The sequence below is a fragment of the Pongo abelii genome, chromosome 12 (assembly GCF_028885655.2).
Source record: "Pongo abelii isolate AG06213 chromosome 12, NHGRI_mPonAbe1-v2.0_pri, whole genome shotgun sequence".
Classification (NCBI taxonomy): Eukaryota; Metazoa; Chordata; class Mammalia; order Primates; family Hominidae; genus Pongo; species Pongo abelii.
In genome coordinates, this window is record NC_071997.2 from 84,273,847 (window position 1) to 84,562,204 (window position 288,358).

The following is a 288,358-nucleotide window of genomic DNA, read 5'->3' on the forward strand; positions in this document are numbered from 1 at the left end:
CCGAATTTTGGTATTTTTATAGAGACAGGGTTTCACCATGTTGCCCAGGCTAGTCTTGAACTCCTCGCCTCAAATAATCCTCCCACCTCAGCCTCCCAAAGTGTTGAGATTATGGACATGAGCCACCACACCCAGTCCCTTATTTTTTAAAACACCCGAAGGGACTGTGATGTGGCAGGTCTGTGAACAAGCATTTGAGAAACCCCAATTTAGAGCTGTGGTTCTGGAAATGTCAGTGTTCATAAGAATTACCTGGAAACCTGTTAACAATGTATATCCCCAGCTTTCAACCCAAGAAAGTCTGATTCAGAAGGGTTCGGTGGTGAATTGGTGGCCTCTTGAGCACCACTTCACATCTTTACCTCCTCCAGCCACTGCCACAGAGTCCAGTTCCACAGCTTCCACAACTCCGTGCATGGTGACCTTGCACTGAGCCTGTGTACCTGTACCTCTTACTTTCTGCTCCGAGGTACCTCTAAACACCAATGTGAGGGATGCCCACAAGAATGCTTAGCACTCAACTGACCATAAAACTTTACTTGGTGCACATTTGTGTATTCATTATAAACTTTTTTTTTTTTTTTTTATGAGACTGTCTTGCTCTGTTACCCAGGCTGGAGTGCAGTGGCATGATAATGGCTCACTACAGCCTCAACCTCCTGGACTTAAGTGATCATACCACTGCAGCCTTCTGAGTAGCTGGGACCACAGGTGCATGCCACAAGGCCCAGATAATTTTTTAGGGTTTTTTTTTTTTTTGTAGAGATGGGGTCTTGCTATGTTGGCCAGGCCAGTCTCAACCTCCCAGGCTCAAACAGTCTTCCCACCTCAGCCTCCTGAATAGCTGAGACTGTATGCGCTTGCCACCCACAAATAATTAATATGCTCAGCTAATTATTTTAATTTTTGTAGAGATGGGGTCTTACCATGTTGCCCAGGTTGGTCTTGAAGTCTTGGGCTCAAAGTGATCTTCCCACCTTGGCCTCCCAAAGTGCTGGGATTACAGACATGACCCACTGTGCCTGGCCAATTTTTTATTTGGATAGTGAATTTTCACAAACATTTAAACCAGACTTTATATAAATATTTAGATTGCTAGAGTTCACATGGTAGGGGATCTCCATACCTGTGGAACCCTCCCATAATCCCAGGGCCTTGTGTGTCCTTGTATGACTATCACTCCCCTTGGATTTTATTTTCTTGCTCTTCTCTTCCAACATGAGCTCTTTAGCTATTTATTTTATCATTTAGTGTTATTTGTTTGTAAGTATTCTTACATCTTATGTGGAATGAATAAAACAGAAAATTATTTAAAATAAATGGATGCTTCCATATTTATTCAAACTAAGCCCTGGGGTTGATATTACAGGTGGACTTCAGTAAATAATAAAAGGTGGAACTTAAGCAAACAGCCATAGAGCTTGGAGAAGATAATTAGAGATCACTTGTGTGCCAAACACTACGTGTAAAAAGTTTTATGCCAAAGATTTCTTGTGCTAATAATTATCCCTGGTAAATATTTGTCTTGCAGATGTTCAGAATCATATTTCTTAGTGAAGTCTGGTCCATCTCTGTGGTAAATACTGGGTCATTAGCCAGTACTCATCCTTACTCCCCTCCTTACTGATATGATCTTGATTTTGTTTAGGGTAGCCATGTGTATTAGTCCTTTCTCACACAGCAGTATAAAGATACTACCTGAGACTGGGTAAATTATAAACAAAAGAAGTTTAATTGACTTACAGTTCTGTGTGGCTGGGGAGGCCTCAGGAAACTTATAGTCATGGCGGGAGGTGAGGGGGAAGCAAGGCATGTCTTATGAGAGAGAGAGAGAGGGGGGAGAGAGAGAGAGGACCAGTCATTTATCGAAAAACCAGATATTGTGAGAACTCCCTCATTCTCACTAGAACAGCATGAAAGAAACTGCTCCCATGATCCAATCACCTCCCACCAAGTCCTTCCCTGGACATGTGGGGATTACAATTCAAGATGAGATTTGAGTGGGGACACAGAGCCAAACCGTGTCATCAAATACGGTCCAGTTCTGGCTATTGAGTTGTAAGTGGAAATTGTTGGGTGAGGCTTTTGGGAAAACTGTTTAAAAGGAGGCAAACTGGCTGGGCGTGGTGGCTCACACCTGTAATACCAGACATTTGGGAGGTCAAGGCAGAAGGATTGCTTTGAGCCCAGGAGTTCAAGTTCAAGACCAACCGGGGCAACATAGCAAGATCCTGTCTCTACAAAAAGTTAAAAAATAAACCAGACATGGTGACACATGCCTGTATTCCCAGCTACTCGGGCAGCTGAGGTGGGAGGATTGTTTAAGCCCAGGAGTTCAAGGCTGTGGTGAGCCAAGATCACGCCATTGCACTCCAGCTTGGATGATATGGTAAGACTCTGTCTTAGAAGAAAAAGAAATGGAGGCAACTTTTACCCCTTACTCTTTACCTCTGTCTACCTGAAATGTTCCCTCTGCCATCTTGCAACAATGAATCCACAAGTGTATGGTAAAGATGGTTGAGAGCGGCCTTCCCTGAGGTATTGTAGTGCCAGACTAGCCCAGGAGCAACTGGGTTTGGACTCCTGATTCATGAGAAAAATAAACCCCTTATTATTTTAGCCACTATTATTAGTATTTCTGCATTACATGCAGCCAAACATATTTCCTCATATAACTACCTCAATTCTTTTTTTCTCCCTCCATTCTTCTCCATGGATGCTGTGTGTGCCCTACTGGACCCTCAATCCTTTCATTTAAGGTTTCCTATAGAGTCAGGCATGGTGGCTCACACTTGTAATCCCAGCAGTTTGGGGGACTGAGACGGGAGGATCACTTGACGCCAGGAGTTTCAGACCAGCCTGGGCAACATAGTAAGACCTTGCCTCTACTGAAAAAAAAAAAAAATTAGCCGGATGTGGTGGCATGTGCTTGTGGTCCCAGCTACTTGGGGGCTGAGGCAGGAGGATCACTTGAGGCCGGGAGGTAGAAGCTGCAGTGAGCTGTGACTGCACCATTACGCTCCAGCCTGGGCAAAGGAGCAAGACCCTGTCTCAAAAAAAAAAAAAAATTCCTTTCATATTTACTATGATTATAGTACTTCTATTTTTAAGAAGCAGACACTAATCTACAGGTATATTTGAGAGAGAGATAGGCACTTAGTATTTGTCATTACACCCTAATCTTCATAATAGTTCCATTTCACAGATGACAAGACTGAGTATCAGTGGGCTAAGTAGGTTCGCTTGAGGTTTTCCAGCTACTAAGTGTTAAGACTGGGCATATCTCATTGTAAAGCATGTGCCCTTCTTAATGGAGCAAATACTACTTTAATGATTATAATTTGTAAAGCACTTAATACATGTAAATTATATTGCCTACAACTTGCATATAACTGACTTCATCAATCTCAGAAGCATAGCGATATTTATATCTAGTAAAAACACTCCTGCTACCTTAAAAATGAATCCACATTTTTAACTGTAGACAGATGCTCCTGGTTAGGCAATTTTCAAAGTTAGAATATGAAACATTATAAGGCAAGACATTTGAAATTTTTCTTCCGTTCCTGTTCGTGCATGAAATCTACAATTTCTTGACCACATAAGATTTGTACAGTCTGTACACTTGGGTAAGTTAGCTAGTGGTTTAGAAAAAAAGAGAAGTGTGAATTCAGAAAAGCAGCTGCTCCTAAATGGAATGATATCACACGGTCTCAAAATAAAGCTTGGTTCAAGATTGCTTATTCTCCTGTGAATTGGTTGGTACTTCTAAAACTTCCTCTCTTTGCAATGATTATATTAAATCACCTCTCTATTTCTGTAAGATTAGGCTATCAGCGGTTTTAAACCTCTTTGTAGAAGTCATGCCACTTTTTCAAATGAAATCTTATGTGGAATATTACTATGTAAATCAGGCAAGAAGAAAAAAATCTCTGGCTATTGCAATGGGAGCCTGGAGGCATGTCAACTTCACTCCAGCTTTAGAGGAGGCTGCTGAGGCCCCCCTGAAGAATTCCTACCTAAGACAATCCCTGAGGTCCTTTCCAAGTCTAAAATTCTATGAACCAATGGCTCTTTTGGGTATGTGTAGGTTATCTTATTGCCATGAAAACCAGTCATATTCAACAAGGGGAAAATAACAGTAACTGCCTTTCTCTGGGAACATCTGGTCTGGAAATTAGAATATTTTAGTTTTAGTCCCTGTTCTGCCATTATTTTGATCTGTTACCTTGGATGCCGTTTGCCCATCTATGAAATGAGGATAAAACATGCCCTACCTACTTTATTTTTAAACACATTTGCTTGTGAGGTTAAAAATTTCCTTTGACAAAAATAAAATTAGAGTACAATTGTGAAGTATTGCATTCAGGAAGATGTACGACAAGAGGTGGGGATATTGACTTCTTATTCCAAAGTTGCTATTGTATAGTTACTACCTCTGTTCATAATTATAGCAAAATCAAAATCTTGGCACATAATTTCTGTTAGTGCCTGGTTATGGGAGCAGGTATTCATTTTCATTTGTGCATAGTTATAAAACTTTTCCAGAAGAAAGTGGGAGAATTCCTTTGTTTAAAAAAAATTGGCTTTACAGAGTTGATCTATTTTATCAAAATAATACATGATCCTTATTAAAACATGCAAACAAAAATAAATTCCACCATTCAGACTCACACAAAATGATGTTTGTTGAAGGTCTGTCAAAACATTCTATGGGCTTCTAAGATATAGACAGAAAGATGAGGAGGTAAGTAAGTAAATATAGGTAGAATGATACATTGGCAGACAAAAATGAGAATCTTACTCTATATGCTATTTCAAAATAAGGTATAATAACTGTAGTTATACTTGCATTTAAGAAAGTCAAAGAAAATTGAAGTGAAACTGTAAGAATTACTGAACTTTGGAAAAATGCTTCTTCAGTATGGAAGTTCCAAGATATTTTTCAAAAAAATTATTAAAAAAAACTAGGAATCATTTAAAAAACTTTTAAAATTCAATTTTCAACTATATTTATTGACCCAATGTGATGCAAGATGAGAAAATCAGCATATTCACCATTGCACCATACTCTCAGTTTTATCACCTTTCGTCTGTAATCATAATTCTCGGAGTTATTTAATCTTAGTTTTATATTTAAGTAAATTAAATTTTCTTTATTAATACTTCTCTAATGGCTTCTGTAGTCCCTATTTCTATATTATTTTGATTTGACTTTTTTTGGCTGAGTTTCATCATTTAATTTTCCTCCCAAATTTGAGAACGCCTGTCCTTTAAATATATATATATAAAATATATATATATATATTTAGATGATATATATATATGATCTAAATGGCAGCCACTGTCATAATTATTGTATTTAATTTGGCTGATTATAAGGAGGCTTCCAACACATACAGTTTAACAAGTTGGAAGTTTATTACTCCTCACATAGCAGAAGTCCAGAAATGGCCTGATGCTTCCACGAATTCATCAGAGACCTACAGCCCTTTCAGTTCACCACTCCACCATTTCTTACAGAATGGTCCTTGTCCTTGTAGTCCAGAAGGCTGCTTGAGTACCAGCCGTCAGGCAGCAGGATAAAGGAAAAATAAAGGGGCCTACCCCTTTATTAAGGAAACATCTCTGAAGTGACACACAACATTTCTGCTTGTATGTTATTGGTTAAAAGTTACATGGCTATGGAATATGTAATCTTTTTGCTGATGGCAATTGTCTAGTTAAAATCTTGATTCTTTTTTAAGGAGTTTTTTTTAAGGAGTCGAAGCTCCTTTGTATACTTTCTCTATCATTTATATAAATTTTTTGTTTCATTCTGTCTGTCTAGCCTTTCCCTCATGTCTTAACCTGCTTTCTATCATACTTTCCTCCTATTTTTGGTTGTTGCTAATGTAGCATTCATTTATGAGATGTTTTTATTTTCTCTTTAATTTATTCCTGTACCAATTTGCTTTTATGTTCTTCTGTTGTATTTTTTAAATCCCTGTAATATTCTTTAGGATCCATTTTTAGAGCAATGATTTATATCTAATACATTTTATTCTCCTGATCATTTATGTGTTTGTTTATTTGGTCAGTTACTTTTAAATAATGTAATAAACACTTGAAAATCCAAGATGAAAACTAGGTCCTTGACGGTAATCTGTATCTAACGGCACAGCTCCCTCATTGCATCCCAGTGTCTCTCCACATTTAAAAAAAAAAAAAGCATTATCTTAAATCCTGTTATTCCTTTGTTTTTTAAATACTGTGATATTTTATCAACACATATTCGTTAAAATTATATATATATATCTTCTTAATGTTGGCTATTTCTAACTTTATAAAAAGGATACCATTCTGTATATAAGAAACTTTTTAATTTGTGTTATATTGCAGATATCCATATTGCTGTATGGTAGTTCACCTGTTTTGGCTGCTGTATACTATTTTATAGCATGATTATACCATAGTTTATTATCTACTTTCCTGTTCATGGGCAATGTGAATTATTTCCCATTATTGGTTATTGCTATTGTTTTTGTTTGTTTGTTTTTTGAGACAGTCTTGCTCTGTTGCCCAGGCTGGAGTGTAGTGGTGCAATCTCAGCTCACTGCAACCTCCACCTCCTAGGTTCAAGCGATTCTCCTGCCTCAGTCTCCTTAGTAGTTGGGATTACAGGTGCACACCACCATGCCCAGCTAACTTTTGTAATTTTGGTAAAGACAGGTTTTCACCATGTTGACCAGGCTGGTCTTGAACTCCTGGGCTCAAGCGATCCTCCTGCCTCAGCTTCCCAAAGTGCTGGGATTACAGGCATGAGCCACCATGCCTGGCCTGGTTATTGCTATTGTGAATAATGTTGCAATAAACCTTCTTCCATACATATCTTGTTGTACAGGTCCAAGAATTTCCTTGGGGTTTATGCCTTGGAGTGGAATCGTTGAAGTATAGAATATGTCCAAAACAGAACTCATTGTTTTACCCTCAAAACATGCCTTCTTTCTACTTCTCTGTTTCTGTAACACCCCAATCACCAATCCTTTGACTCCCAGCCTCCCTTGTTGCCTATATCCAATTGATTGCTGAGCCTGAGAAGCTTTTGCTTTCCCATTATATCACCAATCTCTCCTGTTCAAGCTTCATTAATTCTCTCCCCTGTGCTTCCTGTTCTTTCTAAACATCGTTGTTAATAATTTCAATCACATACTTTTCTTGTTCAACTTCTTTCTGTGGCTCCCTATTGATTATGAGTTTAAGTAAACTCCGTAATCCAACATTCAAAGCTGTCAACAGAGAAGGTGAGAGTTGGAAGGGACCTTAGAGATCATCTTGTCAGATACACTTACCTACAAATGAGGAAACTGAGGTGCAGATAGGGAAAAGGATTTTATCAAAGTCACGAGGTGAGCTGTTTGAACAATTTTATGAGTTCTGCAAGCACTCCGGGAAGAAAGTGAAGAGATGCTTGTGATCTTCCATTTTGAATTAAGGACAGAGGAGTGGAACAGTTGTAGTTGGGACAATTAGCATGATTATATCACAGTGAGAAAAAATATTGAGACTATTGGACTGGTAGAAATGAACCATTAGAAAAATAGACTCTTTATTACTATGTTGAGTGTAACAATTGTTGCACTACATTAAGATATAAGTGTTGTTTGGGACTGAAAGAGTAGAGCTGTGCTCTTGAAGATAGTCATTGTGCATGAGAGGCATGTTTTTAAAAGAAGAAACTAGAAAGAGGAGGTGGAGGTGCTCCAGATGAGTGGTATGGGTAGTAGGGTTAAAATTGAAATGTCTCTCTGTCTCTCTCTCTCCCTCTCCCTAACCCTTTTTTTTTTTTTTTTTTTTTTTTTTTTTTTTTTTTTGAGACGGAGTCTCGCTCTGTCGCAAGGGTAGAGTGCAGTGGCGTGATCACTGCAACCTCCGCCTCCCAGGTTCAAGCGATTCTCCTGCCTCAGCCTCCCCAGTAGCTGGGACTACAGGCGTGCACCAGCATGCCCAGCTAATTTTTGTATTTTTGGTAGAGATGGGGTTTCACCACGTTGGCCAGAATGGTCTTGATCTCTTGACCTTGTGATCCACCCGCCTCGGCCTCCCAAAGTGCTGGGATTACAGGCGTGAGCCACCACACCTGGCCAAACTCACTGTCTTCTCAACCACAGGTCAGTTTTTTCAGTCTTGCTTGTGAGATAGTAATGAATAGTATTTACTGAATGCTTTCTGAATGCTAACTGCTATACTTGGATTACCTCATTCAATCCTCACATCAGCTTTATAACTATCCTCATTTTATAGATGTGCCACATTGGGCAACTAGAGAGTATACGACATATGGCCAAAAAGGGAATAGTGGGTCATAAAATGTCACACTTCAACCTGACACAATTTGGAGAATAGGAAACAAGACCCTGAGTATGCCTAAAATTTTTGCTGTCATTATTTGAGGATAGACTATAGACACTGTAGATGCCTTGTAAAATAGGACAAGTCCTGAGAACCTTGGGATTGAATTCATGTTAGAAGGACTCAAAATTTATATTAGAGGAGTCTGTCTTTATTTTGTTTTTCTTTGCATTTGTTTCTCTTTTGGCCTTCCTTAGTGTCCAATAAAGCCTGTCTGCTTTGTGGGAAGGTGGTCCAAGGGAAGGCCTTTTGTGTTTGTTTACCTTGAGCCAGAGTGTTTAAAAGGCACCAGCATGCTCATGGAGGGAGAGGACATCTACAGATGAAAGGTGGAAGTCATGGAGATAGCCATCCTAGTACTACAAGAGCTTCCCTCTCTCTCCTGGAGTGTTCCCTTTCTGTGCAAAAACCTGGAATTCCACACAAGTTCCAACCAGAAAGAACAATGTTGGCTCTTCCAACTGGAATGGTTCATGATACAAAGGAAGTAGGGAAGGTTATAAGAAAATATGAAAGCAAAAAATTTTCCCCTTTAATTTTTAAAAAAATTTTTTGAGACAGGATCTAGCATTGTTGCCCAGGTTGGAGTGCCCTGGGGTAATCTCGGCTCACTACAACCTTGACCTCCCAGGCTCAAGAAGTCCTCCTACCTCAGCCTCCAGAGTAGCTGGGACTACAGGTGTGTGCCACTATGACCAGCTAATTTTTATATTTTTTTAGAGATGGGGTTTTGCTATGTTGTCCAGGCTGGTCTCGAACTCCTGGGCTCAAGCAATCCACCTGCCTCTGCCTCCCCAGGTGTTGGGATTACAGGCATGAGTCACTGAACTTGGCCTCCTCTTTAAACTGTCAATTAGTTGAAATTAGTAAGTATTGTGAGTCATGATGTGCTAATACAATGGTAGATATGATCCTTGACCTCAAAGTTAAACATCAAAGTTGAAAAGGTAAATATGTACATGAGCAGAATAGAAAACAAGTTAAAAATACATACAAAGCCTGTCATAAGACAACATGCCAAATGATGGGAGCAGATAGCAAATAGGTGATGCAAATATAGCAGGGAGGAAGAGCTCCCTGGCTCTGTAATCTTCCATTATGAGGGAGGAAGGACTTGAGCTAGATATTTAAAGAATTGTAACTGTTGCATAAGTGGAAAGGAAGGAAAAATGACAGAAGCAGAGATGAGGATCAGGAAACACGTAAGATATTTTGTAAAAGCAGTGATCAGATCTCTCTGGCTTGAACTATGAGTTCCTTTAGGAGACTAGTAGGCAATAAGACCTAACGGTGAAGGGCTTTGAATGCCAGGGTAAGGAATCTGACTTTACCCTGAAGACATGAGCACTCTTAAAGATTTTTTTTTTTTTAACTAGCAATGAGGTTTAATTTATTTTTATTTTCTTAGAGACAGAATGTCACTAAGTTGTCCAGGCTGGAGTGCAGTTGCTATTAACAGGCATGATCATTGCACACTACAGCCTCGAACTCCTGGGCTCAAGTGATTTTTCCTGCCTCAGCCTCCCAAGTAGCTGGGACTACAGGCATGTGCTACCACACCTGACATGTAAAGATTTCTGAGGCAGGAAGTTAAATAATGAAAGTTACTTTTTTCTTTTCTTTTCTTTTTTTTTTTTTGAGATGGAGTCTCTCTTTGTTGCCCAGGCTGGAGTGCAGTGGCGCAGTCTTGGCTACTGCAACTTCTGCCTCCCAGTTTCCAGCGATTCTCCCGACTCAACCTCCCAAGTAGCTGGGATTACAGGCACCTGCCACCATTCCCAGCTAATTTTTTTGTATTTTTTTAGTAGAGACGGGGTTTCACCATGTTGGTCAGGGTGGTCTCAAACTTCTGACCTCAGGCGATCCACCTGTCTCGGCCTCCCAAAGTGCTGGGATTACAGGCATGTGCCACTGCGCCTGGCTGAAAGTTACTTTTTAAGATGACTGGTCAGGAGGGAGGTGTGTTAAGGAATTGTGGTAGAAAAACCTCAACATTTCAACAGAAAATGAGTTTTGAGACTTTTAATGTGTCAAATGTTTAGAAAATTCTGGATTCTTTTTTCTTATGCTAACTGCTGACTTGTGTTGGGGAGAAAGGAGAAAAAAGATCAGGTAGAATTTTATCTAAAGCAGAAGACAGCTACTTTGCTAGCATTTACCCACATTGCTGACATTTTGGGGACAACCAGGGCAGGGGCCACTTCCCCAGGAAAAGTAAAACACAGTTTTCAATACACAGATTGAATAGAGGACCTTCAGAATTGGGGAAAAGTAAAGTCCTCAAAAGCCAGCATGCTGTTTGTTCCTCTTTTAAAATTTCTGTTTCTTTTTTAAAAAGAGAAACTGGTTAAAAATGTCTCATTGTAGTTATATGACCAGGACATTTCATATATAGAGAACTGGTTCTCTTTTCTTAGCTAGAAGTTTCTATAGGCCCAACATGCGCCAAGATTCCCTTTGGAAATTAAACACCTCAGATGGGGGCCTCAGCTGCTAAGGACACATGCTATTTGCTCTCAGGAATGGAAGTGTTGCCAAGATCACTAATGGTGATGGCTTGTCAATAATCCCAGGAATGCTCCCTTACCAAGCAGATCTAAAGGGGCCAAATACCTACTCTAGGCCATCAAAGTCAGGTGGAGGACTGATGTAGAACAAACTTCTGCTTGCTAAATTGAAAGCAAGAAGACCCCACTGGGCAAGGTTTGGGATCAGGGTGGAGGTTTCTGGAATAAGGGACATAGAGAGGAGTTCAGGACCATACTCAGGTCTACACACCTAGTCAAGTGCTTTCTTCACTACACCAAGCTGCATATGTACCTACTGTTAGGTTTAGAACCTTCTGCCACTCCCTTGCTCCCTCTTTGGCCACCTATAATTGTTTAGTTGAGTGAGAAGTTTTGAGCATAGTTCAATTCGGATCACATGCTGCCTTGGCAACGTGTGATCTGGGGCCGACTTTGCCTCAGAATCAGATTTATATATCACGGGACTCTGATTGCTTAACCTGACATATCCTTGATCTGTCCTAACCTCTGACAGTTGTTATCCATTAACCTACCTGCCCTCTTTTTCTGATATCTGATAACAGGGCCTGTACTTGTATTGGCCTGATACTGTCCAAATATTTGTACCGTTGGTGTTCATCGCTCTGAATTAAATTTGCAACAATATGATGATCCACTTTTTATGTGGTTTCAGGTTGGCTGTTTTCACAGACAAGTCACTCTAGGCAGAAACTGCTATCTAACTTGACATGTGAATTTCATATAGCGACCAGCTTATGAGGCCCCATAGGGTGTGGTTCCCTTTGGTTAACAGTATTGACCTGGGAAGCTGGGATCTAGAAGCCAGAACAAATCAATGGGGGGAAGACTCACTGGAGAACTGATGAAGTTACAGCTGCTAGCAGTGAATCCAGTCCTGCAAAGGCATCCCAAAAATATGGCCACAGAGTGCTGGTTATTGGAGGTACATGCATGTACTTCATGACTGGTGGGAATCGGAGGCCTTCAGAAATTTAGGCAGGGTGGTAGGCAGCTCAGGGAAGTCCGAGACTGGGTAGCAGGGGCCCAGCCATGTGACTCAGTTCAGGGCTGGGTATTGGTGATGGCAATCGTGCTTGGAAAGAGAAGGAAGAACCAGGGGTCTGGAATTTCCCCAACCAGTGGCTTGCTTACTGACTCTCCTTTAAAACATTCTTTAATTCTGTTGCCTCTGGGGACATCACTAGTTTACCTCCTCCAAACCTGCTCCTCTATCATCTCTGTACTTTGCTATCAACACAAACCTTAGGCTCTCGTTTTACATTTAGCTCACTCCTTGGAACTGACCATTGAGTTACTTTTCCTTCCCAGGATGTCCATCTCAAAGGTAAGGAAGGAGCTGTTGGCCAGGTTTGTGCATGCTTAGGTCCATCCTGCTTCCAGATACCTTGACCTGGGACCCCTATATACCTGGAAGAAGAGGTTGGATGTGATGAAACTAAGTAGTTTACTGAGACAAAAATGAGGTAATAAGGATAGGAACCTAGTTATTAGAACTAAGGTACTAGGACTGGTAGACTGGATTTGAAAACAAGATAAAATTCTGTCTGTTGGAACTAGGGCAGCAAATCTCAAAAATGTTTCTCAAATTTTTTCTCCCTAAGATTACTAAACTTTAGTAAGCTTCAGAACCAGTGCTTACACAAATTCTGCCTCATTAGGTCTGGGGTAGGGATTGCAGTCTAGAAATCTTACATTTTTCTTGTATACCTTTCCAGAAATGTTTTATGCATATTAAGCAAAAACTGCATTTCTCCTTTCATTCACATGGTAACATACCACATACACCATTTTCAGCCTTACTTTTTTCCTCTACTTAACAATGTTTCTTTGAGATTAAGCCATACCAGTATATAAATTTTCCTCCTTTTGTTGATAACATATAATATAATATTGTAAGAGTATACATAATTCATTTAACAGTACACTGCTGATGAGCATGTAGGTTCTTTCTAATCTCTTCCAAATGTAAACAATGTAACAATGAGTAACCATGTATATATGTAATTTCACAAACTAGTGATTATATCTGGATAAATTATTAGAAGTGGAATTGCTGGGCTAAATGACAAGTGATTCTGTAACTTTGATAGATATTGCCAAATTGCCCTTCACAGAAGTTACATCAGTTTACACTCCTACAGGCATGAGTGCCACTTTCCCACAAGCTTAAGCCAACAAAGCCAACAAAGTGCGTTATCAAACTTTTTATCTTTGCCAATATGGTCAAAATTAATATTTCATTGCTGTTTAAATTTAATTTCTTTTGTTATGAGAAAGGAGAATGAGCATTATTTGATATGTTTAAGAGTAATTAATATTTTCTTTTTGTGAAATCTGTTCCATTTTCTTTTACCATTATTTTGCTGAATCTTTCTTTTTTTTTTTTTTTTGCTCTTGTTGCCCAGGCTGGAGTGCAGTGGCACGATCTTGGCTCACTGCAACCTCTGCCTCCCGGGTTCCATCTATTCTCCTGCCTCAGCCCCCCCGAGTAGCTGGGATTACAGGTGCATGCCACCATACCTGACTAATTTTGTATTTTTAGTAGAGATAGGGTTTCACCATGTTGGTCAGGCTGGTCTCAAACTCCTGACCTCAGGTGATCGGCCCACCTTGGCCTCCCAAAGTTCTGGGATTACAGGCGTGAGCCACTGTGCCCAGCCATATTTTACTGAATCTCTTGAGAGCTTGTTTGGAAGTTCTAGCAGGGGAGTACAGCTGCTCGTACACCTTTGACTGTTCCTCCGCTATCGGGGATGGTTGTTCTTTTTGACCGAGTGCGCAGCTTCGGGAGAGATGCACATGGAGCGGTGAGGGAGAAAGGGGACACCTTCCTAGCCAGCCAGATCAGCCGAATCAACCCTGGAGATCAATGGTGTGACGGATGTCACAGCCAGATCACCCTCGCATCTATTTTACTGAATCTTTTGATAGTATTTTATTGGCTTGTAGGAGCTCTTTATATATTAGGAAAATTAAGCCTTTGGCTGTGATATGAGATATTTTTCCTAGCTTGCCATTTATGTTTTCACTTACGTTTTGATGACTTCTGCAGGGCAGCTTTTTATAAAAAGTTTATTATTGAATTCATTAATATTTTATTGAATGACTTCTGGGTTTTATGTAATACTTAGAAAGGCCTTCCCCACTCTGAGATCACAAAAAGTTATCCTACAGATTCTTCTAATGCCTTTATAGATTTTTAAAATATATTTAAAACTTGATACAGAATTCATTCTAGATATAGAATTTGTTTCCAACTTTTTTTTTGGCAGATGGCTACCCAGTTTCCCCAATAGCATTTATTGAATAATCTATTTCACACCACATTATTTTGCCCATGATTTGAATTGCCCCTTTAATCATATTCTAGATTTCTATGGGGATTGGGGTTTAATTCTGAACTTTCTCTCTGACTACCATGTCTATCTTTTCATGTACCAATACCACACTGTTTTTTGTTTGTTTGTTTGTTTGTTTGTTTTTTAAGATGGAATCTCGCTCTGTCGCCCAGGCTGGAGTGCAGTGGCCCAATCTCTGCTCACTGCAAGCTCCACCTTCTGGGTTCACGCCATTCTTCTGCCTCAGCCTCCTGAGTAGCTGGGGCTACAAGTGCCTGTCATCACGCCCGGCTAATTTTTTGTATTTTTAGTAGAGACGGGGTTTCACCATGTTACCAGGATGGTCTCGATCTCCTGACCTCGTGATCCGCCGCCTCGGCCTCCCAAAGTGCTGGGATTACAGGCCTGAGCCACCATGCCCTGCCTGTTTTAATTATAGTAGCTTTAAAAGGCAGTTCTGATGCAGGTGATCCATGGAGCATACTTTGAGAAACACTGTTTTAGGGACTAGTACAGTATCAGTCCTGTGCAGAATAGAATTATTACAGTGAATAGTATTTGGAAAAAAACGAAGATTTCATGATTCAAATGGATCCATCTGTTTCACAAATCTGAGGCAACTCCTACATCTTGACAGCAGCAAGAGATATGTAAGGATAATGGATTATATCCTCCTTGGCCCTACTTTCCAAGTCAATTATGTTGACTATTATACAGACCAGAATCTACAGTTGAGTATTTCGCTGTGGTAGTGGCTATAAAGCACCTCTGGCATGACTGACCAAATTTTGACAATTTCAGAGAGAATATAGAGAAGATGACAGATGCTTCCTTTTGTAAATCTTCATATTTTTCTATTAACAAGTATAAATCTATTCAGACATTTTGGGAGCAATTTTCATCAGTTGTTAGCTTTGTTTATTTGTATAACTCTTCAGTTAATATAAGAAGTACACGTATGTGGTAGAAATTATGTATTAAGTCCACATGCACTGATTAATAGGTTCATGGACCCTTTGAAATAGTAAACAACTGAAATAGATTTAAAAAATACTCATATACTTCTACTGAAACAGATTGTACACATAATCAATTTACTTGTTTATTCAACATGTGTTAATTGAGATCCTAGTATGCTTCCAAGAACTCTGATAAGTGCTGGGAATGCAGTAGGTAGCAATACCAGGAATAAATGATTAATGCACATGAAAGTACTTGTATTAGTTTCCTAAGATAGCCGTAACAAAGCACCACGAACTAGTTGGCTTTAAAAAATAGAAATATATTCTCTTACAGTTCTGGAAGCTAGAAGTCCAAAATCAAGTTGTCAGAAGGGCCATGCTTCCTCTGAAGGATCCAGGGGACAAGGCTTCCTTGCCTCTGTCTAGTTGCTAGTGGTTGTCTGCAATCTTTGGCTTTCCTCGGCTTATAGCTGCGTTGTCCCAGTCTCTGCCTCCATCTTCGTATGGCTGTTTCTCTTCCCAGCCTTCTTTCAAGGACACCAGTCATTGGATTGAAGGCACACACTAATCTAGTAACACCTCATCTCAAATTAATTACATCTGCAAAGACCTTGTCTCCAAATAACGTCACTTTTACAGTTATTAGGGGTTAGGACTTCAACATATCCTTTTGGGGGACATGATGCAACCTACAACAGCACTTATCAAAATATGAGGCTGAAAAAATATGTTAATCAGAACGCATTAGCTGTGTTCTTAGCAAGTTCTTTTTAAAATGTAATTTTAAAAGAGTTGGCTAAATAAGTATTTAATTGAGTCAAATGGGAATGGAGACAATTGGAATAAGAGATGGTAGAGTCATCACATTTATTGGACCCACCACTGACCCAGATTGTAGTAGCACTGTGCACAGAAACTGCATTACATGAGTTGGTGGCTTGGGTTGTCAGGAGTAGTAGAAAAGTTTGGGACCCCCAGGAGAGAAAGACGCCTGCTGGAAGGGGATCTGAAACTGTCTTTGGAAAATTATGACTGAGACAGTGAATGAGATCTAACTTAACCGACGCCATCTTGCTTCTAACCTCCAAGCTGTCCTTGTTCATTCCTGGGTGTAAGCTGAACTAACTTTGGGAGAAACTTAGTTTATAGTTTATAGTTTAAAACAAAGGTGGTAACAGCCCTTTCCTAAAGCAAACCTCCTCCTTACCTGGGGACTAGATTGCCTCTGTAGGACTAACATTAGCCACAAGATTAGAAATTATGGTTTAGGAGTCATGCAACTGGAGGCTACAAGATTCTGACCCTCCCTAAACTGCTCCAAAGTCATTGCTTGAGATATTTTGCAGACCCTGCACTTGATGGATCAGCTGGCACCACCCAGATCAATTAACTGGCTCATCTGATCTTGTGGCCCCCACCCAGGAACTGACTCAGTGCAAGAAAGCAGTTTTAACTCCCTGTGATTTCATTCCTGACCAATCAGCACTCCCAGCTCATTGGCTTCCCCCCCTCCCCCACCCCGCCCCACATCCACCAAGTTGTCCTTAAAAACTCTGCTTCCTGAATGCTCAGGGAGACTGATTTCAGTAATAAAACTCTGGTCTCCAGCATAGCTGGCTCTGCATGAATTACTCTTTCTCTATTGCAATTCCCTTGTCTTGAGAAATCGGCTCTATCTAGGCAGGGGTTGAGGTGAACCATCGGGCAGTTACAGATCTGGGATAGTGGCAACAGGAAACTTCATGTTTCAAGGAGGGCCTATTGTGACTAAAGCATACTACCAGTTTTCTATGGAGAAGACACGAACCCGGTCTGCTTTTTCCCTTGGAAGAGGTAGTAGAAACTAAAATATACCTCCCTCTACTGCCCAGTTCCACTATGACTGCAGAAAAACAAACTACTCAGCTTTTCTCCCTTCTATGCCCTTGGGAAACTTGGCCTTAGCCAACCTTCCCTAATGGGCGATCTGTTTTAAGCCAGGAACATGATTCTCAAAACATATTTCTATGTCTTTGGTTTCTTACTAGGCCATCCCTTTTCCAGAGCCAATATTTTCATACAGATGGCAAAATGACTGTAGTTAGGATTCCATTTTATTGTATCTATTAACATTATTTTAAAAGTATAGTAACAGATTTAGAATCAGGAGCTCCAGGTGGAGCCCGTATTTCCCTACTGTGACATGAAAAGCTGTAACAGAAGTTTTATCTGGCAATAGATTTAAATTTTTTTATTTATTTATTTTTGTGCTACATAGAAAGCTGGTCTGCAGCTAACCAATGAAGTTGATTTAGTTTGCTTTCACCTGCACACAGCTGGTTTCTTTCCCCACTGCTCCTAAGCGGCTTAATAATCCATCTGTCTTCTCCCTCCAGCCCATGAAAACCAACTCTCAGAAAAGCGTTTGATAATCTCATTTACACAGTTGTGTTAATGGTTGACAAATGGTAAAAGGTAGTTAGTGGGATGCAGCTGGAAGTAAACTTGAGTAGGAACCGAAGGCCTGGCTCATTTGGATCCTACAAGAGACAGCCCCCAACTATGCTGGTGCAGCTTATGATGGTTTGACCTATGGTTTTTCAACTTTACCATGATGCAAAAGTGATATGCATTCATAAGGCTCTTCAACTTATAATGGGGCCACATTTGTATAAACTCATCGTAAGTTGAAAATATCATAAGTTGATAACGCACTTTATCAGGTTCTCTCTTATTCCTAAGAACACATCTTTTCAAGGATTAAGTTAGGCCCTTTGCAAGGTGCTACTCTTCCTCTTCCATCCAGCCTCTACCATGGTCACTTTAATGCTATCACAAATTTTTTTTTAAGATTATCTGATCATCTTTCACTAAATTGGAGTCCTCCAAGAAAAAGAACTATGTATTTCATCATTGGGTTATTTGTTCATTCATTTATTTGTGTATCACTATAAGATTAATAGTCAACATTGAATTCTTCCTATATGGCAGGAAAGGTACTAAGATTTTCCCATATTATCTAATTTAATTATCCCAACACCTCTGTAATGTAGGTACTATTTCTATCTCATTTTTCACATGAGGAGACTAAGGTACATATATTTACTGTCCAATCACATGGCCAGGAAATGGAAGAGTCGTGTTTCTATGGTTTGCCCACATATGTGCTAAGTAATCACTGAGTGGTATAAAAAATATGCAAATGGTACTTCAGTAACTTAACACTTAGCTGGACACATAAGACATAAAGCAATTAAGGAGACTGATGGGGCAGCACGAAGTTAAATATTAAGATAAATATAATTGGGCAAAGGAAACCAGTGTAGGCTGCACCAGTAAAAGAACTAGGTACCAAAGAATAAAATGGGTTTGCAAAGGTATAGTATTCAGAACTCTGAGTGGTGGGAATGGAGAGGGAGCTAGACCTGTCACATGTGAAATCAGCAGATAGAGAAGGGAGACCATCCCTGCACAGCCAGAACATAGTGGCAGGACATAAAGCCTAGTTGGATTTGGGCAGGCCTTGAGTATTTGGAAGAAAAGTTTAGACTCTTCTATCAAACAGTCCATGGGAAACTGAACATTTTTAAGTGAGTGTGACTTAATCTAAACTGTGCCTTTAGAGAATTAAGAAGTGTGAAGGAAAGAAGGTAGGAATTTAGAAAAGTAGTCAGGACATTCCTTGAGCAGTCTAGGAATGAAATAAGATTCTGAACTAAGCAAATGACAGTATAAAGTTCTTTCTAAGCTAGGAAGAAATGAGGATGAGATATTCCAAAGGAAGAGCTGATAGAACTTTGGGATTGACTAGGTTATAAGTGATGAAGAAGAAGATGGAATTTAAAAATGACTCCTAGGATCTGAACTGATGAGACAAGGAAAATGGTGGCAAAAAAACTGAAAAGTTAGGGGAGGAAGATGCATACAGTGTTAGACATTTTAAACTTAACGATTGAAGATATCTGGTTGAAATGTCCAAATGGAGCAGGAAATTTGTGATGATAGCTAGGAAGAGGGATTTGGATTGGAAAAGCAAAGTTGCCTGTCACCTGTGGAATAAACATGCCAGTGCCAGAACATGGGTGAACAGAAACTGCTGCTTAGTGTTGAGATGGCTCCCTATAGATAACTTACATCTCTGCACATCTCACAAGTGAGGTACTGACTGCCCTTCGTTCAAGACTACCTTTTCAAGGATGTTTGTGATACAAATAGCCTCGGAAGATGGAGATAGTACCCCCATCTAGAGAAAAAGCCAGCCATGCTTACTGTCTAATATAATAAAGAGAGTATCTCCTTCCAGAGCAACGAGCAGGTATGTTTACTGCCCATTATAAAAGATTTAGCTTCCCTAAGCTCAGAGATCCTCTACTGTAACACAACCCGTAGCCTCTGCAGGCATTTGAGCTCACTGGCATTGTCCACATGGGACTAGGGAGCAAGGGCAACTGATGCAAATAAGCTAACATTCACGCTACTTGCTGTGCCAAGAGTCTCTGACCCAGGAGTCTCATGTCTTTTGCCAGCATCAAGGAAACTATGTCAGAATAATTTGTTAGCTTGTATGGTAAAACCTTAGACCCCACTACAGTTCTTAATGGCGAGGTAAGGAGCTGGGACAAAAGGTACAACTAGCCAGGGTTTGGGTTCTCAGATGACTCTTGTGAAGGGTGGACAATAATGAGAACAGAAAAACGTAGGCACATAAGAGATTGGAGCATTGTACCAAAGAGCTCAATCATGAGGCCTACTCAGTCCCCTCCAAAGAGAAACTACCCCATCTACAGTTCTCCTGCTGAGGGAAGACGTCTGAAAGTGATGTTCTCCGCTATATGATCTGTCAATCTGATTGGCCCATATAATCATTTTGGTCAACACTTTTCCCACTGGGCTGCCCCATAGGTATGGTCTAGCCCATGAATTGGCTGCCTTTGGAATAAGTACCTCCTTCTTATATAAACATCATGGCCAGAGAGGTCACAAAGCATCTTGGACCCTTAGCCTCAGAAGCAGGCTGGGAAGAAGTGGGGACCAAGCAAGGACCAACCGGGGGAGTCTGGCCCAGCTGTAGGAGGATACCCAGGAAGCATATGCAGCACCAGGGGCATGATAAACTCAAGCTTGATTCTGTGTGAATAACAGGGGCCAATCAATCCTGTGAATGGAGGCCTTAAAGCAGGAACTGCAGGAGATATGCAAAGCGAGGCAGGCTGGAGCACTGCTGTCTTAAGAAGACAAGAACAGTTAGACTCTGACCAGGTTGGTATTGTGTTGTATTATTATAAACAGAGAGGAGTGAATTCAGTTCAAGTCAGTTCATCCAACACTTATTAAGTCCCTACTATATGCTAGGGACTGTGAGTTACTGGGGGAAATGACAATATGAGGCATGGATCCTAATCTCAAGAATCTAAAGAGGGGGTAGAAAAACAAACACATAAACAAAGAAATATGATAAAGCATAATACATGTAATAATAAAGGCATGCATAAGACACAGAGATGAGGAAGTCATTGAGTTTTGGGGGGACAGACGGAAGTAGCCAGAGAAAGATGGCTGAGGAGCAGACTCCTGTAGAGCATCTTGGAAGATGAAGGAGATGAATGGAGCTTTTCTCAGGAGAATGGAGAACATGGAGGGCATGGCTCAGACCAAGGTTGGGGGAAAGAGGGAGAGTATAGCAGGAATTAAGCAGGTTACAGAGCCCTGGCCAAGCAGTCCAGTATTCAGGACCAGACCTCAAGATGAGCAGATAACTGATTCATTAAAGAGGAAACTACGGCAGAACCCAGGCATATGACAGAGCAGAGAGGAATGAAGAATAACCAGGCCTGAGTGGGCATGAAGGTGCCATGGTTTAGCATTGGTGCATGGGGTGACAAGCCTCTGGTGTGCAGCTCATTTAAGATCTTCGCAGGCAGGGTGCAGTGGCTCATGCCTGTAATCCCAGCCCTTTGGGAGGCCAAGGTGTGTGGATCACCTGAGGTCGGGAGTTCGAGACCAGCCTGGCCAACATAGTGAAACTCCATCTCTACTAAAAATACAAAAATTAGCTGGGTGTGATGGCGCACACCTGTAATCCCAGCTACTCGGGAGGCTGAGGCAGGAGAATCACTTAAACCCAGGAGGCGGAGGTTGCAGTGACAGAGCGAGACTCTGTCTCAAAAAAAAAAAAAAAAAAAAAAAGACCTTCCCAGGTGGAGAACCTGATTTTGAAAGCATTTACCACCTGCTCAAGATGGGCTTTGAGACAGAAAGACCAGACCTCCTGGGGCACCTATCCCCCAGATACTTTTGCTAAATGAGGCTTCGTCTACTCCTTCATGAACTCAGCCATGTTCAGACTCTTGGCTCTCTTCTGGATTATTAAAATAGCTTTCTAATTGGCTTTTCTGCCACCTAACACAAACTTCTCTGATCCGTCTTCCAGACAGCCCTTAGGGTGCTTTTTCTAAAAAGCAAATCTGATGATGTCATTTTCCGGTCTGAGATCCTTCAGCAGCTCCTATTGTCTGCTAGGATGCCCCTGCTCTTTAGCAAGGCCACTTGCAGTGTGGCCCTGCCAAGGCAGATGTTTTAGATAATGAAGCTGAAATGTCCGGGCTCTTCAAATTCAGGGCCTAGAAGGAAACCTAGTGATGTGTTTATGTGGGCATTTTGTATTTAGTTTTGTAAAGAGGGTCCCCAAGTTGTCAAAGCTTCTCTCCAGTCTCATCTTATGATAATGTTCTCTCACACTCCCACCAGCCCAAGGTTCTCTGGAAAGTTGCCCATGGCGCTGTGTTGTTCAGCACCTAGGCATTTCTCCTGGGGGAAAGGCTTTCCTCATCCTCCCATGTTCCCCAAAAGCTCACAATCTCCTCCTCCATGCTACCCTGTACTGTGGGTATACTGCCCAATTCCTGCTTACATCACAGATCTCTGTTTATATATCTGCCCCCACTGAACTGGGACTTCCCCTCACCCAGGCATTCAACACAAAAGCAGTGCCTGGGGTAAAAAGGAGGAGTCAAAAAAATTTTTTTGTTAAACTAACCTGGAATGAAATGCCACTGCAGCCTCTTATAATTCATACCATGTCTACAGTAAATGGTGACTAACCTGTGTCATGGAATAAGTAAGGCATTTAAAATATCTTAGAGAACATGATAATGAGAAGGTGGTGTTACGTTGAGTGGCATGAAATTGCCAATATTTAACCATCATTGGTGTATTAAAAACAGCAATTTTATTTAGTTCTACCTAGTAGATTTAAACCAGGTCAGTCTGACTCCAAGGTCAGTATTGTTTCCTGTAGGGAGGAAGAGCTAATCCTGACTAGCTGAAGTAAAGTGATGGCAAGAACCTGGGAGGGTGAAGGCTGGGTGGGTAGCAGGGCACACCTGCAGGGTGATGCATCAGGACACTTAGCTGAGGGTGCAGATGTGTTGAGAGCCACAGCTGGAGCTTCAAGCAGGTAAACCCTGAAAGCTCACTGTTCATTGTGTGGGGAGAACATGTGATAATTCTTTTATTTCTATTTTTTCTATAGGTCATATTTTAACAACCATAGTCAAACTTATCAAAACATTTGTTTCTTTTTGTTTGTTTTTCTCCTCTTCAGTTAAAAATAATCCAGGCCAGGCTCGGTGACTCATGCCTGTAATCCCAGCACTTTGGGAGGCCGAGGCGGGTGGATCACCTGAGGTCAGGAGTTCGAGACCAGCCTGGCCAACGTGACAAAACCCTGTCTCTACTAAAAATACAAAAATTAGCCAGGCATGATGGTGGGCGCCTGTAATTCCAGCTACTCAGGAGGCTGAGGCAGGAGAATCGCTTGAACCTGGGAGGCAGAGTTTGCAGTGAGCAGGGATTGTGCCACTGCACTCCAGCCTGGCCAACAGGGTGAGACTTTGTCTCAAAAAAACACAACCAAAACCCAAAGGGAAGGATTCCACTTTTTTTCTTTTTTTTTTTTTTTTTGTCAGAAGGATGAGGGGGAAAAAAAGAAAACAATATATAAGCATAGTTTTCTCTATTACTACTTTTAATAACTCCTTGCTGGTCTCATGAATAGGAGAACTTGCTATAGTTATTTTACAAGATCATATTTTAAGTAACAGCAGCTTTTACATGACACTTCTTGCATAATGATTTTTTAAAAGAGGAAATTGTTTTTATGTTTTGGGATAGCACTTAATTGCCAGGAACATAAGTTAAACAAAAAAAAAAAAAGAAGGCAGAATTACTACTGAAGCCTGAAAGAAAATAGAAAGCTTCCAGTCCCATTACTGCAGTCCAAGGCAAAGTCATAATTAACATAATTTATAAAAAAGTTATCATCAAAGAAGGTTTGTCAACAAGCCCCAGCAGCCCAAATCATTGATCTAATGTAGCTAATAACCACTTTGCCATAACCACTCCTATTTACATGCAGAAAAAAAAAATTGATACATTCACATGGGCCACACCACAGAACCTTCATCAACTCTGCAAAGGCATTTTGCACATTGCCTGAGGAAGGATTTTGAATTGATTGTCTAGAGCAGAGTGTGAGAAAACAAGAACCTAAAATGGAAATCTGCAATTACAGCTCAGAATATCTCTAGGGAAGCCAAGCCATTTCAAAGCACGGGTCAGCAGCACTGGATGACAAATGAGAATGGCAAAATACTTCCGACCGCTAGCACCCCTCACAATGCACAGAATGACTTTCATTTTTCCCTGGTCCCTTTCTTATCTCCCTTCCATCTCACCCCAAATGACCGTCCAGACTAGGCATTGTTCATTTTACCTTCAGATACATGCATCCAGTAAACCTTCCATAGATAGAATCACTCCCAGATCTCTGTCCTACTTGGCCATAGGAATGTCTTCCTATCACTGTCAGCCCCCAAACATATTTAAATGTAGCATATTTGAATGAGAAAGACCAAGTTAGGCAGCTGCCACTCCTGCCTCCACACTGAACAGAAGCTGAGGCACCACAGACTTGGTCTTATGAGGAAAGATTTCCTCTTTTCCCTTTGCTGTCAATCTAACTCTATCCGCAATTTTTCCTCCTATTCCTCTGAAGACTCCCAGGTCCAAGCAAAATTCCATTTAGAGCTGAAGGGGAAATCTTGGTTTACAAACAAAATCTAAACTCTGATGACTCTAAGTGTTGGGCCCAAAGCTTGGCAGTGAATGGGCGACATATCAGTGAGGATAGCTAGATCTAAGATACTCAATTATGTATTTAAGGATTTTCATGATTTGCATCTTCCCAGTTAACTTTAGTGGTGCAACACTGTGGTGCAAGTGGCTGAGTCCTGGGTTGGGCATTAGAAGGCATGGGCTGTAATCCTCTCTCTGCTAGTAAGTGGCATAGTGGTCTTGGCCCTGCCACTTTGTTCCCTAAACTTCTATTCTATGTTCCTAGGTGAGACTAAGGGAGGAGACCACCCCTCATATTGTCTTATGCCCAATTTCTGCCTCCAAAGAAAGAAAAAGTAAAAACTAAAAGGCAGAAATGAAATCCACAAGCAGACAGCCTGGCGCCACACCCTGGGCCTGGTAGTTAAAGATCGACCCCTGACCTAATAGGTTATGTTATCTATAGATTACAGACATTGTATAGAAAGGCACTGTGAAAATCCCTATCCTGTTTTGTTCCAATCTAATTACCGGTGCATGCAGCCCCCAGTCACGTACCCCCTGCTTGCTCAATCGATCACGACCCTCTCACGCGCACCCCCTTAGAGTTGTGAGCCCTTAAAAGGACAGGAATTGCTCACTCGGGGAGCTCGGCTCTTGAGACAGGAGTCTTGCCGATGACTCGGGGAGCTCGGCTCTTGAGACAGGAGTCTTGCCGATGCCCCCGGCCGAATAAACCCCTTCCTTCTTTAACTTGGTGTTTGAGGACTTTTGTCTGCAGCTCGTCCTGCTACAAGACTAGATGAGTAATTCTCAAGGAGTCTTCCCTCAGTGACACATCATGATACATTCCCATAACAGTCCCATGATCATATCAGAATTTGAGATTATTCTTTTGGAACGAGACAGTGTTTCTAGTTTTCTTTCTTTTCATTTCCTCTTTCTTTCTTTCCTTTTTTTTAACCTATGCCCTTATGGGTTAAAAAATTATTATTCTGATTAGAAGACCATAATATAAAGCAGGATGACTTAAGACCTTTGCAGTATTAACTTTCTCTGATTCTAAGCAGAAATAGTGGATTTTTAAATTCATGTGTTTGTTTCTGTATCTGGGTACATCCTAGCCTGCCTCCTAAAAAGTATTCAAATATTCGTTGAACAGAATTAAATTGGGTGGCCTAAATGTCATTCCCTCTTTGGGGTCAGGGAAGGTCCCCCTCTTTTTTCTCTTTTCTTCACTGCCTTTTGTCTCCCTTCTCCTCCTGTTCATTCCGTAGCCCAGTAGGTCTTGGGCAGTAGGACAGGTGCAGTTTCGCGTAGAACCTGTACTCATAACTTTAATCCATGGCCCTGTGAAGCATATCTAACCCCCAAGAGATTTGAGCTTTGCTTTGAGAGAGAACCAAATGTCAGTTTTCCTTTCCCCTTTCAGCAGGCAGCAAACAAGAATGTCCTGCAGAGGGCCAAAGCCAGATAGACTTACACGAAGCACACTGGAGTCTTTTTGTTTCTGTCCACCCTATATTTTGGAAGCTCTAGCAGGAATGTGGCCCGAATTTAAACACTGGGCTGTAACCATTAACAGTGGACACTTTTGTAGATTCATGCGGCCTCTCCTGCCTTTCCTCTCTCATGGCCTTGAATGGTCTGTTGTTTGTGGACAATTCGCTTGTTGTACTCCAGCGAGCAGGCTGATCCTGACTCTCCCATTGTCTGTTATATGGGCAAACAAAAGCAGTCTTCTTAGGCCAAAGCACCAAGCTGATAAAAGACTGATTAAAGCCTCTTTTGTGGTGAAATTTAATAGGTCTGGGTTGGGCATTATATTTGATTAACCCCAACCAGTCATTACATCGCATTATATATACAGTACAGCTATGCTCAACAGCTCTCAGCTGGGTGGAGCCTGTCTTTGAACTCTTGAATGGTGCTAAGACACCATAGGCAGAGCTGGTCATCAGCTATTAGAAGTCAATAAACTTATTTCTGGGACCTCAATTTTTCCTTTGAAAATCATGGAACTTGAAGGGATGAAGCCTCATGGTGGTGTCAGAGCCTAACTGGTTCCTCAGCTCACACCCTCCCTTATTCCCATAATTGGGCCAGGTGGCTTCTCCCTGCAGGCTGTCCAGGACCAAACACTGGCTTCAGTTTGGACAGATTAAAGAAACTCTGGTTTGACCCTCAGGGGACCCGCAGGGCTTCACTGCTGCCTGTCCTGCTTTGCTCAGTGCCCCATCTTAGTGACTGGATAGTGACTTTCCTTGAGTATCCAGTCTCTGCTTCATATTTCAACTCTGATACCTGGCCCACCCAGGATGCCAGGCCTTCTAAGAATAAGTTTATGCCTTGATGTTACCATTTCTGCCTCTATTCTCTCTAACCCACCTCCCTTTCCCACCACTGATATGAACCATGAGCTTTCCAGCCAGTTTCCTGGATTTCCAAGTTTTCCCTTCTCCCCATCCATCCTTTATCTCGTGTTGGACATCCCTGAGGCTGGTCTCAGCCTGGCCTATAAACTATCCACCCATTCAACTGGATTTCCTCCACTGCTCCAACCCAATGAGAGTGATATTTCTAGGTCCTAGGCCCACCTCACTCCCCTATAGTCAACTTTTTCTCCCCATCAGCATCATAAATATACTGGAGCTATGTGTCTGTAATCAATAGTAGAAGGCTAGCCTGGATTACCAGGGAAATGTATGAAATAGGCGAATGCATGGAATACCCTTCAAAATTCCACTCAAACACTACCTTGTTCTCACTGTGTTCTCCAGGCTCTATATGCATCCCTCTATCATGGCACTGATGGCACTGTGCTTTAATTGTTGTTGGTGGTATAGTTATGTATCTGTGTCCCCTACAAAATTACAAATTTAAGAATAAGGGCCTTTTTGGGTTTTTTTTTAATGTGTGTGTTTTTTTGAGAGATGAGAAGGCTGAGATTGTGCCAGTGCACTCCAGCCCGGGCGACAGAGCAAGACCCTGTCTCAAAAGAAGGAAAAAAAAGAGATGGGGTCTTGCTGTGTTGCCAGGCTGGAATGCAGTGGCATAATCATAGCTCACTGCAGCCTTGAACTCCTCGGCTCAAGTGATCCTCCCGCCTTAGCCCTCTGAGTAGCTAGGACTATAGGGGCATGCCACTATGCCTGGGTAATTTTTTAATGTTTAAAATTTTTTGTATAGCAGGGGTCTTGCTATGTTGCCCAGGCTAGTCTTGAACTCCTGGCCTCAAGTGATCCTCCTGCTTTGGCCTCTCAACGAGCTGGGATTACAGGCGTGAGTCACCACACATAGCCAAGGGCCATGTTTTGACTTTTTAGCTCAGCACACAGTCAGCCTTTATTTTTTTTTTTTAATAAGTTGATACCTTAAAAGTCTTTGCAGAGGTGTCCTAATTGTCTTTTATTGGTAGGGGTGGGTGGAAGATGAAGTGACTGAGCGTTGTTAGTTATAATTATTCTTGTGAAGGAATATTATTTTTCATAGCTTTTGCTAATCTCAATTAGGACACTGGGTTTTAACCCAGTTCTCCCATTAATTTCCTATGTAACCCATGTTTCTAACTTTTGAACCTATTAATAAGAAGAGCAGAGCTGGAATCAGAGGTTTTCAAACTTTTTTTAACTTTTGAACTCTTACCTGGAATCCTAGTAAACATGTAACAGAGTAAGAAATTACTAATGTGCAAATGTTTCCAGACTTTCTTCCCTCCCTACTCTTAGCCTGATTAAAAGGATGTTTTTTCCTACTGATATTCTCCAATTCAGCTCTGAAGTATTCATTTTTACCCAAGCAGATCTGGGGCTTTTGTGATTCAAGGCTGGGGCTAGAGTGAGGGGAATAAGGCACTTGTTTCTGGTGCAAAATTTCAGGAAGCTCCAAAAAACTCAGTCATTAAGATAAATAATATTTAACGCAATATTTTTAAAAATAAAAGTTAATGCAAAAATGCCTAATAAATAAAGCATCGATTTTTTCTTTTCTTTTTTGTGAGACGTGATCTTGCGGTATCACCCAGGCTAAAGTGCAGTGGTGCAATCATGGCTCACTGCAGCCTTGATCTCCTGGGCTCAAGTGATCCTCCCATCTCAGTCCTAAGTAGCTGGGACTACAGGCATGCACCACTACACCTGGCTAATGTTTTCTATTTTTTAATTTTTTGTAGAGATGAGGTCTCACTATGTTGCCCAGGCTGGTCTCCAGCTCCTGGACTCAAGCAATCCTCCTGCTTTGGCCTCCAAAGTGCTGAGATTATAGGTGTGAACCACTGTGCCTAGCCCAAAATATCAAAATTTTAAATAAAGATAGAATCCAACAATGTTGGGCCAACTCATATTGGAGACTAAGGCAAAGACAAAATTACGCACCTTATGCTAGTTTTCATATATTTATTTTAATGGTTGATTTTTTTCCCCCAAGCACTAAAATACTTGGAAAAAACAATGGAAAAGTTAAAAGTAGGTGTTGAAGGAATTCAGCAAATGCCACTCAAAAATTGTCCTGAATCCCCAAGATCTCCTCAACTATGGAAGACTGGGTGATATCATGGGAGACCGGAGGTAACACCACACCCAGACAGACTTTGTCACTAGCTGTCACCTATTCTTCTCAGGACCCACTAATCTTTCTCCAATTAATTTACTTTCCCCTAAGTTGCCTATATCTCCCCTCCCCTGTCCACTTTGAAGAGAGTATATAGGCTTCCAGATCTCACGGAGTTTTTGAATATTCACTTTTCTTTCATGTGATGCCCCGGTGCATGTAATAAATTTGTATACCTTTTCTCCTGTTAATCTGCCTGCTGTCAGTTTATTTCATGCACTCAATTATTGAACCCTCAGAGGGTAGAGGGAAAGCTTCCCCTCCCCTACAATGCTAGAACAAAATATAAGTCAAGGGTTTGGGGCTATTAAAATTGTGGGACAGGTACCTTGGGGCAAAAATGGATCAAGGTAGGAAATAAAACTAGAGATAACAGGTGTTGAGGGAAGCATTTAAGAAAGAAAAAAAATTATAGCCAGGAAGTCAAATCAAAGACTTTTAGCTAAGAACAGAAAGGGCAGTTTGATTAACAGGGTGCTAACAGAATGCATGAGGAAGCATGACTTTAGACTGATTGGCAGTTTTGGCATTCAGTTGACCTAGGATGGGGCCTCAAAATTTGTATTTGTAAAAAACCTCCACAAACATTTAAATATGCAGCCAAGATTGCATAAAAGTTATGTTTATGTACTGAAATTCTAATCACCCTAAGGTAAAGCAATTAAAAGACCTTGTCTTTTACCCAATGGTGATGAAGGGAATAGGATTGGGAAGGAGAAAAAACTCAGTTTGCATTTTGTTTGATATGATTAAAATAAGGAGATAGCTGGGTGTGGTGGCTCATGTCCGTAATCCCAGCACTTTGGGAGGCCAAAGTGGGAGGATCACTTGAGCCCAGGAGTTTGAGACCAGCCTGGGCGACATAGCAAGATCCCATCTCTACAAAGAATTTAAAAATTAGCTGGATGTGGTGGCGCACACCTAATAGTCCCAGCTATTTGGGAGGCTGAGGTGGGAGAATCAATTAAGCCCGGGAGTTTGAGGCTGCAGTGAGCCATGGTCGTGCCACTGTACTCCAGCCTGGCCAACAGAGCAAGACCTTGTCTCTAAATAAATAAATAAAGTAAGGAGATAATGAATGTATGATTTCATAAATCACACACTTTATTGCTATACAAAGATATTTTAAATTTATTTTCACAATGCTTGAAGAGGGGGAGGATAATGAGAACAAATCTCACAGGGATTTGTACCAATGGATGAGGTACATTGACCACATAGTGAGTGCGTCATTCGTTATTAAAGTCTAGTTGCTCAATTAGGATGGAAGCAAGCCTCTGTGGATGTCAAGTGTAGTGGAAGTTTGAGGAGGTTTCTATGAGAGGTTCTTGGAAGAGACACACAGCTCGACCAACATAGCAGAGATCCATGACTACTCACAGGGTTCCTGGACACTAGAGAGTGGTGCCAGGTTTGGCAGGCCAGGCTTCGGTGACAAGCTCAAGACTGGCAGAGAGTAGCCCTGACACAGCCTAAGCTCTCAATGTGTCTGTCAAAATCTTGGGTTTATATGTGTTTTGGAGTCTAGTTGTTGAAGCCAATAGCTCACATATGTGGTCTGATAAGCTATGATGTAACATTCTCAAAGGGGTGGGAATTATACTACATGTTTTTGTCACAGTAAAACATATGTCACTCACATAGAAAACTATGTAAATGTTTAAAACCATTTCACAGCTACATAACAATGTGATATAGGAAGTGAGCAGTTTCCATTTCAAGTCAGAGGTTTTACCAGAGATAAGCCAGAAAGGACCTTGCTTTGGTCAAAAACCAGGAACAAAAAGAGAACAACTGACTGATTTTGGTGTGACTCACTGAGAAGCTGAGGGGGAAAGCCTGACTTAATTTTTAAGGTAAGTAAAGCTGAATGCCATGACTAAGTTGTGTATCCATATGTTTTTCTTTTCACCTATTTGTATTTTACCTTCCCATTGAGATCTACTGTGGAGCTTTTAAAAATCAAATGCCCAGGCCCTACTCTTAGAGGTTCTTATTCAATTTTCCTAGGATGGGGCCTCAGAATTTGTATTTTGAAAAAACCTTCACAAACATTTAAATATGCAACCAAGATTGCATAAAAGTTATGCTTATGTACTGAAATTCCAATCACCCTAAGGTAAAGCAATTAAACACACTTTTGGTGTGATACAATTTTTTTTTTCACTCCACACATAGCTTTTAGGTTTGACAATTTGGTCAGTGTCTAGTTTAGACCCCTAAAAATATGAACAAGTTGATGACATTCCATGAGACTTTTCAAGAAGTTGGAAGGTCTAGACGTAGAGACCAGATGAAATTCATTTTGTGCAATGAAGAAGACCAATACTTTTAGATTCTTGTGATAGAATGGATGTTAGATTTTTAAGAAATAATAATTTGATTGGGAAGGATCTTAGCATACAACTATCTAAGTAATCATGAATGATTGTTTTGTCACATATGAAACCAACATATATGCACAAAATATAAAGTCACTTAGATTATTTTCTTTCGTATCAAAAAATAACTAATTTTTTTTTTTTTTTTTTTTTTTTTTTTTAAAGAATGAGGTCCTGAAACAATGGCATTTATCCAGTGGAACTTTTTTTTTTTTGAGACAGAATTGCACTCTGTCACCCAGGCTGGAGTACAGTGGCGTGATCTCAGCTCACTGCAACCTCCGCCTCCTGAGTTCAAGCGATTCTCCTGCCTCAGTCTCCCTAGTAGCTGGGATTACAGGCACATACCACCACACCCAGGTAATTTTTGTATTTTAGTGGAGACGGGATTTCACCATGTTGTCCAGGCTGATCTTGAACTCCTGACCTCAAGTGATCCACCTGCCTCAGCCTCCCAAAGTGCTGGGATTAGAGGCGTGAGCCACCGCACCCGGCCCCCAGTGGAACTTTTTAAATCATACTCACTGAGGACAGCCGAGGAAGAAATGGAAATTATTAGGCCTAGGACTGAGGAGCAGGACCCATAGCCTGGAGCCAGCCTAAAACTAAAACTGGGTGAGCACCAGCATCAGGGGAAGTAAATGCCAGGGAGCCGGCCACTGCCAGGTGGGAAAGAAGTCCACCGCAAAGAATAGCTCACTGTGACGGAGTGGTAGAAAACAGGGAACGGGCTGCAGTGCTCCAGGAAACCCCTGGCACTGGGATAGGTGCATAGCCTAAAGGGGTGGAGTCCCAAGGGACATGATACATGCAGGCTTTATTCTCGGTGAATAATAGGGTCCAGTTAACCCTTTGGATGGAGGCCTTTTAGCAGGAAGTGTTGACAGCAGTAGATATGCAAAGTGAGGCAGGCCGGGGGCCAGAAGAAGGCCTCTAAGAAAGCAGACACAGCTAGACCAGATTGGAATTGTGTTGTATTATTATAAGTGGGGAGGAGTGAATTCTGTTCAAGTCAGTTCACCTAACACTTATTAAGTGCATACTATCTGCTAGGGACTGTGTGAATTACTGGAGAAATGATGGTATGAGACATGGATCCTAGTCAAATACAGCCAGGGCAATCCAGGGACTACTGATGGTGAGGAGCCAGGGAGCAGGTAGCTGTGTCACCTCTGAAATTACCATCTTGTAGCAGGATCTTGGTCTAGAAAGAGCCAGGCAGGTCCGTGGATGGAGAGGATCAGAGTTTTGGATGGGTCCCCAAAGCAAGGATCAAACTCTGGGAGAATAAACTGGAGGTCCAGTTGTCAGATACAGATTACATATTTTTAAAAGGATTTGTACTTTTAATATGTAAAATAGACATATTTTAGACATGTTTTAGAAAGGTGTATTTTTTAATATCTAAGTATTAAAATGTATGCTATAATGTTACTGCAGTCACCCTGCCCTTTACAGCTGCACAAGATTGACTCATTCCTCAATTTGCTTAAAGTTCAGTGTCTTCCTCAATTTTTCTGGTAAAATCCCAAAGGCAAATTCATAGTCAATTTTAGTTCCCATTTTTTGCCTCTGCAGAATTAATTGTTTGGGGATTATTTTGCCACTCCAGACATACTGCCTCTGTTACTGTAAGACTTGCAACCAGCCCCTGTCCTTGGTTCCTATCACCTACCTACCACCACTGAGTTGTACAAAGCCATTTTTTTTTTTTTTTTTTTTTTTTTTTGAGACGCAGTCTTCTTCTGTCACCCAGGCTGGAGTGCAGTGGTGCAATCTCGGCTCATTGTAACCTCTGCCTCTCAGGTTCAAGCAATTCTCTTGCCTCAGCCTCCTGATTAGTGGGGATTACAGGCATGCACCACCATGCCTGGCTAATTTTTGTATTTTTAGTAGAGACGGAGTTTTGCCATGTTGGCCAGGCTGGTCTTGAACTCCTGACCTTAGGTGCTCTGCCCACCTCAGCCTCTCCAAGTGCTGGGATTACTGGCAGAAGCCACCTCGCCTGGCCGGTACAAAGCTATTGTGTTTATAGCAGACCTTACTGAAGACTTGGGGTGACAAAGGGATTACATTGCAGCAGTGCATGTAACTCACGGTAAGAATATGTTATTCTTGTTTTTAAAAGTTCTTTACTACTCTGGCATGATGCTCAATCCCCTCCCTTCTCTGCTAACAACAAAATTGCTGTTAATTTCTCATGCCTTCCAGGTTTGAGGCACTTTTCTACCACAAGAGGCTTATCCAGAAGCAGTACTACCCTTAGACCCAGAGAAGAGGGGCCCTAGCTCTGGGCACTGTGCTCTAGAGGAGGCTGCTCTGGCTGTCCTCCAGCTGTGCCCATGCCTATATGCTGAGGCATCCAGCTGGCCAAGGATGCTTTGAGTTTGCCTGCCCAGAGCTTACCTTCCTCCCCACCTTCTAGACCAGAGAGTAATATTTTAGGCTTTGTGGCCCTACGGTCTCTATTGCAATTATTTAATTATCCCATTATAGCGTGAAAACAGCCCTAGATAATATAAAAATAAATGGGCATGGCTATCTGCCAATAAAACTTTATTGATAAGAATAGGCAATGGGCCAGATTTGGCCCAGGGACTGTAGTTTCTGATCACTGTTCTAGACCACCTTCCAGGTACCCAGGACCCCACACTTTCCTGCTAGAATGGTCTGGGCCTACTGCCAGGGCCTGCTCTACCCTCTTTCCCAATCCTCAGTGCCTGTGGGCAGCCTCCTAAGCCAAGTGGCTGCAGTGGGCAGAAGTGTGTTCAGAGCCTGGCTGTGAAGGATGGGGTGTCCTCACATGTGTGCAAGAGGCTCCCTCTGTGTGGGTTGGAATTGGGGAAGAAAACAGGGAGGCGGGGATTCCAGGGCCAGGAGCTCCCGGCAGGACACCATGTTCTGACTCAGAACTCTGAGGAGTTCATGCAGTCCAAATTCAAACCTGGCCTTTGAGGTTGTTAAGAATTTTAACCGTTTGTTAAATTATTTATACTTTTAAACACTTACAACTATAGTATGTGGGCCTCCTTTGTAATTTTATCCAGACCACCCACTGACAAATGTCAAGGGGTTATCCTAAGCAAACATTTTGTTTCTTCTTTAAAAGGAATCCTGATTTTCTAAAAACAATTATTTACTCTGCTACAATAATATATTTCTTTTTCAGCTCTAAACACCAGCTGAGCAGGTAATATGATTTGATGTTAAATCCCTAGTATGGGCAAGAGCTTCTTTCATCCCTCCAAGTTCAAAGTCATTTTAGTGACAACCAGGAGGGCCAGTTCAGCTGGTGGGGGTCCTGGAGTTTACCTGTGGGGAGAGACGATTGCCAAGGTCAGGTGCCAGATAGGGTGTGGCAGACTCTTACCCGCTGCAAGCATTGTTTGGTTTAGAAACCAAGTTTCCCTATAGCTAGGACTGCTAAGAATGGAACTGCCAGGGCTTGTGCTTGCCCTGAGAATAAACGCCTTGGAGAAAGACACAATGGAGATAATGAGCTTCATGTCAGTTCTGAAGCTGTTAGGTTAGGAGGCTGGAAAAGGGACACTACAGCTGGTTGGGAGGGCTTTTCCCTAGTGTTTCTCTTGGCCATCTGTTCTGAACTGCGCGATCAGCTTCTCATTGGAAAGGTCAGAATGGGTGTGTGGGTAAAGCCTAATGTTGGCTCCACATGCTGCATTAGATGCAGCTGCTCTTGGCTTGGTCACGCCTGGGTTTGCACCCAGGACCCTCTAAAGCTCTGCGCATTATGGTAATCAGCCATCTGCTGCAGCCTTTCCAGGACCAGCTGATCACAAAAGGAAGCCAGGAAGCTCTCTGACAACAGCAGAAGTGGAGGTGTGAGGAGGTGCCTCAGGCCGCTGCCCTCCTCCCCATAGGCCCCTCCTGGATACTGTGGAGCCTTGCAGGAAACTGGTCCAGCACTGGCATGACCTCTTATCTCTTAGGACCCTGGGGGAAATGAGCAAAAGATCTCCCCACTAGTGAACACGGGTGTCATCACTTCAAAGAAAGGAGCTGGACAGGGGACCTGAGTCTGCTGAGACAATGAGAGAAATTTCTGTTCCACTGGGGAGACAGAAACACAATTTGTTTGAAAAGCAAATTTTCCTTTGGATACTTGGTGTCTAGAGATAGAATGATTGGCAATTTTTAGATTACTAGTTGTTACTGGAACTCTAAAATTATATATCTAGATATATTAGTAGTCACTGATTAGTAGTAGTGACTGAGATCACAAAATTATGGTATATTCATATGGCAATAAATACGTAGTTACATATTAATGCAGTGGTAACAATAGCTATAAATATCTATTGGCAGAAGTGTTATCATATATAAACAACCTTCTAAGCATGGAACTTTCCTTTTATATATGTGGGTATATACACATGTAAGCTATAGAATCCCTCTAGAATACATTAATATATATTTATACATATCTATGCAGCATATATATCTTAAGAGTTTTTTTAACTTTGAATATACATAAATGCATACATAAATATAGATCTACATCTGCATCTTGAGAGTAGAACTCAAGACTTGGGAATTTGTTCAAGTTCCAATTCTGCCACCCCACACATACATGATTGTGCTCATGGAAGGATTGTACTCATTGCAGCAGGAAAAGTGGAATAAAACAAACCTCAGACCCTCAGTGTCATCAGCTGGACTTGAGCTTTGTTTGAGCTCCTGGGGAGTGCTAGAAATACGGGTGTGGTGTAGTAGGAACACGCAGGGAGACAGCAAAGGCTTGAGGCCTGTATTAGCAGGGGAGGGCATACAGTGGTGAAATGTGGTTACACTCACAATAGTAAGGGCAAGAACAGAGGCATGTGCAAGTGTGCTGGTGGCGCGGACTAACTGGCTAGGAATGTTAGGGGAGGAGAGGGAGTCACAGTTTGGTTCCCTTGAGCCTGATCTTGAAGGATGCACAAATGATCACAGGGGTTAGGGGGGTTTTCAAGATTTAGAAATAGCATCCATGAAGGCATAAAAATGCAAAGTGTTTCCCCGAGATGGTGATTGTCTAGGGTGGCTGGTGTCTGGGATGATGGAGATGAGACCACAAAGGTGGTCAGTCAGATGGAGAAGGGCCTGGGAGCCACCCTAATGAGTGAGGGCTTTGTCCCATGGCCATGAGGAGCCACAAAGGGTTTTAAGCAGGGGAGTTATGGAATCAAACTGAGGTTTGGGAGAAGTCAGTTTGACAGCTGAGAAGGGAGAAACTGGAGGCAGATGGCTGTAAAAAGTTGTGGCAGGAGGCCAGGCAGGAGATGACAGTGGCAGAGGCAGTGGGGATGGGGAAGAGCTGGTGAGTTCAGGAGTCAGGTGCGGGAAGAATTGGCAGGACTCTGGGGAGTGAGAGAGAAGAAAGATTCTAGCTTGTTTAGTTGGGTAGAAGTTTATGCTCTTAACAGAGAGGGAAAGTAGAGGAGGAAGGATAGCTCTGAATGTTGGAGAATTCTGTTTCACACACATTGATTTAAGGTGACTGCAGGACATCAAGGTAATGTATCTAACGAGAAGGGAAAGGGATTTGCACACATGCACATGTGCACCCACACACGCACACACACACACATCTCCCAAGGCTAATTGGATAGGAAGTTTGAAGAATCTATACCTGGAAAAGGCCAAAAAATCCTCACATGATGTGGCCTCTGGTCCCTCTTGGACCCTTCTTCTGTTTGCCCCTGAAGCTCACCCTGCTCCAGCCATGCTGGCCTCCTTTCTGTTTCTTGAACATGCCAAGCACACTCCCATCTCTCAGGGCTTTGGCTCTAGCTGTTCCCTCTGCCTAGAATATGCCTCCCCCAGACAGTCACTTTCCTAACCTCATTTCACTCAAGCCATTCCTGAAATCTCAGTGCCTGCCCACATCACACTCCCATCCCTCTCATTCCCCTCTGTTTTCTTATTTTACACATCTATTTTATGTTGTTTGTTTCTCCTGTGAGAATGTATGTTGTTTGTTCCCCTGTGAGAATGTATGCTCCACACTGGCAGGGCTCCTTGTCTGTTTTGTTCACTGATACATCGCAAGCACTTAGAACAATGCCTGGTACATTATAAGCTCTTGATAAATATTTGTTGAATACATGAATCTTAAGTTGAATCTACTTAAGATAAGCATCAAAATTTGATTGAGAATTTATCTTTAAAAAGAGAAAAATTTTAAGTGTATCTTAATATACATTTCATAAAATGTCATTTATAATTATAATTATTGTAATTATTAGAGCAAAGAATGAACCAAGTGTTTCTCATTTGGAAGAGTGTGTTCCTGACAAAATTTTTGTCAGAAAATTGTTTGATGGTATGATATAACTTAGATCAATTTCTATTCGACTTTCACAGTATAACCATGAAAAAGGGTTATCTTTTGCAAAAATATTTGAAGTTTTATGAATTTTTCTAAGTACTTCTCTTTCTCTCTTGGTATGCTAAAAATAAACAAAATTTTAATTGAGATATAATGTATATACAGTGAAATGCTCAGATCTTAAATATACCAATCAGTTTTCAGGAATTCATGTTGAGACAGAACACTTCCATCATTCCAGGAAGCTCCTTGTTGCACCTTCTCAGTCAGCACCAAGCAATCACTGATCTGATTCCTATCACCATAGGTTAATTTTTCCTATTCTTGAATTGCAAATTGCAAATAAATGGATTCATGCAAAATATAGCTTTCTTGTGTTAGGCTTCATTCACTGAGCATAATGTATGTGAGATATATCTATGTTGTTGAGCATTTGTAGCTCATTTCTTTTTATTTCTCAGCAGTATTCCAAGGATTTCTCTTATATTTTAAAAGGCTTATTTTGTTACTATCTTTGTGGATTGTATCAATTGCTACTTGCTTTAACAAGCAATTGATTGTATCAGTTGCTACTTGCTTGTGTTTCAGGTAGTTGTTTTTCATTTTATTTCAGTTGATGGAGTTTTGTATCATCTATAAGACTGCCACTTCACTTTGCCATTGATTTCCATCATATCTGCAATGTATTGTCAAATTTATATCTAACAACATGTAAGATACTGACCAAGAAAGGTTAGGCATTATTAGTACAAAAGGAAGGCTGTTTGGAATAGGAACTAATTTTATAAGTGGTCACTTTATTAGTGACTATTTCCAGGTTTTGATTACTTTTGCTTTACCAAGCAACCTCCGGATAATGAACACTCTTATACTAACAAACTTCTTCCCCTGTGTGTGCACACAAGTCTGTGTGTGTATGTATACACGATACATATAGGTCCACTGCCTAGGAATTGTAGAATCACTTATATGGACACATTCGTTAACTTGTTGTTATTGTCCATTTGAGACTATAAACTTGTAGAATGCAAGAGCTATTTGTCTGATTCATAGACATCGATTTGATTCAACTGTGAAATTGTCAATATTTGAGTATTTCTAAAATATAAAAACAGCAATTTTATGTCACTCAACTTCGTGGTCTTTACGCTCATTAGTGGGTAATGAAATCAATTTAATAAATTGAGGGCTGGGCACGGTGGCTCAAGCCTGTAATCCCAGCACTTTGGGAGGCTGAGGCGGGTGGATCACCGGAGGTCAGGATTTTGAGACCAGCCTGGCCAACATGGTGAAACCCCGCCTCTACTGAAAATACAAAAATTACCTGGGCGTGGTGGCACGCACCTGTAATCCTAGCTCCTTGGGAGGCTGAGGCAGGAGAATCACTTGAACCTGGGAGGCAGAGGTTGCAATGAGCCAAGATCACGCCATTGCACTCCAGCCTGGGCAACAGAGCAAGACTCCGTCTCAAAAAAATAATAATAAAATAAAATAAAATAAATTGAGATCAGCATTTTTTATTTTTTGTGACAAAGTCTTGCTCTGTCACCCAGGCTGGAGTGCAGTGATGGGATCTCGGCTCACTGTAACCTCTGCCTACTGAGTTTAAGTGATTCTCATGCCTCAGTCTCCAGAATAGCTGGGGTTACAGGCATGTGCTATGATACCCAGCTACTTTTTGTATTTTTAATAGAGATGATATTTTGCTATGCTGGCCAGCCTGATCTCCAACTCCCATCCTCAAGTGATCTGCCCGCCTCAGCCTCCCAAAGTGCTGGGATTACTGGTGTGAGCCACTGTGCCCAGCTGAGATCAGTATTTTTTAAAAAAGAAATAGACTAGAATAGAAAATGACAGAAGCGTTTCAAATTACAAGAATAGATAATTTTTTTGTGAAACTTTTCTTTCAGTAATGTGTACATGTGTCATATCAGTTAGGATATTGATTTAATGCTTTAACAGAGATCCAATAGTGGAGACTTAGATAATGATAGATTAATTTCACTTCCATGCGAGTCTGAGCTTGTAGGCATCTCTGTTTCATGCAGCCATGCAGATACCCAGGTCCTTTCTATCTGGTTGCTCCTCTTTCTTCTGGGTGTTGTCCTCATCCGCTTAGTTGAAGCTAGCTCATGGTCACTGCATCTTTATTCCATTGTATGCAAAGGAATAGAAACCAAGATGGGGGCAAGCAGCTTCCTTTGAAAGACATCAGGGGGTAAATGTCACTTCTGCTCAAAATCAATCACTTCAGCTCAGCTGTATGGCTATACCAAGATACAAATGGTATCAGAAAACACAGCCTTTAGCTGTGCATTGTGTGAGCAAAGAGAAATCCAGATAGCCCTGGAGACTGACTTCTTTCCAATTTTGGTAACTGAGGAGACAATAGGCTCAGCAGGTCTGAATTAACTTGGTGGAAAAGCAGACTGCGATTAAGTGCTGAGCTCTAGAGCTCCTTTCTCTCTCTCTCTCTCTTTTTTTTTTTTTTTGAGACAGAGTCTCACTCTGTTGCCCAGACTGGAGTGCGGTGGCACCATCTCAGCTCACTGCAACCTCCACCTCCTGGGTTTAAGCGATTCTCCTATCTCCCTCCCAAGTAGCTGGGATTACATGTGCATGCCACCATGCCTGGCTAATTTTTGTATTTTTAGTAGAGGTGGGGTTTCAGCATGTTGGCCAAGCTGGTCTTGAACTCCTGACCGCAAGTGATCCACCCACATCAGCCTCCCAAAGTGCTGGGATTACAGGCATGAGCCACCGCACCTGGCCTAGAGCTCTTTTCTCACAAGGCCACTTCTCTACCAGGGAACTTCCATTGTTACACACTCACAGAAATGTTCCCTGACACTTGTCCCTATAAACAGATAGAGGATTGAGCTTGGAGGGGCTGGGGAAAGGGAGAAGATTCTCTGCTGGAAACTGACCCAGGGTATGTGGTCCAGCTGTGCCACCATTGCAAGCCTCTCTGTGGATAGATGAAGGCCTGGGGATTATGAGCTTTCTGCCACTTCTCTCTGTGTAAATTTGTGCTGAGTCCTAATATTGTATGTTAGGGGTTACAAAAAAAAAGTTGAAAACCTCTAGATGGGGATTCTAGCTGATGTCTAGTATTCAGGTGATAGAATCATTAATGCTTCATTCAAATATTTGTTTGACTTACCCTGCTAGAGAGTTATCTTTAATATAATAATGGAGAAATAAAAATTAGCTCTTATCCTCTCGGTCAGTTCTATAAATTGTATAAACTGAGCAACTATTAATGTTTTGCCACATTTGCTTCACCACTATTTCCATATGTATGCGTCATTTTTCCTGAACCACTTGAGAGTTGTGCATAATGCTCTTTTGAAACCACCTTTGCAAAGATGATGACAGTGAGAGAAGTCTAGCATGGCTGCCTCCATCTTGCTTCTAGCCTCTCAGGCTGGCTGTCCTCACCCCTTTCTGGGCATAGGCCAAGCTAACCATAGGAAGAATTTTGTTTATAATTTAACTTTGAAGCAAAGATGATAATAGTCCCTCCCTAAAATTAACCCACTCCTTGTTCAGGGACCAAAACCCACCTTTGTAAAACCAATGAAAAGCCGCAGGATTAGGATTATGAGAGAGGCCTGAATTCTGCTAAAATGTAGGCATAATTTATATAATCCATTACTTCCCAGAAGTCATGTGGCCAGAGGTCACAAGATTTGTGACTTCCTCAATTGCCTCTATAGATAACTTCACTATTGTAGAACCTAAGATTGACCTTTTGAGATGTGTTTTAGATTTTTGCATTCTGGCAACCCACTGACCCCGCCCAGACTCATGACTCCACTGGTGCTGTGGCCCTCACCCAGAGGCAGACTCAGCGCACGAGGACCATTTTCCACACCTCTATGATTTCATCCCCAACCAATCAGCAGCACCTACTCCTGATTTAGGGGGCCCCCTACCCACTAAATTATCCATAAAAACCCTAGCCTCTGAGTTCTTGAGGAGACTGATTAGAGTAATAAACTCTGTCTTCCATGCAGCTAACCTAGGGTTAAACTCTTTCTTTACCACGATACCATGGTCTCAGTGTGTTGGTTTTGTCTGTGCAGTGGGCAGGAAGAACTGAAAGGGCAACTACACTTTTATCCCCAAATGCTTCAGTGTGCATTTGCTAAGTACAAGAACATTTTCCTATTAAGCACAATAAAAGTATCTAATTAAAACAATTTAACATCGTTATAATACTACTATCTAACATACAATCTGTATTAAGAATTTGCCAGTGTCCTCATGTTCTTTATGCCAATATCTCCCAACCTCCATCGCTTTACCACCCGCCCCCCGCCCCCCTCCAACCGCTCTCTGCTCCCATCTAGGATCCAATCCAAGATATACATTAGATCTAATTTTCATGTTTGGTGAAAATTAAACAAAAATTTCAGATCCTGCATGATTACATACAGCCTTTGGACTCCTCTTTTTCCTACTGGTGTCTTTGTAATACTATTCTCTGACTCTTTGTTTCCTTTTCCTGGAGGTGGTCAGTAGAATGTCATTGGAAATTATAACGACAGTCAGACCAAACCTTGAGATAGAGCCAGAATTCAATCAGATATTATTTTAATAAATTGTATACAATGTGAGTCTGTCAGATTGGAAACACAAGAAAACAAGTCAATGAAGTCCACAGGTCTTTAGACTTGCCAGCAAGACATCTAAATATCTGAAGAACTGAAAAAAATGCAAAATGCAATAGACTTTCCAGGTAGATTGGAGAATTAGGTAATATGTAACCTTCTTGAAGGTTTAGAGATAGGACTAGGCAAAGAGGCTCTGAATGTCAGTTGGGGCCATGAGAAAAATCATCCTGGAGCCTGTAGCTCTAGCTCTCAAACCTTAGCCACTATCTCTAGTCCATGAAAAACTCTGCTAAAATTTACAGGGAAGGGAAGGGAAAGCCCAAAATTGTTTAGGATATTTGTTTCTTTAGTAGGTTAGAAATAGAGATTTATAATTATGTATAGATATAAAATATAGCTAATTAAAATATTAGAAATAATGTGTACATTTTGTATTTTAAGTACTAGTCATGTTTAAGAGAATTAGGGACTTCAGAGTATTTCACAGATTAACCTTATGGGTCTAATAAAAATATACAACTGAGGAATAATTTAGACGTGTAATTTTAGGTTGAAATTTTACTGTTTGTTAATAATATCGTAACAGTCAAAAAAAGATAAGATTCACCATAAGTTTAATTTATTATAAAATTTGTAAGACTTAAGTCTTGGGAAGGTCTATTTTCTAGTGAAAGAATTACAGCTCTTAAAAGAAAATACTCCGTCTCCCCTCTCCCCTCTCCCCTCTCCCGTCTCCCCTCTCCCCTCTCCCCTCGTCTCCCCTCTTAGGTCTCCCTCTCCCTCTCCCTCTCCCCTCTTCGGTCTCCCTCTCCTTCTTTCTTAGGTCTCCCTCTGTTGCCAAAGCTGGACTGTACTGCCGTGATCTCAGCTCGCTGCAACCTCCCTGCCTCGGGCTCCTGTGATTCTCCTGCCTCCCGAGTGCGTGGGATTGCAGGCGCGCGCCGCCACACCTGACTGGTTTTTGTATTTTTGGTGGAGATGGGGTTTCGCCGTGTTGACCGGGCTGGTCTCCAGCTCCTGGCCTCGAGTGATCTGCCCGCCTCAGCCTCCCGAGGTTCTGGGACTGCAGACGGAGTCTCGCTCACTCAATGCTCAATGTTGCCCAGGCTGGAGTGCAGTGGTGTGATCTCGGCTCGGCTCGCTACAACCTCCACCTCCCAGCCACCTGCCTTGGCCTCCCAAAGTGCTAAGATTACAGCCTCTGCCCAGCCGCCACCCAGTCTAGGAAGTGAGGAGCGCCTCTGCCTGGCCGCCCCGTCTGGGAGGTGAGGAGCGCCTCTGCCCGGCCGCCACCCCGTCTGGGAGGAAGTGAGGAGCGCCTCTGCCCTGCCACCCCGTCTGGGAAGTGAGGAGAGCCTCTGCCAGGCTGCCCCGTCTGGGAGGTGAGGAGCGCCTCTGCCTGGCCGCCACCCTGTCTGGGAGAAGTGAGGAGCGCCTCTGCCTGGCCGCCCAATCTGGGAAGTGAGGAGCACCTCTACCTGGCCGCCCTGTCTGGGAAGCGAGGAGCACCTCTGCCCGGCCGCCCTGTCTGGGAGGTGAGGAGCGCCGCTGCCTGGCCGCCACCCCCTCTGGGAGGAAGTGAGGAGCGCCTCTGCCCGGCCGCCCCGTCTGGGAAGGGAGGAGCGCCTCTGCCTGGCTGCCCCGTCTGGGAAGTGAGGAGCGCCTCTGCCCGGCCGCCACCCCGTCTGGGAGGAAGTGAGGAGCGCCTCTGCCTGGCTGACCCGTCTGGGAGGTGAGGAGCGCCTCTGCCTGGCCGCCACCCCGTCTGGGAGGAAGTGAGGAGCGCCTCTGCCCGGCCGCCCAATCTGGGAAGTGAGGAGCGCCTCTACCTGGCCGCCCCGTCTGGGAAGCGAGGAGCGCCTCTGCCCGGCCTCCCTGTCTGGGAGGTGAGGAGCGCCTCTGCCCGGCCGCCACCCTGTCTGGGAGAAAGTGAGGAGCACCTCTGCCCGGCCGCCCCGTCTGGGAGGTGATGAGTGCCTCTGCCCGGCCGCCCAACGTCTAGGAAGTGAGGAGCGCCTCTGCCCGGCCGCTCCATCCGGGAGGGAAGCGAGGAGCACCTCTGCCCGGCCGCCCCATCTGGGAGGTGAGGAGCGCCTCTGCCTGGCCACCACCCTGTCTGGGAGGAAGTGAGGAGCGCCTCTGCCTGGCCGCCCAATCTGGGAAGCGAGGAGGGCCTCTGCCCAGCTGCCCCTTCTAGGAAGTGAGGAGCGCCTCTGCCCGGCCGCCACCCGGTCTGGGAGGAAGTGAGGAGCGCCTCTGCCTGGCTGCCCTTTCTGGGAAGTGAGGAGCGCCCCTGCCCGGCCGCCCCGTCTGGGAGGTGAGGAGCGCCCCTGCCCGGCCGCCCCGTCTGGGAGGTGAGGAGCGCCCCTGCCCGGCCGCCCCGTCTGGGAGGTGAGGAGCGCCTCTGCCCGGCCGCCCCGTCTGGGAGGTGAGGAGCGCCTCTGCCCGGCCGCCCCGTCTGGGAGGTGAGGAGCGCCTCTGCCCGGGCGCCGTGTCTGGGAGGTGAGGAGCGTCTTTGCCCGGCCGCCCCATCTGGGAAGTGAGGAGCGCCTCTGCCCGGTGGCCCCGTCTGGGAAGTGAGGAGCACCTCTGCCCGGCCGCCCCATTTGGGAGGAGAAATTCTTCTGCCTTGGGATGCTGTTCATCTATGGCCTTGCCCCCAGCCCCATGCTCTCTGAAACATGTGCTGTGTCAACTCAGGGTTAAATGGATTAAGGGCGGTGCAAGATGTGCTTTGTTAAACAGATGCTTGAAGGCAGCATGCTCTTTAAGAGTCATCACCACTCCCTAATCTCAAGTACCCAGAGACACAAACACTGCGGAAGGCCGCAGGGACCTCTGCCTAGGAAAACCAGAGACCTTTGTTCATGTGTTTATCTGCTGACCTTCTCTCCACTATTATCCTATGACCCTGCCATATCCCCCTCTCCGAGAAACACCCAAGAATGATCAATAAATACTTAATTAAAAAAAAAAAAGAAAATACATTAATGTATAAATGCATTTGAAATATTTAAAGGAGTTTAATTTACCAAGTTTGTAAATAATATAAAACATTACAATCAAAGGCTTTTTCAGAGTGATTATTAAAATTTGCTCGAGTCTTACACTGAATATTTTAATCCATAATCTGAATGTAAAAGTTTAATAACTAGGTTTTTTATTTTTTAACTTTAATAAGTTGAATATGAATTTTTAAAAATAACTTTTGTGTGAGCTTTTCATGTTCAAAAGCCATCCTCAAGGGCACTGAAGACCCACATTTATAGAGGCAGTCTCTATACTAATAACCAGTTGGTGCCATTGCCAGCAGGAAGCTTCCAGTGGTGGCTGCCAGTCCTGGCCTGGGTGCCATTTTGCTCGATGTGGCAGAAGCTGCTCTCTTCTCACAAAGAAGAGCCTATCAATGAAAAGAGTCAAACTCTGTAAAATGTTTGAAGATATTTATTCTGAGCCAAATATGAGTGACCAGTGGCCTGTGCCACGGGCCTCAGGAGATCCTGAGAACACTTGCCCAAGGTAGTTGGGCCGCAACTTGGTTTTATACATATTAGAGAGACATAAGGCATCAATTAATACAGGTAAGATGTACATTGGTTCAGTCCAGAAAGGCAGAACAACTGGAAGCGGGGGCTTCAAAGTCTCAGGCCGATTCAAAGATTTTCTCATTGGCAATTGGTTGAGTTATTATCAACAGAAAGGAATATCTGGGTTACAATAAGGGCCTGTGGAGACCAAGCTTTTATCATGCAGATGAAGCCTCCAGGTAGCAGGCTTTCTTATCAGACTTAAAGAGTCTGTTCTATCAGTAATTCCAAAAGGGAGGAGGGTGTAATGAGGCACTTTGCCAGTGGACTGGACATTATGGTAGGTTTCTCAAAAGTTCTGGGTACACTAAATAACCTCTTTGGAGTAAATCAGTTACAGCAAATATTTATTGAGCACCTACTGGGTGCAAGGTCCTGTGCTTAACAAACTATATTATAATTTTAGAGTGGTATTTTCCTCATTCTCAATAAATGTTTAATGGTGTAACTTCCTGCCCGCTGCACAAACAAATTCAACTCACGAGACTATGGCATTACCGTAAAGAAAGTGTTTAATTGACACAAGGCTGGCCACTCCACAAGGGAGACGAAGTTATCACTCAAACCAATCTTCCTGAAGTCTTGGAGGTTAGGGGTTTTTCAAAGATAGTTGGGTGGGCAGGGTGCTAGGATGGGGGCATGCTGATTGGTTGGGTCAGAGATGAAATCATAGAAAATTGAAGCTGTTCTCTTGTGCTGAATCAGTTCCTGAGTGGGGACCACAGGATTGATTGGTGGGTTGGGATGGGGAAGGGGGCATCGGGTTGTCAGAAATGCAAAAACCTGAAAAGACATCTCAAAAGACCAATCTCAGGTTTTACAAGGATGATGTTATCTGCAAGAGTAATTGGGGAAGTTGCAAATTTTAAGACATCTGGAATAATAGCTGGTAATTATTTAGGATTCAAGCCCCTCTCATCCTCCTAACCTGATGGCCTTTCATTAGTTTTACAAGAACGGTTTAGTTTTGGGAATAGGCTATTATGATTTAAACTATAAACTTCTCCCAAAGTTAGCTTAGCCCATGCTCACGAATGAGGAAAGACAGCCAACTTGTGAGGCTAGAGACAAGATGGATTTAGCCATGTAAGATTTCTCTTACTGTCACACTTTTGCAAAGGCATTTTCAATAGAAGGTATATCTTAATATTTTCAATTAATTCATTTTGTGCGTATCTCCTTAAAACTCTATCATATATGTCAAGTAATTACTTAAATATTTCTATGATTCAGAATATTTAAGCTGGCCTTGAGTTTGGGACATTCAACTTTTGTACAATTTATCCTTTGATACCTTTTACACTGATACTCCTACACCACTTGTATGGTACATTAAATTCAAACATTCCCTGGTTAGCTGGTGAATAAACATTTATATTTCTGCATGCACTGCTAGCCTATCAATGGCTCAACTCTGGCAGCGTCTCTGTCTTTGCTTGTCCAGCATAGTTTTGCAATTATTTAAATACCTTTTTTGCATTTTGCTCTTATTTTATAAAAATGAGTACCAAAAGGGGGGAAAAGAGTGACAAGAAACAAAGATTTTAAAATCAGCATAATGGAGGAAAGATGGAAAGTATTAGGAATGCTAAAAGCAATATATTTTTGGTTTCAATCTAATGTTCATTGAACTTAAGCCAGTATATTTTGTATTTGAATGGGAAGAACAAAATTAAAGAACATGCATGAAAGCTGGAAATAATTTGGAGACTGTATCTGAAGAAAGAGATGTAATTAAGCATTTTATCATTTTTCTGGCTTTCCGTAAACAGACCTTTCCTTATAACATATAAGATGATTGAACTTTCTAATATTTACCTTTTGTGTGTATATATATATGGCACACATAGTGGACTGCTGCAAAGAATCCTGGCTGTAAATCTTTCGTAAAGAAATCTTTTCAACAAAAATAAGATTTTTTTTTTTTTTTTTTTGAGTCAGTATTGTTCTGTCTCCCCAGGCTAGAGTGCAGTGGCGCAATCTCGGCTCACTGCAACCTCTTCTTCCCAGGTTCAAGCGATTCTCGTGCCTCAGTCTCCCCAGTAGCGGGGATTACAGGTGCCCACCACCACGCCTGGCTAATTTTTATATCTTTTTTTAGTAGAGATGGGTTTTCACCATATTGGCCAGGCTGGTCTTGAGCTCCTGACCTCAAGTGATCTGCCTGCCTCGGCCTCCCAAAATGCTGGGATTACAGGCATGAGCCACTGCACCCGGCCTCAACAAATAAAAATTCTTGATGGTGGAATAAGTACCAAGTTTGCTTCGTATTCCTCCCAAACCCCATTGAAATAAAACGTGTTATTACAAAAAGAAAAGAAAAAAAGAGACTAGGAGGGGCCGGTTGCCCACAGAGAGTTTTCAAGAGATTTCTGAAAGAAGAGAAGAGAGCTGCGACAGAAAACTTGTAGAGAAAGAAGGATGAAAAGCAGAAGCAGTTGTAGGACAAGGGCTCTTCCTGTCTTTTGTAACATTCTTAATTAACTGAAGAGACTGCAAAGTGCCTTTAATGGCAATAAGACAAGGAGGGTGGGGAGTAATTTCTTCCAGAATTAAGATGAAGTCAAGCTATCAAAGCTTAGATGTTTCAGCGATGGGAGAACAAAGGGTCTTGTGCACTGTTGCTGGCTAACCTTGAGGAGGAGCAAGGCAGGAAAGGAGGAGGGGGTTACTGGGTAGTACCGAAAAGGAGGCTGGGCCCCAGGTATCAGGGTCCTCATACTGATAAAGGTCCTGTACCTGGCATAGAAGCAGAAGCCACTGCAGCTCATAGGACCATGTTTACAGCCAGGAGAGGGGTCTCCAGTGCTAATGCTTGCCCACTGTGAGTTGTGTCCAGAATCTGGCTTTACTGTATTAAAAGAAAATACAGCATAGACATTGCTTTAACACATAAGTCTTTTGTTAAAATTCAGAACCTCTACATTAAGAGGAAGAGGAGGAGTTATAGCAGTACCTTGAATAATAGTAATTTTGATTATCCTGGTACAACCACTGGAGAGAGAGGTTTTTGGTCAAAGGGACATTTTGACACCTAAAATTAAAATAAATAATTGTCTGTTATCCTAGGACTGGCTTGCCTTCCAGGAACTATTTCTCACTTTGCAAGCACCACCTGTCACTGATGTGTACAGATCACAGCTATGGTTTTCTTTCTGAGATTCTGATATTCTATTTAAATATATATATTATATTTAACTCTCTATATATATTTATATATACATATAAGAGTCTCACTCTGTCATCCAGGCTGGAGTGCAGTGACACAATCACAGCTCACTGCAGACCCGAACTCCTAGGCACAAGGGATCTTCCCACCTCAGCCTCTCGAGTAGCTGGGACCAAAGATGCCCACCACCATGACTGGCTAATTATTTTATTTTGTAGAGATGGGGGTCTTGTTATGTTGCCCAGGCTGGTCTCAAACTCCTGGCCTCAAGTGATCCTCCAACCTTGGCCTCCTAAAGTGTTGGAATTACAGGTGTAAGCCACCATGCCTGTCCAAATCAAATATATTCTACCAAGCTACTAAGTACAAATCAACTTTTGCAGCCTGGGTGGGAACGGAAAGGCGCTACAGAAAAGATAGAGGGCAGTATCTCGCCTTCCTGAGAGGCAGGTGGAGAGATCAGCAAGTTCAGCTTGACAGCTTTGCAGTCAGAATGTGAGGCCTGGGTTAACACATGCTTCCCATGATGCCTTAGTTGGTCACTCATCCCATACTGCAGCTGCCACTGATTTGTGGTCTTAGTTGTTCTTTTTCTCAGGTGTCATTGTTTAGCCTGTGCCCCAAAGGTCCCCAAAGGGAGCAGTGATGTCTTTCCTCACACCCAGTGCGGGAATGGCCTGCAATAAGGTGCTCAGGGAAAACACTCCAGAAATTTGATTTTGTAAAAGTAGTATTTGCATCTGGCTAAGAAATTGTCTACCCCTCAGAGGTTTTCGTTCTTCAGGTGGTGATGCCTATGTCTCTAATTCTGCTTATACTACTGTTCAGCATTCAGGAGCCTCAGGTGTTGCCTGTTGACTCTTTGTCGTGTCAGAAGACTCAGCTCTCTTATACGCCCTGCCTTCATCCCACTGTTCCATACCCCTCCTCACATTTCTCAGTTTCCCCCCTGGCTGCATCTTCAGTTTCAAACAATGCACTTAGGCTTCCATTTATTGTTCCACTTAGATAGTAGTTTGTGACCTCCTTGTTTTAACATGAGGTTAATTATGCCCAACCTTTCTCTCCTTTTCTCTACCTCCACCTCTTCCATTCCCCTATCTTGGCCAAGATTGATAAGATTAACATTCTCAAGTTTGGGTAACATATTCATTCTGTCTTGTAACTAGATTGTCTTCAGTGATTTGCTGATTCATTCATTCCTTCATTCATTTGATACATATTTATTGAGCACCTACTATGTGCCCAGCACTGTTTTAGGCACCGAGGATACAGAAGTGAATGCAATAGACAAGCATCCTTCACAGAGCCTTCCCTCTAGTTGGAGAAAAGTAGGTAAAATCTCTATTGTGTTAGATGACAATATATCCTAAGGAAGAAACCAAAGAAGGGAAAGGGAAAGGACTCACATGAGAACACAGCTGTACACACACCCAGTCACAGTGGCCTGAAGGAAGTGAGGGAATGAGCCATTTGTGTGTCTGGGGGCAGAAGGAGTAGGAAATATAATGGCCTGAGCAGGGGGCAGGCCTAGTTAGTTGCAGAAGCTGAAAGGAAATGTAGTGAGGTTGAGGGAGAGTAACAGGAGGTAAAGTTGGAGGGGTACTGGAGAACATATGTGAATGTGGTGTGTATATGTGTGCACCACATGGGTGCAGCTTGAGTGGAGCCATGTGGCCATCTGGGTGACAGGATATACTGCATTTTAACAGGGCCACTTGGGCTGCTGTGCCGAGGAGAGACTGTTGTGGACCATAGGTGGAGACCTTTGAGAACGCTACTACAAAAATCCCAGTGAAATATGACAATGGCATGAAGTCAGGGATAGCCATGGAGGTGGAAAGAAATGAATGGATTCTGGATATATTCAGAAGTTACAGTGAGGCCGGGTGTGGTGGCGCACACCTGTAATTTTAGCACTTTGGGAGGCCAAAGCGGACAGATCACTTGAGGTCAGGAATTTGAGAGCAGCCTGACCAACATGGTGAAACCCTGTCTCTACTAAAAATACAAAAATTAGCCAGGTGTGGTGGCGTGCATTTGTAATCCCAGTTATTCAGGTGGCTGAAGCAGGAGAATCGCTTGAACTTGAGAAGGGGAGGTTGCCGTGAGCTGGGATCGCACCACTGCACTCTAGCCTGGGCAACAGAGTGAGACCCTGTCTCAAAAAAAAAAAAAAAAAAATGGCCAGGCATAGTGGCTCACGCCTGTAATCCCAGCACTTTGGGAGGCCCAGGCGAGTGGATCACTTGAGGTCAGGAGTTCAAGACCAGCCTGGAAAACATGGCGAGACCCCATCTCTTCTAAAAATACAAAAATTAGCCAGGCATGGTGGCGCACACTTGTAGTCCCAGCTACTCAGGAGGCTGAAGCAGGAGAATCACTTGAACCCTGGAGGTAGAGGTTGTAGTGAGCTGAGTTCGCACTGTTGCACTTCGGCCTGGGCAACAGAGTGAGACTCTGCTTCAAACAAACAGAAGCAGTTAAAGCTGATGGTATTTCCTGACCAATTGGATGTGGAGTATGAGAAAAAGAGGAGTCAAAATGACTATAAGTGTTGTAAACTGAGCAGTGGGAAAGATTGATTGATTCTAATGGATTCTAATAAATTAATTCTAAAAGCCAACAACTAATACACAGCAAATGCAGTATTCTAACCATGAAATCACTTTTCCCTGAAAGCCTATTTTTTCAATATCTCTATCCTTTGGACCACTCAAAAGGGAAATTTCATAGTGAAAAGTTCATGTGGTTTCTTCTTTCTCAAAACCATCCCACCTTTAAGTTGGTTCAGATTGTTTTTTGACTAGACATAGCATTTATATGGCTCAAAATCCAAAATAATACAAATATTATATGGTAAAAAGTCTTTCACTCACACCTATCCATCTGCTCTATATTTAAACCAGCTTTGTTTTTTCTTTTTGGTACAGTTTTTGTTTTATTTTAGTTTTTGCTTTACTCCTGGAGTTTCTAAATAGCCTTTATTTTACGTAAAGAAGAAACACATGCCTACTTCACCATATTTGAAACATTTCCTAGCTTCTTCCTCCTTTTATCTATACATTAGAATGTATTTCATTCTTCTCGAAGCTTGCTGCCTTCCCTTCATGATTTGGATCAATTGATTTATATTTTATCTATGACTTTCCCTTACAGCGGTTGTATTTGTACATATGTGTGTATTTGGCATTTTAAATTACCTTTCCCCCTCCCACTCATGCATTATTTGCTTTTATCACATCCTCAAGTTTTTCCAAGTTTTTAATCATGCAACCTATTACATGGAGTTCCCTTTTATCCTAGAGCAGTGGTCGAAAAACTTTTCCTGTAAAGAACCAGATAGTAAATATGTTAGGCTTAGTTTACCATACAGGGTTGAGCAGCTACTCGGCTGCTGGAGCATGAAATTAGCCATAGACAATCAGTAAACAAGTGAGCATGGCTGTGTTCCAATAAGACTTTATAGATGCTGAAATATGAATTTCATGTAATTTTTGTGTATCATGAAATACTCTTATTTTTCTTGAAATTTTTTTTCAACCATTAAAAACTTCAGGGCCAGCCATAGTGGCTCATGCCTGTAATTCCAGCACTTTGGGAGGCTGAGGCAGGTGTATCACTTGAGGCCAGGAGTTTGAGACCAGCCTGGCCAACATGGTGAAACCCTGTCTATACAAAAAATGCAAAACTTAGTCAGGTGTGGTGGTGTGTGCCTGTAGTCCCAGCTACCGAGGGGGCTGAGGCAGGAGGATCGCTAGAGCCAGGGAGGTTGAGGCTGCAATGAGCCAAGATGTAACAGGCAGACCCTGTCTCAAAAAAACAAACAAAAAACCGTTCTTTGCTGGTAGGTCATACAGAAGCAGGCAGCAGGCTGAATTTGGCTCACAGGCTGACACCAGCTGACCCCTGTCCTAGTGTTCTCCTTCCTAATGCTTCAATTGAGTTTGCTTGCTGTCTGGGTTTGCTTCATAGCCATCATTCTGAGAGTTCCCTGTAGTCTCTCTGGGGCTGGATCCACTGCTTCCTGGAGCCCATGTCTTCCTCATTTTTGCATTAATCCCTCATTTTGTTGGAAAATATTCTCAAGGAATTTATGAAGAAAAGCCACATTTCTTTATTCTTAATATTCTGGAAAATATCTTCATTCTACCATCATACTTTTTAAAAAAATTTAAATTTTTTTTTTTTTTTTTTTTTTTTTTTTGAGACAGAGTCTTGCTTTGTCACCCAGGCTGGAGTACAGTGGTGCAATCTTGGCTCACTGCAACCTCCACCTCCCAGGTTCAAGTGATTCTCCTGCCTCAGCATCCCGAGTAGCTGGGATTGCAGGTGCCCACCAACACACCGGGTAATTTTTTTGTATTTTTAGTAGAGACAGGGTTTTGCCATGCTGGCCAGGCTGGTTTTGAACTCCTGACCTCAGGTGATCTGCCCACCTCGGCCTCCCAAAGTGCTAAGATTACAGGCATGAGGCACCGCGCCCGGCCTTTTTAAATTTTTTTTTGAAATGGAGTTTCACTCTTGTCCCTCAGGCTAGAGTGCAATGGCACGATCTCGGTTCACTGCAACCTCTGCCTCCTGGGTTCAAGGGATTCTCCTGCCTCAGCTTCCAAAGTAGTTGGGATTACAGGCATCCTCTACCATGCCCAGCTAATTTTGTATTTTTAGTAGAGAAGGGGTTTCACTATGTTGGTTACGCTAGTTTTGAACTCCTGACCTCAGGTGATCCATCTACCTTGGCCTCCTGCAGTGTTGGGATTACAGGCATAAGCCACTGCGCCCTGTCCCCTCATACTTTATTATCAGTTTGGCTACATCTCGAATTCAAGGGTCAGAGTATTTTGCCTAAAAACTTCTAGTCTTTCATTGTTGCTGATGAGAAGTTAGATGCCAGTGTGAGTCTTGTTCATTTTGTAGGTAGCCTATTCTCCCCAACCCTAGACACTTTTAGAATTTTCTCTTTATCTTTGGTGTTATGAAATTTCATAACTAAGTCTAAATTTTTATAGTTTTTTCACTTATTATATAAATTTTCTTTTATTTTTCCTTTTTTGATTTCTACTCCTCGTTTTTAAAAATATTGTCTCTTTCTGGAACTCCTGTTAGATGTTGAAACTCCTAGATTGATCCTCTACACATACATCTTATTTTAAATATTTTATATATTTCTTTTTGTTCCTTTTAATTCTATCATCTGTGAGAATTCCATATCTTTATCTTCCAAACTTTCTACTGAATTATTCATTTTAACAATGTTAATTCTATTTTTTAAGACACTTCTTGTTCTTTGTTTATTTTTAATAGCATTCTTGATTTCTATATATTCCACCTTCTCAAAACCCTCTGGGGGAACTGCTCTAGTTACTATTGCTGCATAACGAGCTATCCCCAAGCAACCATATTATACAACTCACAGATTCTGTGAGTCAAGGATTTGGAGGAGGGTGGACTGCTTCTGCTCTGGCACATGTGAGGCGTCTGCTGGGAAGACTCAAAGACCCAATGTGATTCCATGGCAGGGGCCTAGAATCATCTAGAGGCTTCTTCACTCACATATCTGGTGTCTGAGCTGGAGCACTGCTATCGTCCAAATGTTAGTGTCCCCCCAAAATTCATATACTGAAACATAATCCCTATTGTGTTGGTATTAAGAGGTGGGGCCTTTGGGAGGTAATTAGGTCACAAGAATGCCCCCCTCATGAATAAGATCAGATTAGTGCCCTTATAAAAGGGGCCTGAGGGAGCTTGTTTGCCCCTTCTACCATGTGAGGACACTTAGAATGCACCGTTTATATGGAACGATGCCTCACCATACACCAATCTGCTGGTACCTTGATTTTTAACTTTCCTTCCCCTAGAACCATGAACAATAAATTTCTGTTGTTTATAAATTACCTGGCCTAAGGTATTTTGCTATAGCAATTGAACCAACTAACACAGTTGTTAACAGGAGCACCAGCACATGGCCTCTCCACGTGGTCTGGGCTTCCCTCAACACATTGTGGCCCCAGAGTAGCAAATCTTATACATGGTGGTGCAGGGTTCCACAAGCAAGTTCTATAGTTTGAATATTTGACCCTTCAAACCTCATGTTAGAATTTGGTCCCCAGTGTTGGTGGTGGGGTCTAGTGGGAGGTGTTTGGGCCATGGGGCAGATCCCTCATGGAATATATTAATACCCTCCCTGAGCTGAGGGTGTGAGTTCTCATTCTGTTAGTTTGCATAAGAGTTGGTTGTTTAAAAGAGCCTCTCTTTCCTTCCTGATCTCTGCACATGGCAGCCCCCCTTTCCCTTTCTTAATGAACGAAAGCAACTTGAGGCCCTCACCAAATGCAGGTACTGGTGCTATGCTTCTTGTAAAGCTTGCAGAACCATGAGCCAAAAAAACTCTTTTTATTAAATAAATTACAAGCCTAAGGTATTTCTTTATAGCACCACAAATGAACGAAGCAACTTGGTACTGGGGAGTGGGGTGTTGCTATAAAGATACCCAAAAACATGGAAGGAGTTTTGGAACTGGGTAATGGGCAGAGGTTGGAAGAGTTTGGAGGGCAAGAAGGCAAAAAGACAAAGCAAAATCGGAAACTTCTTAAAGATTGATGAAGAGGCTGTGACCAAAATGCTGATAGAAATACAGACAGTAAAGGCCATGCTGATGAGGTCACAGATGGAAATGAAGAACTTATTAGAAACTGGAGCAATTGTCACCCTTGTTACACTGTAGCAAAGAACTTGATTGTGTGTCCAGGTCCTAGGGCTTCGTGGAAGGCCAGACTTAAGAGTCATGATCTAGGGTATCTGGTGGAAAAAATGTCTTTTTTTTTTTTTTGAGACGAAGTTTTGCTCTTGTTGCCCAGGCTGGAATGCAATGGCACAATCTCGGCTCACCGCAACCTCTGTCTCCCAGGTTCAAGCAATTCTCCTGTCTCAGCCTCCCAAGTAGCTGGGATTACAGGCATGCACCACCACGCCCGGCTAATTTTGTATTTTTAGTAGAGATGGGGTTTCTCTATGTTGAGGCTGGTCTCGAACTCCTGACCTCAGGTGATCCGCCCACCTCGGCCTCCCAAAGTGCTGGGATTACAGGCGTGAGCCACCACACCCGGCCTCTGGTGGAAAAAATTTCTAAGCTGCAAAGCATTCAAGTGGCATGACGGCTTTTAACAGCTTGTGATCAGATACAATAGCAAAAGAATGACCTAAACGTGGAATTTATAATTAAAAAGGAATCAGAATATAAAAATCTGGAAAGTTCACAGCCTAGCCATGTGTTAGAGAAGAAAATAGTGTTTTCAGGTGAGGAATCTTAGGGTGCTGTGGAACAACAACTTGATAAAGAGATTAGCGTGACTAAAAAGGAGCCATGTGCTAATACACTTGGTTTTGTGTTTTGTGTGTGTATGTCCTTTTTTTTTTTTTTTTTCCTTTCTGTGGAGAATAAGGTCTCGCTACAGTGCCAGGGCAGGTCTCAAACACCTGGGCTCAAACTGTCCTCCCACCGCTACCTCCCTAAGAACTGGGATTACAGGCATGAGCCACTGCACCCAGCAACCAGGTGCTAATAATCTAGACAATGGGGAAAAGGCTCCTAAGGCATTTCAGAAATCTTCAGTGCTGCCCCTCCCATCATATCCCAGAGGCCTCAGAGGACAGACTGGTTTTGGGAGCCAGGCCTGGGACACCATTGTCCTGTGGTGCCACCTCAAGATGCTGCTCCTCACATCCAGCTGCTCTGACTGTAGCAGCACAGGCTGAAATGGCCCCAGATACTGCTCCGGCCACCGCCCTGGAGAGCACAAACCTTAAGGCTTGACATCTTCTATGTGGTGTTAAGTCTGCAAATATGCAGAATGCAAAACTAATGAAGGTGTAGCGGCTGCGACCTAGATTTTAGAGATGTGTTGGAAAGCCTGAGTGCCAAGGCAGAAGACTGCCACAGGGGTGGAGCCACTGGAGAGAGCCTCTACTAGTGCATTGTCTGGTGGAGCTGTGGTAGCAGGGCCACTGCCCTGGAGACCCCAGAATTATAGAGCCACTGGCAGCATGCCACTTCATCCTGGAAAAAGCCACAGGCATTCAACTCCAACCTGTGAGAGCAACCATGTGGGCTATGCCCAGCAAGGCCATGGGATGTGGCTGCATAAGGCTTCGGGAACCCATCCCTCACACCAGTGTGTGTCCGGAATTGGTGGGTTCTTGGTCTCACTGACTTCAGGAATGAAGCCGCAGGCCCTCGCGGTGAGTGTTACAGCTCTTAAGGTGGCATGTCTGGAGTTTGTTCCTTCTGATGTTCGGATGTGTTCGGAGTTTCTTCCTTCTGGGGGGTTCGTGGTCTCGCTGGCTCAGGAGTGAAACTGCAGACCTTCGCGGTGAGTGTTACACCTCTTAAGGCAGCGCGTCTGGAGTTGTTCCCCCCTCCTGGTGGGCTCGTGGTCTCGCTGGCTTCAGGAGTGAAGCTACAGACCTTGGCAGTGAGTGTTACACTCATAAAAGCAGTGTGGACCCAAAGAGTGAGCAGTAGCAAGATTTATTGCAAAGAGCGAAAGAACAAAGCCTCCACGGTGTGGAAGGGGACCGGAGCAGGTTGCCACTGCTGGCTCCCGCAGCCTCTTTTATTCTCTTATCTGGCCCCACCCACATCCTGCTGATTGGTAGAGCCCAGTGGTCTGTTTTGACAGGGCGCTGATTGGTGCGTTTATAATCCCTAAGCTAGACACAAAGGTTCTCCACCGTCCCCACCAGATTAGCTAGATACAGAGTGTGGACACAAAGGTTATCCAAGGCCCCACCAGAATAGCTAGATACAGAGTGTCGACTGGTGCATTCACAAACCCTGAGCTAGACACAGGGTGCTGATTGGTGTGTTTACAAACCTTGAGGTAGATACAGAGTGCCCATTGGTGTATTTACAATCCCTGAGCTAGACATAAAGGTTCCCCAAGGCCCCACCAGAGTAGCTAGATACAGAGTGTCAACTGGTGCATTCACAAACCCTGAGCTAGACACAGGGTGCTGACTGGTGTGTTTACAAACCTTGAGGTAGATACAGAGTGCCGATTGGTGTATTTACAATCCCTGAGCTAGACATAAAGGTTCTCCACTTCCCCACCAGACTCAGGAGCCCAGCTGGCTTCACCCAGTGGATCCTGCACGGGGGCTGCAGGTGGAGCTGCCTGCCAGTCCCGCGCCATGCGCCCGCACTCCTCAGCCCTTGGGTGGTCGATGGGACTGGGTGCCGTGGAGCAGGGGGCGGCGCTCATCGGGGAGGCTCCGGCCGCACAGGAGCCCATGGAGGGGGTGGGAGGCTCAGGCATGGCGGGCTGCAGGTCCCAAGCCCTGCCCCGCGGGAAGGCAGCTAAGGCCCGGTGAGAAATCGAGCGCAGCACCGGTGGGCTGGCACTGCTGGGGGACCCAGTACACCCTCCGCAGCCGCTGGCCTGGGTGCTAAGCCCCTCATTGCCCGGGGCCAGCAGGGCCGGCCGGCTGCTCCAAGTGTGGAGCCCGCCAAGCCCATGCCCACCGCAACTCCAGCTGCCCCGCAAGCACCGCACGCAGCCCCCGTTCCCACTCGCGCCTCTCCCTCCACACCTCCCTGCAAGCTGAGGGAGCCGGCTTTGGCCTTGGCCAGCCCAGAAAGGGGCTCCCACAGTGCAGCGGGGGGCTGAAGGGCTCCTCAAGTGCCGCCAAAGTGGGAGCCCAGGCAGAGGAGGCGCAGAGAGCGAGCGAGGGCTGTGAGGACTGCCAGCAGGCTGTCACCTCTCAGGTGTACTCAGGATGCAGGATATGGAGTCAAAGATTATTCTGGAACTTTAAGGTTTAATATCTGCCCTGCTGCATTGCAGATTTGTGTGGGGGCTTATTAGCCCTTTCTTTTGGCTGATATCTCCCTTTTGGAATGGAAATGTTTACTCAATGCCTGTACCTCCATTGTATCTTGGCTGCAAATAACTTGTTCAACTTCACACACTTATAGCTGGAAGGAACTTGCCTTGAGTCTCAGATAAGACTTTGGACTTTTGAGTTAACGCTGGAACAGGTTGAGACTTTGGGGAACTATTGGGATGAAATTATTGTATTTTGTATGTGATAAGGACATGAAATTTGGGGGGATCAGGAGTGGAATGCTATGGTTTGGATACACTTCAAACATCATGTTGAAATTTGATCATCAGTGTTGGAAGTGTGACCTAGTGGGAGATGTTTGGGTCATGGGGGCAGGTCCTCATAAATAGATTAATGCCCTCTCTGGAGGAGAAATGAGTGAGTTCTCACTCTGTTATTTCCAACAATAGCTGGTTGTTTAAAAGAGCTTGGCCAGGAATGGTGGCTTACACCTGTAGTCCTAGCTACTTGGGAGGCTGAGGCAGGAGGATCACTTGAGCCCAGGAGTCGGAGGATGCAAAGAGATATGATCACTACAGCCTGGGCAACAGAGCAAGACCCCATCTCTTAAAAATAAATAAATAAGCCTGGTCCCTGCTTCCTCTCTCACTATGTGATCTTTGCACATGCCAGCTCCCCTTTCCCATCCACCATGAGTAGAAGCAGTCTGAAACCCTCACCAGAAGCAGATGCTGATGCCATGCTTCTTGTACAGCCTGTGGAACTCTGAGCCAAATAAACCTTTTTCTTAAAAAATATTACCTAGCCTCAGATATTCCTTTATAGCAACACAAACTGACTAAGACAGCAAGTGTCCCACAAGAACCAAATAGATGCTGTATGCCTTTTTCTGACCTAGCTTCAGAAGGCATGCAATGTCAACTTCACTGTGTTGGTTACAGATGAGTCATTAATGTTGGCCCAGATTTAAGAAGAGACATAGATTCTGCTTTTCAATGGGAAGAATGTGAAAAATTTGTAGACATGTTTTAAAACAGTCACAAAGACCACATGGTTTTTGTTTGTTTGTATTTTGTATTTGTTTTGTATTTGTTGCTGTTGATGTTTTTAAGGTCTGTTGTTCTCCAGATTCTGTTTTCCTGTTTGGGTATGTCTTTCATGTTGCAGATTTGCCTCAATTATATTGTGATTCTCTTTTCACTCATATTTAAGGAAAAGGCAATAACAAAACTATGAGTGGGGAAGGCTTATCAAGGGGGTAGCTTTTGCTTTGGGGTATGGTTGAGATCTAGGCATTACCCGGAGAACATTGAATGCCAGAAGGAGGAAGAGTTTGCTCTGAACAACCAACACACACTCAAGTTTCCTTGATACTTTATTCACTTTCTTTAAAGAAAAGCTGTCTGATAATTTTTGCCTGGAATATAGATCCCTGCCATAAATTATTGAACTTGCAGTGAATAAGGAAGGGAGTAGAGGAAACCTACTACTTGGCAAACTGACTTTCAATTAATCTCTACTTTTCACTGTATAGTCTACCTGCCAATCCCAGAACATCTCAGAAATTCCACAAGGCAGAGCAGCACCCTTTGTAGCAGCAATCTCCATCCACATCAGGACTGCAGTAGCCTCTGCTTGGCTTCAATAGGCAGTATCCTTGTACCCACTTCCCATGCGCCAGTAACTTGCTGAGCAATGTCATCTGCTGTTGACCTGCTTCCCCTTCTCTTGGTCCTTGTTTGCTGTTGTGAAATTGTCTCCTCCTCCTCCTCTTCCTCCTCCTTCTCCTCCTTCTCCTCCTCCTCCTCCTCCTCCTCCTCCTTTCCCTCCTCTCTTTCGGCTTTTCGTTTTCCTTCTTCTTTGATAAACTCATTTTAATGGGTTGTCCTGTTGTAAGGAGAAAGAAGTCTGTGCTCAGAGCTCCATTTTGAAGCAGAAGTCAGTGGAAGATTTCTGAATGAATTTTGTATTGAACCATTAGAGCATTCATATCAAATCAGAAATATGTTGAGTAACTCTAGGTTAGCAGTCTAAATCTTTCCCTCCCTCCCTCCCTCCTTCCTTCCTTCCAATGTTTGTTTGCATTTAATGAGCATTTACTATGCACCAGTCTTGAGCTAAACATTGAATTTACATTATCTTAATTATCACAAAAATTTCTACTAACTCTACTATGTTGTTACTATTTTCTAAATTTTACCAGTATTGAAACTGTAGCTCAGGGAGATTGTTACTTGCTCAAGGTCATATAACTAGTAATGGCCCAAACTTCAGTTAGAACAAAGATCTAATCCAGAATCAAGACTTCTGACCATTCTGCTCTACTCATTTATAATTGTTTAATATTAATACTCATTTTCACTGTAGTAAAATATACGTAACAAAATTTATCATTTTAACCTTTTTTTTTTTTTTTTGAGATAGAATCTCTCTCTGTCACCCCAGCTGGAGTGCAGTGGCACAATCACAGCTCACTGCAGGTTCAAACTCCTGAACACAAGCAGTCCTCCCACCTCAGCTTCCTGAGTACCTGGGACTACAGGCACATGCTACCACACTTGGCTAAGTTTTTGATTATTTGTAGAGATGGGGTCTCCCTATGTTGCCCAGGCTGGTCTCGAACTCCTAGGCTCAAGCAATCCTCCCCCCTCAGCCTCCCAAAGTGCTGGGATTACAGTTATCAGATATCATGCCTGGCCTCATTTTAACCATGTTTAAGTGTGCAGTTCAGTAGCATTAAGCACATTGACATTGTTGTGCAACCATCACTACTATCCATCTACAGAAATTTTTCATCTTTCCAAAATGAAGTTCTGTACCCATTAAATAATAACTCCCCATTGCTCTCAGCCCTAAACCCCTGAAAATCACCATTCTACTTTCTGTCTCCATGAATTTGACTACTCTACGTACCTCATATAAGTGGAATTATACAGTATTTGTCCTTTTGTGTCTGACTTATTTCACTTAGCATAATGTCCTCAAGGTTCATCCATGTTGTAGCATGTAGAAGAATTTCATCCCATCTTAAGGCTGAATAACATTCCATTGTAAGTATATACCACATTTTATTCATTCATTTAGTCATTCATGCATTAATGAACATTTGGGTTGTTTCTGCCTTCTGGCTATTGTGACTAATAATGCCGTAGACATGGGTATATGCATATCTGCTTGAGTACTTGTTTTTCTTTTGGGGGGCATATACCCAGAAGTGGAGTTGCTAGATCATATGGTAATTCCATGTTTAATTTTTTGAGAAACCACTATACTGTTCTCCATGGCAGCGGCACCATTTTATATTCCCACCTCTGTGTTTACATAGCAAACCCCAATAACTCATCACAAGAACCAAGTTTCCAGCTCTGACACGCAAGGCTTCAGTTCTAATACTTACCCAAGACACAAACAAACAGGCAAACAAACAACAGTGGCAATAAAAAGACCCATCACCCCAGGATTGGAAATACTGTTCTTTATTTCCCTTTTCTTCTCCTGGTGCTACTGAGGAGAAAAATAGTAGGTCATCAAAGCAGGCAGGCAGAGAGGCCCTTCTCTCCTGGCAACTGTGAAGAAAAGGTGCCCTCCACTGAAAAGGGAGTTATAACTGCTGACAAAATAGTTGCTTTTGAATTGTTGTGCTTGGATTTTTGTGTAGGCAAGTGTGCAATAACCTCAAAAAACATGCAGTGGGAAGTTTCCTGTCCATCCTCATCTTCCAGACAAATTTTCTCTGCCCATAGCAACCACCAGTATTATTTCCTTATGGAACTTTCCAAGGGCATGCTATACATATGCAAGAATGCATTTATGATTTATGTTTATATACACACATATACATATATATACATTTATAAATGCACACATAAATTATATACGCAAATTTATAAATGCATATATAATTTGTAAAACTTCGAAGAGTAACTACAACACACCCACTGATTTTTTTATTTAATAGTGTATCTTGGACTTAGTATTGGCATAATACTCTTTTTCATGGGCATATTAATGTCAGCTTTTTAACGACAGACCATTTTGCTATAATAATGACATTTTATTATAATTTAATGACAGTCTTGCTATAATAAACAATGCTACAATAGAAGACCTTGTACATGCGTCTTTTCACATGTGAGTATATATTTGTGGAATACTTTTCTTTTTTTTTTTAATTGAGATGGAGTTTTACTCTTGTTGCCCAGGCTGGAGTGCAGTGGCACAATCTCAGCTCACTGCAACCTCCGTCTCCTAGTTTCAAGCAATACTCCTGCCTCAGCCTCCCAAGTAGCTGGGATTATAGGCAACTGCCACCACGCCTACCTAATTTTTTGTATTTTTAGTAGAGATGGGGTTTCGCCATGTTGGCCAGGCTGGTCTTAAACTCCTGATCTCAGGTGATCTGCCTACCTTAGCCTCCCAAAGTGCTGGGATTACAGATAAGAGCCACTGCGCCGGGTAGTGGAATACTTTTCTAGAATGCAGTAATGCATGACAGTGTCTATTTTCCACACATTAGCCAGCACAGTGTGTTGCCAACTTTTTTGTCAGTCTGATAATGAAATATGGTATCAGATTGCAGTTTTAATTTGCATTTCTTATTGTGCATTCCCAAGCGTAAGAAGGCTCTTTGGGCTGTTTGTGAGGGGCAACTTAGAATTCGTGCTGCTTCTGCCCCCGGGTGTGATCCTGGTCATACACCATGTCTGCGTCTGGCCTTTGCCTTGGCCTTACCCTGTTAAGGGCCACAACACACACACCACAAGTCTAGAAAGGGAGGGAGAGGATAATGAGAAGATTCTGCCTGGGAAGAGCCCCCTTCTGAAAGGGAGAAGAATGAAAAAGGGCAATGGAAACAACGGGGCAGGGCAGGAACCCCAGGATGACAAGGCTCCATGTGGCTGCTGGAGAGGGCTGAGCCAGCTCAAGTCTAGGGGCACAGAGAGAAATGCCTAATGACATGGAGAAACAGTATAGGCCTGAAGATGCCATTTTCTAATGAAACCTCTCTGCCCAGCTGCGGATAGGCACACAAATCCTTGGCAGAGCAACAGTTCTAATCCAAGCTATCTTGGGCTATACTATAAAGGCAGGGGAGATGGAGCAGGGGAATGTGTGGGCCTGCTGGTGAGGGAAGAAAGAGTAGCTTAAGTCCTTCAAATAAATGTTTTAGGGCAGTAATTCTCTGATTTAAAAAATTTTACAGAGCAATAACATTTCAAAAAAAATTTAAAATTGGGAGGAGAAATGATAGCCAATTTTTAGTTTTGCTAAGTAAAGACAGTAATAAAGCAATTAGCATCTATAATTAACATCATTTCTTAAGAGAATGGACAAATTTTACTTTCTGAAAGATAGGAAATAATTCTCAAATAAAATGATATAGAAATAGCTGTATAGGCCGGGCGCAGCGGCTCACGCCTGTAATCCCAGCACTTTGTGGGGCCGAGGTGGGCAGATCCCAAGGTCAGGAGTTTGAGACCAGCCTGGCCAACATGGTGAAACCCGTCTCTACTAAAAATACAAAAATGAGCCAGGTGTGGTGGTGCATACCTGTAATTCCAGCTACTCAGGAGGCTGAGGCAGGAGAATCACTTGAACCTGGGAGGCAGAGGTTGCAGCGAGCCAAGATCATACCATTGCACTCCAGCCTGGGCAATAGAGTGAGACTTCATCTAAAAAAAAAAAAAAAAAAGCAAAGAAAAAAGAAAAAGAAATAGCTGTATAGAAAAACTCATTCTGTTCCCTCCTTTTGTTTCCAATGGGTGAAAATTTTATTAGGCTGGCCTGAATTTAAGGGCTGATGCCTGGGAAACACTATTTAATAAAGTTTTATGTCAGCATTTAAAATGATTTGAATATAATATTAGTAGCAGTTGAAGTTTATTGAGCACTCACTATGATCCAGATACTGTTTTAAATGAGGCAATTGAAATGCAGAGAGTTTCAGTCACTTGCCTAAGCACCCAGCTACTAAATGGAGGGAAGAACCAGGCTTGCATCAGGCAGCCTGATTCCAAAGCTTTGACTCTTAGCCACTGCATTATACAAGTGGGCAGAGAAAGAGTCCTTTAAGCATTATTAGTTTACAACAATAAAAAACATCTCTAGTAGGCCGGGCACAGTGGCTCAAGCCTGTAATCCCAGCACTTTGGGAGGCTGAGGTGGGTGGATCATCTGAGGTCGGGAGTTGGAGACCAGCCTGGCCAACATAGTGAAACCCCATCTGTACTAAAAATACAAAAAATTAGCTGGGCCTGGTGGTGGGCACCTGTAATCTGAGCTACTCGGGAGGCTGAGGTAGGAGAATCCCTTGAACTCAGGAGGCAGAGGTTGCAGTGAGCCGAGATTGCGCCATTGTACTCTAGCCTGGGCAGCAAGAGCAAAACTCTGTCTCAAAAAAACAAACAAAAAACTCTAGTGATTTCTTAAGTTGTTTTTGGTAAAATATTACACATACCCAGAAAGGTACAAAAAATGTAAATTATATAATGATGAATAATCATAAAGTGAATGTATTCGTCTGCCCAGGCTGCCATATAAAATACCACAGAGTAGGTAGCTTAAATAACAGATATTTATTTCTTGAATTTCTGGAGGCTGAGAAGTCCAAGATCAAGGTGCTGGCCAACTTGGCTTCTGGTGGGGGTTCTCTTCTTGGCTTGCAGACAGCCACCCTCTTGCTGTGTCCCCATATGGTAAAGAGATAGAGGGAGATCTCTTTTTCCTCTTATAAGGCCAGTTCTGTTAAATTAGGGCCCTGTCCTTATGACCTCATTTAACTTTAATTACCTTCTAAAGACCCTGTCTCCAAATACAGTCACAACATATGGATTTAGAGGAGTTAGGGTCTCAACATGTGGATTTAGAGGAGAATTCAATTCAGTCCATAGCAGCAAATATTTATATAACCCAAGTTAAGTAATAGGGCACTGCCAGGCACAGGGTGACTACCCTAATGCTAGCCCCGCAGTGTGTTATTTCTCAATCACATCCTTCTCCCCACATGGAGGTTCCTACAGTCCTGACTTTTATGATAAGTACTTTCTTGCTTAAAAAAAAAAAACAAAAAAAAAAAACTTTTTATACAACAGAACATTCTTCAGCCTTAAAAAGGAAGTACATTTGGGCACATGCTACAACTTGGAGGAACCTTGAAGACATTACGCTAAATGAAATAAATCAGTCACAAAAGGACAAATACTGCATAATTCCATTTATATGAGGTTTCTGGAGTAGTCACATTCATAGAGACAGAAAGTAGAATAGTGGTTGCCTGGATCTGAGAGGAGGGGGAATGGGGAATTGCTTAATGGGTATAGAGTTCCAGTTTTGCAAGATAAAAAAAGTTGTGAAGATTGGTTGCCCAACGTATTGTAGGAGTTTTTCCACACCTCCCATTGGTTCTTAGTTGGAATGGACCCCTGCTAAAAAAGACAGATGAAGAAGAGAAAAACAAACAGATATTTATTAACATGTATATTTTACATATACATGTGGCACACCAAGGGAATGAGTAGTTCTTAAAGAGGTGGCTTTGAATTCCAGCTTATATTATAGCATCTACAACAAAGAACAGTACATTTAATTTAATTTATTTATTTATTTCTTTATTTATTTTGAGATGGCATCTTGCTCTGTCACCCAGGCTGGAGTGCAGTGGTGTGATCCCGGCTTACTACAACCTCCACCTCCTGGGGTTCAAGCGATTCTCCTGCCTCAGCCTCCCAAGTAGCTTGGATTACAGGTGTGCACCACCACGCCCAGCTAATTTTGAATTTTTAGAAAGAGACAGGGTCTCACCATGTCAGTCAGGCTGGTCTCAAACTCCTGACCTCAAGTGATCCACCGGCTTTGGCCTCCCAAAGTGCTGGGATTACAGGCGTAAGCCACCATGCTCAGCCAAAGAACAGCAGGTTTTTAGATAAGTGACAAGACAAAGGAAAAGAACTTTGAGTTTCTATAGGCAGCAACATGGGAAGAAGGCAAATAAATAGCAGATAAAGGCAAGTTAGGAAAGCTTGCTAATGTTGATTCCTCTGGTATCATCTCCAGGCTGATGAGGGTATAAAGTTGTCTTCAGTGTTAACCTTTGCTCTCCCTGGTAGAGAAGGAGCCAGGATGCCCTTTGTCTTTTCTAAATCTAAGTCCTGCTTTCAGATAGATAGAGGGAGGGCAGAGAGCTTTCCTGCACCCGCTTTTTCGTGATTGTCTTCAGCTCAACAATTCTTCATATTTTGAGGTGGTGTACTTAACACTCCTGAATTGTACACTTAAAAATTGTCAAGATCGTAAATGTTGTGTTATGTGTATTTTACCACAAGTAAAAATAAAAAATTTAAAAACAAATAAGAAACAAAACAACAAAAATTTTATAGCTCCCACTAATTTTGATGCAAGTTAGGACTCTAGGTTTGAATAATAATTATGAAAAAGTTGCAGCTAGCTATTATTGCACATTTACTTAGGTACAGTGTTGCAGGATGTCAGGGACCCCAAATGGAAGGACCAGCTGAAGCCATGGCAGAAGAACGTGGATTGTGAAGATTTCATGGACATTTATTAGTTCCCAAAATTAATACTTTTATAATTTCCTGTGCCTGTCTTTACTTTAATCTCTTAATCCTGTCAGCTGAGGAGGATGTATATCGCCTCAGGACCCTGTAATAATTGCATTAACTGCACAAATTGTACAGCATGTGTGTTTGAGCAATATGAAATCTGGGCACCTTGAAAAAAAGAATAGGATAACAGCAATGTTTAGGAAACAAGAGAGATAACCTTAAACTCTGACCACCGGTGAGCCGGGCGGAGCAGAGCCATGTTTCTCTTCTTTTAAAAGCAAATGAGAGAAATATCGCTGAATTCTTTTTCTCAGCAAGGAACATCCCTGAGAAAGAGAATGCACACCTGGGGGTGGGACTCTGAACTGGCCCCTTTGGGCGTTCTGCAGGGGTAAAATAGACCCCAGTCTCCCATAGCGCTCCCAGGCTTATTAGGAAGAGGAAATTCCCACCTAATAAATTTTGGTCAGATAGTTGCTCTCAAAACCCTGTCTCCTGATAAGATTTTATCAATGACAATGGTGCCCGAAACTTCATTAGCCATTTTAATTTCGTCCAGGTCCTGTGGTCCTGTGATCTCGCCTTGCCTCCATTTGCCTTGTGATATTCTATTACCTTGTAAAGTACTTGATGTCTGTGACCCACACCTATTTGCACACTCCCTCCCCTTTTGAAACTCCCTAATAAAAAACTTGCTGGTTTTTGCAGCTTGTGGGGCATCACGGAACCTACCAACATGTGATGTCTCCCCCAGATGCCCGGCTTTAAAATTTCTCTCTTTTGTACTCTGTCCCTTTATTTCTCAAGCTGGCCGATGCTTAGGGAAAACATAAAAGAACCTACGTGAATATCGGGGCAGGTTCCCCAATAGTACAGTATCTCATTCAATTCTTAAAAACTCCCTGAGGTAGGTATTATCAACCCCATTTTATAGATGAAATCATCACAGATGTGCCAGGCCACCAAATGGTCTCCTCATACTTTCAGATGGCTTGCTGCTCTGGGTGGCAATAGGGAGCAGAAGAAAGAGGGCTGGATTAGTAATTAGGAGATTGTGACCTTGAGGATGTCCCTTAAATTCAATCCCTCTGATCCAGTCCCTCTGGATCAGAGATTCTTCTGTGCTCTGAGGAATCTTAGGGGTTTCAATAGAGACTCTCCCATTCCCACCCAAAAAGCTGCCTTGATGTGGGGTAGAGAGGTCAGAGGACAGCCTGCCATCCCTCCCCTCCAAACCAAAGCAGTTTACATATATCTGTTTTACATTTTGGACTTGTACCCTGGAGAACAGATTCTGCTGCTACAAAAGGTTTTGAAAAGCACTGGATTAGATGATCTCAAAGGTTTCTCTGAGCTCACACTTTCTACCTCAAATGAATCTTCTTTTACATTGCATCTCTGGAACTTGTGGATGAGCAGATTCAGCTACATAATTTGCAAGGCCCAGTGCAAAATGAAAATGCAGCACCCCTCATTCATAAAGCAGTAAAAAAGTACCATTAAAAAAACTAAAATAGGCCAAGTGCAGTGGCTCATGCCTGTAATCCCAGCACTTTGGGAGGCTGAGGCAGGCGGATTACTTGAGGTCAGGAGTCTGAGACCAGGCTGGCCAACATGGTGAAACCGTATCTCTACTAAAAAAATAAAATAAAATAAAAAAATTAGCCAGATGTGGTGTGCACACCTGTAATCCCAGCTACTCAGGAGGCTGAGGCAGGAGAATCGCTTGAACCTGGGAGGTGGAGGTTGTAGTGAGCTGAGATCGTGCCACTGCACTCCACCCTGGGAGACAGAGTGAGACTGTCTCAAAAAAAAAAGACTGAAATATAAAACTTCTTCCTTTCTTCTGTGGCCTTTCTTTCCACTTGTCATGGTATTTTATTTGCTGTTTAATGTCATCTAAGTAAAGGGAAAGTAGAATTTTCAATTATGAACATAAAATTTACCATTCATCTTCAGAGTGTACAATAACAGTTACAAATGCAAATAAATATAAGAGCATTTAACTTATATGCAGAATCACTAAAGTTACACAATTCGTATTTTATAGTTTGTACATGCATATATATTTTATTCTTAACCAAAACAGTGGAGGCTGCACAAAACTACTTCAAGTGTCTTTACTTCATATATTGATATGAACACATTCCACCAACACTCTCTTCCTTCGACTTACTGATGATAATTAAGAAAAGACTGAAAGAGAAAGGAACTATTGGTTGCCTTATCTTTCCTTTTCTTTCTATGTCATCATTTTCAGCATATGCAGTTAGCTAATTCAGGAAAGCAACAAGAGTTAGAAGGGATATGATAACGTTCCTTGGTCATTGGTGTTTCTTTGACAACCATTTCCTTCTTTCTAAGTTTAATGCAACTGCTGGAACCCCTTGGAGCTGTCAGCACCACTGCTTACTCAGTGGTAGACTCAGTGGTAGACAAAACTTACCTTGTACTTGCTGTGAGCTCCCACACATTAAGGGTCCACTAGAATTCTGTGATCATGAGATGTGAATGCTATATGAAAATGGCATGGTAAGGAACAGCAGAGGAGATGCATATTGTGTGTATCTCCACTGTTCATGCACATGCACCATTGGACTTCATTTACAGAACATGGGTTCAAAGATAAGATGATTAAGAATTTTAAAACAGCAACAGCAAACATTAAACCCCAATTGTGGGGCCCTTCTAAACAAAGATCACACACCCTGAAGCTGGTCCTATGGGTGGAGAATGGAGCATGAACATTTTGATAGGCAATTGCTTTCTTCTTTGGATGTGTCAATGCTTCAAAAAGTAGAAAAGCCTACAAAAAATGCAAATAGTTTTAGTAGGTATTACTACTGTTCACTAATACCCAGTTCTCTTCTACTTTCAGGCTCAGCTCATCATGAAGAATGTCCATGTGACTTTGGTTAATAAAATGTGAGTAAAGTTATATATGTCTCTTCTGCACAGAAGCACTTAAGAGCTGGTGTATAATTATCTCCTTTTCCTCCACCACAGTGACTAACAATATGCAGATGGTGGGGTCTCCATCAGACTAGGTTCCTGAGTGAGAAAAATGTGAAACACAACCCCCCACCTTACCACCTACCTGGAGTGGACATGCAGTAAAAGCAGAAAATAAAATTTTTTTTTTAAAGATTAGGGGGTTATTTGCTATTGCCTAAATTAGTACAGTGTTATTACTGCTTTTGTTCTCAGGAATGTAGCATTTATAATGATACCACGGCTTTAAATTATCCTTAGAATAACCATAAAACATGTATTTTAAAAAACAAAATCCGTAACTTTTTTTTAAAGGCGACTCTGTTTTTCTTGAAATAGTAGAAGCACCTTTGGTAAATTTCGTGGGTGTTTGTGGAATGTTGAATCATGATTAATTTTCATTTGTGTGTTGTTTGAAGGGTAAAACACAAGGATCAAGTTTTGAAGGTGGAACCGAATTTTCCTTTGTACACAGGAATCTCCACTGATATCCCAGAGTCACTGTAATATCCTAGAATCTATAATTCATGCTATTGGGCAAGGCCTTTTCCTTTTAGCAAACCTGATGAATAGAAAGTAGAATAATTCTGCTGTTTATTTTCCCTTGACTCATTTCCAGTAGTGAAGTAATCAGAAGTATTTGTCTCAAAGAAGATACAAAGAAAAACAAAAGACCTGGATGACCTAGTCTATTTACTACACACACACACACACACACACACACACACACACACGCATGCACGCACGCACACACACAATACATATACAACTCTGTATACCTGAAATTCTCTCAAAGAAGTCACATATATGGTGATTTCACAATTCATATCAAGCTCCTCCTCTTTCTCTGGTCTCTGGAAGGAAACAGACTTCATCAATGAAGAGGGCTATTTATAAGAAGGAAAGAATATGGAAAACTTGTTTGAAAAGCAGTCATGAAGTCTGGCATCAGAGATATTTGATGGATTCTTTTGTACTCAAAATTAATGCTCTGAGGAGAGGAAAAGCCAATGAATGCAAAGGTCTGAGCATCAAATAAACAATTCTCTTGTTTGGTCTTGATATTTGATGTCAGATAACTTTCAATGAACTAAGCCTCTAATTTCTTTCTTAGAGCAAATAAAAAATCTGTTCTCTATAGACTTTAACAGATGGAAAAGAAATATACTGAGTTATGTAAAATGCTGACTCTAAAATCCAGTTATTCAAAGGCTCATAGAATTTCAAGTACAATTCCTACGTTTTGCGATACCTGATCATTGGCATTTACAGACTTAATGTTTTCTGCCTCAACTATCTTTGGGTGATCTTGAAGTTTCATTTAAGGTAAAACCTTATCATTTTGTGAGAGCACAAATTTGAATAAATTGTCATAATTTGGGGTATCCAGTCACTATAGAAATCCAGAAGGTATGCCTAGCCCAATGCCTTGCAGCCTCACTTCAATGTAATCTTGCTGTTCTCCATCAGTTGCATTTGTCGTATACAAATGCAAAGGTATACAAATTCTCTTTTGTTTTACAAAGGGTCCTGCAAAGAAAGACAACATCCAGTCCTAATGTTGTTGAAGAAAAGGTGAAAAATCTAAGAAAGTGATTGTTTTAGCCAGACAATAACTCTGGGATAAAGCCCATTGTCAAATTCTCCCTTGTTTGAGGCTGATGACGTAGTAAGTTTCCCATATATGCTCTGAAGAAACAAAAAGAAAGAAGAAAAAGATTTATGAAACTGTTTTAGTAATTTTGGAGGCTAGGGCACAGCTACTTTTCAAGTGAGAAATAAAACTTCAGCAACATACAAAAAGCCTTTAACTGGTAGTTGAGGAAATGAACTGGAAATAATCTCTTTTCTCAGAAGTGGGACTTAGAAGAAGGTCTGTACAAAATGCCTAGGAAGCAATAGGCAATATAACTTCTACTGCTGCATTGAAGTACCAAAAGTAAAAGTTGGTTTAATAATCTGCAAAATATAATGGTAAGACGGAGGTGGCTTCAGTTAACCTTCATCTCAAGCTGAAGAAATCCATACAGTAAACATGCCCTAGCATATAAAAAAGTGTTAAATTCACAAGTACTCTGTCTACTTTTTAGGCTGCCAAAGTAATTCAAAGATAATTACTTTGTTTGAGAAATACATTTAGTGTTATCTTTATGCTAGGAAATGGATAAACTTGCAAAGGAGACAAAAGACAGTTGTCAGTCATGGTTTTTTTGTTTTTTGTTTTTTGTTTTAGTTAATACTTAACAATTACACATATGTAGGGAATAAGTGCGATATTTTGATACATGCATACAATGTGTAATGATCAAATCAGGGTAATTAGAATATCCATCATGCAGACATTTATCATTTATTTGTGTGGGGAACATTTTAAATCTTTTCTTCTAGCTATGTTGAAATACACAATAACTTTTTGTCTATTCACACTACTGTGCTGTCGAAAACAAGAACTTCTTATCTAACTTAGAACACATCTAACTGTACATTTGTACCCATTAATCAAGCTTTCTTCACCTCCTTCTCTTTTCAGGCTCTGGTAACCATCATTCTACTCTCTACCTTTATGAAATCAACATTTTTAGCTCCCACATAGGGGTGAGAACATGTAATATTTGTCTTTCTGTGCCTGGCTTATTTCACTTAATGCAATGACCTCCAGTTCCATTTGTCTTGCTGCAGATGACAGGATTTTGTTATTTTTACGGCTGCATAGTATTTCATTGTGTATATATACCACATTTTCTTTATCCATTCATCTACTGATGGACATGTAGGCTGATACCATAACTATTATTGTAAATACTGCTGCAGTAAACATGGGGGCACAGGTATCCCTTGGATATACTAATTTCCTTTCCTTTGAATAAATACCCAGTAGTGGGATTGCTGGATCATATAGTAGTTCTATTTTTGCTTTTTGGAGAAACCATACTGTTTTCTTTAGTGGCAGTACTAATTTACATTACCACAAACAAGATATAAGAGTTCCCTTTTTCTGCATCTTTGCCAGCATTTTTCATTTTTTCTCGTTTTTGATGATAGCCTTTCTGACTGATGTGAGATGATATCTCATTGTGGTTTTGATTTTCATGTCACTGATGATTCGTGATGTAGAACATATTTTTTCATATACCTGTTGGCCATTTGTATGTCTAGTTTTGAGAAAAGTCTGTTCAAATCATTGGCTCACTTATTTTGTTGTTTTTAGAGACAGGGTCTCACTTTGTAACCCAGGCTGGAGTGCAGTGGTGCAATCATAGCTCACTGCAGTCTCAATTTCCTGGGCTCAAATAATCCTCCTGCCTCAGCCTCACAAGTAGCAGGGAAAGCAGACATATACCACCATGCCTGGCTAATTTAAAAAATTTTTTTGTAGAGATGGAATCTCCCTGTATTGTCCAGGTTGGTCTCAAACTCCTGGCCTCAAGCAGTCCTCCTGCCTTGGCCACCAAAAGTGTTGAGATCACAGGCATGAGCCACCACGCCCACTTTTTAATGGGATTATTTGTGTTTTTGCTATTGAGTTGTTTGACCTCCTTATATATTCTGAATGTTAGTCGCTTGTTGGACAAATAGTTTATAAATATTTTCTCCCATTCTATAGATTGTGTCTTCACTCTGTTGGTTGTTTCCTTTACTGTGCAGAAGTTTTTTAGTTTAACATGGTCCTATTTGTCTATTTTTGTTTTCATTGCCTATGCTTTTGAAGTCTTAGCCATAAAAGATTTACCTAGACCAATGTCCTAACACATTTCTCCTATGTTTATTTCTAGTAGCAGTAGAGTTTTGAATCTTATGTTTAAGTCTTTAATCCATTTTTGAGTTGATTTTTGTATACAGTGAGAGATAGGGGTCTATTTGATTTTTCTGCATATGAATATCCAGTTTTCCTAGCACCATTTAAAGAGGGTATCCTTTCCCATTGTATACTCTTGGCACCTTTGTCAAAAGTCAGTTGGCTGTAAATATGTGGATTTATTTTTGGGTTCTCTGTTTCATTTTTCATACCAATGCCATGCTATTTTGATTGTTATAGCTTTGTAGTATATCTTGAAGTCAGATAGTGTGATACCTCCAGCTTTATTCTTTTTGCTTAGTATTGTTTTTGCTATTTAGGGTGTTTTGTGGCTCCATATGAATTTTAGGATTGTTTTTTCTATTTCTGTGAAGAACATCATTGGTATTTTGATAGGGATTGCATTGAGTCTGTAGATTGCTTCAGGTAGTATGGTCATTTTAACAATATTAATTCTTCCAGTCCATGAGCAAGGGATGTTTTTCCATTTGTTTGTGTCCTCTTCAATTTCTTTCATCAATATTTTTAAATTTTCATTGTAAAGCTTTTTCACCACCTTAGTTAAATTTATTCCTAGGTAATCTTTTTAGCTGTTATAAGTGGGATTGCTTTCTTGATTTCTTTTTTCAGTTAGTTCATAATTGGAATATAGAAAGGCTACTGATTTTGTATGTTAATTTTGTATCCTGCAACTTTACTGAATTCATTTATCAGTTCTAAGAGTTTTTTGGTAGAGTCTTTAGGTTTTTCTCTATATGAGATTATGTCATTTGCAAAGAGGGCCAATTTGACTTCCTCTTTTCCAACTTGAATGTTTTTTATTTATTTTTCTTGCTTGATTGCTCTGGCTAGAATTTCCAGTACTATGTCAAATAAAAGTGGTAAACGTGGGCATTCTTATCTAGTTTCAGTTCTTAGAGGAAAGGCTTTCAGATTTTCCCCATTCAGTATGATGGTAGCTGTGGGTTGATCATATATAATCTTTATTATGTTGAAGTATGTTGATTCTATGCATGATTTGTTGAGAGTTTTTATAATGAAGGGATGTTGAATTTAATCAAATGCTTTTCTGCATCTATGGAGTGACCATATGGTTTTTGTCCCTCATTCTGTTAGCGTGATGTATCATGTTTATTGATTTGCATATGTTGAACCATCCTTGCATCCCTGGGATAAATCCCACTTAATCGTGGTGCACTATCTTTTTGATGTGTTATTGGATTCAGTTTCCTAGCATTTGGTTGGTGATTTTTGCATCTGTGTTAATTAGAGATACTGGCATGTAGTTTTCTTTCTTTTGCTGTGCCCTTGTCTGGTTTTCATATTGGAATAATGCTAGCCTCAGCAAATCGGCTGGGGAGAATTTTCTCCTGTTCAATTTTTTGGAGTAATTTGAGAAGAATCAGTGTTAGTTCTTCTTTATAACTTTTGTAGAATTCAGCAGTAAAGCCATCTGGTCCTGGGTTTTTCTTTGTTGGGAGACTTATTATTGATTCAACTTTGTTACTCATTATTGGTCTGTTCAAGTTTTCTATTTCTTCTTGGCTCATTCTTGATAGGTTGTATGTGTCCAGGGATTTATCCATTTCCTCTAAGTCTTCCAATTTGTTAGTACAGAGTTTTTCATATTACTTTTTAAAGATCATTTGTATTTCTGTGGAATCAATTGTGATTTCTTCTTATTCATTTCTGACTTTATTTATTTGGATCTTATCTCTTTTTTCTTGGTTAGTCTAGCTAGCAGTTTACCAATTTTATTTATCTTTTCCAAAAAGTCACTCTTCATTGCATTGATTCTGTGTATTTTTAGGCTCTATTTTATTTAGTTTTGCTCTGGTCTTTATTATTTCTTTCCTTCTACTAATTTTGTGTTTGGTCTGTTTTTACTATTCAGGTTTCTTAAGGTGCATCGTTAGGTTGTTTATTTGAAATCTTTCCACTTTTTTGATATAGGCATTTGTTATCGTAAACTTCCCTTTCAGCACTGTTTTTGCTGTATCTTGTAGATTTTGGTGTGTTGTGTTTCTATTTTTATATTTTCACAGAATGTTTAAAGTTCCTTCTTAATTCCTTTATTGACCCAGTGGTGTTTCAGGAGCATGTTACCTAATTTGTATGTATTTGTACAGTTTCAAAGTTCTTCTTGTTATGGATTTCTAGTTTTAGAAATTGTGATCTGAGAAGATACCTTATATAATTTTGATTTTTAAAAATTTGTTAAGACTTGTTTTGTAGTCTAACAAATGGTCTACACTAAAGAATGTTTCATGTGCTGATGAGGGGAATGTTTATTCTATAGCTATTGGATAAAATGTTCCATAAATGTCTGTAAGATCTATTTGGTCTACAGTGCAGATTAAATTCAATGTTTCTTTGTTGATTTTCTGTCTAGATGATCTGTCCAATGCTGAAAATGGGTTACAGAACTCCCCAACTGTTATTGTATTTGGGTCCATCTTGCTCTTTAGGTCTAATAATATTGGCTTTATATATCTGGATGCTCTGGTTTTAGGTGTATATATGTTTAGAATTGTTGCATCCTCTTGCTGAATTAATATCTTTATTATTATATAATCACCTTCTTTGTCTCTTTTTATGTTTTTAGATTTAAGTCTATTTTATCTGACATAAGTATAGCTACTCCTGCATGCTTTTGGTTTCTGTTTGCATGGAATATTTTTTTCCATCCCTTCATGTTCAATCTATGTGTGTCTTTACAGATGAAGTTAGTTACTTGTAGGCAGCTATAGCTGGGTCTTGTTTTGTTATCAATTCAGTAGTCTGTATATTTTAATTGGGAATTTTAAACCATTTACAGTCAAGGCTGTTATTGATAGGTGACGACTTACTCCTGGTATTTTAATTGTTTTCTGATTTTTTGGTATGTTTTTTGTTCCTTTTTTCCTCTTTTATTATTTACCTTTACAATTTGGTGGTTTTTTGTAGTAATCATGTTTAAGTCCTTTTTCTTTCTCTTTTGTGAGTCTGTTGTGCCAGTGAGTTTTATACTTTTGTGTGTTTTTAGGATGGCAGATATCATCCTTTTGCTTCCAGATGTATGACTCTAAGCATTTATTGCAGAGCCAGTCTAGTGGTGATGAATTCCCTCCATTTGTGCTTGCCTGGGAAAGACTTTATTTGTCCTTCATATTTGAAGAATAGCTTTGCCGGATATAATATTCTTGGCTAACAGGTTTTTTTTGTTTTGTTTTGTTTTGTTTTTAGCACTTTGAATATATCACTCTATTCTCTCCTGGCCTGGAAGGTTTCTGCTGAGAAATTCACTGTGAATCTAATGGGGATTTTCTTAATGTGACATGATGATTTTCTCTCACGGTTTATAGAATTCTCTCTTTGTCTTTGACTTTTGACAGTTTAACTATAGTGAGCCTTGGAGAAGACCTTTTTGGGTTAAATCTATTGGGAGATCTCTGAGCTTCCTCTCTGGATCTCTATATCTTTTACAAGCCTTGGGAACTTTTCAGCTATTATTTTGTTAAATAGGTTTTCTATGCCTTTGCCCATTTCTTCTCCCTCTGAAAATCCCAAAATTTGAATATTTGGTCACTTTATAGTGTTGCTTTGTATGTCATGTAGGCTTTCTTCATTTTTAAAATTCTTTTTTTTTCTTCCTTTCTTCCTTTGTTTCTGTTGTTGTTGTTGTTGTGTGTTTGACTGGATTGTTTCTAAGTTCTTTCTGAACTTAAATTTCTGAATTCTTAATAAACTTGATCTAGTTTATTGTTGAAGCTCTTAATTATATTTTTATATCATTCATTAAATTCTTCAGTTCCATGATTTCTGTTTGGTTCTTTTTTTATAACATCGATCTCTTCATTAAATTTCTCATTTAGATCATAAATTTTTTTTTAAATTTCTTTGTAGTATTTATCTGTGTTGTCACTCACTGAATTTCTTCAATATTATTTTAAATTCTTTTTCAGGCATGTGAAAGATTGTCTTTTCCTTGGGATCAGTTACTAGAGAATTGTTTGTTCCTTTGGATGTGTCATGTTTGCATTCTTTTCATGTTTTGTGTGTCCTTACATTGATATCTGTTCATCTGGTTTAATAGTCACTTCTTTCAATTTTATGGGTTGGCTTTCTTAGGGAAATGCTTTTTCTGTAGATACATTTACCTACAGAAAATAAGGTCCTTTTGCTTTGGTTTTGGGTGGGTGCAGTAGTGTACTTTCCCTATGATTTCTTTGGCTGTAATCAGCATCAGTGGCATCTGTGAATTCCTCAATGGCTTAGGCTGCCAGCCATTAGTGGAGGCTGTGGTAAGGCTTTTCTGGGGATGGGAATGCCAGGAGAGCCAGTCCTTAGGCATCAGTGCTGGTGGTGGGTTGGGCATACCAGGCTTCAGGTCCTCAAGTGGCATATGCTGGCATCATTGGAGGTGGATCCAGGCAGGTTGGTCCTTGGGCCTTCGGGTTGCACCAAGTGGTGTACGTTGGTGGTGGCGGAAGCAGCAGGGCAAGTGGCTGGATTGTTGGGTCTTTTGGTGGCATTTGTGGTGCTGGTGGTGGCAGTAGCAGTGGTGAGCCAACTTTCAATCCCATAAGCAGCATGCATGGGCACCAGTGATGGCAGTGGCTGGCTAGATGGGCTGATGCCCAGGTCCCCAAGTGGCACAAACAGGTAGGTACTGCTGACAGTGATGGCAAGTTGGGCAGGCTGGCTACTGAGCCTCTGGGACAGCACATGAATGCTGGTGGTGGGCTGGGTGGGCTCATCCTTAGGCCCCTATATGATATGCATGGGTGTCAGTAGCAGTGGGCAAGGCAGGCTGATCCCCAACCCCCAGACAACATGCATGGGTGGCGGCGGCGGTTGAAGTGGATCAGGCCCCTGAACCGTGTGTATGCGTGCCAGCAGCGGCAGGCAGGGTGGATCAATTTGCAGGCCCCTGGATGACATGCATGGTTGGTGGTGGTGGGAGCAGCAGTGTGAGGGGTGGACCTGTCCTCAGTCTTCTTGGTGTGTGCAGGCACCAGCAGCAGGCAGGGTGTGTTGATCCCCAGGCCCCTGGACAATGCACTCAATTTCTGGCAATGGTGGTAGTAGACAGGGTGGGCCTTTCCTCAGGCCCTGGGATGGTGCATGGGCAGGCCAGTCATCAGGCTTCCTGAAGGTACATGCAGGTGCATGGTATTCCTGTTGCTAGAGGGAGTCAGTTTTTTTTCAGTTGTAGTGGCCCTGGGAAGGTGACTTTCAGGTTCTGGTGTGGGCACACTTTGGATCCCTTTGTCCCAGGAGCAGCTCCCTGGTGCACTGCACCATCCACTCCCCAGGGTGTAAGACAACGCATGAGCTAGAGTGCCAGGGACCCAGCTACACTGCTGGATCCATTCAGCATTGCAATGCTGCAGCCCTGTGGGTAGATGTGGGGAGATGTCAGCAGGACTTCAGGGATGTAGAGATGCAGGGCTGTTAGGCCCCAGGGCAGAATACAGTCTGGTGGGGGTTGGGCTCTCAAAATGGCACCATGCTGCAGCTGCTTGCATCTCTGGAGTATATGGGACCCAGCATGAACTCCCTTTCTGGAACAGCACTGTCTTGTGGACTCCAGTCTCACGGCCCACAAGGGCCAATGGGCTCTCCTATGGCTAGGACTGCAGGAATCCATGGTGGGAGTGTGGCCCACTGGGGCTTTCTCGCTTTCCTTTTCCCCGCCATGGAGAATTCCTCCTAGCTCTGAGCCAATCCTGGCTAGGTTGGCTGCTTTCCTTCCCTCTCCTTACTTGCCTCAGAAGTTCCCTGCAACTTCCCTGATGAATTCCAGTATTCTCTCTTAGACACTCTATTTGAAGTATGATTATCGACTCATTGGTTTGGTCCTTCCTTGTGAAGGAGGTGAGTGCAGCATGCTCCTAGTCAGCTATCTTGAAAGCCCCTCATTTAATTAATCACATGTTAATCCTATGCGGGCAGCAGTATCCTCTGTTTACAGTCAACGAAATGGTGGCTTCGCAATATTAACCCCTTTCCCAAAGTTATTCAAAGTATTGGAGGCAGCTAGGACACAAAGCAAGTGTGTCCGGAATTGGTGGGTTCTTGGTCTCACTGACTTCAAGAATGAAGCCGCGGACCCTCGCGGTAAGTGTTACAGCTCTTAAGGTGGTGCGTCTGCAGTTTGTTCCTTCTGATGTTTGGATGTGTTCGGAGTTTCTTCCTTCTGGTGGGTTCGTAGTCTCGCTGGCTCAGGAGTGAAGCTGCAGACGTTCGCGGTGAGTGCTACAGCTCTTAAGGCAGTGCGTCTGGAGTTGTTCGTTCCTCCCGGTGGGCTTGTGGGCTCGTGGTCTCGCTGGGTTCAGGAGTGAAGGCTGCAGATCTTCGCGGTGAGTGTTACAGCTCATAAAAGCAGCATGGACCCAAAGACTGAGCAGTAGCAAGATTTATTGCGAAGAGTGAAAGAACAAAGCTTCCACAGTGTGGAAGGGGACCCCAGCGGGTTGCCACTGCTGGCTCGGGCAGCCTGCTTTTATTCTCTTATCTGGCCCCACCCACATCCTGCTGATTGGTAGAGCCAAGTGGCCTGTTTTGACAGGGCGCTGATTGGTGCGTTTACAATCCCTGAGCTAGATACAAATGTTCTCCATGTCCCCATCAGATTAGTTAGACACAGAGTTTGGACACACAGGTTCTCTAAGGCCCCACCAGAGCAGCTAGATACACAGTATCGATTGGTGCACTCACAAACCTTGAGCTAAACGCAGGGTGCTGATTGGTGTGTTTACAATCCTTGAGCTAGATACAGAGTACCCATTGGTGTGTTTACAATCTTTGAGCTAGACATAAAGGTTCTCCAAGGCCCCACCAGAGCAGCTAGATACAGAGTGTTGATTGGTGCACTCACAGACCTTGAGCTAAACACAGGGTGCTGATTGGTGTGTTTACAATCCTTGAGCTAGATACAGAGTGCCGATTGGTGTGTTTACAATCCCTGAGCTAGACATAAAGGTTCTCCAAGGCCCCACCAGAGCAGCTAGATACAGAGTGTCAATTGGTGCACTCACAGACCTTGAGCTAAACACAGGGTGCTGATTGGTGTGTTTACAAACCTTGAGCTAGATACAGAGTGCCGATTGGTGTGTTTACAATCCCTGAGCTAGATATAAAGACTCTCCATGTCCTCACCAGACTCAGGAGCCCAGCTGGCTTCACCTAGTGGATCCGGCACCAGGGCTGCAGGTGGAGCTGCCTGCCAGTCCCGAGCCATGTGCTCGCACTCCTCAGCCCTTGGGTGGTCAATGGGACTGGGCGCCATGGAGCAGGGGGCGCTGGGGGAGGCTCGGGCTGCACAGGAACCCACGGAGGCGGGGGAAGGCTCAGGCATGGCAGGCTGCAGTCCCGAGGCCTGCCCCGCAGGAAGGCAGCTAAGTCCCTGCGAGAAATCGAGCGCAGCGCCGGTGGGCTGGCACTGCTGGGGGACCCAGTATACCCCCCACAGCTGCTGGCCCGGGTGCTAAGTCCCTCATTGCCCGGGGCCGGCAGGGCCGGCCAGCTGCTCCAACTGCGGGGCCGCCAAGCTCACGCCCACCCGGAACTCCAGCTGGCCCGCAAGCGCCGCACACAACCCAGGTTCCCGCTCCCGCCTCTCCCTCCACACCTCCCTGCAAGCTGAGGGAGTGGGCTCCGGCCTTGGCCAACCCAGAAAGGGGCTCCCACAGTGCAGCAGTGGGCTGAAGGCCTCCTCAAGTGCCGCCAAAATGGTAGCCCAGGCAGAGGAGGCGCCGAGAGCGAGCGAGGGCTGTGAGGACTGCCAGCACGGTGTCACCTCTCACAAGGACTAGTGGGAGGTGAGGGTCTGGCCAGTCATGTTGTTCTTTAAGGAAGCACTTAAAACATAAGAATGCCTTTTGAGGAGGGTCTTTTGCTTTCTGCTGTAATATTGTATCTCCCAAAACAATCCCCTTCCCATACTTCTTCCAAGTCTGATGCTGGATAATCACCCAGAAGGCCAGGAGGACCCCACCGATCTAGAACTTGTCATGTTCCCCTATGCAGAGAACTGTTGTGCAACAGCAATTAGTATGTTATCAGTATAGACTGGATTTTGCAGTTTCAGATCATGTTTACAGTTAATACTATTTCAGTAATTATGTAAGGTAGAATAGGTTGATATCCTGTGGTGGTTTTTGGAAATCTGGTCGTTCACAACTAACTCATGACTTTAGGTATCCTAATAGATATCAAGGACCCATGTTTTCTCTTTTACAATTAACTATCTACACATAATTTTTTGCTCCATTCTGCATATTTTAAAAGCCATTACTTCTCAGTTTAAATAATCTGTATTGTTCAAGTAACAAAAAGATTTACAAAGATGCCAAGGACAGCAGAGTTGATATAAGTCATCTGTAACTCCTGCCGCTGTGTGCCCTAAGCCTTTCAGTCAGAACATGAGGGGACTTGGAAATTAAGTCACTCCTTGAGAGTTAACCCTATAAACAAAACACATATTAGAATGGAATTCTGAAGAAGTGATGTAAAAGACAGACTATCTCCCAAGTCAAAAGCAGGAAATACCTGGAAATCTAATAATGATTTACCTGAAAGTAAAAAAAAAAAAAAAAAAAAAAAAGCTGCAGTTCAATTACTAATGTTAATGTATGTACAGAAAAGGTGTCAATTTCCAGGAGTATGGCAAACTAAGTAACCTGGACAACTCTCAGGTGAAAATAAAACATGGCAAAACTTAAGATAATCTCTTTAAATGCATTAGAAAATAGCAAGAAAATGGAATACTATACCTAGCAAGAAAATAGAGAATACTCAGTCCAAAAACTAGGTGACTGGGTAGGGGTCATCTATTATGTGACCTAATGACATTGGGACCTAGTGTAAGAGTGAACTAGCAATAAACCTATTCTTTCCTCCTCTTCCATTAGGAAACTGCAGAGAGAATGATCCACCTCAAACCTTACTACAGAGTAGAAAAGAAAAACAAAATCTTAGCTGAGAATTTCAAACCAAACAAGTAGGCTTATAGTCTGAATTCACATTATCTAGATGGTCAAGCTAACAATAATTTAGTTTAAAGTGTTCTTGGACAAAATGCACCCTCAGATACCTGGCAGAAGGAAATCTACCTTCATTACAGGCCTCAAAAAACTCCCATAGATAAAATTCTATAGAACATAATATGTAAACAAAAATCACAAAATATGAAAGAAAACAAGATGCCATGATCAAAAGCCAGCAGAAGCTAGAGTTAACATAACCAGATCATCAAAGACTTCAGATACGGGAATGATCAGAAACAGAATATGAACTTAAAGAAAGAAAAAATAAGTAAAGAACAATAGTATAAAGAATGACTGGCCGGGCACAGTGGCTCACACTTATAATCCCAGCACTTTGGGAGGCCGAGGTGGGCGGATCACCTGAGGTCAGGAGTTTGAGACCAGCCTGGCCAACATGGTGAAACCCCGCCTCTACTAAAAATATAAAAATTATCTGGGCGTGGTGGCACGCGCCTGTAATCCCAGCTACTCGGGAGGCTGAGGCAGGAGAATCACTTGAACCTGGGAGCGGAGTTTGCAGTGAGCCGAGATGGCGCCATTGCACTCCAGCCTGGGTGACAGAGCAAGATTCCGTCTCAAAGAAGAAAAAAAAGAATGACTGACTATGTAAGAAAAAGAACCAAGTAAAACCTGTAGAAGGAAAACTTAGCAGCTAAAACTATAAATCAGTGATGGATTTGACAACTGATTAGATACAAAGAGAATTACTGACATAAATTATAAAAGTTGTCTAAAATTTTGCATAAAGAAACAAAGATATGGAAATTATAAAAAAGAGAAAAGGACATGGATTAAGACAAAGTGAGGTTGAAATTGTACCCAGAGTTTCACAAAATGATGGTACATTTTATTTAACAACTTGGTTAGGCCATGGTATCCATATATTTGGTCAAACATTATTCTAGATGTTTCTTTTTTTTTTTTTTTTTTGAGACAGTCTTGCTCTTTCACCCAGGCTGGAGTGCAGTGGTGTGATCTCAGCTCACTGCAACCTCTGCCTCCTGGCTTCAAGCAATTCTCCTGCCTCAGCCTCCCAAGTAGCTGGGACTACAGGCACCTGCCACCATGCCCAGCTAATTTTTTGTATTTTTAGTAGAGATGGGGTTTCACCGTGTTAGCCAGGATGGTCTTGATCTCCTGACCTCGTGATTCACCCGCCTCGGCCTCTCAAAGTGCTGGGATTACAGGCGTGAGCCACCATGCCCGGCCTATTCTAGATGTTTCCGTAAAGGTATTTCTTAGATTATATTATCATTTAAATCAGTACACTTTGAATAAAAGGGATTTCCCTCCATAATATAGGTGGGCCTCATCTAATCTGTAGAAGGCATGAATAAGAAAAAAAAAAAAAAAAAAAACCAACTTCCCAAAGCAAGAAGAAATTCTGCCAAAAGACTGCCCTTGAAATTGAACTGCAACTCTTTCCTAGGTCTCCAAACTGTCAGCCTACCTTGCAGATTGTAAACTTCCCAAGCCTCTACAATCACATGTAGAAAGAAATCTATATCTATATCTATATCTACATATCATTTTGGTTCTGTTTCTCTGAAGAACCCAAACTAATATACACAAGGAGAGGAAATAAAAACACTCTCTGGAACAGAGAACACAGAAAAGCAATATTGAAGAGGTAATGCCGAAAAATTTTTCAGAACTGATGAAAGAAACCAGCACACAGATTCAACGATATTAATGAGTCCCAAGCATAATAAATACAAAGAAATGTATAACTAGATACAACACAGTGAAACTGAAGTACACCAGAAGCAAAAATAAATTAATGAAAGTATCCAGAAAAGACAGGTTACCTTCAAAGGAGTGATAGTGAAGCTGACAGTATAGTTCTCATCAGCAACATTGAAAGTCAGAAGAGAATGAAATCTCTTCAACGCATAGGAAAAAAAATTAACCTAGAATTCTATGCCCAGGAAAAAAGTCTTTTAACAATTATGGAGAAAAACATATATTTTCAGATAAACAAACAGTGAAAGAATTTACCATAAGAAGGATCTTAGAAAATGAAGTTCTAAAGGATATATTTCAGGAAGAAGGAAGGTGATCTCATATGGCAAGTATGGGGTACAAGAAGAATGAAAAGCAATGAAAGTAATAAATATGCAGGTAAAAAAATAAGCATTCACTGCATAAAATGGTAACAATGACATATTATTGACAACCCGAAAACAAGAAGACTACAAATAAACAAAATCAAGATATCTTGTTTGTTAAATTTCTCCCAGTTTCATGAAGACACATTATACCACCTTGTAAAATTTTTATTTTTGCTCTATGTCTTTATTAGTCAGCTTTGCTGTAGTAACAAACAACTCTGCCTTCCAAATCTTCGTAGCTTGCACCAGTATATGTTATTTTTTATTCATATCAGTGTCAACAACTGCAATTTGGCAGCTTCAGCTCTACCCTAAGTGTATTCTCATTCCAGGACCCACATGTCTTCTCATCCTGGGACCCAGACTGAAAGAATGGCCCTTTTTTGGGACATGCCATTCTTGTGACAGAAAGAAAGAGCAACATCCTACTACATAATGATTCTTAAATAATCTGTTCACATGTGGTACATACCAGTTTAAGCTAGACTCAGTGGAACAGAAGCATATACTCCTCCGACAGACAGGCACTGCAAATTATATGGCAATGGGTAGGAGTGTATAAGCCTCTAAAAGGAAAGGAAGAAAATATAATTTACAAATTCCCTAATTTCATTTTTTTGCATAATACCCCCGAAGTCTATTCTTTCTTCAGAGATCATAATTCAAGCTTTGTTCAAAAATTAAGTTTTCACAAATATATGGGTCTGTTTCTGTGCTTTCTATTCTCACCCATTTCTTTTGTCCTGTTCAAAAACCACATTATCTTACTATTATAATTTTATAGTAAGTCTTGACAGCTGGTAAATCAAGTCTACCTACTTTGTTCAAAAGTGTCTTGATTATTCTTGGATCTTTGCCCTTCCATACATATTTATTGATTTCTGTAAAAACTTGTTGGGATCTTGAATTGATTTACATTACATCTATAGATCAATTCAGAAAGAATTGACGTCTTGAATCTACCAGCTCATAAACTTGGCTATTTCAATCATCTTTAATTTTTTCAGTAATGTTTTATAGTTTCCTGAGTAGAGGTCTTCATATCTTGTCTTAGATTTATTCCTAAGTGTTATACTTTTGATGCTTTTGTAAATAATATATTTTAATTTTGTTTTTATTAGTGATTTTATTTATTAATTTTTAATTTATGTATTAGATCTTCTGGATTTTCTTTTGGTGTAAGGAATGAATCATTGGTTTAACTTTACATTGTATACAATATTAAGCCATTCAAACCAACATTACTTATTGAAAAGTACATCTGCTTTTTAATGTGGAATGCCATCTTTATCACACACTAAATTTCCATGAATGCTTGAATTTTTTTTCTCTATTCAGTTTCATGTATTTGGCCCATCTACCAATGATATTTAGTTATATATTGTTTTCCAGGTACTATCTATTTCTTTGCTAATAGATAGGGTTTTTATTCCATGTCTTACCTTTATCTTTTCCCAGGTTAAGTAAAATTTTTTACTCTAAGTGCTGATGCATAGACATGTATTGATTTTTGTATTTTGATATATTCAGTAACTTTGCTAAATCCTCTTAATTCTAATAATTTATTAGAATTTCATTTGGATTCTCTACAGTGCAATAATGCTGTACAAATTTCAGTTTTTTTCTTCTCTTTTAACTTTTATATTTTGTATTTCTTATTCTTCTCACTCCACTGACTAGCATTTCCAGTACAATGCTCAGTAAAAGTAGTATTAATGAGCATCTTCATTTAATTATCAATCTTGAAGAGAATGCTTTCAGTGTCTCAAAATTAAGCAGCACATTTGTTGGAGGGATTTGTTTTGGACACTCTTTATCACTGTGGGAGACAATATTTTTCAAACATGGCTGCAAGAATATTTCCAGTCCCACAGGCTCTTCCAGAAAGTTGCCACTCCTCCATGAAGAGGTGAATTCTATATACCCTACCCTTCAAACCTGGATGGGCATTTGTACCTGAATTGGCTAACAGTGTACAATAAATGTGAAGTTCTATTACTTCTAAGCCTACATCATAAAAATTGATACAACTTCCTAATTCTCTTTTTTGGGACATGTGCCACTGAATCCCTATACTTCCATGGGAAGCCCAGATACCTTGAAGTCACAATGCTGGAGAGACCATGTAAAGAAACCAGATAGAGATGAGTGTGCCCAAATAACCCCAGTTGTTCCAGGTTCCAGATGTTCAGGCCTTCCCAGCTCAGGCACCAAACATGTAAGAAGCCTCAAGACGATCCCAACACTGTGATGGCAACATTATGAAACCCCGAGCTACAGCCACCCAATTGAGGTGTTTCTGAATTTCTTGACCTACAGAATTCATGAGAAAAAAGAAATAATTGTTGTTTTAAGCCAGTACGTTTTTGAGTGATTTGTTAACACAACAATAGTTATAATCAAAACAAACAGACCATATGGAGAGATCTCATACAGATAGGGATGCCTGAAGTGCCCCAGCTGTTCCAGCACCCTGATGTCTGAGTATTTCCAGCCCAGGAACCAAACATGTGAGTGAAGAAGACTTTGCAATGAACCCAGCCTCAGCCACTGACTGACTGCAACATCATGATAACCCGAGCCAGAACCACTCAGCTGAACCACACCCAAATTCTTGAGCCATAGAAGGTACGCAAGATAATAAATAATTATTATAGTGATAAGCCACTACATTTTGGCTTGATTTGTTATACAGCAATAAACAGAAGAGTCAAATTAAGAAAATGACTTTCTATTCCTATTTTGTTGAGAGGCTTTTAAAAAATCCATAAATGGATATTTAATTTTATCAAGTTATTTTCCTGCATCTTTTGAGATAACCACATAATTTTTCTCCTTTAATGTGTTATCATGGTGAATTACACTAATTGATTTTTTACTGTTTAAGCCAATCTTTCTTTGCTGGGATAAACCAACTTGCTCATAGTGCGTTACCTTTTTAAGAAATCATTTCACAGACATTTATTTATGATTAAAACTATGAAATGCACTTATAATAAAACAACATGCTCACAAAGAATAACAAAAACAAATTAAAAGAACTGTATTTGTTCATTTAACAACTCTTAAGAAAATCCATACAATTCCATATAAAATGCTGTACTTTCATTTTCACTTCTTTCTTTTAAAGAGAGAAAAATATCTATTACTTTATGTTGATTTTGCACAAATAAAATGTTTCTTCCCTTTTTAGTGTCTAAAATTGTATGCCCAAAAACATTAAATTTTTGGTATAAATTTTGTTTTTTTCAAATTCTATAATTAATGTTGATTTAAAATATATCTACTTTGGTGTAATAACACTGTTTAAAGATCACATGTATTGATCCAATTCCATTTACACTGGGGTCAAATGAAATTCTTCCCAAAATATTCATAGGATCTTAAGTTTCTAACGGCTTTTTTTCTATTAGTAATGGAAATTTAACCTTACTAAGAAAAATTAGCAGTCTGTTTTTCTTTGTGTGATTTTGTTTTTCTTTGATCTTTTTAATACATTGCTTGATTCAATTTCCTAAAATTTTGTTTAGAATTCTGAATCAAAGCCCATTAGTGGGATTGATCTGTAATTTCTATTCTCATACTTACCTTGTCAGATTTTAGCATACAGTTTATACAAGCCTCACAAAATTAGCTCTGGAATGTTCCCTCTTTGGGTAAGCTCTAGAATAATTTGTGTAACACTGAACAAATATGTTCTCCAAATATTTGGTAGAACTTGCCAGTAGAACTGCCTGGGCCTAGAGTTTTCTTTATGAGAATAATTTTAACTACTGATAGAATAACTGTTATGATTTTAGGGCTATTTGTATATCCTGATTATTCTTGAAACAATTTTAACAAATTTTGTATGTTTCTATTTTAGAAATTTGTCTACTTAATTTAGATTTTCAAATTTATTTAAATAAGGTCAATTCTAAAACTCTTTTAATATCTTTTAAATATCTGTTATATCTGGAACTGTATCCCTTTCTTCATTTGTAATGCTTCCTCTTCTTGTGCCAAAGCATTGTCAATTTGATTATTTTTTTCCTAAGAACAAATTTATGGCTTTATCAGTTCTATAGGATATTACTTACTGTTACTTTAAGTTCTATCTTATTTCCTTTTCTTTTCTTCTCTTTTTTTTGGGGGGCAGGGAGATGGAGTCTTGCTCTGCTGCCCAGGCTGGAGTGTAATGGCATAATCTCGGCTCACTGCAACCTCTGCTTCCTGGGTTCAAGTGATTCTCATGCCTCAGCCTCCGTAGTAGCTGGGATTACAGGTGCCCACCACCATGCCTGGCTAATTTCTTTTTATTTTCAGTGGATATGGGTTTTCACCATGTTGGCCAGGCTGGTGTTGAACTCCTGACCTCAAGTGATCTGCCCGCCTCGGCCTCCCAAAGTGCTGAGATGACAGGCGTGAGCCACTGCACCCCGCCATTTCCATTACTTGGGCTTATCCTGCTACTCTTTTGGGGATTTCTTAAGTTAGAAGATTCAGTCATTAATTTTTGACCTTTCTTCTTCTTTAATATTCTTTAATATATGCATTCTAAGGCTGCAGATTTCTCTCTAACATCTGTCTTTAGCTTCCCTCCACAGATTTTGATCTGGAGTATTTTCATTATTGTTTAGTTCAAAATACTGTCTAATCTCAGTTATTTCTACTTCTGTCTAGGATGTAGAAAGGTGTAAAGAGTGTTACTTTCACTCTAACCAGAAGAAAAAAACAGATACAGTCAGCGCAGTGGCTCACGCCTGTAATCCCAACACTTTGGGAGGCCGAGATGGGTGGATCACTTGAGGTCAGGAGTCTGAGACCAGGTTGGGCAACATAGTGAAACCCCATGTCTACAAAACATACAAAAAATTAGCTGGGCGTGGTATCTGGCACCTGTGGTCCCAGCTACTCAGGAGGCAAGGCTGAGGCAAGCGGATAGCTTGAGCCTGGAAGGTGAAGGCTGCAGTAAGCCATTATTGTACCACTGCACTCCAGCTTAGGGGACAGAGCAAGACCCTGTCTCAAAAAAAAAAAAAAAAAAAAAAAAAAAAAACAGAAAAAGAAAGGAAAATTTAAAAAAGGAAAAAGCTAGATACACTACAAAATTATAACTTTTTTAAACCCATCACAAAACTGGTCAGTCTGAATTCCAGAAATGAATGGGCCTTTCCAAGGAGAAAGAGGACAAGTGTACCGGTTCACTGGTGGCAGAGCATGGGAGGGAGCAGAGGCAATAGGTAAGGAGAAATCAACTAAGGGCCAGGTGGGTCTGGGATGTTAGTCTGGAATAGCTGGGGGCCCCAGGCATAGTAGGAGCTTGCACTCACTCACAGGCTCTTTTCCATGAGCCTTCACTGGGTACTAAAGAGAAAGACCGGGCCCCTTTATGTTACCTACTCTCATTGAGTGTGGGTGGGACTTGTGGCTTGCCACTCTAGAACACTGCAAAGCTGATGAAAATTCCTTTCTGTGATTACATTACACAAGGTTGTTGCCTCCATTTTGCTAACAGACTTGACAGACTCTCTTGCTGGCTTTGAAGAAGGAAGCAGCCATGTTGTGAGCTGCCCTGTGAAAAGGCCTGTGTAGCAAGGAACTGAGGGCAGCTTCCAGTGGACAGTGAGCAAAATGAGACCCACAGTGCTGAGGCTGCCAAAAATGGAACCCTGCCATTATGCATACAAGTGAGCTTGGAAGCTGATTCCAAACTCCCAAGTCACTTCTAGTCTAGAACTCGTGGTTTAAAGTTTTTGGGATTACCAAAAGGGCTGGCTTTTGTTTATCAATTATCAGTGATGATATTTTCTCTCCACTTCTTCTCAGTGCCATGCAACATTCCCTGAAGTCCTCTCTGTGTGTTTGCATATGTGTTGGGATGGTGTGTTTATATTTTTTTCTCCCTACAGTGAGGCCATAGCTCTACAGTGAGGAATCCCCAATGTAATGGGCTGATTCTCCCATTGATTTACCAGTTTTAGAGTCCTTTACACTTCGTCTTCTGTCTCCAACTTCAGTAAGCTGTGAAAACCAACTTAAGCTTAAGTTTGCCAAGTTAGGCAAATGTTCTTGGGAGAGATGTGATTTTAATAGTCTTTGAGTCCCTTCTTTCACTTTCATATTTGGCCTAGTAATTCTTTACTATTTTACCATCATTGAATACTTTTTAGAACAAATTTTAAAATATATTTTATTCTGTATTTCACTTATTTTCTTCTCTTTTGTTTTCAGGACTATTTGGGGGTCTAGTAAATACCTAGACAACCATACTATAAGAGATAGAAACCTAGTCTCTTGTTTTCATTCTTTTTATCATAAAATAAGATTGGTGTGTAAAGTTATGAGTTTTCCTTTGAATGCAACTGTAGCCATTTCCCAAAAGTTTTGCTATAAATTGCTCTCCTTTTGTTAATGTCTAAATAAATTGTGACCTCCGGTTTTATTTCCTCTTTGATTCAGGGGATATTTTGGGAAGTATTCTTTAATTTTAAAGTGGTTACGAGAGAATACTTGCCCTGGCCAACTTAGGATAAGCTGAGACCACCACCACCCCCGCCGACTACTACTGTGGCTGGTGCTCTCGCAAACCTGGCTGGAGGCCAACCAACTCAGGCCATTACAAATACTCATGACAGAATAACCCTGCTCTCAGGAAGGAGAAAACAACAGCTTATTCCACTGACTGCCACATCCTGGCTAACCAGAGGTCCTGAGTCTGTGCACGTGACAGCTTCACTGCTAGCATCACCAGCATTTGAGAAAGTCAGCACACTAAACCTACCTTCAACCAAGGACTCTCACAGAGTCTACTTCACTCTCCTGCCACCTCCACCAGAGCAGGTGCTGGCATCCACAGCGGGGAGACCTGAAGACAGCTCACATCACAGGACTCTTTGCAGACATTCCCCAGCACCAGCGCAGAGCCTGGTAGTCCTGCTGGGTGCCTAGACCCAGAAGAGCAAAAAGAATCGCTACCGTCTGGCTCTCAGGAAGTCCTACCCCTAGGGAAATGGGGAGAGCACCCCATGGAGGAAAAACCCTGTGGGACAAAAGAATCTGAACAGCAGGCCTTGAGTTCCAGAACTTTCCACTGATATAGTCTACCCAAATGAAAAGGAACCAGAAAAGCAATTCAGGTAACATGACAAAAGGTTTCTATAACACCCACCAAAAGATCACATTAGCACCCCAGCAATGGATCCAAATCAAGAAGAAATTTCTGAATTGCCAGATAAAGAATTCACAAGGTTGATTATTAAGCTACTCAAGGAGATACCAGAGAACGGTGAGAACCAACTTAAAGAAATTTTTAAAAAAATACAAGATATGGATGAAAAATTCTCCAGGAAAATAGATATCATAACGAAAAAACAATCACAACTTCTGGAAATGAAAGGCACGCGTAGAGAAACACAAGATGCACTGAGAAGTTTCAACAATAGATTAGACAGGTAGCAGAAAGAATGTCAGAGCTCAAAGACAGGGCTTTTGAATTAACTCAATCCGACAAAGACAAAGTAATTTAAATAAATGAGCAAGGCCTCTGAGAAATTTGGAATTATGTGTTTTTTTGTTTTTTGGTTTTGTTTTGTTTTGTTTTGTTTTTTGTTTTTTTGAGACAGAGTTTTGCTCTTGGTGCCCAAGCTGGAGTGCAATGGCGGGATCTCAGCTCACTGCAACCCCCACCTCCTGGGTTCAAGCAATTCTTCTGCCTAGTCTCTCCTGTAGCTGGGATTACAGGCGGGTGCCATGACACCCAGCTAATTTTTGTATTTTTAGTAGAGATGGGGTTTCACCATGTTGGTCAGGCTGGTTTTGAACTCCTGACCTCAGGTAATCCGCCCACCTTGGCCTCCCAAAGTGCTGGGATTAAAGGCGTGAGCCACTCCTCCTGGTGGTTTTGTTGTTGATGTTGTTTGTTTGTTTTTGAGATAGAGTCTTGCTTTATCACCCAGGCTGGAGTGCAGTGGCATGATTTTGGCTCACTGCAACTCGGCCTCTCAGGTTCAAGCAATTCTCATGTATCAGCCTTCCGAGTAGCTGGGATTACAGATGTGCACCACCATGTCCAGCTAATTTTTGTATTTATAGTAGAGATGGGTTTTTACCATGTTGGCCAGGCTGGTCTCAAACTCCTGGCCTCAAGCGATCCTCCTGCCTTGGACTCCCAAAGTGCTGGGATTACAGGTGTGAGCCACTGTGTTTGGCCCTGGAATTATGTTAAATGGCCAAACCTAAGAATAATTGGTGTTTCTGAGGAAGAAGAGAAATCTGAAAGTTTGAAAAATGTATTTGATGGAATAATTGAGGAAAACTTCCCTGGCCTTGCTATAGATCTAGACATGCAAATACAAGAAGCTCAAAGAACACCTGGAAAATTCATCACAAAAAGATCATCACCTAGGCACATAGTCATCAGGTTATCTTAAGTCAAGACAAAGGAAAGAATCTTAAGAGCTGTGAGACAAAAGCATAAGGTAACCTATAAAGGAAAATCTATCAGATTAGCAGCAGATTTCTCAGCAGTAACCTTACAAGCCAGAAGGGATTGGAATCATATTTTTAGCCTCCTAAAAAAAATAATTGTCAGATTTTGTAAAATTTTGAAAAGAAGGGAGAAGGTCCAAATAAACTCAATTAGAAATGAAACAGGAGATATTACAACCAATATCACAGAAATACAAAAGATCATTGAAGCCTACTATGAACAACTTTACATGCACAAACTAGAAAATCTAGAGGAGATGGATAAATTGATGGAAATATACAACCCTCCTAGATTATATCAGAAAAAAATAGAAACTCTAAATAGACCAATAACAAGTAGCAAGATTGAAACAGGAATTTAAAAATTGCCAACAAAAAAAAGTCCAGGACCAGATGGATTCACAGCTGAATTCTATCAGAAATTCAAAGAATTGATATCAATTTTACTGAAACCATTCCAAAAGATAGAGAAAGAAGGAATCCTCCCTTAATCATTCTATAAAGCCGGTATCACCCTAATACCAAAACCAGAAAAGGACATAACAAAAAAGGGAAACTACACAACAATACCCCCAATGAACATAGAGGCAAAAATCTTCAACAAAATACTAGCTAACTGAATCCAACAGCATATCAAAAAGATAATATGCCACAATCAAGTGGGTTTCATACCAGGAATGCAGAAATGGTTTAACATGCACAAGTCAATAAATGTAATACATCACATAAACAGAATTAAAAACAAAAAATCATATGATGATCTCAATAGATGCAGAAAAAGCATTTGACAAAGTCCAATATCCCTTTGTGATTAAAACCCTCAGCAAAACCAGCATAGAAGGGACATATCTCAAGGTAATAAAAGCCATCTATTACAAATCCACAGCCAACATTATACTGAACAGGGAAAAGTTGAAAGCATTCCCCCTGCTAACTGGAACAAGACAAAGATGTCCACTTTCACCACTTCTATTCAACATAGTACTGGAAGTCCTAGCCAGAACAATCAGATGAGAAAAAAATAAAGGGCATCCAAATTGGTAAGGAGGAAGTTAAACTGTTGTTGTTCACCAATGATATGATTGTATACCTAGAAAACCCTAAAGACTCATCCAAAAAGCTCCTAGATCTGATAAATTAATTCAGTAAAGTTTCAGGATACACAAATCAGTAGCACTGCTATACACCAACAATGACTGAGATCAAAGCTGAGAATCAAATCAGTAACTCAATCCCTTTTACAATAGCTGCAAAAAAATAAAATACTTAGGGATATACCTAACCAAGGAGGTGAAAGGCCTCTACAGGGAAAACTACAAAACACTGCTAAAAGAAATCATAGTTGACACAAACAAGTGGAAAAACATCCCATGCTCATGGATGGGTAGAATCAATATTGCGAAAATGACCATACCACCAAAAGCAATCTACAGATTTAATGCAATTCCCATCAAAATGCAATCATCATTCTTCACAGTACTAGGAAAAACAGTGGTAAAATTTATACCCAAAAAGAGCCCAGATAGCCAAAACAAGGCTAAGCAAAAAGAACCAACCTGCAGACATCACACAATTTGACTTCAAACTATATTACCAGGCTGTAATTCCCAAAACAGCATGGTACCGATATAAAAATAGGCATGTAGACCAGTGGAACAGAATAGTGAACCCGGAAATAAAGCCAAATACTTATAGCCAAAAATAAAGCCAAATACTTATAGCCAACTGATCTTCAATGAAGCAAACAAAAACATAAAGTGGGGAAAGGACACTATTCAACAAATGGTGCTGGGATAATTGGCAAGCCACATGTAGAAGAATGAAACTGGATCCTCATCTCTCACCTTATACAAAAATCAAACTCAAGACAATCAAAGATTTTAAGATCTGAAGCCATAAAAAGTCTAGAAAATCACATCAGAAAAACTCTTCTAGACATTGGCCTAGGCCAGGAGTTCATGACCAATAACCCAAAAGCAAATGCAACAAAAGCAAAATAAATAGATAGGACCTAATTAAACTAAAAAGCTTCTGCACTGCAAAATAAATAATCAGCAGAGTAAACAGACAACCCACAGAGTGGGAGAAAATATTCACAAATTATGCATCTGACAAAGGACTAATATCCAGAATCTACAAGGAACTCCAATAAATCAGCAAGAAAAACAAATAATCCCATAAAAAGTGGCCAAATGATATGAAAAGATAATTCAAAGTAAGATATACAAATGGCCAATAAACATATGAAAAAATGTTCAACATCACTCATTATCAGGGAAATACAAATTGAAACCATAATGAGCTACCACCTTATTTATGATTTTAAATTATGGCAAGAATGGCCATAATTAAAAAATCAAAAGGATGTTGGCATGGATGTGATAAAAAGGGAACACTTTTTTACACAGCTTGTGGGAACGTAAACTAGTACAAACACTATGGAAAACAGTATGGAGACTTCTTAAGGAACTAAAAATAGAACTACCATTTGATCCAGCAATCCCACTACTGGGTATCTACCCAGAGAAAAAGAAGTCATAAGACTCTCGCATACACATGTTTATAGCAGCACAATTCCCAGTTGCAAGAATATGGAACCAGTCTAAATGTCCATCAACCAATGAACAGACTAAAGAACATGTGATATATATATATGTATATATATATATCTAGACCATGGAATACTACTTGGCCATAAAAAGGAACAAAATAATGGCATTTACTGCAACCTGGATGGAGTTGGAGACCATCACTCTAAGTGAAGTAACTCAGGAATGGAAAACCAAATATCGTGTGTTCTCACTTCTAAGTGGGAGGTAAGCTATGAGGACACAAAGGCATAAGAATGATATAATGGACTGTGGGGAAATGACAGAAAGGATGGGAGGGAGGTGAGAGATAAAAGACTACACATTGAGTACAGTGTACACTGCTCAAGTGATGGGTGCACCCAAATCTCAGAAATCACCACTAAAGAACTTATCCATGTAACCAAAAACCACCTGTTTTCCAAAAACTATTGAAATAAAATAAAATTTAAACAAAAATCAAAAATAAAGTGGTTGTGTTTTTGTTTATGTTATGTTTCTATATTCTTCAGTTGATTTCTAGCTTAATTGAACTTGGGGCGGAGATGTGGCATGTAAAATATTTAAGTTCTGGAATTTATTAAAATTTTCTTTGAGCCATTTTTTACGGATATTCCATAAACAATTTAAAGTAAATGTGTGTTTGTTTTTAGAAACATATGTAAACAGGGATAGCACTTATGGCGTAAATACTTTAAATGAATGTGCTTTTCTCTTTTACATTTCCATATGTGTGCTCTTCTTCCACTCCCCAGAGTAATCCATTGCCTTAGGTAGGTATTTGGATAGTTAAAATAGGGATAAAAAGAAAAAATGGTAGTTTATGCTCAGCTTTTCATCACCAAAATGGTATTTTTTTGAATCTAAGTTAATACAATATTCTTTACATATGAGGTTTTGACCAAAGAGAAAAGGATTTTCTGAATTCCTTATGCTTCAATAGCATATCCAAAGCCAGGTCCAGGGGATTTTCATGCTGCCTTTGCAGTTGGCCATGGGTAGACAGAACTCAATTGTGAAGTCTTGGCTAGGAGATTTTTTTTTTTTCTGTCTTGTCTCATCTTGTGTTTTAGAAAGAGGATAAGATGTGTATTCTAACAACTTTTCTTCAGGCTGAAATCTAGGACAGAGTGGTTTTGAGGCTGATACTGGTACTGGTGACAGGGTATGGGAGTAATAGGATATCAGGAAAACTGGAATCAGTGATCCTGCATCTGTCTCTCCATCTGGAACCCTTGGAGGTATCTGCCACAAAGTTTGGCCTCCTCCTCATCATGCAGGGAAGAGTTGGACTGCCACAAGTATAAGTATTGTTCCATGGTGAAGGTAGGCAGAGAAAGAGCATGAGTTAGAAACTGTGCCTCTCTCAACTTCTGTGTGGTATGGAAGGGAGTGAGAAGTTCTGTGCACCCTCAGGATGGCTGGCTTCCAGAGTGAGTGTTGAGCTGACCCCACCACAGAGGCTGCAGGTGGACAGCCTACACTAGGGTACTGGTGTTGGTTTGACTGAAAGAATGTGCACTCAGTGACTGCCTGCTATGGTCTAATATTTGTCTTTCCCCAAAGGTGACAGTATTAGGAGGAGGGACAGTATTAGGGAACCAGGGACTGGTTCCTCCTTTGGGGAGGTCATGAGGGTGGAGCCCTCATGAATGGTATTAATGCCCTTATGATATAGGCTCACTAATTCTCCTGCTTGACCAATTCTGCTATTAAAGGACTCTGCTGCATTCTTCAGTGTGCCAATTGCATTTTTCAACCCCAGAATTTCTCCTTGATTCTTTTTAATTATTTCAATCTGTTAAAGTTGTCTGATAGAATTCTGAATTCCTTCTCTGTGTTATCTTGAATTTCTCCGAGTTTCCTCAAAACAGCTATTTTGAATTATCTGTCTGAAAGGTCACATATCTCTGTTTCTCCATGATTGGTCCCTGTTTCCTTATTTAGTTCATTTGGTAACATAATGTTTTTCCTGGATTGTCTTCATACTTGTAGATGTTTGTCTGTGTCTGGGCATTGAAGAGTTAGGTATTTATTGTAGTCTTCACAGTCTGGGCTTATTTGTACCTGTCCTTCTTGGGAAAGCTTCCCAGATATTTGAAAGGACTTGGGTGTTGTGATCTAAGCTGTATCTGCTTTAGGGGGTACACCAAACCTAGTTACACTGTGATTCTTGCAGACTCTTAGAGGTACAACCTTGATGGTCTTGGACAAGATGTGGGAGAATTACCAGGCAGATAATTGCTCTCTTCCCCTTACTTTTTCCGAAACAAAGTCTCTCTCTCTCTCTTTTCCTTTCTCCCTCTCTCTCTCTTCCTCTCTCCACCCCCCCTTCTCTTTCCTTCTCTCTCTCTCTGTTTTAAGCTACCTGAAGTTGGAGGTGGAGTGATGCAAACACCCCTGTGGCCACCACCACTATGACTGCTCTAGGTCAGACCTGAAGCCAGCACAGCACTAGGTCTTGCCCAAGACCTGCTGTGTCTACTCCCTGGCCACAGCCTGTGTTTGCTCAAGGCCCTGGGACTCTACAATCAGCAGGTGGCAAAGCCATCCAGGCCTATGTCCTTCCCTTCAGGGTGGCAAGTTCCGCCAGTCCCTGGTTCCTCCAGTCCCTGGTTCCTCCAGTCCCTGCTTATGTCCAGAGGTGCCATCTGCCTGGTACTTCATGAGCCTTTTTAATCTGAAAACTTTTTTGATTCAGGAAAGTTTTTTCTTCTTCTTCTTTTATAATTGCATCTTATCTATCATTCTTTTTTCCATCTGAATTTTTATTATTCCCATGTAGGACTTTTGGATATGCCTTCCATGTCTCAACCTTTCTAATTTCCCTTTTTGGGGTAATTTTTCTTAGGGATGTGAGATGGTGTCTCCTTTCTATGTTCGATCACTAATTATCCTTTCAGCATTGTCCATTTTTAAAGTACAGAAAAGTCCTGAGAATAGTACCAGATATTCCTTTACCCAGTTTCACCATTTGCTTACATTTTACCCCATTTTCTGTGACCTTTTAAATGGGGAATCATGTTTTTAATTTCTGTTTATTCATAGGTAGCTTTTAGTATTTGTTGCTATCATGAATGAGAATTTTTTTTTTTACATTTTCTAATTTGTCATGTTTCACATATGTGAAAGTTGTGGGGAAATAATTATCTGGTAATCTGACTTTTTATTAAACTTTCTTATTAATCCTAGGTTTTCCAGTTGATTCTTTTATATTTTCTCAATAGATGATCATATCATCTGTAAATAATGACAATTTTAGATTTTTCTTTCCTATAATTGAACCCCCTATTTCTTTTTCTCATGTTATTCTTTCAGTGAGGGCCTTCAGAATAGTGCTGAATAACACTACTGATCTTTCTGGTTTTGTTCTTGATCTTAATGGGCTTTTCCAAGAAATTGAGAAATGCCACTAGTTTTTCACCATAAAACATGATATTTAGTATTAGTTTTAGAAAGATGTTCCTTCTCAAGTCAAGAAAATTTCATGTCCTACCTTAGAGGTTTTGGTCAATAATAGATGTTAAATTTTATCAAATCTCATTTTTGTATGCATCAGAATAAGCACATAGTTTTTTCTCATATAATTTATTAATGTAGTGAGTATATTAATAAATTTCCTGAATTTTAGCCATCTTGAAATAATGCTAATTGCTCAAAGCATATTCATCTTTTAACATACTATTACATTTAACTTGCTGTAATTATATCTATATCATATGTGATGTTGAGCCACTACCTTTCTTCCCCCTGCTCTCCTGGTTTTAGTGTCACAGTTAGGTAAACTTCCATTTACTATGGCCTTAAACATATTTTAAATAAAATAGAAATATAAGAGGATAAAGTTTTGAGGGGTTAATGAACCTCACGAAGGCTAAATCTAGAGAGTTAAATGAAAAGTGATGATAATGAAAGGCATACATCTCCTCTTCTGTTCTCTCACTTTGTTAAAACAGCATCTTTAAACATACCAGCCTATTTTAAGACATCAGTTACTCAAGGCTTCATAGATGTTGAGCTTAAGGATAAAGAATTGTCATTTCAGAAGTGTCAAAGCCTTAGATTTGCAAAGTACTTAAAAATTTATATAGTTTATAAAGTCAAATAGGGCTAAAAGTGATATGTAAAAAATAGTAATCACCACCCTTGCTGCCCCTGCCTCCCCACCCCTCAAAGGCATCTGCTTAATGTTTCTTCTGTTACTTACCACCATATTTCCAAATAATAAATGTGTACTGCCCTGTCTTGAGTCATCAATTTCTGTATTACCTGTTGTTTTCCTATTATGGCAGCTGAGGATTTTAACTTTCTAATATATTCTACTCTTCTCCCTATTCTCTCAAAATAGTTAATTTTTTTGTGTTAAATTCTTAATTGTTTTGCACACTGCTGAGTTGAGTGGTTACTATAATTACATTTTCTTTCCTTTAAGATACTTTGATTTTCTTGTAGTTATTCATTGCCTCATTTTTTCATTTGTTTAGTTTTTACTGAACCTATTGCTAAGTCTTCCAATATTTCCTAAGAGCTTTGTACAATGCCTCAGGATAATTTCCTACATAGTCAAACCTGTTGAATAGCCTCCCCTTTCTACATTTCTCCTGCAGATCCACTCTGTTGCTTTTCTAGCCTGCAGCATAGCTCTCATCCTAGGAATCCCCTGGCTACTTTTCTGTGCTGGAAGCGCTGTTTCCCAGTTTCATGTTTTCTTTCTTGGCTTAGTCCCTCTTTTTGACGGAGCACATACACCAGTAGCTTCTTGAGAAAGGGCACTTGGTAAGAAAAAACTTTTGAGACTTTACGTAAATATGTTTATTATGTCCTCACACTTGATTTGCCAGGGCATATCATTCTAAGTAGAAGTTAATTTTGTGGGCATTGTTGCTTTTTCTCCTGGCTTCCAATGTTACTGTTGATATGTCACTGTCATTATTTTCTTATTCTCAATGCTTTGTGTAAATGTTGTTTCTCTCTGGAAATTTTTAGGATCTTCTTCTTCTCTGGTAAGAATAAGTAATTTTGTGAATGATAATTATGTGAATTATATGTCCAATAGCTGTTCTTCTCATTTTGTAGATTATTCAGTTATTTGTTCCTCAAAGAACCCATGAGGTTGTTGATGCTATAATTATCCCCACTTTACAGAAGTAGAAACCACAGCACAGAGAGATCAGGTTATTTTCCTAGGGAAACACAGCTAGTAGGTGATGTATCCAGAATTTATATCCAGTCAATCCGACTCCATGCTCTTAACTATAATTCTTAGCTTCTCCAAGAGGGCAAAGTAACCAAAGGAACTTCCCAAGAATGCAGTTTCAGACACCCAGTACAGTTGGTAGGGATTAATACCATACAGGGAGTTTAGGTTCTTGACTTATGCACAAGGTCAGTACTAATGATGAAGCAGTTTCTCTCTGTACTACAGGGCCTTGGACATTTCCTAACAGAAACAGGCCATCAGTGCTTTTTATGGTCAGCAAGCAAGCAGCTTCCAAAAGCAGAAGAGGTATAACTTTCAGCATGGTCTTGAGCCATTTGCAGCCAAAGAGACAACTTGCAGAGGGTGACTGGTCATCTGCAAGGCTGACCCAGCTTGACTCTTATCAGCAAAAAGCACTCCTCTTTATGAAATCTTGAGGGTGTCTGGGACCTAGATGCTGCCAGATGTTCAGGCCTTTGTCTTCTGTATTTACTGCAGTCATAGCAACTTTCCTCTTCTTACCTCCTAGAATACTGCTGTGGATACCAATTATTGGGGTGTGATCAATATCTACTGAGTGATAGTAAATATTGTAATTTTTTTTGTTAACTTTCCACACATTTACATCTTCCTAATTAGACTGTGGGCAAAACTATCTAATACATCTTCTTACCCTTCGTGGTGACAAATAAATGACATGCAGATACGTATGTATGCATACACACACAGCGTGTGCATACACTGTTCAAAAGCTCTTGATCATAAAGGTAATATATCTTCATATTTAACAAAGTTAAAACAGTGCAAAAGGAAAATGAAAGTTAAATTTTCTCAATTATTTTGAGTCTCCCAACCCATTCCTTTCATTCGTTACCTTCTCACTGTCTGTTCCCACTCCACAGAAAGAACAATAATTATTTATGTGGGTCTTTCGAGAAATTTTCTATGCATATAATAGCATATATATTATAAAATATATTTTAACACGAGTGAGATTATGTTATGTATACAGTCCTGAAACTTGATAATTTTACTTGTTTTTTTTGTTTTTTTTTTTTGAGACACAGTCTCGCTCTGCCACCCAGGCTGGAGTGCAGTGTTGTGATCTCGGCTCACTGCAACCTCTGCCTCCCAGGTTCAAGAGATTCTCATGCCTCAGCCTCCCAAGTAGCTGGGATTACAGGCACGTGCCATCATGCCCTACTAATTTTTTGTATTTTTAGTAGGGATGGGGTTTCACCATGTTGACCAGGCTGGTTTTGAACTCCTGACATCAAGTGATCCACCTGCCTTGGTCTCCCAAAGTGCTAGGATTACAGGCGTGAACCACTGCACCTGGCCTACTTGTTATATTCTTAACATCTTTCTGTAGTTGTAAATTCCTTTTTTAACAGCTGGGTAGTAGTCCATTGTATAAATCTGTTTTATTAACCAGTCATCTATTGATGGGCATTTACATTCTGTCAAGGGTTTTTTTTCTATTACAATTAATGTTACAATGAAAGTCATTGTGAAAACATCTTTAATCACTTATGTGAGTATATTCATAAATAAATTCATTGAAGTGGAGCTGCTGCGTTAACAAGTATATGCATTTAACATTTTGATAAGTAAAGCCACATTCACTTCCATGAAAGTTAGGCCAAACTATACTAATATAAACAGTGTCTGAGAGGGCCTGTTTTTTTCCCCTATCATATTCAGCTCCAAATCATATAGCTATTTAATGCTTCTTCATCTAGCATGAGGAAAATTTGTGTCTCTTTGCTATTTTAATTTCTCTAATAGCTGTTGACATTGAGCATATTTTCACATATTTGTTGATCATTGGTCTCACTTTTGCAATAAGCTGACATTACATATCCTCTGTCCACTTTATAATGGGTTGTCCATTGGTTAGTTTGTGTGGTTTAGTTTTTTGTTTGATTTGTAAGAAGTTTGTGTGTTTTGGTTTTTGGTTTTTAGTACATTAATAAAATTAGCCCATTCATTGCTACATCTGTTGCCAATATTTTTCTTGGTTTGTTGTCTTTTTTCTTTTTTTTTTGAGACAAGGTCTCACTCTGTCTCCTAAGAGTGCAGTGGCATGGTCTTGCCTCACTGCAGCTTCCATCTCCCTGGCTCAGGTGATCCTCCAGCCTCAGCCTCCCGAGTACAGCTGGGACTACAGGTGCACATCACCATGCCTGGCTAATTTTTGTATTTTTAGGAGAGACAGGTTTTCACCATGTTGCCCAGGATGGTCTCAAACTCCTCGGCTCAAGCGATCCACCCTCATCAGCCTCCCAAAGTGCTAGGATTACAGGCATGAGCCACCACACCTAGCCCTTTGTCTTTTTTTTTTTTTTTTTTTTTTTCTGAGACGGAGTCACACTCTGTCACCCAGGCTGGAGTGCAGTGGCGCAATCTCAGCTCACTGCAACCTCCGCCTCCCAGGTTCAAGCAATTCTCCTGCCTCAGCCTCCCGAGTAGCTGGGATTACAGGGGTGCACCACCATGCCCAGCTAATTTTTTTTTTTTTTTTCCAGTAAAGGCGGGGTTTCACCATGTTGGCCAGGCTGGTCTTGAACTCTTGACCTCATGATCCACTCGCCTCGGCCTCCCAAAGTGCTGGGATTACAGGCATGAGCCACCGCGCCAGGCCGCCTATTGTCTTTTAACCTAGTTTCTTGTTTGTCTTTTAACTTTGTTGGTGTGTGTGTGTGTGTGTGTGTGCGCGCGTGCGCGTGCGCGCATAAGTGGGGATGTATAGGAATTAAAGTGGCTGAAAAGAGTAGAGGGATTGTTTAAAGCCCCTAAACACATTGGAATGAAGAGAATAAGAGAGCAGGAAAAGAAACAAGGAAACTTTCCAAGCTCTATTGCTCCTGTGCCTTTTCTCTTTCCTCAAGAGTCCTAAGACTAAGGGAGCAGCCAGGAAGCAACTGATGTCCTGTTGCTGAAACTCCTGTCTACATAGTTTTTAGTGAAAAAAAGACAGTAAAAATAATCTTTTAAAAAAGCATTGTTTTATAATAGGTAGCGTCCCCCTTAAAAAGAAAAAAAGACAAGGGGATACCCAGAATTGGATGACAAATTAACATGCAACTTGTCCATGCCAACTCTTCCAGCCAGCTTAATTCTCATCAGCCAATATAATTTATTAACAGTGAGGTGAGAAAAGACATGAATCAGCTTAATGTAATATAAGTAGGGCGTTGCCATAGCAACAAGATGCAGTCTGTTTTCTACTATTTATGTATGGTTTATTTTCTCCAGAGCCTCTGAGTTATTGCTTGAAACAAATGGAATGAGAAACATCTTGTTCTGCACACCCCCACCTGGCCCCTCAGCATGTAACGTGTATATAAAACCACATTTTTTTTGGATAAGAGAAAAAACAAAAGCACTTGAATTTTTAAAAATTGTATTTATAGCAAAAAGGCTAACTACATAGTTTCCAATCCACTGTGGTTTTGCAGAACTCAAATGTTTTTTATTTTTGTTTTTTATTTTCACCTCTGAGACACACGATTCCTCATTGAAACCTCTGGGAAAAGACCCAAAACACATGCTGGAAGCAAACATGAGGCTAATACTGCTTCTCAAAGGAAACATTCATGTTCTCTACCCAGACTTTATGACTGGCTAGAACCAACTTCCCACAAAGAAGGAGTGAGCAGACTAAGCCTGGTGACAATTTTTTATTTTACTCAATCTCAGATATTCAGAAGAAAAGCCCCATCCAGGCAGGAAACCAGGGCCTGAGTTTGTGACACTCTGTCTCCTTGTGGAGGGTACTACCAATACTTACAAAATCATACCCACCAATAAGCAGCCCCAGTCCTTTCCTGAAGCCCCCTGGATGGAAGAGCCACATGCCATGAAGGATTCCCATAATTTTTCCAATTCTGTGCTTTGCTCTGAGGATGTAGAATTTAGAGTTTTTGTTCAAAGATGGGCGTGGTCATCTCTAGGTCACAGAAAACATCAAGGTTTCAGTTGCACAGGAAAGGAAACAGCAGAGACCCTCAGCTGCTCTCTTTCCTCATTCCAACTGCCAATTCTTATCATCATTGCTCCCATGCTTTAAAAGGACAGGAGGAAACATACAACAAAGGGGAAATTTAACTCTCAGTACCTTCACTCTGTACAAATTTGGTGTTTTTTTGGATCTTGACATTGTGCTGATCAGATCTGCATAGTCCCATTAGCCATCTACCCCATGGCTGCAGGCTGGAGTTGGAGATGCCTGGAAATGACCAGCAGTTCTCACCTCCCATGAAAGTGGCCTCCAGACCCCAGATTCTAACATGCTCACCTTGAAGATCGCAAGAGCCCATACCTATTCAGATGCTCCTCCACTGCACAGATCTGAGAAGAAGGGAAATGGAAGGGAGAGTATTATGACCACTTCTGGGCCACCTTTGTATCCAGGAAAGGCCCTTCCCCTACCCCATCTTCTACTGGAGAGAGTGGGCAGGATGCAGGCTGTCATAGGAAGTGAATTGGAGCAGTTTGAAATCACTCAGCCTCGGGAGTCCATAGGACCTAGACATCGCCCTGCGATGCTTCCATCATTGATAACCACTAAGATCTATCAATAAAGAGGGCATCTTATTCCAACTACACTGGAATATTTCAATCATTTCCTTCCTCTAATGCATTAAAGCAGTGGAGTAATTTCATTGTTTTTTATTTTTTAGGTATAACTTACAGTAAAGTGCACAAATCTTACATGTTCAGCTTGAAGAATTTTTACTCAGGTATATAGCCATAACCACCTATCAGACCAAGATATAGAACATTTTCAACACTTTGAAAGATTCCTTTGTGCTTCTTTCCAGTCTATACCCCTCCAAAGGTACACACAATTCTTTTTTTTTTTTTTTTTTTTTTTTTTGAGACAGGGGTCTCACTCTCATTGCCTAGGCTGGAGTACAGTGGTACAATCATGGCTCACCGCTTTGGCTTCCTGAACTCAGGTGATCTTCTCATCTCAGCCTCCCAAGTAGCTGGGACTATAGGCATGCACCACTATGCCTGGCTAATTTTTTTGTATTTTTAGTAGGGATGAGTTTTCACCATGTTGCCCAGGGTGGTATCCAACCCCTGGACTCAAGTGATCTGCCTGCTTCAGCCTCCCAAAGTGCTGGGATTACCAGCGTGAACCACTGCACCCAGCCAAGGGTACACACTATTCTAATTTATATCATCAGTTAGTTTTGTTGTTCTTAAACCTCATATAAATAAAATCATGCAGTACAAACTTTTTTGTATCTGGCTTCTTTTGCTCAGCATAGTATTTGAGTAACATCTATGAATGATATTATGTAAGTGATTTATTCATTTTTAGGTTCATAGTACTCTATGCATATTCTATGTTATATTTATCCATTCCCTATTGATGAACAGTTGAGGGTTTCCAGTTTGGGGCTATTGTGAATAAAATTCTATAAATACTCTTATACATCTCTTTTGATAAGCATGTGCAATTATATAGAGTTAAATTTTTGAATCATAAGGTAGGTTTAGTAGTTACTGCCCAAGTTTCCAAAATGATTGAACCAATTTATACTCCCAACACATGCTTGCCAACACTTGGTATGGCTAGTCTTTCTAATTTTAGCCATTCTGGTGGGAGAGTAGTAATATCTCATTGTAGCTTTAATCTGCATTTTCCTGATAAATAATCATGTTGAGAACTTTTTCCAAATGGAGGGCCCTGGACGCCCTATGAGGCCTGCACTTCCCCAGCAAGTATCCCCATTCCTGAGAGAGTGACATACTTAATAACAAATAAAAACCACAATGACATATGGAGAAAGAGACCACAGAATAAAGGCAAAGGCATTTTTCCCATAAAGGAAAATAAAACAGGAGGCCTGCATTTTCATTTTGCAAAGGACCCCACTAATTGTGTTCCTGGACTCCACCCTCCACCAGCTGGGTGGGTAGGGTCTGGGATTCTGCATGCTTATCAAGATGCCAAAATGATTAGTATGCCCATTCTTCATACTCTCCAATCAGCATATAAATATGTTCAATTTGTATGAGCTCAGAAAACAAACAAGCAAACCAACAAAAGAAACCTTCAATACCAGCTCTCTCCCATGCCCTTCACAGCACACTTGATAGAGTCATCTCTATGCACTGTCTTCCTTTCTCCATCCAGTCCTCAGCCCACAGCAAACCAACTTTAGCTGATAATATTCCATAGAAACTTATCTTGCTACCGGGCATGGTGGCTCAAATCTGCAATCCCAGTACTTCAGGAGGCCGAGGCAGATGGATCACTTGAGGCCAGGAGTTCGAGACCAGCCTGGCCAACTTGGTGAAACCTTGTCTCTACTAAAAATACAAAAATTAGCTGGGTGTGGTGGCACATGACTGTAGTCCCAGCTGCTTGGGAGGCTGAGGCACAGGAATTGCTTGAACCCAGGAGGTGGAGGTTGCAGTGAGCCGAGTTTGCACCACTGCACTCCAACCTGGGCCACAGAGTGAGACTCAGTCTCAAAAAAAAAAAAAAAGCAACTACTTTTGCCAAAGTCGGTATGTACATTTTAGCCTCAAAGTCTCAGGGATATGTTTTAGTTCTTGTAATAGAAAGCTTAATTTAAAGTATTTGCTTATTTATTAATATCTCCTTTCACAGCTCCCTTTCCCAATCAGGATCAACTCCTAGTGGCCCAGTTTATACTTGAGATCTTCCCCTCTGGCTATAGATGATTGGACCAGCGATGGCCACCTGAATTTATTCCAGGTAAATCACTTTCTCTCCCTTTCTCTAGTTCTCTTTGTCTTCCCCTTTCTCTTTCTCTCTTTCTACCTTCCTCCTCCCCCATTTCCTCCTCACTTTTCTTCCCTCCATCTCTTTCCTTTCCTCTTTTTTTCTCTTCCTCTTTCCTACCCTTGCTCTGGAATTGGGATTCTAGTTTAATCTGAGCAAGTCTTTTAACCGGAAAAGCCATACCACCAGAACCATAGGTGCCATTTTCCAGTTCCTATGTACCCTCATGAACCAAGGGAAGATGCCTGCAGAAAGAAGAGAATACAGCAGATATATAGAGAAAAGCTTCAAGGTGCTAAGAGCCTTCAGTTCTTGTTTGTAGTCCTTGCTTTTGGGTCCATGAGATATTTCTGTACCCTTATAATCTATTCTTTCCTTTTCCTTAAGCTTACCCAAGTTAGTTTCTGTTACCTGCAACCACACAGTCCTAATTGATACCATCCTTATGTTTCTCAGCTTCTTGGAAGGGTTGGCTCCTGCTGGGTACCCCTTCCTTCTTGACTGCTTTGTTCTCTTTACTTGGATGACTCGACTCTCCTGAGTTTCCTACAGCTGCAATCACACCTCCATAGACTGCTGTACTGTATCCTGCTTCTCCCCTAAGTGTGGTTTCTCAAGTGCTGTTTCTGCTGCCTTTTCTTTGTCATTTTAACACCCCCACTGTCAGCCATTGCATTTATCACCTCTCTGTTGATGAGCCCAGCCATTATCAATCTTCTAAGTTCCAGATCTCCCTGCCTACTGCCTGCATGTTCCACACATACTTCAGATTCACTGAGTCCAACACTAGAATCATTATCTCTCTACCCTCAAGCCTCCTCCTCCTCCTGTGTTCTCTATCTCAGGGAATGGTACCATCCAACTATTCAACAAAACATCAGGCCATCATCCCCAACCCCTCCCTCTCCCTCCTTCACATCCACCATCCCCTAGCCAACAAGGTTCCCAGTCCTGTCCATTCAGTTTCCTAAATATCTCCTGAAAACATCAGCTTTCCTCCATTGTCACTGCCTCTAGGCTAGTTTAGGTTCCATTCTTTCTCCCCAGCTCATAATTGGTCATCTGCCTCTAGTTTTGCCGTCATTTTCCCCACCAAGCTCAACCCACTGTCTACATCCAGTGATCTTTCAAGAACAAAAATTGGACCCACTCTTGCCATGTTTCCAATGTCTCCATTTACCTTGCATTAAAGCCTAGCCTTCTTCATATGGTTTAGAAGCCCTGCATGAGCTGCCCCTTCCTACTCTCCAGCCTCAGCTCTCTCCATTCTCAGCATTTGATCACAGAAGGAACTGTATACTTTGGAGTGCACATGATATTCCCCCCTGTCCCCATCACTGTTCTTATTCTGACCTCCCTCCTCCCTGCTTAACGTGGTTAACTCTTACTCATCATTCAGATCTCAGCTTAAAGTCTCTTTCTGTGGAAGTCTTCCTTGGCCTTCACACCTTATATAGCCCTATCACCCAACCATGCTGCATTATAATTGCCTGTTGACTTATGTCATCCCCATTAAATCTTAAGATCAATGAAGGCAGGGCCATACTCTTCCCTTCCAGCACCGTGTCTGACACATAGTAGGGATTAATACTTGTTGATTGAATAAATGAATGCTAGGGCTCTTCAAGTTCTTTAACATGGATGGAAGGCAGGTTTAGAGATGGGAGAGGGGAAATGAGAATAAGGAATAAGCAAGGGGCAGATATGGAGAAGATCATATTTTAGGCTAAAGTTTGATTTTGATTCTGTCAGTGAGGGGAAGTGGTTGATGAATTTTATTCCCCAAATATACACTCACTCGAGATGGTCAGTTGCTTTGTCTCTTTGCTCCACATCATCTCTGTACTTTGTTTTATGCTGACCTTCTCTCTCAAGTTCCATTCCTAGCTGGGCAGGGTGGCTCATGCCTATAATCCCAACACTTTTGGAGGCCAATGAGGGGGGATCACTTGAGCCCAGGAGTTCAAGATCAGCCTGGGAAACACAGGGAGATCCCTTCTCTTCAAAAAAGTAAAAAAATTTTACTTTAGTAGCTGAATAGTCCCAGCTACTCAGAAAGCTGAGGCGGGAGGATAGCTTGAGCCCAGAAGTCCAAGGCTGCAGTGAGTCGTGATTGCGTCACCGCACTCCAGGCTGGGAAACAGAGCAAGATGCTGTCTCAAAAAATAAAATTCCTTGTTTCAATCACATTTCCCCTGCTTTCTGAAGCTTTCTGTGACTCATCCAGACTCCCCCTTTCTGCCTAGGATTCTACAATATTCTGAGCTGACACTACACAGTCTGTTACTTGATTGCATTCTGTTTCACTGCATGCTGTCATTTACTGTGGGTCACATCATACTTCTGTAAACCAGCATATAGGGGAGAGTGACTATTAACAAATAAAATAAGCTGGGTGCGATGGCTCATGCCTGTAATCCCAGCACTTAGGGAGGCTGAGGGGGTTGGATCACCTGAGGTCAGGAGTTCGAGGCTAGCCTGGCCAACATGGTGAAACCCCGTCTCTACTAAAACTACAGAAATTAGCCAGGCATGGTGGTGGGCACCTGTAATCCCAGCTACTTGGGAGGTTGAGGCAGGAGAATTGCTTGAACCCAGAAGAAAGAGGTTGCAGTGAGCCAAGATTATGCCATTGCACTCCAGCCTGGGTGACAAGAGCAAAACTCCCTCTCAAAAAAAAAAAATAAGTAAACAAACAAAATAGAGAACCTGTAAGTAAACATTGCAAAGTGTGTCCAAATCAACATTTTCATTCCGAATAGTCCTCATTCAAAATAATTTTCTAACTCTTCTTTGGAAATGGCCTTCAGATCTCATTCATGAACTGTAGAAGAAAGATTTGTTGTTTATTGTGACCCTGAGTTTTCAGCCCCAAACAGTATTTACTCAGCTACCTTATTTTTCAGACTTGATTCCAAATGCTTTTTTTTTTTTTTTTTTTTTGAGACAAAGTTTAGCTCTTGTTGCCCAAGCTGGAGTGCAGTGGCGCAATCTTGGCTCACTGCAACTTCCGCCTCCCGGGTTCAAGCAGTTCTCCTGCCTCAGCCTCTCAAGTAGCTGGGATTACAGGCACCCGCCTTATTCTCCTGCCTCAGCCTCTCAGGTAGCTGGGATTACAGGCGCCCACCACCACGCCCAGCTAATTTTTGGTATTTTTAGTAGAGATGGGTTTTCGCCATGTTGGCCAGGCTGGTCTCGAACTCCCACAGCAACGTTCAGTCAGAAAATCAGAGCCACTGTAAGTGACATAGAACAAGGGCTTTATATATGGATTAGAATTCACACAATTATGGAATCTGGTAAAGATGCTCATTGCCTCTGCATCTAGTGTGGGTCTGAGGTCTCTTTAGACCAGTAGGGTCAACAGTCAGCAAGAAAATCTAACATGAAGTTGGGGAGCATGAGGACAAACTGGACCCCATATGGGTCTCTCACAGCCTCCTTCCTTGACAATGTGCATGACCTACAGAAACAGCTTTGCTACAGAGCTGCACCTGTGTCTGGATTCTGGCCATGTAGTCAGGGAAGCTGGAACAGGTAATGCAGTAGTATCTCCTTTGAGCCGCGCCACTGCCCCAGGCCCACAGGAAGAGCCCCCAGACCAATAATGCATGCAGCCTGCAGCGACAGCTAGCACCCTCCACTAACCTTCTGAACATCATGCTGCTGGTTCAATTCCACATTCCAAATCCTGCCTGCAAATTTCTCTCATAATCAAGCCTAACCTGGCACTACATATGGAAGAGCATTCTGGGACATGTAGTTCAGCTTGGTAGGTTGATGCAGTATAGTACTAGTACAGTTACTAAAATGCAAGCTGACCTCTGAGGGATGAAGGCTTGCCAACACTGAAAGTAGTCAAAAGCAAATGCCATAGCTTTTGAAGAAACTTTCAGTATAAAAGTTCCTAAAAATGTTGGACACAAGGGTAGAATCTTTGGAGTAAGTAGCAATTGCTTCCAAGAAGGTCAGGTTGATTGACCTCTTTAAAAAAGGAAAATGTTCACTTGGACATACAATATTCTGGTGTCTTCATGAAGGGAATGAACTGAATCTTACTACTTTTTAGCATTCCTTATATTTTTATCATTTTTCTCCTCTGATTCTCAAGTTTACAGATCTTTTTTATTGTTGTTGTTGTTACTGGTTATGTTTTAGCTCAGCTGAGTTTTATGACTCATTCATGAGTTGTTCAAAAATCATACAGAGGCCGGGCACGGTGGCTCACGCCTGTAATCCCAGCACTTTGGGAGGCCAAGGTGGGCGGATCATGAGGTCAGGAGACTAAGACCATCCTGGCCATGGTGAAACCCCTTCTCTACTAAAAATACAAAAAAATTAGCTGGGCATGGTAGTGCATGCCTGTAGTCACAGCTACTCGGGAGGCTGAGGCAGGAGAATTGCTTGAACCCAGGAGGCGGAGGTTGCATTGAACCGAGATCACACCACTGTACTCCAGCCTGGTGACAGAGCGAGACTCCATCTCAAAAAAAAAAAAAAAATCATACAGAGCAGGGGTCCCCAACCCCCAGGCAATGGACGAATGCCATCAGGAACCGGGCTGCACAACAGGAGGTGAGTGGCCAGCGAGCATTACTGTCTGAGCTCCACATCCTGTCAGATCAGTGGCGGCATTAGATTTTCATGGGAGTGCAAACCCTAGTGTGAACTGTGTATGTGAGGGATTTAGGTTGTGCACTCCTTATGAGAATCTAATGCCTAATGATCTGAAGTGGAACAGTTTCATCCTGAAACAATCCCACCCCTGCTGGTCCATGGAAAAACTGTCTTCCATGAAACCAGTCCCTGGTGCCAAAAAAGGTTGGGGACTGCTGATTCAGAGGAATAGGAAGTGTCCTAGAGCTAGGTAATTCCCTTTCCCTTCCCAGGGTGGATATTCTTGACATTTTTTCTTATTATGGGATATAATTCCTAGCTATAGATTTTAGAGTCCATTTTTTCTCTGAGGTCATTGACCTTCTGGCCCTTTACCACAACTAAGCACGTCTTTTCTTACTTTTTTTTTTTTTTTTAAGACAAGGTCTCACTTTGTCACCCAGGCTGGAGTGCAATGGCATCATCAGCACTCACTGCAACCTCTACCTTCCAGGCTCAAGTGATCCTCCTACCTCAACCTCCCATGTAGCTGGGACTACAGGTGTGCACCACCACGCCCAGATAATTTTTGTATTTTTAGTAGAAACAAGGTTTCCCCATGTTGGCCAGGCTGGTCTTAAATTCCTGACCTCAAGTGATCTGCCCACCTCAGTCTCCCAAAGTGCTGGGATTAGAGGTGTGAGCCACTGCACCCAGCCAGATCTTTTCCTATTATATGGCATGTCCTACTGCTTGTTTTAGCTGTTTCTGAAGGCTTTCTCCATTAATCTTGATGTCTTATAGCAGTCTGTCGAGGCTGCCATAACATAATACTATGGCCTGGGTGGCTTATGAACAACACAAATTTATTTCTCTCCCTTCTAGAGGCCGGAAAGTCTGACATCAAGATGCCCAGCAGGTTCAGTGTCTAGTAAGGCCCACTTCCTGGTTCATAGACAGCACCTTCTCACTGTGTTTTCACTTGCTGGAAGGGGCAAGGGAGCTCTCTGGGGCCTCTTTTATAAAGCCATTAATCCCATTCATAAGGGTTACACTCTCATGATCTAATCACCTCTCAAAGGCTCCACCTCCAAATACCATCACATTGAGGGTTAGGATTTCAACATGTAAACTTGGGGGTGACATAAACATTCAGTATATAGCACTTGACAATTTAATATGAACGATTCTATTCTTGTCATTCTAGGCAAATCTAGAGGCTGGCAAAAATGTTCTGTGGGTGTAAAATACCTAAATTACAAATGGCATGGTTAATGAATTACATTTCAGTCAGTTTGCTCTCGATTTCTTTTTTTCATTTCTTGAACAAAGCCCAAAGGCCTTCGGTCCCTAATATGATTATTAATATATCTGCCACCTTGACCATTGTTGCCTAATTTATGTATTTGTGTTAAAATACATATAGCATAACATTTACTATCCTAATTATTTTTAAGTGTATGGTTCAGTAGTGTTAAGAGCATTCACTTTGGTGTACAACCAATCTCCAGAACTCTTTTCATCTTGCAAAACTGAAACTCTGTGCTAAAAAACAATCCCCCATTTCTCCCTCCCCCTAGCCCCAGGTAACCACTATTCTACTTTCTGTCTATGAATATGACTACCGTAGGTACCTCATATAAGTGGAATACTACAGAATTTGTTACTTCATGTCTGGCTTATTTCACTTAGCATAATGTCCTCAAGGTTCATGCATGTTGCAGCATGCGTCAGAATTTTCTTCCTTTTTAAGACTAGATAATATTCCATTGTATGTACATATCATATTTTGTTTATCCATTCATCCATTGATGGACACTTGGTTTGCGTCCATCTTTTGGTTATTATGAGTAATGCTGCTATGGATGTAGGTATACAACTATCTCTTTGAGACCTTGCTTTTAATTGTAATTATTTTGGGTATATACCCAAAGGTGCAATTACAAGGTCATATGGCAATTTATTTTTAATTTTTTGACGATCCACATACTGTTTTTCACAACAGCTGTACCATTTTACATTCCCACCAACAATGCTGAGTCTTCTGACCTTACACCAGTATTGTCTCCATTGTACCACCTGCAGTGAGCTTAACATTTGGATATAGGCTATTTTGGGCTATTCCCTGTTTCCTGTATGTTCACCTTATCTTCCCAGCTAGATATAACTCTCGCTGGGCATAAATTCTGTCTTCTCCTGCTCCTGTTATACTTCCCAAATATCTTAAAACATGCTGAACACAAGCACAAATTCAATGTATACTTGTAGGATGAATGATTGAATGAGTGAATGAATGAGCACAATTATTTCTTCCTTCTTATCTCTCTCTCTTAATCCAGTTGTTTCATCTCTTTCTTCCACCAATTCCCATTGCTAGCCAACTCAAGTCATAGACTCTACTTTCTAGCTCAGAATCTTAGTCTTAGCAGGAAAATTAAGTGTTATTTAGTTCTTTATGGTACATGATGAAGGGAGAAACACTGGATTTGAATCTCAGCAAGTCACTGAACTGCCAAGGTACTACAAAATAATGTAAAACACATGCCATTATTAAGAGTCACATACCATGAAGCACTATGCATGCAGCTAATATAGTGTCTGATACTTCAAACATATTCAATAAATGTTAACCTACTTCTTACACTTTTTATTCAGGTTTCAAATAGGCACACTAGAATGTAAACTCCTTTAAATGCTGGAACTATGCTTTACATATCTTTCTATCTTCTATAATGCTTTTGCTTAGTACGTGCCCAAAGACATTTATTATATAAACAAACAAATGAATCAAACATCCAATCTATACTGCAGTTCTACCAGAGTTGTTTTTCAGTGGTTCCTTCACCAGTTTATCAGTTTGGATCAGCTAGATATGATGCAATGTCAAAAAGAGAACCACAATGGCTTGCAACAGGGTTTATTTCTTGTTCGTGACACTTATCCATCATGAGTCAGCAAATGGTCTTATAGTCACTCAGGGGCCAGGCTGATGGAGGTGCCATTTCTTCACATATCTCCACAATTGCAGAAACAGGGAAAAGAGAGTATGGCAACCACAGGCTGGCTCTCACAGTTTCTGTCTAGGAGTGGTACACATCAATTCCACTCACATTTTATGGGCCAAACAAGTGACATGGCCACATCTGAGTTCAACAGGGTAGGGATACACAATGCTTCCACAGAGAGGGGCACTGAAAATTTGTGAAGGGCCAGATGTGTGGCTCCCGCTTGTAATCCCAGCACTTTGGGAGGCCAAGGCAGATGGATCACCTGAGGTCAGGAGTTCGAGACCAGCCTGGCCAACATGGTGAAACCCTGTCTCCACTAAAAATACAAAAATTAGCCAGGCGTGGTGGTGCATGCCTGTAATCCCAGCTACTTGGGAGGCTGAGGCAGAAGAATCGCTTGAAACCTGGAGGTGGAGGTTGCAGTGAGCCAAGATCACACCACTGCACTCCAGCCTGGGCAACAGAGTGAGAGTCTGTCTCGAAAAAAAAAAGAAAAGAAAATTTACGAAGAATAACATAATCTACCATCACAGCTTAGAAGGCTCTTTATGATTTGATTCTTGCTTTATCTACATAACCTTGAACTCTGGCCATGGTGGACTGATTACAGCTGCTCAAACACAGCATGCCTTTTACACTTGGGTGCTTTAGATATACTGTTTCCTTTGTCTGGAGCATCCTGTCATTCATCTATTCATCCATCCATTCGTCCACTCATTCCTTCATCTTTTTATCCATTCATTCAACAAATACGTGTTGAGTGCATTTTGTGTAATAGATCTGTCCCAGTAGAAACCTCCTTTTCATCTTCAGGCTAAGTGCTCACATTAAAATTACTCTAAAACCTTCCATCTGGCTACCATAGTTCTAACATACGGTTAGATGCTCTCTCTTATGCTCACGGCACTTTCTACACACCCACATCATAGAATTTTACACCCTAGCATTGTGGTGGTGGCTTCAGAATTTCCCTATTGAAGGAGATTAGGAGTGACAATCTGGTTGGGGTTTGTAATGGAACTTCTTTGGAAGCTACAGTTGCCTATCTTTTTCACATAAGATTGAGAAGAGTAGGTTGTTTTTTTCAAATAATGGAGGTAGAAGTAGATGAGATTATGCCCACTTCTTCCCCTAAGCTACCCTCTGGAGCTCCCACTGCAGTATTGAAATATGTGTGTCGACCTCTCTCTGGAAGACAATGACTGCTTCTTATTCATTGTTATATTGTAAGAAGTATAGGGAGTAGCAGAGTATGTGCTCACTATTTGTGGAATAAATAAATAAGCAAAACAGCCACTGATACTGTTACAGGAAAGGGGTCTTGATCCAGACCCCAACAGAGGGTCCTTGGATCTCCCACAAGAAAGAATTCAGGGTGAGTCCATAGACTAAAAGGAAAGCAAGTTTATTAGGAAAGTAAAGGAACAAAAGAATAGCTACTCGATAAGAGCCCTGAGGGTTGCTGGTTGCCCATTTTTATGGTTATTTCTTGATTATATGCTAAATAAGGGGTGGATTATTCCTGCCTCCTCTTTTTAGACCACATAGGGTAACTCTCTGATGTTGCTAAATGCCATGGCACTGGTGGGAGTGTAGCAGTGAGGACAACCAGAGGTCACTCTCATGGCCATTTTGGTTTCAGTGGGTTTTAGCTGGCTTCTTTACTGCAACCTGTTTTATCAGCAAGGTCTTTATGACCTATATCTTGTGCTGACCTCGTATCTCATTCTGTGACTTAGAATGCCTTAACCCTCTGGGAATGAAGCCCAGTAGGTTTCAGCCTTATTTTACCCACCTCCTATTCAAGATGGAGTTGCTCTGGTTCAAACGCCTCTCACAATACTACCACTTTTTGGAGCCATCCCCCATAGTCATCAGCAATCTCTGTGGCAGTGGTTCTTGTCCTTGGCTGCACATTAGAACCACCTGGGAACTGTAAAAATGGAGACACCTTGGCCTCAGGCTTAGAATTTCTGCTGTAGACGATCTAGGGTAGGGTCTAGACACGAGGAATTTTAAAATATAACCAAGTGATGATAACGTGCAGCCCAGACTAAACCATATGAGGGAGCAACAGAATGACCTGGTGGGCTTGTTAAAACAGAATTATGTGTCCAGGCACGGTGGCTCACACCTGTAATCCCAACACTTTGGGAGGCTGACGTGGGTGGATCGCTTGAGCCCAGGAGTTTGAGACCAGCCTGGCAACTTGGCAAGAACCTGTCTCTACAAAAAATACAAAAATTAGCTGGGTGTGGTGGTGCACTCATGTAGTTCCAGCTCCCTGAGTTGGTCAGGGAAGCCGGAGCAGGGGGCTACTGAGGTGAGAGGATGTCTTGAGCCAGGGAAGTAGAAGTTGCATGAGCCCAGATTGCGCCACTGCACTCCAGCCTGGGTGACAGAGCAAGAGTCTGTCTCAAAAACAAACAAAAAAAACAGAACGATGAGCTCCATCCCCAGAGTTTCTTATTTACTAGGGTTAGGCGTGGGGCTTGATAATTTGCATTTCTAGCAAGCCCCCAGGTGATTCTGATAGTTGATGTTGCTAGCCCAGAACTACAGCTCTATGGAAACAGAAATCTCAGTCCGCTGAACTATGAACTCCACCCCACCCCAGCCCACCCCTACTCCCATATTAACTTCATAATTAGCTCCAGGAATGAACTTATAAGTGTACTACTAGATTTTTTTTTTTTTTTTTCCTTGAGACAGGGTCTTGCTCTGTCACCTACGCTGGAGTGCAGTGGCACAATCATAGCTCACTGCAGCCTCAAACGCCCAGGCTCAAGCAATCCTCCCACCTCAGCCTCCTGATTAGCGGGAACTACAGGTATGTGCTGTCATGCTCGGCTAATTTTTAAATTTTTTTGCAGAGACAGGATCTCACTAATGTTGCCCAGGCTGCTCTTGAGCTCCTGGGCTCAAGCAATCCTCCTGCCTTGGCCTCCCAAAGTGCTGGGACTACAGGTGTGAGCCACCATGCCTGGCCTACTACTAGATTTTTTTAAAAATATTTTAATATATAGCTTCCTACTTTCCCAATAAGAAGTTGAGGTAGAAGTGATTTGGGAGGAAACTGAAATCATTTTCTGGTAATTACCGATTCACTCCTTTGGCTATTAAAAAAAGTTTATCAAGACTTTTATTACAAATAATACATATAATATAAAAAGTGCAAATTTCCTCCTTGGAGGAAATAGACTGTGAGTTCAGTGCGAGGTAGAAGGTAGTGAAGGTGTTTAGGATAAGCCACTGTGGCATAAAAATATTTTGAGCTGAAAGCATTTGAGTTCCTGAGATCCCTTAACTGCCTAAAAGCAGGACTTTTGAAAAGACCTCAATTGTCATAAATAAACCAGGGAAGAATGACTTTTATCATCAGAGACAATGAGAAGTCAGACAATGAGAAGTAGGCACCACACCAACAGTCATTGTCACAAACCTGTTATAGCTCCCATTTGTTCTGCTAAGCATCCATTTAGCTTTCCTAAAAGTCATTTGCTTTCCCATAAGCACTCTTTTACTCGCTCTCCTTTACCTATTAAGATATATTTAAACCTCAAATTCTAACTGCCCTTTTAAGTCACATTTCTTTGTGAACTCCCTTTCATATATACATAATTAAAATCTGTCTTTTCTTGCTAATCTATCTTTTGTCTGTTTAATTTGCAGGCCCCCCAAAACTGGACATAAGAGGGTAGAGGAACAGTTTTTCCTCTCTGAGTTGGGAATGCAGACGGGGGTACTGCAAAGTCACCTACTTATTCACTGAGAGCTGCCTGGGTTTGACTTTCAAGTTGTCCATTGAACACCGATATCCCAGGAATCCTGTCTTCAGTGATTGGCTGTTCTGTTCTTTATCTTCTCTCCTCCCCAACTCCTGCACTCACAATCCGCTAACCCACCAAATGGAGCATGTACTCTCTTGTTCTCCTGTTCAGGTTCCTCTAGGTTCAATACTTTGCCTTTCTGGATGGGGAACAACTCAAAAAGGCCAACTTGGATATTTGCTCACTGTGATTTCTATGCTATTTCCATCACTGTTGAGCAGAGCAAAACAGGTTGGCAAACCTCAGCTCTCATATGGAACTCAGCCTTGGGAAGAGATTGAAGGAAAAGTCAGTTGGCTCTTCTGCACTGGCATTGTAGGGCAACTTGGCATAGAGAAAAGAGCCCTGGGTTGAGGATTAGGAGACCTGAGTGTGGTCCCAGTTCTACTTTTTGTCATTTCAACTGCCATGGGCTTTCATTTCCTCATTTATAAAATGGGGTTTCCCACCACATGGGACTGTTTGGAAGATCATATAGGAAAATGGAAGAGAAAGCATATGGCGCTCAGGAAAGTACTTGTATTCTATTGGAGCTCAGCAGAGCATCCTACTTCCAGCACTTTGTAACTGAGAAAGGACTCCACCATGCTTGTATCCCCATCTCATTCTATAAACATCATCAAATGCTGTAGAATATATCCAAACAAACCAGAGTGCATGTGTACTCATAAAAGAAGGTATGGCAGAAGCCCAGTTGGAAATTCAATCTAGATTGGCCCCAGAAACAATTTTCTATTGCACTTTGCATCCATGACTTCTCCTACTCCTCATATCCATTCCTCCTTCCAACCTGGTCCCCGGGCCTCATTCTTCTTTTCTAGCTTATAGTTTCCAAACTCAAGAGAAAATTTTCTTTCTGTCTCTCAAAAGGAAGAGATTCCCAGTGGCTTAGAAAGGACAATGCCTAGCTAGCCCCTGAACACACCCTGGCACCTTATAAAGGAAGTTTTTTTAAACTAGCTTTTTTAAAACTAGGATGTTTTATGAGCAGTAGCCCTTGGCCAAACCAGGAGAACAAAGGAGCTCTCTTCCCTTCGTTGGACATTTAGAAATACATTGTAGATTGTTTTGTTCACTTGTTTTACCAGAAGTATGCATAACTTCAGTAAGCAGGGGAACCAAGGATCTTTTTTTAACTATAAAAATAAATTTTCTTGGCCAGAACTATTACTGTATTTTATCTTTGTTGATTGTTATATTCAACTATATATATAATATACATATATAGTTGAAGAAGGCAACCATATAGTCGATATATATAATTGAATATAACAAATATGTATAGTTGAAGGCAAGTATATATATAGTTGAATATAACAATCAACTTATATTATTGAATATACACTTATATTATTATTGAATATACACATATATTGAATATACACATATACACACATACATACACATATATGTGTATATTCAATATGTGTATATGTCTATGTTTGTGTGTATATACGTGTATATATGTGTGTATATGTATATATAAAGGGGGCAATATTTTGAGAGCACTAACCCAATGTACTTTTATCCTCAGCAACTCATAATGCCCAGTTTTACTGAGGCTCCCATATCAACTCAGACCAAAGTTTCTTCCACAGCATCAAGAGGATTCTTCTTAGCCATTTAGCCAGGAAGCTTGGTGCCCCCAGGAGGAAGGAGGCTATAGTGAGGGTTGTTCATTCTGAAGAGGTAAAAGCATGAGAAAGGAAAACACAGGTAGATCCAGAAGAAGACAGAGTTGGTTAGATGCCACTGCCAGGGTTCTAGCCCGCCTTCCCTTGCTGAACCTCAAGGAGAGGAAGGTGTAGAGATACCCAGCTGGGCATCAGGGAGCCCAGGTTAACTGGTTGTAGTGGCTCCATTCCCAGGCATGGTCTGGGGAGCCCACAGGCTTCTAGGAGGAGCCTAGCTTTTAGCTTCACTACACCCAACAGTGAGGGGCAGTGACGGGTAGTCCCAAAGAAGGCAGAAGCAGCAGAGGCAGCATCCCTGGGCCCCTACATCCTACGTGTAGTGTACAGAGTACCTGAAAGTTCCCAAGTGTCCTATTTGGATGACATGAAGGGGTTGAGGCTTGACCAAATAGCCAAAATCTGGTGTCAGGATTAAGAAGCCTCAGTATGTAGTGTTGTTTTGTTTTGTTTTGTTTTGCTTTTAAATCAGAAGGACATGTCTGAGAATCCAGTATTTGTGTCAGGAAGAGACAAAAAACTAGATGATCAGGCAAGAGAAGAGGGAGGAAGGCAGACGACATGTGAATCTGAGGCCTCCTCCCTGTGCCACAAGATCATATACACTCCCATATACCCTAGAATGTGACCCTGGAAAGGAGCAAGGAGAGGAAATTGGGAAGACTGAGCATTGGCGCACACTCTAAGTCATTCCAAAGAGGTTACTTAAATGGCAGAAATGGAGATCCTAGTGATTTTGCAAGTTTAAAGACTTTCCTTCTCAAGGTGCTCAGTGGGTTGAGATCTTGAGGGAAAAGTTTAGCCAGTTATGGGAAAATACAGTTTTATTTCCTTTGTACAACTGAGTAGATTCTAGTGTAAAAGTTCAACCCTGCCCCACATCTGTGGTATTAGTTGAATTACATAAATTGTTTGCCCTTTGGGTTTATGTGCTTTCTTGGTTTGCACAATATTCAGTCCCAGAATCCTTGAAGAACAAAGTATCCACACACACGCCTTGTGACATCATAATCCAGTCACTGATATGACTGCCTCTCTGATTCTGAGTCATCAGGCTCCACCCATGCTCTGAGGTCATCCTGGGTTCTAAAAGCACCTGGAACACCTCTATGAGCCATCATTAAAATGCTTTGCCTACTTTCATCATCCTGACTTCACTTCCTTCAGTGGAAACGTCTAGAAACTATGTTATGGTCTCAAATTTTTTAAAGTAATTTTCAGAGTGTTTTACTTATATTGTTTCATATTATCCAAACAGCTCTATTAGAAGAAACGGTAGTAATTCCATTTCAGAGCCCAAAAATAGATGCTCAGAAGCTGAGGTGTTATCAGTCAGGGCCCAGTCCTGAAAACAGAAATGAAACTAGGTACTTCAACAGAGACATTTTAATATAGGGGATATTGGTTGCCAGCATTTGTATCCTGGATCTGCTCACACCAGCTTGTGAAATTCAGGGATGCCATGTTGATAATTTAAAATTATCCATGGTGAATGATTTATATTATGGGAATTGGCACACATTACAAATTGGTTTCTTTGTGGTTTTTGTTTTTCTAGAGAACTGGTTGTTAAATATTTACAAGCATACCACTCGTTATAGATATTGAAGGGCTGGAAAACAGTGAACATTGTGGTAACACAGAGATAGTCCCTGTAGAAAGCAGCTACCACACCAGGGCTGGGAAACAAAGGGAAAAGGTTAGGCTATGAAAACCTAGGAGATCAGAGGAGGGGACCCCAGAGCCTGGGCTCAGACTGGAGAGGAGGGGTGGCTGCTCCTCCCGGTGCTGAAACATTTGAGGGGGCATGATGACATCATAACACTGGACAGGGAGTGCTGAAGAAAACTGGAGGCCAGAACCTACTGCTGATGCTAGGGTGAAGCTGACAGGGATAGCAAGGCAACAGAAAGAAGAGTGTCCTCTTCCTCTCCTTCCTTGAGTCTCCCTCTATCTAGCACCCTGGCAGAGCTTCACAGGGACTAGCGGCAAAGGAGAAATGTGGTTTGCAGAGTCTCAGATGCACCATCTCAAAGCCACATACAGAAGGCAAGTTGGTGTGAAAGTCAATTGCTTAATAACTAGCACATTTGGTGATTTGCTCAGGTCACATGGCTTAGTAAGTGTGGTCTATTTTGCTTCCTAGGATTTCTCAATGTCTAGATAAGCCCTTGGTATATAGCTTGCACTCATAAACATTTGTTGAAGGAAGGAAAGAAGGCAGACTAGACTAGCCCAGTTCTCCGGCCCACATTTAAAAGCCCATGTTGATGTTTAAGCACCCCACTGCACCCAGTATTTCTTTATATAACCCAGTTGTCTCACACTGGGGATGTAGGAACTACATAAGGAGGTACCAAGCACAGCTTGTGCTTTGGAGAAAAGCAGATCTGGATTCAAATCCCAGCCCCACTATTTAAGAGTTGTATGGCCTTGGGCTACTCAACATCTGAAGCCTTGGTTGTCTCATCTGTAAAAGGGAGATAGCAATGGTACGAGGCTTAAATAAGGTAATCGTATCTGGCATGTTCAATCCATGGTCTTTGCTACTTTTTTTTTTTCTGAGGTGGAGTCTCACTCTGTCGGCTGGAGTGCAGTGGCGTGATCTTGGCTCACTGCAACCTCTTCCTCCCGGGTTCAAGTGATTCTCCTGCCTCAGCCTCCTGAGTCGCTGGGATTACAAGCACGGACGACCACGCCTGGCTAATTTTTGTATTTTTAGTAGAGACGGGGTTTCACCATGTTGGTCAGGCTGATCTCGAACTCCTGACCTCGTGATCCACCCGCCTCGGCCTCCAAAGTGCTGGGATTACAGGCGTGGGCCACCGCGCCCGGGCTTTTTGTTTTGTTTTGTTTTGTTTGTTTGTTTTGAGATAGAGTCTTGCTCTGTCGCCCAGGCTGGAGTGCAATGGCGTGGTCTCGGCTCACTGCAACTCCGCCTCCTGGGTTCAAGCGATTCTCCTGCCTCAGCCTCCCAAGTAGCTGTGATTACGGGTGCCCGCCACCACGCCCCGCTAATTTTTGTATTTTTAGTAGAGACAGGGTTTCACCATGTTAACCAGGCTGGTCAAACTCCTGATTTCAGGTAATCCGTCTGCCTCGGCCTCCCAAAGTGCTGGGATTACAGGGGTGAGCGCCTGGCTGATCTTTGCTACTATTATTCTTACCCCACAGCCCAAAAGGTAGGGCAGATAAGAGCCCGCTAGGCCCAGGCTGGGGCCAGTGACCCCGCTGTTCTGGGCTTCCCTCTCCTATCCCGGGTGCTAGCCAAGACCCGGGATGGAGGAGCAAGGATCTGCCCAGGGCTGCCATAGTCCGGCCAAGAGTTGGACAATGGAGGCCAGGCTGGCCAGGGCCCAGCGCTGCAGCCCGGTAGGGTCTCATAAACTGCATTTGGAACCTCGAGATGGGAATCTGTGTTTCCTAACACTTTGTTCCAAAGCAAGTTTGCACCAGCCAGAAACAAACGCGGGTGTGGCGGTTCCTCACGTTCAAAACGAAACAAAAATAAAGAAGACAAAGAGAACTCCGGCCCCCAAGCCACAGACAACCTCTAGATCTTTCCCCAGGCAAACTGTGTGGCAGGAGAGGAGGAAGCGCCTTTGTAGCTGCCACTGGGACTCAGGGCCTCAGAGCGCTGCGGTCTCGGGTGTTCAGGTCCATGGTCCTGAACCCCAAAGGCTCCAGGGCTCCAGGGGTGGCGCTGACGGGGTTCGCCCTGCCCAGCCGGGGCGCCGGCCGGGGAGGGAGGGGAGGGCGCATGGCTGGGCTCAGCCTGGCCGCGCCCCGCCCCGGGAAGCTCCCACTCCCCCTGCCGGAATCCTGGGAATGTCACCGCCCGGGGAAGCATCTGGCTGGCCTCTGGGCAGAGGGTGGGGTCAAACCTGGAATTTCTCGGGTGCTTTTGCACAAAATCCCCGCAAAGGGGAATCGGCCCCGTGAAGCTGAAGCCCATGGAATTGAGAAGGAGGCTGCCCACTTCTTCTCCGGGCAGCCTTTGTCACCACCTCTTCCAATCTCCGCCGGGAGGGCGACCGCACTCTCCTTTCCCGTTCGGAAGATTCCTTCTTTGTGTCGGCGGGGGCAGTCCTTCCGGAGCTGGAAACCGAGGGACCCCGGCAGGCGTTTCCAGCTGGACTGTCGCCATCTTGTGGCAGGACTGGGTGGCCACACTGGCCCAACGGCCAGATCTGCATGCCCACAAATTTCTTGGGTTCCAAACGTACCTTTCCTTCTTTCCCCAACCTGCTAGGAACTGGATTTTAAAATCACGTTCCCTGAAGATGCCTCTGTTCTGTCCTCTCCCAATTGCACGGGCGTGTCTTCCTAAAAGCTACTCTGCTCGTTGGAGAGTCCACTGCAAGCCTCGCTGAGGGGCTCTGCGTTAAATCCATTAAAACCAACCCATACGAGGCGCCAATCCTCCACCAATTTCCCATGAGACAAACCAATGATTAAGAGGACAGAGACGCACTCTGGTTAGTGATGTTATTATACTTGATGAGTATTATTAAAGGACCCCTGTTATTTAAGACTCCCCATTATTATTGTTCTTATTTAGCATTTATAATATATTCTGTATTTTCAAAGCATTCTAAGTCTATTATCTCCCTGGACTTTCCAAACACTACAGAGAGGCAGGCAAGTGACAGCTTCATTTTATAAAATAGGGAAACTGAGGCATTGTAATTACTGCAGAGTGCATGGATTCATGAGTCAACAGTACTCACTTCCTTCTAGCCTATTATTGTCTTACTCCAAACTGTCATAGATTCCAGTAGGTGGTAAATACACATCCTAACCTGGGAAATGAGTTTCTCTCACCCACTTTACAACCCATTGTAATCACATTAGAAACCCAAGTGTAGAAGTTTTCAAACTTAAAGAGTCATGTGCCATTACACTGAGCATATGGGTGATGTTATTTGTATTTTATTTTATCTTTACAAGTCAAACACAGTCCTTTTTTTTTTAAAGTAGGGATTCTATAATCAGTAAACCAGGCACGTCTTGATTTGAAAAATGAATTGGTTTTTAAGACAAATCCTCCTTCATTTGACACAGCATGCAGAAAAAAAAGATGGATAAAAAACCCATATTATTTTAAAGTCTATTATCATCCTGAAGACAAGAAAAAGTGTTTTCTGCTTTCAGACTTTGTTTCTTGTTTTCAAAAGAGTTTTCAGTCTTATCAGTGGGTGCGCTTATATTACCACAGTACCTTAAGTTCCTTTGATAACTTAGTTTTCTCTCCAAAAGCAACAACAAAATAAGTAATTTTGTTCTGTCCATAGAAAGCAGTAACATGACACACTCCTCTCACCTAGCCTCCCCAAAAAGAAAAACATACAGTCATTTTGGATGTCTCGAGTGGAAAGGTTTGGTTTTAAATTTGGAGCCTGGAGCCGGGTCAGAGTTGAGACAAAGGAAGTTTTTGAGAGGCCTGTCCTAGCTGCTAAGATCAGCCTAGGCCCTGAACTTAGCAAAGCTAGAAAAATTGAGGAAGTTTGTCCTTGGACTCTTCCCATACAACTTTAAGTGAGTGTCTCTTTTTACTCAGTTCTCACCAAAAAAAAAAAAAAAAAAAAAAAAAAAAATTATAAATGTCCGTGTTTAAGAAAGTTGTTGGTTTGGGAATCAGGTTAGCTGTCTCAACTTCTTATGTTTATTCATATCATTCATTCACTCGGAATGTATTTATAAATTGTATTAATCAATGGCTACTTTTATGGGCCTATGATAAGCAAGGCACTTTAGATTTATTATTCCTATGCTGCAATCCTTCGAAGTAGATTCTCATTATTCCCACTTTACAGGTGAGGAATCCGAAGTTCAAGAAAAGTTCAAATAACCCATTCACAGTTGCACAGCTAGAGGGAGAGCTGGGATAGATCTATAAAGCTGCAACTCCTGTGCACACAGAAATATGAAGCCACTTTCACCCTCTGGAATCCTTCAGGTAGGAAAACAACACTGAGAAGTGTGTATGGTAAATAGAAAATTGGGAGTTAAAAAATAATGCAAAGTGATAAAACACTGCCAGTAGTAGGGAAAGGGCTCTGTGTGTACAGCCAACATTTATTATGTCTGTAGAGTGGACTCTTACAGGGCCAGCCGGGCTCAGTTTGTCAGCCAGCCCTTCAGCCTCATCTTTTTGTCCTCTGACTTTAGGCCAGCCAGCCAAGGTGGGAGAGGGTGATGGAGAAGCTCATGACTTCCTAAACTCTTTCAGACTCCTTCAACTTCCAGCTAATGGAGAAACAGGTTCTTCAGGAAGACCCCAGCCTTTGCTGCATACAAAGAGAGCCCAAAGCCCTAGGCAGTCCTAGTTGGAAAACAGAACTGTAGATGCTTACTAGTATGGTAAGCAGAAATTTTTCAGGGCAGTGAAGCATACACTGAATAAGAAAGGGGTGAAACAACAAGGGAAGAGGCAATTTCCACTCAACTATAAGATTAAGAAATTAGAAGGAAATTGATAGGCAATATGAAATAGTGTTTGAGACTATCTCTTTGGAGCCAGGCTATCAGGATTGCCATCCCAGTTCCATCACTTCATATTAATAGCTGTGTGACTTGGGTCAGTCATTTGCCCCTTCTGTGACTCAGTTTCCTCATCTGTAAATGAAGAAACTCATAAGATTGATGTGAGGATTACATGAACTAATGCATTATGCTTAGAGCAATGTCTGATCTGTGGTAAACACAATGCAAATGCTAGTATTTATTATCATTGTATTTCTTGAATTGAATTTGAATTTGTTGATGAAAAATAACTTTTCAATCAAATATATATGGGCTCCTATCCCTACGGTGTGGTCCTGGGTAATTTACCCAATCTACCTGAGCTTCAGTTTTCTGCATCTGTAAATAGGATAATAACACCACCTTACAGGAGCATTGTGAAGATTAAATAACATGCATGGAGATACTCATCATAATATTGGTCATATAGTAATGGCTCAATAAATTCCCATTTCCTTCTTTTCTTAATTTAGCATTAGTGAACATTTTTGGTGTGTTTACTGGTGGGAAAAGAATAGTACAAATGAACATATGAGGCCAGGTGCATTGGCTCATGCCTGTAATCCCAGCACTTTGGGAGGCCAAGGTGGTGGATCACCTGAGGTCAGGAGTTTGAGACCAGCCTGGCTAACATGGTAAAACTCCATCTCTACTAAACACTCAAAAATTAGCTGGGTGTGGTGGCATGCTTCTGTAGTCCCAGCTACTCGGGAGGCTGAGGCAGGAGAATTGCTTAAACCTGGGAGGCAGAGGTTGCAGTGAGCTGAGATCACACCACTGCACTCCAGCCTGGGTGACAGAGTGAGACTCTGTCTCAAAAAAAAAAAAAAAAAAAAAAAAAAAGAAAGAAAAGAAAAAGAAAATGTGAATAAACGTAACTTATAATTAAACTGTATAAATTAAAGTACATTTTATAATTAAAAAGAGAAGCCTGTGGTTTATGGGGATATCATGAGTACCTAATTATAAAATGACAACCAAGCAAGGCTGTTCCTCAGGAACACTGTGAGGCACATCAGCAGCAAGTCTACCTCTCCTTTTCTGTGCCATTTTTGTTCAGTTTCAATCTTGCCTTCGCTTCAGACTGCCTGAGGGCAGGAGCTTCCGGACAGTGGAGATGGTAAGGAAAGAGACTTGGGACAATTCACCAAGGGGTCACAGTGCTCACAGTTGCTTTAATGCCTTTCTTTTCCCCTGAAGCCAGGTCAGAGGGGCTGCAGCAGGGGCTGAGGTGGGCTCTCTCAAAAGCAGTTGGCTGGGGTGGACCTGTAGTTATCTGTATCCTTGCTCCTCAAAGTGCAGTTCCCAGCTTTGGCAGCAAGAGTAGCCTCAACAGCCTCGAGGAACTTGTTAGAAATGCAGAATCTCAGGTCCCACCCCAGACCGATGGAACCAGAATATGTGTTGGAACAAGATTCCCAGGAGATTTAGATGCATGTGAAAGTTTAAGAAGCCCTGAGCTGAAGCTTACGAAGCCCACTGTAGCCACTTGATCTGAACGGATGCTGGGATTGAGATACTTTAAATTGTGTGTCTTGTCTTCATTTCGTCTTTCCTGAATCTACAGTGTGCTTTATAAATGAAAAAGACAATGGCCTACTATGGAGAGTGCCCACTTTAATTGATCGGAACTCTCAAGAGGCTGAGAAGTAAGAGATGACCCAGATAACAAGTGAAACTCACTTCAGTGGCAAGCATAGAAGACTATGATCTATCAGTCAGGCATGTCTATAGGGGACCTTCTGTGTGCCAGGCACCTACTGTGTGCAAGCACTGTGGATGATGCAAGGAAATGGCATGGTGCCACGGGAAGCCCCGTCCTGGCAGTGCTCAGGAGATGCGGGTTCTTGTCCAAACCTCACTTTTCAGCAGCTGGGAATTCCCCTCACCCCTCGGCATCTGCATTTACCATCTGAAAAACAAGTAGGTCATCAACTCTAAAGAGATGTGATTCTAATAGCCCTAGCCTCATATCCTTGGTATAATTGGGTAGATAAAATGATTTTAAATGATTACACATGAAACCGAGGGCAACTCAGGACAGGATGTGATTAAGAGCTGAGCTGTGCGGAGTTGGCAGCGCGGGGAGCACTGACTCCTGGAAGCTGTATGTGAAGTGCAGAAGTGTCTGGAATCCATAAACTCCTCCTCCCCTGGCTTCCAGAGCCTCTATAGAGGAGAGGGGGGGTCTGGATGGACTTTCACACTTGGCCACTAGGTGTCGCTGTGATGATGTGAAATCTACGGCTAGCAGGGAGGCTTACGGGGAAAATCTTCTAGCCCCTCCGGGTAAAGAAACAAGGCTGGCTTCCAGACCTGGAAACACAAGTTTCTGAGTGCTGAGGGGCTCAGAGCACAAGGTTGGCTTGGGTCTAAACAGGAACCAGTGCATACATTCCACCCTGCCCAGGCTGGCTCAGATGACATGAAAGTAAGAATGTCAGCAGAGGGAAGACAAACCAAAAGCCTTCCTTCTCCTAAGGAAATAACCAGCAGTTACTAGCAGAGAACTTAAAGCCCCCACGCCCTGGTCATTCTCAGTCAAGAGACCCCACCTACACACTTTTCGGACATCAGAGTGTCAAGGACCTCCCTTATCACACTGGGTCTCCACCATGTTCTGGGCTCTGCTCCTCTACTCCTCACTTGCCCTATAGATAGTAAGGAATTTGAACCCAAATCAGAAGCGCTTCCTCCACAGACCTGATCCCAGTAGAGTTTTGCTCCGGCAGTCAAGTTAGGAGGCTTCAGTACAAGCCTAAGGCCCTAGCCTGGTCACTCTGTCTGGAGGTGAGCAGTGTTTGTTCCAGACCTACCAGTGCTGTTCAACGTTCCAACCCATGCTATTTCCCTGCAAAAAGGTTTGCGTGGAGGGAGAAAAGTGGCTCTGATTAAGGCTCCACTGTGCCACGCTGAGGGCTGTGCACTTTATACGTATTGCTCATGAGCTCGCTTCCCCCGCACTGCTTCCTACTATACACCCCAGCTCTGCTCCTGAGGAACAGCGTAGACAAACCAAAAGCCTTCCTTCTCCTAAGGAAATAACCAGCAGTTACTAGCAGAGAACTTAAAGCCCCCACGCCCTGGTCATTCTCAGTTCTGTTTCTTGACGACCATGTGATAATATGTGTGTGTCATTTCATCTTTCTGAGCCTCAATTTCCACATCTGTAAAATACAGGTATTAACTTCATACCTTACAAGGTTGTTTAAGCATGCTTTGCAGCTTGTAAGATGCTATACAAGAATTACATAGAAGCCAATTTTTTATTTTTAGATTTCTTATAGTTTTAACTTTTTATTGAAGTATAAGATACACACTGAAATGTGCACATGTCATCAGTGTATATAGCCCATTGAATTTTGAGACTGAACATACCAGCACCCAGACTGAGAACAGAATACTACCAGCAGCCCAGGGACCCTGCCTGCCCCTTCCAGGCACTCACCTACTCGCCTCTCACCCCAGGCTTATATTATCCTGACTTGTAAGAGCACAAATTAATTTTTAATTTTTATACTTAATATAAATAGAATTATACAATATGTGGTCTTTTTTCTTTGGCTCTTTCACTAAACTTCCATGTTTTTACATATAATAGTTCATTCATTCTACTTGTTTTAAGGTATTCCATTGAGTGAATAGACAACAATTTATCCATTCTAGACCTGATGGATATTTGGGTATTTGTCTGTTGGGGGAAGCTATTATAAATAGTGCATATTTGATGGTTCTAGTACATATCTAGTACATATCAATATTCATTTCTGCTGGACACAAGACTGATTACTATTTTCTCTTTTGTGTCTCTTTCAAGTAAATTTGGGTTTGCACATGTGAAAGCCTCTGTATCTTGATGTGACAAGCACACCACTTTCTGGTAGACTGTCTGGAAAGGAATTTGAGAAAGTTAGGACTGGCAAAATTTCATTAGCTCCTAAAGGTGCTTCCTTTTTTTCTTTTTCTTTTTTCCCACACTACCTTACCAATGTAAGGGTGTTTCCTTGAACAGATGTGTGGCTGTATTTCAGCCCTGTACAGCCACCACAGCCCCGTTTCGTATGTTTTAGTCCTGTCTCCAAAATTAGGTTGTCAGATCATTCATCATAAAGGACCATATTTTTTCCTTGTCTTATACCACCCACTGAGCTGACCAGGAGTTGGAAACAAGGTGGATGGATGTTCAACTGTTTATTTTCTTATTCAATTCATTGGCTTGGACCACACTAGACTGGACTAGACTAGCCAGTAAAGGAAGAATTGCCCCTATAGAAGCTCCATACCATTCTGGAGTGGGAAAAAATAGTGAAAAAGGGCAAAAGTCTCTTTTCTAGAAGTCTTGGAAAAAGATTGGTGTTTCATTGGCTCTGATTTGGTCACATGCCTGGCCCTGAAAAAAAAAAATTAATCCAGCCAGAGTCCTGCAATGCACATTTGCCTGGTTTTTAAAACCATGTGCATATATACTTTTAATTAACTTTTAAAATCATAAAATAAAGAAAAGTACATAAAGCACACAGATGGAATATAGTGAACAACTATGTAATCACTATGCAGATCAAGAGCAAAAACATCACTGGGATCCCAGAAGTCCTTACTTCATGTGTCTCTTCCCCGTCATAACTCCCTCCTTCCTTCCCTCTAGAGATAATTATTATCCTGACTTTTATAGTAATTACTTCCATGTCTTTACAGTTCTGCCAAATAAATATCCCTTAATATAATTTAGTTTTGCTTGTTTTGAACTTTATATAGATACCATGTGTATTCCTTTGTGTCTTACTTCTTTCACTCAACATTGTTTTATGATCGATCCACGTTGTTTCGTGTAGCTGTAGTTCATTCATTTTTATTCTTATATAGTATTTAAGTGTATAAATATAACACAATTCACTTATTCATTTTATTGTTGTTGGATATTTTGGGCTGATTATGAATAATGGCCATCATTCACATGGCCATTTCTGTACACATTTCCTGATACATATGTATATACATTTCTGTAGGGTATAAATTTAGAAGTGAAATTACTGGTTCATAGTATATACATATCTTCAACTTTGCTAGATCCTATCAAATTGTTTTTAAAGTTGTGTCAATTTACACTCCCATACTTTTGCTGTGTGTGAAATTTCTTGTTATTTCACATCTTTGACAATACTTTGTATTGTCAGACTTCTTAATCTTTGTCAAATTGATGCTTTTACATGGGTTTTCATTGTGGTTTGAATTTGTATCTCCTTGCTTATTGATGCAATGAGTGCCTTTTAATATATTTATTAACCATTTGTACTTCCACTTGTGAGACATGTCAAATCAAAGTCCTTTCCCCTTTCTGGATCCAAGCCTTTTTTTTTTTTTTTTCGAGACGGAGTCTTGCTCTGTCACCCAGGCTGGAGTGCAGTGGCGCGATCTCAGCTCACTGCAACCTCCGCCTCTCGGGTTCAAGCAATTCTCCTGCCTCAGCCTCCCAGATAGCTGGGATTACAGGCACTTGCCACCACGCCTGGCTAATTTTTGTATATTTAGTAGAGACAGGGTTTCCCACGTTGGCCAGGCTGGTCTTGAACTCCTGACCTCGTGATCTGCCTGCCTTGGCCTCCCAAAGTGTTGGGATTACAGGCGTGAGCCACTGAGCCCGGCCTCTGGATCCAAGTCTTTTGTCAGTTGAATGTGTTGGGAATATCTCCTCCCACTCTATTGTTTCCATTTCTTTCTAGTATATTTTGATAAACAGAAGTCCCTAATTTTAATGTAGTCTGATGTTTTAATCTTTTCTTATATGATTGGTGCTTTTGTTTCTTATTTAATATACCTTATTTAAGATATGTTCAAAGTCATGAAGATATTCTTCCCTATTATATTACTCTCTATTATCTCCCACAAATTCTGTTGGTTTTCCTTTCATATATCAACCAATCTCAATCGTTCTGAGATTAGCTTTTGTGTATGATGTGAGGTAAGGATTCAATTTAAAACTTTCTCACATGGATACTGATATGGTTTGGCTGTGTCCCCATCCAAATATCAACTTGAATTGTATCTACCAGAATTCCCACAGGTCATGGGAGGGACCCTGGGGAAGGTAATTGAATCATGGGTTGGTCTTTCCTGTGCTGTTCTCGTGATAGTTAGTAAGTCTTACGAGATCTGATGGGTATATTCCACTTTTGCTTCTTCCTCATTTTTCTCCTGCCGCCACCATGTAGGAAGTGACATTTGCCTCCTGCCATAATTCTGAGGCCTCTCTAGCCATGTGGAACTGTAAGTCCAATTAAACCTCTTTTTGTTCCCAGTTTCAGGTATGTCTTTATCAGCAATGTGAAAACGAACTAATACAGATACCTAACGACCAGTGTTGAAAAGGCTGTTCTCTTACCAATGCTCTGCAGAGCTCCCTTTTAAATAAATTCCATGATGATATGTGTCTGGATTGGCGACTGCACTCTCTATTTCTTCCAATGGTTATGTGTCTATCCCTACATAAATACCACATTATCTTATTTATTATAACTTTGTAATAAATTGTGGTATCTGGAAGAGCATTTCCTCCCACCTGGTTCTTTTTCAAGAGTATATTGGCTATTTTTGATCTTTTGTATTTTTGTATAAATGTTAGAATCAGCTCATGAAGTTTCAAAAAATTGTTAGAATTTTTATTGTGGTTCCATTCAATCTATGGACTATAGATGCATTTCCAGAGAATTGATATCCAATTTGTGAGTCTTACAATCCATCAAGATGGACGGTATCTCTGCATTTATTTAAGTCTTCCTTAATGACTATTAATGAAGTTTTAAAAATAATCTCAAGGAGCTTTTATACCTGTTTTATTATTAGAGTTATTCTTAGGTACTTGATACTGTTAATGCACTTGTATACAGCTTTTTGGGGGTAATTTATCTAACTGTTGTTTCTTTTCATTAAACTTTTTATTTCAGATCATTGTAGAATCATATGTAATCTTAAGACATAATACAAAGAGATTCCATGTATCCTTTACCTAGTTTACTCTGATGGTAACATCTTGCAAAAGTAGCTTATGATATCACAACCAATAATAATATTGTTATTAACATTGATACACTCAAGATGAAAAACACTTTTATTACCACAAGGATCCCTCACCCATTTTACTCCCAACCTCACCTCTTCCTAAATCCCTGGCAACCACTAATTCATTCATTCTATAATTTTGTCATTTAAAAATAGAAGCATACAGTATGTAACATTTAGGGATTGGTATTTTTACTCAGCATAGTTCTCAAGATTTTCATTCAGATTGTCATGTATCAATAATTTGTTCCTTTTTCCTTAAACATTAGGTGAAATTCTCCAGTGGAACCATCTACACCTGGAGATTTCTTTTTCTGGGATTTTAAAAATTATAATTTAAATTTACTTAATACTTTAGGGCAATTTAAAATATCTCCTTCATATTGGGTTAGTTGTAATAGTTGGTTATTCTCAAGGAATTGGTTCATTTCATCTAAGTTGTTAAATTTTATGAGTGTTTATCCTTTGAAGTCTGTGGGGTCTGTAGTAATATCCCCTGTTTCATTCTTGATAGTGGAATTTGTGTCTTTCTTTTTTTCTTTGCCAGTCTTGCTAGAGGTTTATCTCTTTTACTGATCGTTTCAAAGAATAAACTCTTTGTTGCATTGATTTTGTCTACTCTTTTGTTTCAATTTCATTGCTTTCTACTTTTTATTATTAGCTTCTTTCCTCTTGCTTTGACTTTATTTTGCTTTGCTTTTCTACATACTTGACATGGAAGCTTAGATTATTGATTTGAGATTTTCCTTCTTTCTAATATACGCTTTGTGCCATGAATTTCCCTTGAAGTACTGTTTTAGCTTCTTTCATTTGTTGTATTTTTATTTTCATTTGGTTCCATGTGGTTTTTTATTTCCCTTGAGTGGAGTATAGAAACATTCCTTTACAGCTCTTTACTCTTTCCCATTTGTAATATAACTGTTTCAAATATTACCTCTACATACATTGAAGAACACAGGAGAGAATATTACAATTTTTGCTTTGACCCTTGAATATAATTTAGAAGACTCAAAGGAAGAAGGAAAGTCAATTTTATTTACCCATATTTTTGCTTACTGTATTTTTTTCTTCCATCTCAATGGTCCAAGATTCCTGCTTTTATTATTTCCTTAGAGAATATTTCCTTAGAGAATATCATTGAACTGGTCTTTGAGGGTCTACTGCAACAATTTTTTTAAATAGAAACAGGGTCTCAGAAAGGATACTCTATATTGTAAAACCTGCCTAATTTTTCTGACTCTTATGAAAACTATTGCCCATGCATACTTCTACTTTTAAATAAACAACCTTGATGATGTAACTTGACTTGCCAGAGTTACAGAAATTTTGTCCTCATTTAATGAATAAATTGTACATATTTTTTTCTAAAACAATAAAGAGAAACAGGGTCTCGCTCTGTCATTCAAGCTGGAGTGCAATGGTGTGATCACAGCTCACTGCAGCCTCAGACTCCTGGGCTCAAGTGGCCTTCCTGCCTCAGACTCTCAAGAAGCTAGGGCTACAGGTGCATGCCACCATGCCCAGCTACTTTTTTTCTTTTTCTTTTTGTAGAGACAGTCTCACTATGTTGCCCAGGCTGGTCTTGAACTCCTGGCCTCAAGCAATCTTTTAACCTGGGCCTCCTAAGGCACTGGGATTACAGGCAAAGCCACAATACCAACCAAGTTCTTTTAGTTTTCCTTCACCTGAAAATATTTTTTTATTTCCCATTGATTTCTGAATGATATTTTCACTGGGTATAGGATTCTCAGTTGACAAGTTCTTTCTTTCAGCACTTGAAAACTATTGCACCACTTTCTTCTGGCATCCATAATCTCTGTCATTGGAATTGTTTTTCCCCTTTTGGTAAAGTGTCAATTCTCTTTTATAGCTTTCAAGATTTTTCTTTCTCTAGTTCCTCAAAGTGTGACTCCTCGTGAATTTCTTTGAGTTTATCCTGTTTAGGATTTGCTCGGCTTCCTGAATCTATAGGCTAAGCCTCTTGCCAAATTTGGAGAGTTTTCAGCCATTACTTCTTCATGTCCTTTTCCAGCTTTGTCCTCTTTCTCCTCTCCTTCTGGAACACTAATGACATAAATATCATTAGTGTCTTTTGTCCTATAGGTTTCTGAGGTGCTATTCATTTTTTTCTATTTTTTTCTCTGCTATCCAGATTAGGTAATTTATATTGTTCTCTTCTGTTCCTGCCATTCTGTGATTGAACCCATCTATTGAGTGTTTTATTCTATTACTGTATTTGTCAGTTCTAAAATCTCTATTTGGTTCTTCCTTATATCTTCTATTTTCTTGATGAGGCTTTCTGTTTCTTGTGGAGACAGTAAAGCTTTAAAAGCTTTGTCAAATAATAATAGTTCTGTCATCTCAGTGTTGCCATAATTTTTTTTCATTCAATTTGAGATTTTCCTGGTTCTTTGTATGATGGGTGATTTTTGGCAGAAATCTAGAAATTTTGAGTATTACGTTATGAGACTCTGATTCTTACTTAAATAAGATTTAGCCAACTCTCTGTGACATCACTGTGGAAAGAGAAGAATGGGTACCACCTAATTTCTGCCAGGTTGGGGTAGAAGTCTAGGTTCACCACTCAACCTCTGTTGATACTCAAGGAGAAGGGGTGGCTCCTCAATATAGTCGGTTGGGGTTGAGAGTTCCTGTTCCTCAGTAGGCTTCCACTGATAACTTCCTGGCTAGGAAGAATAGTGTTACCTTGTTACTGCTGGGTGGGAGTGGAAGTCACAGCTCCCTACATAGTCTCCACTAATGCCATGTGTGAGGGGGAAGGGGGTTATTTATTATCACCTGGTGGAGATGAAAGCCCTGCTTGGCTTTCACTGAAACTACACCAGCAGGTGACTGGTGAGGGTGGAACTCTAAGTGCTCCACTTATCTTTGCTGGTATGGGTAGGGATGGAGTCAAAGTTTTTTCTATGGTGTATGGCTGAAGTAGAACCATAAGTTTTCTAAATTTTCTCTCCTGTTAAGTTTATAATTTCGTGGTCCTTTGGCTAGAGAGAGCAGGCTTTTTTTTAGCAATTTTTTTTTTCGGTCTGTGCCCATTTACATTTCTGGGATGCCAGGCTCTCTAGCACCCAGTCTGGGACTTATGAGGCAAAACAAAACAAAAACTAAAACAAAACAAACAAACCAAATCTGGGGAACTTGCTAACTATGGTTTTCTCTCTGGGTCCTGAAGTTCCTAACCAGTCTGTCTTCTTGCCTTCACTCTTCAGAGCCTTCTTATGTTTGTTATATATATATAATGTCCAGGATTTTTAGTTATGGTCATGAGAATAGGGAAAACTACATCTATTTTACCTTCTAGAAGCAGATAATAGTTCATTTTGTATATTGCTTTTATATCCAATTGTCTTGCTAGAATTTGTGTTAATTTTAATAGTTAACATAAAAATTATTGCATCTTCTGTTTTTAAAATATTTTTAGTTAATTTCAAGATCTTCTATTTTGCTTGTTTTCACTTTAGAAACTTTTTTCAAATATCTGATCACCCTTTGCTATTTGTTCATATTTAAGAACAAAAAGGCCAGGCGCAGTGGCTCGCACCTGTAATCCTAGCACTTTGGGAGGCTGAGGCGGGCGGATCATGAGGTCAAGAGATAGAGACCATCCTGGCCAACATGGTGAAATCTCGTCTCTACTAAAAATACAAAAAAAAAAAAAAAAAATTAGCTGAGCATGGTGGCACGTGCCTGTAGTCCCAGCTACTCGAGAGGCTGAGGCAGGGGAATCACGTGAACCCAGGAGGCAGAGGTTGCAGTGAGCCAAGATTGCACCACTGCCCTCCAGCCTGGGCAACAAAGCAAGACTGTGTGTCAAAAAAAAAAAAAAAAAAAAAAAAAAAAAGATAGTGAAACTAGAAGGTGTTTTGTGTGCAGCAAACTTACGACTGGTAGGCTTTGCTGTACATGGATCAGGTGGGGACCCAGCTATTTCACTGAGGAATTTCCAAATATCAATAAGTTGAGCACTTGTCCCTACAGCCAGTTTCTTTGGGAAAGAATCCTCTAATCACGCATTGAGATGGCATTATGCCATTTGTTCAGAGTTTTGAAAGTGGAAACAGGGAGTAGAATGAGGATCCAACAACACTTATAATTGTCCCTCTATTTTTCATTGTCATGTCTCACCCTGCCATGGTTCTTGTGGATTTGCAAGTGTTTATCCACTCATCAGTGTTCCACTGAGTGATTTATAACCTCCTACACTCTGCAATCAGTTCTCTCTCCTCCATTTGCTTTCCAACTTGCAAAATTTTGTTTGCATCTCTTGAGTGCTAATGTCTCTTCTTTTTGTTCTTGTGTCTTTATATATTTCCATCTTAGCTAGTAACATAATTACTCATTTTCTCACCTGCCAGAAATCAGTACTCACTTTAAATTCCTCTTCTCTCTCATCCTTCCACATCCAATTGTTCAGCAAGTCTGACTGTTATATTCTAAATTTCTCCAGGATACATATTCACCAATACTACTTTAGATCTGGCACTTATTATCTCTTACTTGAACCATTATACAAACCTCCTGGAGAGTAGCTTACCTTCAATCCATCTTTTTGCGCATCACTACGTGACTTTTTTTGCTGTAATGGAAAAGATGTCTATTCCTGTGATAGCAGGATCTTCTACCATTACTTGTCCTCTCTGACTCCTCTAGAGAGAATTAGTTCTACCCTTCTCTGTGCAGCTTTGGTGTCTTATGTATATGGCTAATGTGGCACACATCATTCAGTTCCATATTATTTATTTATTTTGCATTTGACTCCCACTAGATCATGAGCTTCCTTAAGCCAGGTACTAATCATGACTTATTTAGGTTATTATCTCCAGGCCCTAGCATAGTACCTAGTAAAAGGTAAATTGCTTACTTTAAGTAATAAATGAATCACATGGCACATGTATACACATGTAACTAACCTGCACGTTGTGCACATGTACCCTAAAACTTAAAGTATAATAAAAAAAAAGAAAAAGAAAATGTGGTACATATACACCATGGAATACTATGCAGCCATAAAAGGAATAGGGTAATGTCCTTTGCAGGGACATGGTTGGAGCTGGAGGCCATTATCCTTAGTAAACTAATGTAGGAACAGAAAAATACTGCATGTTCTCACTTAGAAGTGGGAGTTAAATGATGAGAACACATGGGCACACAGAGGGAAACAACACACTCTAGGGCCTATCAGAGGGTGGAGGGTGGAAGAGGTAGAGGATCAGGAAAAATAACTAATGGGTATAAGGGTTAAGACCTGGGTGATGAAATAATCTGCACAACAAAACCCCATGATACAAGTTTACCTATGTACCTGCACATGTACCCCTGAGCTTAAAATAAAGTTAAAAAAAAAGTAATGAATGAGTCATGAATCAATACATATGTGTATCTTTTATATCCATTTATATGTCTTTGGGCTTACATGATGCATGTATAGATGTTTCTATCTCTGTGTATGTGTACAGGTACATGTGTTGCTACAATCTGAGGTAAGTTCACCTTCTGAAATTTTAGATAATAAAATTAATTTGAATGAATGTGATTAGTCACTTTTGATTAAGTAAACTATCTTGAGAGATTCTTATACATGTGTTACTGATAAAACTTGAATGCTTCCTAAATATTATCAAAGATCTATGGTTTCTTTCAGATAGCTAAGAAGTTAAAGTATAAGTCATATAACATAACCCATATTGTGATTAATTTTAATAAGTTCAAAATAGTAATGACAAAACAAAAACTCAGAGGTAGACTTGTAATCTGTTCACTGTCACTTACCATTCTGGAACTCTTCATTATTTTGCGTAGATCTAAATTTCCCTCCAGTATCATACCCCTGCCTAAAGAACTTCCTTTAATGTCTTGTATTTCAGGTTTGCTAAATGAATTCTCTCAGACTCTGTGTGTCTAAAATAGATTTGATTTAACTTAATTTTTGAGATCTTTTTAACCAGGTATTATATTCTGAGTTGATAATTTTTTGTCTTTCAATATTTTAAAGATATTGCTCCACTTTCTTTTTTCTTGCATTGTTTCTCAAGAGAAGTTTATTGCCATTATCATCCTGTTCCTCTGTATTTAAGGTTTCTTTTTTTCCCTTTCGGTTACTTTCAAGGTTTATAACCTCCTACACTCTGTAATCAGGTTATTTCTCTGAGTTTGGATTTGTGATTTGTTGTTTGTTTTTTTCCCATCAAATTTGGAAATTCTCAGCTATTATCTCTTCAAATTTCTCTTGTTTACTTCTTCTATAACTATATGTATATTAGACTCTTTGATGTTGTCCTACAGCTCTTGGTTGCTATATTCTGTTTATCTCCCTCACTCTTTTTTTTCATTTGTATTTCACTTTACATCATTTTTATTCACCTATCTTTAGGTTTGTTGACTCTTTCTTCTACTGTATCCAATCTGCTGATAAGGCTGTGTGTATGTTTATGCCTCTTGTTTTTTATTTCTTTATTTGCTTATTTTTATTTATTTATTTATTTATTTTTGAGACAAGTTCTCATTCTGTCATCCAGGCTGGAATGCAATGGCACCATCTCTGCTCACTGCAGCCTCTGCCTCCCAGGTTCAAGCAATCCTCCTGCCTCAGCCTCCTGAGTAGCGGGGACTACAGGTGCATGCCGCTATGCCCAGCTGGTGTTTATGCCTCTTGTCTATCCATTCCACTAGATCCCATAATACCACACTCATAATTATTTCAAAGTCAACTGCCTGATTATTCCAATATTTGGGTCACCTCTGGATCTGGTTCTGTTGATTGCTTTCTCTTTGGACAATGGGTTGTCTTTTTTCTTGTGTTTGTATGTATGCATGTTTCATAATTTTTTACTGAATGTTGGACCCTGTGATAAAGGAATAGTAGAGACTGATGTAAATAGTATTTACTCTTGGAAATGAAGTCTTTTCTCTGTTCAACTATTCATGTGGGAAGTTCTGTCAAATTTTTCAGTAGTTGAGCTGGGTTTGGGTTTTGTTTTTGCTACAATGATCTTTAGTGCACCAAAGAATTTAAATAATCAGCTGCTATTATCTTGTTCCTAGTGTGGGGCCTGGAGCACTAGAGGAGTGTTCTCAGTGTTCCTGTTCCACTCTCATCTCTCTTTGGACTTTGTATTCTTGTGCCACAGGTGGGGATGGGGGCATCTCTCCTCATCTTGCCTCTGCCTCACTGATAAGGCTGCAGTGGCTTGTTACTCAGTGCAAGGCTCTTGGTTGGGGCAAGGAAGGCTTTTTTATTATCATAGTTCAGCCTCAGTCTTAGGTTCTGTGTGCCTGGGCCTTGAGGGTGAAACTTGCTTGGCATTGCTGCCCCTTCCACATCCATGGAAGCCATTTTCTGCCTTGTACCTTTATGGATTCTTGGGCAAGAGAGGGCTTCCTGCCTCACTTCCAATGAGAGCAGATATGTTGTTTGTGTCACTACAGGATACTGGGCCTGACCAGGTTTCCTGCCCTTCTCCAGGGACAGATGTTTTTTGTTTCTACTCTTCTCTCAGAAGCAGATTAACTTTGTCTAAGATTGGGGTGGAAAGGGCTTATAATCTAAGAAAGAAAAGCTCTAAAGTAAGCATTTGCCTTGGTATGTCCCGGTACTAACCAGGGACAAAAACGTACCCCAATATAGATGTTTCTGGTCATTTGGCTGGCGTCTTTTAGCAAAAAGATGGTTGTTACAGCAAAGCACCAGTGTTTCTTAGGATAACTCACCTCCTTTTATCCTGACTTTCTGTGCTTATCAAGTAATTTCCTGGAATTACGTTACTTCTCGCTTTTCTTCCTTCTGGAAAGAATTTTTGTTGTAATCTTAGCAATTGTTATTTAAAAATAGCTAATAAGTCTGATGATTGAGAATCCTAGAACTTGATCACTCATAAGAGAACTGTATCTGGCTGACCTAATGAGCTGAGGACCAGGCCCCAGGTCCATGATGAGCCCAGAAGATCTGATGATCTGTGAAAATGGAAAATATAACTGGCCAACAGAGACCTCCCTCCCTCCATTCCCCTACATTGACTACAGTACCATATTGTGAAATACAGTATTCAGCGTATTTTCAGTGTTACCCAAAGTACCATCAAAGGATTGACAGCATGGTTACAATATAAGCAAATAGCCTGAGAAAATCTCATGTCAGACTGATGGGTTCTTCTTTAGTGTGAAAATGAATATGGCCAAGCACATGAAAAAAGGTATACACAGCATTATCTGTATATGCACACATGTACATACAGAATTCATATTTATATACACATCCGTAGATTCCGTTGGCTATGCTGGTTGCTAAGGTGATTCTTGCTGGAGTAAATACAGCTTTGCTGGTCAACTCAGACAGAGAAACCTTCATTGAAGACACATCAGATCCTCTTTTGAGAATCTCTCCCCTTTAACGAGGTCCCTCTTCCTGCTCACTCCTTCCCCAATGCCAGGCAGAAACACACACTGCCAGCTGGAGAGCAGGTTCAAAGTCTGAGGAGCTCTATGTGGGAAGCCTCATTTAACACATGGAGCCCAAAAAGAAACAGGAAAAAAAACCTCAATGCTCAGCTGAATTCCAGAAGCCTACTCATTCTAATAGTAACAGATGAGTAGGAGAACAGGAAAGCAAGTGTCATGATCCCACCCCTCCCTGTTTCCCTGGCTCCCTTCCATGACCATTCCAGCCTCCTCCTCTTCCCCCAACTTTTGGATCTGAAGCAGCTCTAATGCTTAAGTCTGGAGACCCAGCATCTTTTACTTCTCAGTCTTTCAACATTTTGGCCTTGGAGGCAACTAAGGCTCTACTAAAACTGAAAGACAATTTTCTAAGAGGATGAGATAAAGAGCTTTGGAAAATCTCCGCACTCCTTCCTGGAGAGACAAGCAGTTCTTTAAAACAGCACAGCCTGTAGAGTCAGAGACTCCCTTTAAACCCTGTTGGCCACAACACAGGGGCAGGGTCAATAGGGCCAGTTCCCCCACATGCTATTTCTGAGTACAATTTTTATATCTCTAAACTCCAATTCTATATTTTTAATTCCTTCTTTTAAAAATATTTCTCTGTCTCCCTAATATGAGATGGAACACAGTGATTTATATTTTGAGGTCAGGCTTGGTCTTTGGATATGCTATATATTTCTCCCCAGATTACCCCAGAGGCAACACTCAGTCTCTTTGCTGGTTTTTCCAAGAAATCCACTCATGCCAAATTTGGGAGAGTTTAGTAGAATTAACTTTAGCTTTGGTGAAGTTACAAGAAAAGGATCACATCACAGAATACGAAGCCTTCTCCCGTTTTCCCAGCCCTTCCTTCCCTCTGCTGTCCTTCCTCTCTACACATGAACCCCTCCAAATTTTTCTCACTTGATTAAACATAATAATTTTTCTCTCTCTCTGAAACCTTAGTGCTAACTAACATCCAGAGCCTGGATGAGGATGTGGGGTGGTTGAAAGGAAGCTGGGAAGGGAGTAGGGTGTAGATTCTACCCAAATTTACTTAAACATGTTCATCACAATGCTCAGGGGGAAAAAAACCTCTTCATTAACATAATATATTCTCTTTAGAGCCTAGTCATCTTACAGAAAACAAAACTTTCCCTCCGATATAAGGAAATATATACTTCTCTCAAAATGTGTGGGTAACAATAGAAATCACTTTTGACTCTAAGCCCAAACACTTTTTCCTCTTAGCCAGGAAACCTCCTGGCTAAGTCTCTTGTGGGCATGTTGTTCTCCTTGGAGAAGATTGCTCTTTTTTTGTCAGAACTGCTGGTCTCCACTCAGCTGCCTAGTAACTGGAGCCATTTCTACCCACTCTTTCTTCTGGCAATGGCTGTTCTGCTCCTCTGGCCCTACCCAGTGGTAAAGCATGCAGCCCACGGAGCCACTAGTGATATTCTTCTGAAGTGGGACAGGTCTGTGTCTCTCATTCAGATTTATGACTTTTATTGCTCTGGTGCTTAAACATGAATCCTGTTACAATTCTTATACATTACTTGCTCTCTCAGTTTCTTAGTGGCTCTTCTCTTGGAAGGATATCCCTCAGTATTGCACACAAAAATAACTCTTTATATCAATCTTTATTCATTGGCCCAGGACCGGTTCCACTGCCTTGACTTCGATGTATATCCCAGGTGTGTGTCTGTGTGTGGTGAGGGGGATACAATATACAATACTGTTAATTCTGGCCTCCTAGGCATCTTCACCGCTATCTACCTAAATGTTTGTCTGTTTCTTTCTCCCAGGCTCCTTGTGCAAATAAAATTCTTTAATACCCATCTTGACATTCTAGAACAGTACTGTTGAAAGAAATGTAATGCAAGCCCCGTATGTAACTTAAAGTTTTTAGTAGCCTTATTTTAAAAAGGAAAAGAAACAGATAAATTAATTTTAATAATATCTAAAATTTAGCTCAATATATCAAAATACTATCATTTCAACAAATAATGTAAATTTTTTTTTTTGCACTAAATCTTTGAAATCTAGTATGTGTTTTATACTTATAGCACATCTCAGTTCAGACTAGCCACATTTCAAGTGCTTCATAGCCACAGTGGCTAGTTGCTGTCATATTGAACAACACAATTCTAGAGTTTCAAGGGTAAGTGTATAAACAGTCTACTGTCTAGAATTCTAGCAACAAACACAAAATATGCATTGATGTATCAAGTACAAACTTCTCAGCTGAGCTTTTAAGGCCCTCTGTAATCTGTCCTACCATTCTAGCCAGTTTGATCTCCTTTCTGGTACTGCATACACCCTGATCATTCCTGCCTCTATGCTTGGCTTTTGCTGTTCCCCTGACAAATGAGCCTCTTTCTGTTCCTTTTGCTGTTTTAACTTCTAGTTCTCTCCTTTCCTGGACTAAATTTCTCTCCTTTCCTGGACTACAGCAATTCCTATTGTTCTTTCTTCAGAACTTCCCTTAGTAATCTTTTAGAGGCTGTATCATAAAATTTAGCAGTTATTTTGATTATATTATCTTTTTGTTATTTGCTGTTATAGAGGAGTCTCTTTTCTCCACCAAAACTGGGAGCCCTTTCAGAAGAGTATCCATGTTGTATACTATACTTCTCAATCACCCACATAATCTACCCTAGTGCAGAGCCATTGGTGCACACTGAAAATGCTTTTTAGTGGCTTAGTATGCTGTTACAAGTAGTTTCTATACCATTTCATTTATACCTTTTCTCTCCAGTTAGATTGAAAACTTCTCCCAAACTAGATTCTGATTCTTTATCTCCCACACCACTTAGCACAAATATTACTAGGATTTAAATATCTAAGCTTAGCCAAAATTGGAGGGCAACTGACAGATTGATAAGTGCTTTTGCATACCTAATCTCATTTGATTCTCATGATAACTCTTTAATGTGGGACTTACTGATAGCATCATCACTTTCTAAATAATCAACATGAAGCTCAGAGGAGTTGATTGATTTGCTTGAGATCACACAACAGGGAATTGCCAGAAAGCCCAAATGATCTAACTACAAATGCAAAGCAATGCTTTCCATATCGGTGGTTACCACCCACACCCTTGGTGCATCCCATCTTACCTCCTCCAAATCAATGTGGAGCCAGGGGTTCTGTTTTGCTTGGTTTTTGTAATTAATGTTTCTCAGGAGATTCTTGGGCATCCAGCTCTGCCATGTCCAAGAACAAGTATTTGGGAACTCTCTTCAGACATGCTATGTAAAGGGTAGTTCCCTTCTTACTCCTGTGGGGAGGATTCCCAGGGCAAGGCATCCTTGTAAACGGTGTCCTCATCTGCTTCTTTTCCCTGGTTACTCCTCATTCCCCCTTCAACTTGCCTGAAAAGAGAAAGGAGTACAAGAATTGTTAAATGTCTGTGAATGAACTTCAATAATAGTTGAATCTAAATATAACCCCTCATGGTTATTATTCCAAAAATCCAGTGATTATAGTTCAGAACTTTGAGCTACACATTTCCTACCCCCTTTCACACAGAATGCCCCGCACCCATTAAAAGCAGCATTATTAAAAACAGCAGCTACTGGGCGTGCTTAGAAACAACTCTTCTCAAGTAAATAACTTGGAATGTTTTTATTTTAGAATATCAAAGGGAGTCTGGACCACATTATGGCTAATTGACTACATATTTCCATGAGCAGAAATGAAGCTATATTTTAGTTATAAAGATACTAACCACAATGTCTTTAATGTTGGTTACCAGCTTTTTTAAAAGAGGAGAGAGAAAGAAAGCAAAAAGTGAATTGCACATTACATTTCAGCTTAACTTAAATCTTAGCTCTAGTTATAGAACAAGGGGAAATTGGTGAATATAGCACAAACATTTTCGCCTAAGTACGGTGATTGCAACCATGCTGCCGTAGCCCTACTTTGTGTAGATCTATCCTGATTTTTAAAATGTTCTCATGGACAATTCTCTCTCTCTCTCTCTTTCTCTCTCTCTGCCTCTCTCTCTCTCTGTGTGTGTGTGTGTGTGTGTTTAAGTATGTGTGTAAGTGTTATGTATCTCTTTTCCTCTTCCCTCCTCTCCCTTCCTCTCCTCCCTAATGGGAGGTGGTTAAAGCAGCCTAGCTTGCTAGAAAACAATGAGTTCTGAAAGCTGAGCAAACTTAAACTGCAGAGCCATTTCTAAAGTAAGAAACACTTACAGCAAAGTTGATCTGACTCTTTTAATGACTTGCATAATTGTTTTTTTTTCTACATGTAATTAGGCTTAATAAGCATTATTTATTTTACAGCCTAACCAACCATTTTTGAGCTTAGCTACAGGAAGGAAGTTTGAGAGGGGGTAGAGAAATGCCAGTGTGAAGCCCCCACCCCTGCTGCCCCCTCACTGTTTATCCTATCTCAGAAGAAGGGCTGCAAATGGAGCCGCACCTAGCACCCCATGCTCCCAGACTCATTCTCCTCCCAGTTCACTTTGCTAGTGAGTAAATTACTCAACTGGGAATTTCTAAAATCTCTAGACTGTGGGTGGCCTTGATTAAATGCTCTAGGAAGAAAAGAAGAGAGAAGAAAAATCCTGGTTATCCAGAATTTTTGGATAATGATTCTTTCTGGGCAGTAAAATTTCTCAGATAACTGAGCATTTTTCCTTTAAGCTCCAGACTTTTAATTTTAACCATTTCAAATGGAAATCTAAATCAAACATATCATACTCTTCCCTGAGCTCTTAAACAATAGACACAATTTAAACTTTTCTTCACCAAGTTATAAAAAATGATAGTTTATTATGTAGAAAAATCACCTCAGAGGTTGTTGAGACATGTAAGATGTTTATTCTATTAAATGATCCAGATTTATATACATGTAAGTCCTTGTAATGGTTTTTTGTTTGTTTGTTTCATTTTGTTTTTTAAAGACAAGGTCTCCAGACTAGAGTGCAGTGGCACAATCACAGCTCCCTGCAGCCTCCAAGTTCTGGGCTCAAGCAATCCTCCTGCCTCCACCCCGCAAGTAACAAGGACTACAGGCATGCACCATCTTGCCCAGCTAATTAAAACACATTTTTTTGTAGAGACAGGCTCTCTTGCTCTGTTGCCCAGGCTGGTTTGCAATGTTGGTTTTTTTATATATATAATTTTTCTGAAAACATTCTTTTCTGTTCTCAGTGTACCTACCACTAGCAATTCCATTTCCCTCTTTTAAACTGCTATATTCACAAGAACTATGAATATAAGCATGAATATTAAAATATTCATAAAAATTAGAATAACAGGTCTCCACATTGAGTGTAAAGTAGAGGTAAATAGTTTCTGAGGGAGTATCTCTGAGGGAGCACATAGGACTTTTATGTGTCCTACTGAATTTCCTTGTTCTTGCCAACTTTCTGGATAGAGAGATTGTCAGAAGCATGAATTCTGGAAAGTTAAGAAATTATTGTGGCTGTTCTAAGGAAACTGACTCAGAAACTCAGAAGGAGGGTGCTATGGTTTGAATGTGTCCCCCAAAATGCTTGTGTTAGAAACTTAATCCCCAATGCAACAGTATTGGGAGGTGGGGCCTTATGGGAAGTGTCTATGTCACAGGGACTCCACTCTCATAAATGCATTAATGCCAATTATAAAAGGGCTTGAGTCTGCAATCTCTTGCCTCTCATGCATGCCCTTTGCCACGTGGTGCCTCTTCCCATGTGATGGCACAGCCAGAAGGTCCTTACCAGAGATAATCCTTCAGTCTTGGATTTCCCATCCTCAAGACCCATGAGCCAAATAAATTTCTACTGTTTATCCAGTCTGTGGTATTCTTTATAGTAACACAAAATGGGCTAAGAAGGCAAGGTGAGATGTGAATCTCCCTTCATAGAATGTGTAATAAAAATTATTTTAGGCTAGATGAGGGGGCTCATGCCTATAATCCCAGCACTTTGAGAGGCCAAGTTGGGGGGGATCACCTGAGGCCAGGAATTTGAGACCAGCCTTAGCAATAAGCAAGACCCTATCCCTACAAAAAATAAGAAAATTAGCTGGGCGTGGCAGCACACACCTGTAGTCCCAGCTACTCAAGAGGCTGAGGTAGGAAGATGACTTGTGCCCAGGAGTGCAAGGCTGCAGTAAGCTATGATTTCACCACTACACTCTAACCTGGGTGACATAGCAAGACCCCATCTCAAAATTAAAAAAGAAAGATTTTACTTTTCTGATGACAAAACTAAGGCATGCCAATTTTAAAAATATAGTCAAATCTTATAAATATATATGTATATAATACAGAAAAGTTCTTCATATTCTCGCCATCCCCCAACCCCAAATAACTACTTATGAAAAGTACATCAATGCTTTTTTTGTTTACATACTAGCATGTTATTATGAATTTTTAAAAACATAAATTTAAGATCTATCTGTACCTTACAACCTGATCTTTGAACTTACTAATTTATCTTGAATGTCTCATGAATTAGTCCATTTTTAGTTATTTCTTTGCTTTTTTACCCACACCTTAGTATTCTATTAAGGATTGTATTAGACACAGTTCTCTAGAGGGACAGAACTAATAGGAGATATAGATATAGATATAGATACAGATGATATTGATATAGATATATCAAAAGGAGTTTATTAATTTATAAGATCACAAGGTCCCACAATAGGCTGTCTACAAGCTGAGGAGCAAGGCGAACCAGTTTGAGTCCCAAAACTGAAGAACTTGGAATCTGATGTCTGAGGGCAGGAAGCATCCAGCACGGGAGAAAGATGTAGGCTGGGAGGCTAGGCCGGTCTCTCTTTTTCACGTTTTGCTGCTTTATATTTGCTGGCGGCTGATTAGATTGTGCCTGCCAGATTAAGAGTGGATCTGCCTTCCCCAGCCCACTGACTCAAATGTTTGTCTCTTTTGGAATCACCCTGACAGACATACCCAGGATCAATACTTTGTATCCTTCAATCCTATCAAGTTGACACTCAGTATTAACCATCACAAGGATATCCCATAAGTATTGAAACTGTTCTCTGCTGATGAATATTTAGACAGTATTTAATTTTTCAACATTAAAATCAATAGTGAAGTGAACATCTTTGAATATGTATAATTGAGTGAGTATTTGGGTAGAATAAATTCTTAGATGTTGATACGGTTTGGCTGTGTCCCCACTCAAATCTCATCTTGAATTGTAGCTCCCATAATCCCCACGTGTCATAGGAGGGACCCTGTGGGAAGTAATTGAATCATGGAGGCAGGTTTTCCCATGCTGTTCTCATGATAATGAAGAAGTCTCACAAGATCTGATGATTTTATGAAGGGGAGCTCTCCTGCACCTGCTCTCTTGCCTGCAACCATGTAAGACGTGCCTTTGCTCCTCCTTCACCTTCCGTCATGATTGTGAGGCCTCCCCAACCATGTGGAACTGTGAGTCCGTTAAATCTCTCTTTTTTTATAAATTACCCAGCCTTGGGTATTTTTTCATAGCAGTATGAAAATAAACTAATACAGATATGGAATTTGACCTTTGAACTTGCACTTATAGCTCTTATATAAATACCACAACCAGGGGAGTTCAAAACTATGGAAATGCATTCTCTCAGAGTTCTGGAGGCTAGAAGTCCAAAATAGAGGTGTCAGCAGGGCCATACTCCCTCTGAAACCTGTGGGGAAATTCTTACTTGCTTCTTCCTGGCCTCTGGTGGTTTGCTGGCAATCTCAGTTTGCAGCTGTGTAACTCTAGTCCCTGCCTTCTACATCACATGGTGTCTCTTCCTGTGTGTCTCTGTTTCCACATGGCCATCTTCTTATAAGGACACCAGTCACATTGGATTAGGGACCAACCCCACTCCACTATCAGCTGAACTAATTATATCCACAATGACCTTATTTCCAAATAAAGTCACATTCTGAGAACTGAGAGTTAGAACTTCAACGTATCTTTTCTGTGTGGGGAGCAGGTGAAGTAGGGGAAGGAAGGGACACAGTGTAACTCATAACATCTTTCAAAGGATAAAGGTTTTAAATATTTAATAGATGCTGCCATTTTCTTCAAAAACATTATGCCAATGTATATTCTCATTAACAATTTATGAGAGTACCAGTTTCTCATGGACACTGGATATTATAAATTTTCTATTATTTTCTAATCTGATAGGCAAAATTTATAACTCATTATTTTATTTTGTATTTCTTTATTAGTGAAATAGAGCAAATTTTCACTTGCTGTACTGACTACTATAAAGAACTAAAAAAAAAGGAAAAAAAATTAAGAATTTTTCACTTGCTTCACTAATTTCTTTTGTGATTTGCCTCTAATATCCTTTGCCCAATTTTTCTATTGTACTATTCATCTTTTTCTTATTGATTTATAAGGGCTTTTTCTTTACTAGAGGAATCTATAAACTCTTTGCTTATTATATATATTGTACTTTCCTCTCAATTTGTCCTTTATTTCTGTTCTTGCTACATAGAAGCTTATTATTATTATTATTATTATTATTGAGACAGGGTCTCACTCTATTGCCCAGGATGGAGTGCAGTGATGAGATCTCAGGTCACTGCAACTTCCACCTCTGGATTCAAGTGATTTTCGTGCCTCAGCCTCCTGAGTAGCTGGGATTATAAGCGTGCATCACCATACCCAACTAATTTTCATATTTTTAGTAGAGACGAGGTTTCCATGTTGGCCAGGCTGGAAGCTTATTATTTTATGTGGTTACCTTTCTCTTTTCAGAAACCAGGAATTTTCATTCTTAGAAAGACCTTATCCACCCCCAAATTATAGAAATAGATGCCAATGTTTTCTTCTAATACAATTATGGCTTCATTTATACATTTAGTTTTTTTATCCCATTGATATGTATTTTAGTATAAGGGTCAGGTGACAATCCATTATTCTTATTTTTCCAAATGGTGATCACATGGTTGTCACAGGCTGTTTATTGATGCATTTTCCCCACAGATTGGAAATAATACTTGTATCATATCCTGCTTTCTGTGTAAATTGCCAGATGCTTGGAGGTCCAGTTCTAGGCCACCCTATTCTGTTTCATTGTCCTGCCAGTCTCCTGCTGAGCTGGAACCAGTGTTAGAGTTACTGTAACTGTAATACAGCCTAATATCCCATGTGGTTTGTTTCCCTCCCTTACTTTCCATAGTTTTCGTGACTGTTCTCAGAAGTTTATTCCTCTAGATTAAGTCTAAGTTTTGGCAAGTTCTTTACAAAATTTCTGCAAATATTTTGATAGAATGGCATTAAACTTATAATAAGGAGAGAATTGGCACTTCATATATTTTTTCTACTCAAAAAATGGACATCTCTATGAATTCAAATCTTTTATGTCTCTCAATATTATGCCTTTTTTCTTCATATAGCACAGGTTATATAGTTTTGTTAACTTATTCTTAAGTGTGTGTGTGTGTGTGTGTGTGTGTTTTGAAACACATACACTCCCTCTGTCACTCAGGCTGGAGTGCAGTGGCGTGATCTCAGCTCACTGCAACCTCTGCGTCTTGGATTCAAGTGATTCTCTTGCATCAGCCTCCCAAGTAGCTGGGGCTACAGGTGTGTGCCACCATGCCCGGCTAATTTTTGTATTTTTAGTAGAGTCGGGGTTTTGCTATGTTGGCCCAGCTGGTCTCAAACTCCTGACCTTAGGTGATCCACCGTCCTTGGCCTCCCAAAGTGCTGGGATTACAGGAGTGAGCCACCATGCCCGGCCTGAAGTGTTTTTTAACTACTACTAGGAATAAGATCTTTTCGTCCAGTTAATTTTCTACCCGATTGTTGTTCAGTATGCAGGAAAGTTATGGGTTTTTAAAATATTAAATAGGTAACTGGTTACTTCCCTGAATTACATTGTTTCTAATGGCTTTGCAGTTGTTTCTCTTGGGATTTCAAGTGTATTGTCACATCATCTGCTGTAACTATAATTTTGCTCCCTCTCTTACAATATTTATATCTTTTATTGGTTATCTTATCTAATTATAAAGTTTTTCCAGAAAAAATGTTAGTTAACAGCAGTAATAGTGAACATGCTTGTCTTATTCCTGATTTAAGCAGAAACCTTTCCATTGTTTGTCTGTTAACTGTGATGTTGGTTTATGATTTAGGATACATCTGTCTATTGTATTATGGAAGTATTCTTATATTCCTATTTTGACACAGTCATTAAGAACATAAGAACATGCCACTTACTAGCTGTATGCAACCCACCTCCTAATATGTGACCTGAGGCAAGACTCTTAACCTTGCTAGGCTTTAGTGCCCTTATCTACAGACTGAATGGGAAAGGTAGTACCTCCCTCATTGTGTGATGGTTGAGGACTAAATAAGAAGACGCAAACAAAGCATATCAGATAGTGCCCAATACATAATAAGGGAAAAATAAATGTTAGTGCTTATTATTATTTTTTTTTACTGTGAATGAATACTGAAATCTGTTACATTTATTTTCTATACCTTTGAAAGTAATCATGACTTTTCTCCTTTGACTATTAACAGGGTTAATTATACTAATAGATTTCCTAAAATTGAATCTGGCTGAAATGAGTCCCACTCTGGTATTTTAAAATGGACTACTGAATTATATTTGCTAGTTTCCTTTTTTTTTTTTTTTTGAGATAGCTCGCTCTGTCACCCAGGCTGGACTGCAGTGGTATGATCTTGGCTCACTGCAACCTCCACCTCCCGGGTTCAAGTGATTCTTGTGCCTCAGCCTCCGGCGTAGCTGGGACTACAGGCATGTGCCACCATGCCCGGCTAATTTTTGTATTTTTAGTAGAGACAAGGTTTCATCATGTTGGCCAGGCTTGTCTCAAACTCCTGACCTCGAGTGATCTGCCTGCCTCAGCCTCCCAAAGTGCTGGGATTATAGGCATGAGCCACCATGCCCAGCTATTTCCTAATATCTTTATTAGAGTTTTTGCATTGTATTTAAAAGGAAGATTACCCTGAGGTATGTGTGTATGTGTGTGTGTATGATGGGTATAGGTGTATGGCATGGGCTATGTGTGTGCAGTATGTTTGTATCTGTGCAGTGCATGTGTGTTGGGGTGTGGGTGGTGTGGATATAAGGTGAATCTGTGTGGTGTGGTATATGTGTAGTGTGTAGGTGGTGTATGTATGTGAGACACATTTGTATTTGGGTAGAGTGTGGTATGTGTGATGTGTGCATGAATTGTGTGGATGTTTGTATTTGTGCAATGTTTGTGTGTGTGTGTCTGGTGGGGGAACAATGCTTGTGCATAGTGTGTGGTACGTAAGTGTTATCTCTATGAGGGTTTGGTACCAATGATATGTCGGCTTCCTAAAATAGGTAGGAGAATTTTTCCTTTAAGCTCTGGATGAGTTAAATAGCAACAAAATCATCTCTCCCTTAAAGGTTTAAAATGAGCAACTTAAATGACCTGGGCCTTGGGAGCTTGTGGTAGCATTATCCACTTTTTCCATGGTTTGGTTTTTGGAAGATCTCTGAGTCTATTTTGATAAGAATTTCTTTGAAAATCATCCATTCATTCCCATTTATTAGAGAATAGAGAAATAGCTATTTTGGATATGACATCAAATAATAGCTCAATCTAATTCTAAAGCTTTTCTGACATTTAGTATGAAGAGAAAAAGTGAGAGCATTTGAGAAGTCATTTTGGCACAAAGAACACTACAGGGATAGCCAAGAGGGAAAGACATACTGCCTCTGAGGTTGGATCATCTTTGAATAATAAAAATGGAGAAATGCATGACTGACTTATTTACCATGACTAGTTAAGTAGTAAATAAATATTAGGTTGGTGCAAAAGTAATTGATGTTTTTGCCATTGCTTTTAATTTTTGCTATTACTTTTAACCTCGATTACTTTTGCATTAACTTAATACCTACAAAATAAATGTAATCAGTGGACTAAGTTCTTCCAAATGTGGTAGTCCTTGAGGAAAATACCAAAAGCATTTTAGGGAGAGGCCTGCTAGGACACTTGTGGGTCAGACGGAAGCTCCGGCAGTGGGCACCTACAGCCACTGGCATCTCAGTAAGAAGTGCAGGCAGGGATCAAAACCCTGGGTCGAGGGATGTGCCTGCTGGCATGGAAAGTGCAGGCTCTGAGACTAGTGAGACTTGGTTATGACGTACCAAGCTGGAGTGACCCGAGGTGTTGTTCACGGGCTCTTGTCCTTACTGGAAGCTTATCTGTGTTTGTACCCACTTCCCTTCTTCCCGCCTAGACTTGAGAAGAGGGTGCTAAGTTAGCATGCTCAGTTAGATGGCCTAGAGGCATGTAGCTGAACTGCAGAGGTGTACAAGCATCTGTCCCCAGCCTCCCCAACCCCTTTTCCACCCCCTAAGGGTGCTGACTCCTCAGTTTCCAGATGCCGCTTCTGTGGCTGAAGTTTTCCCAGAATGCAGCTCTGCTCCTGGGCTCCACGCACCCAGAAGTTCCTCTCTCTAGTCCAGTCAGCTGCTTCTTCCATCACCATACAGAACCTAGAAGAACACTAAGGACAGAAGGGAAGATGAAGACCCATCGTTAACTCCCTCAAGCGATCTTTCAGAGGGAAACACTCTCCACTCTCAATATTGACCTTCTAGTTCCCGTTTTTATTCTGAGAGAATGTTTCTGTTCCTGGTCCTCAAAGGAAATAGGTTTTATTTGGTTGGCTTTGCATTCAATTGGCACAATTAGAACTGCAAGAGACATCACACTTGAGGAATCTGGGGCCCCAGAGGTTCAGCTGACGATGCTGTGCACATAGCAGATTGTGATAGTTCCATTTTATGTGTCAACTTCACTGGGCCACAGGGAGCCTAGCTCTTTGGTTAAACATTACTCTGGGTGTGTCTGGGAGGGTCTCTGAATGGCATTAATGTTTGAATTAATTGGTAGACTCAGTAAAGCAGGTTGGATCCGTTTCATCCAATCCACTGAAGTTCTGAATTAAAAAAAAAAATAAAGCTGAGTAAGAAAGAATTCTCTTTTTCTGTCTGACTGTCTTCAAGCTGGGACATAAGTCTTCTCTTGCCTTCATACTGACACTCAGACTTGAATTTACACCATCAGCTCACCCAGTTCTCAGGCCTTCAGAATCAGACTGGAACCACACCATCAGCTGTCCAGGGTCTCCAGCTTATTAACTGCAGATCATAGACTTCTCAGCTTGCATAATCTTGTGAGCCAATCTTTATAATAAATCTCTTTCTAGTTGGCTTTGTTCCTCTGCAGAACCCAGACAAATAACGCAAGTATTCAGTAAATGCCTGTTTACTTTGTGTAAGTGGCCTTTGGTAAGTCTGGTGAGCAGTTAGTGGCAGAGTTCCGACCAGGATGTAGGGTTGCAGGCTCATGCACCTGGACTCCTTCCACCAAACCAACACCAATTCACCCCCATGGAGGTGAGGCTGGAGAAAGAATGATGGTGATGAAAACAATGGCCCCATGGGAACCACCAGAAGCTGAGCCTAAAGAATAGGAGTAAGCCAAGGAGTCACCCAGGCCCAGTGAGTATCAGGAATCGGGGCTTTCAAACAAGGCCATTTGTCAGACCAGGGCAGCCTAGCAGCAGAAACGAGCTAGAAGCAAGAGACTCTGTATCCAAGGTGAAGCTTGCCTGGCTTGTCATTCTTTCATTCTTCCTGCTGTTGCAGGACACTGTGGCTTTCCCAGGAATGGCCTTCCCAGAATCTGAAGGCCCATCAGATGCCACATTAGACCTGCTACTTTTACCAGCTCTTTCTGATAGGACTACACAATATCTTTGACTTTAAGGGTTGAACTCCTAGAAAGCTGGTCTAAGAATCCATCCATAGAGTAAACATCACCTGCTGAACACCAAATGCCTCCTGAAGTACTTTTCAGACTCTGTCTGTGGACCACCTGTCTCAGAATTACCCAAGATGCTTGTTAAAAATGCACATTTCTAGACCCCACCCAGAACTACTGAATCAGCATCTCTGGGAGGGTGGCTGGGAGTCTGCATGTTTAATAATGTCTCAGGTGATTCTTATTTATGCACACTGACATTTGAGTTCTACCAGGTAACCCCAAATACATACAAGTTCCCTGGAAGTGGCCAAGTGGTGATGACAAACTCTGGCCCATACTCACTCCTTTGTTCATTTACTCACTCAACAAATAATGTTAAAGATTTTGTGCCCAAGGCATTGTGTTAGGTGCTGTGAAAAGTTAAATTTAACTAGTCAGTACTTATTTCTATTCAATTCACAGTTAATCCATTCTCACAGTTTTCTAGGCAACGCACAAGGTGCCGCAGATCCAACGTGAATAAGTCCTAATTGTGCTATTACTTTTGCACCAACCTAATAGTTTCTGACTATTAGTTTCTGAGCCGAGCAGGGAGGAGGACCCTCATAGAACCAATGTGACACAGCATGAGAGGTGCTGCTGATGTTATGAATAAAATACAGCAGAGTCTAGATGGGGAAAGAGTTATATCGAAGGGTAGAAATGAAGATTCAAAAGGGTCTCAGAAATGAGACGGCATTTGAAGTGGGTCCTTAGTAGAATCTTGCCTCTTGGAAGGAGCAGGGAGAAGAAGAGCATTCTTTCAGAGGGAGCAGCCCAAGAAAAGGCACAGAGACAGGCCGGGCATGGTGGCTCATGCCTGTAATCCCAGCACTTTCGGAGGTTGAGGTGGGTGGATCACGAGGTCAAGAGATCGAGACCATCCTGGCCAACATGGTGAAACCCCGTCTCTACTAAAAATATAAAAATTAGCTGGTTGTAGGGGAGGAGCCAAGATGGCCGAATAGGAACAGCTCCGGTCTACAGCTCCCAGCGCGAGCAACGCAGAAGACGGGTGATTTCTGCATTTCCATCTGAGGTACCGTGTTCATCTCACTAGGGAGTGCCAGACAGTGGGCGCAGGTCAGTGGGTGAGTGCACCGTGCGCCAGCCGAAGCAGGGGCGAGGCATTGCCTCACTCGGGAAGCGCAAGGGGTCAGGGAGTTCCCTTCCCAGGGGTGACAGACGGCACCTGGAAAATCGGGCCACTCCCACCCGAATACTGTGCTTTTCCGACGGGCTTAGGAAACGGTGCCCCAGGAGAGTATAGCCCACACCTGGCTCAGAGGGTCCTACGCCCACGGAGTCTCGCTAATTGCTAGCACAGCAGTCTGAGATCAAACAGCAAGTCGGCAGCGAGGCTCGGGGAGGGGCGCCTGCCATTGCCCAGGCTCGCTTAGGTAAACAAAGCAGCCTGGAAGCTTGAACTGGGTGGAGCCCACCACAGTTCAAGGAGGCCTGCCTGCCTCTGTAGGCTCCACCTCTGGGGGCAGGGCACAGACAAACAAAAAGACAGCAGTAACCTCTGCAGACTTAAATGTCCCTGTCTGACAGCTTTGAGGAGAGCAGTGGTTCTCCCAGCACGCAGCTGGAGATCTGAGAACGGGCTGACTGCCTCCTCAAGTGGGTCCCTGACCCCTGACCCCCGAGCAGCCTAAGTGGGAGGCACCCCCCAGCAGGGGCAGACTGACACCTCACACGGCCGGCCAGGTACTCCAACAGACCTGCAGCTGAGGGTCCTGTCTGTTAGAAGGAAAACTAACAGAAAGGACATCCACACCAAAAACCCATCTGTACATCACCATCATCAAAGACCAAAGGTAGATAAAACCACAAAGATGGGGAAAAAACAGAGCAGAAAAACTGGAAACTCTAAAAAGCAGAGTACCTCTCCTCCTCCAAAGGAACGCAGTTCCTCACCAGCAACGGAACAAAGCTGGACGGAGAATGACTTTGACGAGCTGAGAGAAGAAGGCTTCAGACGATGAAATTACTCCGAGCTACGGGAGGATATTCAAACCAAAGGCAAAGAAGTTGAAAACTTTGAAAAAAATTTAGAAGAATGTATAACTAGAATAACCAATACAGAGAAGTGCTTAAAGGAGCTGATGGAGCTGAAAACCAAGGCTGGAGAACTACGTGAAGAATGCAGAAGCCTCAGGAGCCGATGCGATCAAATGGAAGACAGGGTATCAGCCCTGGAAGATGAAATGAATGAAATGAAGCGAGAAGGGAAGTTTAGAGAAAAAAGAATAAAAAGAAACGAGCAAAGCCTCCAAGAAATGTGGGACTGTGAAAAGACCAAATCTACGTCTGATTGGTGTACCTGAAAGTGACGGGGAGAATGGAACCAAGTTGGAAAACACTCTGCAGGATATTATCCAGGAGAACTTCCCCAATCTAGCAAGGCAGGCCAACATTCAGATTCAGGAAATACAGAGAATGCCACAAAGATACTCCTCGAGAAGAGCAACTCCAAGACACATAATTGTCAGATTCACCAAAGTTGAAATGAAGGAAAAAATGTTAAGGGCAGCCAGAGAGAAAGGTCGGGTTACCATCAAAGGGAAGCCCATCAGACTAACAGCGGATCTCTCAGCAGAAACCCTACAAGCCAGAAGAGAGTGGGGGCCAATATTCAACATTCTTAAAGAAAAGAATTTTCAACACAGAATTTCATATCCTGCCAAACTAAGCTTCATAAGTGAAGGAGAAATAAAATACTTTACAGACAAGCAAATGCTGAGAGATTTTGTCACCACCAGGCCTGCCCTATAAGAGCTCCTGAAGGAAGCTCTAAACATGGAAAGGCACAACCGGTACCAGCCACTGCAAAATCATACCGAAATGTAAAGACCATCGAGACTAGGAAGAGACTGCATCAACTAACGAGCAAAATAACCAGCTAACATCATAATGACAGGATCAAATTCACACATAACAATATTAACTTTAAATGTAAATGGACTAAATGCTCCAATTAAAAGACACAGACTGGCAAATTGGATAAAGACTCAAGACCCATCAGTGTGCTGTATTCAGGAAACCCATCTCATGTGCAGAGACACACATAGGCTCAAAATAAAAGGATGGAGGAAGATCTACCAAGCAAATGGAAAACAAAAAAAGGCAGGGGTTGCAATCCTAGTCTCTGATAAAACAGACTTTAAACCAACAAAGATCAAAAGAGACAAAGAAGGCCATTACATAATGGTAAAGGGATTAATTCAACAAGAAGAGCTAACTATCCTAAATATATATGCACCCAATACAGGAGCACCCAGATTCATAAAGCAAGTCCTGAGTGACCTACAAAGAGACTTAGACTCCCACACATTAATAATGGGAGACTTTAACACCCCACTGTCAACATTAGACAGATCAATGAGACAGAAAGTCAACAAGGATACCCAGGAATTGAACTCAGCTCTGCACCAAGTGGACCTAATAGACATCTACAGAACTCTCCACCCCAAATCAACAGAATATACATTTTTTTCAGCACCACACCACACCTATTCCAAAATTGACCATATACTTGGAAGTAAAGCTCTCCTCAATAAATGTAAAAGAACAGAAATTATAACAAACTATCTCTCAGATCACAGTGCAATCAAGCTAGAACTCAGGATTAAGAATCTCACTCAAAACCGCTCAACTACATGGAAACTGAACAACCTGCTCCTGAATGACTACTGGGTACATAACAAAATGAAGGCAGAAATAAAGATGTTCTTTGAAACCAACGAGAACCAAGACACAACATACCAGAATCTCTGGGATGCATTCAAAGCGGTGTGTAGAGGGAAATTTATAGCACTAAATGCCCACAAGAGAAAGCAGGAAAGATCCAAAATTGACACCCTAACATCACAATTAAAAGAACTAGAAAAGCAAGAGCAAACACATTCAAAAGCTAGCAGAAGGCAAGAAATAACTAAAATCAGAGCAGAACTGAAGGAAATAGAGACACAAAAAACCCTTCAAAAAATAAATGAATCCAGGAGCTGGTTTTTTGAAAGGATCAACAAAATTGATAGACCGCTAGCAAGATTAATAAAGAAAAAAAGAGAGAAGAATCAAATAGATGCAATAAAAAATGATAAAGGGGATATCACCACCGATCCCACAGAAATACAAATTACCATCAGAGAATATTACAAACACCTCTACACAAATAAACTAGAAAATCTAGAAGAAATGGATAAATTCCTCAACACATACACCCTCCCAAGACTAAACCAGGAAGAAATTGAATCTCTGAATAGACCAATAACAGGAGCTGAAATTGTGGCAATAATCAATAGCTTACCAATCAAAAAAAGTCCAGGACCAGATGGGTTCACAGCCGAATTCTACCAGAGGTACAAGGAGGAGCCGGTACCATTCCTTCTGAAACTATTCCAATCAATAGAAAAAGAGGGAATCCTCCCTAACTCATTTTATGAGGCCAGCATCATCCTGATACCAAAGCCTGGCAGAGACACAACAAAAAAAGAGAATTTTAGACCAATATCCTTGATGAACATTGATGCAAAAATCCTCAATAAAATACTGGCAAACCGAATCCAGCAGCACATCAAAAAGCTTATCCACCATAATCAAGTGGGCTTCATCCCTGGGATGCAAGGCTGGTTCAATATACGCAAATCAATAAATGTAATCCAGCATATAAACAGAACCAAAGACAAAAACCACATGATTATCTCAATAGATGCAGAAAAGGCCTTTGACAAAATTCAACAATGCTTCATGCTAAAAACTCTCAATAAATTAGGTATTGATGGGACGTATCTCAAAATAATAAGAGCTATTTATGACAAACCCACAGCCAATATCATACTGAATGGGCAAAAACTGGAAGCATTCCCTTTGAAAACTGGCACAAGACAGGGATGCCCTCTCTCACCACTTCTATTCAACATAGTGTTGGAAGTTCTGGCCAGGGCAATTAGGCAGGAGAAGGAAATCAAGGGTATTCAAGTAGGAAAAGAGGAAGTCAAATCGTCCCTGTTTGCAGATGACATGATAGTATATCTAGAAAACCCCATTGTCTCAGCCCAAAATCTCCTTAAGCTGATAAGCAACTTCAGCAAAGTCTCAGGATACAAAATCAATGTACAAAAATCACAAGCATTCTTATACATCAATAACAGACAAACAGAGAGCCAAATCATGAGTGAACTTCCATTCACAATTGCTTCAAAGAGAATAAAATACCTAGGAATCCAACTTACAAGGGATGTGAAGGACCTCTTCAAGGAGAACTACAAACCACTGCTCAACGAAATAAAAGAGGATACAAACAAATGGAAGAACATTCCATGCTCATGGGTAGGAAGAATCAATATCATGAAAATGGCCATCCTTCCCAAGGTAATTTACAGATTCAATGCCATCCCCATCAAGTTACCAATGACTTTCTTCACAGAATTGGAAAAAACTACTTTAAAGTTCATATGGAATGAAAAAAGAGCCCGCATCGCCAAGTCAATCCTAAGCCAAAAGAACAAAGCTGGAGGCATCACACTACCTGACTTCAAACTATACTACAAGGCTACAGTAACCAAAACAGCATGGTACTGGTACCAAAACAGAGATATAGATCAATGGAACAGAACAGAGCCGTCAGAAATAATGCCACGTATCTACAACTATCTGATCTTTGACAAACCTGAGAAAAACAAGAAATGGGGAAAGGATTCCCTATTTAATAAATGGTGCTGGGAAAACTGGCTAGCCATATGTAGAAAGCTGAAACTGGATCCCTTCCTTACACCTTATACAAAAATCAATTCAAGATGGATTAAAGACTTAAACGTTAGACCTAAAACCATAAAAACCCTAGAAGAAAACCTAGGCATTACCATTCAGGACATAGGCATGGGCAAGGACTTCATGTCTAAAACACCAAAAGCAATGGCAACAAAAGCCAAAATTGACAAATGGGATCTAATTAAACTAAAGAGCTTCTGCACAGCAAAGGAAACTACCATCAGAGTGAACAGGCAACCTACAAAATGGGAGAAAATTTTCGCAACCTACTCATCTGACAAAGGGCTAATATCCAGAATCTACAATGAACTCCAACAAATTTACAAGAAAAAAACAAACAACCCCATCAAAAAGTGGGCGAAGGACATGAACAGACACTTCTCAAAAGAAGACATTTATGCAGCCAAAAAACACATGAAAAAATGCTCACCATCACTGGCCATCAGAGAAATGCAAATCAAAACCACAATGAGATACCATCTCACACCAGTTAGAATGGCAATCATTAAAAAGTCAGGAAACAACAGGTGCTGGAGAGGATGTGGAGAAATAGGAACACTTTTACACTGTTGGTGGGACTGTAAACTAGTTCAACCCTTGTGGAAGTCAGTGTGGTGATTCCTCAGGGATCTAGAACTAGAAATTCCATTTGACCCAGCCATCCCATTACTGGGTATATATCCAAAGGACTATAAATCATGCTGCTATAAAGACACATGCACACGTATGTTTATTGCGGCATTATTCACAATAGCAAAGACTTGGAACCCAAATGTCCAACAATGATAGACTGGATTAAGAAAATGTGGCACATATACACCATGGAATACTATGCAGCCATAAAAAATGATGAGTTCATGTCCTTTGTAGGGACATGGATGAAATTGGAAATCATCATTCTCAGTAAACTATCGCAAGAACAAAAAACCAAACACCGCATATTCTCACTCATAGGTGGGAATTGAACAATGAGGACACATGGACACAGGAAGGGGAACATCACACTTTGGGGACAGTTGTGGGGTGGGGGGAGGGGGGAGGGATAGCATTGGGAGATATACCTAATGCTAGATGACGAGTTGGTGGATGCAGCGTACCAGCATGGCACATGTATACATATGTAACTTACCTGCATGTTGTGCACATGTACCATAGAGCCTAAAGTATTATAATAATAATAATAATAATAATAATAAAAAGAAAAAAAAATTAGCTGGTTGTGGTGGCGGGCGCCTGTAGTCCCAGCTACTTTGGAGGCTGAGGCAGGATAATCGCTTGAATAAGGGAAGCAGAGGTTGCAGTGCGCCGAGATCATGCCACTGCACTCCAGCCTGGTGACAGATCAAAACTCCTTCTCAAAAAAAAAAAGGCACAGAGACATAAAGATGCTGGGCATATGTGAGGTCCAATGAGTGGTCTGGTGTGATCTGCCTGTGGAGTGCCTGCCACGAGGAAACCAGCTGAAAATGAACCCAGAAACACAAGCAGGTGCCAGATTGAGAGGAACCTTGAATGTTATTCTGGAGTCTGAACTTGGTCCTATGAACCAGCAGTTCCCAAACCTGACTGTGCAACTGTGCAGATTCTTAAGCCCTATCCACTTCCGATCTGATTGAATCTGGGTGGGACCTAGGAGTCTGTATTTTCACCAAGCTCTGCAGGTAACGCCAATGCACAGCCATGGTTGGGACCCACTGAAACAAAGATTGCTAGAAGGAGTCCCAGTAAAGGAAAGTCATTATCGCAGTTGGGCTCTGGGCAGCGTGGGACTACCCAGGTGATTAGAGAGGCATTTAAGAAGCACATTTTTTTTTTGAGACCGAGTCTCGCTCTGTTATCCCGGCTGGAGTGCAGTGCCTGATCTCAGCTCACTGCCACCTCTGCCTTCCAGGTTCAAGCGATTCTCTTGCCTTAGCCTCTTGAGTAGCTGGGATTACGGGCATATGCCACCACACCTGGCTATTTTTTTTTATTTCTAGTAGAGATGGGGTTTTACCATATTGGCCAGGCTGGTCTTGAACTCCTGGTTAGGTGATCTGCCCACGTAGGCCTCCCAAAGTGCTGGGATTACAGGCGTGAGCCACTGTACCAGCCTTAAGAAACAAAATGTAAGGCCTTCACTTTTAGCGCTTGCACAATCCTGGAAGAAGGGCCTCCTTAAATTGTGTGCCCTTGGCACCTCACTTACCCCACCCTATCTCAGCCATAACTCTGGGGACAATGCAGAGGCCTGGAGGAAGAGGGGGACATATAACAGAGCAGGCCATAAGGAGGCCAGTACAATAGTCCCGGTGAAAGAGGATGATGGCTTCAGGGAAGGAGAGAAGATCAGGGGGCCCTTCCAAAGCAGCACCAGCAAGACTCAGGTGATGCAGAGCAGCAGTCCGGGGGACATGGAGGTTCTCTGGCTTTGGGACTGGAGCATGAGTGGTGGGCACTGGCAGAGCAGATATGAAGTAGGTTTGGGGAGAAGATAAGGGGTTCAGCTTGGGACATGCTGAGTTGGAAGTTCTTGTAAGAAGATTCTGGGCAGAACCGTACTACCCTTTCCCCTAAAGATATATTTGAGTACATCTTGTTGCAAGAATCTCAACAAATTCAACAACTGGTTATTAAGCACCTACTATGTGCAAAGCCCTGTGCAGAATGCTATAGGGGTACTGGTGGGGCACAAAAAGTGAATAAGCCACTACCCTAAGTCCCCAGGACCACATCTATGCAACGAGTAATTCCCGTATGTATTAGTCTATACTGGATTCAATGATAAAAGTATAGCGTGTGCTGCAGGTGCCTAGAAAAAGGATTTGTAAGATTAATTCTGACTGTGGAAATTGGAGAAAACTGCTTGGAGGTGGGAGCTGCACTGATTTCTGGATGTTGGTACAGGAGAGCAGAGCAAGCAAAGCAGATAAAAATTTGAGCAAAGTCACTGAAGTTGGAAATGCAGAGTAGTAGGTTACTTTGAAGACCATTTATGAACAGACATTTATTCAGCACTTTATGTATGCCCAGTACAGTGGCAGTGTGGCAGCCATGAGAGCTACTACAGGGAGCTCAGTTGTCCAAGAAGCCAACATCTACATGCTGAAATCCACCATTTCCCTGGCGCTGAGGCCACTCTCACTCCAGAGGCCACTCTCGGCCAGTGACTGAGCAGGACAGGAATTCTTGGGCAGGCCCATTCCTAGATGATATGGTTTTGGCTGGACAGTTTTGGCTCAAAGACTCCTGGTAGCCTTGCCAAATCTTCGCTAGACTGCACCGTGGTCTAGGACACCTCCACCCAATCTCCCTTCACTGTCACCTTCCCTCAGGGTCTGATCCCAGCCTTACTGGCTCACCTCAATTTCTATCACACAGGCTTTTCTGAGGACCCAGGCTAACTCAGGTATTATGAGGGGAATTAATATCAAGGTGATTCTTTTTCACACTTCTTTGCATGTTGAATCATTCCTTAAATATCATGTGAAGGCTATCTGTCGTAAGGAATTTAGCAGAGCAATATTTATAAAAAGAAGATTTTTTTGAGAAAGGACAAATCACTCTGCACTTTTTTGTGTGCATATCAAAATTTCTCAAAAGGAATGCAGCTAATGTCAAAACAAGTTTGTAGGCCAGCTGTAGCCTCGGTGGGAGCGGACAACACTGGGGAGCGCAAAACTGAGCTGGGGATGTTCCTGCTGGCCTCACTGGCTCTGTGCTTTCTCAGACCGTACACTAAAGATGTTTTCTAAGGTTCCGTGATTTTCCAAAGATCACATGGAGTAGTGGACACAGGTTTTGGAGCCCAGAAAGTCTTGGTTCAAATTTGCAAATGTATCACTTTCTATGTAACCTCCAACTTAGGTTCCTTAACCTTTCTGAGCTGCTGTTCCTTCATCTGAAAATTGGGCTAGCATATGGAACTTGCATAGTTACAGGGAAAATTAGAGAAAATGTATAGAGTACCAGCCGCTCTATAATTGGGAGTTTTTATGTTAGTTTTATCAAAAAGTTAGGCTGAGTTTAGCAGTATAAAATGAAATGGAGTTGAGGTGACATCGAAGAACACTCAGGCTAAGGATCCAGTGTTCTCTCTGTCACTGCCAACAAGAGGAAACAGTTCAGGGATCCAAAGGGAAACCATCCAACAGCCAATACTAGAGATTGCACTTTTAAAATTCTTTTTAACTTCAGCTATTAGAACCAGAATCTTTGGCAGATTTTAGTATAGGATCTCATGGCACACAAACCTCTGCTCTGCTCTATCAGGGTAGTCAAAATATTGGATCAGTGGACCAAGATGTTTCCATGCCAGGTATCCCTTGGCACAGAAAATGATAGACCCTCACTCTCCTGATTCCTGGCAGAGGGCAATCCCAGTTGTGTGTACCTGTAAACCTCTATAGTGGGTTAAAAATGGCTGCAAATGCTTCGACATTCCTCCTGTAGAGATGTGGGCTTCATTTGCCCTCCCCTTGATTCTGAGTTGGTCCACTAGAATACAGTGGAAGGGAAGCTCTGCTAGTTCTAAGACTAGCCTGTAAGAGAACAGGCAGCTTCCTCCTTGTTCTTTTAGAGCCCTGAGTAGCCACATGGAAAGCCAGGCTGTCCTGCTAGAAAGATCACATGGAGAGGCCATGAAACTACATGGAGAGGGAGACCAGCCAAGCCAGCCTTGCAGCCAGAGCCATGACCTTGAAGGTGTCCGGAATGTGAAGAAAAGTCATCTTGGACCCTCCAGATCAGACCAGTTGCAGCTGAATTCTACTGAACAATCCCAGGCAGCACCAGGTAGAACAAAAGAATCACCTATCTGAGAGCTGCCAAATTCCTGACTCCCCAAATAGTGAAATATAGCAAAATGGTTGTTTTAAGCCACTAAATTTGGTAGTCATTTGTTATGCGGCAGTAGATAACCCTGAAGAAAGTATCTGCACTTGAACCTCCCTTTGTATAGTACCCAGGCAACCCTACAGACTTGAAATGACTTGCACCCTGAACACTTTATTAGACTGAGGTTTGGCATATCTTGGAACTTGTTGCCTGCTTACCATTTCAGGGCTCCAGGTGTGTTTATGGGAGATATTCAAAGGAATGTACCAGACTCAATATTGAAATTGATTAGTCTCCCTCAACTGTAATTTTTTCCCCTTGATTATTGTTTTAAAATTTGGAACAATAAGATTGTAGAGAGGAGAAAGAGAAAGGATGGAGTATGGGAAAGGGAGAAAATAAAAAGAAAAAGGTGAAGGAGTCTCAGGTTGGTTAGCATCTACTCAGAAAGGAAGAAATAAAATCAAAACCTCCAAATGAAGAAAGGCCCTAATCCTTGCCCACCTTTTGGAAACCCCGCTCATTGTTCCACACCAACCCCACCTTAGAGAAGGAATCAAGACAAATGGCTAACAGCCATAGAATTCCTGTATTCTCAGCTTCTATTTAACATCACTTTCTGTTTTATATTCATTCATTCAGTCCACAAGCATTTATTGAATCAGTGTTTTCTGTGGGAAAAACTAAAAAATGTGATATAATTGAAACATCTACTTCACCCATTTGAGACTGAAAAGAAGATGATAACTCTTTTCATAATCAAATTAATACAATTCTGTACCCCCATTCCAAAGGCACTCTCTGGTCCTGGAGTGTCCTGCCTGTGATACATTCTAGAAGCCCACAGGTGATTATCCAAATGACTTCAAAGAAAGCCCATTCTGTCTGCCAAAGAAACCATCCTCCGCCACCATTGTTGCAGCACAGCTTCACTATAGAACTGCTGAAGCAGGAAGTCCATCAGACTCTTTAGCCAAAAGAAGTGCTATGGTGGCAGAGGTACATGGCAGAAAGACTTGAGGTTATTGTGCCTACCTTGCCCCCATAGCCAGCAGTCCAGTGCCGGCCTTGTGCATTGTAGGAATCGCCATTGAATGTGTGTCTCACTGCCAGTTTGGCGGTGGTTTCTGAGAGTTCAGGGAGGATGAGCACACCCTTCCCTCCCAATGCCTTGTCAATTTTGGGCACTTCAGACCCAGAGATCTTTAGGGAAACATCCATGTACCTGAAAATGTTCTCCTGCCTTGGTATGCCATGGAAACTTGGTGACCAGGCAGTAGAGGTTTCACAGTAGCCACAAGCTATACCCCAAACCAGACCTTTTCCATGAGCAGGCAGATCAGGTTTCCAGAGAGAAGAGGAAGTCCCTCCCTCCCAAGCCCAAGCCTGCTTCATCTCCTGCCCCAGGATTAACCACTTGTCATCCACCATGGCCTCAACAGAAAATCAAAAACTGCCTAACAATACATTCCCATTGTCCACGGCCACTTCAGTATAATAAAACACAGTGTCTTGCCCTTGGAGAGGGCATGCACAAACAGAATTAGGTAGCAACAGCAGAGAAGAATACGTGTAGTCATAGAACTTGAGAGCTAGAACAGACTCCAAAGACCACATGGTTAAACTTCCTCTGTCAAAAAAACAGAGGCACAGAGTCTTCACTAATCTACACAAAGCCATGCTCAGCATTTGGTAGTTGAGTCCAAGTCCTCAACCCAAGCTCCTTCCTCTAGATTTTCATGTAGCTGCTTCTCTTGGCCCCCTAAATTAAACTGAAAGATACTTAAATAATTTGGGGGCTTTATTTTTTTCTGTGCCTAAGCAAAACAGAAACATTCCTTGTTAAGCCAAGGCAGGGTCTGACAGAGCTTAGCAGCTGGAAATGTCTTTCAAAATCAAGAAACACCACATCTCTTTTGAAAGTGGGATCAACAGTTTGTGCCCCTTAATTGTGAAGAAACGTATTTCTTTGTGCAAAAAAAAAAAAAAAAAAAAAATAACCGCAGTGAAATTGCTGAAGACAAATATATTGGGCAAGGAAGTCGGCAAAGCAAGAGATACTGAGTTGTTCAGAACAGTTAGTTTATTCACGTGCAAAAAAAAGGAGAAAAAATATAGGCAAATTATTTTCCGTTTGCAAATATGTTCTCTGAATTTTGCCAGAAGATGAATATACAGGAACTCATGAGTTATAAGAACTGAATGCCCAATTATTTGATAAAAAGGACAGGCTGAAATAGGGCTAAAGAGGGGACAAAAATCTTTACTCACCCTATAGCAAAATCTTCCCACCACTGCCATCCAGGATTATTGATGAGCTGAGTCATATACTTGAGATCACTGCTTTGAGGTGATCTCAGTTTAAAACATACACTCCATTTATTCACACGTATGAATGACATGAAGATGACATAACTTTTGAAAAAAATATTAATAGGTCTTCATTTTTTCACTTTTGTTTATTAAAGTACCTGCTGCAGGTCAGGATTATAATAGTATAATCTTGATATACTATTAAAAACATATAAAAAATAAGATATGAGAACTACCCTTCATGCTCTCGCAGTCCAAGAGAGGAGGACAGACTAATAAACAATGACAACCATGAGCATTATCAAGCCACAAACACATCAAGCCACAAGCACATCAAGCCACAAGCACATCAAGCACTATGACAGGATAATGTATAGACAATGAGCTACCAGAGGCACCTGGAGTAAAAGTTGGTAGGGGGCTAAGAGTTAAAAGAGGAGGTGCATGAGATTAAATTTAAAGAGATTAGGACTAAACTGTGCAAAAGTGGTGGAGAGGAAGAGTCAAATATGAGAAATGAAAAGACACAGGTGAGCAAATGACTTGGCAATCAGTTGGATGTAGGGTTTCTGGAAGAGGGAGGCAATATGTTGATTCCCAGTGACACATCCTGAACAGATGCCTAGACAGCTGACAGCAGTGCAGGCTCCTGCAGGTCATGGTCCCCGCCTGGCATCTCATGCACATAACGGAAGCAGCCAGTGCCATTATCCCAAAGGGGGTATTTCATGCACATGGCAGGATCCACCTCTGCCCAGCCTCACTTGACAAGCTCAGCTGCTGCTGACTGATCCGTAACTCTCAGAGTGCATTCATGATACAGGATGATCTGTGACCTGTTGGAATTTCATTCCCCAGAGCTTAGATTTTCTGCCAGATTAGCCACTCTGCTTGACAATAATGCCTTCTATTTCATGCTCAATGTTTGGACTCTTAGTCTTCATTTTTGCTTTAATACAAGATCTCTGGTCTGCCTGACTGGATAGTATAGTCAATCAAGTAAGGAAACTTGGAGAAAGGCTAATAAATTTTATTTTGACCTTGTGTTTTAAGTGTCCATAGGACCAAAATTCCTCCAGCCAATAGGTGAAACTATTTCTTTTACTTGTTGACATTTAGTGTACAGCTTGCCAGCCACTTTGTTTTTGTTCTTTGGCTTGAGTATCAGCTTTTTGCTGTTCTTCCTCCCTTTTTTCTAACCTTACTGCTGCATCATGAGAAACAATATGCCTTCATTAACTCTTCTACTCAACTGCACAGGTCTGTTCTAGCAGAATGCCCATTGTATTCTCATTTTGAATTTGTTCAGTTGTCTTTGTAAGTGTGTCCCCTGTACCACACCATTGCACAGTTTTATGCATGTTGTCTTGTATTTCTTTTTTCTTACTTCCTTCCTTGTGTCATAACTCGAGAAACAGCTGCCCATCTATCATTAATTGAAGTAGAATAGGACTGATTATTAGGGCAGAAAATTCTGGAATTAGGTCTGTTCACTAGAATTAGGGGAAAGAGGGCAGGCACATATACTAGGAGTCTAAACCTAGCTACAGATGTTGGAAGTTCAGTCTGCAGGCAAAGGAAGGATGTTTCAAACAGGGATGCGGCAGGGTGACATTGGACCAGAGGATATAATGTGTGTAGGGTGTGGGGAGTGGAGTTCATACCAGAATGGTATGGGGAGATGATGGCATTGCTTCTGACAAGGAAGACTCAGAGGCTGGTCCTGCAGATACTTGCTAACATCCAAGGAAGGTCATAATAAGACGCAGAGAAGATGGCGACAGCATCTGGTTCCCAGAAGCAGGCTCAGACAGAAAGCACACCAGCCAGGGTGAGCCTGAGACCCCTTGGAGCTTCTTCAACAGTTCTGCCTCCAGGCCAGGAGCTGTGGAGTAGGGGAGCAATGGGGAGAGAGGCATAAGGGGAGATAACTATGGCCTTGGAAGAGGAGTCGTCATTGTGATGAGCCCCTGAGGACAAGGACTATTCCACCTCTCTGGCCTCCAATAGGAGTGCACATAGTGAGTGCTTAGTAAGTGCAAATTCAGTGAATTAAAAGGCTACCTTCAGTTAATCATTCAAAACCCATTATAACAGATAACTTCACGGGTTTAATGTACCGCAAGGGCATAGATGGCACCCAGAAAAGGAACAGTTTCATACAATAAAAGCCTGATTGTGCAGATTACAGTGATTGACAGAAATAGCCTCAGAGGCCCTGACACAGCCGATTACACACAGATGGAGACTCAGCAGCCCTCAGTGCCCAAGAGCAGCACTGCTGCCCTTGCTATGACGCAACCACACTGGGCTGTGGAGGCCGCCAGTCATCAGAAGCTCCCTTTACTGTTCTCATGGAATGGGAGAAAGGATCATCACCCTCTTAGCCCTTCATTCTGTTCTGGAGACTCTAGCTTGGGACCTGCCTGCTCATTAGGTATAAGTAACTAGTAACAACCCCTGCATATTCCTGAGTGCCTACTGGGAAGGTGAACGGGAGGTCAGTTTCCCAGGACCATTTACCCAGGTGCACCATATAAAAGGCCCAGCTTTAGTGATTCCCACACTAGTTCAGTGCATTAACTCACTGGTCTACCCAAACCACCCATACCCTAAAGGGGACGGGGTTGGGAATCTGCTGTATTTAGACTCTAGGCGTTAGGTCACCTACACCCACCAGAGAAGAATACATTCCTGTGGCAACGTGGGAGAGACACGTAGTTTCTACTGAGGTAAGGGTTGCCACCAGCCACCTCAGATGGACATAATATACATTTGCACAAAAGTTGTACTTTTTTCTGGACAGATGTAAAGAGAAACCAATACTGCCTAAAGCAAAATTGTAAAACTGGGAAGTCAGTGAAATTTGCCTTGGGTATCTCCAACCCCTCCTGTTTCCCCTCAGTGGCCACACCCTGGCCTCCCCTCCCCTCTGTTCCCTGCTCCTTCCTCATTCTGGATGCCTTCCTAAGCCTTAAAACACACATACACACAGGATCTGATCACATCATTATACCTAACTGTCTCTTTCACATTACAGTAGTAACTGCCTCAGGCATTTTTATTTAAAATCTTTTATTATGGAATAAAATGGTTTCTTAGGTCTTCCCTGGAAGGAATTTTTAGGTAATATTAAACAAGTAGAATTTGTTTTTTTGTTTTGAGGATTAATTTTTTTTTCTTTTTACTAACAGGGGAGTGGCTGGGCACAGTGGCTCACGCCTGTAATCCCAGCACTTTGGGAGGCCAAGGTGGGTAGATTACCTGAGGTCAGGAGTTCAAGACCAGCCTGGCCAACATGGTGAAACCTCATCTCTACTAAAAATACAAAAACTAGCTGGGCATGCTGGTGCACGCCTGTGGTCCCAGCTACTCAGGAGGCTGAGGCAGGAGAATCGCTTGAATCCAGGAGGTGGAGGTTGCAGCAAGCCAAGATTGCGCCACTGCACTCCAGCCTGGGTGACAGAGTGAGACTCCAACTCAAAAACAAAAACAAAAGCAAACAAACAAACAAAAAAAAAACTGGGAGTCTTTTCTGGTTTCTAAAAATTATACTGTACTATATCAAAGGCTGGCTGCTCCAAATATCAATAAATGACTGAAAGTTTGCTTTAGAGGTGTTAGATGCTGGTTAGTTACTTTAGAAGGGGCTTGGATGTGTCAGGTGCTAAGAAGCTACTTCAGAAGGGGCATCCTGGACTTCTCCCCTCCCCCAACATTTACCCCCTACACTCCCATTCCCCTGCTAAAGAGAACACCACATTGAAAATACTTTATGAAGTACTGAGATGGTTTTTATATGTTATCTCATTTAATCCTCCCAAGAGTCCTATGAGAGAAGATTATAATTATCCCAATTAAAAGTAATTCCATTTACTGCTTTCCCTAGAAACATCATTGCCTTGGCTCAGTGACATTATACTGTCCAGGTTTTCCTCCTCCTCTCTCATTGCTCCTTCTCAGGACCTTTGCTGGCTCCATTTCTCCCTGCCCCTTTAATACTGAGGTTCCTTAGGACATGCCCTGGAGTTGTGCTACACGAATCCTAGGCCATCTCATTCATCCAGGAACTTTAATTGCAGCATGCATGTCTAGACTCACCAAGACCTTCTGAGCCCAACCCTCTCTTGGAGATCCAGGCCTTTACAACACTTGTGCTTGGGTATCTCAAAGGTCCCTGAAATACCTTATGTCTAAAGCCGAATGCCTACTCTACCCCCACTCACCCACCGCTCGCCATTGCCACTGAAAAATCTGGCTCTTGTTCCTTAATTCCTCTGTCCCCAGCCCATAGTCAATGGTTAAGCCCTGTCTGCTGTTCCCCTCCTCATGGCCTCTCAGCTCCACTGCTACCATCACCTCCTCACTAGGACTCCTGCACATCCACTAAATGGTTCCGCCACATCCACTGTGTCCTTCTTTAACCCACTCCCTGTAGAATAACCTGAGAAGTTTTTTTAAAATACAAATCTCATCAAGCCACACCCCTGCTATAACAGTCAATAGTCGGCCATGGCCCTATAGATACGGTTCCCCAGCTTTAATATGGCCTCTGAGACTCAGGGCAGTATGAGTCCCTGTCCAGCTTTCCAGCCTTATCTCACTCCACTGTCTCTTTCACCAACACTCCTGCTTCTCTGGCTTCCTTTCAACTTCTTGGAAGTTCAAGGGTCTTGGTACCCCATGACCTTTACATCCTCTGTTCTTCTCATCCAACTAACTCTTAATCATCCTCAGAATCTCAACTTAAATGTCACTCCCTCAAGGAGATCTTCCCTAATTCTTTAGGTAGGCTAACTCCCTTTGGGATGTGCTCTGATGGCACATAATCCTCATCACAATGAAAATGACGTGTTTAATGTCCGTCTGCTTATCCAGACTGTAAGCACCCCAAGAGTGAATTATTTTCAGCACTCTGTCTTCAGTATCCAGTGCAGTGTCTAACACAGGCTTTGTTTTGTGTTGAATTAAGTGATTTGTCCAAGCGAGGTTGGAAATGTCAAAGTAAAGACTTGAGCCCCAATCTGTCTGACTCCAAAGGCCATTTTCGCTATACCTTTTTCCATCACTGTGTATTCCCCTCCTCCCACCAATTCTTAGATGTCCTGTAATGGCAGTCATGTGATCATCCCTTAGAGGAGGTAAATCTCAGCCTCTTGGTTGAGAATCCCCTATATCAATCCTCAAGCATCCCAGGCAAATGTGAAGACCAGGGAAGAGCTGCTCAAGGGCCCCCTAGTGTGGTAGGGTATGTGTTTCTTCTAATATGTGTCCACAAATTCTTTGATATTCCTATCTGTGAGAAATGGAGCTTAAGCCCCTTCCTTGAGTGTGGACGGGATTTAGTGACTCAATTCTAAGGAGTAATTTTGGCACAAGTGACCCACTGTAACTTCTGAGACTAGATCATAAGGACATAGCAGCTTCCACTTTGCTCTTGAGATGAGAGAGTTCCCTGGTCCCTGCCTCTTCGTCGTTCAGATGCTTCTCTTCTTCGCTTCTCTACCACTCTGCTGTGCTGCTCTGCTCTTCTGCCAGTGGAGTTTGGGGTTTTTATGGGTACAGGATGGAAAGCATGGTGGGCCAGGGTGGTTTAGGAAAAGGCAACATTCAAGCGGGAAAACAGGGAAGTAAGTGATTTGGGCCACAGTCTCAGGCTTTTCTACTTAAGGGTGGGGCTTCGTCAGGGACCCTGCCTTTTTCTGCCTTGAATTTCTCTGCCTCCTGTACCTGTCACTCTCACTTGGATCACCTCACTCTGGGGAAGTCAGCAGCCATGTCATGAAGACATTTAAGTAGCTCTACGAAGAGAGGACCACATGGTGAGAAACAGGGGCCTCCTACCAAAACAGCCAGCCAGACAATGAGGCCTTCTAGCAACAATCCATGTAAGTGAGCCATCTCAGAATGAGATCTTCTAGCCCAGTTGAGCCTTCAAATGACTGCAGCCACAACTGACATCTTGACTGCACTCCCATGAAAGAACTCTGGGCCACAACCACCCTGCTAGGGTGCTTCCAAATTCCCAACCCACAGAAACTATGAACTAATGCTTGTTGTTTTAAGCTGCTAAGTTTGCGGGGGGGGTAGTAATTTGTTACACAGCAGTAAATAACTAATACAGAATAAAAAAGAGATATAGTGGGATCATGTCATATATGATAATAGGACCAGTTTTGGGGAACAGGAGAAAAGAACAGCTATTGTGTAGAAACCCTTTATCTTTTTATGGATGTGATTATGTTGCACATGACAATGCTGAGGTGGGAGGAGGGGTACCAGGGCAGAAAGGAGCCTGAATTCGAAGTGGGCACCCAAATATGAGCCCCAGACAACTCAAGGCCAGTAACAGAGGAGTGGAGGCAAGAACTATAAGGCCAATGGTGGTATGCAAATGTAGCATCCATAACCAAACACTGAACTACAGAAGGATATCTAGAAGTGGGCACCAGAAGACCAAACTGCTACAGAATCAGAGATAGGTCTGAGATCACAGCAGAAAGAGAGGAAGTGGAAACGGGATTCTGCTGTGGGCCTTCTGCCCCAGCTGACTGAATTTCCACACACTCCATATATGAAGATTTCTTCTCCTAAAGCATGTTGGAATGAATGCTGCTGGGCCCCACCCTATCCACTTTACCATCTGAGTGTTGGCTGATAACATTCACAGCTGCCTGCTCTCTCTGGAGAACTGGCCTGTAATCACCCACCTCCCCGTCAGCAGACCTGGGTCAATGACTAACTGTCAGAGGGGGTATGAAGAGCTGGTGCCTTTGCCTTGAGGTGGGACTAATGTTTGTGCAATTTATGCTACAGAGCTTCTCATGGAATTAGACTTAAGGTAATTTCCACCTGAGACCATGTTCTTCCTCTGCTCTTTCCAGCCATCCTCACTCCTCTTTCCCAAGAGTGCTCCTGCAATAAATCACTTGAACAAGAATCCCCATTTCAGGAGATGTTTCTAGGGATCCCAATCTATAACACATCTTAAAGGCATCCCATAGTTTCTGATATTTGTATGTCAGTGTGTATTGTGTGTGTGTCTTTGCATGTTTGTGTGATTGTGATGATGATGAAGAAAAAATATGTAAAATGAGAAAAAAATAAAAATTAATCTTGCTTAAAGAATCCATGAATCAATAAAGTGAGAAGGCAAAACCTAGCAATTTGGTTAAATGGTTTAAAAGAAACACACATTAGTGATTTCTCTAAATATTTGTTGTAGAACACCTCTTCCCAAAACCTCCTTCCCTGTATGCGTCTGTGTTTGAGTTATTCAAAAGAAAAACTTACGAAAGACTTAGAAGGCAGAAATGAAGCAGGACTACCAATCTCTAAAGGTTGTTGTAGTTAGGTGCAGTGAGAGACAGATATGCAGAGGTGCTGATGTGTCCTAAATTAGCCTGGCTTTTTCCACTCTGTGTCTAACTCTTCTTCTCAATTGCTGGATCTGCTGACTGACAGTGACCCCACACCCACTATCAGATGCAAAGGCAATAGCTCACCATGGATTTCTCCACCAGGCCTCCATCATTGTCCAACTTCAGTATTTGGATGTGCCTGGCTTCCCCAATTCCCTAGCAGGTTCTGACTTGTCCAATCATGCCAGTGTGTCAGGAGGGTTGATTAGTGATTTTCTCTCATCCTCCAACTCCCTTGTTTTGGACTTTACATCCTGAAATTTCCCCATAATTGTAAAGGGTCTTGTTTCTATAACCAATCCTTTATTCCATAATACTTAAGGTGGTTGGCTTCCCTGATTACACTCTGATACCCTGATATACTCATGCACTGATTATATTTCATTGCCGTACTGCATGGTAACTATTATATATTTCATTAAATTGGTTTAACATTAATTTTGTTGATGTTATTTTTCACTAGAAACAATCAACTCCCTAGATATATGTATGATATTGAGAGCTTGCTACTCTTTTAGCATGGTCACCTGAGGAAAACTTTACAAAATTAGAGGGAACATTGAATAAACACTGAGATATTAACAGGCATTGGCAATGGAAAGAAAATGGAGGATTTTCATTTGGATCATATTTCCCATTCATAATTCTGATTACAGTGTGAAAAATAAATTATAGACAGTTTAAGAATGGAAATGGGGAAACCAGTTAGTAGGGTATTGCAGCAGGCCAGGCAGGAGATAATGGTAGGTTGGACTAAGATGGTGGCAATAGAGTAGGAGTGAGGAATCTTTGTCTGCCAGAAGGCCACCTAGACACAAATAACCATGTCAAAGGTAACAAAAGCATCTTTGTCTCTGAACCACCATCATAGAAGAACTGGGACATTTTACCTTCTGGATTCCCTCTCTTTCCTTGTAGAAATTCCAAATGTCTTATATGTTGTTTAGCTTTAACTTTTTTTGCTAACACTACTTAATTTGTTTTTGTTCAACAATGCTTAATATGCTTCTCACTACCTAGTCACTGCTTTAAGTGCTTTTCAAAGGTTGGCTCATTTAATCTTTATTATAGCCACTATGCCATTTTCCTGGTGTTTTCAGTTGGCAGCAAAAACTTCTGTCACCACTGCCATTGCTGCTTCTATCACAGCTATTGGTCCGGCTGATGGAGTTTGCTTCTATTCCTGTGGTGGCTGTTAGTCTCTCTGACATAGGGAGGAATATCAGTTGGGTTTCATGGTTGCAAGCAACAGAAATGAATTCAGGTTATTTGAAACTGCAAATAAACTTATCTGTAAAATATCAGGTACTACCACCCAGCCCTTTGAGTATTCAGTATTCACATACACCATGCTCCCTTATTTTTATACTTTTACACACACACAGACACACCACTAAATATAATGCAGCTTTTCTTCATAATAACCAAAAATGTTCTCATATCCTTGCCGAAATGAGATAATCCACAGTTTCATCAGACACTGCATGCAGGATTTTGGGGCAATTTAATTTCTTCTTTGGTTCAATACAATCCCATGTTGATACTCTACAATCTAGGGACTACTTGACCCTTCCTATTATAGTACATACTCTATGAGTCAAGGAGTCAATGTAAGGATTCTTCTAGTTGCTGAGGTTGTCTACTTCTGACTGTATTCCGTATGTCTTAGGTAAGGGGAGATAACCATGAGATGAGAGTTTGGGCTCTCACATGACCTATCATGAGGGCATTGGGTCAAAATTCCACTTAATACCTCTTCCTTATAAGCATCAATATTAACGTGGCTCTGAACTTCAAAAAATTAGTATAAGTCTATGGTAATTGTTGAAATGCCCCTAAATGTTTTGAATATTTCCCTTTCTCTCAATCACACTTATCCAGTAAGTGGCTTCAGACCCCTTGGAGAAGACTGAAGAGGAAGAGTCACAGTATGTTCTTGTGATGTGGGTATAAACTCCTTCCTAAGGCATAGTGAGCCACTCTGTCAGAGGTGTGTGAACCAGGACAACTCCATCTTGAATAGGAGCTGGCTAAAATAAGGCTGAAACCTACTGGGCTGCATTCCCAGCATTCTAAGTCACAGGATGAAATTGAAGGTCGGCACAAGATACAGGTCATAAAGACCTTGCTGATAAAACAGGCTGCAGTAAACAAGCCAGCTAAAACCCAACAAAAGCAAGATGGTGACAAGAGCGTCCTCTGGTCATCCTCATTGCTGCACTCCCACTGGCGCCATGACAATTTACAAATGCCATGGCAACATCAGGAAGTTGCCCTATATGGTCTAAAAAGGGGAGGCATGAATAATCCACCCCTTGTTTAGCATATCATCAAGAAATAACCATAAAAATGGGCAACCAGCCGCCCTCAGGGCTGCTCTGTCTATGGAGTAACCATTCTTTTATTCCTTTACTTTCTTAATAAACTTGCTTTCACTTTACTCTATGGACTCACCCTGAATTCTTTCTGGCACGAGATCCAAGAGCCCTCTCTTGGGGTCCGGATCAGGACCCCTTTGCTCTAACATCTTTCTGGCAACCACAGAAGAGACTACAGTGTGGAAACCCCTGACCCGAAGGCTAACTTTGGGTAAGTGGTGGGGTCCTGTAACTGCTTTCTGGCCACCACAGAAAAGACTATAGTGAGGAAACCCCTGACCCAAAGGATAACTTTGGGCAAGTGGTCGGGTCTGTTAATATCTTTCTGGTGAAACCTGAAGGAGTGATACTGAGGTGACCCCCAACCCAAAGGAAATAGACTACAGCACTGATTGGACAACTTTGTGTAAGTGGGGTGCGTATACCTGGGTAAAGAATGAGACTGGGGAAAAAAAAAAAAAAAAAAAGAATGGGACTGGGGTAGATGCCCAACTTACGGGAGTTAGAGTCTCTCCTAAGACAGAGTGGGTTAGAGGACCCTCTTAATAAAAAGCAAGGACACTTGACTGACCTTGGGTTAGAGGCCCAACTTAGGAGGGTTAGAGTCTCTTCTAAGACCTAAGGGGTTAAAGGCCCCTCTCATTAAAGTCCCTTTTGGCTAAGAACGAGTTTGGCACTGTGGGATGTTAACTGCTATTCTCTTTGGATTAATCTGCCTTGCACGCTTTGCTGACAGCTGTGGGTGACAGGATTAGGCATGTACAGGATCATAGGACATGGGGAGATTTCTCCTCCCCACAAAGGGGAAACTTGAGAGTTGATGGGGCTGCTGGAAAAGATCTTTTCACGACCGGCAAGTGGCCACCTGAACTTTTCAGTGTCAGCTGTAATAGGTGGTTCCTTCTCTGGCCTCCCTGAGTGCCTTGCCTTCCCCACCCTGCCTCAGGCAGTGCTTTCCTCTCACTCTTAAATTTGTTGAATGAATGGTAAGTATCATTGTTTATCTCCTGTAAAGTTTTGATTAGTGGAAGAAAGGACTTGTGATGCTAATCTTAAACTGTAGCAAATCTGGTGTGCTTTGTGTGTCTTTCTTTCCGTGTTCTATAATGGAGAGGAGTACCTTAGGATAGAATGTGGGCCTAGGACACCTGCAAGCCCGCTGTTCAAGATGGCCCAGGAAACTGGTCAGTCATGTCTTTGGGAGTCTGACCTTATAACCACGTGGCAATCGTTTCTCTTCGTCTCTACCATCACAATGGTGGCCGAGGTTCAGACTTCAATTCCTGGCTTAGGGGATGAGTTCTTTCTCTTCCACTGTCTGTGTATTTATATGTGTTGTGTGTGTAACACAAAAGAACTTTGATTAATTGGTTTAATAATACGAGCTTAAACCAAATATTTTATCAGAAAAGTTAAAAATGTAATGCCTTTTAGTTCATGTGACTTAAGTAATCTTTGGGAAATAAAGATAGTTTTAAAGATTATTGGTAAAATAAAAATGTCTTCAAAAGTGTAAATACTTGGCCTAAATTATGCAGGTAAGATATTAAATGTGCTAAATGCTTTAAGGCCACAAACTGCTTCTTTAACTTTTGAGCATTAGATTCTAGATAAGGCTTAGGACATGTGGAGTTAGCCACGCCCCTAGCTATGCTGCAGTCAGCCCTTATCTGCATTTCTGCCTAGTGTGTCCTATGCTAGGCTCCATACCTACTACATAATTAAAATCCTGAGCTTACCAAGGTTTTCAACAAAAGTAAAAGTCACTAAGAGTTAACATTGTAATGAGACTACCAAAGAAAGAGCTCTACATGCAAGGTGTGTGAAGAAAGTAGAATGTGTTTTTGGCAAACAAAATTATAAGAACTCATGGGAATGCGGATTTCTTGCCCAAGTTTAAAGGGTTAAAGGACTTTTTTAAGTGAGATAGGAAAAAAATCTAAAGGTTTGAACAAATTGTGGAAGGTTTGTGAAAAATTAATCGTAAAAGAAATTCTGTGTGTGAACATATTGGCTAAAATTAAAGGGGTAATACCAACCTGGCTAACGCGGTGAAACCCCATCTCTACTAAAAATACAAAAAAAATTAGCTGGGTGTGGTGGCAGGCGTCTGTAGTCCCAGCTACTCGGGAGGCTGAGGCAGGAGAATGGCATGAACCCGGGAGGCAGAGCTTGCAGTGAGCCAAGATTGTGCCACTGCACTCCAGCCTGGGCGACACAGCGAGACTCCGTCACAAGAAAAAAAAAAAAAATTAAAGGGGTATTATTCAGTTTTTGCACTCAATTCAGTAAATTCAGTAACTTGAACATTGGAATAAAAGCACAACAGGTTTTTCTTAAAGCAAAAACCTGCTTATGATTTGCTCTTTAACAAAAATGTGTAAAGCGTTATAAAAGGTTTATGAAAATCTTACCTTATCAAAGTGATTAAGATTGAATACATTTGTCTATAAGGTTGCATAAGAATTGGGTTTGACATCAATAATATACTAATGTGAAGGTGAAATTTGGTGTATTTGTTTAAAAGTCTTACAAGAAGCATTGTCAAATATGAAATGGTGTTTGGTTTTCTTTGGGCTGTATTTGTATAAATATGTTACTGGTATGTGTTCCAAAATTATTTAAAAAGCTATAATTCTAATATGATATAGTGTTATTAATAATTATAATTGTTACATAAAATTTTGTATTCCACAGAAACAACCAAATTTGTCAATTGTGTTTTTGACTGTGGCTGTCCTAAGACATTTTCTCATCCACAGACAATTGTTGTCTTGATTTAGTCCTCTTTCGAAGATGGTTTTATAATCAACTGTAGGACTTCAACAAGTGCACTTAAATGCAGGTTTTCGGATAACTTTAGAAACTGTGACATCAAGATAGACGAAAAAACTTTCAGGACTCTCATAGAGAGCTGAAATGTTCACAAATATCAAGCAGAACAGGAGTTAACTAAATTAACTGAACCAATAAAAAAATTGAAGTAGTCTTTTTAACTTTTTGCTTAAAACGTTGCTGATCCTAGGCTGGGCGTGGTGGCTCACTCCTGTAATCCCAGCACTTTGGGAGGCCAAGGAGGGCAGATCACGAGGTCAGGAGATCAAGACCATCCTGGCTAACATAGTAAAACCCCATCTCTACTAAAAATACAAAAAATTAGCCTGGCATGGTGGCAGGCGCCTGTAGTCCCAGCTACTCGGGAGGCAGAGGCAGGAGAATTGCGTGAACCCGGGAGGTGGAGCTTGCAGTGAGCCGAGATCGCACCACTGCACTCCAGCCTGGGCGACAGAGCGAGACTCCGTCTCAAAAAAAAAAAAAGGTGGTGGAGGTTCCAAGATGGCCAAATAGGAACAGGTCCAGTCTACAGCTCCCAGCATGAGCAACACAGAAGACGGGTGATTTCTGCATTTCCAACTGAGCTTTGAAGAGAGTAGTGGTTCTCCCAGCATGGAGTTTGAGATCTGAGAAGGGACAGCATGCCTCCTCAGGCAGGTCTCTGACCCCTGAGTAGCCTAACTGGAAGGCACCTCCCAGTACGGGCTGACTGACACCTCACACGGCTGGGTGACCCTCTGAGACGAAGCTTCCAGAGGAACAATCAGGCAGCAACACTGGCTGTTCTGCAGCCTCCACTGGTGATACCCAGACAAACAGGGTCTGGAGTGGATCTCCAGCAAACTCCAACAGACCTGCAGCTGAGGGTCCTGACTGTTAGAAGGAAAACTAACAAACAGAAAGGACATCCACACCAAAACCCCATCTGTATGTCACCATCATCAAAGACCAAAGGTAGATAAAACCACAAAGATGAGGAGAAACCAGAGCAGAAAAGCTGAAAATTCTAAAAATCAGAGCACTTCTTCTCCTCCAAAGGAATGCAGCTCCTCGCCAGCAATGGAACAAAGCTGGACGGAAAATGACTTTGACGAGTTGAGAGAAGGCTTCAGAGGATCAAACTTCTCCAAGCTAAAGGAGGATGTTCGAACCCATCACAAAGAAGCTAAAAACCTTGAGAAAAGGTTAGACGAATGGCTAACTAGAATAACCAGTGCAGAGAAGACCTTAAATGACCTGATGGAGCTGAAAACCATGGCACAAGAACTACGTGACGCACGCACAAGCTTCAGTAGCCAATTCAATCAAATGGGAGAAAGGGTATCAGTGATTGAAGATCAAATGAATGAAAGGAAGTGAGAAGTTTAGAGAAAAAAGAGTAACAAGAAACGAACAAAGCCTCCAAGAAATATGTGAAAAGACCAAATCTACATCTGATTGGTGTACCTGAAAGTGACGGGGAGAATGGAACCAAGCTGGAAAACACTCTTCAGGATATTATCCAGGAGAACTTCCCCAACCTAGCAAGGCAGGCCAACATTCAAATTCAGGAAATACAGAGAACGCCACTCCTCGATAAAGATACTCCTCGAGAAGAGCAATTCCAAGACACATTATTGTCAGATTCACCAAAGTTGAAATGAAGGAAAAAATGTTAAGGGCAGCCAGAGAGAAAGGTCGGGTTACCCACAAAGGGAAGCCCATCAGACTAACAGGAGATCTCTCGGTAGAAACTCTACAAGCCAGAAGAGAGTGGGGGCCAATATTCAACATTCTTAAAGAAAAGAATTTTCAACACAGAATTTCATATCCAGCCAAACTAAGCTTCACAAGTGAAGGAGAAATAAAATCCTTTACAGACAAGCAAATGCTGAGAGATTTTGTCACCACCAGGCCTGCCTTACAAGAGCTCCTGAAGGAAGCACTAAACATGGAAAGGAACAACTGGTACCAGCCACTGCAAAAACATGCGAAATTGTAAAGACCATCTATGCTAAGAAGAAACTGCATCAACTAACGAGCAAATAACCAGCTAACATCATAATGACAGGATCAAATTCACACACAACAATATTCACCTTAAATGTAAACGGGCTGAATGCTCCAATTAAAAGACACAGACTGGCAAATTGGATAAAGAGTCAAGACCCATCAGTGTGCTGTATTCAGGAGACCCATCTCACGTGCAGAGACACACATAGGCTCAAAATAAAGGGATGGAGGAAGATCTACCAAACAAATGGAAAAAAAAAAAAAGGAGGGGTTGCAATCCTAGTCTCTGATAAAACAGACTTTAAACCAACAAAGATCAAAAGAGACAAAGAAGGCCATTACATAATGGTAAAGGGATCAATTCAAAAAGAAGAGCTAACTGTCCTAAATATATATGCACCCAATACAGGAGCACCCAGATTCATAAAGCAAGTGCTTAGAGACCTAAAAGAGACTTAGACTCCCACACAATAATAATGGGAGACTTTAACACCCCACTGTCAATATTAGACAGATCAACGAGACAGAAAGTTAACAAGAATACCCAGGACTTGAACTCAGCTCTGCACCAAGCGGACCTAATAGACATCTACAGAACTCTCCACCCCAAATCAACAGAATATACATTCTTCCTAGCACCACATCACACTTATTCCAAAATTGACCACATAGTTGGAAGTAAAGCACTCCTCAGCAAATGTAAAAGAACAGAAATTATAACAAACTGTCTCTCAGACCACAGTGCAATCAAACTAGAACTCAGGATTAAGAAACTCACTCAAAACCGCTCAACTACATGGAAACTGAACAACCTGCTCCTGAATGACTACTGGGTACATAACAAAATGAAGGCAGAAATAAAGATGTTCTTTGAAACCAATGAGAACAAAGACACAACATATCAGAATCTCTCGGACACATTTAAAGCAGTGTATAGAGGGAAATTTATAGCACTAAATGCCCACAAGAGAAAGCAGGAAAGATCCAAAATTGACACCCTAACATCACAATTAAAAGAACTAGAGAAGCAAGAGCAAACATATTCAAAAGCTAGCAGAAGGCAAGAAATAACTAAGATCAGAGCAAAACTGAAGGAGATAGAGACACAAAAAACCCTTCAAAAAATCAATGAATTCAGGAGCTGGTTTTTTGGAAAGATCAACAAAATTGACAGACCACTAGCAAGACTAATAAAGAAGAAAAGAGAGAAGAATCAAATAGACGCAATAACAAATGATAAAGGGGATATCACCACTGATCCCACAGAAATACAAACTACCATCAGAGAATACTATAAACACCTCTACACAAATAAACTAGAAAATCTAGAAGAAATGGATAAATTCCTCAACACATACACCCTCCCAAGACTAAACCAGGAAGAAGTTGAATCTCTGAATAGACCAATAACAGGCTCTGAAATTGAGGCAATATTTAACAGCCTACCAACCAAAAAAAGTCCAGGACCGGATGTATTCACAGCCGAATTCTACCAGAGATACAAGGAGGAGCTGGTACTATTCCTTCTGAAACTATTCCCATCAATAGAAAAAAGAGGGAATCCTCCTTAACTCATTTTATGAGACCAGCATCATCCTGATACCAAAGCCTGGCAGAGACACAACAAAAAAAGAGAATTTTAGACCGATATCCCTGATAAGCATTGATGCAAAAATCCTCAATAAAATGCTGGCAAACCGAATCCAGCAGCACATCAAAAAGCTTATCCACCATGATCAAGTGAGCTTCATCCCTGGGATGCAAGGCTGGTTCAACATGTGCAAATCAATAAATGTAATCCATCACATAAACAGAACCAAAGACAAAAACCACATGATTATCTCAATAGATGCAGAAAAGGCCTTTGACAAAATTCAACAGCCCTTCATGCTAAAAACTCTCAATAAATTAGGTATCGATGGATGTATCTCAAAATAATAAGAGCTATTTATGACAAACCCACAGCCAGTAGCATACTGAATGGGCAAAAACTGGAAGCATTCCCTTTGAAAACTGGCACAAGACAGGGATGCCCTCTCTCACCACTCCTATTCAACATAGTGTTGGAAGTTCTGGCCAGGGCATTCAGGCAGGAGAAAGAAATAAAGGGTATTCAATTAGGAAAAGAGGAAGTCAAATTGTCCCTGTTTGCAGATGACATGATTGTATATTTAGAAAACCCTGTCATCTCAGCCCAAAATCTCCTTAAGCTGATAAGCAACTTCAGCAAAGTCTCAGGACACAAAATCAATGTGCAAAAATCACAAGCATTCCTATACACCAACAACAGACAGCCATATCATAAGTGAACTCCCATTCACAATTGCTTCAAAGAGAATAAAATACCTAGGAATCCAACTTACAAGGGATGTGAAGGACCTCTTCAAGGAGAACTACAAACCACCGCTCAACGAAATAAAAGAGGACACAAACAAATGGAAGAATATTCCATGCTCATGGATAGGAAGAATCAGTATTGTGAAAGTGGCCATACTGCCCAAGGTAATTTATAGATTCAATGCCATCACCATCAAGCTACCAATGACTTTCTTCACACAATTGGAAAAAACTACTTTTAAGTTCATATGGAACCAAAAAAGAGCCCACATTGCCAAGACAATCCTAAGCCAAAAGTACAAAGCTGGAGGCATCATGCTACCTGACTTCAAACTATACTACAAGGCTACAGTAACCAAAACAGCATGGTACTGGTACCAAAACAGAGATATAGAGCAATGGAACAGAACAGAGCCCTCAGAAATAATACCACACATCTACAACCATCTGATCTTCGACAAACCTGACAAAAACAAGAAATGGGGAAAGGATTCCCTATTTAATAAATGGTACTGGAAAAACTGGCTAGCCATATGTAGAAAGCTGAAATTGGATCCCTTCCTAACACGTTATACAAAAATTAATTCAAGATGGATTAAAGACTTAAATGTTAGTCCTAAAACCATAAAAACCCTAGAAGAAAACCTAGGCAATACCATTCAGGACATAGGCATGGGCAAGGACTTCATGTCTAAAACACCAAAGCAATGGCAACAAAAGCCAAAATTGACAAATGGGATCTAATTAAACTAAAGAGCTTCTGCACAGCAAAAGAAACTACCATCAGAGTGAAGAGGCAACCTACAGAATGGGAGAAAATTTTTGCAATCTACCCATCTGACAAAGGGCTAATATCCAGAATCTACAAAGAACTTAAACAAATTTACAAGAAAAAATCAAACAACCCCATCAAAAAGTGGGCAAAGGATATGAACAGACACTTCTCAAAAGAAGACATTTATGCAGCCAACAGACACGTGAAAAAGTGCTCATCATCACTGGCCATTAGAGAAATGCAAATCAAAACCACAATGAGATACCATCTCACACAAGTTAGAATGGTGATCATTAAAATGTCAGGAAACAACAGGTGCTGGAGAGGATGTGGAGAAATGGGAACACTTTTACACTGTTAGTGGGAGTGTAAACTAGTTCAACCATTGTGGAAGACAGTGTGGTGATTCCTCAAGGATCTAGAACCAGAAATACCATTTGACCCAGCCATCCCATTACTGGGTATATACCCAAAGGATTTTAAATCATGCTGCTATAAAGACACATGCACACGTACGTTTATTGCGGCGCTATTCACAATAGCAAAGACTTGGAAGCAACCCAAATGTCCATCAATGATAGACTGGATTAAGAAAATGTGGCACATATACACCATGGAATACTATGCAGCCATAAAAAAGGATGAGTTCTTGTCCTTTGTAGGGACATGGATGAAGCTGGAAACCATCATTCTCAGCAAACTATCGCAAGGACAGAAAACCAAACACCGCATGTTCTCACTCATAGGTGGGAATTGAACAATGACAACTCTTGGACACAGGATGGGGAACATCACACACCGGGGTCTGTCGTGGGGTTGGGGGAGGGGGAGGGATAGCATTAGGAGATATACCTAATGTAAATGACAAGTTAATGGGTGCAGCACACCAGCATGGCACATGTGTACATATGTAACAAACCTGCACGTTGTGCACGTGTACCCTAGAACTTAAAGTATAATAATAAAAAATTAAAAAGTTACTGATCCTTTGTTTTGTTTTGCAGAGTTAAGAAAACTTTTCTTTTAAGCTATTTATAGCTTTCAACAATTGAGTAAAGTATACCCTTGTGGACAAAATTTGGAGTGTATTTGTTTCTCCTACCTGATTTCTCCAGAATTTGGAAACTATTTCTAACTATTCTAAATTTATGGCAGTATAGTTATTTGCATAAGCGCAATAAGAATCTGTTTTCTTTTGCAACAGGACACAGTTGGAAAAATTGGTTATTTTACTAAGACTGTCTGGAATGGCATGCTTTCCTTTAAGAATTCAGATTTGACTTATAGAGCCAATAAAAGCCCCTTGGTGAACTAGCCTCATACCTTGCCTACAACAGTACCTGTACAAGGTTTCTGACCTGTTGTAAGTAAAGAACGTCACTTTTGAACAGGTCCAGGAGCCCCAGGTTATCTTGGGACCCCAAGAGGAGAGGAATTTACTCAACTCTTAGGTATTTGAGGGCACAAACCCATAGCCGGCCTTGGCTTTAAAAAAGTCTTATCTGAGATTCCTTCTGTGAAACAGAGCTCCATCAAAGCCAATTTACAAAAAGCCTATGTGAAAAAATAATTATTCTTGCTGCACTTTATACAAATAATCAGACAAAGCATAATAAAGCAAATCAGTCTTACCATATTTGTCTTTAGTAAATATGGGAAACTGGAGAGAAAAATTATGTTTCAAAAACTGGGGTACACTTGTTATTAGATTCTAGTATCATCAATTGTTTTTAAGATTGTTTCTGCAATTTAGGCTAACCTTGTTTATTCCTGTGAACCAACCAGTGATTTCTGGCTGCTGCTCAGATTGGTAATGTAAAAACCTGGATCAATATTCTAATCCTGGGCACACATTGGAATCTTCTAGCAACCCCATATCAGCTTGGTTCCAACAGTTGCCTAGTTCATGGAAAGCCTTCTAATTTAGTTTACCTGGAATAATTTTACTTATTTTGCTTTGCTGTTGTGAAATATATTGCTGTTATACTCTTTGTGTAGGGATGCAGGATAAGCTTACTGAATGTTTTCTTAAATTGAACACTTATTAATCTTCCAGATATCACCTTTTGTCAGAATTCGGAGTTTTGAATGGCCCTCGCCATACCAACACTTTCTGACTGAGCTCCTCTCTACCCTAAACACAAAAGACCCTAATAGTTAGGCAGGAATATAATCGCTCCTATTCAGCCTGAAGAAGTTACAGAAGATGGATCTTCATCCCTCTGCAACCCTTAGGATTAAGGGGTCTCCTGTAAAAGGGATGGGGGAAATATCAGAGGTGTGTAAACCAGAACAACTCCATCTTAAATAGGAGCTGGCTAAACTAAGGCTGAAACCTACTGGGCTGCATTCCCAGATGGTTAAGGCATTCTAAGTCACAGGATGAGATTGAAGGTCAACACAAGATCAGGTCATAAAGACCTTGCTGATAAAATAGGCTGCAGTAAAGAAGCCAGCTAAAACCCACCAAAACCAAGATGGTGATGAGAGTGTCCTCTGGTCATCCTCACTGCTACACTCCCACCGGTGCCATGACAGTTTACAAACGCCATGGCAACATCAGGAAGTTGCCCTATATGGTCTAAAAAGGGGAGGCATAAATAATCCGCCCCTTGTTTAGCATATCATCAAGAAATAACCATAAAAATGAGCAACCAGCCGCCCTCAGGGCGGCTCTGTCTATGGAGTAGCCATTCTTTTATTCCTTTACTTTCTTAATAAACTTGCTTTCACTCTACTCTATGGACTCACCCTGAATTCTTTCTTGCATGAGATCCAAGAACCCTCTGTTGGGGTCCGGATGGGGACCACTTTCCGGTAACAACTTCTTCAATGAAAGAGTTCTGCGTTGTGAATTGAAAACCAAAAACAAAATTCTAAGCCGCCCCCAGCCATCTGAATGGACTTCCTCATCTGCTGGTGTGCTCTAAAATTTAACCTGAAAGACTGGTTCAGGCCTTGACTGGAAGTGAGGGTCGACGTGCCTTTTTATACCCTCCAGCATTAACATCAAGGCAGACCTTAAGTCTGATAAGAAACATTTACAATTTATTCTCTCTGAAACCTGCTATCTGGAGGCTTCATCTGCATGATAGAAGTTTGATCTCCACAACCACTTATCATAACCTAGACAATTCCTTTCTATGGATAATAACTCAACCAATTGCCAATCAGAAAATTTTAAATCTACCTATAACCTGGAAGCTTGGAGTTGTCCTGCCTTTCTGGACTGAACCAATGTATATCTTAAATGTATTTGATTGATGTCTCATGTCTCCCTAAAATGTATAAAGCCAAGCTGCACCCCTACCAACTTAAATACGTGTTCTCAGCATCTCCTGAGGGCTGTGTCACCAGCCATAGTTACTCATACTTGGCTCAGAATAACTCTCTTCAAATATTTTACAGAGTTTGACCCTTTTCATGGACTGAATTCATCCAGGTAGAAATTGGGTGAAATGCTGTAACTTAATTTGGGAGTAATGAAAATTAGGTATTATTCACTAGACCTATTTTATAAAAAAATTGCAAATCAAGTAGGGCTTTAGAAGGCTGCCCTTGTCTTTCAATCCCAGGAATCCCATGAAGAATAAACCAACATCAAAGATCTCTTTAGAGCAGATCATTCTGATTACCATATGGCCCAGAGCCTATTCAGGAGCCTCACTCACTTTGCCTCTGGCAATTAATTCCAGAACTTGGCCTGTGCCATCCCCCCGCACCTTTCCATCCCCATCCTTGGTTGATTTAACTTCAATCATTATCTTATATACACTAATTATCTTTACCTATAGTACTAATTACTTACTACTAATTAACTTAACCTAGGACAGAAGCCAGAATTTACTAAAGTTCTTGCAAAGAGCTGCAATAACATTGTTAGGAAAAAGCTTTTCTCCAGTTTCCCATCAAATGAACACCTCTCTGCAAAGAACATCACATACTTTTAATCACTCTACCAATACAAGTTTTAAGGCAGAGATTTGCTTTAAATTCATGTCAAGGTCATCAAATGAAATTCTGAAGAGCTATCTTGAACATTTTGTAATAATCTATTCTGACTAGAAAGGAGTTTAAGGACCTTTTTAAATTCTTGCAAACACCATTCTCGTTTTATTATTTGAATGAATGTGCCTGGGGCAAACTTCCCTAGTTTAAAAAAAAAAAAAAATCCCTAGCAGATCCTTCAAAGCAACCTGTTTGTTTCCTGCACTGGGTCTACATTTTTCACAAAGTTCCTCATCTTTGGAATGTGTTTGCTCTTGGTCTTTCCTAAAGAAATGTCTTATTCAGCATTTATTGCTTCTTCCATTCCAGAGGTGGAGATGCACTGGCCATATGGAAAGAGAGATCAGTAATTTCTGGTGCTTAATGTTTACTACATTTGAGACGGGCTCAAGATTTAAAGGAATGAGCCAGCTTGGGGTTAATAACTGTGGAGTCGAAAGTGGTTTCATCAGATTGCATTTGAATTTCTAATTCCAGCCCTTCGCTTTCTCCCTGATTCTCCATTCTCAAATGGCAAGGCTGAGAGAATCCCCAGTGCATTCCATCTCTTCAGACCTGAGAAACATCATTCAGAGGAATTATCGTTGTGTCTCTCATCACAGTTCTGTCCATTTGGAAGAGGGCACAGAGTTCAGGGAGTAGCTTCAACATGGGCCTAAGCCTTTCTCCAACATTTCCAAACACTTCTATTTCTTTTGTGGCTTACTCTCTAGTTTGCACTTTTATCTCAGCTCTTGCTGAAGGTTGCTCCTGACCCCAAATTCATTGCCCCTCACCAAGATGACTCACTGAGAGCTGCTCTGAGGAGCAGCATGACAGAGTGGAAAGAGTGGATTCTGGAGCTATAGCTGCACTCAAACCCTGGCTCTGCATTTACTGGCTCTGAGACTTTGACCACATCTCTTGCCTCTGTGAACACCAGTTTCCTCATCTGGAAATGAAATGCATCAGTCCTACGTCAGAGGGTTATTATCAGAATTAGAATAAATATATGTAAATTCAAGGGGATCTCTGAAGAGATAATTCTAACCTTCCAGCCACAGGAACACATTTACTATTAGGTCTGACCTTGTTTTGCTTTTACCCTTCCTAGTTTCAGCTAGGCCTCAAAAGCAAAAAGGCCAAGATCCAACAAGAAAATCTGTTTCTGCTGTATTCTCTTGGCTGCCTAGGAAGACTCTTTTGGCAGGCTTTCTGGTGATCTGTCCAAGCCTGAGGCCTCTCTTCCCTGGAGTTTCCATCACCTTGTTTAGAGGAGAAGAAACTCTAAGCATCATTATGCAGTGCCTGAGAGGCAGTTGCTCTCTTTCTTAATCTGAATTCCTTTAGTCCTTTCTTTCCCTCTTTGTCTCCCAAAGAGACCAATCTGCACACTGTGGGACATAGAATAATATTTATTACAAGGATGACAAAAATAATAGCAGCCTCTATTTATTGCCTGCTTACTGTTGTCAGACATGAGAGACCAAGCACATTATATATTATCTCAATTATTATATAATAGAAATGGCAAATATTAATGCAGTATAAAAACATTAAAAGGGGTAAAAATGGGTATTTCATGTTGATAAAATATACAATCCACCAAGAAACTATATTAGTCATGAACTTCCATGCACCTAACAATATAGTTTCAAAAAATATGAAGAGAAAAGATTCTAGCATTTTACAAGGAGAAATCGACAGAATGACTATCATGTTAAAAGTTAACACACTTCTCTATAAAAGATATCGAAAACACAACATTAAGCATAGCAAGAGTTAATAACATGGTAACAAGTTATATAGAGCTTTGCACTCAACAGAGATTACACATTGTTCAGAAACGTATGTGGAAAGAGTTACAACTAACCATGTATTAGGCTATAAAGAAAATGTTCATAAACAAAAAGCAGCATTCATACAAGCATATTTATTGAAAAAATGCAAAAATCTTAGAAATTAACAACAAAAGGATAGCAAAAAAAATTGATCTATTTAGAACATTTAAATGCCTTTTTATAAATGCTTATTGCATGTATCAGTCAGGGTTTAATCAAAGATATTGACCCCTTAAGAAATATATAAATGTGTTACAGAGGTTTTACCTTATGCAGTTGTGGTTGCTGGTTGAATACTAGTCTCTGTAAGGGTATTGTCATTGCATCTAATGCTGAAGCTGGAAGTCCTCAGGGCAGGCAGTCAAGATGCAAAGTAGGGAGAGCAAGAACAAGCTGGAACCCATAAGCACAAGCTTGAGCCAATAAGACAGGCAAAAACCTGTGTTTGTACTTGTTGCCTCTGACCTTGGTCATGCAGAAGCCACGGCCCTTTGTCATGAAACTAGGCACACGCACACACGCGCGCGCACACACACACACATACACACACACTCCTGGCCCAAGAGTCAGAGAAGCTGAAGGAGGATCCAGGGGAAGATGGAGCAGTTCCAGTCCTGGCCACTGCCCACACCAACAAGGAAACAGACAAGATATGTGAATTTCAAAATGGCTATTGCTTCATTTACAGTCTCCAAATCCCCCAGGGGAATCTCTCTTGTAATACAACCTAACTGGAAACATTCAAGAAAGGGAATTCTGGGAAATGTAGTTCAGCCTAGTCAAGGCAACACATTACAAAGCCACTTCAGTCTATCCTTTGCCAAGTTTGCAGGCATACATATCTCCATAGTTAACCTCCAAATAAAGGAAATAATAAAGTCATGCTTCTGACTAACATAATACAATTATCGCCATGCAACCAAAAATATGGTCACTCAGGGGTCAGAGACTTTTTCTTAAAGAGCCAAATAGCAAATATTTTAGGTTTTATAGGTCACATAGTTTCTGTTGCAACTATTCAATGCTAGCATTGTATCATGAAAGCAGCCATAGAAAATGCATAAGTGAATGAATATGACTGTGTTCCAAGAAAAACTTCTTTATAAAAATAGATGACCAGCTCATGAGCCAGTTTGTTGAGCCCTGCGTTAATTCTTTTATCAAAAGAGAATAAAAAGTCCTCTTTTTGATTTGGGTGGTCTTTTATTCTTCTCCTAATTGATTTACATGTCACTTTTTGATATCTTGTAACTTAAGTATTGAGAAAAAAGTTAACTTAGCATATGCTATATTAGATAAGGAGATGAGAAGGAAGGAAGAAAACATAAATATTTGGTTAATATATACATAATATGCACATCGAAGTAAGTATTCACAACTATTGTAGTCCTCTTTTCTGCAATGTTCATGTGGTCATAGCTGGTATTTATAACTGCCTTCTTCTACTAAGCATTCATATTTCCTTATCAAGCCCTGTAACTAGTCACAGTTCCTTATCTGTTTCCAATTTATTCCTAAAAGGTTTGACCATTAACAGTTCTGCTTCAACTGGAGGTTGTTGTAGTTTTACCCTGACTTAATAATCACAAAATATGAGTATACTAAAAGTTTCCCTAGAGGGTCTCCTGCATTCTAGACATAGCCATTCATTCCATGGTAACAACTTAATTTTCCCTTGATAGTCAAGATCAGTCAACACAGCCAGTGTAGTAACCCCTTTCTTTATATGCCATCGATTCAGTGGCATTAGGAGCTCAAAGCGGCCAAGTGGCAGTCTTCTCAACTGAGTGTTCAATGGAATCATTGTGCCCCTGGTGGAAGCATTTCATCCTTTGGAACTAAGACTTCTAGAGCAGTAGAGCCTAAAATTGTGGAGATGAAAAAAAGTTGTGCTAGTGGATCACTAGGGATGATCATGAGAACAACAACTTCCATTTCTACCTTTTGCTTCCTAGACTTGTAAAGCTTGCTATGGTAGAAATAGCACTATAGAATGGATATTGATTTAGAACATTAACCACAACCTGAAGGACCTTGACCCAGTCCCACAAGGTGTTGCCACCCAGCTAGTGTGATAACTGAGCCTTTAAAAGACTATTCTACCATTTTAACACATCGATTGCTTCAGAATAATGGGTAACATGGTACGACTAGTGAACTCCATGAGCATGAGTCCATTGCCTCACTTCATTTGCTGTGAAGTGAGCTTCTTGGTTAATGGTGATGCTATTTATATAAAGTATTATGACAGTTCAAAATGGTAGTTTTGGCAGAAGCATTTCAAGCAGAAAAGGCAATTCCATATTGAGTAAGAACAAAGTGCTGTCCCTTCTGTGATGGAAACAGACCAATGTAATCAGCCTGCCACCAAGTAGCTGGCTGATCACCCCAAAGAATAGTGCCATATTGGGGGCTGGCGTTGGTCTCTGCCTTTAACAGAAATTGTGTGCAAATAGGCCCTGGTGAGTGAAAGTTCATGATGGTGAGCCCAGAATAACCTTCATTTGTTCATGAACCCTATGGGCAACAACAGGAGTGACTGGAGAAGGCTGACTGACATCCACAGAACAGATCATCAAAATCCTCCTTTACTGAGTCACCTTTTGGTGAGCACTCATGTGGGACACAAATATCTTCATATTCTGTGTCCAGTTGCAGAGATCTATTCGTGTATCTCTTCTCCACGTATCAGTTTTCCAATTGTGCCTTCCAAGTCCCTGAACATCCAGCCAATGTAGTTCATGGTCTACATAGCCATGCCCATGAACTAATGTAGACCCATATGTCTAGCCATCTATCATCCTAGGCAAAATGAACAACAGATATCCTGTTCAAAATCCCACCTACAGGAAAGATTTCCCTTTAAGACAGTCTTTCAGGGCTGTCCCAAAGTGGGATTATAGTGTTACAGCTATCCACTTCCAGATGGTACCTGAATATCACGAAGAATGGGCAGTAAACAAACCTCAAGTGTTTTCTTCCTCAGTCAACTGATCGTGGGGAACTCCTCATGAGGCCATAAGTGTGGTTGAAGGAAAGAAGTAAATGTAGCATCAATAGAAGACATGGGCATCTGAGCTACTTCCTCAGGCAAATTACTTGTGCCTCCAAGACCTGCTTAAATTCGATCTTATTGATACCACTTCCATTTGATAATGGAGTGCTGCTGTCCATGTCCAACTTTATGGCTTAGTAGGGCAGACAGTACCCACAATAGGCAGCTCAGGCCATGTGGTAACTTTGTAGCTCAGGGTCATATGTTCAGCCTCTGAAGCCCAGTAGCAAGTCAAAAGCCATTTCTCAAAAGGAAAATAGTCACCCCCAGAGAATGGTATGGCTTTGCCAAAAATTTCTAAGGGTCTCTGCTGGGATTCACCTATAGCAGCCGGCCAAAGGCTCCCAACAGAATCTCTATGAACCACTAATACTACAAGTATCTTCAGGTCTTCTAAATCACATGTTCCAATTGGCAGAACAGCTTGCATTCCAGGTTGGGCCATTGTAGAGCTTACTCTTACACTGGGACCTACATAAAACAGATAGCTTTTCAGGTCACTAAGTAAATGAGTAAAAGTAATATGTGTAAATGAGAAATATATTGCCTTCAAATGCCAAAGAGACCCAGTAGGCATCACGCCTCTTTCTTAATAGTAACCGAAGCTTGATGCAGCAATTTGACCTTCACTGACAAAGAGAAATCCCTTCATATATCAGATAATTGGACCCCTAGAAATTTCACCAAAGTAGCAGATCCTCAAATTTCTCTGGGATTTATCTTCTGCACTCTCTGGCACCCAAATGTCTTATTGATGTGTCTAAAGTAAGTAGTTGCTACTTTCTGCTCACTATGTCCAATAAGCATAGTATCATCAATTTAATGATGTCCCATGGAAAAGTAAATCAAGGTCTTTGCAGACCAGTTTATGACAGCGGGCTAAAAAGTTGATATACCTGAGGTAAGACAGTGAAGACATATTATTGCTGTCTTGCCAGATGAAAGTCAACTTCTTTTGATGGTCTGTACTAACAGGTATAAAGATAAAAGCATGTGCCAGATTAATAGCTGCATACCAGGGATTTGTTAATTTGCTCCAGCAACAAAACTACATCTAGAAAAACAACTACAATGGGAGTCAGTACCTGATTAAGTAGTCCATTGTCAATCTGGCTGAATCATGGCCTCTGCATCTTTCAATTCCTTTTAGTGCCACTAATCTCTGCTATTCCTCCAAGAATGCAGTATTGCTTTTAGTTTAGTGTTTTTGTAAGTAGAGACAGCTTACAAAATGGCTTCCACTTGGTGTTTCCTACCATTATAGCCCTCATTTCAGGTGTCAGGAAACCACTACGGGGATTCTGCTAGTTACTGAGTATGTCTATTCTAATTATGCATTCTGGAACTGGGGAAATAAACACACAATGATTTCAGGACACATTGGGCCCACTGTGAGATGGACCGGAGCCATGTATTAGTTCTCTATTGCTGCATAACAAATTATCCTGAAACTTAGAAGCTAAAAAACCAAACATTTATTATCTCCCAGTTTCTATGGGTCAAGAGTCTGGGAGTGGCTTACTTGGGTACCTCTGGCTCAAAGACAGGATTGCAGCTAAACTGTTGCCTGAGGCTGCAGTTTTCTCAAAACGTGATTGTGGATGAAGGATCCACAATGTCTTCCTGTTTGTCTGAGGGTCTCAGTCCCTCACCATACCACATGGGCATCTCCACAGAATTGCTCTCAATATGACAACATGCTTCCCTCAGTGCAAGTGATCCAAGAGAAGGAAAGAAAGAAAGAGAAAGAGAATGAAACAAAGAGAGAAGTCATAGTCATTTTATAACCTAATATAGGAAGTGTTGTCCCATTATTTCTGCATTATTTCTGCCATAGTCTGTTCATTAGAAGCAAGTCATTAGGCCAACCCCATACTCAAGGAGAAGAGATTACACAAGAGCATGAATACCAGGAAATGGGGATCTTTAGGGACCACTGCAGAGGCTGCCTACCACCTTGGGTTATTGAAATAAAATTGAAAGTTGTCAAGTGCAGTGGCTCACACTTGTAATCCCAGCACTTTGGGAAGCTGAGGCAAGAGGATCACTTGACTCAGAAGTTTGAGACCAACCTGGGCAACATAGCAAGACGCCACCAAAAAAAGTTTTTAAATTAGCCAGGTGTGGTGGTGCATGCCTATAGTCCCAGCTACTCAGGAGGCTGAGGTGGAAGGATCACTTGAGCCCAGGAGTTGGAGGCTGTGGTGAGTTATGATCATACCACTGCTCTCCAGCCTGGGCCACAGAGCAAGACCCTGTTTCAAAAAAAAAAAAAATCATGAATGATTTAGAAATAAATATCAAGAGCCAAAATAGCAAAATTCATGAGATCTTAATACAACACATCCTATTTTACAGATTGGAAACTCAAGGTGGGGGAATAGTTAAAAATTATTTGCCCCAGGTCATTCAGGTCATTTAGTTATTAGCAAAACCAATACTTAAAACTCAGTCTAATTCCAAAGGCTATGACTGACTGTGACCTCTTCCCCCAAAATGTCCTTTAATTAGGTCAGTTATGCCACTTGGCTTCTACTCCCTTCCCTGTCTTCCTACTTTTCTCTCCTCTTCCATCAAAGGGAAACTATTCAGAGACCGGTATATTTACCTTATGGGAACAATTATGAGACATCCTCAAATGTGAAGCCATATTTTTTCAGAGAAGAGACAATTTTAAATAATAACCCATGGCCTATCACACTGAACTGTTCCTTCCCCACTGCTGATTTTACATCTTTCCTTTACTTTTTGCCATTTGAGCAGGAGCTGGTGACATTGATACTACAATTGAAACACACTTGTTCCTTAGCAACAACAGCTATCTTTGCAGGTACCTCAAGTTTCAGAGCTTCTTAGAACTTCCTCTCTAAAAGGGCCAGAGTCCCTTTCAGAACAATAAGTCAAAACTTTAAAACATAATTTAAATGGTTTAATCACATACCCTTATCCCCTCCCACTCCTTGCTTTTCTCTTTCCCTCTTTCCTGGAGACTGAATCGGTGAAATCTCAGAAATAACTTCTGTGGTCTGAGAAAATGCTGATGTTACACTTGGCTGCCCAGAGAACAGTTTCAGTTCCCACTGGCCACCTACAAATATGAGGCAGCTTGCAAGTGTAGAATGATCATTTTCTTTATGGAGTTGAAATAAATCTCAGGTCACAAATTAAGGATTGAAAGAAATTAACTTTATTTTTTAATAACCAAACATAATTTGCTTTATAAGCCTCATTCCATATAGTAGTAGAAAGCTAGTGAGTCAATCCAGGGACCTATCTTTGGGATTACATGAGTTTGAGGCATAGGAAGGGAGGCACCGTCATCTCTGTAACTGCATGTGTTGAGATGTCCATCATTTAGCTGGGCCTTGGTCCCAGAGCCCTTCTCAGCCTCTTGCTCCTGGCCACTAGGTCTCTCCAGGCTGGCTCTACCTTGAGTACTTCGGTGTCCCTCTCAGAGATAGAGGAAACACTCAACTCTGCTTCTATCCTACCTGGACAGGAAAATTCTACAAGTATTAAGACTTCCCTGAAAGCAAGATATAATCTTCCTCTTCTCCTAAATCCCTATTCCCATCTGGGGAAGATCTCGCTTCCTTCATACTCCTCAGGAATTGACCTGGGGGCAAGCCACATGACCCCTGCTGAGGAACAAAAAGCTGGTCCTGCTTTCTCTCAGATGCTCCTCTTATTCCTCCCGCAGTTCTGGACACTTTATCTAATCTCAGATAGAAAAGAGGGAGAAAGAATTATCTTTGATTAATCAAATATTATTATAAATGTTTTTGCCTTCTTTCTGGACCTAAGCTTTTAAAACTCAAAAGGTAAAATTTCACTCTTTTGTTCTCCGATTTTTCTGCAACAACCTTTCCTAAGACAATCTATATCTCAAGAATGAGGGAAGGGCTGTAAGATAAATAAAAAGAATCATAGGGGACTTATATCAGTTAATATCGAAGTACTATTCTGTTACAATTAAACATATTATATCCTTATATAAAATTTGTTTCATTTTATTTTAATTTATTTTATTTTTTTAGAGACAGGGTCTCACTCTGTTGTCCAGACTGGAGTGCAGTGGAGTTGATCATAGTTTACTGTAACCTCATACTCCTGGGCTCAAGAGATCCTCCTGGCTTGACCTTCCAAAGTGCTGGGATTATAGGTGTGAGCCACTGTGCCCAGCTGAAATCTGTTTATTTAAAAGAAATCATAGTCCTTAATTTTCCTTCAGTTCTACCCAAAGCAGAAAACTGCCTAGCAGTGCTCTAAGTTTCCTTGGAGTGAAGAAAGTCTGAGACACGGTCCTCAACCTTATAGGTTGAATTGTGTCTCCCAGAAAGAGATGTGAAAGTCCTAACTCCCGGCCGGGCGCGGTAGCTCACGCCTGTGATCCTAGCACTTTGGGAGGCCGAGGCGGGCGGATCACGAGGTCAGGAGATCGAGACCATCCTGGCTAACACGGTGAAACCCCATCTCTACTAAAAATACAAAAAAAAAAAATTAGCCGGGCGTGGTGGCAGGCGCCTGTAGCCCAGCTACTCGGGAGGCTGAGGCAGGAGAATGGCGTGAACCCGGGAGGCGGAGCTTGTAGTGAGCCGAGATCGCGCCACTGCACTCCAGCCTGGGCGACAGAACGAGACTCCGTCTCAAAAAAAAAAAAAAAAAAAAAAAGTCCTAACTCCCAGTGCCTCGGAATGTGACCTTATTTAAGAATAGGGTTACTGAAGATGTGTTAGTTAAGAAGAAGTCATACTAGAGTAGGATGAGTCCCTAATCCAATATAACCAACTGGTGTCCTTATAAGAAGAGAAGAAAAGGTGCAGAGACAAAGAGGAAGAAGATAGCTATGTGACAACAGAGGAAGAGTTTGGAATGACGCACGTATCAGCCAAGGAATGCCAAGGATTCCAGCAAACACAGAAGCTAAATGAGTCAAAGCAGAATTCTTCCCTATAGGTTTCATAGGAAAATGTAGCTTTAGACTTGACATAACTGGTCCAATAAAGTAAATACCAGTCCCTGAGCAGTCTTTCTTGCTGATGGAAGAAAAACATAGCCCTGTTGACACCTTGATTTTGAACTTCCAGCCTCCAGAACTGTGAGACAATAAATTTATGTTAAGCCACCCAGTTTGTGGTACTTTATTGTGGCAGCCCTCAGAAACTAACTGAAGATTTAAAAACTGAGACATAACAAAGCAGTTATAGAATAATGCACAGAATAATGCCGTGTTAAACTATGTGGCACTAAGTACTGCAGAGGAAGTCCAGAGACTCCCAGGAACAGCCTGATTTCCATCTCCAGACTCACGCCCAGTCCTCAAGGGTGACTGGTTTTTGTTCAATGCATTGACACAAAGTTTAAGATATCTCCCTGGCCTCTTGCACTCCATGCTCTGGGATCTCCCAATACAAAGCCTGTAATTAAAGGCCAGTCTTCTTAAGGGCAGTGACTCTTGTTTTGAACACAAATGCCACGGACTACTGGGATAAACAAGAAAACCCCTCAAATCTAGGTAAGTTATGCTTGCTATGACTGTCAGTCGCAGGATAGGGCCAACCACATGGCTCTGAGCTTTCCTCAGCTAAAGCCTCAATCAATGGGAGAACTCTTCCCTTTTTTGGAACACTCCTTAAAGTGAGACCTATTTTAAGTCTTTGTTTGCTTGCCTGAAATCTTGCTGATTGGATTATAACAGTGGATCCTATACATCCTACCTGATTTGGTTCTGTTGAGTCCTCGTCTACTCTTTGGGGCCATTTGACATGGGCCACGGAATCAGTTGTCTCTACTGGGGCTTCAGTGCCCATCAAATACATAACTAATACATTCTCTTCCATATTTACAGGGTTGACCATTCAACATTTTCTGTTGTCAAAGAAGGAAGCAAGAAATAGGGAAGGAAATTGGGCTCAAAGAACAGAATGGTAAAGGCAGAATAAGAAGCCAAGTTACAGGTTTAAAAGAGGCTAAAGGAAATAAAAATTGGCTGGGCTTCAGGCTAGTCAGGAGTCATCCTTTTCTGCTCACTTTCCTTCATCGCCTGCTACATCCAAATAATCAGCAGGTCTTATCCATTTTACGTCCAAGACATATTTCAATCTATCTTTTTTTTTTTCTTTTAATTAACCACAACTTCTTTAGGCCAGGCAACCATTCATCTCTGCCCTGGACTACTACTTAAAACCTCCTAACTGACAAATCTTACTTCCATATAATTCATTATCTACAAAGCAACCACAGTAATCTCAAATCATGAACAAACTGACTTCTCTTCCCTAATTAAAATTTTTTAGCTTTTATTTTCAGCCAAAATGGATTAACAGAGATAATATCTACTCTCCTTCCCTAAGAGATGAGAAAAATGAACAAAATATATAAAATAATTATTTCAGACAGGTAGTACAAGACTATAGTCCCTGGGAGAAGGGAAACAAACAAGGTGAGCCCTACAATTGCAGGCAGTTTCTAGTTCATATTACTGGGAGGGGTAAACCAAACAGATCTCCATGAATTTCATAGATAGAGATCTAGCTAGGCAAGATTAAGATGGCTAGAATTTGTGGAGTAGAGTATTGGAGAAGATGTGAGCAGCATAAGGAGAGAGTGCACTCCGAAAGTCTGCAGAGAAATCTCATCAAGTCTCTCGCTGAGTATTAATCTATAACGTACATAGAGAATCTACCCTAAGCCAGAGAAAGAACCAACTGAAAGGAGTAGGCAGAACAATTCATAGATCTTAAAATAGTTTATGCTTCTACCACTCAGAGTAAAAAGAACTCAGCAGCAAAAGAAACTATCACTAGAGCAAACAAACACCCCATAGAATGGGAGAAAATTTTTGCAATCTATCCAACTGACAAAGGCCTGATATCCAGAGTCTACAAGGAACCTAAACAAATTTACAGGAAAAAAAACCCCATTAAAAAATAGGCAAAGGACATGAACAGACACTTCTCAAAAGAAGACATTCATGTGGCCAACAAAACTGAAAAAAAGCTCAACATCACTGATCATTAGAGAAATGCAACCCCAAACCACAATGAGATACCATCTCACCCAGTCAGAATGGCAATTATTAAAAAGTCAAGAAACAACAGATACTGGCGAGGATGAGGAGAAAAGAATGCGTTTACACTGTTGGTGGGAATGTAAATTAGCTCAACCATTGTCGAAGACGCTGTGGCGATTCCTCAAAGATCTAGAGGCAATCCCATTACTGAGTATATACCCAAAGGAATATAAATCATTCTATTATAAAGATGCATGCATGCATATGTTCACTGCAGCACTATTAACAATAGCAAAGACGTGGAATCACCCCAATGCCTACTGATGAAGACTAGATAAAGAAAATGTGGTACATAAACAGCATGGAATGCTCTGCAGATATAAAAAGGAATGAGATCATGGCCTTTCCAGGGACATGGGTAGAGCTGGAAGTTGTTATCCTCAGCAAACTAACGCAGGAACAGAAAACCAAACACTGCATGTTCTCACTCATAAGTGGGAGCTGAACGATGAGAACACATGAACAGGTGGAGGGGCCTGTTGGTGGGGTGGGTGGAGGGAGAGCATCGGGAAGAATAGCTAATGGATGCTGTGCTTAATACCTAGGTGATGGTTGATCTGTGGAGCGTACCACCACGGCACACGTTTACCTACTATGTAACAAACCTGCACATCCTGCATATATACCCTGGAACTTAAAAGTTGAAAGAAAAAAAAAAAGAACTCATAGTACGTGAGGACTTGAGTAGAGTTCTTGAAAGGGCAACACCTTAATAGTAACGTTAAATTAGCTCTCACCTAAAGGCTGCTCTGGATCTGTCTTAACAAAGCTTAAAAGTAAGCCTCAAAATAAGCCAAATGAAGCCAAGTAACAACTGTGCACCAGAATAAAATCCATCGTTAGTTACACAGATAAAAACAAAATCCAGCAACAAACAAGGTAAATGCACAATGTCTGGCATCCGATTAAAAAATTGTCAAACATGTAGACAGGGCTTCTGGCTATAGCAGAATTAAGAGGTAGGTAAGTCCTCTTTTCACAAAACAAGTATAATCTGGACAAAATTGTCAAAAACAACTATTTCAGGACCCTGAAAAATGACCAAAGGGAAATAAATTATGAGGCATTTATTGATTTTTTTTTTTAATTGCTGGGACCTCAGATCAGAACCTCAGGAATCTGTGGTCTTCCTGCCTGGGTCCACTCCCATTCTCCTATTCCCAGTTTAGGTGCTGAGAATGATAACCTTAAAAAGGTGAGGCAGATTGTAAAAATTAGAAGCTTTGCTGCCAGAGACGGCAGACTAGACTTGGGACAGGAAGCAAAAGGCATTGGAAGCATGGCAGCATTGTCAGTCAAAAAAAAAAAAGCAAGTTTGGTAGGAAATGAAGAGGTGAAACTCACAACTCTGTTAGCCTGAGTTTCTGATCACAGTTGGGTCAATCAGTGAGAACAGGTAGACAAGGAGATCCTAGAAATGACATAGCCACAGATGATCTAGATTAGCTCTCCACCCATCCCTAACTGACTAGAAAACAATACACATAAACAGAGAAAACCCAAGCGAGCCCCAGTGGAAAGAAAAAAGTCAAGGCACACTTGAGAACTAGCTGAACTTTGAATGTACCCACTCCTCAATCCACAGATAGATAGGCCAGCAGAAGGGTAAGTGAATGCCTGTGGACTCAAGGTGTTTAAGCAAAATCTCTGCTCAAATCATTGGCTGACCACTAAGCTATACTGATACAGTGATGAACTCTAGTTAGCCTGGATAAAAAATAAAAATCAGAATAAAAAATCTGAGCAGAGACATCAGCAGTGGCCTGAAACCCACAGGGGAAAAAGATTCCACCATTTAAGTTCAAACAAATTTCTTTTTAATCAGGGGAAAAAATCAGAATGCAGAGTTGCTACAGTATAGCATTGACAAAAATTATAAGAATGCAAGAAGACTGGGCTTGGTGGCTCACACCTATAATCCCAGCACTTTGGGAGGCCAAGGTGGCTGGATCACTAGAGCCCAGCCTGGGCAATATGGTGAAACCCTGTCTCTATAGAAAATACAAAAATGACCTGGGCGTGGTGGCATGCGCCTGTAGTCCCAGCTACTCGGGAGGCGGAGGCGGGAGGATCAATTGAGCCTGGGAGGTTAAGGCTGCAGTGAGCCCTGATTATGCCACTGCACTTCAGCCTGGGTGACAGAGCAAGATCCAGTCTCAAAAAAAAGGAAAGAGAGAAAGAGAGAAAGGGAAAAAGGGAGGAAGGGAGGAGGGGAGGAAAGGAAGAAAGGAGGAAAAAAGAAAAGAAGAAAGGAAGGGAGAAAGAAAGAAGGAAGAAAGAGAAAGAAGATGAAAGAAAGAAAGAGAAAAAGAAAGAGGAAAGAAAGAGAAAAAGAAAAGAGAAGAAAGAAAGAAGAAGAAAAGAAAGAAAGAAAAGGAAAGAAAAAAAGATAAGACAAGGGAACAAGAAAATGTGGCCCACGTTCAGGGGAAAAATAATCAATCAGTAGAAACTAACTTTATAGGCCCAGATATTGTATCGAGTAAAGGCTTCTAAGAAGCTATTGTAAATATATTCAAGTAATTAAAGAAAACATGTTTAAAGAATTAAAAGAAAGTTGAAAATGTCTAAAAATAGCTCAATAAAAGAATAGTATCTATTAAAAAAGGAATCAAATGGAAATTCTAGAGTTGAGAAGTACAATAATTAAAATGAAAAATTCCCTAAATGGGCTCAACAACAAAACTGAATTAGCAGATGAGCAACTTGAAGACAGATTAATAGAAATTTTTTAATCTGAAGAATAAAAAGAAAAAAAAATTGATGAAAAATTACCAGTCTCAAAGACCTGTGGGACAGCATCAAGCATACCCATGTACCTGTGATAGGAGCACCAGAAGGTAAGGAGATAGAGAAATATTCAGAAAAAAACTTTTAAAGAAATAACTAACAGTACTCTGAATTCTCCAGGATTGATTACAAATATTAATCTTCAAATCCAAGAAGTTCAACTAACCCCACGTACAGTAAAATAAAAAAGATACACCACTGGAAACATCATAGTAAAAAAAGTTGAAACCGCCGGGCACGGTGGCTCACGCCTGTAATCCCAGCACTTTGGGAGGCTGGGGCGGGTGGATCACTAGGTCAGGAGATCGAGACCATCCTGGCTAACACGGTGAAACCCCGTCTCTACTAAAAAAAAAAAATACAAAAAATTAGCCAGGCATGGTGGCACGTGCCTGTAGTCCCAGGTACTCGGGAGGCTGAGACAGGAGAATGGCTTGAACCCGGGAGGTGGAGCTTGCAGTGAGCCGAGACGGCACCACTGCACCCCAGCCTGGGCTACAGAGTGAGACTCCGTCTCAAAAAAAAAAAAAAAAAAAAGTTGAAACCAAAGAAAACAAATCTTGAAATAAGTAATAGCAAAATGACTCATCTTTTACATGGGAAAAAAGGTATGATTAATAGTTGACTTCTCATCAGACATAATGGAGGACAGAAGGCAGTAGAGTGACATATTCAAAATGCTGAAAGTAAAACCTTTTAATCAAGAATTCTCTATCCATCAAAACTAAAAATAAGGACATTTCCAGATTATCAAAAACTCAGAGAATGTGTTGCTAGCTGACCTTTCATACAAGAAATACCAAAGGAAGTCCTTCAGGCTAAAAGAAAATGATACCAGGTGGTAAATTAAATCCACAGGGCAAAGAGCACAGCAATAGTAAATACGTGCACAAATTAAAAAGATAAATATAATCTACAATAAATATATATTTATAAATATATGAAATATAATATATACATAAACATATTTTCTCTTTCTAAATTTCTTTGAAAATATAAGATTGTATAAAACAATAATTATAACACTATTACTGGGTTTATAACACATGTAGATTAAAATGTATGACAATACTAGCACAAAGAGGTGAAAATTGAGTTATATTTGAGCATAGTTGTTATATTTTCCTGAAATTAAATCAGTATTAATCTGAAGTAGATTGTGATAATTAAGATGTATTATATAGCACATATATCTAGTTATATGTATGTGTATATATATATCCTGTTTTCTGAGAACCCAGCTAATACAGATGATGAAAGGCATACCATATTTACAGTAAACACAAGAAACTTAAGTGGTCATATTAATATCAGACAAACACTCAGACAAGAAATATTACTAGAAAAGAGATTGTATTAGGATAAAATACATCAGTAAGAAGATACAAGAATTATAAAAGTATAAAGGCATCTAATAATAGAGCTGTAAAATACTTAAAGCAAAAACTAACAGAATTGAAAGGAACAATAGACAGTTCAGCAGTTACAGTTGGAGACTTCAATACTCCCTTCTCAATAATTGATAGAGCTAAACAGTAAACAAGTAAGAATATAGAATACTTGAACAACACTATCAACCAATTTACCTAACTGACATTTGTAGAACACAACCCCAACAACAGCAGAATACACATTTTTTTTCAAGTGCCTATAGAACATTCTCCAGGATAGACAATAGGTTAGGCCATAAAACAAGTTTCAATAAATTTAAAAAGACTGAAATTATTTGAAGTATGTTCTTTGATCACAACAGAATTCAATTAGAAGTCAACAGAAAGAAATTGTGAAAATCTCAAATTGTTAGAAAATAAACAGCATACTTCTAAATAACCCACGGGTAATTGAAGAAATCACAAGGGAACTTCGAAAACATCTTGGTTTGGATGAAAATTAAACACAACATATCAAAATTTATGGTATGAAGGCAAAGCAATGCTTAGAGAGAAATTCATGGCTTTCATTAGTTTTGTTAGAAGGCAGAAAAATCTAAAATAATCTAAGCCACCACCTCCAGAAGCAGTATAAACCTAAAGAAAACCATGCCGAAGAACATTATAATCAAATTTCTGAAAACTAGAAATAAAGAGAAAATTTCAAATGAATTCAGAAAAGGCATGATATGGCCAGGAATGGTGGTTCATGCCTATAATTCCAGCACTTTGGGAGGCAGAGGTGGGCAGATCACTTTAGGTCAGAAGTTTGAGACCAGCCTGGCCAAGACAGCAAAACCCTGTCTCTACTAAAAATACAAAAATTAGCCAGGTGTGGTGGCACACACCTGTAATCCCAAGAACCCAGGAATTGGAGGTTGCAATGAGCCGAGATTGCACTGCTGCACTCCAGCCTGAGTCCCTTTTTTACTCCCTCAAAAAAAGGGAATAAAAGGAAAGGCATGATACACACTAAGAATTACAACATATTTCTCATCAGAAACTAGGCAATCCAGAAGACAACGGAGAAGCATCTTTACTGAAAGAAGAAAACTAAAAACCTAGAATTCTTTCTCCAACAAAACTGCATTTCAAAAATGAAGGTAAAGTAAAGACATTTTTAGTTTTAAAATTTATTTTTATTTTTATTTTTTTGAGACAGAGTCTCACTCCATCACCCAGGCTGCAGTGCAGTCATGCGATCTCGGCTCACTGCAACCTCCACTTCCCAGGTTCAACTGATTCTCATGCTTCAGCCTCCCAAGTAGCTGGAATTAGAGGTGTGCACCACCATAACTGGCTAATGTTTGTATTTTTAGTAGAGACAGGATTTCGCCATGTTGGCCAGGCTGGTCTTGAACTTTTGACCTCAAGTGATCCACCTCCCTCAGCCTCCCAAAGTGAATTATTTCTCCAACAAAGCTGTATTTCAAAAATGAAGGTAAAGACATTTTTATTTTTTTAATTTTTATTTATTTTTATTACTATTTTTTTGAGACAGAGTCTCACTCCATCACCCAGGCTGCAGTGCAGTCATGCGATCTCGGCTCACTGCAACCTCTGCTTCCCAGGTTCAAGTGATTCTCATGCTTCAGCCTCCCACATAGCTGGAATTAGAGGTGTGCACCACCATGACTGGCTAATTTTTGTATTTTTAGTAGAGACAGGGTTTCCCCATGTTGGCCAGGCTGCTCTTGAATTTTTGACCTCAAGTGATCCACCTGCCTCAGCTTCCCAAAGTGCTGGGATTACAGGCATGAGCCACTGCACCCAGCCAATAAAGACATTTTTATGCAAAGTTGAGACATTTATTTACAGCAGATCTTTCCTATAAAAAATGATAAAGAAAAATTTTCAGGCAGATGGAAAATTGTAAGAGGTGGAAATTTGGATTTACACAAGAGAGAAAAGAATGCCAGAAATGAGTACTCATTAATTATAAAGAGAGAAATGATAACTTTACAGCTGCAAACCTCTGGGGGACATTATCTTAACCAAGTAATCAAAGTTATCACCAATAATGAGATAAATTGACATTATGCATTTCTTGATGCTAAAAAGGACACACATCACTTATGTAGTATTCATGCCAAAGATATTTACTTGAATGTAATCATATGGAATCAAACCTCAACTGAAAGACACTCTACAAAACAACTTGCTCATAGTCTTCAAAAATATTAACGTCATAAAAGACAAAGAAAGGTTAAGAAGCTGTTACAGATTAAAGACTAGAGAAACCTGATAATTAAATGCAATACACAATCATAGATTGGATGGTAAATTAGAGGGAAAAGGAAATTACTATAAAGGACATTATTGGAGAAATTCGCAAAATTTGAATGTTCAACTTTTGAATATATACTGAATGTTAGATAATAGTATTGTTATCAATATTAAATTCCTGAATTTGATTATTGGATAGTAATTATACATTTTGCTGAGAAAAGACAGGCTGAAATATTTAGGGATAAAGGGCAGTGTCTATAATATGTTCTCAAATCATTCTGCAAAAAAATGTATGTGTAGGTGTGCACGCACATGGATTTTCATCTGAAAGCTTCTGAGTCTAATTTTACCTTTTTTCTCTCATCTTTTACATCCCAATCACCTTCTTCAACTTATCTCAAAGCTCCTGCACAACCCATTTTCTACTCAGTGCTTTTTCCACAGAGAAACACTGTGATAAATATATTCCATTCATTTAATAAGGTAGTTGAAAACATGCATAAAATGAAGAGTAGTGGAAAACTGAAAAAAAAAATAAGTGAAACTTTAAGAGACAAAAACCCAAAATATCTGAAATTTGAAATGCACTAGAAAATATCACATCTTGGAGATTTTTTAATCATCCAGTTGGCAAATCCTTTTCCCATACTGTAAAGCAACTCTTGAAACATTATTTCCTCTAGATAGCCTTCCCAGATTGATGCAAAGAAAGAGCTCTGCTCATGACACTCCTATAGTTACTTCCTCTATTTTGACTTGGTTCAGCCTACCTTAAAAGCAACTATTCTTGACCTGTATTAACAAACACATTTCCCTACTTATCTGTGGCTTGTCTTAATGTGTTAAGTTAGATCTGTGAATCCTCTATGTGTACATCCATCTCCATGAACCTGACTTTGACTTCAAAGGAACTGTGTTCTTAGAGTTTACTGAGACTGGCCTTATTATTTTTAAAAATTTGACATCCCAAATTCCTATATCTGACTTTATTTCTAAATCCCTAATAAAAATTAAATGCAGAATTTTTTCTTTGGAGAAGATGGAGTAGATACACTTTTCCCTATTTTTCCCATTAAGTACAACTAAAACTCTAGATAGTGTATAAAAAACAAAAGAACTCTGAGTGGTAGAGAGAAGAAGGTAGAGACTAGGGAGCTCAAGACCCAAGGAGTGACATGGGGGTGAGTTCCCTCAGTTTTCTTTTTGCCTTATGTGTCCCAGATTGGGTACTAAAGACAATGGCAACATGGAAATGCCAATGAGCACAAACCTAAACGTGCCGAGAAAAACCTAGCTAACGACTAAGAAGACAGAAAACTTTTAGACAATAACTGCTGTGCTGCAGCCAAACACCTCAGAAAAAAACAAAACCTTGGCCCTATCTTAGAGCCCCCACCAGCACAGTCCATAAAAAGAAAAGGTGATAAATTGAAATTCATAAAAATTTTAACACATATGCTCTGTGAAAGAGTGTTACGAGGATGAAAAGGCAGGCCTCATGCTGGGAGAATTTATTTGCAAACCACATACCTGACAAGAGACTAATATCTACAACTACAAAGAACTCTCAGAACAATACAAAAATTATCCAGGCATCATGGCACATGCCTGTAATCCCAGCTACTCAGGAGGCTGAGGCGCAAGAATCGCTTGAACCCCGGAAGCAGAGGTTGCAGTGAGCCAAGATCGCGCCACTGCACCCCAGCCTGGGCGACAGAAGGAAAATCTGTCTCAAAAAAATAAAAATAAAAATAAAAAACTCTCAAAACTGAACAGTAAATAAACCAACAATCCAATCAGAAAATGAGCAAGAGAGGCCGGGCGCGGTGGCTCACGCCTGTAATCTCAGTACTTTGAGAGGCCAAGGCAGGTGGATCATCTCAACTCAGGAGTTTGAGACCAGCCTGGCCAATGGTGAAATCCTGTCTCTACCAAAAATACAAAATTTAGCTGGACATGGTGGTAGGTGCCTGTAATTCCAGCTACTTGGGAGGCTGAGACAGGAGCATAATCGCTTGAACCTGGGAGGTAGAGGTTGCAAGTGAGCCAAAATCACACCACTGGACTCCAGCCTGGGCGACAGAGCGAGACTCTGTCTCAAAAAAAGAAAAAAAAAAAAAGAAGAGAAGACATGAACGGACATTTCACAGAAGAGGATATACAGATGGCACATAAATGCATGAAAAGATGCTCTACTACATTAGCCATTAAGTGCATTTTAAAACCACAATGAAATACCATTACACATCTATCAGAATGACTGGAACAAAAAAGTGACAACACTAAATTCTGCTAAAGATGTGGAGAAACTGGATTACTCATACATTGCTGGTGAGAAAGCACAATGGTACAGCCACTCTGGAAAATAATTTGGCAGTTTCTTAAAAAAAAAACCAAAACACCCAAATGTTACATGACCAAAAAACTGAACTCTTACTCATTTGTTCCAGCGAAATGAAAATGTATGTCTACATAGAAACTGGCACATGAAAGTTTCTAACAACTGTATTCATAATGGTCAAAAACTGGAAGAACACAAATGTCTTTCAACAAGTAAATAGTTCAACAACAACAGATGCTGGTGAGGCTGTGGAGAAATAGGAACGCTTTTACACTGTTACTGGGAGTGTAAATTAGTTCAACCATTGTGGAAGACAGTGTGGCAATTCCTCAAAGATCTAGAACCAGAAATATTATTTGACCCAGCAATCTCATTACTGGGTATATACCCAAAGGATTATAAATCATTCTACTATAAAGACACATGCACACGTATGTTTATTGCAGCACTATTTACAATAGCAAAGATTTGGAACCCACCCAAATGCCCATCAATGATAGACTGGATAAAGAAAATGTGGCACATATATACCACGGAATACCGTGCAGCCATAAAAAAGAATAAGTTCATGTCCTTTGCAGGGACATGGATGAACCTGGAAACCATCATTCTCAGCAAACTAACACAGGAACAGAAAACCAAACACTGCATGTTCTCACTCGTAAGTGAGAGTTAAACAGTGAGAACACATGGACACAGGTAGGGGAGAATTACACATGGGGGCCTGTCGGGGGGTAGGGGACAAGGGAAGGGAGAGCATTAGGACAAATACCTAATGCATGCGGGGCTTAAAACCTAGATAACGGGTTGATAGGTGCAGCAAACCACCATGGCACATGTATACCTGTGTAACAAAACTGCATGTTCTGCACATGTACCCAGAACTTAAAGTAAAATAAATTTTAAAAAAAGTTCAACCAAATGTGATATATCCATACCATGGATACTACTCAGCAATAAAAAGGAGTAAACTACTGACACACACAACCTGGATGCATCTCCAGAGAATTATACTGAGTGAAAAAAGCCAATCCCCACAGGCTACATACCGTATAATTCTATTCATATAACATTCCTGACATGAAAAAATTACAGAAATGGAGAACAGATCTGTGGTTGCCAGGAGTTAAGGAAGGGATGGGGCAGGAGGGAAGGGGGTGAAGCTCTCAAAGGACAAACATGAGGGATATTTGTATTGATGGAAATATTCTGTATCTTGATAATCAATTTCAATAACCTGGTTGTAATATTGTTCTCTAGTTTTGCAAGAAATTGAGTAGAGGGTGCACCAGATCTCTGTTTTATTTCTTACAACTGTGTGTGAAAGTAAAATTATTGCAAAATAAAAAGCTTATTTAAAAAAAAATGAATACACCAGATGAGATCGTATTTGGCTGTTTTTAGTCTTTTAGACCTTAGTGTAAAAAATATTTTGACGGACGATCCTTCAGGGAGAACAGGATGACCCTGGATGCCTTGTGAAAAGAAAGTGGACGCACAACAGAGGTTAAAAGCACCAGAATGAGGCCAGATACAGAAGCTGAACTTCACCAACTTTTAAATTAAGTTGAGAGCTGACTTTAGCAGTTTCCTTTGCATAATTTCTCTTTCTTTCTCTCTTTCTTTCTTTTCTTTTCTTTCTTTCTTTCTTTTTTTTTTTTCCTGGAGTCTTGCTCTGTCTCCCAGGCTGTATGGAGTACAGTGAGTGGCACGATCTCGGCTCACCGTAACCTCCGCCTCCCAGGTTCGGGCAATTCTCCTGCCTCAGCCTCTCGAGTAGCTGTGATTATAGGTGCCGGCTACCACACCCGCCTAATTTTTCTATTTTTAGTAGAGACAAGGTTTCACCATGTTGGCCAGGCTGGTCTCAAACTCCCAACCTCAAGTGATCCACCCACTTCGGCCTCCCAAAGTGCTGGGATTACAGGCGTAAGCCACTGCACCCGGCCTGCATAATTTCTTAATAGGTCAACACATATATACTCTTAAATACAATATATCTTTCATGCCACTGCTACTCAAAATATAATTGATTCTTGTCATAGGACTATACTCAGAGACGACTACTTTCAAGCCAAGATAACCTTTGTTTACTGAAGCCTCATCTGCTTTAGTGGCATTTATAAGCTTGAAGGACAAGTGAAATAATATTTGGCTTTGATTTCCTTCCAAACCTCCCTGTCTCTTCTCTTCCAGAGATTATAGGTGATGTATGCCCTCATCTAGTCAATTCCCCATTGTAAAAATGGTGTTCGTTCAGTTTTTGCGAGTTTCCTGTTGCTGTTCTCTGTGCATAGCCTCCCTGTGCAGCAGCCAGTACATCACCACCATTGCTACAGTATCAGCTCCCCATTTCCACCCCATCACTGCCACCACCCCATACTCCCTGGAGTTAAAGGGATGCTTTCTCACTTAATGCAGTGAGTTAAAACCACAAAATTAAATTTATTTCCATTTTTCTGTCCTTTTTGTTGAAGGAGTTGGGCCCAGTGTCCAGGAGACCATTCTGGAAGGCACATACACCTACTCCTATCTGCCTACACCAGGGCAGGTCATTTTTAACATCTCCTCTATATGACAAAATTGCTTTCAGTAATAATCATGAAATTGAACAAATAATCGTGATGGCTAGAAAAGAAACACAGATATGGGGGTTTTATTTTATTTAAATGTATAAGGATATATGTATGTATGTATGCACATACATCCCAGTAAAAAAGTAAATACTGCATATAAATATTATAATGCATAAAAGGAAATCAGTAATAGATTAACGCTTTTTGATTATAACACATTTTTGGAGTCAAAGATTTGGAAAAATTTATACTTACATATTGGTGTTTTACAATAATGAATAATGACACAGTTTAAAACAACAGAAAAACTGAAAAGGCAGAAATGTTCATTTTAAAGACAGTTGGTAAAAAAATGAATAAAATTTGCATTTATTAAACAAAATATATCACCTCAAATTTTATATCTTGTTCCACTGATTTAAGTTTCCAAAACCATTTAGAAGTCTAAATGGTTTTGGAAAGATGGAATTTTAGTAACTCAAGTTTGTTTCTTTGTTTTTATAATCACTTTGGTATGACCATTTATTTCTAATCTACTACTTAAATGTAGGAATGTGTAATATCTCTAGAGTTGGAGACACAAAGCAAGTTCACATGATTTTGAACCATTACTAACTTACTCTTAAAACAAAAGCATGTACCTAAGTCTGAATATATTTGGAGCCAACTGTATAACTGGCAACTCTCCATATTAGCTATCATGTATAATATAATATTAATAAAGGATAAGTAATAAAAATGTGTTAATTTGAAGTTTGCATATATTATTAAAATTTAACAGGTAACTTCAGCAATTGTTTAGAACTTAGACCAAACAAAATATTTTATTGGGGAAGGGTATTTTATCACTGACATTATTTAGAATTGATGGCATGTAGTGATAATAGAAAGTATATCTACTTTAGCTTGACTCTATTACTGTTTTTAGATTCCCTAGAGAAAATGCACCTCTTATGGCCTGCACCAAGGGATCACTCCCGCCACCCAACACCTGTTTTGCCACTACATAAAAGGTCTGGCTTCTATAATGTGTACCCTGATTGGTCACTCCTACTGATGGCTAACTGCTTCTTACATTTATAGCAAGAAGATAATTCTCAGTCTATTAAGGGTAAGAGAACACATCTTCCGTTCCTTTCTGCTTTTTTTATTGCCATAAGTAGTGATTCAACATATTCTTGGCAAGTGGGAGGGAACCTTCCACAGGATGGAGTAAAAGAGACTCTCTTTCGTCCAGAGAATGCTGTTTTGGCAATTTGGTGGGAGAGATGTGTTGGTAATATTTAAAGAAGGGCTTCTTACCTCCCATTCACTGGCTCTGATTTGGTCTTTTTTATACTGAAGAAGCTCTTACTAGTTCTTTCAGAGAGGGTGTGTAGGTGCTAAACTCTCTTAGCTGTTGTAAGGCTGAAGTTTTTCTTTTTTAGCCCTCTCACGTGATGGTTTATCTTGGTGGTTCTCAAGTATAGTTCCTTTCATAGCAGAATCTGAAATACATGGGAACTTATTAGACAGGTATATTCTCAGCCCACCCAAGACCTACTGAAGCAGAAATTCCAGGGACTGCCTCTGCAATTTGCATTTTTATAAACCCTCCAGATGATTTTGATGCAAAATCACTAATGTTGGAAAACTCCTCATTTAGCTAGCTAAAGACTCGTACATGGATACTATTTTTTTTCTTAGTGCTTTGAAAATATTATTTATGGTCTCTCAGCATCTATTGTTACAGATGAAAAGTCTGCTGTCATTCTGTGTTTCTAGCCAGTTGAACCATATAAAATTTCTAGTATTTGACCATGTTTTATTGAGGTAAATTTACAAACAATAAAATTTACCTTTTTCTTTTTGAGACAGAGTCTCGCTCTGTCACTCAGGCTGGTATGCAGTGCTGGGATCTTGGCTCACTGCAGCCCCTGCCTCCTGGGTTCAAGCAATTAATGTGCTTCAGCCTCCTGAGTAGCTGGAATTACAGATGTGCACCATCATGCCTGGCTAATTTTAGTAGAGATAGGGTTTCACCAAGTTGGCCAGGGTGGTCTCCAACTCCTGGCCTCAAGTGATGCACCCACCTCGGCCTCCCAAAGTGCTGGGATTACAACAGGCATGAGCCACCACGCCCAGCCAAAATTCAGTGAGTTTTGATAAATGTACAGTAAAGTAACCACCATCATAATCAAGGTATAAAATATTTCCATCATCCAAAAATATTCCCTCCTGACCCTTTATATTCTAGTCTCTCTTCTCCCCTCTGACTCCTCGCAACCACTAATCTTCTTTTAGTCACTAAAGATTAGATTGAATTTTCTGGAATTTCACATACATGGACTCATACAGCATATGCTCTTTTGTATCTTGTTCCTTTCGTTTAGCATAATGCTTTTGAGGTTCATTCATGTTATTTAGTGCCTTTTTATTGCAGACTATTATTCCACTGTGTGGATAAATCACAATCTGTTTATTTGTTCACAAATTAGTGAACATTTGGGTTAACACATTTTATCTGGTTTTCTAGCTATTTACATAGGGAGGGCAATTCCCATAGCAGTTAATCCTTCATACACATAAGTACAAGTCCTACTCAATCATTTTTGAATTACAATTGATCTATATTTCATATCGCTTAACTCAATAGATAATCGGTGGTTTCCATCATAAAGCTTTAAGATTTTCTCTTCTCATGTGACTTTTTATATGTCTACTACGCCATGTCTAGATCTCGATTTATTTTTACTTATTCTACTCAATTATTTGTGCAGTTTCTGCCTGAGGAATCATGTTTTCAATTCAGGAAAATTTTCAGCCATTATCTCTTCAAAACTTTCTGTCCTCCTTTCTCTATTATCTTTCTCTGCAATCCCTACTAGAAGTATAATGTAACTCCATGTCTCTTAATTTCCTTTTAATTTTTTATATCTTTTCTCTCTCTAGTCTGTGCGATTAGAATATATCTAATTCTGTCATTTCTCTTCAACTAATCTAAGTTACTATTTAATCCATTCATTGGTTTCCTCAAATTTTTAACTTCTAGAATTTCTATATGGTCCAATCATTTATTACTGCATAACAAATTACCTCAAAATGTAGCAGCCTAAAGCAATCATTTTATTTTGCTCATGATTTTTTGGGTTAGGAATTCAAAAAGGGCTCAAGTAGAGATTTTGCCTTAGGGTCTCTTAAGTAATTGCAGTCAGACTGTGGCTACAATGAGAACAGCAGAGGACTGCAGAAGTTGGGGAATGGCCAGATAGCTCTTTTCCTCTCTGCAGTTATAGCACCTCTCTACGTGTGGTCTCTTTGCATGGGCTAATTTTGGCTTCCTCACATGTGACAATCTCCAAGCAGGTGGACTCCTTACACAGTAGTTTAGAGCTCCAGCACAAGTGATCCAGTAAGCAAGCAAAAATGGACTCACATTTCTATCTAGCCTCAGAAATCACACAGCATCACTTATACCACATTCTATTAATCACAAGAGAGTCCTAAGCATGTCCCTCAAGGGAGGGGACCCTACCTCTTAATGGAAAAAATATAAGTACACATTGTAAGAAAAGCCTGTAAGATAGGAAAGCATTGTTGTGGCCACTATCTGCAATAAACTTTGGAAGATACAATCTACCATGATTCTTTTTCAAATTCCTCCTTTAAAAAAAAAAAATAATGTCCTGGCCAGGCGCAGTGGCTCACGCCTGTAATCCCAGCACTCTGGGAGGCCAAGGCAGGCAGATTGCCTGAGCTCAGGAGTTCAAGACCACCTGGGAAGCATGGTAAAACCCCGTCTCTACTTAAAATACAAAAAATAAGCCGAGCAGTGGTGGTGGGTGCCTGTAGTCCCAACTACTGAGGAGGCTGAGGCACGAGATCTGCTTGAACTTGGGAAGCAGAGGTTGCAGTGAGCTGATGGCACCACTGAACTCCAGCCTGGGTGACAGAGCAAGACTGTGTCTCAAAAAAATAAATAAATAAAAATAAAAATAATGTTCTATTCTTCCCTTACAAGTTCTATTCCTTCCTCTCTTTCTTTGAACATTTTAAAACACACTTGAAGTCTATTTTGCTTTGTGTCCTGGATTGTGAAGACGACTCCATAGAGCTTTTCCATAGGTTTCTTTGCTGGGGTTTCAACAGGATTCTCTGATTCCATGCAAATATTTAGTTTATAAGCTTGGCTCAGGGCTTCTATATCATGAGAATATTGTGAGAAATTGAGCCTGCATCGGTAGCACAGAACAAGGGTTTTGGTTTCTCTTAGCTGACTCTTTTGACATTCATAACCCAGGGATGAAGGCCTGACCCATGCTCTGTAGGAAGCCCAGGTATAACCTGTCTCCATGTACAAGAGACTTCGACACTTGGCCATCCTCCTTGCCAGTTGTTAAAATCCGTACCCTAAAGTAATGAGATTCCTCATGAAATGTGAATACCTCCACCTCTGTAGATTCTCTTAATTTCCGACACCAGCATTTTTGTTTCTTACTAACAAGGTTGGCTACATACTTACAAATAAGTTCTTCTCTATGGGTCACCTAACCTCACTGTATGAGATAATAAGGGAATAAGGCTTTTGTGTTCAGGAATAACAAAGGGCAAGGGTGTGTATTTGGGAAAGCCTGTGAGAGAATGGACAAGTTCGGAGCCTGCTGAGTTCAGGTGACAGATGCCAGGGACCTATTCTTGAAAAGTTGTTCCAATGTGGGTCCACTGCCCAGAATGGACCCAGTGAGTCCAGAGGACTCAACAACCTTTTTATACCCGTCAACTGACCATCCAGTCTTCAGATGGGTAGAGTCTCTAAGCTATCTATTCTTATAGCTCTTGCCCACCAGATTTCCAGTTGAGAAATGAGTGGTAGCAACACCCTGCCCTGCCATGATTCTATGCAGGCCACAATGTTTACCAATCCCAGGAGGCTGTCTCAGGAAACTCTGAAGTGAACATTTTGGAAAATGCACAGGTTTAGGAAAGAGTTCTCTTACTTTTATCTCATGGAAGAGCAAACTATAATAGAGCATCAAGAACTAGGGCAGCTGGAGGATTCATTCATGTCACAAGTCCAGAGATTTGAGGCACAGGGGAACATGTGTGAGATCCAGGGTTGTGATAATCCTAAGGAAACTCCCCTAATCCCCAGAGCTGGTTCTTGCCGGGGGGAAAATGGGATCTTGGGAAAATTAGCTTTCAGTGCGTTTCTTTCCATCTCCTCCTCCCCTTAACACTTACTGACGCTAATTCAGAAGTCTGAATTGTTTTCAGACTTGGGTCTGAAAGTGTCCTCTCAAGTGGAAACTCATGAGGTTCCATGTTTATACATCTGCTCTTGTGTAAGCAAGACGATAATGATAAGATGACCCTACAACCACTCTTCATTCTCCAACTTCCAGTTAAATTCCCTCCCCCACATGATGTCTTCTCTGTCAACTCCAGACCATTCTGGCCTCTCCTTTCTTCTGACCTCCAATTTATTTTTTATTCTACTTTCTACTCACATCACAAATGCCTCAGGATTTTTCCTGTCATTGTCTCCAAAGGTTATTTATTTCTAAAATTCTTTGTAAACTTTTAAGTGTTGAAGTTTGGTCTCCCTAACCAGCTTATAGGATTTTTAGGTCCAGGAGTGTGCATTGCACATCTTTATTTTAATAATTTATAGCATCACCATAGGATAAGCATGACACAAGGGCTCCATAAATATTAACAGATGATAGCTTATTTGTTCACTGCTCTTGTTTGGGAGTTTACATGATTTACCACATATTCAGTAGCTGGGATGCTCTGGAATACAAAGGACCCTTGAAGAAGTGATTCAGTCTCACTGTGCTTCAGCTTCTCACCTGCAAGATGGAGACAGTCATACTTGCTGGTTTCTGCTACACTGGGAGATGAGAAGGTTGTTATTATTGCTGTTGGTTTTTTTAATTATGTGATATACATGTCTTTGAATAAAAGCCTACTGTAAATTATTGGCACAGGTGCACCTCACTTTACACAAATAACACGGTCCTGAAACTTGGATGAAAATGCGTTTTCATCAATTGAGTTTTTTAAAATTTCATGATTTAAAGTTTAATATGGGTTTGTCAGTTGTGAAACTAAATATACAGGAGGGACTGGAAAAGAAGAAAAAAAAAACTTGGTCAGGTTAACCTGACTTGAAATAAAGAACCTGCCTAAAAACCCTGAATGACTTTGCCTTTCGCTTAGCTGGAAAATACAAAATAATTATGTATGTATATATTTTATATATATATAGTGTGTGGCGGGGGAGTGTGTAGTAAGATAGGTACAACCTCGACAAAATTGTTCAACCCTCCCCAACAAACTTATATGACTGAGATGTCACTTTGGGTGTCCCTCTGCCCAGCAGAGACTTAAGTAACTTGACCTAACCCAAATTCTCAACTTCCCTCCCAGTATGAGTCTAAAGACCCTCCTTAGCGTTTATGCAAATACAACACTTACTTGCCTTGGGCTTGTCTATTCCTTCTGCATGTGTTTTGTCTCCAGAATCCCTGGCAGCTAGGCGGCTCACCTTAACTCCTCTCATCATTTTCTGCAGGAAATTCTATTACAATAGCGATTTTGTGAATTTCATAACTTCACTGAAGGCTTGAGGAGTTGTGGGATGGTATCACATGGAACACACACTGCTTCTCACCAAGACAGTGTCCTTATACCCAGCCTCCTATCTCAGGAGTCATCCAAAACCCCTGCTCCTGAGATGACCTTCACATCCATGGACAGCCTTCTGGGAAGTGCAGCCCACTTCCTAAGGCTTCTCCCTGGAGGTGCAGCCCTACCTGGCCAGTTGACCGTCTCCACCTTTTTTGGGATTTGGAAAATAAAAATTTCAGGGCCAGGCCTCATGGCTCACACCTGTAACCCGAGCACTTTGAGAGGGCTGAGGCAGATTCAAGGAGGAGTTTAAGACCAGCCTGGCCAACATGGCAAAACTTTATCTCTACCAAAAATACAAAAATTAGCCCGGTGTGGTGGCACATGTCTGTAGTCCCAGCTACTCAGGAGGCTGAGGCACGAGAATCGCTTGAACCTGGGAGGCGGAGGTTGCAGTGAGCCAAGATCATGCTGCTATACTCCAGCAAGACTCTGTCTCAAAAAAAGCAAAACAAAACAAGAAGACAAAAACAACAACAACAAAATTTAACATTTCATTGTGCTTACCTTTTAAAAAACTTTTCTTTATTTCCCTTTCCAGTGGAAAGCCTGGGTGGTTTTTGTTTTTGTCTTCACTTAATTGAAGGCTTAATTCACCACTCATTCCTGGGGTTCTATTTGTTTTTTCCTATAAGACCCTACTTTGCCAATTGTCTTTCTCTTTCCTTTCTTGAAACTCTCTCCACAGCTTATAAGCACGCCAGCTTTATTTCCTGTAAAAGAAAGAAACAAAACAAAGCAAAATTGTCTTCAGTTGTGCTTCTCTTCAAGTTACTATCCTATATATTTTCTCTTCTTCATGTCAGGCAATAGAATTTTCTACAAGTTTCTTTAATTCCTCAGCTTCTGTTCACTCCCTGACCCACTGTGTCCTGGTTTCTGCCCCACCATGTCATTGAAACCGCCCTCATCTTGTTCACCGATGACCTGCTTTTGCTAAGTAATGACTAACAATAACAATAATGTTTAGAATTTAATGAGGGCTCATTATACATCAGATACTGTCCTAGGTAAGTACTCATATATCCACAATCTCATTTGTCCTTTCAGCAGCCATATGAGATAGATACTGAGGTTGTTCCCAACTTATAGATGAGAAAATAGCCTTTGAAAAGTAAGATAAGGATTACATAGCTATAAACTGCTGAGCCAGGACTCAAACCCAATTCTTTTTTACTCCAGTACCAGTAATTGAATCACTTTAGCTCATGTACTAATACATTCTCTGTCACTCAGCAAAATTTGCCCATAGCTGGGCCTGGTGGCTCACACCTGTGATCCCAGCACTTTGGGAGGCTCAGGCGGGCAGATCACTTGAGGTAAGGAGTTCAAGACCAGCCTGGCCAACATGGTGAAACCCATCTCTACTAAAAATACAAAAATTAGCTGGATGTGGTGGCACATGCCTGTAGTCTCAGCTGCTTGGGAGGCTGAGGCAGGAGAATCACTTGAACCCAGGAGGCAGAGGTTACAGGGAGCTGAGATCATGCCACTGAACTCCAGCCTGGGCAACAGAGAGAGATTCTATCTAAAAATAAATAAATAAACACATAAATAAAATTGTTCATTACCACTCCCTCCTTTGTGCAGCTCTTTACTCTCTCAATTTGCATGATTCTACTGTCTCCTCCTTTCTGCAACATCTTCTTCTCAGTCTCCTTTTTTTGATCCATGTTTTAAATGTCCATGCTCTCTGGAGTTCTGTCCTTGGACTTCTTTTACTCTCAGTCTACATAATCTCCTTGGGAAGGTTCATCTATTTGCTGGGGTCCTCTTGCTGTTGTTTGCTGATAATGCCAACTGAATATCTAAACGTCTTCTGGACATAACTTGGACATCTCATGAACACACAAATTCAATATGCTCTAAAGTGAATCTGCTGTTTGCCTCTCCTGCCATCTCCCCCTGGAAAACAATATGTTCCCCTGAGTGTTGTATCTCAGCGAAGGGCACTATTGTCTGCCCTATTGACCAACCAAGTTATCCTTGACCTTTCTCTCCTGCAACTCTCACATCTGATCATCACCATAGCCAATGAATTCTATCTCCTGAATAGTTCCCTCTCTCCCACTGTCACTTCCCAAGTTCAAGCCTACATGATTGCAAGTCTCCTTGATGGTCTCTCTCTGTCTAGTCTTGCCATCTTCAATCCATTCTTTAGGTTGCAAGCTACAGGTTGGTTAGGATATGCTCTATTGGCTCTCATTGTCTTTGGACCAGTAGCTACTCTGGGCTTGAGCGCTGCTCCATGTATCTCATGCTGGCACCCAAGATGGAGGAGCAGTGGCTACCCAGGAGATCATTGCAGCCAGAGAGATCATTCTGAAAGGTAAAAGTTATCTACTTCTCCCTTGATTAATATTCCTTAGTGGCTCCTTGATGCTTTCAGAAGACAATCCAAATCTATTATAATGTATTAATCAGCTATTGCCACAATGATGCTATGTAACAAACTACCCCAAAAACCAGAGGCTTACAACAACAGTCCCTTATTCTCCTGCTCACAGATCTAAAGGCTGGCTACAGTTCAAGTGGGTTAAGCTAGAATTCAGGTTCCTGAGTTCCAGGATCCAATCTATGGGAGGAAGATTAGGTTCAGGTTCGTACACAACAAAAAGATTTTCACAATAAAGGCCCTGCTTTGTCACTGAAGTTCCCGGCACAGAACCTGGTCTATAATAGGTGCTCATTAAATGTTGAATGACTGAATGAAGCCAGATAGAGATGTCTCTGGGAAACCAAGACGTTAAATTAACTTCTGTATTTGCAGCCTCTCCATCCTGCCTGCTGTTTTCTCATTCACTGTGTCGTGTTTAGGAATCTGATTCCCCGCCATGATCACTTCCCTCTGCTCACTACTAAAACCCACTCTCACAAAGGCCTTTCATGCAATAATTTACACATTAATTAAAAAAATTTGTCTGTTAACGCCTCTAGATTTATTTATTGAGCTCTCACTGAGGAACCTGTAGCAGGATATTGACCTCTGCTGATGGAATTTAAATTACTTGGTAAAAGATAAAGAAAATTTTAACACTAAATATCAAGTTATATTGTCCTCCAAGTAAGATTCATTCAAAAGCCAGATTCACCTCCCATTAGTTTATCACAAAGATGTAGCTCAACCCTCTCACAATCACTACAGGAAAAGTTTCACTCAATTAGATGCTTTATTTTAAGCCCCCCAGGATGGAAACTTTCTCTGAATGTACTATGGATAAAAACAGCTGTGACAGACAACAATCTTCACAAAACACACCAACATTCCTGCAAGACACCCCCCACAATTAATCCTTCAGCCTGTAGTACACACATGGCTTCTTCAAGTCAGATCCCACAATGCCCCCTAGAAATATGTCATCTGAAATAAACATCAACTTTGCTTCGAAAAGATTCTATGCCTATGTGGTCATAACCCAAAAAAAGAGTCCTCTGGGGAAACAGGACATGTAAACAGCAGAGCTCAGGCCTCCCTTGCAGCCTGTTCCTTCCTTTCCAGTGGCAACTTTACCTTTGTGCTCTCTAAAATCAACAGCTTTCTGCTCTCTAAACTGGGTTTGGGTAAGGTCTTTCCCTGTCTCCCCCAGATGGTTGTAACCCCTCGACATAATACTCATTTGCAAGAATATTAAGTCATGTAAGGAGCAGCATTGCTGTATCCTCCTGATAATGCTGTAAAACAGCAAATTGTTTTTCCAACTTGTATTTTAGGTTTTGGAAGTATATGTGCAGGTTTGTTACACAGGGAAGTTATGTGTTGCAGGGATTTGGTGTGCAGATTATTTTGTCACCCAGATAATAAGCATAGTATCCAACGGGTAGTTTTTCGATCCTCACCCTCCTCCCACCCTCCACCCTCAAGTAGGCCCCAATGTCTATCACTTCCTTCTTTGTGTCCTTGTGTACTCAATGTAAAACAGCAAATTTAGCTAGGGTGCATCTCTCAGCCAGATAACTAGGGACAGGACTGGGAGAGATGTGGGGGTGCAGAGGAAACTAACATTTATTGAGCAATTTTCATGCATCATTGTTCTATTATTTTACATACAGGCTATAGTTTAACCCCCATAACACTTATCTGAGATACCTGTTATCATCTCTCTTTGTAAATAGGAAAGCCAAAGCTCAGAGGGGTTACTTAATTAGTTCCGGGTTCCACAGCTAGTAATAAGTAGAGATAGAATTAGAATCAAGTTTGACCAGTCTCCAAAATCCATGTCCTCAGTACCTACTACATATTTCCATGATTGAGTCTGCTTACTGAGAGAATAAAAGACAAGTTTCCAGAATTTTGAGGTAACTAAGGAACTGTTTGGATTAACCAATCAACAATCCCCCAATGAACAAGTGTGCATTTAAAGCCTTGTAATTGCTCAGCTCCAGGTTAGGCACTATGGGAAACACACAGAAGTAGGTGATCAGCTCTCTCATCCCCAGTAGGTTACAACCCGGGAAAGGAGAAATGCATCTTACATCCAGGGATTTATCCACACTTGGATAAATTCAGTGGACTGAATAAAGAATGGATCAGTGAGGTTTCTAGTTGTAGGAAATTCAATTTAAGCATAAGGAATTTATTTAAAAATTAGTGGACAGGCCAGGTATGGAGGCTCTTGCCTGTAATCCCAGCACTTTGGGAGGCTAAGGTGGGAGGATCACATGAGCCCAGGAGTTCAAGACCAGCCTGGGCAACATGGCAAGACCCCATCTCTATTAAAAATACACAAAATTAGCCGGGCATGGTGGAATGTGCCTGTAGTCCCAGCTACTCGGGAGGCTGAAATGGGAGGATCACCTGAGCCTGGAAGGTCAAGGCTGCAGTCAGCCAAGATTGTGCTACTGCACTCCAGTCTGGGTGACAAAGCGAGATTCTGTCTAAAAAAAAAAAATAGTGGACAAAACCACAATGAGATATTGCTTCATACCTACTAGGATGGCATAATAAAAAAGACAGATAATAAAAAGTGTTGGCAAGGATATGGACAAATTGGAACCCTCACACCTTACTGGTGGTAATGCAAAGTGGTGCAGCCACTTTTTAAAAGTTTTGCAATTCCCCAAAAGGTTAAGCATAATTACCATATAACCCAGCAATTCCACTCCTAGGTATATACCCAAGAGAAATCAAAATATAACATCTATACAAATACCTATAAATATTCATAGAGGCATTATTCATAGCAGTCAGAAAGTAGAAACAACCCAAATGTCCATCACCTCGTGAATGGATAAAGAAAGTGTGGTATATCCATGCAATGGAACATTATTCAATCATAAAAAGGAACAAAATTCTGATACATGCTACAACATGGATGAACCTTGAAAATATGCTCAGTGAAAGAAGCCAGTCACACACACACACACACATACACACACAAATACACACTGTATGATTCTATTTGTATGAAATGCCCAGAATAGGCAAATCTACAGAGATGTAAGTAGATTAGCCATTGCCTAAGAGGCTGGGAGTTGAGGGAGGAATGGAAAGTGACTGGTGGCTAATGAGTATGTTTTTTTTTTTTTTTGTGGGGGGGGCAGTTAGAGGACAAAAATGTCCTAAAAATTACACTGCGGTGATCATTGCACAATTCTATGAATTTACTTAAAAACAGTGAATTGCATACTTTAAATAGGTGAATTATCTGGTATGTGAATGATATTACAATAAAACTGTTTTCAAAAAACTAGAGGGTATATTACAGAATCTCTGAGAAGCTGGAGAACCAGTCTTAGATCGTGCAGGCAGAAACAATGCTCCAAATTATGCAGGCAACTGGAACAGCAAAGATATCACAGCCACTACTGCTGAGCACAGACTGTGCTGCTTACCAAGACACCACCACCAAAGCAGAATTCAGCTGCAGGAAACACAGCCATTTACTGCCTCTGGGAGCCAGGTGGTCTGCCGCTGCTGCTGGCCCCACTGGCCACCAGAAAGGAGTCTACAATTTCCCAGCTTCTTCTCACAGCTAGTTTAGGGTGTGGGCATTTCACTGGGAGAGTCTAGGTCACATGACCACACCCTAACTGCAAAGGAAGCCGAGGACATGGGTATCCAGCGTCATTAGGGTAGTAGGGAAAAGTAGACGTGCCTTAGAAGAGTCATTCTCCAAACATAGGAAAAAGGTGGCCACGATGAATGGCCTATGCTGTTACAAAAGGTTTCTCAAAGTGGAAATAGCTTTAGTTACTCTTTGAGGGGTAGACAGGATTTGGACCAAGAAAAATGAGAAGAACATGACAGCTGAGTGAATAGCATTAGGTAGGTGGGAACTAAAAACTGGATTCTTCAGGAATTCGGAATGACGTCCAACTTGATGGAAAGATAAGATATGCAGACTCAATCACATGATACAGGAGAGTGAGATTGTGCTCTGAACTGTGCAGTTGCAGGGACTTTAAAAAGAAAGGTTGGCCGGATGCAGTGGCTCACACCTGTAATCCCAGCATTTTGGGAGGCCAAAGTGGGTGGATCACTTGAGGTTAGGAGCTTGAGACCAGGCTGGCCGACATTGGAAAACCCCGTCTCTACTAAAAATACAAAAATTAGCATGGCGTGATGGTGCCTGCCTGTAGTTCCAGCTACTTGGAAGGCTGGGGCAGGAGAATTGCTTGAACCCTGGAGGTGGAGGCTAGGGTGAGCTGAGATTGCTCCACTGCACTCCAACCTGGGTGACAGAATGAGACTCTGTCTCAAAAAAAATAAATAAATAAATAAAAGAAAAAGAAAAAAGAAAGCTCACCTACCGTAGGTTATTAGAGAAAATCCTCAAAGTCCGTATCACCTATCATGTTCTTTGCATTCTGGCCACCAGGGGCTTCAGTAAACTTGAACGTTGGGACCAAACCCTCCCCTAAGTATGATGGAGGAGGCACCCAGGTAGTTTCTTCATTCCTTTGTTTCGTCTCCTCACACATATGGGGAATAAAGAGAGTAATAGAAGCAAGGGCTGCTTTTGAGGTGTATTCAAATGGGGGCCATGGTGGCAGTTTGGGGGTGGTCATATTATTTCTGCTTTGGGCTGCTGAGACTTTTCACCGAATGATTTCTTTTTCTCCCTGTGTCTCCTATGAACACAGGATGGATTGATCCCTTTCTCATACCATCCCGCATCATTTCTTTCTATTCTTGAATTCTGTTTGGAACTCTAAATCTTTGTTCCATCTGGGTAGCTGGGATGATGTAGAGCAGGCTGGAAGAGGGTCTGGCCCTTTCACCATCGTTCATTTCATTTTTATGCTCTCCTTCTATCTGGCTTTTCTTAATAGCTTTGAGATGAATTTCCTTTCAGCCTTGCTCTGGCCTTGTGAAAGCAAAGAGTTGAGTTATTAGGCACAATAGGAGCATTTATTTATCTGGCTTTCATCAAGATAAATAACATTTGTATAAAATCTTAGCACATAAAAAAATCCCAATATATATAAAAATAAGTGTAGTTTCTTCAATGGTTTTCCAAAGCTTTACCATAAAATATCAACATGGTAAATTAATTTGCTAAATGGCATCTTAACCTGAACTCACTTAGCACTATGGGGCAGATGAAAGAGGTGAATTTTTTAAAAGTCTCACCATGAGGCTTTAAAAAAATCACCACATCAGCGACATCATACATAAAAAGCAAGGATGATGTATTCGCCATCAATAAATTTAATAGCAGCCATAGCACCATTTGCTAGAAATTCACTTTGAGTCTGAATTATTTTAAATAAGGCATCACACATAAGGGTAAGAAAGAAAAAATTTCCAGCTCAGTTTCCATTAATTTCCCAGCCAGTAACTTTCAAATAGTTTAGAATTTACAGGTCAGCAGCAAAAATTCACTCAACCAAGGAGAAAATGAGCCATTTCTCTTTGGCATCCAACTGAAGACCCCACTTAGGAGCTATTTCTTGGTTCTTGAAGAGTCTTTTAACTGTATCATTTCTTGATTTTTAACTGGGATGAAGCAGCTCACCATGATACAGGGAAATGTGAGTGGATTGAATGTTCCCTGCATTACAAGGGCATTATCCTGGCCCGCAAGTGGCAACCTGCCCAGATTAGTGTTAAAGACTGTGTCACACCAGCCGAGAGGAAGACATGAGACACAAATGCTGGCTTTTGTCATTAGCAACTTAGAAATGCTGAGCAAGTGGAAGAGAAAAAGGTGTATGCTAAGTTTTGTAGCCCATTAAAGGAGTTTGCCTTTCTATTTTGCTTTGCTCCATAGAACAGGGCCTGGGGATTCAAGATGGCCATTTGGCTGGTTCTCATCTCCATGAAGAACTTCAACTTTAGGCATTTGACTTTATCATCGAAGGAGACCATTCATCCAGTTCCAGAGGCACACAGTGACTAAAAGAAACTTTCATCTGTCTTGTGTCGCTACCTGTGGTGCACTATACGGTTCATATTTCAAATATTATTTTCATGTGAATAACACAAATATATTTCATTACATTTCATGTAAACAATATTTAAAAGACACCACGATTTTTTGGAACACAGTTTTGAAATTTTTCATTTATTTTGTATACTAAAAGCCTCCAAATAAGTAAATAAAGGAACAAAAGAAAGAAAGAAAAAGGTCTAAGGTTCCCTCTTCATCTGGGAGACCCTGTCGGAAGGCTATGTTTATCTTGCTAATGGCAAGATGTTAAATGTTTGATTCAATTTAATTCATTCCAATTATTAATTGATCTTTAGGCACTTAAGTGGTAGAGAAGATAAAAGCCATCTGTAAATAAAAATAATAGTTATTATTTAGTGAGCACCAACTATATGCTGGACACTGTGTTAGACTTTTTCTATGTTGTTTTTTTTTAAATCCACAAGAATATTTGAGGTAGAGGTTATTATCCACATTTTAAATAATACATAAACTGGAGCTCAGAGAATTAGCATTTGCCTAAAATCATCTAGCTGATAGAAAAAAACTGGGATTTGAATCCAGATCTGTTTGTCTCTACAGGCCATGTTCTTAGCCACTACTCAAAGATCCCTGAAATGGCAGTTACTAATTTTACAGGAAAACTAAAAGACATAACTGTATGCTACAGAGAGCATCCTCTCCCTCAGTCAGTACTAGATGAATACTGTCAAATTCTATTCTTGACTCCCTTTTCTAGATCACACACTGCCCAGCTCCCATCTGTCAGCTCAGTCTTCCTCCACATTGGACAGCTGAATAGGCTTCCACTTTAGATAGGCTAAGCTCTCTATGTTCTCCTGAGCTTAGACCATGACTGGTATTTCAACAGCTAAGAAACTCCTAAGCAATCATTCACAGATCACTGTTGGAGTGATGATCTTCTTTACAGAGGATAATGTTATATTTCAGCCTGGGACTACCTTGCTTTTTCTCCATGTACTAAATATGTATTTTCAGGGAAAGAACTACCAACAGTGCTCAGATGCCCACAGGATATATTGTCTAGGCCAGGAACTAGCCTAGTTACTGGGTAGCTCTTATTTTTAATAAATAATTGTATCATTTTGATAAGTAATATAGGTACATGAAAGAATATTCAAAAGTACAAAAAGATATATAGTGAAAAGTAAGTCTTCCCACCCACCTACCCACCTCATTACCCGCCCCCCACCCCTGACTCCCTAGTTCTCTGCTGGAGGCAACCACTACGTTTAAGCCTTGAATTTATCCATTTAAATGTCAGTGTCCTACCCTGAATATTGCGTTTTTAACAATGTGTCTTTAGGATGGTGTCTTTGTTCATTTTGTCTTGCTATAACAAGACACCACAGTCTGGGTAATTTATAAAGAAAAGAAGTGTATTACTCAGATTTCTAGAGGCTGGAAAGTCCAAGGTTAAAGGGTCCACATCTGGCTAGAGCCTTCCTGGTGGAAAATGGAAGGGCAAGAGAGCACACTGCATGGCAGAAGATAGAGAGGCAAGAGGGCACTCATGAAAAAGAGATAGCCAGAGATCAAACTCAAAGCCTCAAGCCCTTTTATAATTGGCATCAATTCATTGATGAGGTTAGAGCCCTCATGGCCTAAACACCTCCTATCAAGTCCTACCTCCTAACACTGTTGCATTAGGGATTAAGTTTCCAACACCTGCTTTTGGGGAGACACATTCAAACCATACCAGATTTCATGTCTGCATATATAGAGTTACTCTATTTTTTTATGACTGCAAAATGTTTCATTGGTAGATATACCATAATGTATTTAACAAGTCCCCTTTTGATAGAGATTGAGGTTGTCTTGACATTTTGCTATTATAAACAATGCTATAGTGAATGCCCTTCTACTTGTAACAATTTATAAATGTACCTATAATATTAATTCTGAGAAATGAAGTTGTCGTGTCAAATTTAATCTGCCCTTTCCAGAAGCTGTATCAGTTTACACTTATACCAATAGTGTACTTACTTCCCAATATCCTCACCTATACAATGTGTTACAAACTTTGAGAGCTTCCTCAATCTGATTGTCAGTTCCAGTTGGCATTTCTCTTATAATAAGGGTGATTGAACAACTTTTCCTATGTTTACAATTTATCTTTATTTCCATTTCTGTAAACTGTTAATCTCTTTTGCCTATTTTTCTATTAGGCTGCTCGTCCTTTTTCTTATTAATGTGTTGGAATTTTTTTTTTTTTCGAGATGGAGTTTCTCTCTTGTTGCCCAGGCTGGAGTGCAATGGCACGATCTCAGCTCACCACAACCTCCGCCTCCCGAGTTCAAGCGGTTCTCCTGCCTTGGCCTCCCAAGTAGCTGTGATTACAGGCATGTGCCACCAAGTCCGGCTAATTTTGTATTTTTGGTGGAGTCAGGGTTTCTCCATGTTGGTCAGGCTGGTCTCGAACTCCTGACCCCAGGTGATCTGCCCACCTCGGCCTCCCAAAGTGCTGGGATTACAGGCGTGAGCCACTGCACCCGGCCTGGAGTTATTTTTATATTAAGGAAATAAACCCTATGGGATATGTGTTATAGTCATTTTTTCAACTTGTTATTAGTCTTTTAACTTTATTATTTCTTGACAGGTAAAATTTTTTCATTTTTTTGCATTAAAATTTATCAATCCTTTTTTTTACGGCCTCTGGGATTTGTATCAAACATAAAAAGCCTTTTCCCACATTGTTATTATATAGAAATTCTCCTATGTTTTTGCTAGCATTTTGTAACTTCATTTTTTATGTTTATATCTTTGATCCACCTGGAATGTATTAGATACAAAGAGCAAGGTAGTGATCCAATTTCATTTTAGTTTTCCAAATGGCTGCCAAGTGGTTCAAAAGCCATTTTGCATTTCATCTTTTTTAGACAATGCTTGGGAGCATAGTAAGAAAACTAAATTGGTATTATCTTCAGCTTCACATCCTCTGGAAAACCCAGCCCAAGTAATACATGGAAATCACCATCATTATCCCTCAAGAAAAAAGCTAGTATAAGTAGTATGTTTATGAATGAGAAGCAGAGAAACTGGGATTAGTCCAAGTGTGGGCAGACAAGCTTCATGAGGCCTAAAGCATATAAATGTGTGGAAGGGAAAAGAAGGGGTATTCTTTAAGAAACATAATGTTAAATTCCAAATACAAAACTAGATATAAACATGAATATTAATTTTGAATGAAAAGAGAAATTACAGTAAACTAAAATTTTATAAAGCTAACGCATTCTGCAAACATTAGAAAATACAGAAAAATAAAATAGTAAAATTTTTATTAACTGCCTGACATAGGCAATTAATATTGATATACCTCTATAATATTTTTGCCACAGATTCTTTGATTGTATCTTTATATGGCAATTATTTTATATTATTTTTCATAGAAAAAATAGATACTTTAGTTTTTCTCCTAGCATGGTTGATTAAAATTTGCTTTTTATTAATGATGGTTTAGAAAAGTTTCCTGCAGTATTACAGTGTGATATTGCTATTGTCATGTAACTTTGTAAGATTTTTGTTAAATTTGGGGAACTCTCTATCAAGTTTCTTTCATATATGAGCTGAGATTTCAGGTCATTTCAATTTTCCTTCTTCAGTGACTAACTTTAAGTTCTCTTTGAATTGATGCTCTTCATTAGCTAGTTTGTCATCATTGCTCTCATTGTAAGACTTACATAGATTTTACATAATTACTTTTTGTCCAATATTTTATGTCAAATCACTAAGTAACACAAATCCTTTTCCATTATGTTATATGATTTTGTGATCTTCATTAATTGAATTATCAGACAATCCAAGAATGTATTCACTAATTCTATTCAAAATGTATCCCTTCCTCTTAGTGAATTACTGTACTGCTTTGATAGGATCTAAAATTTGAGGGGGTCAAATTCACTTTGTGGTATAATTGCTTATCTGTATGGCTTTTGTTTCATATCCCATTAATTCTTGCATGAAATTTTCTTGACCAAAGAGGAAATTAAAACTGAAATTACAAATTTTATAGAAAATCATGAAATGGAGAGTATTTTATAAGAAAACCAATGGGGAACAGCTAAAATTGTATTCCGAGGAAAATCTATAGCCTGAGTACCAAAAGTAAAAGAGTTCCACTTTTAAGAAAGTAGTAAAATAACAATGAAGAAACCAAAAGAAAGTAAAAGAAATGAATTAATAAAGACAAATGTTAAAATTATTGAAATGTTTCTAAAATTATGGAAGTATAAATAAAGTCACCAAGCTTAATAGGTAAATGTTCCTCACACCTAACTAAGGGAAAAAATATAGAAGAGAGAAACACAAGATTGGGAATAAGAAAATAGATATTATGAGAATATATTGTGAGTGAATACTAATTTGAACTCTATGGCTATATATTTGAAAATAGAAGAAATCAATATTTTTCTATTAAAATTTCAGAAAACATGCTGCCATCATTTTTAATGCTACATGAAAACAACAGAAGTTATGCTCAATTACACTTTCTTGCAAAAGTTCAGAATAATTAGTTTTATATTAAAGAATAAAAACCTTTCTTACCAAAAAAAAAAGAAGAATTGTGATCAAATTTCACACAAAGTTATAATATTATATGAGAAAAGAAAATAAGAAATAGGATAGCATCTCCATGATCCAGTGGCTCGCAAACATTGGTTCTCAGTGTTGCTTCATACTCTTAAAAAATTGTGACAACCCAGAAAGCTTTTGTATATATGGGTTATATCTGCTGATATTTATTACCCTCTTCAAAATTAAAATAGAGTGATGTTTAAAATACTTATTATTGCATTTAAAATTATAATTTACCCATCATATGTTAACATTAGTAACATATTTTAAGAAAGAAACCTATATTTTTCAAAATAATAGAAGGTAATTTAAGAAGAATAGCATTGTTTTACATTTATGCAAACTTTTAAATATTGAGCTTAATAGAAAATAGCTGGATTTTTACATCTGTTTCTGGCATTCCACCTGTTGTGATATGCTATTTTCACTGAAATATACAACTTTTACAGATATATATATTTGGAAAAGGAAGAAGTATCTTAACAGCCTTTTCAGATAATTGTGATTTTTTTTTTTTTTTGAGACGGAGTCTCGCTCTGTCACCAGGCTGGGGTGCAGTGGAGTGATCTTGGCTCAAGTAGCTGGGACTACAGGCATGCGCCACCACGCCCAGCTAATTTTTGTATTTTTACTAGAGACGAGGTTTCACCATGTTGACGATCTCTTGACCTCATGATCAGCCTGCCTCGGCCTCCCAAAGTGCTCTGATTACAATATTTTTTGACATCATATCAAATCTTGACAACTGGTAGATGCTTGAAGTTAGTTGCAACATGGAATACAAAATTCTGTCAAATAACTTTTCAAATTTAATTTTATTAAAATTAATTGGTTTATCTTTAAATGTATTTTTTACATTTTGCATGACTTTTTAACAATGTGTTGATTACTTGGAGAATATTGGTTCACTGAATTATGTAGATCTTCCAAATGTTGAAACATTTCATTCTCCAATAGCAAAATGTCACACTGTAAATGTTACCACCAATCTCATCAGAAAAGTCTTTAAGTATTAACAAACTGTTAAGCTCACAGTGCCAAATACACATTTTCCGAAATTCTAATTTTTACTTGAAAGCTCAAAATTTATTATTGGCAACAAATACTATCAGTGGTTTCCCTTGAAGTCTCAGGCTCAATTAGTTCATTTTCAAACTATGTCTACCAAACGCCCCAACTCTGAGTAACCAGAGTTTATCTGATAGTCATTCTTTCAAGTAAAGGTGGTATTCCATTTTTTTTTTTAAGTGGCTAGTTCAGCTAACAATTCAAGCAGTTACAATACTTTTTCTGAAACAACCTCGTATGTTAGTATGAAGCAAGTGTTTTATGTGTACTTCCCATTTTGTCACACAGAACATTAAAAAGATGTGTACTAAATGATCAAAATTTAATAAAATTGTTAACTTTTACTGTTTCATCAAGGACATTCTTAAGTGAAACTGGCTTTCAAAAAAAACTGTATGTAAAATGACTAGTAGTACATTTTGATGCCACAATCTTTATTCATGATAAAACACAGCAATTTTCTCTCTCCTCGCTTTGAGCTATCATTGCAAATGTCAACACAGTGAAAGAAAGAAATAACATCTTAGTAAAGTTATGAAAATAGTTTTTACCTCACAGAGCATCTGAAAGGGTCTTGAACCACACTTCAAGATCCACTGCTATCCACAATGAAAGCACTCAGTTATGCTCACAGAACAGATCAAAACTGTTAAAACTATTTCAAAATGAGCTAAAGGGCATAAAGAAAAGAATACAATATTTGAAAAAACAACATAAATAAGACATAGAAAAGAATCACACAGGAGGTAACAGATCTCAGGAAATAATTAGAAATGAAAGAAAAAAAATTTCAAAAGTAAACACTAACCTAGAACTAATAAAAACAATACATTAGGTTTCCAAGGAAATAGAAGGTAAAGAAAAGGAACTTTTTCTAATTTTTAAAGATGAATGATAAATGAAGAAACTTTAAAAAGGATTTGAGAGAAAGTAACACATATTGAAGATAGACAAGAGGCTGGGAGCAGTGGCTCATGCCTATAATCCCAGCACTTTGGGAGGCCAAGGCAGGAGGATCACTTCGAGCTCAAGAGTTTAAAACCAGGCTGGGCAACACAATGAGACACCTTCTCTACAAAAAAAAAAAAAATTCTTATTAGCTGGGCATGGTGGTGTGTGCCTGTAGTCCAGCCAGCTTCTTGGGAGGCTGAGGTGGGAGAATTGCTTGAGCTGAGGAGGTCAAGGCTGCAGTGAGCAGTGATCATGCCACTGCACTTCAGCCTGGACACAAAGTGAGAACCTGTCTCAAAAAGAAAAAAAAAAAAGAAAGAAAAAGATAGGCAAAGAAGATTCTATGCACAGAAAATAAAAATCCTGGGGAAGAAAACCAAAGCAAGGGAGCAGAACAACTATTAAAAAATCTAATCAAAAAAAACTTTCCTGAAGCACAGAAAGATTTGAAACTACAGGACTCATCTGTTCCTGAGAATATCAACCCAGAGCAACCAACACCAAGATATGTTCTAGAAGGATAAAGAAAGAAAGAAAGAAAGAAAGAAAGAAAGAAAGAAAGAGAAAGGAAAGGTGGAAGGAAGGAAGGAAAGAAAGAAAGAACGGAAAGAAAGAAAAAGAAAGAAAGAGAGAGAAAGAAAAAAGAAAGAAGAAAGAAAGAAAGAAAAAGAAAGGAGGGAGAGAGGGAAGGAACGGACAGAGAGAAAGAAAGGAAAGAAAGAAAGGAAGGAAGGAAGAAAGAAGAAAGAAAGAAAAGAAAAAGAAAAGAAAGGAAAGAAAGAAAAACATCCCTTGGTTATCTGGGCAAAAACAGCAAGTGGCCTATTAGGTAAGGAAAATTAGATTAACATGAAACTTTTCAACAGCAGAAAAAAGTGATGTAACATATTTAAGATACTCAAAAACAGAAAATTTAAGCCAAGTATTTTATATTCAGAAAACAGACTTTCAAGTACAAAAGACATAGATAAAATATTTTTGACAAGCAACAATTCAGGGAATATTGTACCCATGAGCCCTTCCCCAAAAATCTACTAGAGAATGAACTTTAGACAAACAAAATGACTGGAGAGATATCAACATTAGGACTTTTGGTGAACATTAAATATACAATATATAATTATCTATGGAATTAAGACTAAATGAGAGTTATAAGGAAGCAGGTATAGTATGTAATGCTTATATGCTTAAGCAATGTAGCTGTAGTACAACTGTAAAAAAATGAGGGGGAATAGGGATTACACAATGTGAAACAAAACATTTTAATTGTTCTCACTAAATATTGTTGTACTGAGATTGTACGTGTGATATGTGGGATAAAACAAATGAGTAATCATGGGATGTTCTATTATCCCCTGTGACCTTGAGAAGCAGGATTCTTAGTGTGGAAATCAATAGATACAATTATAACATAAAAGAGGGTAAGTAAAAACCTGTAGACCTGAATTTGAATTGGAAATATCACTATAAACTCATGGAGTATTTCATCTTAGAAAATATAGATTTAGACATAGATACCATCTAACTTTGTCCACTGAAAAGGCCTGAAAACAACAACTAATCCTATAGCAATGAGCTAATCTAGTACCCAAAATGTACTCGCTAAAAGAAACCTGTTTCTTAGAGATGGCTGATTACGAATCTGCAGCAACAAATAGGCAAGATAAGCCTAGAATATCCTGTAATGCCATTTGCCAAGGAATAGTGTGATCACATGGAAAGGACCCAGAAGCCACCTTGGAGAGACTTATGCTGACCAACCATAAGAAAATTGGAGCTTCAAAAGATAATAATTGTAATTGATTGAAATCCATTAAATGTCTAAATTCACAAATTTATAATATTTTTTAAAAACTAATTGATCAAGCCAGACACTAAAGGCCACATATTACGTGATTTATATAAAATATCCAGAGTATGTAAATGCATATAGACAGAAAGCAGATGAGTGGTTGCCACTGTCTAGGGGCCAGGAGGAAAGGGAAATGACTGCTTAAAGAGCACGGGTTTTGAACAAAGGTGACCCTGAAAAAGCCAGTCCTTCAAGATGGATCCTGAGTGACTAACTGGGCCTAAATTTAAAACAGAGCCAAGTGGCCATTTGCTGACCAAAGGTTATACAAGTACTCTGAGTTCCACTTCGTCTCATACCTTTTATACCTCGGGACTTTCAGCGCTTACCTAAATCAACCAATCAGAACTCACCTGCCTCAGCCAACCAGGGTTCAGCTTTATCTACCAATCAGAACTCAGCTGCATCAACCAATCAGAATGAAGCAAGTTTGAATCTTTCAATTAAATAAGGGAATGTGAGTGGGAACCTGGGAAGGAACTTTTGCCATAATACCCAAACCCTCTCTTTATCCTCTGGAATGCACCTTTGCTTTACACTGAAGGCTGTGTCTCCCTGGTTTGCAAACGGTTCATTGGAATAAAGTCTCTTTCTTCCAAATTCCTTTGCACAAAACTTTTGTTCACATGAGGTCCCTCTTGAGACGATAAACAAATGTTCCGAACTATACAGTGGTGATGGTTGCACAATATTGTGAATGTACTAAATGTCACTAATGGTACATTGTATGTTATGTGTATTTTACCACGACTTTTAAAAAATGGGAAAAACCCATTTTTTCCCCCAAATTTGATAACCCAAAAATTTCCCAAAATTTGAAGAACCCCAAAATTGATAACCTTCAGAGAATTATAGGAAACTAATTCATTGTCTTGAAAGCTAGTAAATAAAAGAGAAAGAATCAAGCATTTATTCTACCTTACCTATATAAATTTTTACCACTGGATAACCAAAAAGTACTTATGGGAAGAATTTTTTCATAAAGTATTGCAGGTGACAATGAAAGCAAAATGGTAGAATTAGAATATCACCATTTTCAAACCCACACTGAATTAATAGATACAGGCATTGGTCATTGACACTGCTAATATCACAACAGAAAAAACAACCTGCAATTGTGTGTCACTTGGTGAAAGAAAATGCCACCACCCGGAATGTTGATATAGAAACCGCAAATATATGAATACAGTTTCCAATTTTCAGAAAATACAGAGACCAGAGGAATATGTTGACCTGCACATGACTTTGCAATCAGCAACATCCTGACCTTGGAAATGCTACAAATGAAACATGGGTGTTTAAAAGACAAATTGTAAGAAACAGAAAGACATGGAGGAGGAACTACAGTTTAAAAGTTACTTTTAAAGCATGCAAAAAATGTTAAATAGACAAGACTTATCTATCATGTCTAGGGATGCACCATAGGTGATGAAACTATGAAAAATACAAGAAAGTGATTACTCTGAAAGTCAGACGGTGGTTGCAGGGAGAAAGAGAGGTGTGACTGGAATGAGACACATGAATGAGGCTTCTGGGATGGCCGACAAAGTCCTACTTCCTGACTTGGGTGATTGTTTCAAGGGTGTTTGTCTTACAAATTATTCATTAATTAATACATTTATTTTATGCAAATTTCTATATTTGTGTTTTATACTACAATAAAAAATGTTAAAAAGAAGAAGAGGAAGAAGAGCAGGAGGAGGAGAGAGAGGAAGAAGACAACAAGAACAAGAACAAAGCAGCTTGTGTAGAATGTAAAATACTGACAGCTTACTGCAATTTTACGGCATTCCTCAAAAGGTGGTTCAGGTAGACTGTCAAAGCTATTAGCACTACCTCTCCCAGCTGAAGCACAAGCGAACCCAGCAGTTCATGACTTCTTGTGAATTCTCTTCCTGCCTCGAGTGTTGAGGGATTGTACCTGCCAGGCTTCCAGAAGATAATACAATACCAACCATGTTCCCTCCGAAGAAATGAGGCCTTGCAGCTACATCACAGAGAAAGGGCTGGGGTGCCCTTTGTAGGTCCCTCCTAGTTCCCTCTGTGCACGCATGAGGAATCCATTGCTTCCTTTTTATTACTTTGTTTTGTTTGTTTGTTTGTTTTGTTTTTTTTTGTTTTGTTTTTTTGTTTTTGTTTTTGGAGACGGAGTCTCACTCTGTCACCGAGGCCGGAGTGCAATGGTGCCATCTTGGCTCACTGCAACTTCCACCTTGAACCATCAGGTTCAAATGATTCTCTTGCCTCAGCCTCCTGAGTAGCTGGGATTACAGGCGCCTGCCACCACGCCTGGCTAATTTTTTTTTTTTTTTTTTTTTTTTTGTATTTTTAGTAGAGACAAGGTTTCACCATGTTGACCAGGCTGGTTTTGAACTCCTGACCTCAGGTGATCTGCCCGCCTCGGCCTCCCAAAGTGCTGGGATTAGAGGTGTGAGCCACTGTGCCGGGCCCCTTTCTTATTTCATATTTTACAAGCAAATGTTTTTTTTATAATCTAGTTACATCTTTTTCATTTGTTTTGTACTGCAGACCATCACACTTAGAAATACTTTCGGGAAATGCTTTTTTATTTAATGTGGATTAATAAGAAATGGGGCATATAGAAAAGAAATTTATTGCTGGTCACAAAGACGGGTAGTATTTTCCTGATCACATTTATCAAAAATTTACATTTGTGTCTTAGTTACTAGTGCTTTACTAGAGCAGGTGCAAGTGAGATCTTTAAGGTTTCAGTAAAAGTTTCTTCCAGATCTACAGGAGTTTTTCTTTTCCAATCTAAAAACTAGAAGCTCTAGCATTTTGTACATTTTTTGTTGTTGCACTGGAAGTTTAACTATTGGCACAAAATCATTCTTCAAAACTCACAGAGGGACTCTGCCATTACTTAGCTCAGAGCACAGAGGAGTGCCTTGTCCCCAAACGTGAATGGGCTTGTGGAGGTAGGCATGTGGGGTCCCCTGGCCCCAGGCTGTAGACAGACCCCTTTTTTGTGACTTATGATTTTGGTGTGATTCTAATGTTCTCTGACATGGCCAGTTGAGCAGCACAGGGTCAGGAGGTCACATTCTAAGCAACAACAGATCTATTGCATGCAGAATCAAATATTTGGCCTATTTCAAACAGGTTAAATTTAAATAGGAATTTCTATTTTTCAAATAAGGGGTGGTTTATGAAGCATAAAGTAGATTTTACGTGATCCTTTTCTTCTCTTTCAGAATAGATCCAGTGGACTGTAGTCTGTTTGACTGAGACCTCACACATAATGTCATGGTTGACAGTTACTGGTTGAAGGAAATCCATGTTGGGCTTCTGTGGATGCCGGATTCTTTCCTTCTGAGAAGGGAATCACTGAAAATTTGTGGGTTTTTTGTTTTATTTTGTTTGTTTGTTTCTTTGTTTGTTTTGAGACAGAGTCTCACTCTGTCACCAGGCTGGAGTGCAGTGGCGTGATCTTGGCTCACTGCAACCTCCACCTCCCGGGTTCAAGCGATTCTCCTGCCTCAGCCTCCTGAGTAGCTGGGATTACAGGCAAGCGCCACCATACTCCTTTAAGTTTTGTAGTTTTAGTAGAGACAGGGTTTCACCATGTTGGCCAGGCTGGTCTTGAACTCCTGACCTCAGGTGATCTGCCCGCCTCAGCCTCCCAAAGTGCTGTGATTACAGTTGTGAGCCACCGTGCCCAGCCCTGAAAATTTGAAATGCAGTACAGTACAAGAACTTGTATTTGGAAGATGTGGAAAGGAGAGCTATTGTATCTAAGTAATATTTGCAGGCAAATGAGATGTAGCCCACAGAGTAAAGAAAAGTGGTTTGTGTGAATACACAGGGGCTGTGATCATAGGCCCCAGAGGGGCAGGTAATTGCCTGGAGGCTTCTATGAGACATGGAGAGAGAGGAGAAGCATTCTCTTTACAAAACAAAGTATTTTTATTCATTTGTATTTATTAAATGGAAAAACAAATCCCATAGCGTCCCTATTCTGTGGAGGAATTTAATTATTATGTTAAAATAAAGTTATATATTTTCCCCCTAAAAAAAAAAAAAAAAAGAAAAAAAGAACAAAGTGGCAGCAGCAGCTACAGCAACCAAAGAAAGCTGAGCATATTCTCCTACTTACCGCCTACCCCAGATGGAAAAGCAGGGGAAAAGTCATGCCTCTTAATGAGGACTAAGTGTTAATTAGTGTTTTGAACTGGTGTAATTAAACAATTGGGATTGTTTTTGTGACTTTGGGTGATTTTGAACTTTCTGTTTTCTAAGACCTGCCTAAGTTAGACCTATCCAAGACTACCCCACTGGGCAGGATTAAAGTGACAGTTGAAAAGCAAAATTTCACTCAGGAGTTTTTGTTCAACATACTGGTTATAAAAATATAAATTGTCCCAAGAAGAAACAGGAAATTTATATAAACCAATTATACTTTTTTAAAGTTTCAAAGGTAATTAAGGGTCTATGTTTTTTAAGTTAGTAGGTTCTAACAGTCTTACAATTAAGTTATAGCTACCTTTTAAATAATCAGTTATTCCAATGCTATTTAATGATCTCATACCAGATTCAGGCTTGGAGAGTTGTATGTTTCCAAGAATTTATCCATTTCCTCTAGATTTTCTAGTCAGTGTGCATAGAGGTGTTCACAGTAGTCTCAAATGGTCTTTGTATTTCTGTGGTGTCAGTTGTAATGTCTCCATTTTAATTTCTGATTGAGTGTATTTGAATCTTCTCTGTTCTTTATTTGGTTAATCTAGCCAGTGGTCTATCCATTTTGTTTTTATTTTCAGAGAACCAACTCTTTGTTTCATTGATCCTTTATATATTTTTTTGTTTCAATTTCATTTAGTTCTGCTCTGATCTTTGTTATTTCTTTTCTTTTGCTAGCTCTGGGTTTGGTTTGTTCTTGTTTCTCTAGTTCCTTGATGTGTGATGTTAGGTTTGTCAATCTGTGATCTTTCTGTCTTTTTGGCACAGGCATTTAGTGCAATAAACGTTCCTCTTAGCACTGCTTTTGCTATATCCCAGAGGTTTTGATAATTTGTCTCACCGTTGTTCATTTTGAAAATTATTTTAATCTCCATCTTGATTTCATTGTTGAACCAAAGATCATTCAGGAGCAAAGTGTTTAATTTCCATGTATTTGTAAAGTTTGTAGGGTTTTCCTTCGAATTGATTTCTAGTTTAATTCCATTGTGGTCTGAGAAGATACTTGATATGAGTTCAGTTTTAAAATTTATTGAGACTTGTTTTGTGGCCTGTCATATGGTCTATCTTGGAAGATGTTCCATGTGCTAATGAGAAAAATGTATATTCTGCAGTTTGTCAGTAGAATGTTTTGTAAAAGTCTGTTAAGTTTATTTCTTCTAGAGTCCAGTTTAAACCCAGTGTTTCTTTGTTGACTTTCTGCCTCAATGACTGTCTAGTGCTGTCAGTGGAGTGTTGAAGTCTTCCACTACTATTGTGTTTCTGTCTATCTCTCTTCTTAGGTCTAGTAGTAATTGTTTTATGAATCTAGGATCTCCAGACTTAGGTGCATATATATTTAGGATTGTTATTTTTTTTTGTTGTATTGATCCCTTTATCATTATATAACGACCTTATCTTTCTCTCTTTTTTCTTTTACCATTATCGCTTTAAAGTATGTTTTATCTGATATAAGAATAGCTATTCCTGCTTCCCTTTGGTTTCCATTTGCATGGAATATTTTTTCCCTTTACCTTGAGCCTATAAGAATCTTTACATGTTGGGTGGGTCTCTTGAAGACAGCAGATATTTGGTTTGTGTGTTTTTTTAATTCATTCTGCCAATCTGTATCTTTTAAATGGGGCGTGTAGAAACATTTACATTCAACATTCATATTGATATGTTAAGTACTGTTCCAGTCATCATGTTGATTGTTACCTGGTTGCTTTATTTTCTTCATTGTATTATTGTTTTATAAGCCCTTGAGTTTTATGCTTTCAAGGGTTTTTATACTGATGCATATCAAACTTTTGTTTCAATATTTAGAACTTCTTTTAGCATTTCTTGTAGGGTTGGTCTAGTGGTGACAAATTAAAAATATGTAAAAGTCATTATTTTATGAAGCTAACATAACTTTAATACTTAAACCTCATACAAATGGAACTCCTCTCCCAAATGACCGTAATAGACCAATCTTATTTATGAAGAAGATTTTTAAAATCTAAATAAAATATGAAAAATTAAATTTATCAGTATATCAAAAAATATAATACACCATGGTGGGTTAGGTTTATTCCAAGAATTCAAGACTGGTTTAAGTGTAGCAAATGTATCAATATAATTAATGTTATTAACAAGCAAAAGAAAAAAATATCAACATCTATTTCTAAAAAAGACTTAAGGAAAACTACTTAATTATGATAAGCCCTATTACCAAAAATTAATAGCAATAATCATGCTAAAAAGTGAATTTACTAAGCCATTGCTATTAAAAGCAAAACCAAATAGTAATGCTATCACCATTAAAACTCAATATTTTGAAGGTCATAGCTAATGGCACAGAGTGAAAAGAAAATATATAGTCACTGCAAATATTTTAAAATAAAGGACAATATCTCAATAAAAATAAAATTTTTTAAAAACTGGCGTCTTCTAGCCTTTCGTTGTTTGACCTGAAAAGTACTTTTGAAAATTCAAAACAATATTTAAATTAGAAGATCTAATACTAAAATCAAGTTTTTAATTCCTTTTATTGTTTTTTTTTTCCAGATCCTCCTAAGAGCCTGTCTAGTTCCTTTTAAAAGACTGAATGATATGGCAGCCTGGGATTATATTCTCACATGAAAAGTTGGAAGGAAGGAGAGAAGGAAGGAAGGAAAAGATAGGCAGAGAACAGTATTATTTTGACTGCAAGGGATATAATTGTGTACCTAGAAAACTTAAGTGATAAAATTTAAAGCACTATACAATTAATGAGAGAATTTGATGAGTGAGCACTATATATACACATACACACATTACACACACATGAACAAAAAATTGATAAGTTTTCTTCTATACTTTTAACAGTGGGGAAAAATTTCATTCACAATGACAAAACTTAAAAAATATTTTGATAAAGTGTTATTAGGTATAGGACCTGTAAAATCTTAATGAAGAACACATAAAAGAAGACTTGAACCTACAGAATAGTTTATGATGTACCTAAATGGAAAACCTAATTTGTAAAAATATGTGCTTCTCAAAATTAATATATAAAGTTAATGCAATTCTAATCAGAATTCCAACAGAGAGGTTTTGTTTTTATTTTTTGAACTGACAAAATTATTTTAAAGAAGAACATGTAAGAATAAGTACCAAGAACAGGTAAAAAATATGTATTTTTTTATAAAGACAAGGCTGGGCACAGTGACTCAGGCCTGTAATTCCAACACTTTGGGAAGCTAAGACAGGAGGATCACTTGAGCCCAGGAGTTCAAGACCAGGCTGGGGAACAAAGTGAGACCCCATCTCTACAAAAAAATTTAAAACTTAGGCCAGGCATGATGGCTTACACCTGTAATCCCGCACTTTGGGAGGTGGAGATGGGAGGATCACTTGAGGCCAGGAGTTCAAGACCAGCCTGGTCAACACAGCGAGAGCCCATCCATTTTCAAAATTAAAAAATAAGTAAAAATAAAATAAAAATTATCCAGGCATGGTAGCATGCACCTGTGGTCCCAGCTACATGAGAGGCTGAAGTGGGAGGATTGCTTAAGCCCAGGAGGTCAAAGCTGCAATGAGCTGTGTTTATGCCACTGCATTCCAGCCTGGGCGACAGAGCCAGACCCTGCCTCAAAAAAATTAAAATTAAAATTAAAAAAATAAAAGATAAGTAAAGGGTCACATGCTGTACAGGGAAGCACTTTGGCATAACGGTTAAGAACATGGACTCTGGAACTACAATGCATGGATGAAACTAAAGCTCTGCTTGTTAGTTGTGGTATGATGCTGGGCATGTTTGTTAACCTCTCTGTCCCTTAATTTCATTATCAGTAAGATGGGGATATTTATAGTACCTACCTCATAGAGTTTGTGTGAGGATTTAATGTAAATTCCTCAGAATAATATATGGAAAATACTACAATTTGCAGCATGTTATTATATTACAATTACCATAAAGTCGGTGCATCAAAAGAGTACCACAAAGGTCCAGAAGTAAGTAAATATATAAGAGAACAAAGTAAAGAACCATAAATAGAGTCCAGTATACATGGAAACTTAATGTACCATAAAGGTGGAATTTTAGTTTAGTGGAGAAAAGTAATTTATTTACAGAAGTGGCACAATGGGCCAGCCATCTGGAAGAAATGCATGTCGTATACAAAAATAAATTCCAGATGGATTCCAGATTTGAATGTAGCAAAAAAGTAAATAAAATTTTTAGAAAATTTAGGAGAATAATCAACCTTGAGATGAGAGAAACATTTTTAAATAGGACAGAAAACTCAGATGCAATAAATGAAAAGGCAGACATATTTGACAACATACAATTTAACATTTTTGTATAGTAAAAAACATAAGCATAAAAATAAAAAGACAAGTGATTATCTGGGGAAATATTTGCAGCACATTTATTCAGTTAACAAATATTTGCTTGAATAACTTTTATGTGATAGGTGCTATGGGATTTCAGTGCTGAATAAAGCAAACAACATCCCTGCATTCATGGAGTTTACATTCTTTTGACAAATGATACATATGACTGATAATATACAAAGCGTTCTTACAAGTGAGAGAAAAAGAAACAAGCTAATTGAAAAATGATAAGAAAATATGAATAGACAATTCAGAGAAGTATTCCAAATAACCATAAAGATACAAAAGATCTATTGCATTCATAAGGTAGAAACACTGCATATTTCTTCCCAACTCTGTGTTCAGTGACCTCCTGGCAGTTTCAACACAGCCATGATGGGAATATTTGCACCATAGAAATCAGCAACTGCTACAGGTCAGGGTTTGATTCACTACTTTATTGATGGTCTAAACTTAAGAACATGATAGAGAAAAATGTTAAAAATGTAGATTCAACTTAAAAGCATGGTGTGTCTGTAACGATTACATTATGAATAGAACAAAACATTAAGGAAATATTATTCCAGTATTTAGAAATTGTTATTCAATTCAGCAGAGAAATCACTTCCCTCACTGATAAATAAGTGAAGTTCTGATATATAGTGCTGAAGCTGAGATTTCCATTTAATGAATATAATTTGTACAAGGGTGAAAAATAGTTTAATACTAGATCACATTTCGGGTTTAATAACAATACAACTGTTAAGGAAAGACTTAGTGAATTGGAATGCAACTCCATTTGTCAAGCCATGGTGGAATTGCATAGGTTGCATACAGATGTAAGAGTTCAGCAAAAATTAATCAACCCTTCTGGGCAGTACATGGTGGCTCATGCCTGTAATCCTAGCACTTTGGGAGGTCGAGAAGAGACAATTGCTTGACCCCAGGAGTTCAAGACCAGCCTGGGCAACAAAGCAAGACCTTGTCTCTACACAAATTTTGTAAAAATTAGCTGGGCATGGTGGCACTCGCCTGTAGTCCCAGCTACTGAGCAGGCTAAGGTGGGAGGATCGCTTCAGGCCAGAAATTCAAGGCTGCAGGAGTCATGATCTCACCACTGTGCGATCAGCGTGTGTGTGTGTGTACAGCCAGCTGCACATTTACCAGCATACCACTGCTTCCACCTACATCTCTTTGACCAGAATTTATTTACCTAGACAAGGAGGGCTTGTTCTACTCCAGGCAACCTCATAGCCAGCTAAAAATTCTAGTACTATGGTAAGGGATACACTGGATTTGGACCCATGTCTGTCTGGCTTCAATTCTTTTTTCTTCACACCATTTTCTCCCTCCAGAAATATAACACACTGACTTTGAGGTGATGGTGGAGAAAAAGTACAAGCAGAAGACTTTCCCCAACTTCTACATAGGTATGTATTAATAACATAACTAATGAAATGAAAGGTTTCTATCACATAGAAAAGAAATCGATGAATGGTTAGGGTTAGGAGGTCAATATTAATGTGTAGTCTCTGGGAAACTCATTGGCCTACAAGGAGATTAAGCCCATGGATTTATCTAGGGAAGTAGGAAGCTATGTACCTATCCCATTTTTTTTCAGACACAGGTCACATGATTTTTTTATGACCTCAGAAATAAACATTGCTACAGACACATCATGAGAGATAGGCGGTGACCAAAGAGGGGAGGGAGGACTTGGACATGGGAATGAGGTGAAAAATTGGAAAATTGCCTTACCCCAGTTAATCAGTAATGTCCTCACATTGATGTATTTAGCTCTGTGTATAAATCTTATCTACTAGACTTTAATCCCTTTGAATGCAGGAAGCATATCTTGTTACATTTTCTAACATAATTTCTTCACATAGAAAAGAGTAACAAATATTGGTTGAAAGAATTATATGAGTGAACTGTGATTAAATGTACTCCATATTTGTTTATATAATATTTGTCTTATTTCTCACATATTCCCTAAGAAATAGAAATTCCCTGAGACTGAGTATTCGCTGAAAGGAAGAGCTATCTCTTCAGGAAAGGAAGAGCTATCTCTTCTATCCAGAAATAGAAATTCCCTGAGACTGAGTATTCGCTGAAAGGAAGAGCTATTCCTTCCATCTGGACCAGTGGGTTTTTCAATTCCTTATCCAACAGATATCCATTGAACTCTTGCCATGAGTGAAAATATTGGCCACATCTCCATCTTAGACTAGGAGCTCCATGGAGGGTCGGGATCATATTGTTTCCTTCTGGAATCCACAGAGGACTGTGATATTCAGAATGCAAGGTCCATTATAAAAACAACTAACATTGAATGCTTAGTATGTGTCGGCATTGAACCAAATGCTTTACATGTATTTTTGTTTAATACACATAACAACCCTATGAGGTGGACACTATTATTACTCCTACTTTATAGATAAGGAAGCCGAAACTTAAGAAATTAAGTAGTGAAAACTCATGTAGTTCTGAAGCGTCAGAATTCCTGGATTCCAAATTTGGAATCACTGCCTTGCCCTGAACTGTGAGCAGTACCAGTTCTCGGAGGCAGCCTCAGTACAGCATGCGCCATTAAACAACCTATCTTCGTAGCTCCGTTATGATCACTGGGGTTTCCCCCAGTCCCTCCCCTTGTTATCCAAGATGACAGATAAGAGTTAGAGGTAAGTTTTTAAACTAGGTGTCTTGTAACAGAATCGGTGATGAACACCATTTTTGCTGGGTTTTATGATTTGCTTCTGTGGTTTTTATAGATCACTTTCACTTGTCTCTAGCTAATTAAAAACTACGAATTGCCTTGTTTGCTTAAACTGGCTGCCATGAAATGTTGAAAATACCTTAAAAGAAACAGTGACACTGAAGAGGATCTTTTAAAAATTCCTGCTTTGTGTGGTTCAAGATGGATGTCTGGACTCATGCATTTACAATCCCTTCATCCAAATTCTTACTGAAACAATATTAAAGATAGACAAAAAAGAATAGAAGGGAGAATCCATTAATATACCAGTGAATTTGATGACTTTCTGGAAAAGAGAGAGTGATTAAGATTTAATTTACAGGTAAAGGCAGTGCATCTGGTAGCCCCAAAAGCACATAAAAGATGAAGGCAGAGTTGTATAAGAAGTAATGAAATAATTATAGAATAGAATGGAAAATTTATACACCTGGACAGAGGAAAAGTAGTACTATAACTGAGCCAGGTTGGGAGAAGAGAAGAGCAGATGAAGTAGAAATGTTAATATCTTCATTGTTAATCATAGAGAACGAAAAGATATTGTCTAAAGTTGACTGTATAAGAACTAGACACTTAAGTGTCTTCTATAAAGTTGTAAAGGTAATCAATAGAAGAGCCAATAATAAAAATATAATTAATAAAACTTGGGAGTGAAACATCATATATATGGCTAAATTCCTTATCTTTCATAGTAAGAAGTCAATTGATGAGATCTATATTTGGTAAATCAAGAAATAAATAATCGGCATATTGTTCTAAATGATCATGATAACTAGCCAACAAAAGAACTAAAAATAGGCCAGCTGTGGTGGCTTACGCCTGTAATCCCAACACTTTGGGAGCCCAAGGTGGGCAGATCACTTGAGGTCAGGAATTCGAGACCAGCCTGGCCAACATGGCGAAACCTTGTCTCTACCAAAAATACAAAAAAATTAGCTGGGCATGGTGGCACATGCCTATAGTCCCAGCTATTTGGGAGGCTGAGGCAGGAGAATCACTTGAGCCTGGGAGACAGAGGTTGAGCTGAGATTGCGCCACTGCACTTCAGCCTGGGCAACAGAATGAGATCCTGTCTCAAAAAACAAACAAACAAAAACCACAAAACTAAAAATACAAATAGCTGAAAATTGATACTTTTGTGGGGGAGGGGACAGAGTCTCGCTTTGTCGCCAGGCTGGAGTGCAGTGGCACCATCTCGGCTCACTGCAACCTCCGACTCCTGGGTTCAAGTGATCCTCCCGCCTCCGCCTCCTGAATAGCCGGGATTACAAACTGAAAATTGATACTTTTTATCTATTTCAGAGAAAAACTTCCACATATATACCAAAAAGTAGGGACAATGATGTTCATTGCAGCTCCATGTTGTAATAACAAAGAATTGGAAATATCTAAATGTTTATTGTACATAAATAAATTATCCCACATTCATAGTATACAGCAGCTTAAAGAAGCAAAATGAAGATATATTTACTGACATGGAAAGATGTTCAAAACATACTGTTAAGTCAAAAAAGCAAGAAGCTAGATAACAAATGTGGTATACCATTTCTGTAAAATAAAAACCAAAACATGCATACTTATAAAGATTATAGAGATCTGGGAGAAAACCAACCAGTGTTAACAATGGTGGTTACCTCTGAGAAGGGCAATGTAATTGGGGTGATAGTCAAGAAGGACTCAAGCTTATCTGTATGCTGTATGGTTTGAAATTTTTACAATCATGTTCATGCATGATTTGAGTAACCTAAAACTTATAATCCGTAAGTGGATACCACTGGGGCAGAGAAGTGGATACCACACAGGACACAGTCTTTTCATTTAATGCCACTCTATGACATAGCAACTTCTTTTTTTTTACTGCGTACATGTATGACTTTAAAATAATACTTTTAAGCAACCACAGCAAAAATCAATGTTTTCTCTCCTTTAGTTACAAAAAAACTTCACAGAACAATGTTTCTGCAGGTAGTTCTGTAAGCCCAAAGGTTGCCCTCCCACCAGCCCCATAAATGATGGTTATTTATGAACTACTTCATGACAGAGATGTGTACAGCTATTTACCATTTCTGCTGGGAGGATGGATGTTCACATTCACATAAGACAAAAACAAATCAAGATTCAACTAGACGGGCTGCTGTGGGCTTGGGAATTAGAAGAGCAAAAATAAAAATAAAAAACCCAGCAACCTACTCCAGTAAATCACTTCTCCTTTCTGTCTTGTTCTTAAGAAAGAATTTAACAACCTCTTCGGGGTTGCAGACATTTTTATGTACTCACCACTGAGTTTTAAAAAACATGAACAAAGTATTTGGCTGAACTGGTCTCTGGACTGGAAGCCAAATTGTAATCATGGTGTATTTCTTTGTCCAGGGTTCACTATTACAGTTATGTGTATGTCATTTCAACAATGGCTCCTCTCTTCTTTCTTATCTTTTTGAGCACTCTTTCAGAAAGCTCCAAAATTTTATCAGACCTTATAGGTTTCACTTCTTAAGACCAAGTATCACTTGAACATGATGGGGATGAGAAAATATTTCCATTCTTATTCAAATCCTGACCTTCTGATTACCTGCTTCCTTGAACATCCCACCATTTTCATCCTTCTAAGCCTTGAGGAGTGGGTTGAGTTGAACCTTCCTCTTCTATCACTTGTCTTTTAGGTGTGAGTCACTGAGAGAAAACCTAGGATCTTTCTAAACCAAGTGCCACAGATTTTGGCTCAGATGGTAATGTTGAGTACCTTTTGTATTACCTATAAAAGAATTAACATTAATTAGTGACAATTTAATAATAGACTTTGTTCACAAATAAATAAAAACAGTATTTAATCCTTTCAACATCACTGTAAGGCTGAGTATTTTATTTGTTTGTTTGTTTGTTTGTTTGTTAATTGTTAGGGCAAAGGTCTGCATTATGTTGCCCAGGCTGGACTCCTGGGCTCAAGCAATCCTCCTGCCTCAGCCTCCTGAGTATCTGGGACTACAGGCACTCCACACAGCACCCAGTTTAGGCTGGGTATTCTTATTACCATTTTAAAGAAGTCAAAGCCGAAGTGAGAAGGGTTAGGAACTTCACCCTTGAAGATGTATTACAACAAACTGCTCTCCCTTCCAAGCCTTTAACACAGCTCTCTTGGTCCAGTTATCTAACTGGAGGTCTTTATTAAAATGCCTCCTGGGCCTGCTTTTATAAAAGTACCTTTATGCAGTTTAGTAAACTTCCAAGTGTTTTAATGGGAAAATCTCTTAATGAATCCCTTTGAAGCTGCCAACACCTTTCAGATACAGTTGCAGTGACACCATGAGTTTATTTTTAACCTGTTGAAACAAAGTTCCCTATCTTTGATGTTAGGCTCTGAATCCTAACCCACCTTCTACCTGGGGCAGTACATTTAGGGCAGTGAACTGCTACTTGAGAAAAGGATCTGTATATGTGTTGTCCCCATTATCACCCTCCCTCTCAACCCACTTGTTTTCTTTTAGCCGATGTTTGTTGCATCACTCCTGGGCTTTAAGATACTCAAGAGGGGACAGTCAAGTCTCCCCACTCAGAACCAAGTAGGTTAAAGAAGGAATATAGAGGTCGAAACAATACCACCAAAATAGAAACATCACAGGGTCACTCCTATCCCACCTCATGTCAGCTGGAGCCCAGGCCCTGACATTACGCTACTACCCCACATACTTAGACCAAACTAAGAAGGGCTCAAAGTCTGGAGTTTGGTGCGTCACACCAAGCCTTCATTTACTCCACTGAGTTTTCCATCTGCACTTTCCCCCATTAACCAGGCAGCACTGCTTCTATGTGATCTAGGCTTGTTCCCCAAGCCCTTTCCCTCCTCTTCCCAAGTGGAGCCATTCTCACTCTCTGCCTCATTCATGTTGCTCCAAAATGTCTGTGCCTTGTACAATTAGCTAGCCTGATAAGCCAATCCATGCAAGTACACCAAAAGGCTTAGAGTAGAATCTCCTTTCTCTTCCCAAATAAACTACACATAGTTCCTTCAAGACTAAACATACCTACAACTAAAAAGAAATAGTACAAATATATAAAATGCCCCCTGCCTTATTTTGTAAGTAATTTATCATGAAAATCTTCCCCCATCAATCCATTTTCTGTAGCATCCTTTTTAATGTTTCAAAATTCACTTATACTTCCCTGTCTTCCCACTATTGAGCATTTAGGTTTTCTCCAGTTGTTGGACATAATGAACATTTTACATCTAACTCTGTACACACAAAGCATGATTTCTATATTATAAGGAACACAGCCTTGGTGAATAGGGAGGAGGCCCCTAGAAGGCCTGTTATGCAGCTTTATTTTGTGTGTGTGCCTGAGGTGACCTTTCTTTTAACAGTATCTGCTCACCTTGGCTTACAGTTATAGTTGGGGACTGACTTGGGGAAAGGGCTTGGGGGCTGATAAACCTTGATATTTGTGTCTAAAAATTCACTTTTATTGTATATACTTCTTTTTATCAATTTCAATAAAAGCTGGTGAAATCGAGCCAAAATTCTCATGGCCAATCCATGAGAATTCTGTCTGGGCAATTAAAAAGGCAATCAAGTTCCTACAGTATATGTGGAGTTTGTGGGGCCAGCAGGTGATCTGAGCCTTGGACTGGCTGCTTTTTCTTCCTTTGCTTCTGAGTCCTTTTCTTCTGAGTTACAGAAGGTTAAAAGAGGCATTAATTGTCCTCTCTTCCAACATTATGTTGGAACACAGGCGTAATGATGATGATGGTGATGATGATGAGGACGATGATGATGATGATGATGTCAGCAATGATAATAGAACTTCAATCATATGTCACTTAATGTTGGGGATACATTTTCAGCAATGGATTGTTAGGTGTCATCATTGTGTGAACATCATAGAGTGTACCTATACAGACTTAGATTGTACAAACACATATAATTCACACATTTCTGAGATTAGGGGGTTTTGTATTACTTACCTAGAAAAAGCAAAGCTTGAATACATTGGAGTCTCTACTCCTAAGAACAAAAGGCTGACATTTGGGAAACTTGACTTGGTTGTTACAGAAATGTGCACCATCAGCCAACCAGGAGCATTAAAAAGAGCTAAACAAACTTGAAAGTTGAAGAAGGGGGCATAAAGTTGATTAAAAAAAAAAGTGCTCACCAGAAGGAGGATGGTTTTGGTAGCTCTGGACTCAGGAAAGAATCTGGGGGGGATATTGGTCCTATGTATGTATTGGACTTGCTGCTTGTGCCTGTAAAGAATGAAAACCATGGAGCTGATCCCCAAACATAAAACGTCTGGGAACAGCAGCAATGTGGCATGGAGTGACTCTCTGCTTTTGTCAGGATGAACAGGAGAGTAGTATCCTAAATCTTTTGTCTTTGTGATGTTTTTGTTACTCAATTTGCCAGTCACATACATAGGAAAAAAGATGTTTACCAGAATTTAGAGGATCCATCACAGGAATATGGAGGAACCAATGAACTTAGGAGCTTTTACTTTCAGCTCTGCCCACCTGGAGTTCCTGGGACTGATTGTGATTCCTTGGAAGACACTCAGAAGCAGGTGGTGCCAGTGGAAACATCCCTGCCCACTCTGTGAACATAGAAAAGAGGTTTGCATCTGCAATCACTCAGGGAAGGTTTCCACCCCAAAACTGCTATTGTCTGCCAAACTCTTCCAGAGAGGAAGAATAAGGAGTTGACTACAATCAGGTGCTTGATAATCAACTCTGTAGACCTTAACCTGAGCCCAGTGAAGTAAAGGAAGAGATAACGGTAAAGAAAACAGAAATTCCCCAGGATTCGAAGCACAGCCTATGATAAGAAGATCCTCTCTATTGCCAGATCTTTGGCAGCCATTCTGTCAGTTCCCACAGACCGATATTTATCATCAGAGCCAGAGGACCCGCAGGGGAACGTGAGGCCTGTGCTACACTTAAAATGTCAACTAAAATCCAGTATTCTTCACTGACCATTAGTTTCACACTTAGAAATATTAGCTGAAGTTTTTTCTATTATTAACAGGTTTCCAAAATATGAATGTGTACCATTTAAAGTGTACTTACAATGTATTCATCGCTGCTATGAACAGTAGGCGTGGGGTAACTTTTTTATTCTTCACAAATCTGTGAGGCAGCTGCTGCCATTATAACGATAAGAACTTAAGCACAGAGTTGTTAGTCTAAAATCAGACACTGACCAAGGGGTAGAGTGGGGACAGACCTAGACGGTATGATATAGCCATTGCTCCTAGGCTACAAACCTGTACAGCATATTACTGTACTAAATACTATAGGCAACTGTAACACAATGGTAAATATTTTTGTATCTAAACATAGAAAAGGTATAGTAACAATTCTTTATAAAAAGCTTTTTAAAATGGCACACCTGTATAGGGCACTTAGCATGAATGGAGCTTACAGGCAGGAAGTTGCTCTGGGTGAGTTAGTGAGTGAGGGGTGAGTGAATGGGAAGGCCTGGGACATACTGTACACTACTGTAGACTTCATAAACATTGTACATTTAGGTTACACTAAATTGATTTTTAACTTTTTTCAGTAATAAATTAACCTTAGCTTACTGTAACATTTTTACCTTAGAAACTTAAAAAAATTATCTCGCTTTTTTGCAATAACATTTAGCTCAAAACACACATATACAGCTGTACAAAAATATTTTCTTTCTTTATATCCTTATTTTATAAACTTTGTTCCAATTTTTAATTTTTTTATTTTTATTTTTTACTTTTTTAACTTTGTTAAAAAAAAAAAAAACTAAGACACAAGCAACACGTATTAGTCTAGGCCCACACAGGGTTAGGAACAGCAATTTCAGTCTTTCACCTTCACATCTTGTCCCCCTGGAAGGTCTTCAGGGGCAATAACACACATGGAGCTGTTATCTCCTATGATAACAATGTCTTCTTCTAGAATGTCTCCTGAAGAACTTGCCTGAGGCTGTTTTACAGGTAACTTTAAAAAAAAAGTAGGAGTATACTCTAATAGTAAAAAATATATAGTATAGTAAATATATAAACCAGTAACCTAGTTAATTATCATTATCAAGTATTATGTACTGTACAGAATTGTATGTGCTATACTTTTATATAGCACATACAATGGCAGGGCAGTAGGTTTGTTTATGCCAGCATCATCACAGACACATGAGTAATGTGTTGTACTACATGTTACAATGGCTACAATGTTGCTAGATGATAAGAAGTTGTCAGCTCAATTATAATCCTATGGGACCATCCTCGTATATGGGGTCCATCGTTGACCAAAATATCATTGCAGGGCGCATGACTGTATTCAGTGAATAAGCAATGACCATGGCTAAAGTGTTCCTTCTACTGGAAAAATCTTCTAGTCCAGAAACAATACTACAGAGCAGAGGAATAGGATAATTAGAACCGAAGTCTTCTCATCCCAGAAGAAATACGGGGATTCAGTGATCACTCTGTCTCCTTACAATGTGATCCAGTTCTTTGTCCATCCTGCTGTTCCTATTTTCGTGAAGGGCAGACTTTACAGGTCTTCGACAATTTAAAAGCAGATACTTGAGGATTAAACTGGAATTGAGGCAAAGATTCATAAATCTCCTTCTAGCCACAAGAAGGCTAGAGACTTTGCCTCCAGAATCCTGGGGACAGGGACTGATGAACTATCCATCACCTTGATGTGTTCAACATTCAGTTACAGAGAGGAGCTCAATTTTAATAGAATGCCAAGGAAAGAGCCTAGTGGACTATCAGGTATTGATTTAAGGTTTTACAAAAAGTGTGTATATTCTGTGTCAGAAAGATAGAGGATCTTTTCTTGTGACCAGAATTAGAGATCTTTCCAGCAAAAGACATCTGAAGGGCAACTGTATACTACACCAGAGGCAATTGCCAGGTTCTCAGCTATTCTTACCCCATCACCTTCCATCTTTTATTGTGGTTCTCTCATAAAACTTTGGGCTGTACTGTAAAATGTGAATTGCTTTTATTAAAAGTCCACTTTCATTTAATGAGGCAGGAACATATGATATGAATGGGGGGCAATCTGGGGAGTATGATCTGGGGAGACTATGATGATTCCCTTATTGTATGATTTCAGGGACACCAAAAAGATTCCACCCTGTCTCCCATTAAGTGTACCTACTCCTTCATTAAATAACTTTTTTCCCTTTGAGTGCTAAGGTCTTGCTGACTCCCAAAGTCTCCAGTTATGATGGAGTAACATAATCAGCTAACATTTTAGAAGGGGTGCATTTTATTATACTGTTCATTTTATTTTATATTTTTAAAAATTAGTATAATACTTTTTCTGATGCAATCTTACCTAGAACCCAAATACACAAATGCAGAGCAACTCTGAAGGAGGATGAAGGGCAAGGGTTCACCTACTTGGCTTCCTCTCCAACCTAAGGAAGTCCAGAAAACAATAGTCAATTGTGTGTTTTTAAAACAAAATTTGAATTAAACATTTTCAGGGTCCCTTAAGCAACCCTGCAGAATCTTAGGGTTCCTCAACGTACACTGGGGATAATTAAAAAGTGGACAACTAGGTATTATGTGCCTCTCAGTGTAATGCACTTGAAATGGCAGGGACCTTTACCATCTGTGAAGTACCCCCATAAAACAACAACAAACAAATCTAATCAAGCCTCTACTTCTAAATTATCTGTTTACAGGAAGTAAGAGGATAGAGAAACGAGTTAAATTACACCACAAATAATTTACCACGAGTAAACAGCCAAGTGGAGAATGAGGGAAATTCTGCCGGACAAATGACCTGGTTCATTTAGTAAATAAATAGCATAAAAAAGGAGAGAGATCAGGAGAACTATTAGATTTTAAAAGACAACAACAACAACAACAACAACAACAACAAAAACCTCAATTTAGAAATGGACAAAGGACTTGAATAGACATTTCTCCAAATAAGATATATAAGTGGCCAAGTAGCACATGAAAGATGCTCAACATCATTAGTCACTAGGGAAATGCACATCAAAACCACAAGGAGGTACCACTTCACACCACTCCACACAGTATGATGGCTATGCTCAAAAATACAGAAAATAACAAGTGCTGGCAGGGATGTGGAGACATTTGGAACCCTCACACATTGCTGATGGGAATGTAAAATGGTGCCATCTCTGTGGAAAACAGTTTGGTGGCTCCTCAAACAGCTAAACAGGGTTACCATATGACCCAGCAATTCCACTTCTGGGTATATAACCAAAAGAATTGAAAACTGGTATTCAAACAAATACAAGTATATGCATGTTATAGCAGCACTATTCACCATAGCCAAAAGATGGAAACAGCTGAAATGTCCATTGATATGGTTTGACTGTGTCCCCACTCAAATCTCAGCTTGAATTGCAGTTCCCATAATTGACAAGGACCAGGTGGAGACAATTGAATCATGGGGGAAGTTTCCCCCATCCTGTTCTGATGATAGTGAGTTCTCACGAGATCTGATGGTTTTATAAGGGGCTTCCCCCCTTCACTGGGCACTCATTCTTCTTCTCTCTGCTGCCATGTGAACAAGAGCGTGTTTGCTTCCCCTTCTGCCATGATTGTAAGTTTCCTGTGGCCTCCCCAGCCATGCAGAACTGTGAGTCAATTAAACCTCTTTCCTTTATAAATTACCTCGTCTTGGGTATGCCCTTATAGCAGTGTGAGAATGGACTAATACATCCATCAACAAATGAATGTATTAAGTGTGGTGTATATACACAATGAAATAATCAGCCATAAAAAGAAATGAAGTACTGATACGTGCTACAATATTGATGAACCTCAAAAGCACGCTAAGGGGAAAAAGCCAGACAAAAAGACATGTATTTTATAATTCTATTTTATGAAATATTCAGAATAGGTAAATCCATAGAAACATAAGGCAGATTGATGGTTGCCAGGAGCTGGTGGGAGGGGAGAATGAAAAGCAACTGCTTAATGAATAGGGTTTTGGGTTTCCTTTTGGTATGAGGAAAATGTTTTGGAACTAGAAAGAAGTGGTATTTGCACAACTTTGTGGCTGTACTAAATGCCTGAATTGTTCCCTTTAAAATGGCTAATTTTGGCTGGGTGCGGTGGCTCACACCTGTATCCCAGCATTTTGGGAGGCCAAGGTGGGTGGATCACTTGATGTCAGGAGTTCAAGATCAGCCAGATCAACATGGTGAAACCCCATATCTACTAAAAATACAAAATTAGCCAGGCGTGGTGGCACATGCTTGTAGTCCCAGCTACTCTGGAGGCTGAGGTGGAAGAATCACTTGAACCCAGGAGGCAGAAGTTGCAGTGAGCTAAGATTGCACCACTGCACTCCAGCCTGGGCAACAAGAGCAAAACTTTGTCTGAAAAATAAATAAATAAATAGGCTAATTTTATGTTATGTAAATTTTACTCAATAAAAAAGTAAGTTCATGATTGATAGATTTTTTTAAAAAACTTGAGAAATATATCAACCAAGTACAATAGACCTACACCTTGTTTTGTTTCTGAGTCAAAGCAATTATAAAAATACATTTCTGAGGTAGCTGGAGAAACTTGAACATGAATTGAATGTTAGATGATATTATGGAACTATTGTTAATTTGTTTGTGTACTAATGGCATAGAGATTGTGTTTTTAAAAAATTCCTTCTCAGAGATTCAGTGATGTCTAGGATGTGTTTTAAAATACTCAAAAGGAAGAGTTCAAAGAGGGGAATAGTTGAAACAAGTTTGGCAAATTTTGGGCAATTGATGAGGGTAAGTAATATGGATGTAGGCATGATTGCTACTTTTGTGTATATTTGAAATTTTCCATAATAAAACACTTTTTAATATGGTTTAAGAACTATAGATTTATTTGATGCCATTTATAGTCCTTTAGTATACGTGCTGGGAGGTTTTTGGAAAACATAGGAAAAAAGAGGTAGGGAGAAGGAAATGTAACAGATAGAAAAGGGGAATCATGGGAAGGAATATTAAAACAGTCAAAAACCACATTCTCCAGGACTTTGCTAGGGGTGTGTCCTTCAAGAGGAAAGAGGATACTGGACTTCCTCAGCTGCAAACCTCAGCCCACCCTAACTGCTTTCAGTGGCTGCAGTCACAGGGGACCTGGATGATGTGTAGGAGGTATTCAGTGTGTCTCTTCCCCGGGCAGAAGAAACAGCATTCTCACCACTATTACCACCAGTGTTTACTGGGAATCATCCACGTATGAAATACTGTGGTTATCAGCAGCCCTAAGTTAAACCACAGCCTTAAACAGTGTCCTGCCAACAGCTAGTGATTGCATCCAAGTGGCCCTTACTGGACTTGGCCTGGAGACAGAAGGGATCTGACACACCACAGCTCCTTCTTGATTCTGTGAAGTCACAACAGATCTTAGCAGTGTTAAATGCTAAGGGTCAGGGGCCCTGGACTCTAGTTCTGTCACTGCCACCTACTAGCTGCGTGCACCTGTGCAAGTCTCTAGTTGCCCACTCTGAGTATCTCATTTGTAGAATGAGAGTTTTGATGGTTTCTCTTGTCCCTTCTATCCCTACAAAGCATTCACTGCATTCATTCATTCATTGCATGTACACTTATTCTATAAATAACCTTAATATATCCACTGTTAGCAAAGCACTCTAAGGCTTTGTTAAACACATAATCACTAGAAAGTTTTCCCTTAGCAGAACTCTCTAATGGTCTCTTGACTGCAAGAGTTGAGAATTAATTACTTAAGTCTCCTCTAAATGGGAAAACTATAACAAATACCTTTCTTAATCCTTAGCATACGTGCCTCACAGTGTAGCCCTAATATTAAAGAAGGGAAATAGCTTTATTTTGCAGTTATTGAAGGGTAAGGAGTTCTCCTGAATTTCTTTCTTTTCCTCTTATTTAAAAAAATCCTGGAATTTTTCTATATAGAAGAAAATGTCTGATAACATTTTTCTGTATGATTTTATATCATTTATAATGGTTGTGTACTATGCCTGTGTATGAATGCAGTATAACTAACTTAACAATTCTTTCCATAGTTAGTTTCCTACTGTAAAAATACTGGGATGAACATCCTTGGACATACATCTTTATTTGTTCAAGAAATTCCTGGAAATGAAATTTCTGAATCAAAGGAAATGCACATTTAAAGTTTTGATAAAACTGTTTAAGTGCCCTCCAGAAAGATCACAGCAATCTGTACTCCCACTAGCACTATATGAAAATGTCTGTCACTGCATTCTTCCTTCCCAACATAAGCGTTGGCGTTTATTTCAGTCTTTGCCAATCAATCCTTCCTGACATTTTACAGGATCTCCTATAATGCTGTGTTTGCATTTCTATACCTGAGAGGTGCTCTACCACCATTTCAGTATTTCCAGAGGTAGCAGCTTCCTTTTCCTTTTTTTTTTCTTTTTGTTTGGAGAGTAGAGACATGGTCTTGCTATGTTGCCCCAGGCTAGTCTCAAACTCCTGGCCTCAAGCAATCCTTCCTCCTCAGCCTCCCAAAGTGCTGGGATTACAGACATGAGATGCCATGCCAAGCCCCTTCCCCCATTTCTGAGGGGACAGGAACCTACCACTATGAGCCTGTGCCTCCTAGCTGTCAGAGCAACACTTGAGAGGACGCAGCCAGCCACAGCTGCTCCCTCTCTTCATCCTACTGTGGCAGTAAGCTGGCTTTCCGATTAAATACTGCATTTCCAGCTTTAGGAGGTGTTCATTCAAATTCTCTATTTAATCCCGAGCAACTAAAGTTAATTCATCACTGCTCCTGTTTTTGGCTATGTAAAATAAAGTCTTTCCGCACCTTAATTCTCTAATTAACACTTGATTTTTAGGTATAATTTGACTTTACTAGTGATAAAGCAGATTGAGAGAGGGATAGAGAAGATTCTGTTTTATTTGGATTCCTTTCCATTATGATTTCCTGCTAGCTGCCTGACATATAGTTAGACAAACACAGAGGAAACACCACACCATAGATGACTCCATCTTTCATTCTTAAAAGATTCAGTTGGATTAATAAGTGTTAGCAATGATTTATCATACTGGTAGGGATTTTTTTCCAACAAATTAAGTACCTAACTGACTTTTTTGGGGGCCAATCTTTCCTCCCCCACCTTCACCCTCATGACATGACAGTCCTGAGGTTATGAAAACATATGGATAGAGGTTATGAGAACGAGTAAGGTTCAGAACATGCTGTCTGCCAGCCTAAGCTGCCTTTGTGATTGTGTACAAATTCCTGTTTCTGTTTTCTCCACAGAGAACAGGTTCTTACATATTGCTCTCAGTGTATTGTGAGATCAGCCCTATCTCTGAGGCCTCTCACCCTCAGCACAAGTCTCTCTCAAATAAACCACTGGTAAGGTAGTGTTTCTAGCCAATGCGCTGATATAAGAAATTAGAGTGTTTTATTCCCTCTGAAGAGGACACGATGTGAAAGGCAAGCTTTTTAGAAGGGTCACAGAGGGCTATGGATTTTCGCTGGTCGTAAATCAAGCTGTTGATAAAAAGCAATGAGCTTTCCCGGAAGGTGCGATTTGAAGTAGGCCTGACCTAGGACACGGTGAACATACAGCCCATTAAATAAGAGGCGACGATCACCTGAGCTACAGCCAGGTGGCTCCAATAATTTTTTTAAAATGTTATGTTGAAGACTCCAGGGAGTGCGTTAAAATTACAATCTTTTGGAGAAAGCACTTCCTTTGCCATGCACCAGGGGCAGCTGCTGGAATCTGCGGCCATCAGAGGACTCACCTCCTCCTGCTTTGCTTTGAATTTACACCTCTTCCCCAGAAAGGAAGAAATAGTTGGTTTAGGGCAATGTTATTGAACTTTTTTGAATACACGCCTTATTCAGATAAATATAAAAATCTCATACACATACCCCCACAGAGATTCTGATGGCCTCTACACATACTCAGCTTAGAAATCACTACCTTCTGGCTGAGTTCAGTGGCTCACACCTGTTATCCCAGCACTTTGGGAGGCTGAGGCAGGTGGATCACTTGAGGTTAGGAGTTCAAGACCAGCCTGGCCAACACAGTGAAACCGCATCTCTGCTAAAAATACAAACATTAGGTGGGCATGATGGCAGGCACCTGTAATTCCAGCTACTCGGAAGGCTGAAGCCTGAGAATCATTTGAACCTGGGAGGCAGAGGTTACAGTGAGCCAAGATCGTGCCACTGCATTCTAGCCTGGGCAACAGAGCAAGACTCTGACTGGAAAACAACAACAACAACAAGAATCACTACCTTCTGCATCCCCCACCAGCTGATTCTATCTAGCTTTATTTGCAGTTGTTTTGTTATGAAAATAATAAGGGAGGCAGGGTGCGGTGGCTCACACCTGTAATCTCAGCACTTTGGGAGGCCAACGCAGTCAGATCACCTGAGGTCAGGAGTTCAAGAGCAGCCTGGTCACCATGGCAAAACCCCGTCTCTACTAAGAAACACAAAAATTAGCTGAGTGTGGTGGCATACACCTGCAATCCCAGCTACCAGGGAGGCTAAGGCATGAGAATTGCTTGAACCCAGGAGTTGCAGGTCTCAGTGAGCCAAGATTGCACCACTGTACTCCAGCCTGGGTGACAGAGTAAGACTCCATCTCAAAAAAAAAAAAAAAGAAAGAAAGAAAGAAAAAGAAAAAGGGATTGTTTTTATTTACCAAATAAATGTTTTCAAATATTGAAAATGATTTTTCAAACTGTATAGTTCTTCCAAGGGTGAATGAATAATGGCCATCCTAGAAGATCAAGAAATACCATATTCCTGACATTCACCAATCTAGACCCCATTTCCTGCCATCCTTCTGTGCACCATTCTTGTATTTAGGATCCTGGTCATTTATGCTTTAGTATGAATCTGTCACTCTGTTGCTTCTCTGTAAATATGTAAACAGAAAGCTTTATCCCTGATTAGAAGTGAAAGACTTCTGATTGGGGAAATAGATATTCAAAGTGGAAGATTAGACTCCCAAAAGTTCCAAATCTTACAGAACCCAGAACCCACCCACACCTACTGAATCAGCTTCTCCAGAGGTGTGGCCTGGGAATCCTTATTATTGCAAATTTTTCCAGGTAACTCTGATGCACATCCAGGTTTTTTTTTCTTTATTTTTATTTTTATTTTATTTTTCCATAAGTTATTGGGGTACAGGTGGTATTTGGTTACATGAGTAAATTCTTTAGTGGTGATTTGTGAGATTTTGGTGCACCCATCACCCGAGCAGTATACACTGCACCATATTTGTAGTCTTCATTCCTCACCCTCCTCCTACACTTCCCCCCAAGTCCCCAAAGTCCATTGTATCATTCTTATGCCTTTGTGTCCTCATAGCTTAGCTCCCACATATCAGTAATAACATACAATGTTTGGTTTTCCATTCCTGAGTTACTTTGCTTCCAATAATAGTCTCCAATCTCATCCAGGTCATGGCAAATGCTGTAATTGATCCCTTTTTATGGGTTAGTAGTATTCCTTCATATATATATATGTGTGTGTGTATATATATATACATATATATACGTACCACAGTTTATTATTATTATTATTACACTTTAAGTTCTGGGATACATGTGCACAATGTGCGGGTTTGTTACATAGGTATGCATGTGCCATGTTGGTTTGCTGCACCCATCAACTCATCGTTTACATTAGGTATTTCTCCTAATGCTATCCCTCCCCCAGTCCCACAACCCCTGAAAGGCCCTGGTTGTGATGTTCCCCACACTGTGTCCAAGTGTTCTTATTGTTCAGTTCCCACCTATGAATGAGAACATGCAGTGTTTGGTTTTCTGTCCTTGTGATAGTTTGGTGAGAATGATGGTTTCCAGCTTCATCCATGTCCCTGCAAAGGACATGAACTAATCCTTTTTTATGGCTGCATAGTATTCCATGGTGTATATGTGCCACATTTTCTTAATCCAGTCTACAATTGATGGACATTTGGGTTAGTTCCAAGTCTTTGCTATTGTGAATAGTGCCGCAATAAACCTACGTGTGCAGGTGTCTTTATAGTAGCATGATTTATAATCCATTGGGTATATACCCAGTAATGGGATTGCTGGGTCAAGTGGTATTTCTGTTTCTAGATCCTTGAGGAATCACCACACTGTCTTCACAATGGTTGAACTAATTTACACTCCCACCAACAGTGTAAAAGTGTTTCTGTTTCTCCACATCCTCTCCAGCATCTGTTGTTTCCTGACTTTTTAATGATTGCCATTATAACTGGCATGAGGTGGTATTTCATTGTGGTTTTGATTTTCATTTCTCTGATGACCAGTGATGATGAACATTTTTTCATGTGTCTGTTGGCTGCATAAATGTCTTCTTTTGAGAAATGTCTGTTCATATCCTTTGCCCACTTTTTGATGGGGTTGTTTGTTTTTTTCTTGTAAATTTGTTTAAGTTCTTTGTAGATTCTGGATATTAGCCCTTTGTCAGATGGGTAGATTGCAAAAATTTTCTCCCATTCTGTAGGTTGCCTGTTTACTCTGATGATAGTTTCTTTTGCCGTGCAGAAGCTCTTTAGTTTAATTAGATCTCATTTGTCAGTTTTGGCTTTTGTTGCCATTGCTTTTGGTGTTTCAGTCATGAAGTCTTTGCCCATGCCTATGTCCTGAATGGTATTGCCTAGGTTTTCTTCTAGGGTTTTTATGGTTTCAGGTCTAACATTTAAGTCTTTAATCCATCTTGAATTAATTTTTGCATAAGGTGTTAGGAAGGGATCCAGTTTCAGCTTTCTACATATGGTTAGCCAGTTTTGCCAGCACCATTTATTAAATAGGGAATCCTTTCCCCATTTCTTGTTTCAGTCAGGTTTGTCAAAGATCAGATGTTTGTAGATGTGTGGTATTATTTCTGAGGCCACTGTTCTGTTACATTGGTCTATATCTCTGTTTTATATACCAGTACCATGCTGTTTTGGTTACTGTAGCCTTGTAGTGTAGTTTGAAGTCAGGTAGCATGATGCCTCCAGCTTTGTTCTTTTGGCTTAGGATTGTCTTGGCAATGTGGGCTCTTTTTTGGTTCCATATGAACTTTAAAGTAGTTTTTTCCAATTCTGGAAAGAAGTCATTTGTAGCTTGATGGGGATGGCATTGAATCTATAAATTACCTTGGGCAGTATGGCCATTTTCACGATATTGATTCTTCCTATCCATGAGCATGGAATGTTCTTCCATTTGTTTGCATCCTCTTTTATTTCGTTGAGCAGTGGTTTGTAGTTCTCCTTGAAGAGGTCCTTCACATCCCTTGTAAATTGGATTCCTAGGTATTTTATTCTCTTTGAAGCAATTGTGAATGGGAGTTCACTCATAATATGGCTCTTTGTCTGTTATTGGTGTATAGGAATGCTTGTGGTTTTTGCACATTGATTTTGTATCCTGAGACTTTGCTGAAGTTGCTTATCAGCTTAAGGAGATATTGGGCTGAGACGATGGGGTTTTCTAAATATACAATCATGTCATCTGCAAACAGGGACAGTTTGACTTCCTCTTTTCCTAATTGAATACCCTTTATTTATTTCTCCTGCCTGATTGCCCTGGCCAGAACTTCCAACACTATGTTGAATAGGAGTGATGAGAGAAGGCATGCTTGTCTTGTGTCGGTTTTCAAAGGGAATGCTTCCAGTTTTTGCCCATTCAGTATGATATTGGCCGTGGGTGTGTCATAAATAGCTCTTATTATTTTGAGATATGTTCCATCAATACCTAGTTTATTGAGAGTTTTTAGTATGAAGGGCTGTTGAATTTTACCAAAGGCTTTTTCTGCATCTATTGAGATAATCATGTGGTTTTTGTCATTGGTTCTGTTTATGTGATGGATTACATTTACTGATTTGCATATGTTGAACCAGCCTTGCATCCCAGGGATGAAGCCAACTTGATCGTGGTGGATAAGCTTTTTAATGTGCTGCTGGATTCAGTTTGCCAGTATTTTATTGAGGAGTTTCACATCGACGTTTATCAGGGATATTGGTCTAAAATTCTCTTTTTTTATTGTGTCTCTGCCAGCCTTTGGTATCAGGATGATGCTGGCCTCATAAAATGAGTTAAGGAGGATTCCCTCTTTTTCCATTGATTGGAATAGTTTCAGAGGGAATGGTACCAGCTCCTTTTTGTACCTCTGGTAGAATTCGGCTGTGAATCCGTCTGGTCCTGGACTTTTTTTGGTTGGTAGGCTATTAATTATTGCCTCAAGTTCAGAGCCTGTTATTGGTCTATTCAGAGATTCAACTTCTACCTGGTTTAGTCTTGGGAGGGTGTATGTGTCCAGGAATTTATCCATTTCTTCTATATTTTCTAGTCTATTTGCATAGAGATGTTTATATCATTCTCTGATGGTAGTTTGTATTTCTGTGGGATTGCTGGTGATATCCCCTTTATCATTTGTTATTGCGTCTATTTTATTCTTCTCTCTTTTCTTCTTTATTAATCTTGCTAGCGGTCTATCAATTTTGCTGATCTTTTCAAAAAACAAGCTCCTGGATTCACTGATTTTTTGCCCATTAATTGATGCATTTCCTACCTGCCTAGCCAGGCAGGCCAACATTCAAATTCAGGAAATACAGAGAACACCGCAAAGATACTCCTCAAGAAGAGTAACTCCAAGACACATAATTGTCAGATTCACCAAGGATGAAATGAAGGAAAAAATGTTAAGGGCATCTCTAACTCCTTCAGTTCTGTTCTGATCTTAGTTTTTTCTTGCCTTCTGCTAGCTTTTGAATGTGTTTGCTCTTGCTTCTCTAGTTCTTTTAATTGTGACGTTAGGGTGCCGATTTTAGATCTTTCCCACTTTCTCTTGTGGGCATTTAGTGCTATAAATTTCCCTTTACACACTGCTTTAAATGTGTCCCAGAGATTCTGGTATGTTGTGTCTTTGTTCTTATTGGTTTCAAAGAACATCTTTATTTCTGCCTTCATTTCATTATTTACCCAGTAGTCATTCAGGAGCAGGTTGTTCAGTTTCCATGTAGTTGTGTGGTTTTCAGTGAGTTTTTTAATCCTGAGATCTAATTTGGTTGCACTATGGTCTGAGAGGCAGTTTGCTGTGATTTCTGTTCTTTTACAGTTGCTGAGGAGTGCTTTACTTCCAATTATGTGGTAAATTTTAGAATAAGTGTGATGTGGTGCTGAAAAGAATGTATAGTCTGTTGATTTGGGGTGGAGAGTTCTGTATATGTCTATTAGGTACGCTTGGTGCAGAACTGAGTTCAAGTCCTGGATATCCTTGTTAACTTTCTGTCTCATTGATCTGTCTAATGTTGACAGTGGGGTGTTAAAGTCTCCCATTATTATTGTGTAGGAGTCTAACTCTCTTTGTAGGTCTCTAAGGACTTGCTTTATGAATCTGGGTGCTCCTGTATTGGGTGCATATATATTTAGGATAGTTAGCTCTTCTTGTTGAACTGATCCCTTTACTGTTATATAATGGCCTTCTTTGTCTCTTTTGATCTTTGTTGGTTTAAAGTCTGTTTTATCAGAGACTAGGATTGCAACCCCTCCTTTTTTGTGTTTTCCATTTGCTTGGTAGATCTTCCTCCATCCTTTTCTTTTGAGCCTATGTGTATCTCTGCACATGAGATGGGTCTCCTGAATACAGCACACTGATGGGTCTTGACTCTTTGTCCAATTTGCCAGTCTGTGTCTTTTAATTGGGGCATTTAGCCCATTTACATTTAAGGTTAATATTGTTATGTGTGAATTTGATCCTGTCATTATGATATTAGCTGGTTATTTTGCTCATTAGTTGATGCAGTTTCTTCCTAGCATCGATGGTCTTTACAATTTGGCATGTTTTTGCAGTGGCCGGTGCCAGTTGTTCCTTTCCGTGTTTAGTGCTTCCTTCAGGAGCTCTTGTAAGGCAGGCCTGGTGGTGACAAAATCTCTCAGCATTTGCTTGTCTGTAAAGTATTTTATTTCTCGTTCACTTATGAAGCTTAGTTTGGCTGGATATGAAATTCTGTGTTGAAAATTCTTTCCTTTAAGAACATTGAATATTGGCCCCCACTCTCTTCTGACTTGTAGGGTTTCTGCTGAGAGATCTCCTGTTAGTCTGATGGGCTTCCCTTTGGGAGTAACCCAACCTTTCTCTCTGGCTGCCCTTAACATCTTTTCCTTCATTTCAACCTTGGTGAATCTGACAATTATGTGTCTTGGGGTTGCTCTTCTTGAGGAGTACCTTTGTGGTGTTCTCTGTATTTCCTGAATTTGAATGTTGGCCTGTCTTGCTAGGTTGGAGAAGTTCTTCTGGATAATATCCTGCAGACTGTTTTCCAACTTGGTTCCATTCTCTCCGTCACTTTCAGGTATACCAATCAAATGCAGATTTGGTGTTTTCACATAATCCCATATTTCTTGGAGACTTTGTTCAATTCTTTTTACTCTTTTTTCTCTAATCTTGTCTTCTCACTTTATTTCATTAATTTTATCTTCAGTCACTGATATCCTTTCTTCCACTTGATCGAATCGACTATTGAAGCTTGTGCGTGTGTCACGAAGTTCTCATGCCATAGTTTTCAGCTCCATCAGGTCATTTAAGGTCTTCTCTACACTGTTTATTCTAATTAGCCATTCGTCTAACCTTTTTTCAGTGTTTTTAGCTTTCTTGCGATGGGTTAGAACATGTTCCTTTAGCTCAGAGCAGCTTGTTATTACTGACCTTCTGAAGCCTACTTTTGTCAACTCATCAAAGTCAATCTCTGTCCAGCTTTGTTCCATTGCTGGCAAGGAGCTGCAATCCTTTGGAGGAGAAGAGGCGCTCTGGTTTTTAGAATTATCAGCTTTTCTACTATGGTTTCTCCCCATCTTAGTGGTTTTAATCTAACTTTGGTCTTTGATGTCGGTGACCTACAGATGGGGTTTTCGTATGGATGTCCTTTTTGTTGATGTTGATGCTATTCCTTTCTGTTTGTTAGTTTTCCTTCTAACAGTCAGATCCCTCAGCTGCAGATCTGTTGGAGTTTGCTGGAGGTTCACTCCAGACCCTGTTTGCCTGGGCATCACCAGTGGAGGCTGCAGAACAGCAAATATTGCTGCCTGATCCTTCCTCTGGAAGCTTCATCCCAGAGGGACATCCACCTGTATGAGATGTCTGTTGGACCCTACTGGGAGATGTCTCCCAGTTAGGCTACACGGTGGTCAGGGACCCACTTGAGGAGGCAGTCTGTCCATTCTCAGAGCTCAAATGCCATGCTGGGAGAACCACTGCTCTCTTCAGAACTGTCAGACAGGGACTTTTAAGTCTGCAGAAGTTTCTGCTGCCTTTTGTTCAACTCTGCCCTGCCCACAGAGATGGAGTCTATAGAGGCATAGGCCTTGCTGAACTGTGGTGGGCTCTGCCCCAGTTCAAGCTTCCCAGCTACTTTGTTTCCCTACTCAATACTCAGCAATGGTGGGTGTCCCTCCCCCAACCAGGCTGCAGCCTTGCAGATCAATCTCAGACTGCTGCGCTAGCAGTGAGCAAGGCTCCGTGGGCATGGGACCTGCCAAGTCAGGCATATGAGAGAATCTCCTGGTCTGCCAGTTGCTAAGACTGTGGGAAAAGTGCAGTATTTGGACGAATGTGTCTTGTTTTTCCAGGTACAGTCTATCACGGCTTCCCTTGGCTAGGAAAGGGAAATCCCCTGACCCCTTGTGCTTCCCAGGTGAGGCAACACCCCCCCGGCTTCGGCTCACCGTCCATGGGCTGCACCCACTGTCCAACCAGTCCCAATGAGATGAACCAGGTACCTCAGTCGGAAATGCAGAAATCACCCATCTTCTGCGGCAATCACACTGGGAGCTGCAGACCAGAGCTGTTCGTATTCAGCCATTTTGGAACAGACCTCCATGCCACAGTTTCTTTATCCACTCTTTGATTGATGGGCATTTGGGTTGGTTCCACAATTTTGCAATTGTGAATTGTGCTATAAACATGCATGTGCAAGTATCTTTTTCAAATAACGATTTATTTTCCTCTGGGTAGATATCCAGTAATGGGATTGCTAGATCAAGTGGTAGTTTTACTTTTAGTTCTTTAAGGAATCTCCACACTGTTTTCCATAGTGGCTGCACTAGTTTACATTCCCACCAGCAGTGTATAAGTGTTCGCTGATCACCACATCAATGCCAACATCTACTGTTTTTTTAATTTTTTGATTATGGCCATTCTTGCAGGTGTAAGGTGGTATCGCATTGTGGTTTTGATTTGCATTTTCCTGATCGTTAGTGATGTTGAGCATTTTTTCATATGTTTGTTGGCCATTTGTGTATCTTCTTTTGAGAATTGCCTATTTATGTCCTTAGCCCACTTTTTGATGGGATTTTTTGTTTTTTCTTACTGATTTGAGTTTGTTGTAGATTCTGGATATTAGTCATTAGTCAGATGTATAGATTATGAAGATTTTCTCCAACTCTGTGGGTCGTCTGTTTACTCTGCTTTTTTGTTCCTTTTGCCATGCAAAAGCTCTTTAGTTTAATTAGGTCCCAACTATTTATTTATCTGTGTTGTTCTTGCATTTGCTATTGGGTTCTTGGTCATGAAATCCTTGCCTAAGCCAATGGCTAGAAGGATTTTCCAATGTTATCTTCTAGAATTTTTATGGTTTCGGGTCTTAGGTTTAAGTCCTTAATCCATCTTGAGTTGATTTTTTATAAGGTGAGAGATGAGGATCTGGTTTCATTTTCCTACATGTGGCTAGCCAATTATCCCAGCACCATTTGTTGAAAAGAGTGTCCTTTCCCTACTTCATGTCTTTGTTTGCTTTGTCGAAGATCAGTTGGCTGTAAGTATTTAGGTTTATTTCTGGGTTCTCTATTCTGTTCCATTGGTCTATGTGGCTATTTTTATACCAGTACCACACTGTTTTGGTGACTTTGGCCTTATAGTATAGTTTGAAATCAGGTAGTGTGATGCCTCCAGGTATATTCTTTTTCTTAGTCTTGCTTTGGCTATGCGGGCTCTTTTTTGGTTCCATATGAATTTTAGAATTGTTTTTTCTAACTGTGTGAAGAATGATGGTGGTATTTTGATGGGGATTGCATTGAATTTGTAGATTGCTTTTAGCAGTTTGGCCATTTGCACAATATTGATTCTACTCATCCATGAGCATGGGATGTGTTTCCATTTTTTTGCGTCATCTATGATTTCTTTCAGGAGTGTTTTGTAGTTTTCCTTTTAGAGGTCTTTCAACTCCTTTTTAGGTATATCCCTAAGTTGTTTTTTTTTTTAAGCTATTGTAAAAGGGGTTGAGTTCTTGATTTGATTCTCCACTTTGTCGCTGTTGGTGTATAAAAGAGCTACTGACTTGTGTACATTAACCTTGTATCCTGAAACTTTGCTGAATCCTTTTATGAATTCTAGGAGCTTTCTGGAGGAGTCCTTAGGGTTTTCAAGGTAAACAATCATATCATCAGCAAACAGGAATAGTTTGACTTCCTCTTTACCGATTTGGATGCCCTTTATTTCTTTCTCTTGCCTGACTGCTCTGGCTAGGACTTCCAGTACTATGTTGAAGAGGACTGGTAAGAGTGGGCACCCTTGTCTTGTTCTCATTCTCAGAGGGAATGCTTTCAACATTTCCCCATTCAGTATTATGTTAGCTGTGGGTTTGTCATAGATGGCTTTTGTTACATTAAGGTGTGTCCCTTGTATGCTGATTTTGCTGAGGGTTTTAATCATAAAGGGATGCTGGATTTAGTCTAATGCTTTTTCTGCATCTATTCAGATGATCATGTGATTTTTGTTTTTAATTATGTTTATGTGGTGTATCTCATTTATTGAGTTGCATATGTTAAACCATCCCTGCATCCCTGGTGTAAAACCCACTTTATCATGGTGGATTATCTTTTTGATATGTTGTTAGTTTCAGTGAGCTTGTATTTTGTTAAGGGTTTTAGCATCTATGTTCATCAAGGATATTGGTCTGTAGTGTTCTTTTTTGGTCATGTCCTTTCCTGGTTTTGGCATTAGGATGATGCCGCTTCACAGAATGAATTAGGAAGGCTTCCTTCTTTCTCTATCTTGTGGAATAGTGTCAAAAGGATCAGTACCAATTCTTCTTTGAATGTCTGGTAGAATTCTGCTGTGAATCCATCTGGTCCTGGACTTTTTTGTGTTGGTAATTTTTAAGTTACCATTTAAATCTCTCTGCTTGTTATTGGTCTGCTCAGGATATCTAATTCTTCACATCCAGTTTTGTAACCAACCAATTGACCCTGCTTTTCTTATTTGCTCCAAAAAAAATTTTTTTTAACATTCTCATCACATTTTAATAGTTCATATTGTGAATCTCACCTTCCAATTGAAAAATCTAAATAAACTATTTTCCAAGGTTACTTTACCATTAGGGTGAGGGCATGTAATAGGATCTACCATTCAGATGCACCTATGTAAGACTTTGATTCAGAAAGAGCTACCTAAGGAAACAGCCTGGCCACTGAGTGTACATTTTTTGCTAGCACAGATGACTGCAGAGGCAGTGTTTCTGGGGTTGTCAGCAGTGGCTACAGCTTGCTGAACAGCTTCCTCATTGGGCCAGTTCAGCAATGTGGGTCTAGATGTTACTCCTAAGGGCTCAGTCTAGAGTACCGATTCTCAATCTTAGCTGTTTATTGGAATCACCTGAGGAGGTTATTTAATATACTGATGGCTGGGTTCTGTTGCAAACAATCTGATTTATGAGATGAGGTGTGCCATGGGCATTAGCTCCCAGGTGATTCCAATGTGTAGCCAAGTTTGAGAATCTCTAGACTTGAGCCTCTGTCTGTTTTTGTTCCAACAACAATTTATAATTTTTTTCCCAATTAAAATAGCTACAGTATGCTGGGCATGGTGACTCACACCTATCGCCCAGTACTTTGGTAGTCCAGGGCAGGAGGATCACTTGAGGCCAGGGGTTCAAGACCAGCCTAGGCAACATAGAAAGAACTCATCTCTACTAAAAAAAAATTAAAATAATTAGCTGTGGTGTTGTGTGTCTGTAGTCCTATTCAGTCCAACTATTCAGGAGGCTGAGGCAGGAGGATCACTTGACCCCAGGAGTTCAAGGCTGTAGTGAGCTATGATTGCACCACTGCACTCTAGCCTGGGTGACAGGGCGAGACCCTGTGTCCAAAAAGAAAGAAACAAAACAGTGTTTTCTGATGTCTGCACCTAAGAAGTCTGATCAATACAGATTCCCAAGGTCTTTTCCAGCTCTGAAAACATAGGATTTTATGGTGCTCTGTCTTTTTAAATTGTTAAAGGAGTACCAAGACAATTCAATGAGGAAAAGTAGTCACTTCAACATATTGTCCTAGGACAACTGAATAGCCAAAAGAATGAAGTTGGATCCCTACCTAACACCATATACAAAAATTAACTCAAAATGGATCAAAGACCTAAATGTAAGAACTAAATTATAAAATTCTTAGAAGAAAACATAGGTATAATTCATCTTAACCTTGGGTTTGTCAGTGATTTCTTGCATATAACACAAAAATCACCAGCAACAAAAGAAAAAATAGATAAATTGAGCATCATCAGAAGTAAAAAGGTTTTGTGCTTCAAAGGACATCATCAAGAAAGTGAAAAAAACCGCACAAAATGAAAAAAAATGCAAATTATATATCGAATAAGGGATTTGTATCCAAAATGTATAAATAATTCTTACAATTCAATAATAAAAAAAAAATCCAATTGAAACAGTCAAAGGATCTGAGTGGACATTTCTCCAAGGAATATATAAAAATATCTAAAAAACACATGAAAATATGCTCAACATCGTGTCATTAGGGAAGTGCAAATTAAAACCACAATGAGATACCACTTAGATGGTTATAAAAACAATGAAAAATAACAAGTGTTGGTAAGAATACAGAAAAATTGAAACCCTCATAAACTACTAGTGGGACTATAAAATGGTGCAGCAATGTTGGAAATCAATGTGGTGGTTCCTAAAAGCATTAAATATAGAGTTGCCATGTGACCCAGAAATTTCACTCCTTGGTATTTGCCCAAAAGAAATGAAAACATATGTTCATACACAAGCTTTTATGTGAACGTTCATAACAGCATTATTCATCATAGGCAAAAAGTGGAAACAACCCAAATGTCCATCAACTGTTGAGTAAATGAGTAAAATGTGGTATATTCCTACAGTGGAATATGATTTAGCAATAAAACAGAATGAAGCACTGATACATGCTGTGACAGGTATGAAGCTTTTAATTATTATTATTATTTTTTTTTTTTTTTGAGACAGAGTCTCGCCCTGTCACCCAGGCTGGAGTGCAATGGCGTGATCTCGGCTCACTGCAACCTCTGCCTCCCAGGTTCAAACAATTCTCCTGCCTCAGCCTCCCAAGTAGCTGGGATTACAGGTGTGCGCCACCACGCCTGGCTAATTTTTTGTATATTTTTAGTAGAGACGGGGTTTCACCATGTTGGCCAGACTGGTCTTGAACTCCTGACCTCATGATCCACCCGCCTCGGCCTCCCAAAGTGCTGGGATTACAAGTGTGAGCCAAGCGCCCAGCCTGAACTTTTTAAAAATTATACTAAGTGGCTGGGCGTGGTGGCTCATGCCAGTAATCCCAGCACTTTGGAGGCTGAGGCGGGTAGATCACCTGAGGTCGGGAGTTCGAGACCAGGCTGACCAACATGAAGAAACCCCATCTTTACTAAAAATACAAAATTAGCCAAGCGTAGTGGTGCATGCCTGTAATCCCAGCTACTCGGGAGGCTGAGGCAGGAAAATCACTTGAACCAGGGAGGCGGAGGTTGTGGTGAGCTGAGATCGTGCCTTTGCACTCCAGCCAGGGCAACAAGAGCGAAACTCTATCTCAAAAATAATAATAATAATTGCACTAAGTGAAAGAAGCCAGTCACAAAGGACCACATATTTTATGAATCCACTTATGTGAGATATACAGAATAGATGAATCCATAAAGAGAGAAAGTACATCAGTGGTTGCATAGGACTTAGAGAGTTGGGGAGAAATAGGGAATGGCTACCAATGGGTATGGGGTTTATTTTGGGGTGATGAAAGTGTTCTAAAATTGACTGTATTCGTGGTTGCACAGATCTGTGAATATCCTAAAATCCATTGAACTATACACTTTAAAGTTATGGTATGTGAATTATATTTCAATAAAGCTGCAATAAAAAAAATTGGAGGGATTCCAAATCTTGACCTCTGGCAGAGGAAATATCTGGTAGGAAGAGTGATGAAAAATCTTTCTAGAGCTCAGGAAATCATCTCATGTAGTCAGTCACCTCTTCTGCTGGTTGTTAAAGGGCACTTCAGAAATGCATGGTCCTGAGTGCAGCGGGGAGTCCCAAAGTATGTGATAGCGGCAATTAAAATATTGTTTTTGAGACGAAGTTGGAAAAATAATAGCGTACAACTTGTCAATCTGTTTTCTATGGTCAGAAAGAAGGTCATGGGCAAGAATTGTCCGGGTGTGTTGTGATTCATGAGTGTTTAAGACAGGGAGAAAAAGCCGGCAGAGACAAATGTGGTTGGCATGGTAGAACCAATCCTGAGAGCAGGTGCAAAATTCCTGCGGAAAGTGCAAATGTAAGACATGTTTAAGAGCTTTGCATCAAAACTGTGAATAGGGGTTGCCTCCAAGGAGTGAATTTGGGGTGGAAGGGGAGAGAGCACTTTTACTTTTTGTTGTATTTTTCTTCTATGTCATCAAAATTCTTTACAACAAATATGTATTACTTTGTGATTAACAAAAAGAAAATGAACTAATTTGGTTTGGCAAGTGTGAGTATGACTATTTAAATGAGAAAAAGATTTGGAAGAGAACCAAGAAGCAGAAGGGAAGGGAGACAGGAAAGAAAAAGAACATAGGGTGGAGGACAACAATTACCATCAAAAAGGTGTTAGGAGAAACAACTAAATACATTGTGACTTCAAATGTTTAAAAACTAGTTCCAGAAGTGTTTTTGTAGCACAGAGTAACTAATAAAGACTGTATTCTTTATTTTGTACTTGCTTATTTAACCCTTTTCCCATTTAGAAAAAAAAAAAGCGCAGCTCACTGCCAGAGTTCATATAATTGTACATAAACGCGCTCTGAGGCTGAAGCAAATCTGACTGATTTTTCAGCGTGAAAATAAAATATAAAAACTGTTCTTGGAGCTATTTCTAAACAGAACTAATACCAGAATTGCCTGAATCATCAGAATCATCTATTTCAGAAAAATAAGATTCATCAAATTAATCTTCAGCCAACAACTGTTTGAGAACGATGTTAACATCACGCGTAGAAATGCTGCATTTTCTAGGATTTGACATTTTCAGTGATCAAGAATTACTATACTTTTTGAATGGAAATACCACTATAGAAAACAGAATGCTATGAATAGAATGATGTCTTTCATTTCCAAAGTCGATATACTACAGTGACATAAAAATAATAAAAGCAAGATACTTCATGGCAAAGTTATCACGGAGTAAAAGCTGCAGCCACAAGCACTGCTGGCAAGTATTCTCAGGGCAAACAGGAAAAGGGTTAAGTGATTTTTATCAAGGTTACAAACTGAAGGTAAACTAGAACTTTAGTTAAAAAAAAAGTTGGGATACATACATTGGAATACTGAATACCAGGCTAATATTTTACTTTATTCTGTAGAGAATGAGAATTTCTCAAAGAATTTTTAGTGAGCAGAATTGTATTTGGTACTAACGTATAGAAGCAGTTCTCAAACCTAACTGTGCATCAGAATCATAGAACTAACTTTAAGGATGTATAGATTCCTTGGACCTACCACCGTTCTTATTCAGTAAGTTTGGGCTGGAGGCTGGGGTCCAAGGCTCTGTCTGCATTTGTAAATCTTACGTGTCTCTGATGCTCTACCACTTTAGGAATGGGTTTGAAATATAGGATGGATAGAGTGCAGGAAATGATAAAGACAGGGAGACAGGAGGCCTCTGGAAAAGTTCTGGCCCAGTGTGCTGGACTACTGAACTGGAATGGTAGTAGAAAAGAAAGGATTAATATAACCACAGTATATGAAGCAAAAATTAAAATATTAATATTAGCCAGGCGCAGTGGCTCACACCTGTATTCCCAGCACTTTGGGAGGCCAAGGTAGGCAGATCATTTGAGGTCAGGAGTTCAAGACCACCCTGGCCAACATGGTGAAACCCTGTCTCTACTAAAAATACAAAAATTAGCCTGGTGTGGTGGCTTGCGCCTGTAATACCAGCTACTCAGGAGGCTGAGGCAGGAGAATCGCTTCAACCTAGGAGGCAGAGGTTGCAGTGAGCTGAGGTCACACCACTGGACTCCAGCCTGGGCAACAGAGTGAGACTCTGTCTCAAAAACAAACAAAACAAAAAACCTTACATAACCCTAATTTATAGGGTTATTTTTAAGCTACAAAAATCAAGGCAGTGTGCTGTTATTGAAAGAGTAGACATATAGATCTGTGGCAGAGTCAGTAAGATTTGACGAATGCTTGATAGTATGTCCTGTGAGACAATTATCAGTCTGTTTGGTTAACTACAGGGTATCCCAGACCCTTGAACAGTGTACGGATGTAGTAAGGCTCAATAATGTTTGCTCAATGAAAGGAAAAATGAATGAGTGAATGAATAAATGAGAGAATGTCAAAGCTGATGCAGGGGTTTGAGTAGTGTGACTTTAGCTTGTGGTACAGACATTTAGGGAATCTGGTTTCAGGAAAAATAATGAGATAGATTTCCATGGTTGAATGAGAAAGAATGGCAATGTTACCAGTGGAGGGTCTTGACTGAGAGTAGTCCAGGCTCTTGGTGTTTTGAACAAAGAATTGGACAAAACACGCAAAGCAACAAAAGAACGAAGCAACAAAAGCATAGATTTATTGAAATGAAAGTACACTCTACAGAGTGGGAGCAGGCTCAAGCAAGCAGCTGAAGAGCACTGGTTATAGAATTTTCTGGGGTTTACCCTCTAGAGGTTTCCCATTGGTTACTTAGTTTACACCCTTTTTAAATGAAGGAGCGGCCTGCGACCAGTCTGAACAGCAAACAATCAGAGGCTGAAGGGAAATTACAAAAGTACACTCTATGCAAACATCTGATTGGCTATGGGAGGGGGCCAACCAGAGGCTGAAGTGAAGTTAAAAACTTATACCCCTATGCAAATGAAGACTAGGTCCATGACCAGTCTGATTGGTTGCCAGAGGGGACCAATCAGAGGTACTTTCCGTTTCTCATCTGTGACACAGAAAGCAGGAGATTGCAAAGGGGAGTAGCTTCTGTTCTTTTGTTACTTGAGTGTGGAAAGTTGGGTTTCCTTTTGATTTAGTTCTAGGAAGTCAGTGTGAATCATCCTTAGGTTCCCTGCCTCCAGACCCTATTCTCTTTCTTCAGTGAGATGTGTGATGCTCTAGGGGTTATAGGGAAATCCGTGAATGCACCTCTCTATGTAGAGCATTATGGCTGGGACAGTAGCAGGAAGAAGTCTGGAGAAATTTTCATGGCTATAAATCCTTTCTGTAACTATCTACAAAATCGAGCTCTGTGTGACATTCAATCTGGTCATCAGGTCGTGCTGTGTTCTCTGACTGCAGGTGGGAAGTTGGCAGCTAGGAGGTTTGGACAAGTCCACTTTTTCTCCTTTGAGCTTTTAATTAGGTCAACTCACCTCACGCCTTTAGTTGCCACCCACAAAGGAGTGTGTACTTCAGCCTCATTCACTCACATATCAAGTATTTCCTAACTCCTCTCTGCTCAATCCCTCCTTACACCTTTCAAATACCTCATCTCCACAATCCACCTACCCCACCCTGAGAACCACCACAATCCATTCCTATATTTACTTAGCCCTTGCCCTTTGGACCCTGCCTCCCTTTCACAGAGAGGTGGGACTTCTCCTGGTGTAACCCTGAGTATCCTCTCAGAAATGTGTCTGGACTTTCATTCTGCCTCCCTCCCTCTGCTCCTGGCCACCCTGGGCATAAACTTCTAAGCTGGGACCTCACCAAACCAGCTTGGTTCTCCCCAGAAGGAGGATGACACACACATGCAGGAGAGAGCTTTAGAAAGTAAATGAACATTTCCTTCCTCCCTATAAGAGAAACTAAGACATGGAATAGACCCGTGGTCCATTTCCATTTAGGCTGAATCACACCTGGGTCAATCCCCACCTACAGATCGAACAGAACATCATCTTCCTATGGAATCCTGGGAATTAATTGACAGAAAGAGAGAGATAGAGAATGAAACAGGGGCCGGGCGCGGTGGCTCACGCCTGTAATCCAAGCACTTTGGGAGGCCGAAGCCGGAGGATCACGAGGTCAGGAGATTGAGACCATCCTGGCTAAAACGGTGAAACCCCGTCTCTACTAAAAATACAAAAAAATTAGCCAGGCGTGGTGGTGGGCGCCTGTAGTCCCAGCTACTCGGGAGGCTGAGGCAGGAGAATGGCGTGAACCCAGGAGGCAGAGCTTGCAGTGAGCCGAGATTGTGCCACTGCACTCCAGCCTGGGCGACAGAGTGAGACTCCGTCCCAAAAAAAAAAAAAAAAAGAAAGAAAGAAAGAAAGAAAGAGAATAAAAGAGGAAGGGAGGGAGGGAGGGAGGGAGGGAGAGACAAAGGGAGGGAAAAGGCTTATTTTCCCTTCTAACTCTAACATTCTTTGATCTAGTAAATATATTGCCTTGTTTCATTCAGATCCCTCTACCCTGAGATAGAAAAGAGGTTGCAGGTGGGAAGTGCCCACAAAGATTGGGGAGAAACTTGGGAGTGGCATATTCTATTTTCTCTGGGTGATAATGGGGAGGGAAGACCAGGAGACCAGGTGGTGTGTCCAGGCTATAGCGATTTGCCTGAAGAGGGTCTCCGTAGCCACAGGCACCTGACGTGAGATCCAGGAGTCAAGATCTGGAGCCAAATGAAGGTCAGGGGATTTGGTAACATAAAAGTCTTGAGTAGCAGAGTCAGTATAAAAATGGAAAGTGATATGGGAAAATTCTAGGAATATAGGACTTTCCCGAAGTTTCTAGTCCCTGCTTATGTAAGTAATCAATTCCATTCGAAGGAGCCAGGGTGGATATTGGCATGCTGAGGTCATATTCTGGGTGCCTCTTAGGGTTTATTAAGTATCTACTATATATCTGATGTTTCTTCCCCAACCTCTGTGCCCAGAGAAGTAACAATTCTGCTGTCATCAATCTTCCCAGGGTCAGACAGGTGCGGCTGGAGACCCTCACCCACTGTCTCAACTGGGTGTTTTTTAATGAAGGAGCTAAATTCCCAGCCTTCAAAGAGAATGATGGATGATGCTATTTGAGAAAGGGAATCGGGTGATGTGTGTTTGTGGAACCAAGGAGCCAGGCCCCGTCTTCGCAGGGGAAAGTGGTCATTTGTCAGGAATGCAACCTTCTAGGTCTTCAGAGATGTGAAGGTGTCACATGTACAAGTTGTCATATGACATTCTTCTCCTACTATTCCCTATCTGTGAAGGATGTGGCCACTTAGGAAGACAAGTCTTTTTTATAAACAACTACTCTTTGCCTATCTCAAAATAGTTTTTTCCTTCTTATATCTCATCTCTCATCCTTTCATTTTTTTTAAGTCAACTTTTAAAAAAACATTTTTTGGACATTCAGGCTATTACCAATTTTTCACTATTACAAACACTGCCATGATAAACATGTCTATAAATATATCTGTGTATATTTGTCCAATTATTTCCTGAGGATAAATTTCTAGAAACAGAATTGCTGAATCAAAAGAAATAGAAAGAATTTAATAAAATTCATCACGCTAACCCCAAGATTGTAACAATATATATGCCCATCAGCCAATTCTGACAGTACCTTTACCTCATATGTAAAAAACTTTTCAAATCTTTGCTAATCTGAAGAGGTTAAAAATGTATCTTTTTGGCCGTGCGCGGTGGCTCACGCATGTAATCTCAGCACTTTGGGAGGCCAAGATGGGCGGATCATGAGGTCAGGAGATCGAGACCATCCTGGCTAACATGGTGAAACCCTGTCTCTACTAAAACTACAAAAAAAATTAGCCGGGCGTGGTGGCGGACGCCTGTAGTCCCAGCTACTCAGGAGGCTGAGTGAGACAGGAGGATGGCGTGAATCTGGGAGGCGGAGCTTGCAGTGAGCCGAGATCGCGCCACTGCACTCCACCCTGGGCAAGAGTGAGACTCTGTCTCAAAAAACAAAACAAAACAAAACAAAAATGTATCTTTTTCTTGAATTAATTTCATTTTCAGTTATCAAAGATTTTTTGTTAGATATGTTTATTGACCATTTTAAATTTTGTGAGTTTCCTTTTCATGTTATTTGCCTATTTTTTTCTTATTTTATAAACAATTACCTTGTTTATTAATAAGAGCTTTTTATGTATCGAGACTATGATATTAACCCTTTGTTAACCATGTGTGTTGCAAGTATTTTTTTAGTTTGTCTTTTGTCTATGTCTTTGTGGTATTTGTTTTGCTTTGTATGTTGATCATATAAAAATGTATTATTTTTGTTTAGACAAGTCTATTTGATATTTGCCTTTAGAAGAGAAAATCTTGAAAGAAGCTAGGGATGAAAAAACTTACTAATGATGAACAAAAATAAGAATTACATTGGACTTCACTTCAGAAACCATGCAAGCAAGAAGAGAGTGGAGTGAAATATTTGAAGTGTTGGGCAAAAAAAACCCCACAAACCTGGAATTCTGTATCCAGTGAAATTATCTTTCCAAAGTAAAAGGTAAATAAAAATTTTTTCTGGCAAATAAAAACTGAGGCAATTTGCCACTATTAGACCTATCTTGCAAGAAATGTTAAAAAAAAGTTCTTCAACAAAGAGAAAAGTTATGTCAGAAATTCAGATCTACATTTAAAAAACAAGGACTGTTAGAGAAAGAATTAATGAAGGTAAAATAAAATTTTGATATTCTTTTTAAAAATTTTTTGTGGTACAGAGTAAGTGTATATATTTATGGGGTACATGCAATGTTTTGATAAAGGCGTGCAATGTGAAATAAGCACATCATGGTGAATGAGGTATCTATCCCCTTAAGCATTTATGTTTGAGATACAAACAATCCAATTACATTTTTAAGTCATTTTAAAATATACAATTAATTTATTATTAACTATAGTAACCCTATTGTGCTATCAAATAATAGGTCTTATTCATTCTTTCTTACTTTTTTTGTGCCCATTAACCATTCTCACCTCCTCCCTCCCCAAGCCCTGCGTTATTTATCCCAGCCTCTGGTAATCATCCTTCTACTCTCTGTATTCATGAGTTCAATGTTTTGATTTTTAGATCCCATAAATAAGTGAGAACATGTGATGTTTGTCTCTCTGTGCCTGGCTTATTTCACTTAACATAATAATCTCCAGTTCTATCCATGTTGTTGCAAATGATTGGATTTCATTCTTTTTATGGCTGAATAGTACTCTATTGTATGTAAGTACCACATTTTCTTTAGCCATTCATCTGTTGATGAACACTTAGGTTGCTTCCAAATCTTAGCTGTTGTAAACAGTGCTGCAACAAACATGGGAGTGTAGAGATCTCTTCAATATACTGATTTCCTTTCTTTCAGGTCTATACCCAGCAGTGGGATTGCTGGATCATATGGTAGCTCAATTTTGAGTTATTTGAGGAACCTCCAAACTATTCTCTATAGCAGTTTTACTAATTTACATTCCTCCCAACATTGTGCGAGGGTTCCCTTTTCTCCCTCATTCTCTCCAGCATTTGTTATTGCCTGTCTTTTGGATATAAGCCATTTTAACTAGGATGAGATGATATCTCATTGTAGTTTTGATTCACATTTCTCTGATGATCAATAATGTTGAGCACATTTTCATATGCCTGTTTTGCCATTTGTATGCTTTCTTTTGAGAAATGTCTATTCAAATAATCTGCCCATTTTTTATTGGATTATTAGAATTTTTTTCCTATAGAGTTGTTTAAGCTCCTTACATATTCTGATTATGAATTATTTGTCAGATGGGTAGTTTGCAAATATTATCTCCCATTATGTGGGTTGTCTCTTCACTTTGTTGATTGTATTCTTTGCTGTGCAGAAGCTTTTTAACTTGATGTCATCTCATTTTGTCCATTTTTGCTTCAGTTTCCTGTGCTTTTGGGGTATTGATCAAGAAATTTTTGCCCAGTCCAATGTCCTGGAGAGTTTTCCTAATATTTTCTTGTAGTAGTTTCATAGGCTGAGATCTTAGAGTTAAGTCTTTAATTCATTTTGATTTGATTTGTGTATATGGTGAGATAGGAGTCTAGTTTCATTCTTTTGCATACAGATATGCTGTTTTCCCAGCACCATTTATTGACAAGACTATCTTTTCCCCAGCGTAAGTTCTTGGCAACTTTGATGAAAATGAGTTGTTCACTATAGGTGCATGGATTTGTTTCAGGGTTCTCTATTCTGTTTCATTGGTCTATGTCTCTGCTTTTATGTCAGGATCATGCTGTTTTGGTTACTATAGCTATGTAGTATAATTTGAAGTCAGGTAGTGTGATTCCTCCAATTTTATTATTTTTGCTTAGGATAACTTTGACTATTCTGGGTCTTTGGTTGTTCCATATAAATTTCAGGATTGTTTTTTCTATTTTTGTGAAGAATTTAATTGGTATTTTGACAGGGATTGCACTGAATTTGTAGATTGCTTTAGATAGTATGGACATTTTAACAATATTGGTTCTTCCAATCCATGAACATGGAGTATTTTTCCATTTTTGTGGTGTTCTCTTCAATTTCTTTCATCAGTGTTTTATAGTTTTCATTATAGATATCTTTCAGTTCTTTGATTAATTCCTAGGTATTTAATTTTGTGTGTGGCTATTGTAAATAAGATTACTTTTTACTTTCTTTTTCACATTGTTCACTGTTGGCATATAGAAATGCTACTGATTTTGTATGTTGATTTTGCATCCTTCAACTTTACTGAATTTATCAATTTTAGTCAATTTCTTCTGCAGTCTTTAGGTTTTTTCAAATATAAGATTATATCATCAGCAAACAAGTATAATTTGACTTCTTCCTTTTCAATTTGGATGCCCTTTATATCTTTCTCTTGTCTGATTGCTCTAGCTAGGACTTCCAGTACTGTGCTGAATAACAGTGGTGATGGTGAATATCTTTGTCATGTTCCAGATCTTAGAGGAAAGGCTTTCAGGTTTTCCCCATTCAATATGATACTAGCTTTTGGTCTGTCATATATGGCTTTTATTATGTTAAGATATGTTCCTTCTATACCCAGTTTTTTGAGAAGTTTTTGTTTGTTTGTGTTGTTTTTTGTTGTTGTTTGTTTGTTTTTGAGATGGAGTCTTGCTCTGTCGCCCAGGCTGGAATGCAGTGGCATGATCTCAGCTCACTGCAACCTCCACCTCCGGAGTTCAAGCAATTCTCCTGCCTCAACCTCCCAAGTAGCTGGGATTACAGGTGCCTGCCACCATGCCTGGCTAATTTTTGTATATTTAGTAGAGACAGGATTTTGCCATGTTGGCCAGGCTGGTTTCAAACTCCTGACCTCAGGTGATCCATCCACCTCAGCCACCCAAAGTGCTGGGATTACAGGCGTGAGACACTGCACCTAGCCTGAGAGTTTTTATCATAAAGAGATATTGAATTTTATCAAATGCTTTTTCAGCATCAATTGAAATGATCGTACAATTTTTATCCTTCATTCTGTTGATATGATGCATCATAGTGATTGATTTACATATGTTGAACCATCCTAGCATCCCAGGGATAAATCCCACAGGTCATACTGAATGATATTTCTAATGTATTATTGAATTCAATTTGCTAGTATTTCATTGAGGAGTTTTGCATCAATATTCTTCAGATATATTGGCCTGTAGCTTTCTTTTATTGATATGTCTTTGGTTTTGGTACAAGGGTATTACTGGCCTCATAGAGTGACTTTGGAAATATTCCCTCATCCTCTATTTTTTCAGAATAGTTTGAGTAAAATTGGTATTAGTTCTTCTTTAAATGTTTGGTAGAATTCAGTTGTGAAGCCACAGGGTCCCAGGCTTTTCCTTGCTGAGAGATTTTTTATTGTGGCTCCAATCTCATTACTTTTTATTGGCCTGTTCAGGTTTTGGATTTCTTCCTGGTTCAAATGTGGTAGGTTATATGTGTCTAGAAATCTGTCTATTTCTTCTAGATTTTCCAATTTATTGGCATATAGTTGCTCACAGTAGCCACTAATGATCCTTTGAATTTCTGCAGTATCAGTTGTAATGTCTCCTTTCTCATTTCTGATTTTATTTATCTGGATTTTCTGTTTTCTTAGTCTGGCTAAAGGTTTGTCAATTTTGTTTAACTTTTAAAAAAACCAACTTCTTGTTTCATTGATCTTTTGTATTGCTTTTTAAATTTCAATTCCATTGATTTCTGCTCTGATCTTTATGATTTTTCTTCTTATACTAGTTTTGGGTTTGGTTTGCTCTTGCTTGTCTAGTTCTTTAAGATGCATCATTAGATTGTTTATTTGAAGATTTTCTTTTTTGATGTAGGTGTTTATAACTATAAACTTCCCCTTAAATATAGCTATTGCTGTATCACATCAGTTTTGATATGTTGTGTTTCCATTATCATTTGTTTCAAGAAATTTTTCCATTTCCTTCTTAATTTTCTCATTAACTCACTGATTATTCAGCAGCATATTGTTTAATTTCCATGTATTTGTATAGTTTCCAAAATTCCTCTTGTATTAATTTTTTGTTTTATTCCATTGTGGTCAAAGAAGATGCTTGATATTATTTCTATACTTTGAATGTTTTAAGACTTGTTTTGTGACCTAACATATGCTCTATCCTTGAGAATGATCCAGGTGCTGATGAAAAGAATGTGTATTTGCAGCTCTTGGATGTAATGTTCTGTAAATATCTATCAGGTCCTTTTGGTCTGTAGTGCAGGTAAAGTTTGATGTTTCTTTGTTGATTTTCTGTCTGGAAGATCTGTCCAATGCTTAAAATGGGGTGTTGAAGTCTCCAGCTATTATTGTATTGGGGCCTATCTCTCTCTTTAGCTCTAATAATATTTTCTTTATATATCTGGGTGCTCCAGTGTTGGGTGCATATATATTTAAAATTGTTATATCTGCTTGCTGAATCATCCCCTTTATTATTATATAGTGACCTTCTTTGTCTCTTCTTATAGTTTTTGTCTTGAAATTTATTTTGTCTAAGTATAGCGACTCCTGCTCTTTTTCAGTTTTCCATTGGCATGGAATATTTTTTCCATCCCTTTATTTTCAGTCTATGTGTGTCTTTATAGGTGAAGTGTGTTTTTTTTGTAGGCAACAGGTCAGTGGATCTTGTTTTTTTCATCCATTCTGCCAATCTATGTCTTTTGATTGGAGAGTTTCACCCATTTACATTCAATG

The 288,358-nt window shown here is 40.4% G+C and overlaps 3 long non-coding RNA genes and 1 pseudogene across 7 annotated transcripts; 1 reads left to right on the forward strand and 3 right to left on the reverse strand.

Moving 5' to 3' along the window:
* Nucleotides 1-30,688: 30,688 nt before the first annotated feature.
* Nucleotides 30,689-127,514, forward strand: LOC129057709 (uncharacterized). 4 transcript variants are annotated; one of them, XR_010136297.1, is made up of 5 exons: nt 30,689-30,797; nt 70,314-70,360; nt 108,257-108,364; nt 118,708-118,825; nt 127,333-127,514. It is a non-coding gene; the product is annotated as an uncharacterized LOC129057709 (long non-coding RNA). The 4 variants fall into 4 exon arrangements; XR_010136298.1 differs by lacking the exon at nt 118,708-118,825 and adding an exon at nt 106,308-106,367 and having other exon boundaries at nt 127,333-127,512; XR_008522431.2 differs by lacking the exon at nt 118,708-118,825 and having other exon boundaries at nt 30,697-30,797; nt 127,333-127,507.
* LOC129057710 (uncharacterized) lies at nt 60,233-71,280 on the reverse strand. The gene is made up of 3 exons (XR_008522433.1): nt 71,206-71,280; nt 70,143-70,241; nt 60,233-60,761 (listed from the first exon to the last, which is right to left on the reverse strand). It is a non-coding gene; the product is annotated as an uncharacterized LOC129057710 (long non-coding RNA).
* On the reverse strand, nt 101,214-199,637 carry LOC129057708 (uncharacterized). 2 transcript variants are annotated; one of them, XR_008522428.2, is made up of 7 exons: nt 199,433-199,637; nt 194,037-194,162; nt 146,653-146,907; nt 142,826-142,898; nt 105,743-105,975; nt 105,430-105,574; nt 101,214-102,158 (listed from the first exon to the last, which is right to left on the reverse strand). It is a non-coding gene; the product is annotated as an uncharacterized LOC129057708 (long non-coding RNA). The 2 variants fall into 2 exon arrangements; XR_010136296.1 differs by lacking the exons at nt 101,214-102,158; nt 105,430-105,574; nt 105,743-105,975; nt 142,826-142,898; nt 146,653-146,907 and adding an exon at nt 170,427-172,088.
* PONPYGV1R-PS1828 (vomeronasal 1 receptor ponPygV1R-ps1828 pseudogene) lies at nt 254,994-255,882 on the reverse strand (annotated as a pseudogene).